This window comes from Podarcis vaucheri, assembly GCF_965113315.1.
Source record: "Podarcis vaucheri genome assembly, chromosome: 2".
Lineage (NCBI taxonomy): Eukaryota > Metazoa > Chordata > Lepidosauria > Squamata > Lacertidae > Podarcis > Podarcis vaucheri.
In genome coordinates, this window is record NC_138760.1 from 17,806,272 (window position 1) to 18,060,098 (window position 253,827).

General features: G+C 46.4%; 5 protein-coding genes and 5 long non-coding RNA genes across 20 annotated transcripts in view; 7 read left to right on the forward strand and 3 right to left on the reverse strand.

Moving 5' to 3' along the window:
* The window catches only part of LOC309526737, an 8,748-nt gene extending 4,505 nt beyond the window's left edge, over positions 1–4,243 (reverse strand). The window contains exons 1-2 of the long non-coding RNA XR_014216895.1: positions 3,778–4,243; positions 589–679 (exon numbers count right to left, since the gene is read on the reverse strand). This is a non-coding gene — a long non-coding RNA (uncharacterized lncRNA). The remainder of the gene's footprint in view (positions 1–588; positions 680–3,777) is intronic.
* A 32,049-nt stretch (positions 4,244–36,292) lies between these two features.
* Positions 36,293–41,478, forward strand: LOC309526144. 2 transcript variants are annotated; one of them, XR_014216689.1, is made up of 2 exons: positions 36,293–36,869; positions 40,742–41,478. It is a non-coding gene; the product is annotated as an uncharacterized lncRNA (long non-coding RNA). The 2 variants fall into 2 exon arrangements; XR_014216690.1 differs by lacking the exon at positions 36,293–36,869 and adding an exon at positions 37,501–38,525.
* Positions 41,479–66,229: 24,751 nt separating this feature from the next.
* On the forward strand, positions 66,230–71,208 carry LOC309527167. The gene is made up of 2 exons (XR_014217123.1): positions 66,230–66,808; positions 70,472–71,208. It is a non-coding gene; the product is annotated as an uncharacterized lncRNA (long non-coding RNA).
* An 11,067-nt stretch (positions 71,209–82,275) lies between these two features.
* On the forward strand, positions 82,276–86,984 carry LOC309526736. Its single transcript, XR_014216894.1, has 2 exons — positions 82,276–82,852; positions 86,245–86,984. It is a non-coding gene; the product is annotated as an uncharacterized lncRNA (long non-coding RNA).
* Positions 86,985–104,111: 17,127 nt separating this feature from the next.
* RNF41 (ring finger protein 41) lies at positions 104,112–145,827 on the reverse strand. Of its 3 annotated transcripts, XM_082212806.1 has the most exons (8): positions 145,661–145,827; positions 138,277–138,421; positions 122,453–122,548; positions 119,038–119,150; positions 113,385–113,656; positions 112,027–112,162; positions 109,735–109,838; positions 104,112–107,157 (listed from the first exon to the last, which is right to left on the reverse strand). In XM_082212806.1, exons 4-8 carry the CDS (start codon positions 119,125–119,127, stop codon positions 106,806–106,808), a joined length of 954 nt encoding a protein of 317 aa, XP_082068932.1. In that variant the 5' UTR covers positions 119,128–119,150; positions 122,453–122,548; positions 138,277–138,421; positions 145,661–145,827; the 3' UTR covers positions 104,112–106,805. The 3 variants fall into 3 exon arrangements, with proteins under 3 accessions (XP_082068932.1, XP_082068933.1, XP_082068934.1); XM_082212807.1 differs by lacking the exon at positions 122,453–122,548 and having other exon boundaries at positions 145,661–145,826; XM_082212808.1 differs by lacking the exons at positions 122,453–122,548; positions 138,277–138,421; positions 145,661–145,827 and adding an exon at positions 120,663–120,863.
* LOC309526745 lies at positions 113,540–114,140 on the forward strand. The gene is made up of 2 exons (XR_014216903.1): positions 113,540–113,677; positions 113,774–114,140. It is a non-coding gene; the product is annotated as an uncharacterized lncRNA (long non-coding RNA).
* A 4,145-nt stretch (positions 145,828–149,972) lies between the features above and the next one.
* Positions 149,973–162,147, forward strand: NABP2 (nucleic acid binding protein 2). Of its 4 annotated transcripts, none has more exons than XM_082212780.1 (8): positions 149,973–150,076; positions 150,541–150,643; positions 152,484–152,588; positions 153,962–154,100; positions 155,942–156,013; positions 157,964–158,045; positions 159,596–159,662; positions 160,462–162,147. In XM_082212780.1, the coding sequence occupies exons 3-8, from the start codon at positions 152,510–152,512 to the stop codon at positions 160,656–160,658; spliced, it is 636 nt and encodes a 211-aa protein (XP_082068906.1). In that variant the 5' UTR covers positions 149,973–150,076; positions 150,541–150,643; positions 152,484–152,509; the 3' UTR covers positions 160,659–162,147. The 4 variants fall into 4 exon arrangements, with proteins under 4 accessions (XP_082068906.1, XP_082068908.1, XP_082068909.1 ...); XM_082212782.1 differs by having other exon boundaries at positions 150,014–150,150; XM_082212783.1 differs by having other exon boundaries at positions 150,024–150,125.
* A 3,815-nt stretch (positions 162,148–165,962) lies between these two features.
* CNPY2 (canopy FGF signaling regulator 2) lies at positions 165,963–182,590 on the forward strand. 3 transcript variants are annotated; one of them, XM_082213249.1, is made up of 6 exons: positions 165,963–166,112; positions 173,032–173,159; positions 175,653–175,768; positions 176,987–177,184; positions 177,504–177,600; positions 181,675–182,590. In XM_082213249.1, exons 2-6 carry the CDS (start codon positions 173,060–173,062, stop codon positions 181,716–181,718), a joined length of 555 nt encoding a protein of 184 aa, XP_082069375.1. In that variant the 5' UTR covers positions 165,963–166,112; positions 173,032–173,059; the 3' UTR covers positions 181,719–182,590. The 3 variants fall into 3 exon arrangements, with proteins under 3 accessions (XP_082069375.1, XP_082069374.1, XP_082069376.1); XM_082213248.1 differs by lacking the exon at positions 165,963–166,112 and adding an exon at positions 166,253–166,492; XM_082213250.1 differs by lacking the exons at positions 165,963–166,112; positions 177,504–177,600 and adding an exon at positions 166,253–166,492.
* A 4,247-nt stretch (positions 182,591–186,837) lies between these two features.
* On the forward strand, positions 186,838–223,196 carry CS (citrate synthase). Of its 2 annotated transcripts, none has more exons than XM_082212599.1 (11): positions 186,838–187,089; positions 207,017–207,064; positions 208,199–208,306; positions 211,566–211,631; positions 211,737–211,868; positions 212,097–212,285; positions 214,674–214,873; positions 217,274–217,403; positions 217,517–217,618; positions 218,924–219,133; positions 221,664–223,196. In XM_082212599.1, exons 1-11 carry the CDS (start codon positions 187,036–187,038, stop codon positions 221,832–221,834), a joined length of 1,410 nt encoding a protein of 469 aa, XP_082068725.1. In that variant the 5' UTR covers positions 186,838–187,035; the 3' UTR covers positions 221,835–223,196. The 2 variants fall into 2 exon arrangements, with proteins under 2 accessions (XP_082068725.1, XP_082068724.1); XM_082212598.1 differs by lacking the exon at positions 186,838–187,089 and adding an exon at positions 200,223–200,396.
* Positions 223,197–228,445: 5,249 nt separating this feature from the next.
* Positions 228,446–243,565, reverse strand: COQ10A (coenzyme Q10A). 2 transcript variants are annotated; one of them, XM_082212885.1, is made up of 6 exons: positions 243,383–243,565; positions 238,020–238,181; positions 236,628–236,820; positions 235,762–235,863; positions 233,585–233,796; positions 228,446–231,685 (listed from the first exon to the last, which is right to left on the reverse strand). In XM_082212885.1, exons 1-5 carry the CDS (start codon positions 243,460–243,462, stop codon positions 233,629–233,631), a joined length of 705 nt encoding a protein of 234 aa, XP_082069011.1. In that variant the 5' UTR covers positions 243,463–243,565; the 3' UTR covers positions 228,446–231,685; positions 233,585–233,628. The 2 variants fall into 2 exon arrangements, with proteins under 2 accessions (XP_082069011.1, XP_082069010.1); XM_082212884.1 differs by having other exon boundaries at positions 228,446–233,796.
* Between the last annotated feature and the right edge of the window lie 10,262 nt (positions 243,566–253,827).

Consider the following 253,827-nt stretch of genomic DNA (forward strand, 5'->3'; position numbering starts at 1 on the left):
GGTTTCGCCACTTGCGCATGCACAGACCCTCAAAATAACATCACGTGCATGCGCAGAAGCGATGAAAAGTGACGCGCGCGTTCGCAGACATGCCATCGCTGGTTACTATTGCTTCTAGATGCGAACAGGGCTCTGGAACGGATCCTGTTCGCATCTAGAGGTACCACTGTATACATCATGAAGTGGGTTGGGGAGAAATCAATGTGGGAGCTGCCATTTTCTTCATAATGTACCCATTATGAGCCAGTGTGGTGTAGTGGTTAAGAGCGGTAGTCACGTAATCTGGGTAACCGGGTTCGCGTCTCCGCTCCTCCACATGCAGCTGCTGGGTGACCTTGGGCCAGTCACACTTCTCTGAAGTCTCTCAGCCCCACTCACCTCACAGAGTGTTTGTTGTGGGGAAGGAAGGGAAAAGGAGAATGTTAGCCGCTTTGAGACTCCTTCGGGTAGTGATAAAGCGGGATATCAAATCCAAACTCTTCTTCATCTGCTCTTTGGCGCTGTGTCTTTTATCCCTTGGGGAAATCATTTACATTTCTGTCTCAGGGCAACAAAATGTCTTGGGCCAGCCTTGGTTGAACCACTTACCAAATACCCCCGGTGTCTTTGCACTCATTTGCCACAGCCTGATGAGTTCTGCAAAGGCGGCATGGAGACTAAGGAGGAGCAAGCTGATGGGCTGTAAGTAAGAAGACAGGCAGATGGAGACTGGCTGAGAGCAGACTAAAGACTAAATGGGCAGAGGTGCCCATTTGTGCCCAAAGCATGCGCTGTACGTCATGCTTGTGTAACATCATGCATCTGACGCTCGTGTGTGATGTCATGCACAGGATGCGCATCTCATGTGCAATGTTGCATCATCGGGAGGAAGTTGAGTGCAGAGGAGGAGCTGGTCACTGAAGCTGCGCCACACTTGGCTCTGTGCTCAGTCTCCTCCACTCCCTCAACATTGAGGGGCCCAGCCCCCTCCTGGCAGATATGGGGGGCACCGAAGACACCTCAGCCTCATAGAGTTGGCACCCCTGCTGGTGGGGCAGTTGTCCGTTCACCCAAATGGACCAGCCTCCACTCCCTGCATGCATTTCTTATTTCTCCACGGTAAAAAGGATAGCAATTTACAGATCAATTATGTGCACATTTGAATAGAATATGCCTTCAAGTAGACATTATACAAGGGTTTTAGCCATGCACAAGGACATTGCTGGATAATGTTATGGTATGTTAAGCATTGTATAGCATCTCCATTTAATGAACTTTTCAAATTCTGCATTTTGAGGATTTAAATATGGCACCTGGCAAATCCAAGGAGCTGGGAGCAGCCCAGGAAACTTTAGCACCCTCCACTATCCAAATAAGACCTCAAAAGGCTTGTGATATTTGATTGATTGATTGATTGATTGATTGAATTTATATACCACCCTATACCCAAGGGTTTCAGTTTGAAGACGGAAAAAAGTTGGTTTATGGAAAAGTATAAGAGTTGAATATTATTATGCAGTAAGAATTTTGCATATGTTTTTAAAGCTGATAGATGGAGAATCAAAAGTATTTTCTCTTTCTTTCCTTTCTTTTAGTCTTCATGTTAAAAAAAACCTTGATATTTGATGTTGACTGGAGAATATAGTTTTCTTTGTTTTTCTTTGCTGTAATAAAAATAGCTTTACAGACAAATGAGACCTCAAAAGGTGGGAGGCATTTTTCACTCAGCTCCAGTTTTAATTCCTCTTCCAGATAAATGCAGAAACACATCACTCAAGGGTGCAAACCTGGAAGCAACTTTACTCTGTGTGCATAGTATTTGTAGCTTTACTGTTTATTTAACATGAAAGCTGAAAATTCAGGAAAGGGGAAAAGCTTTTAGGGTGACTTTGGGGTTTTTTAGGCTCAGTGCTCAGCTCCAATACGGCCACCGCCACCATCGTATATAGATTATATACTTCCAAAATGCAGGCATCTGTAAGCATATCACTCTTATTGGTTCTGAATCCAACATGCAGTTGCCTCGTTGCTTTTGTGGATTGAGTAAAACACCAGCCTTAGAATCACTCCAGCCAGGAGATAGTCCACAGAGATCAAATCAAAAGCCGGTTTTGCCAAATAAATAGACCCACAGGACAGTTGAAAAAGTTCAGATTGGACCAATGGGCTGACTACCCACACCTCTTGCAAGGATTACAAAAATCTCAGCTGGGATTGGGATTTTGTCTGTTGAAAATCTAAGTTACTTATTTACATTGAACACCCTACGCAAATAATACTATGTAAATTCTGTCACAATTATCAGTTCTATATGTGTGTGCGTGCGCGTGCACATGCTTCTGTGCCTACGGGTTTTGGATGCTGCCCAGGCTATTTGGATAGGCAAGTTGGGACTTCAATCCTGCAGATAGTACTGGGCAATATTCCTAGATTAGTTTCGGTACGGAGTGTACAAGGTATTTGAAAATTATTATTGATCGACAGAAAACTGTACAAGGAAAAACACACTTGAGACGCATTTGACCTATGATTATTGGACAAGCATGTCTGGATACCACAAATCACTCTGGAGCCTCCAGATGACCTATTTATTGAGCATTCATTCCATACCCTCCAAGTGTCCCTATTTTCATCAAGAAACGTTGGAGGGCATGTCATCCTGATTTGCTTGCCTAAAGTTTGTGCAGATAATATATCTGCTATTTATTGAGCGTTGGCTGGGATTTCTTTGTGGGGAGATTATACAGCAATGCACATTAGTCCTAATTTACCTGTGCAATGTTTATGTATCTTCCTGTCCATCATTAATTCATCCCACATGCTTTTAGTGAAACTCTAACTGCATAAAGTCGGTTTCTGTTCAAAAGCAGATTTTTTGTACTAGGGTGACAGAGCACTTTAATCCACCCTAATTGTGCAAACAGCAGCCACAAAATTAAAAAACGCCTGCTTCTTGGGAGAAAAGCAATGACAAACCTGGACAGCATCTTAAAAAGTAGAGACGTCACCTTGCCGACAAAGGTCTGTATAGTAAAAGCTATGGTTTTCCCAGTAGTGATGTACGGAAGTGAGAGCTGGACCATAAAGAAGGCTGATCGCTAAAGAATTGATGCTTTTGAATTATGGTGCTGGAGGAGACTCTTGAGAGTCCCATGGACTGCAAGAAGATCAAACCTCTCCATTCTGAAGGAAATCAGCCCTGAGTGCTCCCTGGAAGGACTGATCCTGAAGCTGAGGCTCCAATACTTTGGCCACCTCACGAGAAGAGAAGACTCCCTGGAAAAGACCCTGATGTTGGGAAAGATGGAGGGCACAAGGAGAAGGGGACGACAGAGGACGAGATGGTTAGATAGTGTTGTCAAAGCTACCAGCATGAGTTTGACCAAACTGTGGGAGGCAGTGGAAGACAGAAGTGCCTGGCGTGCTCTAGTCCATGGGGTCACGAAGAGTCGGACATGACTAAACGACTAAACAACAACAACAACATATGCACCTGAAACCCTCCTGCAAAATACTGATAGTCTGAAGGCACCCTCTGGTTTCTGTTGGTGTCTGAAGAAAGAGTCTGTGTAACTACTTAAAGGCCTAATTTGGAAAAATGAGAGTACTGGTATATGGCTGTGTCAGGCAAATACCAATTTCTTTTACTTGCACCATCTAAAAGAATAATGTGTCCAGTATCACATTCAGTCAGCTTTGCTATCTCAGTAGATCTATAAGTCATTTGGACGTATCTGAAAAGAATTGTATATGTGCTGCCGAAGCGAGCACTATCTGAAAAGAATTGAAACAACTCACCAATGTTAATACCCTGTGATATGAATGGCCAGGCTTCAGCTGTGCCCTTATTCAAAACCAAAACTTGGCAGGTATAAAGCTGCAGAAGCACTTTGAAGTCCCATCACCAAGCACTTTCCGTAGTTGGCTTGTAAGCAGCTGTGATAAGCAACCAGTATTATTCCACTGCCTGAGATAGCACTGTGGACCCTGAACAGATCGATAGAAAACAACAGCACAGCAATGGATAAGCAGCAACAGTGTTGTGCCAACACAGATCAGAAGCTTACTGAGGGCTTTATATACTGCGGCAGATACACGTGTGTGTGTGTGTGCTCAGTTGCCCTCCCTGAGGAAGAACAACACACAGTTCTAGAGAAAGCACTTTGTTTCTGTTGCATGCAAATGCTGATTCCAATCGTTTGCCCAGCACAGGGATGCATGAATCAGCTTTCTTTTTCTCAGTTTCTCATTTTCCAATCTTAAGTTCAGTTCTCCATATCCGTTTGATAATTATGTTTTTATTAGTTTTTATTAAAGTGTTTTGTGTTACCAAACGAACAGATAAACAGGGAAAGGCACACCTATTGCCTCCACTTTCAATTCATAGTCTTATTCACAACATTTAATACACACATTCCTGCATGCAGTTTTGCCTAACATAAACATTTTGGTAAGTATTTCCCCCCAATATTATGATTTTTTTGTATGTTATGCTTCACTAATATGTGCATTTATTTGCGCACTTTACACTGGTGTGTCTGTCTGACTGGAGGGCTGCATTGCAAAATTCAGAGAAGTGTGACTTTTAAAGGTTCACATATTGAAACAGTTCATGTATTGTTTTGTGATGTGCAAGTTAGGTAGATCTGTCTTTGAATGAGAAGTGAATGAAATTTCTCCCCTGCCCCTGACCTGCTGTCAGTAGTGAAGCTAGATAATTTTAGACTCTGGACTGAATGGTCTTATGGGGGAGGCCCTCTTCAGGTGTTAATGTGGATTACTTCACTTTCTTCAAAATGTGCTAGATTTGGGGCCCATTCTTCTTGTTCCCTGGATATCTGCCTGAAAGTATTACACTGCCTGCCGCCTCTGAGACTGGTATGGTAGCAATAGCCACATGGTTTCTGCTGGAGGGGTGTGTGTTTCCTCTGTGGAGGTCTCTGAAGAAGATTCTTCAGCAACAGGTTCCTGAAATAGTCCAGGGAGAAGATCTTCACTCCTCATATCCCCGTAGTCCTGGGAGCATAACAGAAATGCAGTGAAATGGCTTGAACAACTGCTAATAGCAAGTAGTGCGGACAGAGTAGCGCCGTACGTCCCAGTGGAAGGGCTCTCTTTATTGAATGTTAATTCACAAAGTCGTTTTGCCCTGAGGATGATTCACACAATGCAAGAAGAGCCCTAATGGATGAAGCCCAAGGTCCATCTGGGTCAAGCCAAAGGCCAACCAGATACCTGTGGGTAGCTCACAAGCACAACATGAGCAAAACAGCACTGCCTCCATTTCTGTTCCTCAGTAGCTGGCATTCAGAAGCATACAGATACCTCCTCAGATATAGCCATCCCAGCTAATAGCCATTGATAGCACCCTCCATATATTTATCTCTTAAAGTTGGTGTTCATCACTACACCTTGTGGGAATTAATTCCATAGTTTAACTGTGTACTGTGTGATTGGCTGTGGTGATCTTTTTTTGTGTGTGTGAGTGGGGTGGGTGGGTTTTTTGGATCAGGTTAGCCATATTGATTTGTATGCTGTTGGTGGATTATTGTCATTGTCATGTTGGGCTGTGTATGTGATAAAGGGGAGCCATACCGGGGTAAAGGCGTCTTCTTCTGTTTGTCCCCGTGTCAATTTCAGTTTATTGATTAATTTTTCTAGTAGGGCTGTTTCCCATACTATTTGGTACCACTAGTCCATGCTTACTCCTGACAGGTCTCTCCAGTGTCTGGTTATGGTGTTTCTGGCTGCTGAAAGTAGGTGGGTTATGAGTTCTTTGTGGTGTAAATGGGCATTGTTGTCTTGGAAGATGCTTACTGTGTACTGTGTGATGAAGGCTTTCCCTTTGTCCTGCATCTTCCAAATTCCAGCTTCATTGGTTCTATCATTAGGACAGAGGGAGAAAAACATCTCTTTCTGCTCACCATGTGTCAGAGCTGCCCGAGGTCCCAGCTCACAAAGGACCAACGCCAGTTCGTGGTTATATACAAAAGTCTTTATTGAAGTTCAGTTTGTCTTTCACATCAGCAGCGTGCAGCTCTACGTCTTCAACTCTAGACCGCTGGAGCTCCGTCTGAGTCTCCTCCCCCCAGACACCAGTTTAAGACCCTAGCCTTGCTCCACCTCTTCCTCTGCTCTTTCCTCCTCTGGGTCCTCCTGTCAGCTGGGGTCTCCCCCTTCCTAGACCCTTCTGATGCTGAGTCCCCTGAGTCTACCCTCTGCCTCCGGCGGGCTTTAGGACCTGGTTCCCAATCCGGGCTTTCTGCCGTCCCGCGCGCCTGTACATTTGAACTTGGCGCACTCGCCCAACCGGCAACCTTCCTCCTGGCCGTTACACTGCTCCTGTCACTGCTTCCCCCTTCGGGAAGGCTAGCTGGACTTGACCTCCCCTCCGTTCCCCCACTCTCCGATAGAGGCGTGGTCAGTCTCGACTCATCTCCTCTCCCTGCTGGAGGAAACGCTGGCCCTGACACCTGGGACTCTTCCCCCCCACTACGCTCTGGTGGGGAAGCTGGTCCTGATTTCCAGCTGCTGCTCTGGGAGTCCCCGCTGGCCCCTCTTGCCCTGACCATCGGCGCCGCCTCCTGGGAATCTTCTGATTCGCTGGAGAGGCTCATGGAATCTCTCGGGTCACTGCCATACTCCCCTACGCTGCCCTCAGATCCTTCCCCTTCGCTCTCCATCTCCTCTCTCCCCTGTGCCTCTGTTCCTGAGCCCCTGACACCATGCATAATTTTATGCACCACTGTTATGTGTCATCCTTCCTGCACTTGCCCTTTTACTGAACTAAAAAGCCCCAAGTGTCATAACCCTTTTTTCTGAAGGGAGCTGTTATTTTACATGGCTGACTTTTTCCAGGTCATTTCAGCGCAGTGGCATGGTCTTGGAAATCATTCGGTGTCAGCTGAGGCTGTGACTCACCAGGTCCTGGCTTGGCCTACTTTTCAGGGAAAGCTTTCTAGGATGTGGAAAACAAGTCCTTGTCCTGTGTGAGAGTATTCGTAAGACCCATTAACTCCCTTCTTCTGGCAATATCCCCAAGAACTCAAGACTCCTTCAGAGCTGGATTTCCTTTATTTTATTTTTATTCACTCACTTTATAAACCGTCCTTTGGTAACAAGACTCTTGGGGTGGCATATAATTTAAAATCAAATACAACCAAGTCACAAAAAAAGAAAAGGGTAAAACCACAGAATCACAGAGGCTCTAGCAAAGCTCATTAAAAATCCAGTATAGCTATAAAACATCTTTACAGAAAATCCAGACTAAAATTGCTGGGCATTTTGTTGTTGTATAAAGAAATGTTCCATCTCCAAAAGGGCATACAAATGTGTGTCAGGCAGTCTTCTCTGGCGAGGGCATCTCACGACATTCCTGTGTCTTCTAAATGCAGTAGCTAATGGGACTGTTACAAAATGTAACAGTCCTAGGCTCTTTTATTTATGTAGTGAACAGTATACAAATATAATAATAATAATAATAATAATAATAATAATAATAATAATAATGCTTTTTCTTATTAGAGCAGGGATGGGAAACCTCTAGTCTATGGGTCATAGAATCATAGAATCATAGAATCATAGAGTTGGAAGAGACCACAAGGGCCATCGAGTCCAACCCCCTGCCAAGCAGGAAACACTATCAGAGCACTCCTGACATATGGTTGTCAAGCCTCTGCTTAAAGACCTCCAAAGTAGGAGACTCCACCACACTCCTTGGCAGCAAATTCCACTGTCGAACAGCTCTTACTGTCAGGAAGTTCTTCCTAATGTTTAGGTGGAATCTTCTTTCTTGTAGTTTGGATCCATTGCTCCGTGTCCGCTTCTCTGGAGCAGCAGAAAACAACCTTTCTCCCTCCTCTATGTGACATCCTTTTATATATTTGAACATGGCTATCATATCACCCCTTAACCTCCTCTTCTCCAGGCTAAACATGCCCAGCTCCCTTAGCCGTTCCTCAAAAGGCATCGTTTCCAGGCCTTTGACCATTTTGGTTGCCCTCCTCTGGACACGTTCCAGTTTGTCAGTGTCCTTCTTGAACTGTGGTGCCCAGAACTGGACACAGTACTCCAGGTGAGGTCTGACCAGAGCAGAATACAGTGGCACTATTACTTCCCTTGATCTAGATGCTATACTCCTATTGATGCAGCCCAGAATTGCATTGGCTTTTTTAGCTGCCGCATCACACTGTTGGCTAAAAAAGCCAATGCAATTCTGGGCTGCATCAATAGGGTCATTCTTGGCACATCAGGGGCTGACTTTGGTTTGCAAGGCAATTTCCCCCAAACCATGCTTAGCTGTCATTCGGATGGGCAAGGGGTGGGTTCAGTTCTGTGTTGGCGCACAGCAGAATGTAAACCCCACTCCTTGTTCTTCAGCAGATGACCTTTTAAAACAAGAGCTTAAAACAGAGTCTACCACCTTCTGAGGTAGTGCATTCCACTGTTGAACAGCTCTCAACATCAGAAAATTCTTCCTAATGTTTAGGAATGTCTTATCCTTTCTTGTAGTTTGAATCCATTGGAGCTGCAGAAAACAAGCTTGCTCCATCTTCTACCTTCAGATGGCTTCTCAGATGGCTTCATATCACTTCTCAGTCTCCTCTTCTTCCAGACTAAACATGCCTAGCTCCTTCAAACACTCCTTATAATGCTTGGTTTCCAAACCCTTTATCATCTCGTTCATATGGGCTCCAACTTGTCAATATCCCTTCTTAAACAGTGGTGCCCAAAACTGGACACTGTACTCCAGGTGGGCTTCAGAATCCTTTAACTCAAAGGTTGGTGGACCTTGGGGTTCTAGTAGAAAGCAAAGTAGATCCCACAAGCCTGAAGTCTGCTCCTCTCTGCCTGGAGGAGGTGGGACAAATTCACCCTTAACCGATGTCTCTCTGTATACACCACACCCTCAACAACAGCCCTACTCTCCACTGTCAATGCAAACCAGCCTGAAGCTCTTTAAAGAACCTTTGAAGTTAAGAAGAAGCAAAAGAATCTTGAACTCAAACGAACCTATGAATGGGACCAACAATTTACCAAAGTCACATTATGAAACCAGTACCGGAGGAAATTACAGTACCTCTCACAGCACAATCAACATCTTGATTAGAGAGGTGCGTGGGAGGGCAAATCCACCGAATAAAACTGCTTTGATGGAAATTACTGATGATTTTAAGAGAGGCAGCACTTCTGAAGCATAGTGTGTCTGTGTGCGCAGAGGGCGCATGACGCCTGATCCTTCTCCAAAGGCAAAGGAAGCCATAGCAAATCTAGCAAACCCGACAGAAAATTGTGCACTCGCACCTGTCGTGAAGACAGAAGAGCCGTTCAAACAACTTCATAAAAGTTACTGCACCATAATATATTTTAACTGGGCCTACACATCTGCCTACACAAACTTGGGTGTTAGTCATTTGTGGTGCCTTGTAAACCTGAAAGGGCATGGGAAAGAAGTGACTTTTCTCAGCTGACAAACTGAGTGCCAATTCACATTTATGGCAGTCCCCGTATGACAAGACTGGAAACAGCGACTAGTTTTGCCAGGGCATGTGCCCACTGGGACTGGTGGGGTGGAAGTCAGAGCAGTGCCACGTTTAGGGGGGCACAGCAGTTCCCCTGCACAGGGCGCTAAGACAGGGGGGGGTACATCATCACCATCACCATTACCACCACCACCATCATCATATCCTATATTTGTATAGGTACCTACTGAGAAGAAACACAACTGATGAAAACACAACTGTACCAAAGGAAGTTATTGTGAAAATAAGAAATGGCGGCGGGGGGGGGGTTGTCCTTTCTCAAGGCACCATATTACCAAAGTTCACCCCTGGTCAGGGAGGCCAACAGCATAAGTGGAGGATGGGCCAGTGAAAAGCAAACCCAGCTAATCCAAGTTTTGCTCCCAGTCTCCTCCCTGTTGTGTTCCACGAGGGGCAAAAATGAGGCAGAGGAGGAGGAGGAAGCTGACATGCAGTGCTAACCCTTGGACTGGATTTAAGGAAGGAGGCAGGCAGAGGGGGCTGGCTGAGGTTGGTGGGGTTGTGCCCCACTTATCCTAAGGTACCAGTCTCCACTGCATAATCATCACCATCGCCACCTGCCCTGGTTGGTGCATGCAGTGGGGCTGTGAACGCAGTGGTAACATCACTTGAGGACACCCCTATGTAAGCATCTTCTGGCAACTGTCCTGGTTTCCATAGCAACAGGGTGCTGCAACAAAGGGGTGACTGGCATAGCAGGTCCCGTGGTACCAGAGGCTGAAGAGGGCAGAAAACATGTCAACCTTGACAAGACTTTTGTACTGCTGACCCGTACTGCCACCAGAAGCAGTAGCCTCTCCCTTTTCTTTTGCTTTGCACCAAGTGTTTTTGCGTGGTTGGAATCTGCCTGCTAAACTCTGCTAAAGCCTCTTGCCAGTGGTGTAGCATGGGTTGCCAGCCCCCAGGGCTGTGTGGAGTTGGAGGGAGGGAAACAGATGGAGTTTGCATGTGCATTCAACTGCCTAACGGTGTCTGCGTCACCCAGGAGATTGCAGCTGCAGAAAAAAGAAGAGTTGTTCTGTTGTCTGGAGCGGTCACTTCCTGGTTCGCATGGAGAAGCCATTTGCAATGAAGCCTAGCTACAGAAGCACACAGTTGAACTGTGGCAGCACTAGGGGTTGAAATTTTGTGCCCCCTAACAATGTGGTACCTGGGGCAACCACCCACTATCTCTTGTCTGTCTGAATGGAGGAGAGTGGAGAGGGGTGTGTGAGCATTTGTAGAAACTAGAGATGTAGGTAGAATTTACATTCATTGCCCCACCCACTTTTGCCTCTGGCCTCACACCCAACGGCATGTGACCCCTAGAAATTTCCCAGAAGGGAATGCAACCCTCAGGTCGAAAACGGTTCCCCACCCCTGTAGTAAACGAAAACACAGGATGTGATGTCATCTTGTTTCCATCTTGTCAGCTCAAGTTTCCTTGAGCCCCCCCCTAACTTTATAGACTGGCATCAGTAGAAGCAGGAAAACACAGGCGCAAGATCACACCATAGTGTTTTTGTTGACTGCCTAGATATTGCCTGGAGACAAGGGAAGGGGAGAGGAGACAGTGGATTGCTTCTTTTGGCTGCTGCACAGAGATCTCCACAATGCCTATTTCCAGACTTAGGTATGGTAAGCATGCAAAGCCCACATTCAGAGACAAACCAACTGTGATTACCAGATGCCTGGAGAAAAGAACATGATGATTATTGGGTGCAGAGTTTTTTGACCTTTGATCCAACAAGGCAAGTTTTATGTTCTTTTGCACAGCTCTGCCCTTTCAGGTTATTGTTCTGCTCTCTCCTTCCACTGTCTTGGCTGTTTGTGCTATTAAATAAGAATATGACATACTTATTATTTACCTTAGTCTAGTGCTAAGATGGGCCAGGCTGGCAATAAATTATGAGCTGGGTTGCCATTGTTAGCCAAATACCTTAATTGCACGTAGTAGTTAGCAAACCTGCATTGTATTTTCAAGAACCCAGCTACAATCCTGATTCACGGCTGTTATATAAAAAAGTGAGGTGCCAGCACTCAGCTTCCCTGGAAAACATCGTCCTCTTACCTTGAAGCGCACAAACAGAAATAAACACACACACATTCATACAGGGGCTGCTTTTAATATTTTAATAAATATATTAATATGTCTGCTTCGCGCTCTCCTCTTCCCACAATTTCTCATTATCGTTCTCAATGCCCTCTCCACTGCTTCTCTAATATTTCTCTTTTATTAGAGCAGAAGGGTGGAGAGGGCATAGAGAGAGAGAGAAGGAAAATGATGGAGAGGGAGAAATGGAAAGATTGATATATATTCATTAGAAGTGGCCCCCATATAGATGTGTCTTCTCAATCCTTCTCTGCTGATTTGCCAGGTCTCCAGGACAGTGGTGTAGCATGGGGGGAGGGGGCGCAGGGCAGTTACCCTGGGTGCAGAATTGTTTGGGGCACAAAATTTCAACACCCAGTGCTGCCTCGATACAGCTGCACATTTCTGGTGCTAGATTCCATTGAAAATGGCTTCTCCATGTGAACCAATATATGATCTCTCCAGACAATGGAATGACTCTTCTTTTCATAACTGTGGCTACAATCTCTTGGGTGACGTGGACGCCGTTAGATAGTTGAATGAGCATGTGTACTCCATCTGCTTCCCTCCCACTCACCCCCTCTGCATGACCCTGGGTGCTAGCAACCTATGCTCCGCCACTGCTCCAGGATATCCAAGTGCTGACATCTCTGGAAAGTCTAAAATCTGAAACCTGGAACCATAGCACAAGGGGCAGAGTCCAAATTCCAAAGCTTGACTTAGCAGAAGGCAAATGATAATAATAATAATAATAATAATAATAATAATAATAATAATAATAATTTATTATTTATACCCCGCCCATCTGGGTGGCTTCCAACAAAATATTAAAATACCATAATACAGCAAACATTAAAAGCTTCCCTAAACAGGGCTGCCTTCAGATGTCTTCTAAAAGTCTGGTAGTTGTTGTTCTCTTTGACATCTGGTGGGAGGGCGCCACTACCGAGAAGGCCCTCTTCCCTGTAACTTGGCTTCTCGCAGTGAGGGAACCACCAGAAGGCCCTCGGCGCTGGACCCCAGTGTCCAGGTAGAGCAATGGGGGTGGAGACGCTCCTACAGATATACTGGACCGAGGCCGTTTAGGGCTTTAAAGGTCAGCACCAACACTTTGAATTGTGCTCGGAAATGTACCGGGAGCCAATGTAGGTCTTTCAAGACCGGTGTTATGTGGTCAATCCAGTTTGGTGTAGCGGTCAGAGTGCTGGACTACAACCAGGAAGAACAAAGTTTTCATCTCAACTTCGCCATGAAGCTCACTGGATGACCTTGGGACAGTCCGTGTCTTAAGTTGTGTGATCATGCAATTATACTCCTAGAAGATTACCTGCTTTTGGAGAAGGCTGCCTGTTGCATCTCTTAATGAACCAGTCAGGTGGCATGCCCGTAGCAGTAACTCACACAGAAGTGGTGTGGAGAGAATGAAGCAGATCTTTCAGAAAAGGCATGCCTCTGTAGTTTGTGAAACACCAACCTATAGGCTAGATCAGTGGCGTAGCGTGGGGGGTGCAGGGGGGGCCGGCTGCACCGGGCGCAACATCTGGGGGTTAGGGTTAGGGGGCACAAATCCACGGGTTAGGGGGCGCAAATCCACAGGTTAGGGGGCGCAAATTACTTGCCTTGCCCCGGGTGCTGACAACCCACGCTACGCCACTGGGCTAGATCAAACTGTAACTGTTCTTGTAGCATAGGAATATAGCTGGGGTGAACAACCTGTGCCTCTCCAGACCTTCTTGGACTCCAACTCCCATCAGCCCCAGCCAGCATAGCCAGTGGTTGGGAATGAAGGGAGTTGTAGTCCAACAGCATTTGGTAGGCCACAAGTTCCCCACCCATAGAATATAACCTATTACATCCAGAATATGGGACTTCCTTGAGCAGATTCGTAGACCAATGCCTTCATTGGGGTTTAATTTGAGTGACAGCACACCAGGACTCAGCTCTGGGGTCCATTCTAAATGCCAAATCTCAGCCTTCGAACATGAAGAAAGGTGCATATGCAGAGTGCCTCTTCCTCACTACTGAGCAACTAGATGGGGGCAAGGCTTTCATATAAGAGAGCATTCCAGTTCGAGATTTCCAGAATCACATTTAATATGCCTTGTATATTGTTACTGTTATGTGTATATGTATGTGTGCTTTAGCAATTCACTCATGCAGAAATGAGCCAGCATCCAACTAACATGTTCTGAGAGCTAATGGATTTCCAAGAAAACTCATCAGAGTGGAATCAGGGTCTACAATATGCAGCACAATAGACTGGGTTGGAACCAATAAGACTCTCAGTGACTGATTAGGTTGCGCATCCACTCCATCTTGGTAATTGCTTTTCCCATCTAGATGAAGAGTACAGGCAGCCTGTTCTCAGGTGGTCTCACAGTGGGGTCTATTGATACATAAATGCAGTGGTTAATTGCTAAAAGTGAGAGCTGCTGGGTCCCAAATTGGTTGGGATGCAATATCTCCTAACAAAGACACTGCTCAACCCTAGATGAGTGTGGGTGTGATGGCTTGTTTGATATTGGAGAAAGGCCTTGTATACACGCACTGTGAAATCACTCCGCCTTCTTGTTTTATTATCTAGCTATCTATGTTATTTCTATTCTGTCCCTCCAAAGGAGACCGGGGCAGCAAGCACCAAAGTAATAAAATAGTATTTTTAAATGCCATACATTTTTGAACAATAAGAACATGTAAAAACAAGCCGATAGTTTCAAGGTTGCCAGGAACAGCTACGGTGAGGGGGGAAAGTATTTGATCCCCTGCTAAATTTGCCCGTTTGCCCCCTGACGAAGAAATGACCAGTCCATAATTTTAATGGTAGGTTTATTGTGAGAGACAGGTGCTTCTAATCTCAGCTTGTTACATACAGTGAAGATACCAGGTAGCCTGACATCTGGCTGGTTGATAGGGGATCAAATACTTATTCCACTCATTATAATGCACATCAATCTCTGACTTTTGTCTTCTGGGTTTCTGGGGGTTTTTCCTGTTGTTATTCTGTCTCTCACAGCTACAATAAACCTGCCATTAAAATTATGGACTGGTCATTTCTTCGTCAGGGGGCAAATGGGCAAATTTAGCAGGGGATCAAATACTTTCCCCCCTCACTGTATGTACCCTTAACTTATCGAGTACCTGGGTCAACAGCAATCATTAAATGTTGTTGGTGAGAGTAGCTAGCATTGACATTCTTCACTGTTTGGCTCTCCTCCCATCCCATCCGAGAGTAGTAGAAGTTCCATGTCTAAGTGGGATGCAAAACCATTTGGCCTCTAGCACAGATCTGTGGGTCCAGTGGAGGCTCCTGATGCTTCTGAACTGCAACTCTCATCATCCCGGACTGCGGACCATGCATCCAGTGGACTACTCTAGGGACGGGCCAATCTGTCCATTTTGGTTTCTCTCCATTTCTCACTTTTCCAATCAGTTCTCCACATCAGTTTACCATTGTTATTTTAAATGTCCTCGTGAAAATTCAACAGCTTTTTAGTGCAAAGGCTTCCTAATATACACATGTCTGCATGCAATATTAAATGTGGTGTTGCAAAGCAATTTCCCCTAAAATGACGTCTTTTATGCTGTCTTTATGCCCACCTTACATGCATGCACTTTTGTACGGAACTGCATTGCGAGATTTGGAGAAGTGCAAATTTCAAATAATAACTGTGCTTTGGTTCTTGCATCGTTTTGGAACGTGCAAATTAGATAGGTTTGCATTTAATTACATTTCTTCCCCATCGCTAGGCCACAGGTTTCCCCATCCCTGTTCTACTGCACATGCATGCAAGTACACACTGATGAACCCCAAGGTTGTAAGCCCAATGTACACTTAACTGAGAGTGAGTCCCATTGAACTCAGTCAGACTTCTTTCTGAGTAAACATGCCTAGGATTCCTCTGAAAGGCCCGTTCTAATTAATGTAAAAGGTAAAGGGACCCCTGACCGTTAAGTCCAGTCACAGATGACTCTGGGGTTGAGGCGCTCATCTCGCTTTACTGGCCGAGGGAGCCAGTGTTTGACCACAGACAGCTTCCGAGTCATGTGGCCAGCATGATTAATCCACTTCTGGCGAACCAGAGCAGCGCACGGAAACGCTGTTTACCTTCCTGCCAGAGCGGTACCTATTTATCTACTTGCACTTTGACGTGCTTTCGAACTGCGAGGTTGGCAGGAGCAGGGACCAAACAACGGGCGCTCACCCCGTTGCGGGGATTCAAACCGCCAACCTTCTGATCGGCAAGCCCTAGACTCTGTGGTTTAGACCACAGCGCCACCCGCGTCCCATTATACCTGTACACCTGGCCATTACACAGATTGCAGCTGCTGAACTGTATTTTGAATGGTTGATAATATATTAAGAATATAAGAGCCCTACTGGATCAGGCCAATGGCCCATCTAATCCAGTATCCTGCTCTCCCAGTTGCCCACCAGATGCCCTGCAAGCGTTGGACAATGTTGGACAATGCTTTCCTAGTATTCTTAGCCACAAGAAGCATTCTGTGGACTCAGCAAAAGACCAGGCAGGCTCTTGCAGCGTATACTAATGCAACATAACAGCAGACAGAGTAGATCGTCCGGTAATGTGTGATGGTGTTGGGGAGGCTTGGCCATGATACCGGACCTGAGAACAGCAGTGTTAAAAGTCTGTCCCTTTTAAAAATCCATGCAAATGCTGTTTTGATGTTCCATATGTTCTTGAGCTGAGGCTTGGTTCAGATGACTGGGTGATATAACTGGGTGATAACCTAACATAAACAGCTCTCTAAATCATTGTTTCCCAAACTTTTTTGGGCAACGGCACACCTGTTTAATGAAAAAAATCTCGCGGCACACCACCGCGGCACAGCCCTGTGACGTCAGCGCGCAGCGTCACGCCGGGAGGGACGCACGAAAGTGAAAGTTTTTTCCCTCCCCCTTGCCGGGGAACCTCCAAGCTTTGGGGGTGGGAGGAGGCAGCAGAGCGAGGGACTGAGGGACGGCGGCAACTGAGGCGGCGGCGGCTGTTGTGGTGGTGGCGGCGATAGCGGGCGGAGGAGGGGGCGGCGGCGGGGCTTGAGGAGCCGTCGCCGGGAGTTGCTGCTGCTGCTGTTGTTGCTGCTGCTGCCCGGACATGCCGGCCTCCTCCTCCTCCGCTGTCTCGCGCTCCTCCCTTTTGCACGCGCTGCCCCGCCGCTCGGCACCACCACCGCGGAGCCGCCCCCGGCTCGACGCGGATCCTTGCCGCCGCCGCCTCTCACCGCCCGACTCGCCCGCCTCGCCCGCCTCCCTCCCACGGCACACCAGCCAACGTCTCACGGCACAGTAGTGTGCCGCGGAACACCGGTTGGGAAACACTGCTCTAAATCACAGTACTGTGTTAATTTTCAGGGCAAATTTACCCCACGGAGGATAAGATGGGCGTGAGATGACCTCATTTTTCATATTATTTTGTTATAAATCCTCTCCCGCATGTTTTGTGTTAAATTCTAAATTGTGGACAATGAAAATTCCAATAAAATTACCTAAAACCAATAAATTATTACACATTGGTAATTTTGCTATAATTTAAACCAGATCCTAAACATTCCTAAAGTGGGCTGGCCATATGCTTGCTGTGTCTTGGAGATTGCAGCTGTGTCTAGAACTGCGTTTCTTCAGCAACATGTGAGCTGGCATCTGTGGCTTTTTATCAACTTCATGCTTGACCACTGCCATGTGTCTGGCTACAAGCCAGTGACACAGCCAAAATATGCAAGTGGTCAGTTCAGAGGTTGAAAATGAATACAGTGGTACCTCAGATTACATACACTTCAGGTTACATACGCTTCAGGTTACAGACTCCGCTAACTCAGAAATAGTACCTCAGGTTAAGAACTTTACCTCAGGATGAGAACAGAAATTGTGCGGTGGCGGCAGGAGGCCCCATTAGCTAAAGTGGTGCTTCAGGTTAAGAACAGTTTCAGATTAAGAACGGACCTCTGGAACGAATTAAGTACGTAACCAGAGGTACCACTGTACCTGTGCACCAAGCATGGGCCTCTCTCTCTCTCTCTCTCTCTCTCTCTCTCTCTCTCACACACACACACACACACACACCAACCTCCCCTTCCCCCTCTTCAGCTTGTCCCAGTGTGCATCAATCCCCCAGTGTGAACCCGCCCCCCCCCCTTGCCAGGATCCTCATCGCCTTCCTCAGTGTCCTGCCAGTTCATGAGACTAAATTTATACTGCAGATTTTGATAAATAGCAAGGCAATATCAATTTCTAGCAGGACAGGTTAGAAGACGTTTATCCACCCCTAGTTATGATGCCTACACGCTGCTTCCATGAACAGAGGCTGCAAGGAGTTACAGGCACCATCTTCCATGTGACAACCCTTCAGATATTTGAAGATGACTTTCAGACTTCTCCAGGCTAAACATGAACAGCCATGCATCCTTACCATGACTGTCTGAAATGTAATGTGTGGTGTCACAATATGCTCAAACCATCTGCCTTGTTACAGATAGGTAGCCGTGTTGGTCTGCCATAGTCAAAATAAAAAAATTCCTTCCAGTAGCACCTTAAAGACCAACTAAGTTAGTTCTTGGTATGAGCTTTCGTGTGCATGCACACTTCTTCAGATACACTGAAACAGAAGTTGCCAGGTCCTTCTATGTAGTGTGAAGGTGGGGAGGGGTATTACTCAGAAGGGTGGTGGGAATGGGTAATTGGCAGATAGCTGAGATGAGCCTGTTGACGACTCTTAACGACTGCAATAGGTCTTACAGGAAAAGGCAAGGGGTGAGAAGGTGAAAAATGGCTTAGTCATGTATAATGAGATAAGAATACAATGTCTCTGTTCAGACCAGGTCTCTCCATGGTTTTAAGTTTGGTAATGAGTTGCAATTCAGCAGCTTCTCTTTCCAGTCTATTTCTGAAATTCCTTTGTAGTAAAACAGCTACTTTGAGATCTTGTATAGAATGTCCTGGGAGATTGAAGTGTTCTCCTACTGGTTTCTCTGTTTTGTGATTCTTGATGTCATCTGCTTTGGTCATAGGTTTTGTTGTGAGTGCACAAGGGTTCATGCTCACCCACCAAATATATGGAGAGGCTGTTCGAGAAAGGGCATGAAGGGGGAGATACAGGACCCTGGCCAGAGCCCAGTGGACTCTCACCTAGAGTTCTTTCAGAGACCCCATTAGACTCTTCCTGCATTTGACACTTCTAGAAAGGAGTTCAAAATGCCTTCTACAGGTTAGAGAGTTTGCAGTTGACATGTCTGAAGTTTTGCATTTGATTTCATAGGGAAGGGGGGTTTCTTTGTTACTAAATTGTCCCTGGCGTTTTTAGCAGGTGCATTATGCAAATTTAGCAGCAAGGGTGGATAAACTATGGAAATCGGTGTGTTAAAAAAAAAAAAGACAACAGAGACACTTTGTGGCCCAGGGATCAGGTGCTTCAGAGATTTTGAGTTTACATGGAAAGCAGCCTGAGTAACTGAATATTCTTTGGGCATCAGACATTGCTGCACACACTTTATTTAACCCACCTGGCTAGTGAGTTCACACTCCTCTCCATCTTTGCTAAAGTAAATTGAACCCAATTCTAGTCCTGCTATTACGTCTTTGGTTCTGTAAACACAAATTTCAGAAAAGCAATTATGTTTGACTCATGGGAGAGGGTGCATATACCTGTAGAGATGCAGGAGTCAAAAGAAGGAGGCTGGTGTACTTGAAAAATCGTGCCACAATAAACCACGACATCTTTTCTCTATCGAATGCATTTTGGCCAATCCCTAACATACGGCAAAGTAGTATCAACCTATTATTGCCTGTTCCACAGATAAATAATAATGAACAGTCTAGGGAACAGTGGATTGCACAAGTATGTACTGGCCAAAGGAAGGATGTTTGTGCAATAGCGAAGACAAAAGGACAACAAGTTAATCAAAGAAATATATAATCAAGGTAATTATTCCGTATCCCTGACCATTTCTGAAGCACATAAAGATGCTATACACAAGTGGACACAGTAAATTAGTCAATAAAAATGAAGAATCTGTTTAAAAAAAACCCTTGCAAACAAGATTGTCCCATTTCACCAGCTGAGTCCTCAGTGGATTTCAATAGTTTCCGGTTGCAGATTCGCTGGATTGATGCAGAGACAGTCAAATGTGTTTTCCATGTGAGTGCTCTGGAAAAAAGAGCTTACCAACCAAATGCGACTGAAAGAACTTGTGCAGGTGTATCACAAAATCTTATGTAGGATAGAGATAGATGTGTCACTCTATTCTGGACCAGGGGAGGGAATAAGGCCTGACTCTTACCCTGTGCAGATGGTCAGAGCTGGAATCAAGTAGCAAAGGATGTGTCAGAATGTTTGTTTCGATCTCACATTGTTTTTTGTTAGAAGAGACTTCTTTCTTTTGTTGATAATTCACTACAACCACATTTGTTTCATTATTTGTTCGTTGAGCTCATATTTATTTTCATTACTCTATTTCTTTTCATTGCCACTGTGTGATGGCAGCAGTAAAGCTGATTTTGGCAGCCGTTCTTGGTGGTCACCATTTTATTTCCCCATAATACCCTCCACATAGCATTGTATCAGGGCATTCTAAAGGGAAATAGCAACTTTTAGACAACAACAACAATTTTATTATTTGTATCCTACCCATCTGACTGGGTTGCCCCAGCCACTCTGGGTGGCTTCCAGCATACACAGAAACATAATAAAACATCAAACATTAAAAATGACTCTAGTTCGCTAGTCAAAATAAAAAAATTCCTTCCAGTAGCACCTTAAAGACCAACTAAGTTAGTTCTTGGTATGAGCTTTCGTGTGCATGCACACTTCTTCAGATACACTGAAACAGAAGTTGGCAGATCCTTCTATATAGTGAGAAGGTGGAGAGGGGTATTACTCAGAAGGGTGGTGGGAATGGGAGATAGGCACCTTCTCACCCCTTGCCTTTTCCTGTAAGACCTATTGCAGTCGTTAAGAGTCGTCAACAGGCTCATCTCAGCTATCTGCCTATCTCCCATTCCCACCACCCTTCTGAGTAATACCCCTCCCCACCTTCTCACTATATAGAAGGACCTGGCAACCTCTGTTTCAGTGTATCTGAAGAAGTGTGCATGCACACGAAAGCTCATACCAAGAACTAACTTAGTTGGTCTTTAAGGTGCTACTGGAAGGAATTTTTTTATTTTGACTATGGCAGACCAACACGGCTACCTATCTGTATCTAGTTCCCTAGCTCTTAGTTTCTTATGGCAGCCTTTATTCCACACCCACACATAAAATGACCCAACATGACGCATTCTGAGGAAATAAAATGTAATTTGATTCATTACATATTCATTAGATTCCCATTTGATTCATATTTGTTTTCATTTCTCCCTCCCATTTTTCTTTTACATTTATGTTTCACCATTCTGGCTGATCATCATTTTCTTTCCCCAGAATGGCCTGGACACTGCATCATTCCAAGGCAGTCTGGCGGTAAATAGCAACTCATGTGGCAGCCTTAACGTCCTCTCCACACCCTCAAAGAATGCACCAGCATATTCTTCAACACTTTGAAGCCAAAATCCACGACACCAGGAACTGGCAGAAATGACCGGCAGAATCCGAGATCAGGGAGAAGAGGTGGTGGAAGAAGACTGGAAGAAGTTTAAAGACTACTTGCAGAAATACTGTAAAATTAATGAATGTTGAAGGGATGTTGGATTGAAAATAAGCGGCATTGGTAAAAAGATGAATAAGAATATGTAAATGCGGATTGACAATGGCTGGAAATATATAGTTATAATAGGTTAAGACAATAAGTAAAGATAAATGATAGAGGGTAAGGATTTGCTGAACTAACTATGTAAACTGGAATACAGAAGGGGGTGTGTGAGGAAGTCAGGAAATAAGTAAATGAAATATAAGACATGAAAATATTGATTATTTTTCTTTTCTTTTTAAACTTTCTTCTTTACTTTTTATGTGCTCTGTCTTTGTATTTTTTTCTGTATTGTTTTTGTCTTTTAGTATTGTTATGCTTTTTATTTTTTTAATCTATAATTTTGTAACTTTCTATTGTCTGAAAATGTCTAATAAATATCTTTTTTAAAAAACAAAAACAAAATCCACGACACCGCCTTCCTGGACACCATCTCCCCATAGTTTAAGGGTCTGGGGCAGCATGCAATATCACAACCCCCCAAAAAGCACGTTTCTTGGGGAATCATGCCACAAAATCACACGAGACCACAGCAACCAAAATGGCTGCCGTTCTCTTGCAATAAAAAACAGGATGTCCCATTTTTCCCAGGACACGGGCAGGGTATTCATTAGTACAACACTTTTTGGGAGTGTAAAATCTCAGGTGAGAGGAGCACCCACCCAAAGGGGCTCTGCTAATGACATCATGTAGGTGCCAAAGCGAGAGGACTTGCATCCTCCGAGCCCGGCATCTCCTCCCCACTAGAGGCATGGCTTCCTTCCTCCGCTGAGGAAGTGCTGCTTCCCATGATCTTTGGGGGCTCTCTGTAATCCATCCACCTTTTCCTCTCTTGCTCCTGAGCCGATGGCAGTTCCCTGACAGTATGTAAGCCGAGGTACCACTGTATATCGGAAGCATTTATCCAAGCCAAAAAACATGTACATAAGTTTGTGTATGAGGGGAAAGTGTGCATGAAGGATGCATATATGTTGGTGAAAACAACATACAGTGGTACCTCAGGTTAAGTACTTAATTCGTTCCGGAGGTCCATACTTAACCTGAAACTGTTCTTAACCTGAAGCACCACTTTAGCTAATGGGGCCTCCTGCTGCCGCCGCGCCGCCAGAACATGATTTCTATTCTCATCCTGAAGCAAAGTTCTTAACCTGAAGCACTATTTCTGGCTTATCGTAGTCTGTAACCTGAAGCGTATGTAACCTGAAGCGTATGTAACCTGAGGTACCACTGTACTAAAATGCCTCCTACTGGGGAAAACTGCTTGCCAGAATGAGATGAAATGAGATGAAATCACGTACAAGTATGTATGCTAGGAGATTTGTTGACTGGCTGTCTCAGGAGACAATGGAAGAGTGCTCTTTTGAGGTGTGAAGTCAAGCCATTGGAGAGTTACAGTGCTTGTCATGCCCTAAAATTCTGATTTTTGTGTGTGTGTGAGGACTGTTAAACATTGTAGTCATAGGCTGCTGCCAGAATGTGGTGAATTGATGGAGAAATGAGAAACCAGCGTGGAAGGATTTGCCCATCCCCACCTCCAGCCAAAGCACCTAGCTTTTCTCACAGGTGCTCTCCTAGAATCATCTTGGGCAAACCAGTTACAGCCTGTTCTAGGTGGGTGACTCACACTCTAAATACTTGGAACAACCTACAGCCCTGTTGTCCCCCACCTTAAGGCCGTATCAAAGCCTGAAGAAATCAGGTCCTCTTCCTTTACTTTCCATAACAGAGGAGCGTGACTCACAATGGTTCATTATAGGTGCACAAACATCAACCTCACTTTTCATTCTTGACATTCTGTAGACAATTCTGAATTATAGGTTAACTCGGTTGGCGCTCAGGTAGCCAAGGTCAGGACATCCCAGGGATGGCAAATATGATGGGCTGTGTCTCAGCGAGATACCTGCTGTCCCTACTATTTTCGTTCCAGTTATTTACATTCCATTCCCAGAATGCGCACAAAGAGACACTTGTACAACTAGGACGAAGCCTTAGGAGGAAGAGGGTGGTGACATCAGAATAGAGCTCCTGTTTTTTTGTTGACAGTAAGGACAGAGAAACCGTTGTTACTAGAGCACTCCACGAACATTTTTGTTTTTTTAAAAAAATCCTTTCAAATTACATACCCCGCCAGGAACACTACATTCTGCCAGGAACCTCATTGTTCCTACCTCACTGTTGGTAATTATAACCTACTTCTGTACTTGTTTTGAAACTTGGAGCCAAATATTGTTTTTCCTCAGAGGGTCATCAACACACATACCTCTTGATGAAGAGGTAAGCCATCACAAACAGAGCTATTTGTATGTCACACTCCATGCAGAAGCATAGAAAAACATCAATGGACAGTATATGAAACACTTTCTCTGGGATTCAGCTTTGTAGTTAGAATCCCTGTTTCCACTTAAAAAAAAAAATCAAGTTTGAATCCTCAAGGTGATTATAAAGATACACCTGGCCACATGCAGGTAGTAGATTCTCAGAGATGACATGTAAGAGGATTAGGGGTTGGGTGGGGCTGCACAATGCGCTATATAACTTCTTGCCACAATTCACAACCGCCAGAAGCAGACTAAAATACTCCAAATAGTAAAATGGCTACATATAGATCAAAGCATGCCTACTTGCAGATCAAAGAACTCATCTTTTCTTTGAAGAGAGTTTTGGTATTCACACATATACTCCAAAGCAGTGGCGTAGCGTGGGGGGTGCCAGGGGTGCCGGCCGCACCGGGCGCAACATCTGGGGGGGGGCGTGAGTCCAGAGGGAAGGGACAAGTTCCTTCCTCCGCCGGGCTCCCCGCCGCCACCGCCAGCCTTGCGCCCTAGCGCGCGCGCCCCCCGCCGTCGCTGTGGCTGCGCTCCGCTCACTGCTCGCAGGAGGAGCAGCCGCTGCAGCAGCGCCGATGCCGCCACCGACGCCTGGCCGGGCACGGGCAGCCTCTGCACCCTGCCGCCGCCGCCATCCCCTCGGCCCAGCCACAGGCGGCGGCTGCTTCTGCCTCCATCCTCCTCCGGGCAAGCAGCGTTGTTTGCGCGGCAGCGCCAGCGGCAACTCGCAGGTTAGGGGTTGGGGGGGCGCAAATTACTTGCCTTGCCCCGGGTTAGGGGGTGCAAATTACTTGCGTTGCCCCGGGTGCTGACAACTCACGCTACGCCGCTGCTCCAAAGTCCATGGTCTGAGTACTCCAAACTCTTCCCCTCCCCCAGTGGTGTAGCATGGGTTGTCAGCGCCCGGGGCAAGGCAAGTAATTTGCGCCCCCTAACCTGTGGATTTGTGCCCCCTAACCCGTGGATTTGCGCCCCTAACCCTAACCCCCAGATGTTGCGCCCGGTGCGGCCGGCCCCCCCTGCACCCCCACGCTACGCCACTGCCCTCCTCTCTTTCTTTGGTGAAACACAGGGTGCTGCTGGCCTGTGCTAAATCATGGGTGGATGCTTAAAAGAATCCTTTTAATACTCAATTAATCTACCCACATGTTTTGAGCCTGGATTTTGTAATCAAAGGACAACACAAAGTGGGGGGGGGGAGAGCTCTTTGGGATTTTCAGAGATTTTTGTGGGAGTGTGGGGGGGGTGTTACTAGATGCTGCGATATGGAGCACAGAGCCAGACGTAGGCTGAAGAGCAGAAATGAATTCTTCTTGTGGTTTTCCGTGTACGAGATGCATCCCAGTATATAAGCACTACGGTTTGGGAGGAGGCCAGTTGTTTGGGAAGCACAAGGTCTACAGAAAAAGACACCCAGACTTTTGTGGACTGTGGCAGATGAGGTCAGAGGGAGACTGCGATTTGGGCAGAATGTATCTTATTCTAAGTAAAGCTTAATTCCACAGAAACAGAAAAGATGTTTGACTTTCTAGGAAATGGCACTGCTGTTCAGATCGCGAGTTACCCAACCTCACAATTACTTAGGGTCATGCAAACAGACCAATAGCCCATTCTAGTCCAATGCACTGATGTCCACAAAAACCGGACGGATGATTCAAGGAAGCTTCCAGGCAGGGCATGAAGGCACTTAGCTCTTCCCCCCTCCCAGAACTGATATTCCAGGACAAACCTTGTATTTTGATCCTGCAAATGCATCTCTAGCTCATCTTTTTGGTTAACTGTGCAAATCGTTCCTGGCATCCTGAAAACACAAAGGCACTTCTCCAATTGTGCACTCTGTGGACAATTCTGCTGCAGAAACCACCTTCATGCCTAGAGTTGCCTAGAGTGACGTGCAGAGAAGATGTTAGGATCTTCCAAATAACTGCTTCAAGGGAGCATCTGAGGCCACTATAACTGTTTTTGTTCTTCGGGAAATGATATAATTACAAAGCCAGGATTCCCAAGAACTAAAAGGGTGGAGATCTTGGAGGCTGATGGAGAACTTGGTGCTGCTTCCTTAGCTTCCAATATTCCCAGAAACTGCAGAGAACGAGGAGCCAGGAGATTTAGAATATTGCCCAAAGAAAAATACAGCAGATGAAGGGCCTGTGGCAGAGGGGGGGGGGGACCTGGCACCCTACTGCTGTTGCCTATTTGCACAATTCATGTAGCAGTATAGAGCATGCGCAGCAAAACCTCACTGCCTTTTGGAATACTGCTTTTGCTGCTTCCCGTTCAATACCACCAGCCTAATCCCACACAAATTAGGGAGGGATCCATGCATGTGGAAAGCTAGAAGTTCACTCCTCTATACCACTGGTACAAGCAACCATTCAGTATTTCCCACCAGTGGCGTAGCGTGGGTTGTCAGCACCCGGGGCAAGGCAAGTAATTTGCGCCCCCTAACCCGTGGATTTGCACCCCTAACCCTAACCCCCAGATGTTGCGCCCGGTGCGGCCGGCCCCCCTGCACCCCCCACGCTACACCACTGTTTCCCACATCTGTTCCATTTTTCCAGATTCCAGATCAGACTAATGCAGCCGCAAAGGCTCCACTTGCAGTTGCAGGCACTGATTCTAAATCTATCATGTGTGCACTATGCATTGAAAGCAGAGTCGCCAAGAATCCTGGGAACTGTAGTTTAAGGGTGCTGGGACCTCTACATGTGAAGTGTAAATTACAACCCCTAAGGTTCTTTGGGAGAAGCCATGTGCCTTTAATGTATGGTGTGGGTATGATGTAGTCATTCACTGCACTGGAGAAGAGACTCTTAGAAGGAGATAAGAAAACATTTCTCTGAGTTGTCATTTTGTTTTCAGGAAGGAAAAACCTAATGAGACAGAAAGTTTCCATCAGTGATTTGTGATTTCCCACTAGAACGGAAAATGCTTTTATATGCTTATATATGCACACACCATATATATATAGGGTCTGAGCACGTGAGAGAGTTTTCTTGCACAGTAATAACTACTTTTTAAAGTTTTGGCAAAGCCAGTAGAATAGCAGAGCAGTTGAGGTTGGTGTCACTGCACGAAGCAAGCTGTCTCCTTGGAACTCATGTTTCCAATTGCCTAAAAGCACTCGTTTATGTTATCCGTTAGGCTTTCCCTTCCGATGTGATGAAATTATGAAATACCCAGCAAATGACTCTAGGAAATGTTTGTAATGTTTTGGGGCACGTAGCACATTTGAGTTTGGGGCTGTGTGCGTGTTTTAAGCCTATTGATCCTTTCACGGTGACTGAAGCCAGGAAACCCCTTATTTTTATTCCATGCCTCCCAATTGCACCTGAGGCTGCTACCAACCCCCTGCATCATTCCAGCACCTCCCAGGGAATGGTATCGCCCTAGCCCAGGGGTCTGCAACCTTTAAGATAAAAAGAGCCACTTGGACCCGTTTCTGAAGGAAAAAAAACTGGGAGCCACAAAACTCGTCATTATAAAAATAACTTTTTTGTCACTTTTTTATTATTTCTTTGTTTGACCCCTCAGAATTACTCCTCCTCATAGAAATAAACGTTAAATTAACAAGTTACCTTTTTGTGTGTGTGTGTGTTCTTCACTCCCCTTCAAAACAGTGACCAGCGTACATGCCCCTTACAATGTAACGGGCGGGCGGGAACGTGACGTCGGGACGGTGCGTGACTAACGCACGCACCACCCCCATGCGACGTCACAGCCAGTACAGCGCCCGCCACAGTGGGGAGTGTCGGGGCACACAATGCGCCTCCTCCCCTCACTAGTATCCGCCCTGGAGCCGCGGCAAAGGTGTAAAAGAGCCACATGCGGCTCCGGAGCCGCGGGTTGCAGACCCCTGCCCTAGCCCATGCCTTCTCCATGAGTTTTATGGCTGAGGGGAAGTTTAAACCCTGGAACCCGAGGTCCTATTCCAACATTCTTAACACTACACCATGCTGGCTTTCACACTCACAAACAAACACACACACCAGTGGGAATGTCAGCATTGGGGGTGTAGATTTCACCCTAACATTTTGTCTAAAAATGTTAGGGTGATTTTTTGCAGATAAAATCACTCATATTCGGAAGGAGCTAGACACCACCGTGGGAGCAGGGCTGGGGCGGGAGAGTGCTAGAGCCCTGTCTGGTCAAGTTGCATGGAATCAATTTCAATCCGTTACCCCCGAGGATGTGGACAGGCTGCTTGGACGAGTGAAACCAACCACCTGTCTCCTTGATCCTTGCCCATCCTGGCTTATAAAAGCTAGCCGGGAAGGGCTGGGCGATGGGCTCTGCGGGGTGGTGAATGCTTCCCTCTGTGAGGGAACATTCCCAGATCCGCTGAAAGAGGCGGTCATTAAACCGCTTCTTAAAAAACCATCTTTAGACCCGGCCAGTATGGCCAACTATCGCCCAGTCTCAAATCTTCCATTCTTGGGCAAGGTGATTGAGCGTGTGGTTGCTGAACAACTCCAGGCACGCCTGGAGGATGCGGACCATTTGGATCCCTTCCAATCAGGGTTCAGGCCTCATCATGGGACTGAAACTGCCTTGGTCGCACTGGTTGATGATCTCCGGCGAGCTAGGGACAAAGGTGAGAGTTGTTTCCTAGTTCTGCTGGATCTCTCAGCGGCCTTTGATACAATCGACCATAACATCCTTCTGGACCGTCTAGAGGGGTTGGGAGCTGGGGGCACTGTTATACAGTGGTTTCGCTCCTTTCTCCTGGGCCGTGTTCAGAAAGTGGTGGTGGGGGATGAGTGTTCAGACCCTTGGGCCCTCACTTGTGGGGTGCCTCAGGGTTCCGTCCTCTCCCCCATGCTTTTTAACATCTATATGAAGCCGCTGGGAGAGATCATCAGGGGGTTTGGACTGGGTGTCCATCAATATGCAGATGATACCCAGCTCTACCTTTCTTTCAAATCAGAACCAGTGAAGGCGGTGAAGGTCCTGTGTGAGTGCCTGGAGGCGGTTGGAGGATGGATGGCGGCTAATGGATTGAAGTTGAATCCTGACAAGACAGAAGTACTGTTTTTGGGGGACAGGGGGCGGGCTGGTGTGGAGGACTCCCTGGTCCTGAATGGGGTAACTGTGCCCCTGAAGGACCAGGTGCGTAGCCTGGGAGTCATTTTGGACTCACAGCTGTCCATGGAGGCACAGGTCAATTCTGTATCCAGGGCAGCTGTCTACCAACTCCACCTGGTACGCAGGCTGAGACCCTACCTGCCCGCTGACTGTCTGGCCAGAGTGGTGCATGCTCTAGTTATCTCCCGCTTGGACTACTGCAATGCGCTCTACGTGGGGCTACCTTTGAAGGTGACTCGGAAACTACAACTAATCCAGAATGCGGCAGCTAGACTGGTGACTGGGGGCGGCCGCCGAGACCACATAACACCGGTCTTGAAAGACCTACATTGGCTCCCAGTACGTTTCCGAGCACAATTCAAAGTGTTGGTGTTGACCTTTAAAGCCCTAAACGGCTTCGGCCCAGTATACCTGAAGGAGCGTCTCCACCCCCATCGTTCTGCCCGGACACTGAGGTCCAGCGCCGAGGGCCTTCTGGCGGTTCCCTCATTGCGAGAAGCGAAGCTACAGGGAACCAGGCAGAGGGCCTTTTCGGTGGTGGCGCCCGCCCTGTGGAATGCCCTCCCATCGGATGTCAAGGTGATGGAAAACTACCTGACATTCAGAAAACATCTTAAGGCGGCCCTATTCAGGGAAGCTTTTAATGTATGATATTTTAATGTTTTTTTGGTTTTTGTGGAAGCCGCCCAGAGTGGCTGGGGAAACCCAGCCAGATGGGCGGGGTACAAATAATAAATTATTATTATTATTATTATTATAAAAAACCCTATCCCCCAGGAGCGACAAACCGCTCTTAACTTAGGCATCAGAAACAGAGGCGTGCCTGTCTTTTATTGCCAGTAGAAGACGCCAACCCAAACTCTTCCCCTGTTGCCTCTGCAAGAACTTTCCAGCAGTAAAAAAGGGAGGTTTGAACAATAAAAGAAATAGAGGGGTAGGGCAGGTCTTCTCAGGACATAAAATTTATATTGGACATCAGCTCAGTGAATGAAGATGCTGTCAAATGACCGGCAGAGCAAGCATTGCCATGTTTCTTCTCATGTTGAGATCATGCGACTTACCTTTAAAGCCAATTCAATTGTGATTGTCCTCTTCACTCCTTTAAACACACTCTAAACAAAGCTACAGAATTATTCCTGGTAGACGCATGTAGTTCTTTCTAGGGAGATATTACCTCTATATTTGTCAACACTCCTAGGAAAGGGTGATGTAGTAAATCGATAGAGGTGTCATAAGTAGGTGAGACACGCGGCAAATCCAGTGAATGCTATAGTAAACACTTGGGCTGTGCACACACCATACATTTAAAGCCCATTGTTCCCCCCAAAAGAACCCTGGGAACAGTAGTTTACCCGTCATAGAACTACAATTCCCAACACACTTCACAAACTACAGGTATGCACAATTTTGGGGGATGTGCATAGAGGGCACATACCAGTGGCTTTTGGAGCTGCCAGGATCTCTGTGGATTCCAACACATTTTTCTTCTGTTAAGCTTTGGGGTATCCCCCAAGGAGACACAGTGGAGGGGATGACTGAGAGATTTGGTTCAGTTTGCTTTTTAAAATTTGCACTTACTAGAACAAAATGCAAACCGAAACACAGCACATTGCCATATTTTGCAGTGCACTGCTTTATCCAAGCAATGTTACATGCTAGTGTAAATGCGCCCAGGAATGCATATATTTGTGAAAATAACATACAAAAATGCATTACTAAATGTTAGGGGAAATGGACATATGGGGGGAAATATGCCTTGCACATTATCCTTGCATGAGAGTCATAATTACATCTCTGGGTAGAAACTGGAATGTTCATATTCGGTGGATTGTCCTCCTTGATCTCTCTGTGGAAACAGCAATGACAACTTTGATATAACTACCGCTGCTTTGTGAGAGAAATTACAGAGTTATGAGAAATTGAAGCTTAAAGTACGAGATTGGCTCCATTATTACCAAATAATGGAGGTTTACAAACAGGACAGGAAAACTGGCTTTCAGGTGGAGAAAACAAAATTAGAAACAGAACTTTTAGAACCCAATACTAAGAATTTGTCAAGAATGTACAACTTGTTGCTGAAATGGAACACGCAAGATGAAACAGTTAAATCAGCCATGATTAAGTGGGCACAAGACATTGGTCACAACATCATGTTTGCTGACTGGGAACAGTTGTGGACCACCGGTATAAAATTTACGGCATGTAATGCCTTAAGAGAGAATATTATGAAAATGATTTACAGGTGGTACATGACTCCAGTCAAGCTTGCAAAGATCTACCATTTGCCCGATAATAAATGTTGGAAATGTAAAGAAACTGAAGGTACTTTCTTTCACCTTTGGTGGACGTGCCCGAAGATTAAGGTCTTCTGGGAAATGATATATAATGAAATGAAAAAGGTACTTAAATGTACTTTTCCTAAGAAACCAGAGGCCTTTCTCTTGGGCATTGTCGGCCAATTGGTGTCAAAGAGGGACAGAACATTCTTTATGTATGCTACAACAGCAGCAAGAATACTCATAGCAAAGTATTGGAAGACACAAGATCTACCCACCTTGGAAGAGTGGCAGATGAAGGTGATTGACTACATGGGACTGGCTGAAATGACTGACAGAATCCGAGACCAGGGGAAAGAGACGGCGGAAGAAGATGGGAAGAAATTTAAAATTTATCTTAAGAAATATTGCAAAATTAATGAATGTTAAAATGTTGTGGTTATATAAAGTAAGGGATTACAGCTGTTAAAGATTAAGTAAAAGGAAAGGAAAGGAAAAAATCGGATAAAATTAAGGGGAAGGATTTGCTGAAATAATTTTGGGAATTGGAATGCAGAAAGGGGAGGTACGGGGAAGTTGATGAAGTAAGTTTAAGAAAAAAAGGAGTTGAAATTATATGTGTTTGTTTGTTATTGTATGTATATCTTTGTATTCTGTGTATTGTATGTGTTTTTAAATTTGTGAAAACTTAATAAATATTTATATATATAAAAAAGGAAGGCTTTGTGAGAACACTGGGTTCTCTGCAAAACTTTAGGTGTACAGGGAAGATTATGCAACTGGGGCATGTGTGTCCATAAAGTGGGAGCCCCACATGCATGTTGCTCTGGGGTAACTTTCCACACTCCTGTGCTAAATTAGGCCATGGAGGCTGGTATTTTAAGACAGATTTAGGGCCCCACCAACTTCTGCCAGACCCAACCTGATTAAAGCGTACCCACACCTGTCTCAGGTGATTCCAACTGTACAGTGCAGTGCTCATCTGTATTAAAAGTAAAGCAAGAGTAAGTAAACATCTATTGCCTGTTCAGTTGAATGGAGGCTTTTTGTGGAGAAGGGCGTCCGTCAGTAGATTGCTATATGGAGCCTCCAGGTTGAGATGCAGACTACCTCTGAATATGCTCAATAAGTTGGGGAGACTACCACAGAAAAGAGCTTAATCAATCTTCCCCTCTCTCCAAGCAGCCTTTGCATTTCAACCAGAGCCTCCAGATGTGCTGCTGAGGCATCCTCAAAGGACACCTGCAGGCCAGGTCTTCTGCCTTCCAAAAACATGAAGTGAAAACAAATCATTTCTCCTGTTTTCTCTCTCTCACACACACACTCAGATGCAAGCTGGCTAGGGAGGGAATCAGGGGTGAGACCTGAGAGAGCAAGCAGGCACATTAAGAACACATGGTTCTGATGGACTTTGGTAGGGTGGGTGATCAGAGACTACCCCTACCTTAATTTTTGTGTCTGAAGACTTGCTTGATATTTGAGAGAGAGAAAATGTCAAATGGACCCTTAAAAGGGAAAAGCAAAGATCTGTCTGGTATAGAGAGTAAAGAATCTGATTGTAATTCATAGACACATATTACTCAGGCATGAGCCATGGGTGGTGCAACTTCTTTTCTGCTTATTTATTTATTATGTCACCATCCTGAACATTTCCCAGACACCCTCTGGTTTTCACGGTGCTGATGTTAGCTTGTGGTGATGAGAGAGGATCGTTCTGTACTGAGCAAAGAAGCGCACAGGAAGAGAATTGGCCATAGATCCACGAGCTCCTCGCCGCAACTGGTGTTTGCAATCTATCCTCTCTACCCTGTGCTGCTGGCTCTTTGTCCAGACACCAAAACAAAACCTTAAAAACCTTGCTGTGTCCCTTGTGCCTCTTGGGAAGTCTGTGGCTTCTGCCTCCCCTCTTGTGGTGAGTGCTTGTGGGGAGCCATTGTTGTCCTTCACTGATGGGGACACCGCGATCAATCATGCCGTGGAGCAATCCCAAACAACAAACTCGACAATACCATGGCGGTTTAGACCTTGAGTCTACATTTCCTTCCAGTAGCTGCCATAGAAGGAATACAAGGGATTTTCATCAGCTTGCACAGCTCAATCTCAATCCATGCCAGTCAGTGTAGCAGTGATGTGGATCACCACACCTTCTGGTCCTCACCCCTGGCTTTGCATGACCATGACCATGGAAGTACTATGGTCACGAGGCTCAAAGAAGTATTTTTGCTTGCATTTTTCAGCAGCACCTAAGCCACCAAGGTAACATCTGAATCAGCCCTCTCTTGTCATGGAGAAGAATTTTTCTTTTCCTTATTGGGTCAATGCAGCATGATCACAAAATTAAGGTTCAAGTCAAGAGGGTGAATCCAACAAAGCAATGGGCAAGGAGAAATATTTCCATTCCTGCAACAGAACTTGCCCCCCCTCCTCCTGCATGCAGCCTCCCTCCCCCCTCCCCCAAAAAAGTGCTCCAGAGAATACTCCAGAGCAGATTGTGTGTGTTTGTGAGTGTGTGTGAGAGAGTATAGGGAATGCAGGGTAGTTCTGTTTTGTGAGCTGTTGTGCTTCTGCAACAACTTTGTTGGACATTCAACCAAATGGTTGGCATCAGAGCTGGCTCAAAACATTTTGCTGCCTGAAGTGGAACAGCAAATCTCTTCCTCCCCGTCCACCACTATCCCAAGTCAAGGTGTGCCTCATCTTTTCCTCTTTGTGGTGGGGAAGTTTGGGCCCGCTGGGGGCATCTTGCCAACAACTCCCCATCTCTAACCTGCAAACACAAAAAACCTGGAGCTGGCACAGTCCAAACTAGTCATACCATGTTTGGGACAGCTGCATTTTGAGACAACTGCCACCTGAATTTGTCTTTTCATATATATTTGTATATATTCCCCATTTCCCTTTCCCAACTAAAAACATGAGATCTGGCAATTTGCCTTCTCTGTTTGTAGTGCCAGTGTTTTCCCTGGCAGCTGTCTCTGTCATTTTCTATCTTTAGTTTTGGATTTCAAGCAGCGGTTGGGTTGTTTACCCATCAATAGCCCTAGATTCCTGGAGGGAGGAGGTTGAAATTAGGAAGCATAAATTATCCAGACAAGACAAGGCAGGCACATCGTAACCTGCACACTTGCCAGTGTTGAGAAGAGGACCCTACTACTGGCAGGCACTAAGTAAATAACAGGCTTTGACTTGGATCTTCATTCCCACCGCTGATCTCAGTAGCTCTCATAATTAACAGACGAACTCACTGACCTCAGTGGCTCCTTGTCAGGCTGAAACATGAGTCATTCCCAGCTTATGTGCTGTGAAATCCTGTGCACACTTCCCTGGGAGTAGGTCCACAGTGCAACTCAACTTCTGGGGAGATGCATATAGAATCGTACCGAAAATAATTTAAGCAGCAGCTATCAGAAGTTTGGAAAACGTTGGTTTATGGCGATAGCGTCTGGAAATAGCACGGAGATGAAAATACAGATTGCGGAGACCTTGAAGTCCAATCTTCAGTTCCTGGGGCAGTAACACAAGATGGCTCCCCCATTTGCTTGAATGTATAGGGGGATGTACACAGAAAGATAGAGTTGCCTCTTACATTCATCGGGGAGGCCCACTTGTAACAAATCAGTGCCACCCTGAATTCACTTGGAAGGATGGAGTACAAATTTAGCAAATAATCATAAAATAACAAAATGTATTGGGGCATGCAGGAGGATCAGGTAGCTTGGTTCTGTTGAAAGTCATGTTACTTTTATAGTTACTATGTGAGATATCACTGTATTTTTCGCTCTATAGGATGCACTTTTCCCCTTCTAAAAAGGGGAAATGTGTGTGCGTCTTATGGAGCGAATGCAGGCTGCGCGGCTAAGCCCAAAGCCAGAACAGGGAGACGGAGCACTGCACAGTGCTCCGTCTCGCTGTTCTAGCTTGGGGTTAGCTGTGCAAAGCCTCTGCAGGGCAGTGGGGCAAAGGCACCCTCCTGCTCTGCGGAGGCTTCAAAGGCTGTCCTCGAAGCCAGAATAGCAAGAGGCTATCCCAGAAGCCAGATCCCTCTTGCTGTTCTGGCTTATGGGGTTCAGAATTTATTTTCTTCTTGTTTCCTCTCCCCCAAACTAGGTGCGTCTTAGCATCCGGTGCATCCTATAGAGCAAAAAATACAGTATTTCTTTGTAGAAAAGACTGAGGAAATCTGAATCTCAATTCCTGCTCTGCATGCAGGAATGCACAACAGGGATCTCAGTCCCTCAGTTCTTTTACCTGTGAAATGGGAAGGACAAAGTTCATTAGCCCTTTTCACACTGATAACTGCTAATTGTATTAGCAAGCCCCACTGGTTTTGTGACATTTCATCAAAGCATGCTTGTTCTGTTTCTCCACCTTTATATCTTTGCATATGAGGATGGAAGTACAATTATTTCACCTGCTGACTGTTAGCAGCAGTGATGGGGCTAAAGGGGCACAAAAAGAGGGCTCTGCTGTCTCTGCTGCCACCATGCACTCCTGACCTCAGGAAAAGGGAAATGCGTAAGCATTGGGCTCTGTGCTGGCACCTGGGCCTTGGCACATGTCCAACTGGACCACTGACACTGGGGCTAACTGATGCAGTTACTGCATTAGCAGTTAACCCGGCTAATTTGAAAGACGACATTCTCAAGGCTTTTTATTGCTATCTTCCAGTAGATGGTGCCATCTACTGGAAACTGGGTGAAAGCATCATGTGAAGGTAGAATTCACAAGTCAGTAACGGAGCTCATGCAGATCCTTTTTAAAAAAAGAAAAGAATGAAATTAAGCACTCAACCTGATTTGCTTGCACAAAATTTATGTGGAGGTTAGATGATGCCAACTCTATTTAGCATTCATCCTGATTTGCTTCTGGGTTCCACCATCAGTAATTTACACTATACTTTTTAGTGCATTGCCCTGTCACTCCCCTAACTGCAAATAAGTCCTTTAAAAAGTGGATTTGTTGCACCAGAGTGCTTTAATGGGGCAAACTGACGTGGTCAGCATGCAACTGAATTGCTCCTGCAAAACACTGACCACAGTCCCTTCCTCTCAGAATTGGCCTGCCAATCATGATTGAAAACTTATCGCTTTTTCCATCCTGCTTTTGGCTTACGCCAATGACTTCAGGAGCTTGTCTTCACTCTTATTTCTTTCATGACTGAGATTTCCCAAGCAAAAGCGTTAGCAATCAGAATAAGTGTTGCAAAATCTGAACTGTTACATTAAAAAAAAACCACCTTGAAGGAGCTCACTGCCCTTGCTTGTGAATTAACCTACATGCAGGGAGCGGCCTTCACGCCTCACAGTGGGGTGAGGAGCCTCTTCAGTAGGGCTGGTGAGAGTGGGCCTCGCCCTCCTAGGCCAGGTGCAAAGGGCCTTGTGGGGAGCGGCCTTCACACTCACAGCCAGGCAATTTTATGTCATACCACACCATAGGGCAGCCATTTTTTGCCATCCACCATGGCAGCCATCTTCTGTTTTGCTATGTTCTCATTGGTAGCCAATTGGTGGACTGGCCCATGTAGCCCTTTCCCAAAATTGGTCTGGCTCCGTCTAAGGCAGCTTCCTCCATTCTTATCATATGAAATACCCCACTTTGTATATTAATAGGAGCACGGGATGTTCTGCATTTATATCCTAAGGGGGGTGGGCGAATCTCATGAGCGGTATGTCCAAATGTGTTTTTACACTTGGGGGGCTGCTGCGTCGCTTGTTCCTGAACCTTTTCTTCCTTCCAAGTGCCCTGAAGATCCATTGCACACCTTGACTTGCATGAAACCTCCTCTCTCTTATTTTCTCAGGGAACCAGACTGGGAGAAGGAGGAATGAAGGAGAACAGAAATCCGGCCTGAGAACGGAGGTCCCTGTCAAGAGAATGGCCAAGATCTCCTCAGGTGAGGATGAAAGGGGAGGCAGGGAAAAGCAAAGAGCCCCTGAAAACATCCCCCCACTCGGGAAGAACTTGTCGGCCAAACCCCTGCACGGAAGTGTATCTGCAGGAAGACGGTCAGCACTTTTCTATTGGATGGGTGTCACTGAGCAGAGTTTTCAATGGAGATGGTGTATCCGGATTAAGTGGGGGAAACAGAACGGGGAGAGCATTTGGGTGTGGAGAATGTCATGCAGATACAGAACTGGACTTGCGTCTTTGACGGGGTGAGCTCCCGTTGCTCGGTCCCAGCTCCTGCCAACCTAGCAGTTCCAAACCACGTCAAAGTGCAAGTAGATAAATAGGTACCGCTCCAGCGGGAAGGTAAACGGCATTTCTGTGCGCTGCTCTGGTTTCACCAGAAGCGGCTTAGTCTTGCTGGCCACATGACCCGGAAAAATCGTCTGCGGACCAACGTCAGCTCCCTCGGCCAGTAAAGCCAATGAGTGGCGGAACCCCAGAGCCGTGACTGGACTTAACTGTCAGGGGTCCTTTACCTTTTTAAAAGCACTGCACACTGCCATGCGATGTGAAAGTGCTTCATCTTATCAATGGTCACAACTCCTGGGATGAATGGATGGCTCCAATGCTCCATTTGCTGCCTTCCTTCAAACATTAACATTTGTGTATGTTGTAAGATGTCTCAAATAGTCAAAAAGATGACAGCTTTTAATTCCTCTGAATTTGATATCTACTTTAGATTTTTAAAGGCTGGCTCCCAAAGTTATTTCAGGTGAAATAGATGGATTTAGGCCCATTGCTTGGCCGAATGTTAAACACACACACACACACAGACACACACACACACACACACACACACACACACACACACTTCAGTGGAAACTGCATGCAGCTGAGCACCTCACATTCAGAGCATCAACACAGAAAGGAACAGGAAGGAAGCAACACAAATATTTTGACTGAAGTGTCTTAGGAAAGCGATTTTAAATCATGGGCACCTAGGTTCTGAAAATGGTGTTGCCCGTATTGGTGTGAGTGATGGGGTCCCATGGCACAAATTTCATGTAATCCCAGTGCAAAGGAAAAGAGCTAAGATCTTCTCCCTTACTATAATGTCCAAACAAGATGGGATGGGGAAGAAGAATGATAGGTTTGTAAGGAGTCTTCAATAATTTTGCCAAGGAGATTCTTATTGTTCAGGGCCTCATGCTATTAGCCTTTCTTGTACATGGAGATCCTTTATGAAATGCATTCAGGACCATCAAACAAATCTGTACTGAGATACACACATCACCATTTTTACTGCTGGAACTGCTCTGAATCTGACTTCAGGAAGAACGTGTTTTTAACTGCACAGTGTCCTGGAAAAGACACTCTGCATTGGGAAAGAAGGGAACTCAGTTCCCTCCCATTTTCCACTTTCCTGATGTTCCAAATGACCAGTACCTTGGAGTTATGATTTGTGTTGTTGTCAGGATTCTAACTGTAACTGTAACTGACCTAAGAATTCTGCGGAGCAGTTGCTGCTGTGGCTGGCCGGCTGCTCAGGCGAACGTCAGCTCAGTGGCCAACAGCTCAGTCTTCTTGAGGCTCAGGAGCACCTAGCAAATACCTGCTCTGTTCCTGGCACTCTAGACTGTAGCTGAGGAAGGCATTTCACGTAAGTTTATGGATTAAGCATTCCTCACTATGCCATCAGGTGTGTTTATGCTCGGTGGAAAAGGATAGCTGCAGTAGCAAATAGCAGGACAGCGAAACATGAGCAGCTCCCATCCACAACAGGTTGCTGATTTTCACAGCAACAGTGCAAGAGTACAGTGGTACCCCGCAAGACGAACGCCTCGCGAGACGAAAAACTCGCAAAACGAAAGGTTTTTTCGTTTTCGAGTTGCCTCGCAAGACGAATTTCCCTATGGGCTTGCTTCGCAAAACGAAGCTTGCCCCGGGGACAGCGGGTCTTCTCTTTTGAAGCAAGGGGCGGCGGGGAGATCGCTTCTCCCCACCGCCCCTTGCTTCAAAAGAGGTCTGGGGGCAACGGGAAGCGCTTCCCGCTGCCCCCGGACCTCTTTTGAAGCAAGCGGCTGCGGGGAGATTGCTTCTCCTGGTGCTCCGAAGCGGGGCGGGGGGGCGGGAACACCTACCCCAGCCACCCCGCTTCGGAACGCTGCTCCGAAGCGGGGTGGGGGAGGCGGGAACACCTGCCCCAGCTGCCGGGCTTCGTTGCGCTGCTGCGAAGCCGGGCGGGGGGCGGGAACACCTGCCCCAGCCACCCCGCTTCGGAACGCTGCTCCGAAGCGGGGTGGGGGGGACGGGAACACCTGCCCCAGCCGCCGGGCTTCGTAGCGCTGCTGCGAAGCCGGGCGGGGGGCGGGAACACCTGCCCCAGCCACCCCGCTTCGTAGCGCTGCTGCGAAGCAGGGTGGGGGGGCGGGAACACCTGCCCCAGCCGCCGGGCTTCGTAGCGCTGCTGCGAAGCCGGGCGGGGGGGCGGGAACACCTGCCCCAGCCGCCGGGCTTCGTAGCGCTGCTCCGAAGCGGGGTGGGGGGGCGGAAACACCTGCCCCAGCCACCCCGCTTCGGAACGCTGCTCCGAAGCGGGGTGGGGGGCGGGAACACCTGCCCCAGCCGCCGGGCTTCGTAGCGCTGTTGCGAAGCCGGGCGGGGGGCGGGAACACCTGCCCCAGCCGCCGGGCTTCGTAGCGCTGCTGCGAAGCTGGGCGGGGGGCGGGAACACCTGCCCCAGCCACCCCGCTTCGGAACGCTGCTCCGAAGCGGGGTGGGGGGGACGGGAACACCTGCCCCAGCCGCTGGGCTTCGTAGCGCTGCTGTGAAGCCGGGCGGGGGGCGGGAACACCTGCCCCAGCCACCCCGCTTCGGAACGCTGCTCCGAAGCGGGGTGGGGGGGCGGGAACACCTGCCCCAGCCGCCGGGCTTCGTAGCGCTGCTGCGAAGCCGGGCGGGGGGCGGGAACACCTGCCCCAGCCGCCGGGCTTCGTAGCGCTGCTGCGAAGCCGGGCGGGGGGCGGGAACACCTGCCCCAGCCGCCGGGCTTCGTAGCGCTGCTGCGAAGCCGGGCGGGGGGCGGGAACACCTGCCCCAGCCGCCGGGCTTCGTAGCGCTACTGCGAAGCCGGGCGGGGGGGCGGGAACACCTGCCCCAGCCACCCCGCTTCGGAACGCTGCTCCGAAGCAGGGTGGGGGGGGCGGAAACACCTGCCCCAGCCGCCGGGCTTCGTAGCGCTGCTGCGAAGTCGGGCGGGGGGGCGGGAACACCTTCTGAAGGCGGGCGGGGGGCGAAAGTCTTTGTCCCCCCTGCCTGCCTTCCCAGGGGCTTTTAAATCGCCCCGGACAGTGGAGAAGTCCTCCGCTGTCCCAGGGCGATTTTAAAATGCCGCCCGCCATCATTTTAAGGTCGCCCGAACAGCAGAGAAGTCCTCCGCTGTCCCAGGGTTTTTTAAAATGCTGGGGGTGGGAAGAAAAGCCCTTGTCCCCCCCCCCAGCCTTCAGAAGAGGTCCGGGGACAGTCTGTCCCCGGACCTGGTCTGAAGGCGGTTTCCCTAGGAACGCATTAATTGATTTTCAATGCATTCCTATGGGAAACCGTGCATCGCAAGACGAAAAAACCGCAAGACGAAGAGACTTGCGGAACGAATTAATTTCGTCTTGCGAGGCACCACTGTATATTAAATCAGTAGCAGTTTGCTGGAAGAAAGTATGTGTGGATCAGATGTCTATACCTAACCGGGGGGTGGGGGGGGAGAGCAGGGGAACTCTTTCTTTTGCTGCTTCTTTCTGTGCATGGAAGGATGTCCTTCAATGACTAGACATGCTTGTTATTCCCTCTCTCACTGCATCTTATCTTCTCTTTTGTTTCCAGGATGTCTTCCAAGGTCTCCCCTGCTCCCCTCATCTCCAACCCCCCCCTGCGGGTGAAAGAAGGCTCCCTGGTAGTCAGGTGGCTGAGATTGGTGTCCTGCCTCCTCTTATGTGCATTCCTGATGGATATTATGGCCTGGATGATGTGCATTGCCTCAATAGCCATTGTCAACTGGCGAGTGTGGCGTGTCGAAAACATAAAGGGAATTGCCTCTGAAAACATCTGGATCGGGATCTGGCAGGTCTGTTTTTTGAAAGACCCTTCTAACGACGGAAACTATTATTACCATTGTGAAGAGCTCCATGAACAACATCCAAACCTCCCGAGGGAAATTTTTGTTGCTCAGGACTTAATGGCCTTAGCTGCCATTATGAATTCAGCGGCCCTTGGATTACAGGCATTTGCCCTCTGCAATGTGTTCGAGACCAGAAACCATAAGGATTTTCTCTTAACCTTTTTTGGGCTTGGAGCTCTGCTGAACTTACCAGCAGGGATACTCGTCCTGATTTCCGTGATATGGAACATGTCTGCTGTCTTACAAAATGGGGAAATTGACTTCCCTGAAACTTTTGAGTTGCCTCAAATTCCCAGTGAGCAGCATATTGGACCTTCTATTTATCTAGGCTGTATTGCTGGGGGTTTCCAGCTGCTGAGTGCAGCATTGGTTGGGATGGAGAGATGTTGCATCAGGACCACCGCAACAGATACATCTCAAATAGAAACTGTAGTGGTGATTACCCCAGGAAGTGCGGGGAAAAGCGAGAGTCTTACTACTTGTTCAAAGTGTGGTTCTCTGCTGGACCTGGTAATTCAAGAGAAATCCTCCACAGTGGAGATGGAGGAAACCCATGCGGAAGATCTTGTCAAATCCTGTGCAGTTAAGATGGAGGAAGGCTGTGCAAGTGATCTTGTCATTCCAGAGGAATCCTGCGTAGTGGAGATGGAGGAAAGCTGGGCAAGTGATCTTGTCATTCCAGAGGAATCCTGCATAGTGGAGATGGAGGAAAGCTGGGCAAGTGATCTTGTCATTCCAGAGGAATCCTGCGTAGTGGAGATGGAGGAAAGCTGGGCAAGTGACCTTGTCTTTCCAGAGGAATCCTGCGTAGTGGAGATGGAGGAAAGCTGGGCAAGTGATCTTGTCATTCCAGAGGAATCCTGTGTAGTGGAGATGGAGGAAAGCTGGGCAAGTGATCTTGTCATTCCAGAGGAATCCTGCGCAGTGGAGATGGAGGAAAGCCATACACCCAAAGCTTACCTGAAGGACATCATAGGCCACCTGATGTCCCCAATCATACGATTATACAAGTGATTCCCTACAACAGGGAGTCGTAAACTGTCAGATGCAGATCCACGCAGATCACTCCATACACGCATAGATCTGCGTGGATCAGGACTTCAGGCATTTTGGGACTTCAGGTGGGCTTTGATGTCCTTCCAGTGAGGAGGCCTCTTTTTATGATTATTATTTTTTTAGTATTTATTTATTTATTTATTTATTAAAGATTTTGTTGATTTACAAAAGCGTGCAATGTCTCTCTCTCATGTTTTTCCCCCCATGTAACATTTTTACAAATCATTTTCATTTGTTGAGACATTAGGAAGGAAAGGGGAAAGAGGTGGAGGGGGGGAAGATGGGTGGGGGTGGGGTCGGGTGGCCTAGGGTGTGGTTATTCATTTGTAGTTGGCTGTGGTGGTCTTTGTTTTCATGTGTGGGGGGGTGGTGGGTGTTTTGGATCAGCAACAAATCTACTTATTTCAAGACCTCCCTTAAAGCAGTAGTGGACCACCATGAAGAAGGCGCCACCACTGAGAAGGCCTCTGCCTGGTTCCCTGTAACTTGGCTACTCCCAGGGATGGGGGGAGGTCATATTTTTTCCCTTGATTTCCCCCTCTGAAAACTAGGTGCGCCCTATGGTCAGGTGCGCCCTATAGAGCAAAAAATACCGTAATAATAATTTAGTTAGACCCCGCCCATCCGGCTGGGTGTCCCCCTCTTTTAATTCTAATAGCGCATTAAAGTTCTGATATAAAAAAGGTTTGTCCTGGAATATCAGTTCTGGGAGGGGGGGAAGAGCTAAATGCCTTCATGCCCTGCCTGGAAGCTTCCTTGAATCACCCATCCGGCTTTTGTGGACATCAGTGCATTGGACTAGAATGGGCTATCTGTCTGTTTGCATGACTCTAAGTAATTGTGAGGTTGGGTAACTTGCGATCTGAACAGCAGTGCCATATCCTAGAAAGTCAAACATCTTTTCTGTTTCTTTGGAATTAAGCTTTCCTTAGAATAAGATACATTCTCCCCAAATCGCAGTCTCCCTCTGACCTCATCTGCCACAGTCCACAAAAGTCTGGGTGTCTTTTTCTGTCGACCTTGTGCTTTCCAAATAACTGGCCTCCTCCCAAACCGTAGTGCTTATATACTGGGATGGATCTCGTACACGGAAAACCACAAGAAGAATTCATTTCCGCAGCATCTGTTAACAGCCCCCCCCCCCAATCTCTGAAAATTCCAAAGAGCTCAATATGGTTTCCAGAACCCTGAGAAAGCTGCAGTTCCCAGCACCTTTAACAAACTACAGTTCCCAGGATTCTTGGTGGGGGCGCCTTAAAAGTTCACAGTCCTAAAAAGAAAGCTGGTTTAAGCAGGATGGTGGAGAGGCAGTGCGGCCTAGTGTTTAGGCTGCCAAACTAGGACCTGGAAGGCACTGGGGCTCAAATCTCTCACTCGGCTATGAAGCCACATCTAAAAGAGCATAGAAATAAAGAAGACCGCGAAATGATACAAACATGACCCCTGCTTTGCAGCCTCCTTTGAACAGATGTGAGGAGGCTCGGTGTGCCATCCTGCCCAGGGCCGGGCGATGTCTGGTTTTCAACGTCAGCCGATGAGCAAGGCTTAAATTCTGCTCAGTTGGGCAGGATTCCAAGCAAACCCATTCCTGATTCAGACGCGGGTTTGTCTGGATCTATCTCTTAAACAGTCCCCATTCTTTGTTTTAGCGGAGGAATCCAGTCTCATTCAGGCAGGGGGCTGCCTTGAATTTCCTGCTGAAACCCCCAAGTTGTCCAACTCTCTTTTAGCAGAAATCCCATCTTGACTGAGGAAGGGGGTTTGCATTAGAAATGGGACGGGCGGGGAGGGGGAATAGTTTCTAGCAGCAGTACCTCCCCAGGTGTTTTGAGGACCTATTAGTAATTGATTGGTTGATTTTCTATACATACCTTTTGCAAACAGATCTTTTTTAAAAAAGAAACACAGTAAGCCACACATTTCCTGCAAATTATCCCCCATGACCATTGCAAAGCTAATAATAACAAGAGTAATAGCAGCGTATTGGACCTTAACTCTGCCTAGGAAGGAAACAGGGGTGGGCTGTCTAAAATAATTGTGCCCAGAAAAGGGTGGTGGTGGACAGGAGAGGTTTAGGAGAGAGAGAGTGACCCCTCCCTTCCCCCAGCTTAATCTGCAGCTAAATTTGATGTGAAATGTGCTTTTCTTAAAAAACTAAAAACTCAGCCACAGGGACAGTCTAAGGAACAATATTTGGGGGGGGGGGAGTGGGGAGATAGCTCCATTAGAGGTTCCACACTGGTAAGGAAAATTCCGGGTTGAGAGACTACTCAACAGCCCAGCTGGTCGGGGTACAGGTCCCCCCCCCACAGGTCCATGTGGTCAGTAAAATAAGGAAATCCCAGCAAGCAAGCAATTTGGAGCAAAACAGCAGTCAGTAGCCTCAGAACCTTTATTGCTGCGCAACAGGTTCAACAGCAGCCAGTGAACCCAGAGCACGGGGCCACATTGACTTTGAAAACTTTCCCACCATATGTCAGAATACAGTTTGCACAGCATCATCAATACATCATTGCTACATCACTAACATGTCACAAAAGGGGAGGGTTACACAAGATTAGCATAGGCAGCTATGTCGGGGCAACACCCAAGTATAGTATAAGCTTAGCTTCATAGGCAAACATTTCTTAAGTACCCACCACCCAAAGTATAACAGAACTTCCTTGGCATGTCTGGAGCCGGAGGCAAGTCTGGGGATGAGATTTGTCTTCCCTTGGAGAACCAGGAGCCCAGCAATTGTCACCTCTGGGCATTTCCTGGGGCAGGAGGTGTATACACATGTCTTCAATCCTGGGGAGGTGGAAGGGGAAAGAGTATTTTTTCCAAGGGCAAAATGGTGCTGGAATGGAAGAACTTGGCAAAGGGGTTGATTTTATAGGATTCATAAAGCTTGGTATCTTCCCTGAGCTGTCAAGTCGAAAGGATAGGTTCAGGCCTAATATTTGTAACATTTAACAACTTTAAAGATGTGCCCCCCCCCGGTAGTTTCCGTAGGAACTGCAAATATTTTCTCCGCATTTAAATACAGTTCAGACGTAGACATATTTCACACCCCCTTTGGTCCCATATGTTATATAGATATGCACTTAAAAACAACCTGGGACATAAAAACACTCAAGTCCCTTCAAAGCAAACCTACACTTTCAATTTTTAAAAAATATGTAATCCAAGGGTTCTGTAATTTCAATTCCGTGCACAAGAGTGTAGTCCTCATGATAAACCTTCTTTTGGGTTGCAGAATTGCACTTAAAGCAAACGCGTGCATATGCACATCCCGGGAGCTACAGGTCCCAGCACCCTTAAACTACAGTTCCCAGCTCCCTTGGCACACTGCGCTTTCCAGAGCCCCGAAGAAACTACAGTTCCCGACGCCCTGAACAAACTGTAGAGATCTGCATGGATCTGGATCTGATAGTTTGCTCTTTACGGTGGAAGGGAATCACATGGAGGCCTCTTTTACGTGTTCTCTATCATTTGTGTCCTTGTTCCCTTTAGCTTGTTCCTCTTCTGGATTTCTTTCCTATGTGTACTCATAGATTTACATTTTTTCTCAGCTCTTTCATTTCTCTGGAGGAGTGTTTATCGGTTGTTGTTTAGTCGTTTAGTCGTGTCCGACTTCGTGATCCCATAGACCAGAACATGCCACGCACTCCTGTCTTCCACGGCCTCCCGCAGTTTGGTCAAACTCATGCTGGTAGCTTCGAGAACACTATCCAACCATCTCGTCCTCTGTCGTCCGCTTCTCCTTGTGCTCTCCATCTTTCCCAGCATCAGGGTCTTTTCCAGGGAGTCTTCTCTTCTCATGAGGTGGCCAAAGTATTGGAGCCTCAGCTTCAGGATCTGTCCTTCCAGTGAGCACTCAGGGCTGATTTCCTGATTTCTTCTTGCAGTCCATGGGACTCTCAAGAGTCTCCTCCAGCACCATAATTCAAAAGCATCAATTCTTCGGCGATCAGTTTATCGGTAGTACCTTGAATAAATAGACAAATTAGGGATTTTTTCCTTTTAATGTTATAGGATATCATCTTTTAATGCTGTAGGATACCATCAATAGACATTCCTATTTTTTATCATTTTCTGCATACAATTGTTTTATAATTCCTAATAGATTATGTTCTATGTTTTGAAATTAACTCCAGTACGTTGGTCCATTGATCTTCATTGTATTCTTTAGTAGTATTTAATGTGATTATAGGTAGAGGAATTTAAGGATTTTGTTGTGAGAGAAATTACAGAGTTATGAGAAATTGAAGCTTAAAGTACGAGATTGGCTCCATTATTACCAAATAATGGAGGTTTACAAACAGGACAGGAAAACTGGCTTTCAGGTGGAGAAAACAAAATTAGAAACAGAACTGTTAGAACCCAATACTAAGAATTTGTCAAGAATGTACAACTTGTTGCTGAAATGGAACACGCAAGATGAAACAGTTAAATCAGCCATGATTAAGTGGGCACAAGACATTGGTCACAACATCATGTTTGCTGACTGGGAACAGTTGTGGACCACCGGTATAAAATTTACGGCATGTAATGCCTTAAGAGAGAATATTATGAAAATGATTTACAGGTGGTACATGACTCCAGTCAAGCTTGCAAAGATCTACCATTTGCCCGATAATAAATGTTGGAAATGTAAAGAAACTGAAGGTACTTTCTTTCACCTTTGGTGGACGTGCCCGAAGATTAAGGTCTTCTGGGAAATGATATATAATGAAATGAAAAAGGTACCGTATTTTTCGCTCTATAACACGCACCAGACCATAACACGCACGTAGTTTTTAGAGGAGGAAAACAAGGGAAAAAATATTCTAAACGAAATAGTGGATATATGATTTTTGTGGTTCATGCTATGGCCACAGATATGTGATCTGACAGTGAGTTTGGAGTAGCCCAATGCAAAAATCCTGAGGATCCATGTGGATCCGTGCTTTGTAACCACGGAGGAGGGAAGGAAGGGGAACCATGGATCCTCTGCTCACGACTGCAGCAGATACCCCCCCCCCTGCCACACGTAGGCATTCGCTCCATAACACGCACAGACATTTCCCCTTACTTTTTAGGAGGAAAAAAGTGAGTGTTATGGTGCAAAAAATACGGTACTTAAATGTACTTTTCCTAAGAAACCAGAGGCCTTTCTCTTGGGCATTGTCGGCCAATTGGTGTCAAAGAGGGACAGAACATTCTTTATGTATGCTACAACAGCAGCAAGAATACTCATAGCAAAGTATTGGAAGACACAAGATCTACCCACCTTGGAAGAGTGGCAGATGAAGGTGATTGACTACATGGGACTGGCTGAAATGACTGACAGAATCCGAGATTAGGGGAAAGAGACGGCGGAAGAAGATGGGAAGAAATTTAAAATTTATCTTAAGAAATATTGCAAAATTAATGAATGTTAAAATGTTGTGGTTATATAAAGTAAGGGATTACAGCTGTTAAAGATTAAGTAAAAGAAAAGGAAAGGAAAAAATCAGATAAAATTAAGGGGAAGGATTTGCTGAAATAATTTTGGGAATTGGAATGCAGAAAGGGGAGGTACGGGGAAGTTGATGAAGTAAGTTTAAGAAAAAAAGGAGTTGAAATTATATGTGTTTGTTTGTTATTGTATGTATATCTTTGTATTCTGTGTATTGTATGTGTTTTTAAATTTGTGAAAACTTAATAAATATTTATATATATAAAAAAAGAAGGCTTTGTGAGAACACTGGGTTCTCTGCAAAACTTTAGGTGTACAGGGAAGATTATGCAAGTGGGGCATGTGTGTCCATAAAGGTGTGGTTTGTTAATAGCACAGGGACAGTAGTGGGAGCCCCACATGCATGTTGCTCTGGGGTAACTTTCCACACTCCTGTGCTAAATTAGGCCATGGAGGCTGGTATTTTAAGACAGATTTAGGGCCCCACCAACTTCAGCCAGACCCAACCTGATTAAAGCGTACCCACACCTGTCTCAGGTGATTCCAACTGTACAGTGCAGTGCTCATCTGTATTAAAAGTACAGCAAGAGTAAGTAAACATCTATTGCCTGTTCAGTTGAATGGAGGCTTTTTGTGGAGAAGGGCGTCCGTCAGTAGATTGCTATATGGAGCCTCCAGGTTGAGATGCAGACTACCTCTGAATATGCTCAATAAGTTGGGGAGACTACCACAGAAAAAAGCTTAATCAAACTGGAACATATCCAGAGGAGGGCAACCAAAATTGTCAAAGGCCTGGAAACGATGCCTTATGAGGAACGGTTAAGGGAGCAGGGCATGTTTAGCCTGGAGAAGAGGAGGTTAAGGGGTGATATGATAGCCATGTTCAAATATATAAAAGGATGTCACATAGAGGAGGGAGAAAGGTTGTTTTCTGCTGCTCCAGAGAAGCGGACACGGAGCAATGGATCCAAACTACAAGAAAGAAGATTCCACCTAAACATTAGGAAGAACTTCCTGACAGTAAGAGCTGTTCGACAGTGGAATTTGCTGCCAAGGAGTGTGGTGGAGTCTCCTACTTTGGAGGTCTTTAAGCAGAGGCTTGACAACCATATGTCAGGAGTGCTCTGATGGTGTTTCCTGCTTGGCAGGGGGTTGGACTTGATGGCCCTTGTGGTCTCTTCCAACTCTATGATTCTATGATTCTTCCCCTCTCTCCAAGCAGCCTTTGCATTTCAACCAAAGCCTCCAGATGTGCTGCTGAGGCATCCTCAAAGGACCCCTGCAGGCCAGGTCTTCTGCCTTCCAAAAACATAAAGTGAAAACAAATCATTTCCCCTATTTTCTCTCTCACACACACTCAGATGCAAGCTGGCTAGGGGGGGAATCAGGGGTGAGACCTGAGAGAGCAAGCAGGCACATTAAGAACACATGGTTCTGATGGACTTTGGTAGGGTGGGTGATCAGAGCCTACCCCTACCTTAATTTTTGTGTCTGAAGACTTGCTTGATATTTGAGAGAGAGAAAATGTCAAATGGACCCTTAAAAGGGAAAAGCAAAGATCTGTCTGGTATAGAGAGTAAAGAATCTGATTGTAATTCATAGACACATATTACTCAGGCATGAGCCATGGGTGGTGCAACTTCTTTTCTGCTTGTTTATTTATTATGTCACCATCCTGAACATTTCCCAGACCCCCTCTGGTTTTCACGGTGCTGATGTTAGCTTGCGGTGATGAGAGAGGATCGTTCTGTACTGAGCGGAGAAGCGCACAGGAAGAGAATTGGCCATAGATCCACGAGCTCCTTGCCGCAACTGGTGTTTGCAATCTATCCTCTCTACCCTGTGCTGCTGGCTCTTTGTCCAGACACCAAAACAAAACCTTAAAAACCTTGCTGTGTCTCTTGTGCCTCTTGGGAAGTCTGTGGCTTCTGCCTCCCCTCTTGTGGTGAGTGCTTGTGGGGAGCCATTGTTGTCCTTCACTGATGGGGACACCGCGATCAATCATGCCGTGGAGCAATCCCAAACAACAAACTCGACACCACAGTCTCACTGTGGTCTTGCTTAGAAGCTGCAGTATATACTCTGGGGTGTACACCAGAGACAATACCATGGCGGTTTAGACCTTGAGTCTACATTTCCTTCCAGTAGCTGCCATAGAAGGAATACAAGCGATTTTCATCAGCTTGCACAGCTCAATCTCCTAGTGAGCAGCATCCATGCCAGTCAGTGTAGCAGTGATGTGGATCACGACACCTTCTGGTCCTCACCCCTGGCTTCGCATGACCATGACCATGGAAGTACTATGGTCACGAGGCTCAAAGAAGTATTTTTGCTTGCATTTTTCAGCAGCACCTAAGCCACCAAGTTAACATCTGAATCAGCCCTCTCTTGTCATGGAGAAGAATTTTTCTTTTCCTTATTGGGTCAATGCAGCATGATCACAAAATTAAGGTTCAAGTCAAGAGGTTGAATCCAACAAAGCAATGGGCAAGGAGAAATATTTCCATTCCTGCAACAGAACTTGCCCCCCCCCCGCCTCCTGCATGCAGCCTCCCTCCCCCCTCCCCCCAAAAAGTGCTCCAGAGAGTACTCCAGAGCAGATTGTGCGTGCTTGTGAGTGTGTGTGTGAGAGAGTTTAGTGAGAGAGTTTTGTTGGACATTCAACCAAATGGTTGGCATCAGAGCTGGCTCAAAACATTTTGCTGCCTGAAGTGGAACAGCAAATCTCTTCCTCCCCGTCCACCACTATCCCAAGTCAAGGTGTGCCTCATCTTTTCCTCTTTGTGGTGGGGAAGTTTGGGCCCGCTGGGGGCATCTTGCCAACAACTCCCCATCCCTAACCTGCAAACACAAAAAACCTGGAGCTGGCACAGTCCAAACTATTAATACCATGTTTGGGACAGCTGCTTTTTGAGACAACTGCCACCTGAATTTGTCTTTTCATATATATTGATATATATTCCCCATTTCCCTTTCCCAACTAAAAACATGAGATCTGGCAATTTGCCTTCTCTGTTTGTAGTGCCAGTGTTTTCCCTGGCAGCTGTCTCTGTCATTTTCTATCTTTAGTTTTGGATTTCAAGCAGCGGTTGGGTTGTTTACCCATAAATAGCCCTAGATTCCTGGAGGGAGGAGGTTGAAATTAGGAAGCATAAATTATCCAGACAAGACAAGGCAGGCACATCGTAACCTGCACACTTGCCAGTGTTGAGAAGAGGACCCTACTACTGGCAGCCACTAAGTAAATAACAGGCTTTGACTTGGAGCTTCATTCCCACCGCTGATCTCAGTAGCTCTCATAATTAACAGACGAACTCACTGACCTCAGTGGCTCCTTGTCAGGCTGAAACATGAGTCATTCCCAGCCTATGTGCTGTGAAATCCTGTGCACACTTCCCTGGGAGTAGGTCCACAGTGCAACTCAACTTCTGGGGAGATGCATATAGAATCGTGCGGAAAATCATTTAAGCAGCAGCTATCAGAAGTTTGGAAAATGTTGGTTTATGGCGATAGCGTCTGGAAATAGCACGGAGATGGAAATACAGATTGTGGAGACCTTGAAGTCCAATCTTCAGTTCCTGGGGCAGTAACACAAGATGGCTCCCCCATTTGCTTGAATGTATAGGGGGATGTACACAGAAAGATAGAGTTGCCTCTTACATTCATCGGGGAGGCCCACTTGTAACAAATCAGTGCCACCCTGAATTCACTTGGAAGGATGGAGTACAAATTTAGCAAATAATCATAAAATAACAAAATGTATTGGGGCATGCAGGAGGATCAGGTAGCTTGGTTCTGTTGAAAGTCATGTTACTTTTATAGTTACTATGTGAGATATCACTGTATTTTTCGCTCTATAGGATGCACTTTTCCCCTTCTAAAAAGGGGAAATGTGTGTGCGTCTTATGGAGCGAATGCAGGCTGCGCGGCTAAGCCCAAAGCCAGAACAGGGAGACGGAGCACTGCACAGTGCTCCGTCTCGCTGTTCTAGCTTGGGGTTAGCTGTGCAAAGCCTCTGCAGGGCAGTGGGGCAAAGGCACCCTCCTGCTCTGCGGAGGCTTCAAAGGCTGTCCTCGAAGCCAGAATAGCAAGAGGCTATCCCAGAAGCCAGATCCCTCTTGCTGTTCTGGCTTATGGGGTTCAGAATTTATTTTCTTCTTGTTTCCTCTCCCCCAAACTAGGTGCGTCTTAGCATCCGGTGCATCCTATAGAGCAAAAAATACAGTATTTCTTTGTAGAAAAGACTGAGGAAATCTGAATCTCAATTCCTGCTCTGCATGCAGGAATGCACAACAGGGATCTCAGTCCCTCAGTTCTTTTACCTGTGAAATGGGAAGGACAAAGTTCATTAGCCCTTTTCACACTGATAACTGCTAATTGTATTAGCAAGCCCCACTGGTTTTGTGACATTTCATCAAAGCATGCTTGTTCTGTTTCTCCACCTTTATATCTTTGCATATGAGGATGGAAGTACAATTATTTCACCTGCTGACTGTTAGCAGCAGTGATGGGGCTAAAGGGGCACAAAAAGAGGGCTCTGCTGTCTCTGCTGCCACCATGCACTCCTGACCTCAGGAAAAGGGAAATGCGTAAGCATTGGGCTCTGTGCTGGCACCTGGGCCTTGGCACATGTCCAACTGGACCACTGACACTGGGGCTAACTGATGCAGTTACTGCATTAGCAGTTAACCCGGCTAATTTGAAAGACGACATTCTCAAGGCTTTTTATTGCTATCTTCCAGTAGATGGTGCCATCTACTGGAAACTGGGTGAAAGCATCATGTGAAGGTAGAATTCACAAGTCAGTAACGGAGCTCATGCAGATCCTTTTTAAAAAAAGAAAAGAATGAAATTAAGCACTCAACCTGATTTGCTTGCACAAAATTTATGTGGAGGTTAGATGATGCCAACTCTATTTAGCATTCATCCTGATTTGCTTCTGGGTTCCACCATCAGTAATTTACACTATACTTTTTAGTGCATTGCCCTGTCACTCCCCTAACTGCAAATAAGTCCTTTAAAAAGTGGATTTGTTGCACCAGAGTGCTTTAATTCTGCTTTAATGGGGCAAACTGACGTGGTCAGCATGCAACTGAATTGCTCCTGCAAAACACTGACCACAGTCCCTTCCTCTCAGAATTGGCCTGCCAATCATGATTGAAAACTTATCGCTTTTTCCATCTTGCTTTTGGCTTACGCCAATGACTTCAGGAGCTTGTCTTCACTCTTATTTCTTTCATGACTGAGATTTCCCAAGCAAAAGCGTTAGCAATCAGAATAAGTGTTGCAAAATCTGAACTGTTACATAAAAAGGAAATGAAAGGGACTTCAGAAATCCAGACCAGGAATGAAAAAATCAGGCAGCAAAGTTTCTTAAAGAAAAAGTTTTTTTTATTTGGATTTTTGTCAGACAAAAAGCAAATAGGGTGCATTCAGGAAAATGAAGAATGCCCACCCCTCCTTGGGGGTAGCTAACTCATATACCTTCTTGCAAAGCACAGTTCAGCCCCTTGGCATCCCTTTAGCCAATGATTGACAATTTCCTATGGTCATTGATACATATTCATTAAAGCTCAACCAATTAATAAATTGGTGTGTCCTTTCGGTTCCAAGTGCCTATTCCACTAGGTGGCGCTACTGGCTTATAATCTACTTAACCTCTGTACTAGTTCCAGGAAGTGCCCCTGAACCCCCTACTTCCAAGAAATGTGCCGAAGTGAGTCGTGTGGTTTAGCACCTGGAGCCTGGCGGTCAGCAAACATCCTGCTACTTGCCTTTGTCAGGGGTCGTTTCTCAGAAATGGCTTAACCTCAACTGGCAAACTTCCTGCAGGGGCAAGCTAGCTGCACCCACAAGCTTGCATGCTTGCTGCCTCTGCAAAATATCCTAACCACACTTGCTCTTTGCAAACAGTTGCAAACAGGAGAGAGGCTTTGCTCTCAGAAAATGACTTCAGGCTTTTAGCTTCTAGTTTGCTCTCTAAAATGGTGTCAGAGGTTCTTAGCCTGGCTCTCCATTGGTCATCCTGACCTTCACCCCTTCATTCCCCCCTTTCCATCACGAAAATGCTGACCGGCACGGTTCTCCATTTTCGCTTGATGGACCTATAGGTACAATATCATAGAGAGCCAGGAAATGTACACTTCTGTGGATACACGGGCCTCCCTCTATGACCCTGTCAAGTCTTCAAATATGGTGCTGGGGAACCACGTAGGTGGTGTTCAGAATCTTGACCTCGCACGCATACCCAGCACTCAGACCTGTTCAGGCTCTTGGCCACAGCTGTGGTCATGTTCAGGAAGGTGTTCTCCCTCCACCCGGTGGCCATCTGAGAGGTGAGAACCATCAGGAGGCAGGGTATGATCCACATCCTGATTCAAGGGATGTTCGGTGCCCCAGAACAAAGAACTGTACCACCAACACAGAAATACCACAAAAAGGGTAATACCACAGGCCAAAGGGATGGGGGCCCACGAAGGCCAGGTCATGTGGGCCTCTAACTCCTGGCCCTACTGAGGCGTGAACAGCGTCTACACACAAAACGTTCCCACTCTACACAGGGAAAAGTGGCCGCCTGACACTGATACACTGCTAGGCCTCGGGAGCTATAGGGATGGCAATAGACTCTGTAAAGTTCAAAGGCTGGTCCTACTGGGTGGAGGTCACCTACGTGGTCTCTGACCAGGGCCTATGGAGGCTAAAGCCTGGGGTGGCAACCCTTATGCAGCCACAAGAATACCCTACCACATTCAAGGGTATTATGTGTGGAGTTACCAGGCCAGGTATTCTTCTGGGATTATGGGAGGCTCGAGCCACCACGACAACCACAGGTGGGGCTGCAGGATTTACTGGCACTTGTTCAGCAATTTCAATGCGCACCTGGTTCAGGCTCCCTCCCCTGCAATATTTGCATTAAGATAGGCTCCGTCCCATGCAACACCTGGATTAAGATTAGGACCTGGTCTACCAGATGGGGTTGGTACAGTGCTCTACCCCCTGAGTGACAGTTGGTTACCCCCCCACAACAGCAAGAGCGGTCCAGAACTCGATTTCGACTGTCTCTGCAACTTCCCGTAGGAGCAGTACCCATGTGCGCTGGACAGTGGTGTGGAAGAGAAGCCACAGTGGGGTAGTGGGATGTTTCAATACGGCAACCTCATCAAACCCCTGTTCCCAATAGCCAATGAGCACGCCATTTCTTACCACTGGCAAGACGAACCAGTCATAGCAGAGGTCCACAGGCCAATAGGGTCGGTATGGCTCAGTGGGGTCAGGACAATAGGACATAGAGCAAATCAATACAGAACATAATAGAGAAAAGGGGAAAGTCCTTGTGAAAGTCCTTGTGATGATCAGTCGCAGGGTCTCGTTGCCCGTGGCCCAACGCATTCCCGGTAGCGTCAGACACAAGGTGATGATCAGACGCGTGTGATGCACCCAGGGAATCACGTCGGCTAGTCTCACCGCAGTTGGGATGGAGAGGAGGACGGTATACGGGCCTCGCCACTTAGGGATGAGGGGGTTGCGCTTCCACACTGTCACCCGGCTGGAACTGGTGTACCGGCTCAGCGAGACTGCACGGTGTAGGCTCGAGGTAGTACCTGGAAAGGGAAGCAAACACACACGGGGACAGGAATTGCACTTGTTCCTGAGTGATGTGATCTCCCACCCGCCCCAAACTGGCGGGGATGTCTCGGACGAAAGCGGGTGGTCTGCCATACAAAAGTTCAAAGGGTGATAGTCTCAGTCTCTTGGTTGGAGCGCTCCGAATCCGAAACAAGGCAATGGGCAGGACATCTATCCAGTTGATTCCCGTCTCCTGGGTCAGCTTGGCCAAGTGGGTCTTCAAGGTGCGATTCATACTGTCAGGGGTTCAGGAGCAGAGGCGAGGGCAAGGGAGGAAACAGAGAGCGAGGGGGAGGAGGCAGAAGAAAGGATGAGTGACGACGACGACCCGAGATCTCCGAGTCTGTCCAGTGAATCAGAAGATTCACAAAGAGGAGCACCAGTGGCAAGGGCAAGGGGGGAGACTAGGGGGACACCCCAGGAAGAAAGAGCCAGAGGGGACTCAGAGGGGAGCAGTTGGAGATCGGGACCTACGTCACCGCCAGAGAGTAGGGAAGAGGAAGAGCGCCTGGGAACTAGCGCTGGCAGCTCACAACAGGAGGGAGGGCACGAGTCAGGAGTGGCCACACCTTCATCGGGGAGCGAAGTGACGGTTAGACGGAAAGTGGAAGGTTGGGCGCGCGCGCCAAGTTCAAATGCACAGGAAGGTGGCGCAGTAGGCAGCCCGGAAAGAGAGCCAGGTCCTAAAGCCCGGCGCAAGGAGACAGGGGAGTCAGGGGGGTCAGCGTCAGAAGAATCCCGGAAGGGAGAGACCCAGGGGGGCAGAGGGACCCAGAGGAGAACCGTCAGGCGGAAAAGGTGGAGCAGGGCTAGGATATTAAGTTGGTGCGCAACGGGCGGAGACTCAGAAGGAGCTTCGCCGACCTAAGCATAAGGCGTAGGGTTGCACGCAGCAGCTCAAGAATGGAGACTGTAACTCAATAAAGACTTTTAATCAACAACCGCTGGCTAGCGTGATCCTCTGTGAGCTAGGATCTGGAAGTAACCCTGACAGTAAGCTCCTTCTCTTCAAATTGTGGACATCCACGACCTCGCGGAGAGGAGGGAAAGCGGGTGCCTACAAGAAAGCTCACGAACGGTAGACAATATGACGGCCGAACAGCAAATAACGGAACTCAGAGACGCGGTTTCACGACTGACTGCCGAGGCGGTGGCGTCCAGGAAGAGAGAGGAGGACGCAGCGGCCGCCTACAGGGATCTCCAGGTCAGGTTGGACGTGCTTACGAAGCAGGGGCAACAGACACCCAAATCAGAGGGGATTGGGTTGGGGAGACGCACAGGCAGTCTGGTCTCGCACTTCGATGGGAATTTGCAACAGTACCCCAATTTTAGAGCAGACGTAATGTGTGCACTACAACTACTGCACAAAGACTTTAGAGATGAACAAGAGAAAGTGGGGTTCATCATGTCCCATTTGCATGGAGACGCTAAAGCATGGCTGCGCAATTTGTGGAGGGATAAGGATCCTGCGCTCCAAAATGCGGACACCTTTATTAAAGCGATGGATGGCTGTTTTTTATCAAGCATTGACGTGGATCTTGCCCGAAGGGAGGTGCACGGACTAAGACAAGGGAGGGCCAGCGTACGGCAATATCATGCCCGCTTTTTCGCTTTGGTCAGTGCCCTGGAATGGGACAGAGATTCGGCTCCCGTCAGAGACCTTTTTTGGGAGGGCTTGAACAGCTTGGTGAAAGATGAGATTGCGAGGGGGGAGAGACCCCGGACCACGCAGGAGATCGTTCAGAGGGCGCTGGCGGTGGGAGTGCGGCTGGAAGAACGTCCGTGGAGCAGGGACGAAGGGCACAGCGGGCGCGAACCAGCCAGGGGCTCCTCCTTCCTTCCCAGAGAAGCAGCGCGTGCGCAATCCACGCCCCCAACAGGGGGAGGGGTGGAACCGATGGAGGTTGGGAGTGCAAGGGCTCAGTCAGCAGCCAGAGCCCTAGCACCGGCAGCAGTGAAAGCGAAGCCTCCTAGAGGGAACAGGAAGTGTTACATCTGCGAGGATCCAGGCCATTTGGCGAAAGAGTGTCCCCGGAGGCTCCACAAGCACACTGCAGCCTCAGCAATGGTGACTGCAGCAACGCAGCAAGGAGAACCACAGCAGGGAAACGACGATGTCTGGCTGGAAGAGGAGGCACTGGGGCCCAGCCAGACGTGTCAGTGAAGCAGTCCCCAGAGATTTTACCGCCCATGGACCCCCTCCCGCCCAAGCCAGTAGTGAGGCTCACCGCATCGCTCCAGCTACCCAATGGAATCACCATGGACGTGCCAATCACCGTCGACTCGGGAAGCAATGCAGACTTCATAGGGCAGGACTTTGTCGACCGGCACGCTATACAGTTGCTGCCTGCCGCGCTGCCACTGCAGGTTTTCACGGTGGATGGCAGGGAGCTGTTAGGGGGGCAAGTGGTGAAGCAGACGCCACCTATGGTGCTGCGGCTTGGAAATCACAAGGAGATTATCAGCTTCAACGTCACTCAACTCTCAGACACGCCTATCGTATTGGGCATGAGTTGGCTGGACAGGCACAGCCCGACGCTGGCTTGGTACCAGAGGCAGCTGACCTTCGGTTCTTCCTTTTGTGCTGAACACTGCATCATGCCCCAGCAAGAAGGGGAGCAAGAGGAGTCACAGCTGCTGCTCGGCACGCTGCAAGCGATTCCCCACAAGTACACAGAATTTTTGGAGGTTTTCTGCGAGAAGGAGGCAGACAAGCTACCCCCCCACAGACCATATGACTGCAAGATTGACCTGCTGCCGGGGGCGGCGCTGCCCAAAGGGAAGCTGTATTCCATGTCTGAAGACGAACTGCAGGAACTCAAGGAGTTCATTGATCATAATTTGAAACGCGGTTTCATCCGAGAGTCCCAGGCAGCGGGGGGCAGTCCTGTATTCTTTGTGAAGAAGCGAGACACGCCCCAGAAAAGGCTCGTGGTGGACTACCGCATTTTGAACAGTGTCACCAAGCCGTCGGACTTCCCCATGCCCCGAATCGACGACCTCCTCGCGAAAGTACGCAAGGGCAGCGTGTTCACCAAGTTGGACCTGCGAGGGGCGTACAACCTGATTCGCATGCGGGAAGGAGATGAGTGGAAGACAGCCATGTTCACACCCCTGGGCACCTACGAATATAGAGTTATGCCTTTTGGATTGCAAAATGGCTCCCACGTTTTTCAAGCTTTCATGCATCACGTGTTGGCGGGGCTCCTCTACAAGACGTGCGTCTGTTTCTTGGATGACATCCTGATCTTTTCGGAATCGCAGCAGGAGCATGACAGACACGTCAGGGAAGTGCTGAGCAGGCTCCAGCAACATAGGCTTTACGCCAAGCTGGAGAAGTGCCAATTCGACGTGACGGAGGTGGATTTCCTGGGATACAGGTTGTCTGACAAGGGGCTCGCCATGGACAGCGCCAAGGTTCGAGCGGTGTTGGATTGGAAAAGCCCACGCAACCGGAAGGAGGTCCAACGATTTGTCGGCTTCGCGAACTTCTATCGCAAGTTCATCAAAGGCTTCGCTATGCAGACTGCAGCCATTACAGACACGCTCAGTTCCAAGAAAAAGAAGTTCATCTGGACAGCGCAGGCGGAGCAGTCCTTTCAGGCACTCAAGCGTCTTTTCGCCTCGGAGGAACAGCTGCTTCATGTCGATCCTAGCAGGCCGATGAGAGTTGAAACAGACGCCTCGGACAGGGCCGTCGGAGCAGTCCTGCTGCAGAAGGACCCGCAGGGGGTTTGGAGGCCCGGAGCGTTTTACTCCAGGAAGCTCAGCAAGTCCGAACAGAATTACACCATCTGGGACAGGGAGTTGCTGGCTATTCATGCAGCGTTCAAAGCATGGAGGCACTTCCTGATTGGAGCCAAGCACACGGTGCAGGTCTGCACGGACCACAAGAATCTGGAGCACTGGCGCACGGCACAGTTCCTGAACCAGAGGCAGATACGTTGGGCTGAGTTCTTTGCGAATTTCGACTTCCGAATAGAGTATGTCCCGGGGGACACCAACATCATGGCGGACGCGCTATCCCGTAAGCCACAGTATCTGGAGGACGCCACGCCAGCGGCCGCCATGCACATCTTCGCGCCAACAGTGTGGGCGTGCGCTGCGGCGACAGTGGACCTGGAGGCGGTGCGACAAGCGTTGCAGAATGACTCTTTCGCGCAAGCAAAGATGGCTGAGATGCGAAGGGGCACGGCAGCGACCAACGGGTTCCAGCTGAGAGATGGATTGCTCATCCGCAAAGGGGCCATCTACGTGCCGGGAGACGAACTTCGCGCCAAGGTACTGCATCAGCTGCACGACGCGCCCACTGCCGGGCACTTTGGCAAGGAGAAGACGGTGGAATTAGTCGCCAGGGATTTCTGGTGGCCCGGAATGAGAGGGGAGGTCGCGGACTACGTGGCGAGGTGCGACACCTGCCAGAGGGCCAAACCAGTGCACAGACCGCCGGCCGGACTGTTGGAACCGCTGCAAACTCCGGTCGAGCCATGGGAGAGAGTCGCCCTGGACTTCGTCACGGATCTGCCCAGCTCGAGGGGCAAGACGGCCGTGCTGGTGGTGGTGGACTTGTTCTCCAAGATGGCGCATTTCATCCCGTGTGCGAAGGTGGCCACGGCGGAACAAACCGCCAAACTGTTCATAGACCACGTGTTCAAGGTTCACGGTCTGCCACGGTCTATTCTGTCCGACCGCGGGCGGCAGTTCATCTCGAACTTCTGGCAGAAGCTGATGGGCTTCCTAAACGTCAAGATCAACCTGGCGTCGGCGAGACACCCGCAGACCAACGGGCAAGCGGAGCGGGTCAATGCCATCATGCAGCAGTACCTGAGATGCTATGCGAATCAACAGCCTGCGACGTGGGTGGATTACCTGCCGCTCGCCGAGTTCGCCTACAACAACACGAAGCACGTGTCCACGGGGGTCATGCCGTTCTTCGCCAACAACGGGAGGCACCCCAGAACCTTCCCGGGACTGGAAAGACTGGTGGAGGGGGAGCCGCAGACAGCAGATGCGTTCGCGTCGGAGTTGCAAGAGGTTCACGATCAGCTGCGGCGGCACCTGGAGCTGGCCAAACACGCATACAAGGTGCAGGCAGACAAACACAGAAGGGTTGGCGAAGAGATCCAGGTGGGAGACTGGGTCTGGTTAGCAGCCCACGCAGTGCCGGCCAGGTCGTTGGCCAAGAAGAAACTAGGGCATAAGCAACTGGGGCCCTACCAAGTCGAAGAGCAGGTCAACCCGGTGGCTTTCAGGCTGGCGCTTCCGGAGGGTTCCAGAATGCATCCGGTGTTCCACAGATCGGTGCTCACTCCCTACAAGGCACCGCACAGGTTTCAGGAACCCGGCACGGCGCCGAGTCCGCTCCGAGAGGGAACCAGGCAACGGGGAGTGGCACAGGAGGTGCGCCTCAACGAAGTCACGGAGATTTTGGACTCCAGATGGGGGGAAGAGGGGGTAGAATACCTTCTCGCTAAGGAGGGCACCCCGGCCAATGCCAACAGCTGGGTGCCGGGCTACGCTCTAGATGAACCTCTGCTCAAGGAAGAGTTTCATGCCCTCTTTCCCCATAGGCCAATGCCGGCGGACTTTTTCGACGACTGGCTTTTCACGCCCACGCTTTCAGCCAGCACGTTCCGGGGGTTCGACTCGGATGAGGAACCGACACGAGACGCCCGTTCCCCGGAGGGGTCACCCTCGGGATCTGCCTCAGAACCCTCGTATTGGTGGGATGATCGACCAGAGGAGCAGTGGCGCAGGAAGTGGCTGGAGGGTCCAGGACGAGCTACGCCTACAGAAGGAAGCGAGGGAGAGACCGACATGGACTTTTTCGGGGACAACCAGGGTCTCGAGCACGGCGGCACGGAGATGGAAGCAGAGGTGACCGTCGTTGACGAGAGCAGGGAGGAAGAACCGGGAGTCTGCGGATGGAGGCCGGCCACGGGAAGCGAACTGTACCCGACATTCGTCCCTTTGACACTGCAGCACCCAGTTCCCGCACCGGAGGGAGGGGAGGGGGGAAGGGGGGGCTTTGAGGGGGGGATGGATGTCAGGGGTTCAGGAGCAGAGGCGAGGGCAAGGGAGGAAACAGAGAGCGAGGGGGAGGAGGCAGAAGAAAGGATGAGTGACGACGACGACCCGAGATCTCCGAGTCTGTCCAGTGAATCAGAAGATTCACAAAGAGGAGCACCAGTGGCAAGGGCAAGGGGGGAGACTAGGGGGACACCCCAGGAAGAAAGAGCCAGAGGGGACTCAGAGGGGAGCAGTTGGAGATCGGGACCTACGTCACCGCCAGAGAGTAGGGAAGAGGAAGAGCGCCTGGGAACTAGCGCTGGCAGCTCACAACAGGAGGGAGGGCACGAGTCAGGAGTGGCCACACCTTCATCGGGGAGCGAAGTGACGGTTAGACGGAAAGTGGAAGGTTGGGCGCGCGCGCCAAGTTCAAATGCACAGGAAGGTGGCGCAGTAGGCAGCCCGGAAAGAGAGCCAGGTCCTAAAGCCCGGCGCAAGGAGACAGGGGAGTCAGGGGGGTCAGCGTCAGAAGAATCCCGGAAGGGAGAGACCCAGGGGGGCAGAGGGACCCAGAGGAGAACTGTCAGGCGGAAAAGGTGGAGCAGGGCTAGGATATTAAGTTGGTGCGCAACGGGCGGAGACTCAGAAGGAGCTTCGCCGACCTAAGCATAAGGCGTAGGGTTGCACGCAGCAGCTCAAGAATGGAGACTGTAACTCAATAAAGACTTTTAATCAACAACCGCTGGCTAGCGTGATCCTCTGTGAGCTAGGATCTGGAAGTAACCCTGACACATACGCTCAGGTTTTCCCAAACTCTGGGGTCTGTAGGCTGTGTGTAGCCTTCAGTTTATCTGCAGCGCCTTGCACACTTCTTGCACAACTTTATCAATGAAGGCAGGGCCATTGTCACTGCCAATACTTCTGGGGAGGCCACTGTCCAACCCGTCAGGGTGCAGACAAACACAAGCAGGTATTTGATGCCCCTAACTGGAGGTAGTTCAGTGAAGTCCACAATCAGGCTTTCCATAGGGATGAAGCCCACGTGTTGTACGCCCGGTGGGGGAAGGTGGCCTTGTCTGGGGGTGTTCTTGGCGCACAGGACACACTTTTGGGATATAGCAGCAACTAGTTGAGAAAGGTTAGTGATATAGAAAAGTCTCCCAAGGTGTACTCTGGCAGCTGGACCCCCTAGATGAGTGGACTCGTGGTAATTCTTCACAATCACGGTAGCCAGATGTTGGGGCACAAAAACACGGTTGTCTGGTAGACGGAACCATCCCTCCTGGAGTGTTGCTCCTTCCTGGCGTGCCAACTGTTGTTCCTCCGGTGTGTAGCGTGGTTCCACATCGTCTGGAGTGAGTTGTGGGATGAGGGCTGCGTTGAGTGCTGGTGGAGGTTTCAAAGCTGCTTCACGAGCTGCGTTGTCTGCCTTCCGGTTGCCCCTAGTGACCATGTCCCGGCCTCTCCGATGGCCTTTGCAGTGCATCACGGCAATCTCTTCGGGGCCCCATACTGCTTCTAGTAACGTCTCAACTTCTGGACGTTATAGCCTTGCATCCAACTGCCAATTGCAGGGCAATGCCTTTTGCTGTTGGACTTTGCCTCAAAACACAAACAACTCTTGGAGACTTTGGCTTTCTTAGAGCTCTTGGAACGGCTTGCCTGGCTTGCACCCCCACTTCTGGGTGCTCTGCTGCCTGAGGAACAACTTGTAACTGCCTTCCTCTTCCCTTCTCTCAGCCTCTCTCCAGCCCACAGTCCATCACACAGATTTATTGAAGCGTAGAAACAGCTTCCCAAAACAGCCTCAGCCCCCTCTGGGCTTGGTACTTTTTCTGGGCATCCTCTAGCCCCCTCTGGGCTTTCTGGGCGTCCTACAGCCCCTTCTGGTCTGGCTGCCACTGTGGCCTGACATGCTGTCTTCAGTTCCTGCCACACGACCCAGGGCTTCCTCCCTTGGAATATTGGCAACAGCCAAGAATCAAGGCTGGCCCTTAAAATGGCTAGGACCCTTTGGTCTCTCTAGAACATCAGGCACGTCTGCTTCACAAGCTTCCACTGCGCCTGCAGACTTCTCAATGGGTTGGGCAAAGCCTGTTTCAGCCTGTATAGTCCTTATATTCCATAAGGGTGAGAACCGAATGGGGCACATTCACATGCATCTCCTGGCCAAACATGAACCTGTCTGCTTCTTCCACTAGTGTGACGGTGGCAGTGACAGCCCACAGACAGGGTGGCCAGCCTTTCACTGTGGAATCTAATTGCTTGATAGTCTCAAAGGCTTCTTGTTGGGCCGGTCCCCACTCAAAGGGGTCTCTTTCTCTTCCTCTGGTACTCTCATTTAGAGGTTTTGCTAAAATACTGAAGCCTAGGATCCCGATTTTGCAAAAGCCTGCTGCTCCACAACTTTAAGCTTGTCTTTTAGGGATATCACAATCTCTGCCTTTCCTTGCAGTGACCTTCTGACAATTTCTAGATGGTCAGTATGTTCAGCAAGTTGTCTGGATAAATTAGCTAAATCTTCATCCCTTCTTTTGCATTTTGTAAAGTGAGCTGGTTGTGTGAATCTTTCACTGATTTCAGCTCATTCACAAAACTTTGTTCTTTGTATTTCTTTTAATTTTAGTAACTTGTTCAATTTCTCCTTTACAGAGATATGTTCATCAACCTGGGATTTAAGATGGTCTGTTCCCTCCTTACATTCTATTTCTGTTTCTTGTAAATTTTTAGCTGATTTACTTATTTGTTCTTTAAGCAATTTAATTTGTGAGTCACACTCCATGAGTTTGTTGCTGTAAGTAACATCACAAATATTGATTGCAGAATGAAGATCTTTAACTGTTTGGCTAGTCTCTTTGTTTTGCCTAACAAATTCTTCATTCTCTTTTGTTTTACTAGCATTTTCAATTTTTCCCTCAGCCAGTTCTGATTTTTTTGCACTTAACTGTTCAGAAAGTCTGAAAGCTTTCTGCCTCCACTGTTCACACCTTTGGTTTGTAAATCTTTCAGTAACTGGACTTTCCTTTCAGTCTTAGACAACACTATTTCCCTGTCTTGCATTTCATCCTCTTTGCACTTGATCTGACATTTCAAAATATTAATCTGCTCAGAATACACATTTGTATTTGAAATAATAGCAGAAATTTCTTTGTCTTTCTCAGCTAAAACCTCTCTGAGGTTGTCAAATTCTCTTCCATGCCTCTGGAGGTCTTGAATTAGTTGAGACCTCTCTTCTAAATGACTTGTGTTTAATCTATTCAGTCCTTCATTTGTCTGCTCAAGATCCTGTTACATTAATTCTATAACAGCATCCTGTTTCATGCTCTTTTCTTTTATTTTCCTCTGTTAATGCAGTAATAACTGCTTACTGTTCTGTACACTCTTCTCCATAAACACTGCACTTCTTTTGGACATCTTCCCTCTCCAAAACCTGACATGAGGGAGTGACTTTGCAATGTTCAGTCCTGCATTTCTTCAACCGGGGGGGGGGGTTGTCATCTACAACCTTCAGCCAGTTGTCTATATAGGGAATCTAGTCAGGATGTCCCCCCTGGTCTATGCCATAGTCTCCGCTGAATCCTTTCTTGAAGTTGTTTAACATGCATTGAAGGGAAATTACTGGACCTTTCAAGCCTCCCCCTCCCATTTTCAGTATGGCCCTATACAGCGTCCCCACACCAAACACTCACACATTCATTTCGCAACTTTTCTCGCCCAGGTGCGGTCGCCCGACTGGGAAACGGAGTACTTGTTGCTACGACCCCAGGGGAATGCCCTGGGGTAACACACATACATGCACAAAATGCCTCTTTTGTTGGACGTTGTACGACACACTAACCACCATGTGTTTCCCCCTTTCTCTCTTTCCTAATACTAAAGCGTGGGTGGTTCTCAGGGGTCAACCCTTCTACTTAATGCCACTATCCACGCTGGAGATTTGATCAGAATCTCCCTTCTCCTTAATTAATTAAAAGGAGGATTTCCTATCCCCTCAGGGCTTGTTGCCATGTACTCACCCCAGCCGGCTGTTCTCTGCCCTGTCCTCCCAACCTCGGCTCTTCAAATCCGTTGTCCTCTGTCCCAGGATACAGCAAGAGGGTCAAGTTGCCTTCTGTCCCCCTCCGAAGAAAAGGTTCGGTGTGCACCTGGAAGCCAGGAGGTCTGTTGGCCCTCCGCCGTCACTGCCCAGAGGGCAAGGGAGCTGCCTCCTGGTCTCTGAGGACACTTAAAGTCCTTCTGATCCGAGTCACTTTTGGCACCAGAAATGAAAGGGACTTCAGAAATACAGACCAGGAATGAAAAAAATCAGGCAGCAAAGTTTCTTAAAGAAAAAGTTTTTTTTATTTGGATTTTTGTCAGACAAAAAGCAAATAGGGTGCATTCAGGAAAATGAAGAATGCCCACCCCTCCTTGGGGGTAGCTAACTCATATACTTTCTTGCAAAGCACAGTTCAGCCCCTTGGCATCCCTTTAGCCAATGATTGACAATTTCCTATGGTCATTGATGCATATTCATTAAAGCTCAACCAATTAATAAATTGGTGTGTCCTTTCGGTTCCAAGTTGCCTATTCCACTAGGTGGCGCTACTGGCTTATAATCTACTTAACCTCTGTACTAGTTCCAGGAAGTGCCCCTGAACCCCCTACTTCCAAGAAATGTGCCGAAGTGAGTCGTGTGGTTTACCACCTGGAGCCTGGCGGTCAGCAAACATCCTGCTACTTGCCTTTGTCAGGGGTCGTTTCTCAGAAATGGCTTAACCTCAACTGGCAAACTTCCTGCAGGGGCAAGCTAGCTGCACCCACAAGCTTGCATGCTTGCTGCCTCTGCAAAATATCCTAACCACACTTGCTCTTTGCAAACAGTTGCAAACAGGAGAGAGGCTTTGCTCTCAGAAAATGACTTCAGGCTTTTAGCTTCTAGTTTGCTCTCTAAAATGGTGTCAGAGGTTCTTAGCCTGGCTCTCCATTGGTCATCCTGACCTTCACCCCTTCAAAAACACCTTGAAGGAGCTCACTGCCCTTGCTTGTGAATTAACCTACATGCAGGGAGCGGCCTTCACGCCTCACAGTGGGGTGAGGAGCCTCTTCAGTAGGGCTGGTGAGAGTGGGCCTCGCCCTCCTAGGCCAGGTGCAAAGGGCCTTGTGGGGAGCGGCCTTCACACTCACAGCCAGGCAATTTTATTTCATACCACACCATAGGGCAGCCATTTTTTGCCATCCACCATGGCAGCCATCTTCTGTTTTGCTATGTTCTCATTGGTAGCCAATTGGTGGACTGGCCCATGTAGCCCTTTCCCAAAATTGGTCTGGCTCCGTCTAAGGCAGCTTCCTCCATTCTTATCATATGAAATACCCCACTTTGTATATTAATAGGAGCACAGGATGTTCTGCATATATATCCTAAAAGGAGGGGGGGCGAATCTCCTGAACGATATGTCCAAATGTGTTTTTCCGCTTGGGGGGCTGCTGCGTCGCTTGTTCCTGAACCTTTTCTTCCTTCCAAATGCCCTGAAGATCCATTGCACACCTTGACTTGCATGAAACCTCCTCTCTCTTATTTTCTCAGGGAACCAGACTGGGAGAAGGAGGAATGAAGGAAAACAGAAATCCGGCCTGAGAACGGAGGTCCCTGTCAAGAGAATGGCCAAGATCTCCTCAGGTGAGGATGAAAGGGGAGGCAGGGAAAAGCAAAGAGCCCCTGAAAACATCCCCCCACTCGGGAAGAACTTGTCGGCCAAACCCCTGCACGGAAGTGTATCTGCAGGAAGACGGTCAGCACTTTTCTATTGGATGGGTGTCACTGAGCAGAGTTTTCAATGGAGATGGTGTATCCGGATTAAGTGGGGGAAACAGAACGGGGAGAGCATTTGGGTGTGGAGGATGTCATGCAGATACAGAACTGGACTTGCGTCTTTGACGGGGTGAGCTCCCGTTGCTCGGTCCCTGCTCCTGCCAATCTAGCAGTTCCAAACCACGTCAAAGTGCAAGTAGATAAATAGGTACCACTCCGGCGGGAAGGTAAACGGCGTTTCTGTGCGCTGCTCTGGTTTCGCCAGAAGCGGCTTAGTCTTGCTAGCCACATGACCCGGAAAAATTGTCTGCGGACCAATGTCAGCTCCCTCGGCCAGTAAAGCCAATGAGTGGCGCAACCCCAGAGCCGTGACTGGACTTAACTGTCAGGGGTCCTTTACCTTTTTAAAAGCACTGCACACTGCCATGCGATGTGAAAGTGCTTCATCTTATCAATGGTCACAACACCTGGGATGAATGGATGGCTCCAATGCTCCATTTGCTGCCTTCCTTCAAACATTAACATTTGTGTATGTTCTAAGATGTTTCAAATAGTCAAAAAGATGACAGCTTTTAATTCCTCTGAATTTGATATCTACTTTAGATTTTTAAAGGCTGGCTCCCAAAGTTATTTCAGGTGAAATAGATGGATTTAGGCCCATTGCTTGGCCAAATGTTAATCACACATACACACACTTCAGTGGAAACTGCATGCAGCTGAGCACCTCACATTCAGAGCATCAACACAGAAAGGAAGGAAGGAAGGAAGCAACACAAATATTTTGACTGAAGTGTCTTAGGAAAGCGATTTTAAATCATGGGCACCTAGGTTCTGAAAATGGTGTTGCCCGTATTGGTGTGAGTGATGGGGTCCCATGGCACAAATTTCATGTAATCCCAGTGCAAAGGAAAAGAGCTAAGATCTTCTCCCTTACTATAATGTCCAAACAAGATGGGATGGGGAAGAAGAATGATAGGTTTGTAAGGAGTCTTCAATAATTTTGCCAAGGAGATTCTTATTGTTCAGGGCCTCATGCTATTAGCCTTTCTTGTACATGGAGATCCTTTATGAAATGCATTCAGGACCATCAAACAAATCTGTACTGAGATACACACATCACCATTTTTACTGCTGGAACTGCTCTGAATCTGACTTCAGGAAGAACGTGTTTTTAACTGCACAGTGTCCTGGAAAAGACACTCTGCATTGGGAAAGAAGGGAACTCAGTTCCCTCCCATTTTCCACTTTCCTGATGTTCCAAATGACCAGTACCTTGGAGTTATGATTTGTGTTGTTGTCAGGATTCTAACTGTAACTGTAACTGACCTAAGAATTCTGCGGAGCAGTTGCTGCTGTGGCTGGCCGGCTGCTCAGGCGAACGTCAGCTCAGTGGCCAACAGATCAGTCTTCTTGAGGCTCAGGAGCACCTAGCAAATACCTGCTCTGTTCCTGGCACTCTAGACTGTAGCTGAGGAAGGCATTTCACGTAAGTTTATGGATTAAGCATTCCTCACTATGCCATCAGGTGTGTTTATGCTCGGTGGAAAAGGATAGCTGCAGTAGCAAATAGCAGGACAGCGAAACATGAGCAGCTCCCATCCACAACAGGTTGCTGATTTTCACAGCAACAGTGCAAGAGTACAGTGGTACCCCGCAAGACGAACGCCTCGCGAGACGAAAAACTCGCAAAACGAAAGGTTTTTTCGTTTTCGAGTTGCCTCGCAAGACGAATTTCCCTATGGGCTTGCTTCGCAAAACGAAGCTTGCCCCGGGGACAGCGGGTCTTCTCTTTTGAAGCAAGGGGCGGCGGGGAGATCGCTTCTCCCCACCGCCCCTTGCTTCAAAAGAGGTCCGGGGGCAACGGGAAGCGCTTCCCGCTGCCCCCGGACCTCTTTTGAAGCAAGCGGCTGCGGGGAGATTGCTTCTCCTGGTGCTCCGAAGCGAGGCGGGGGGGCGGGAACACCTACCCCAGCCACCCCGCTTCGGAACGCTGCTCCGAAGCGGGGTGGGGGAGGCGGGAACACCTGCCCCAGCTGCCGGGCTTCGTTGCGCTGCTGCGAAGCCGGGCGGGGGGCGGGAACACCTGCCCCAGCCACCCCGCTTCGGAACGCTGCTCCGAAGCGGGGTGGGGGGGACGGGAACACCTGCCCCAGCCGCCGGGCTTCGTAGCGCTGCTGCGAAGCCGGGCGGGGGGCGGGAACACCTGCCCCAGCCACCCCGCTTCGTAGCGCTGCTGCGAAGCAGGGTGGGGGGGCGGGAACACCTGCCCCAGCCGCCGGGCTTCGTAGCGCTGCTGCGAAGCCGGGCGGGGGGCGGGAACACCTGCCCCAGCCGCCGGGCTTCGTAGCGCTGCTCCGAAGCGGGGTGGGGGGGCGGAAACACCTGCCCCAGCCACCCCGCTTCGGAACGCTGCTCCGAAGCGGGGTGGGGGGGCGGGAACACCTGCCCCAGCCGCCGGGCTTCGTAGCGCTGCTCCGAAGCGGGGTGGGGGGGACGGGAACACCTGCCCCAGCCGCTGGGCTTCGTAGCGCTGCTGTGAAGCCGGGCGGGGGGCGGGAACACCTGCCCCAGCCACCCCGCTTCGGAACGCTGCTCCGAAGCGGGGTGGGGGGGCGGGAACACCTGCCCCAGCCGCCGGGCTTCGTAGCGCTGCTGCGAAGCCGGGCGGGGGGCGGGAACACCTGCCCCAGCCGCCGGGCTTCGTAGCGCTGCTGCGAAGCCGGGCGGGGGGGCGGGAACACCTGCCCCAGCCGCCGGGCTTCGTAGCGCTACTGCGAAGCCGGGCGGGGGGGGCGGGAACACCTGCCCCAGCCACCCCGCTTCGGAACGCTGCTCCGAAGCAGGGTGGGGGGGCGGAAACACCTGCCCCAGCCGCCGGGCTTCGTAGCGCTGCTGCGAAGCCGGGCGGGGGGGGGGGCGGGAACACCTTCTGAAGGCGGGCGGGGGGCGAAAGTCTTTGTCCCCCCTGCCTGCCTTCCCAGGGGCTTTTAAATCGCCCCGGACAGTGGAGAAGTCCTCCGCTGTCCCAGGGCGATTTTAAAATGCCGCCCGCCATCATTTTAAGGTCGCCCGGACAGCGGAGAAGTCCTCCGCTGTCCCAGGGTTTTTTAAAATGCTGGGGGTGGGAAGAAAAGCCCTTGTCCCCCCCCCCAGCCTTCAGAAGAGGTCCGGGGACAGACTGTCCCCGGACCTGGTCTGAAGGCGGTTTCCCTAGGAACGCATTAATTGATTTTCAATGCATTCCTATGGGAAACCGTGCATCGCAAGACGAAAAAACCGCAAGACGAAGAGACTTGCGGAACGAATTAATTTCGTCTTGCGAGGCACCACTGTATATTAAATCAGTAGCAGTTTGCTGGAAGAAAGTATGTGTGGATCAGATGTCTATACCTAACCGGGGGGTGGGGGGGGGAGATCAGGGGAACTCTTTCTTTTGCTGCTTCTTTCTGTGCATGGAAGGATGTCCTTCAATGACTAGACATGCTTGTTATTCCCTCTCTCACTGCATGTTGTCTTCTCTTTTGTTTCCAGGATGTCTTCCAAGGTCTCCCCTGCTCCCCTCATCTCCAACCCCCCCCTGTGGGTGAAAGAAGGCTCCCTGGTAGTCAGGTGGCTGAGATTGGTGTCCTGCCTCCTCTTATGTGCATTCCTGATGGATATTATGGCCTGGATGATGTGCATTGCCTCAATAGCCATTGTCAACTGGCGAGTGTGGCGTGTCGAAAACATAAAGGGAATTGCCTCTGAAAACATCTGGATCGGGATCTGGCAGGTCTGTTTTTTGAAAGACCCTTCTAACGACGGAAACTATTATTACCATTGTGAAGAGCTCCATGAACAACATCCAAACCTCCCGAGGGAAATTTTTGTTGCTCAGGACTTAATGGCCTTAGCTGCCATTATGAATTCAGCGGCCCTTGGATTACAGGCATTTGCCCTCTGCAATGTGTTCGAGACCAGAAACCATAAGGATTTTCTCTTAACCTTTTTTGGGCTTGGAGCTCTGCTGAACTTACCAGCAGGGATACTCGTCCTGATTTCCGTGATATGGAACATGTCTGCTGTCTTACAAAATGGGGAAATTGACTTCCCTGAAACTTTTGAGTTGCCTCAAATTCCCAGTGAGCAGCATATTGGACCTTCTATTTATCTAGGCTGTATTGCTGGGGGTTTCCAGCTGCTGAGTGCAGCATTGGTTGGGATGGAGAGATGTTGCATCAGGACCACCGCAACAGATACATCTCAAATAGAAACTGTAGTGGTGATTACCCCAGGAAGTGCGGGGAAAAGCGAGAGTCTTACTACTTGTTCAAAGTGTGGTTCTCTGCTGGACCTGGTAATTCAAGAGAAATCCTCCACAGTGGAGATGGAGGAAACCCATGCGGAAGATCTTGTCAAATCCTGTGCAGTTAAGATGGAGGAAGGCTGTGCAAGTGATCTTGTCATTCCAGAGGAATCCTGCGTAGTGGAGATGGAGGAAAGCTGGGCAAGTGACCTTGTCTTTCCAGAGGAATCCTGCGTAGTGGAGATGGAGGAAAGCTGGGCAAGTGATCTTGTCATTCCAGAGGAATCCTGCGTAGTGGAGATGGAGGAAAGCTGGGCAAGTGATCTTGTCATTCCAGAGGAATCCTGCGTAGTGGAGATGGAGGAAAGCTGGGCAAGTGACCTTGTCTTTCCAGAGGAATCCTGCGTAGTGGAGATGGAGGAAAGCTGGGCAAGTGATCTTGTCATTCCAGAGGAATCCTGTGTAGTGGAGATGGAGGAAAGCTGGGCAAGTGATCTTGTCATTCCAGAGGAATCCTGCGCAGTGGAGATGGAGGAAAGCCATACACCCAAAGCTTACCTGAAGGACATCATAGGCCACCTGATGTCCCCAATCATACGATTATACAAGTGATTCCCTACAACAGGGAGTCGTAAGCTGTCAGATGCAGATCCACGCAGATCACTCCATACACGCATAGATCTGCGTGGATCAGGACTTCAGGCATTTTGGGACTTCAGGTGGGCTTTGATGTCCTTCCAGTGAGGAGGCCTCTTTTATGATTTTTTTTTTTAGTATTTATTTATTTATTTATTAAAGATTTTGTTGATTTACAAAAGTGTGCAATGTCTCTCTCTCATGTTTCCCCCCCCCCCCATGTAACATTTTTACAAATCATTTTCATTTGTTGAGACATTAGGAAGGAAAGGGGAAAGAGGTGGAGGGGGGGGAGATGGGTGGGGGTGGGGTCGGGTGGCCTAGGGTGTGGTTATTCATTTGTAGTTGGCTGTGGTGGTCTTTGTTTTCATGTGTGGGGGGGTGGTGGGTGTTTTGGATCAGCAACAAATCTACTTATTTCAAGACCTCCCTTAAAGCAGTAGTGGACCACCATGAAGAAGGCGCCACCACTGAGAAGGCCTCTGCCTGGTTCCCTGTAACTTGGCTGCTCCCAGGGATGGGGGGAGGTCATATTTTTTCCCTTGATTTCCCCCTCTGAAAACTAGGTGCGCCCTATGGTCAGGTGCGCCCTATAGAGCGAAAAATACCGTAATAATAATTTAGTTAGACTCCGCCCATCCGGCTGGGTGTCCCCCTCTTTTAATTCTAATAGCGCATTAAAGTTCTGATATAAAAAAGGTTTGTCCTGGAATATCAGTTCTGGGAGGGGGGAAGAGCTAAATGCCTTCATGCCCTGCCTGGAAGCTTCCTTGAATCATCCGTCCGGTTTTTGTGGACATCAGTGCATTGGACTAGAATGGGCTATCGGTCTGTTTGCATGACTCTAAGTAATTGTGAGGTTGGGTAACTTGCGATCTGAACAGCAGTGCCATATCCTAGAAAGTCAAACATCTTTTCTGTTTCTGTGGAATTAAGCTTTCCTTAGAATAAGATACATTCTCCCCAAATCGCAGTCTCCCTCTGACCTCATCTGCCACAGTCCACAAAAGTCTGGGTGTCTTTTTCTGTCGACCTTCTGCTTTCCAAATAACTGGCCTCCTCCCAAACCGTAGTGCTTATATACTGGGATGGATCTCGTACACGGAAAACCACAAGAAGAATTCATTTCCGCAGCATCTGTTAACAGCCCACCCCCCCAATCTCTGAGAATTCCAAAGAGCTCAATATGGTTTCCAGAACCCTGAGAAAGCTGCAGTTCCCAGCACCTTTAACAAACTACAGTTCCCAGGATTCTTGGTGGGGGCGCCTTAAAAGTTCACAGTCCTAAAAAGAAAGCTGGTTTAAGCAGGAATATAGGTCCCCAATTAAGGGATCCTTCAAGCAGGAAGGTAGAGAGGCAGTGCGACCTAGTGGTTAGACTGCCAAACTAGGACCTGGAAGGCACTGGGGCTCAAATCTCTCACTCGGCTATGAAGCCACATCTAAAAGAGCATAGAAATAAAGAAGACCGCGAAATGACCCCCGCTTTGCAGCCTCCTTTGAACAGATGTAAGGAGGCTCGGTGTGCCATCCTGCCCAGGGCCGGGCGATGTCTGGTTTTCAACGTCAGCCGATGAGCAGGGCTTAAATTCTGCTCAGTTGGGCAGGATTCCAAGCAAACCCATTCCTGATTCAGACGCGGGTTTGTCTGGATCTATCTCCTAAACAGCCCCCCTTCTTTGTTTTAGCAGGGGAATCCAGTCTCATTCAGGCAGGGGGCTGCCTTGAATTTCCTGCTGAAACCCCCAAGTTGTCCAACTCTCTTTTAGCAGAAATCCCATCTTGACTGAGGAAAGGGGTTTGCATTAGAAGTGGGATGGACGGGGAGGGGGGATAGTTTCTAGCAGCAGTACCTCCCCAGGTGTTTTGAGGACCTATTAGTAATTGATTGATTGATTTTCTATACATACCTTTTGCAAACAGATCTTTTTTAAAAAAGAAACACAGTAAGCCACACATTTCCTGCAAATTATCCCCCATGACCATTGCAAAGCTCACAATAATAACAGTAATAGCAGCATATTGGACCTTAACTCTGCATAGGAAGGAAACAGGGGTGGGCTGTCTAAAATAATTGTGCCCAGAAAAGGGTGGTGGTGGACAGGAGAGGTTTAGGAGAGAGAGAGTGACCCCTCCCTTCCCCCAGCTTAATCTGCAGCTAAATTTGATGTGAAATGTGCTTTTCTTAAAAAACTAAAAACTCAGCCACAGGGACAGTCTAAGGAACAATATTTGGGGGGGGAGTGGGGAGATAGCTCCATTAGAGGTTCCACACTGGTAAGGAAAATTCCGGGTTGAGAGACTACTCAACAGCCCAGCTTGTCGGGGTACAGGTCCCCCCCCCCACAGGTCCATGTCGTCAGTAAAATAAGGAAATCCCAGCAAGCAAGCAATTTGGAGCAAAAGAGCAGTCAATAGCCTCAGAACCTTTATTGTTGCGCAACAGGTTCAACAGCAGCCAGTGAACCCAGAGCACGGGGCCACATTGACTTTGAAAACTTTCCCACCATATGTCAGAATACAGTTTGCACAGCATCATCAATACATCATTGCTACATCACTAACATGTCACAAAAGGGGAGGGTTACACAAGATTAGCATAGGCAGCTATGTCGGGGCAACACCCAAGTATAGTATAAGCTTAGCTTCATAGGCAAACATTTCTTAAGTACCCACCACCCAAAGTATAACAGAACTTCCTTGGCATGTCTGGAGCCGGAGGCAAGTCTGGGGATGAGATTTGTCTTCCCTTGGAGAACCAGGAGCCCAGCAATTGTCACCTCTGGGCATTTCCTGGGGCAGGAGGTGTATACACATGTCTTCAATCCTGGGGAGGTGGAAGGGGAAAGAGTCTTTTTTCCAAGGGCAAAATGGTGCTGGAATGGAAGAACTTGGCAAAGGGGTTGATTTTATAGGATTCATAAAGCTTGGTATCTTCCCTGAGCTGTCAAGTCGAAAGGATAGGTTCAGGCCTAATATTTGTAACATTTAACAACTTTAAAGATGTGCCCCCCCCGGTAGTTTCCGTAGGAACTGCAAATATTTTCTCCGCATTTAAATACAGTTCAGACGTAGACATATTTCACACCCCCTTTGGTCCCATATGTTATATAGATATGCACTTAAAAACAACCTGGGACATAAAAACACTCAAGTCCCTTCAAAGCAAACCTACACTTTCAATTTTTAAGAAATATGTAATCCAAGGGTTCTGTAATTTCAATTCCGTGCACAAGAGTGTAGTCCTCATGATAAACCTTCTTTTGGGTTGCAGAATTGCACTTAAAGCAAACGCGTGCATATGCACATCCCGGGAGCTACAGGTCCCAGCACCCTTAAACTACAGTTCCCAGCTCCCTTGGCACACTGCGCTTTCCAGAGCCCCGAAGAAACTACAGTTCCCGACGCCCTGAACAAACTGTAGAGATCTGCATGGATCTGGATCTGATAGTTTGCTCTTTACGGTGGAAGGGAATCACATGGAGGCCTCTTTTACGTGTTCTCTACCATTTGTGTCCTTGTTCCCTTTAGCTTGTTCCTCTTCTGGATTTCTTTCCTATGTGTACTCATAGATTTACATTTTTTCTCAGCTCTTTCATTTCTCTGGAGGAGTGTTTATCGGTTGTTGTTTAGTCGTTTAGTCGTGTCCGACTTCGTGATCCCATAGACCAGAACATGCCAGGCACTCCTGTCTTCCACGGCCTCCCGCAGTTTGGTCAAACTCATGCTGGTAGCTTCGAGAACACTATCCAACCATCTCGTCCTCTGTCGTCCGCTTCTCCTTGTGCTCTCCATCTTTCCCAGCATCAGGGTCTTTTCCAGGGAGTCTTCTCTTATGAGGTGGCCAAAGTATTGGAGCCTCAGCTTCAGGATCTGTCCTTCCAGTGAGCACTCAGGGCTGATTTCCTGATTTCTTCTTGCAGTCCATGGGACTCTCAAGAGTCTCCTCCAGCACCATAATTCAAAAGCATCAATTCTTCGGCGATCAGTTTATCGGTAGTACCTTGAATAAATAGACAAATTAGGGATTTTTTCCTTTTAATGTTATAGGATATCATCTTTTAATGCTGTAGGATACCATCAATAGACATTCCTATTTTTTTATCATTTTCTGCATACAATTGTTTTATAATTCCTAATAGATTATGTTCTATGTTTTGAAATTAACTCCAGTACGTTGGTCCATTGATCTTCATTGTATTCTTTAGTAGTATTTAATGTGATTATAGGTAGAGGAATTTAAGGATTTTGTTGTGAGAGAAATTACAGAGTTATGAGAAATTGAAGCTTAAAGTACGAGATTGGCTCCATTATTACCAAATAATGGAGGTTTACAAACAGGACAGGAAAACTGGCTTTCAGGTGGAGAAAACAAAATTAGAAACAGAACTGTTAGAACCCAATACTAAGAATTTGTCAAGAATGTACAACTTGTTGCTGAAATGGAACACGCAAGATGAAACAGTTAAATCAGCCATGATTAAGTGGGCACAAGACATTGGTCACAACATCATGTTTGCTGACTGGGAACAGTTGTGGACCACCGGTATAAAATTTACGGCATGTAATGCCTTAAGAGAGAATATTATGAAAATGATTTACAGGTGGTACATGACTCCAGTCAAGCTTGCAAAGATCTACCATTTGCCCGATAATAAATGTTGGAAATGTAAAGAAACTGAAGGTACTTTCTTTCACCTTTGGTGGACGTGCCCGAAGATTAAGGTCTTCTGGGAAATGATATATAATGAAATGAAAAAGGTACCGTATTTTTCGCTCTATAACACGCACCAGACCATAACACGCACGTAGTTTTTAGAGGAGGAAAACAAGGGAAAAAATATTCTAAACGAAATAGTGGATATATGATTTTTGTGGTTCATGCTGTGGCCACAGATATGTGATCTGACAGTGAGTTTGGAGTAGCCCAATGCAAAAATCCTGAGGATCCATGTGGATCCGTGCTTTGTAACCACGGAGGAGGGAAGGAAGGGGAACCATGGATCCTCTGCTCACGACTGCAGCAGATACCCCCCCCCCCTTGCCACACGTAGGCATTCGCTCCATAACACGCACAGACATTTCCCCTTACTTTTTAGGAGGAAAAAAGTGAGTGTTATGGTGCAAAAAATACGGTACTTAAATGTACTTTTCCTAAGAAACCAGAGGCCTTTCTCTTGGGCATTGTCGGCCAATTGGTGTCAAAGAGGGACAGAACATTCTTTATGTATGCTACAACAGCAGCAAGAATACTCATAGCAAAGTATTGGAAGACACAAGATCTACCCACCTTGGAAGAGTGGCAGATGAAGGTGATTGACTACATGGGACTGGCTGAAATGACTGACAGAATCCGAGATTAGGGGAAAGAGACGGCGGAAGAAGATGGGAAGAAATTTAAAATTTATCTTAAGAAATATTGCAAAATTAATGAATGTTAAAATGTTGTGGTTATATAAAGTAAGGGATTACAGCTGTTAAAGATTAAGTAAAAGAAAAGGAAAGGAAAAAATCGGATAAAATTAAGGGGAAGGATTTGCTGAAATAATTTTGGGAATTGGAATGCAGAAAGGGGAGGTACGGGGAAGTTGATGAAGTAAGTTTAAGAAAAAAAGGAGTTGAAATTATATGTGTTTGTTATTGTATGTATATCTTTGTATTCTGTGTATTGTATGTGTTTTTAAATTTGTGAAAACTTAATAAATATTTATATATATAAAAAAAGAAGGCTTTGTGAGAACACTGGGTTCTCTGCAAAACTTTAGGTGTACAGGGAAGATTATGCAAGTGGGGCATGTGTGTCCATAAAGGTGTGGTTTGTTAATAACACAGGGACAGTAGTGGGAGCCCCACATGCATGTTGCTCTGGGGTAACTTTCCACACTCCTGTGCTAAATTAGGCCATGGAGGCTGGTATTTTAAGACAGATTTAAGGCCCCACCAACTTCAGCCAGACCCAACCTGATTAAAGCGTACCGACACCTGTCTCAGGTGATTCCAACTGTAAAGTGCAGTGCTCATCTGTATTAAAAGTAAAGCAAGAGTAAGTAAACATCTATTGCCTGTTCAGTTGAATGGAGGCTTTTTGTGGAGAAGGGCGTCCGTCAGTAGATTGCTATATGGAGCCTCCAGGTTGAGATGCAGACTACCTCTGAATATGCTCAATAAGTTGGGGAGACTACCACAGAAAAGAGCTTAATCAATCTTCCCCTCTCTCCAAGCAGCCTTTGCATTTCAACCAGAGCCTCCAGATGTGCTGCTGAGGCACCCTCAAAGGACACCTGCAGGCCAGGTCTTCTGCCTTCCAAAAACATGAAGTGAAAACAAATCATTTCCCCTATTTTCTCTCTCACACACACTCAGATGCAAGCTGGCTAGGGAGGGAATCAGGGGTGAGACCTGAGAGAGCAAGCAGGCACATTAAGAACACATGGTTCTGATGGACTTTGGTAGGGTGGGTGATCAGAGCCTACCCCACCTTAATTTTTGTGTCTGAAGACTTGCTTGATATTTGAGGGAGAGAAAATGTCAAATGGACCCTTAAAAGGGAAAAGCAAAGATCTGTCTGGTATAGAGAGTAAAGAATCTGATTGTAATTCATAGACACATATTACTCAGGCATGAGCCATGGGTGGTGCAACTTCTTTTCTGCTTGTTTATTTATTATGTCACCATCCTGAACATTTCCCAGACCCCCTCTGGTTTTCACGGTGCTGATGTTAGCTTGCAGTGATGAGAGAGGATCGTTCTGTACTGAGCGAAGAAGCGCACAGGAAGAGAATTGGCCATAGATCCACGAGCTCCTCGCCGCAACTGGTGTTTGCAATCTATCCTCTCTACCCTGTGCTGCTGGCTCTTTGTCCAGACACCAAAACAAAACCTTAAAAACCTTGCTGTGTCTCTTGTGCCTCTTGGGAAGTCTGTGGCTTCTGCCTCCCCTCTTGTGGTGAGTGCTTGTGGGGAGCCATTGTTGTCCTTCACTGATGGGGACACCGCGATCAATCATGCCGTGGAGCAATCCCAAACAACAAACTCGACACCACAGTCTCACTGTGGTCTTGCTTAGAAGCTGCAGTATATACTCTGGGGTGTACACCAGAGACAATACCATGGCGGTTTAGACCTTGAGTCTACATTTCCTTCCAGTAGCTGCCATAGAAGGAATACAAGGGATTTTCATCAGCTTGCACAGCTCAATCTCAATCCATGCCAGTCAGTGTAGCAGTGATGTGGATCACCACACCTTCTGGTCCTCACCCCTGGCTTCGCATGACCATGACCATGGAAGTACTATGGTCACGAGGCTCAAAGAAGTATTTTTGCTTGCATTTTTCAGCAGCACCTAAGCCCCCAAGCTAACATCTGAATCAGCCCTCTCTTGTCATGGAGAAGAATTTTTCTTTTCCTTATTGGGTCAATGCAGCATGATCACAAAATTAAGGTTCAAGTCAAGAGGTTGAATCCAACAAAGCAATGGGCAAGGAGAAATATTTCCATTCCTGCAACAGAACTTGCCCCCCCTCCTCCTGCATGCAGCCTCCCTCCCCCCTCCCCCCCCAAAAGTGCTCCAGAGCAGATTGTGTGTGTGAGTGTGTGTGTGAGAGAGAGTATAGGGAATGCAGGGTAGTTCTGTTTTGTGAGCTGTTGTGCTTCTGCAACAACTTTGTTGGACATTCAACCAAATGGTTGGCATCAGAGCTGGCTCAAAACATTTTGCTGCCTGAAGTGGAACAGCAAATCTCTTCCTCCCCGTCCACCACTATCCCAAGTCAAGGTGTGCCTCATCTTTTCCTCTTTGTGGTGGGGAAGTTTGGGCCCGCTGGGGGCATCTTGCCAACAACTCCCCATCTCTAACCTGCAAACACAAAAAACCTGGAGCTGGCACAGTCCAAACTAGTCATACCATGTTTGGGACAGCTGCATTTTGAGACAACTGCCACCTGAATTTGTCTTTTCATATATATTTGTATATATTCCCCATTTCCCTTTCCCAACTAAAAACATGAGATCTGGCAATTTGCCTTCTCTGTTTGTAGTGCCAGTGTTTTCCCTGGCAGCTGTCTCTGTCATTTTCTATCTTTAGTTTTGGATTTCAAGCAGCGGTTGGGTTGTTTACCCATCAATAGCCCTAGATTCCTGGAGGGAGGAGGTTGAAATTAGGAAGCATAAATTATCCAGACAAGACAAGGCAGGCACATCGTAACCTGCACACTTGCCAGTGTTGAGAAGAGGACCCTACTACTGGCAGGCACTAAGTAAATAACAGGCTTTGACTTGGATCTTCATTCCCACCGCTGATCTCAGTAGCTCTCATAATTAACAGACGAACTCACTGACCTCAGTGGCTCCTTGTCAGGCTGAAACATGAGTCATTCCCAGCTTATGTGCTGTGAAATCCTGTGCACACTTCCCTGGGAGTAGGTCCACAGTGCAACTCAACTTCTGGGGAGATGCATATAGAATCGTACCGAAAATCATTTAAGCAGCAGCTATCAGAAGTTTGGAAAACGTTGGTTTATGGCGATAGCGTCTGGAAATAGCACGGAGATGAAAATACAGATTGCGGAGACCTTGAAGTCCAATCTTCAGTTCCTGGGGCAGTAACACAAGATGGCTCCCCCATTTGCTTGAATGTATAGGGGGATGTACACAGAAAGATAGAGTTGCCTCTTACATTCATCGGGGAGGCCCACTTGTAACAAATCAGTGCCACCCTGAATTCACTTGGAAGGATGGAGTACAAATTTAGCAAATAATCATAAAATAACAAAATGTATTGGGGCATGCAGGAGGATCAGGTAGCTTGGTTCTGTTGAAAGTCATGTTACTTTTATAGTTACTATGTGAGATATCACTGTATTTTTCGCTCTATAGGATGCACTTTTCCCCTTCTAAAAAGGGAAAATGTGTGTGCGTCTTATGGAGCAAATGCAGGCTGCGCGGCTAAGCCCAAAGCCAGAACAGGGAGACGGGGCACTGCACAGTGCTCCGTCTCGCTGTTCTAGCTTGGGGTTAGCTGTGCAAAGCCTCTGCAGGGCAGTGGGGCAAAGGCACCCTCCTGCTCTGCGGAGGCTTCAAAGGCTGTCCTCGAAGCCAGAATAGCAAGAGGCTATCCCAGAAGCCAGATCCCTCTTGCTGTTCTGGCTTATGGGGTTCAGAATTTATTTTCTTCTTGTTTCCTCTCCCCCAAACTAGGTGCGTCTTAGCATCCGGTGCATCCTATAGAGCAAAAAATACGGTATTTCTTTGTAGAAAAGATTGAGGAAATCTGAATCTCAATTCCTGCTCTGCATGCAGGAATGCACAACAGGGATCTCAGTCCCTCAGTTCTTTTACCTGTGAAATGGGAAGGACAAAGTTCATTAGCCCTTTTCACACTGATAACTGCTAATTGTATTAGCAAGCCCCACTGGTTTTGTGACATTTCATCAAAGCATGCTTGTTCTGTTTCTCCACCTTTATATCTTTGCATATGAGGATGGAAGTACAATTATTTCACCTGCTGACTGTTAGCAGCAGTGATGGGGCTAAAGGGGCACAAAAAGAGGGCTCTGCTGTCTCTGCTGCCACCATGCACTCCTGACCTCAGGAAAAGGGAAATGCGTAAGCATTGGGCTCTGTGCTGGCACCTGGGCCTTGGCACATGTCCAACTGGACCACTGACACTGGGGCTAACTGATGCAGTTACTGCATTAGCAGTTAACCCGGCTAATTTGAAAGACGACATTCTCAAGGCTTTTTATTGCTATCTTCCAGTAGATGGTGCCATCTACTGGAAACTGGGTGAAAGCATCATGTGAAGGTAGAATTCACAAGTCAGTAACGGAGCTCATGCAGATCCTTTTAAAAAAAAGAAAAGAATGAAATTAAGCACTCAACCTGATTTGCTTGCACAAAATTTATGTGGAGGTTAGATGATGCCAACTCTATTTAGCATTCATCCTGATTTGCTTCTGGGTTCCACCATCAGTAATTTACACTATACTTTTTAGTGCATTGCCCTGTCACTCCCCTAACTGCAAATAAGTCCTTTAAAAAGTGGATTTGTTGCACCAGAGTGCTTTAATTCTGCTTTAATGGGGCAAACTGACGTGGTCAGCATGCAACTGAATTGCTCCTGCAAAACACTGACCACAGTCCCTTCCTCTCAGAATTGGCCTGCCAATCATGATTGAAAACTTATCGCTTTTTCCATCCTGCTTTTGGCTTACGCCAATGACTTCAGGAGCTTGTCTTCACTCTTATTTCTTTCATGACTGAGATTTCCCAAGCAAAAGCATTAGCAATCAGAATAAGTGTTGCAAAATCTGAACTGTTAAATAAAAACAAAACACCTTGAAGGAGCTCACTGCCCTTGCTTGTGAATTAACCTACATGCAGGGAGCGGCCTTCACGCCTCACAGTGGGGTGAGGAGCCTCTTCAGTAGGGCTGGTGAGAGTGGGCCTCGCCCTCCTAGGCCAGGTGCAAAGGGCCTTGTGGGGAGCGGCCTTCACACTCACAGCCAGGCAATTTTATGTCATACCACACCATAGGGCAGCCATTTTTTGCCATCCACCATGGCAGCCATCTTCTGTTTTGCTATGTTCTCATTGGTAGCCAATTGGTGGACTGGCCCATGTAGCCCTTTCCCAAAATTGGTCTGGCTCCGTCTAAGGCAGCTCCCCCCATTCTTATCATATGAAATACCCCACTTTGTATATTAATAGGAGCACGGGATGTTCTGCATTTATATCCTAAGGGGGGGGGGCGAATCTCATGAGCGGTATGTCCAAATGTGTTTTTACACTTGGGGGGCTGCTGCGTCGCTTGTTCCTGAACCTTTTCTTCCTTCCAAGTGCCCTGAAGATCCATTGCACACCTTGACTTGCATGAAACCTCCTCTCTCTTATTTGCTCAGGGAACCAGACTGGGAGAAGGAGGAATGAAGGAGAACAGAAATCCGGCCTGAGAACGGAGGTCCCTGTCAAGAGAATGGCCAAGATCTCCTCAGGTGAGGATGAAAGGGGAGGCAGGGAAAAGCAAAGAGCCCCTGAAAACATCCCCCCACTCGGGAAGAACTTGTCGGCCAAACCCCTGCACGGAAGTGTATCTGCAGGAAGACGGTCAGCACTTTTCTATTGGATGGGTGTCACTGAGCAGAGTTTTCAATGGAGATGGTGTATCCGGATTAAGTGGGGGAAACAGAACGGGGAGAGAATTTGGGTGTGGAGGATGTCATGCAGATACAGAACTGGACTTGCGTATTTGACGGGGTGAGCTCCCGTTGCTCGGTCCCAGCTCCTGCCAACCTTGCAGTTCCAAACCACGTCAAAGTGCAAGTAGATAAATAGGTACCGCTCCAGCGGGAAGGTAAACGGCGTTTCTGTGCGCTGCTCTGGTTTCGCCAGAAGCGGCTTAGTCTTGCTAGCCACATGACCCGGAAAAATTGTCTGCGAACCAACGTCAGCTCCCTCGGCCAGTAAAGCCAATGAGTGGCGCAACCTCAGAGCCATGACTGGACTTAACTGTCAGGGGTCCTTTACCTTTTTAAAAGCACTGCACACTGCCATGCGATGTGAAAGTGCTTCATCTTATCAATGGTCACAACTCCTGGGATGAATGGATGGCTCCAATGCTCCATTTGCTGCCTTCCTTCAAACATTAACATTTGTGTATGTTCTAAGATGTTTCAAATAGTCAAAAAGATGACAGCTTTTAATTCCTCTGAATTTGATATCTACTTTAGATTTTTAAAGGCTGGCTGCCAAAGTTATTTCAGGTGAAATAGATGGATTTAGGCCCATTGCTTGGCCGAATGTTAAACACACACACACACACACACACACACACACACACACACACACACTTCAGTGGAAACTGCATGCAGCTGAGCACCTCACATTCAGAGCATCAACACAGAAAGGAACAGGAAGGAAGCAACACAAATATTTTGACTGAAGTGTCTTAGGAAAGCGATTTTAAATCATGGGCACCTAGGTTCTGAAAATGGTGTTGCCCGTATTGGTGTGAGTGATGGGGTCCCATGGCACAAATTTCATGTAATCCCAGTGCAAAGGAAAATAGCTAAGATCTTCTCCCTTACTATAATGTCCAAACAAGATGGGATGGGGAAGAAGAATGATAGGTTTGTAAGGAGTCTTCAATAATTTTGCCAAGGAGATTCTTATTGTTCAGGGCCTCATGCTATTAGCCTTTCTTGTACATGGAGATCCTTTATGAAATGCATTCAGGACCATCAAACAAATCTGTACTGAGATACACACATCACCATTTTTACTGCTGGAACTGCTCTGAATCTGACTTCAGGAAGAACGTGTTTTTAACTGCACAGTGTCCTGGAAAAGACACTCTGCATTGGGAAAGAAGGGAACTCAGTTCCCTCCCATTTTCCACTTTCCTGATGTTCCAAATGACCAGTACCTTGGAGTTATGATTTGTGTTGTTGTCAGGATTCTAACTGTAACTGTAACTGACCTAAGAATTCTGCGGAGCAGTTGCTGCTGTGGCTGGCCGGCTGCTCAGGCGAACGTCAGCTCAGTGGCCAACAGCTCAGTCTTCTTGAGGCTCAGGAGCACCTAGCAAATACCTGCTCTGTTCCTGGCACTCTAGACTGTAGCTGAGGAAGGCATTTCACGTAAGTTTATGGATTAAGCATTCCTCACTATGCCATCAGGTGTGTTTATGCTCGGTGGAAAAGGATAGCTGCAGTAGGAGATAGCAGGGCAGCGAAACATGAGCAGCTCCCATCCACAACAGGTTGCTGATTTTCACAGCAACAGTTCAAGAGTACAGTGGTACCCCGCAAGACGAACGCCTCGCGAGACGAAAAACTCGCAAAACGAAAGGTTTTTTCGTTTTCGAGTTGCCTCGCAAGACGAATTTCCCTATGGGCTTGCTTCGCAAAACGAAGCTTGCCCCGGGGACAGCGGGTCTTCTCTTTTGAAGCAAGGGGCGGCGGGGAGATCGCTTCTCCCCACCGCCCCTTGCTTCAAAAGAGGTCCGGGGGCAACGGGAAGCGTTCCCGCTGCCCCCGGACCTCTTTTGAAGCAAGCGGCTGTGGGGAGATTGCTTCTCCCGGTGCTCCGAAGCGGGGCGGCGGGGGGGGGCGGGAACACCTACCCCAGCCACCCCGCTTCGGAACGCTGCTCCGAAGCGGGGTGGGGGAGGCGGGAACACCTGCCCCAGCTGCCGGGCTTCGTTGCGCTGCTGCGAAGCCGGGCGGGGGGCGGGAACACCTGCCCCAGCCACCCCGCTTTGGAACGCTGCTCCGAAGCGGGGTGGGGGGGACGGGAACACCTGCCCCAGCCACCCCGCTTCGTAGCGCTGCTGCGAAGCAGGGTGGGGGGGCGGGAACACCTGCCCCAGCCGCCGGGCTTCGTAGCACTGTTGCGAAGCCGGGCGGGGGGGCGGGAACACGTGCCCCAGCCGCCGGGCTTCGTAGCGCTGCTCCGAAGCGGGGTGGGGGGGCGGAAACACCTGCCCCAGCCACCCCGCTTCGGAACGCTGCTCCGAAGCGGGGTGGGGGGGGCGGGAACACCTGCCCCAGCCGCCGGGCTTCGTAGCGCTGCTGCGAAGCTGGGCGGGGGGCGGGAACACCTGCCCCAGCCGCCGGGCTTTGTAGCGCTGCTGCGAAGCTGGGCGGGGGGCGGGAACACCTGCCCCAGCCACCCCGCTTCGGAACGCTGCTCCGAAGCGGGGTGGGGGGGACGGGAACACCTGCCCCAGCCACTGGGCTTCGTAGCGCTACTGCGAAGCCGGGCGGGGGGGGGCGGGAACACCTTCTGAAGGCGGGCGGGGGGCGAAAGTCTTTGTCCCCCCTGCCTGCCTTCCCAGGGGCTTTTAAATCGCCCCGGACAGTGGAGAAGTCCTCCGCTGTCCCAGGGCGATTTTAAAATGCCGCCCGCCATCATTTTAAGGTCGCCCGGACAGCGGAGAAGTCCTCCGCTGTCCCAGGGTTTTTTAAAATGCTGGGGGTGGGAAGAAAAGCCCTTGTCCCCCCCCCCAGCCTTCAGAAGAGGTCCGGGGACAGACTGTCCCCGGACCTGGTCTGAAGGCGGTTTCCCTAGGAACGCATTAATTGATTTTCAATGCATTCCTATGGGAAACCGTGCATCGCAAGACGAAAAAACCGCAAGACGAAGAGACTTGCGGAACGAATTAATTTCGTCTTGCGAGGCACCACTGTATATTAAATCAGTAGCAGTTTGCTGGAAGAAAGTATGTGTGGATCAGATGTCTATACCTAACCGGGGGGTGGGGGGTGAGATCAGGAGAACTCTTTCTTTTGCTGCTTCTTTCTGTGCATGGAAGGATGTCCTTCAATGACTAGACATGCTTGTTATTCCCTCTCTCACTGCATGTTGTCTTCTCTTTTGTTTCCAGGATGTCTTCCAAGGTCTCCCCTGCTCCCCTCATCTCCAACCCCCCCCCCCTGCGGGTGAAAGAAGGCTCCCTGGTAGTCAGGTGGCTGAGATTGGTGTCCTGCCTCCTCTTATGTGCATTCCTGATGGATATTATGGCCTGGATGATGTGCATTGCCTCAATAGCCATTGTCAACTGGCGAGTGTGGCGTGTCGAAAACATAAAGGGAATTGCCTCTGAAAACATCTGGATCGGGATCTGGCAGGTCTGTTTTTTGAAAGACCCTTCTAACGACGGAAACTATTATTACCATTGTGAAGAGCTCCATGAACAACATCCAAACCTCCCGAGGGAAATTTTTGTTGCTCAGGACTTAATGGCCTTAGCTGCCATTATGAATTCAGCGGCCCTTGGATTACAGGCATTTGCCCTCTGCAATGTGTTCGAGACCAGAAACCATAAGGATTTTCTCTTAACCTTTTTTGGGCTTGGAGCTCTGCTGAACTTACCAGCAGGGATACTCGTCCTGATTTCCGTGATATGGAACATGTCTGCTGTCTTACAAAATGGGGAAATTGACTTCCCTGAAACTTTTGAGTTGCCTCAAATTCCCAGTGAGCAGCATATTGGACCTTCTATTTATCTAGGCTGTATTGCTGGGGGTTTCCAGCTGCTGAGTGCAGCATTGGTTGGGATGGAGAGATGTTGCATCAGGACCACCGCAACAGATACATCTCAAATAGAAACTGTAGTGGTGATTACCCCAGGAAGTGCGGGGAAAAGCGAGAGTCTTACTACTTGTTCAAAGTGTGGTTCTCTGCTGGACCTGGTAATTCAAGAGAAATCCTCCACAGTGGAGATGGAGGAAACCCATGCGGAAGATCTTGTCAAATCCTGTGCAGTTAAGATGGAGGAAGGCTGTGCAAGTGATCTTGTCATTCCAGAGGAATCCTGCGTAGTGGAGATGGAGGAAAGCTGGGCAAGTGACCTTGTCTTTCCAGAGGAATCCTGCGTAGTGGAGATGGAGGAAAGCTGGGCAAGTGATCTTCTCATTCCAGAGGAATCCTGCGTAGTGGAGATGGAGGAAAGCTGGGCAAGTGATCTTGTCATTCCAGAGGAATCCTGCGTAGTGGAGATGGAGGAAAGCTGGGCAAGTGACCTTGTCTTTCCAGAGGAATCCTGCGTAGTGGAGATGGAGGAAAGCTGGGCAAGTGATCTTGTCATTCCAGAGGAATCCTGTGTAGTGGAGATGGAGGAAAGCTGGGCAAGTGATCTTGTCATTCCAGAGGAATCCTGCGCAGTGGAGATGGAGGAAAGCCATACACCCAAAGCTTACCTGAAGGACATCATAGGCCACCTGATGTCCCCAATCATACGATTATACAAGTGATTCCCTACAACAGGGAGTCGTAAACTGTCAGATGCAGATCCACGCAGATCACTCCATACACGCATAGATCTGCGTGGATCAGGACTTCAGGCATTTTGGGACTTCAGGTGGGCTTTGATGTCCTTCCAGTGAGGAGGCCTCTTTTTATGATTTTTTTTTTTAGTATTTATTTATTTATTTATTAAAGATTTTGTTGATTTACAAAAGTGTGCAATGTCTCTCTCTCATGTTTTCCCCCCCATGTAACATTTTTACAAATCATTTTCATTTGTCAGACATTAGGAAGGAAAGGGGAAAGAGGTGGAGGGGGGGAAGATGGGTGGGGGTGGGGTCGGGTGGCCTAGGGTGTGGTTATTCATTTGTAGTTGGCTGTGGTGGTCTTTGTTTTCATGTGTGGGGGGGTGGTGGGTGTTTTGGATCAGCAACAAATCTACTTATTTCAAGACCTCCCTTAAAGCAGTAGTGGACCACCATGAAGAAGGCGCCACCACTGAGAAGGCCTCTGCCTGGTTCCCTGTAACTTGGCTACTCCCAGGGATGGGGGGAGGTCATATTTTTTCCCTTGATTTCCCCCTCTGAAAACTAGGTGCGCCCTATGGTCAGGTGCGCCCTATAGAGCAAAAAATACCGTAATAATAATTTAGTTAGACTCCGCCCATCCGGCTGGGTGTCCCCCTCTTTTAATTCTAATAGCGCATTAAAGTTCTGATATAAAAAAGGTTTGTCCTGGAATATCAGTTCTGGGAGGGGGGGAAGAGCTAAATGCCTTCATGCCCTGCCTGGAAGCTTCCTTGAATCACCTATCCGGCTTTTGTGGACATCAGTGCATTGGACTAGAATGGGCTATCGGTCTGTTTGCATGACTCTAAGTAATTGTGAGGTTGGGTAACTTGCGATCTGAACAGCAGTGCCATATCCTAGAAAGTCAAACATCTTTTCTGTTTCTGTGGAATTAAGCTTTCCTTAGAATAAGATACATTCTCCCCAAATCGCAGTCTCCCTCTGACCTCATCTGCCACAGTCCACAAAAGTCTGGGTGTCTTTTTCTGTCGACCTTGTGCTTTCCAAATAACTGGCCTCCTCCCAAACCGTAGTGCTTATATACTGGGATGGATCTCGTACACGGAAAACCACAAGAAGAATTCATTTCCGCAGCATCTGTTAACAGCCCACCCCCCCCCCCAAATCTCTGAGAATTCCAAAGAGCTCAATATGGTTTCCAGAACCCTGAGAAAGCTGCAGTTCCCAGCACCTTTAACAAACTACAGTTCCCAGGATTCTTGGTGGGGGCGCCTTAAAAGTTCACAGTCCTAAAAAGAAAGCTGGTTTAAGCAGGAATATAGGTCCCCAATTAAGGGATCCTTCAAGCAGGAAGGTAGAGAGGCAGTGCGACCTAGTGGTTAGACTGCCAAACTAGGACCTGGAAGGCACTGGGGCTCAAATCTCTCACTCGGCTATGAAGCCACATCTAAAAGAGCATAGAAATAAAGAAGACCGCGAAATGATACAAACATGACCCCCGCTTTGCAGCCTCCTTTGAACAGATGTGAGGAGGCTCGGTGTGCCATCCTGCCCAGGGCCGGGCGATGTCTGGTTTTCAACGTCAGCCGATGAGCAGGGCTTAAATTCTGCTCAGTTGGGCAGGATTCCAAGCAAATCCATTCCTGATTCAGACGCGGGTTTGTCTGGATCTATCTCTTAAACAGTCCCCATTCTTTGTTTTAGCAGGGGAATCCAGTCTCATTCAGGCAGGGGGCTGCCTTGAATTTCCTGCTGAAACCCCCAAGTTGTCCAACTCTCTTTTAGCAGAAATCCCATCTTGACTGAGGAAGGGGGTTTGCATTAGAAGTGGGACGGGCGGGGAGGGGGAATAGTTTCTAGCAGCAGTACCTCCCCAGGTGTTTTGAGGACCTATTAGTAATTGATTGGTTGATTTTCTATACATACCTTTTGCAAACAGATCTTTTTTAAAAAAGAAACACAGTAAGCCACACATTTCCTGCAAAGTATCCCCCATGACCATTGCAAAGCTCACAATAATAACAGTAATAGCAGCGTATTGGACCTTAACTCTGCCTAGGAAGGAAACAGGGGTGGGCTGTCTAAAATAATTGTGCCCAGAAAAGGGTGGTGGTGGACAGGAGAGGTTTAGGAGAGAGAGAGTGACCCCTCCCTTCCTCCAGCTTAATTTGCAGCTAAATTTGATGTAAAATGTGCTTTTCTTAAAAAAACAAAAACTCAGCCACAGGGACAGTCTAAGGAACAATATTTGGGGGGGGGGAGTGGGGAGATAGCTCCATTAGAGGTTCCACACTGGTAAGGAAAATTCCGAGTTGAGAGACTACTCAACAGCCCAGCTTGTTGGGGTACAGGTCCCCCCACAGGTCCATGTCATCAGTAAAATAAGGAAATCCCAGCAAGCAAGCAATTTGGAGCAAAAGAGCAGTCAGTAGCCTCAGAGCCTTTATTGTTGCGCAACAGGTTCAACAGCAGCCAGGGAACCCAGAGCATGGGGCCACATTGACTTTGAAAACTTTCCCACCATATGTCAGAATACAGTTTGCACAGCATCATCAATATATCATTGCTACATCACTAACATGTCACAAAGGGGGAGGGTTACACAAGATTAGGATAGACAGCTATGTCGGGGCAACACCCAAGTACAGTATAAGCTTAGCTTCATAGGCAAACATGTCTTAAGTACCCACCACCCAAAGTATAACAGAACTTCCTTGGCATGTCTGGAGCCAGAGGCAAGTCTGGGGATGAGATTTGTCTTCCCTTGGAGAACCAGGAGCCCAGCAATTGTCACCTCTGGGCATTTCCTGGCGCAGGAGGTGTGTACACATGTCTTCAATCCTGGGGAGGTGGAAGGGGAAAGAGTATTTTTTCCAAGGGCAAAATGGTGCTGGAATGGAAGAACTTGGCAAAGGGGTTGATTTTATAGGATTCATAAAGCTTGGTATCTTCCCTGAGCTGTCAAGTCGAAAGGATAGGTTCAGGCCTAATATTTGTAACATTTAACAACTTTAAAGATGTGCCCCCCCCGTAGTTTCCGTAGGAACTGCAAATATTTTCTCCGCATTTAAATACAGTTCAGACGTAGACATATTTCACACCCCCTTTGGTCCCATATGTTATATAGATATGCACTTAAAAACAACCTGGGACATAAAAACACTCAAGTCCCTTCCAAGCAAACCTACACTTTCATTTTTAAAAAATATGTAATCCAAGGGTTCTGTAATTTCAATTCCGTGCACAAGAGTGTAGTCCTCATGATAAACCTTCTTTTGGGTTGCAGAATTGCACTTAAAGCAAACGCGTGCATATGCACATCCCGGGAGCTACAGGTCCCAGCACCCTTAAACTACAGTTCCCAGCTCCCTTGGCACACTGCGCTTTCCAGAGCCCCGAAGAAACTACAGTTCCCGACGCCCTGAACAAACTGTAGAGATCTGCATGGATCTGGATCTGATAGTTTGCTTTTTACAGTGGAAGGGAATCACATGGAGGCCTCTTTTACGTGTTCTCTACCATTTGTGTCCTTGTTCCCTTTAGCTTGTTCCTCTTCTGGATTTCTTTCCTATGTGTACTCATAGATTTACATTTTTTCTCAGCTCTTTCATTTCTCTGGAGGAGTGTTTATCGGTAGAGCCTTGAATAAATAGACAATTTCAGGATTTTCCCCTTTTAATATTATAGGATATCATCTTTTAATGCTATATGATATTTTTTCATGTTATAGGATATCATGAATAGACATTCCTATTTTTTATCATTTTCTGCATACAATTGTTTTATAATTCCTAACAGATTATCTTCGATGTTTTGAAATTAACTCCAGCACGTTTGTCCACTGATCTTCATTGTATTCTTTAGTAGTATTTAATGCGATTATAGGTAGAGGAATTTAAGGATTTTGTTGTAGTTTACTATGATTATTGGCTAAATTTCCCAATCTATTAGCTAAAAGATTTGTAATATAAAGTGATCTTTGACTCCCCAATGATATGGACCACAAGCAAACAAAGAAAAACTTGGAAGTCAAGAGATGTGGAAAAATTAATCTCAATTCAAGATGGTGGCACTCTGCTCCCTGGGTCCATGCAACCAGCTGTTTTGGCACCACTCAATAATGACAGCCAAAACTGAGCCTGCAAGCTCTAAGGTAGCAAGCGTGCACAATTTATTGAAATTGACAACGGCTCCAAAAAATGGGCTTCCAGGAAGCAGTTGTTCAAGAGGCAATGTCCCAAAGAGAAAAGCAGGAAGCCTCAAGGTTGGTGGAGCTTGAGAGCATTAGTCAAGTGTGGGAATGCCTTGGTGCAGGGGGTGAAATGGTGAGTATCAGGCCCTGAAGTCGTAGTCGTAGATACCACCTTGCAGCAACAAGAAGCTGGACTTTTTGCCAGCAAAAACCACTCGTTTACAAGGGCCAAGTCACCATAAGAATTTGCATTTGGGGGGTGTTGCGAAGGGACACAGTGCAGTTAAAGCCTTCTTGATTTGTCAGCTAGCCAGGATCGACAGACGGAAAGAGCACATAGGTAGGTCCTTTGGCCCCACACCTGCCAGAGTAGTTCCCCCTGCCAACAGGCTCTCATCTTTGCAATATTGCAATGCACAACCAAATATGAAATAGTGTGCAGAGCTTGGGAGAAGGGCACACACACCAGGGCGGGAGGCAGGGAGCGCAGGAGAACAGCAACAGATCTGCTTACATTCCAATGTAGGGCCATAAGAACGCCCTTTCTTTCACGGCAAATGTTTATTATTCAAGAGCAGCGAAAAATCCTGTGTTCTGAGGGGGGGATTGCCCCCCCCATGCAACTAAAGAGGAAAGGAATTTGTAACTCTGCTGGGGAATGTTTCCTTGCTCAGAAGCTAGTTTCCCAGTGTTTCATGAGCCTTAAGTAGGTCTCCATTTGAGAGACAAATGTTATTAAAGGCAGAAGCTTCCCTAGCCAGCAATTGTCTATCTGAGTCCAGTTTTAATTTTGATTTGGTTGGACAGAGGAGTTGTAAGGCTCCTGATATCAGTCGCTGTGAGACTTCCTGGCCTCTTCTCTTGGGAAATTCCAACTCCCCCCCTTCCCCCTGTCTCTTTCAGCACCCCCCCTTCTTACTTCTGTGCCAGGTAAATTTACTTCCGAGTAAGCTTCCCTTAACAAGAAATCTGCAATAGGGGGGAAATGTTTGCTAAAGGTACCGCACGTCTAACTTTCCTGTGTGGTTATTTTAAAAATCTTAATTAGGCTTCCTATTCTTATACAAGTTATGGAAAGAAAAAAATGTTCCTTTTGTATTCCTATTAAATCCAATCTATGGCTGTTTTATTATTGTTGAGTGGTTGTATCAATTGAATTAACCCTTATTTCAGGATCTGAGATCTATACGAGGTTGGATACTTCTATTTTCCTCCTCCTTAGGATGTGATAGGCAGCATTCAGGATAGGAGCGTAGATGTTTCCTTTCCAGTTGTGCATCTGTACTTAAATGCGTGTGTCTCTTTGGTAGTACAAATCTTGCTGTAAACCCTGTATTTTGGAGGGTTGGACTAGATGACCCCAGGGTCCCTTTCAACTCTCCCAATTTTATGGCTATGTGGAAGGAAATGAGTCTGCAAAGCATTGGAGGGCATTTAAAATTCTGGGGTAATGTGATGGGTTGAAGTTTAGCCTAGCTTTGCTTTTTTGGTATAGAAAGATGGTTTGGTTTCAGAGTTGGAATAAAGTTTTAAAAAGGGTGCGAGGTGTCCGAACCCCCCCCCCCCACCCTTAGAAGGAGATTTTATAGTCAGGAGGCCCCTTTTGAGGAATGTAGCTCAGGCGATGAGATAACGGGTGACTCCTGTCTGGGAGAAAAGAGGGAGGCTGAAACAGGAGGAAGGGGGGCTTACAGACAGTACATGTACGTACTGTCTCCCCACATAAACCCTGTGCCATCCTCAGATTTGTTTCAAAAGGGGGGGGCACTAGGGGCGCATTGGAAGATGGCCGACAATACCATCTCTCCGGCCCACACGAGGTAATTAAGAGGCTGATATGGGAGTATGCAGCCTCCCTTGTTACCCCAAGGGAATGGGGAACATTGCCTCGCCTGCAGTTGCCATATATCACCCTCGAGTTCGAAAGAAGGGGGTGAGGGCACAAGGCGCACAGCACTCGTGTGGGACGGCTCTCCCGGACGCTGTCTCTGGTCGCGCAGCCTGTTTGCAGCAACTCACAATAAACAATTAGAGAGAGAAGCAAATGCACGTATTTCGAGTGAAGAACGGGAGTTAAGATTGCTAATTGAAGTGACCTCTGTGAAGTGGAGCGACGGCTGGATTTAACAGGAAAAGATATCAAGAAGAAGACACATCAAAGGGCCGGTATGTTGGAACGGGACGGAATGGGGGGGGGGACTTTTCTTTTTTTATCTTATGTGATTACCTAACAATCCCCCCCCCCCCAGGAAGAATCTTTGCAATTACTGAATATAAGCGGAATGATTAAGAACTGTGTGGAAATGAATTACTAATCAAAGACGTGAAATATTTGGAAAGGAATGAAAGGCCTTTGGAATGAAGCAGTTATAAAAAGAGACTCGTTAGGAAGCAGGCCTGGTGGATTTACGATCGAGGGGGAGGAGACCACGGCTTTGTTATTATATCGGAATGTGAGTTTGACCTGGCAGAACCCCCTAAGAAGTCTGAGGAGAGAGTGACAGGCCTGTGAGGATTAATGGGCAGACTTTAAGAATGCTTTGTACGGAAGTGTTGAAATGGCGTCTGTCTGTTTGAATATGGCTCTTGGAGGAACGGAAAATCCACACAGGATATAACAACGTTTGTTTTTAACCCGCTTTTGGAGACTACCTGAGGTCACAAAGAAAGGAATATACGATAACAACAAGAAGATGAAGAAAACAATAGAGAGAAGATTGGACAGAACTGTGAATACTATTTGGACAGAACTGTGAATATTAAAGCAGCAGCAAGAGAGACGTTTGGATCCTTTTCTGAGCTCGAAGTATGGGTACCCCCAACAAAAAATAAAAAATTTGGCTTTGTTAATTTGGAATTAATGTGATTTGATTGGTTTGTTAATAAAAATTATATGAAAAAAAAGACTTGTTTCGAGGGGTTGGGGGAAATGCCAGAACAGATTTTGGGGGTACACACTGAGAGAAAAGAAAGTTCCATTGCACAGTGAAAAGTCTTGCATTGGATTGATTTCTCCCTGCGTTTTTTGATGTGCCATATGTTTTTTAACAAGCTGCCGAAGTAGCCTTTCATGTGAAACTCCTTGTGGACTTTTGTTAAAACAAACTCCGTTATCCACGTTCAAAAATGAAAGAAAGAAAGCAAGAAAAAATGCACAAATTGATACAGCAAAAAGTCCTAAACACAGGAGAAGGTGAAATGCTTTGACCCAATTTCAACAAAAAGCACATCCATCATTCTGAGCTGTAAGTAAATATATATATATATGCAGATATGATTTTTTGGGAGGGGAGTAATAAAAGACTTTGAACCCCCCTTGGCCATCCCATGCGGAAGATCTTGTCAAATCCTGCGCAGTTGAGATGGAGGAAGGCTGTGCAAGTGATCTTGTCATTCCAGAGGAATCCTGCGCAGTTTACCTTTTTTTACTTTACTTCTGATTAATTTTGTTATTGTGGCTAGTTCAAGGTACCTGCACCACAACTTTGAATTGTTATTCATTTTTCCTTGGTATGAATTCGTTTTTCCATATTTTGCTATTACATCAAGAAACATTTTTTGGTTTTCATTTGGGACGTTCATTGTTAGAATGCCAAAACAGAGACGCTTCAGGGGGAGGAGTTGAATTGTAAGGACATTTTTGTCACTTTTGAACCTCAAGACTGTGCTCCAGGATTGACAAGAAGATCACAATTGCCTCAAGATATGCAACTGATGTTTAATTAGTTTGCCGTGTGTTACGTGTTATTTATGTAGGAATGTTGGAATATGTTTGACAGTGTGTTTGACAGTGTGTGTTTCCACGAAAAGGAAAAGAATTTTTATGTGTAATTGTTTTGTTTTGTTTTGTTTTGTTTTGTTTTTGTTTAATGTATAGTGTCTTATTGCTTACACCCCTGTGGAGGATTCTCATGCCTTCTAATGGTTCAGGCTATTGTGTAATCCACTCTTTAGATTTGGTCACTTTATAACCCCATTTCATTGTCCCAACTGGCACTCTGTAAAAATAGGTAGGGAAAGTTGGCAATGTGCTGAAACTCATTTTACCAAGGATAAGTTTCTGGATCCATAACATGACCAGATACATGAAGGTGTATATGCTTTGGTTTAGCAGAAATGATCCCTTATAGAGTTAAATTGATTTATTTGGACAAGTGCCCTTTAAAGAATGGTTTTGTTTTAACAGATTGGTTTGGAAAATTGAGAACCATGGGGCAGGATAAATTCGAATTGGTCTCAGTTCTGATTGGGCATGTATCCCAGATGCACTGAATTTTCTCTGGTCCCCTTAGAACAACTGAGCAACTTTCCTAGAGTGCAAGACCAGCACCAATAATAATGATGCAATCCCATAGAGAGGCAAAAGGCAAAGACATTTCGCTCACGACATGTCCAAACCTATGCCAGGGACAAGGCACCTGGTCAGGATGAAAGCCCTATGGGGATTCACCAGGATATGGTGCTGTGCATATGTTGGAGGGGTGAGACCTGGGAACTAACTTTGACACCTGAGAACGAAAAAAGGAGAGGAAACAAAACGAACTGCATTTTTCAGTCATTAGTGAACTTTCCAGCTAAGTGTACTAAGTGTACCACTACTGAGTAAATGTTTTTCCCAAAAGCGTTAGAATGCCGCAAGTAACAAAAGACGACATGTGATATCCTATATTTACGCAAAGGCATCCGTTTACAACATACCGTGTTATTATTTGATAGCACAGCAATTGAATGAAACCAGATTAAATTGGGTCTAGATTATGTCCTCACCTGACATGGTGGTCTCTGTGAAACACTTAACTTGACAGGAGATAACTACTCCTCATATCATGGTAGTCTTCCACGGGAGGACGAGAGTCCGCTCTCTGAGCAAAATCTGTCCCAAAATAAGAGTGGGGAGTGTAGGGCCATAGCAAACCCCGCCCCCAAAAGGCCTTTCTGAGAAAGGAGAAGTCCGTCAGGAGAACAAGGCTGGCATTGATGGAACAGGCTCACATGTTTATTATTCAAGGTTGCAAAGAGATAAGCAAACTCAGGAATGCAAATGGCCGTGGTGGGCCATGGCAGGAAAGAGGGAGGCAAGACATGGTAATAGGAACTTACTATAACTTTTGATTTCCCAGAAATCAGGTGGTTTACAAGAAATCAGGTGGTATTGTATTCTGCAAACGTATAGAATTCGGGGCCAGACTCCGAGCATGAACTGGTCTGTGCCTTTGTGTCCAAGCAATTGCTTGACAAAATAAAAAATCCTTCTTCCTGCTGTCGTTTGACTCTGGCAGCGTCCTTGATGCTCCTAGTATTGAAGGAAGGTGAGGACAGGTGCCCCACCTAGGCCCGAAGTCACCCCCCCCCCAAATAAAAAGCAGGCTCAAAGCTTCTCAAAGCTTTTCAAAATCATTTTCTCAGCAGCTAAAAGGCATTAGCTAAGCATCAGAAACCTTACGGTCTGCTGTAACAAAGGTCGATTCTCAGGCTAGCTGACCTTGCCAAAAGGTACATTCAATAGTCCCAAAGACAGGAGCTTTCTGTTCATGCTCAGAGGAACTCATGGGGCAGGACTCCTGAGGGAGGAGAAAGGGGAGGGAACTGGAAGGGGAATATATACTCTGTCCAAACAGCTGTGAACCCGTGCTTGTTTGTGAACTATCACACTTGCTCCTTCTACCAGTTCATGGATGGTAGAAATAAAGCTTTTTCTCCGAAACTATACCTTGAGTGTCTGTTTGACTCCCATCTTCCCTTTCCCGGGCGCAATATTTTTTCCCACCCGAGGGCAAAGCCTCATAAGGCTACAGTATCAGATGGGGACCTACCTACATGGTTAGGTCCTTCAGGTGTCATTGGCCCATCTGGGAAAAGGCAAAGGCTGCTGTATGCTTTCTGAAATAACTGGCTTAAATGCAACTGCCCTGAAGTCATGGGAGTCTGCATCAGTTCTTTTAATGGTGTGTGTGTCTGTGTGTGTAAAAATACATTGAAAGTGTTATAGGAATTCTAGGGTCTCAAATACTGAATAAATGTTGATAATTGCACAAGGTAAACACACACACACGTATATAAGCCACGTGTCTAAAATAGTACAGGAGAGCAATCCAAAAGCCATCTTGGCTCTCCTAAAGGCTCTCAATAGTCCCTCCGCCTCCTTAATTCCCTTTGCCTGAGAACATGTAGGCCAGCGGTTCTCAACCTGTGGGTTTCCAGATGTTGGACTACAACTCCCATCATCCCTGACCTCTGGCCTTGGTAGCTAGGGGTGATGGGAGTTGTAGTTCAACAACATCTGGGGACCCACAGGTTGAGAAAGGCAGAGAGCAATCAGAGAAAGTTCCTGAAGGGATTTCTCTCCTGTATCTATGAACCTCCTTTATATTAAAGGTCATTGTTTGCCCAGATGCTCTACATCAGGCTTCCTCAAACTCGGCCCTCCAGATGATTTTGGCCTACAACTCCCATGATCCCTAGCTAGCGGGACCAGTGGTCAGGGATGATGGGAATTGTAGTCTCAAAACATCAGGCGGGCCAAGTTTGAGGAAGCCTCCTCTGCACTGAGAGATGTCTGACTGGCATCCTGATTGTCTTATCAAATGCTAATGTTTTGTGTAAACTGTGTCTGGAACTACAGTGGTGCCCCGCAAGACAAATGCCTCACAAGACGGAAAACCCGCTAGACGAAAGGGTTTTCCGTTTTGGAGGTGCTTCGCAAAACGAATTTCCTATGGGCTTGCTTCGCAAGACGAAAATGTCTTGCGAGTTCCTGCGGGGGTTTTTTCCTCCCCCCCCCTTTTTCCCCAAGCCGCTAAGCCGCTTATCAGCTGATCCGCTAAACCCGCTAATCCGCTAATGCGCTAATCCGCTAATAGCGCTAATCCGCTAAGCCGCTAATGGGCTTGCTTCGCAAGACGAAAAAACCGCAAGACGAAGAGACTCGCGGAACGGATTCTTTTCGTCTTGCGAGGCACCACTGTATGTAAAACTTGCTAAATCCTCGGCCTGCCTGAGCTGCAGTAACCCCATCTTGTGTGTGATATAATTTCTGACTGTTTGCAGAGGGGATGGTAGACTCGTATTCTGGGGAACCGGGTTCGATTCCCCGCTCCTCCACATGCAGCTGCTGGGTGACCTTGGGCCCATCACACTTCTCTGAAGTCTCTCAACCTCACTCACCTCACAGAGTGTTCATTGTGGGGGAGGAAGGGAAAGGAGAATGTTGGCCGCTTTGAGACTCCTGAAGGGGAGTGATAAAGTGGGATACCAAATTCAAACTCTTCTCTTCTTCTTCTTCTCCACACCAAAACGCAAACCCTTAAAAGAGATGCTTCTTCTTGGTTCTGGGTCTCTCTTGCCTCCTTGCTAGGAGGGGAGGGAACTCTGTCACAACAAAATAATAAAGATCTGCCTTGCTTTCACTGCCTCCTGCCTCCATCCATTCATCTCTGACCGATCATGGACTTAGGGGACTCATGGACTTGGGCAGCAAAAGCCAATCACTCCTATTTTTTCTATATCGAAACATAAAGGTAAAGGGACCCCTGACCGTTAGGTCCAGTCGTGGCCAACTCTGGGGTTGCGGTGCTCATCTCGCTTTACTGGCCGAGGGAGCCAACATTTGTCCGCAGTTTTTTCCGGGTCATGTGACCAGCATCACTAACCGCTTCTGGCGAACCAGAGAAGCACATGGAAACACCATTTACCTTCCTGCCGCAGCGGTACCTATTTATCTACTTGCACTTTGAGGTGCTTTTGAACTGCTAGGTTGGCAGGAGCAGGGACCGATCAACTGGAGCTCACCCCATTGCGGGGATTCGAACCGCCGACCTTCTGATCGGTAAGTCCTAGGCTCTGTAGTTTAACCCACAGCGCCAACTCACACATAACTCACGCCTCCTAACTCAGCTTCTACAAGTGTCCCCTTGCACATGTACCCCGATGCCCTTGGCCAGAGGCGTGTTTAGGGGAGTGTAGCTGGTTCGCCTGCACTGGGCACCAAGTTGAGTGCCTAAGGGGGAAATGCAACAATGACTTAGAATGAGAGTTGGGGGGTACTAAATTTTGGCATCACACAGGATGTCGCTGAAATTTTAAAGCCCAAAGTCTGCCCCTGCTTTGTTCTACATCTGAAGCATTAAAAAAACTTTTTTGGTTGGTTCCATTAAATACACAGCCTGCCTATGGATGTGCTGTAATTTTGTTTCTTACTGCTTCTCTTGTTGAGATTTGTAAATGTTTTAGTGGGTATTGTGGATTTTTTTGATACCGTATTTTTCCGTGTATAAGACGATGCTTTTTGCTATAAAAAGGGCTAAAATTGGGTGTCATCTTATATACGGATAGTGAATGCAGAAGGGGGACGTGCGATTAATGGCAGCAGCAAGGAGATTGACAGCAGCAATTTGGCGGGTGATTGGTGGCTGTGGCAAGGCCTGCTGGCAATTGGCTGTGGCGACTAGGCAGGCAATTAGTGGCTCTGGCGAGGTTGGGAGGCGATTGGCGGCTGTGGCAAGTGGGCAGGAGGGCTGTTGGTGGTGGCGAGCGGGCAGACAATTGGTGGCTGCGGTGAGGTGTGCGATCGGCAGTGGCGGGCAGGCAGGTGAGCGATTGGCGAAAGTGACCTCCCCCACCCCACCAACAAAACTAAACAATTTAATTTCTTAATTTTGGCTTTTTTAAATAAAGGGGTGGTCGTCTTATACACTGAAAAATATGGTATTTTGTTAGTTGCTCCTTGGGACTTTTTATCAAAAAGTGCCTTTGAAATGTTTTAAATAAAATTTGATGTGTACTTAACACTATTCCCAGTAGAGAGCAGCAGTACATAACAGCTGAAGTTGACACATCCCTGGCCTCACGAGTCCTTCCTATTCATGTAAGTTTTTTATGATGAAAAATATACAAACAAGTACCGTGGTACCTCGGGTTAAGTACTTAATTCGTTCCGGAGGTCCGTTCTTAACCTGAAACGGTTCTTAACCTGAGGTACCACTTTAACTAACGGGGCCTTCCGCTGCTGCCGATTTCTGTTCTCATCCTGAAGCAAAGTTCTGAACCCAAGGTACTATTTCTAGGTTAGCAGAGTCTGTAACCTGAAGCGTATGTAACCCGAGGTACCACTGTAGAGCCGTTTTCAGAAGGATGGATATGCTACTAAAGATTTACTCATAGCCAACAAGAGTTAAGAGTGAATCTCAAGTGCTATCAAGGGCGCACCTGAAACATTTTGGAACCTTTTAGAAAGCATTACACAAGTGCTGATTATTAAAGCTTTTTTTTTTTTCTTCAAAAGCGTACATTGCACCACTGAACCTTCCTCATGCTATGCTTACTGGAGGGTTGAAGGGCTGTGAATTAGGCCTAATCCAATGTGTTAAGTTGCATGATACATCACACATGTCCTCCAATGTCAGCCCCCCCCCCAATTGAAATACTTGATTTCCCCCCAGTTCTGGGATAGCTGCTTCCAATGAACAGGCAGGGCTCAAGGACAGGACTGGGTGGTCCAGGCAATGTTTCGTGAACTCCACAGCACTGAGAGCATATCAGAGAATCCAAACACAGCCACATCTTCAGCCTTGTTGCTACGACACTTCTCATGTGTTGGCCAAGAGGAAAAAAACAATTTATTTATTTATAGGGGTGCCCTGTAAATTGTTGGGAGCACCTAACAGTGCAGATGTTGCTGTGTTCCCAACCCCACCCATCCCATGTGGCCAATGGTCAGTGCGATGGCAGTTGTAGGAAGGCAACTGGCGCCCCCAATCCTGTTTTAAAGGCACATGCCAGTCTCTCTGCAGTGCTTGATCGCAACACTAAACTCAGGCACAGCAGCTTGTAGCTTTCAACTGAATGATATTTGTAGGAGTCATAAGGCAGGACCTTTTTATTTAGGGGGCCTTCCCCCATTCCCATGCCGTCATTTGGAAGGTACTGGATGCAAAAGAAAAGAGGCATCATTTGTACGTACTTCTGGAGTCGAGATACCAATTCCTGATCATCTGAAAATCCAAAAGCATGAAGTTAAAAGGCAGAACTGCCAAGACATCGTTCAGAAGCCTCAAGTTCCACTTTACAAAGCACACACAAACTTCCTAGTGAGAAACTAAAAGGCACCGGGTGGCTTACATCCTCTGCCTTATTTTCTACCCTGTCTTCAGTTCCATCTCAATGCCTTTATGCCTGTACTAAGCTCCCAGACGGCTGCATATGGCCTCAATTTGAGAAATCATGATAAGGTATCCATTTGCTAAGAGATGGGAAACGAGAGCCACATGAATCCCCTGTTAGGAGCTACAGCAAGGATCTTCTAAGAACGTATTCATCTTAACCCACTATTATTTCACACATCCAGGGAGAGACAGACCCGGTTTCTAAGCAGAGAAAGAATGAAAATTACCTTTTCCATTGAAATGGCAGAAAACAAATTCAGGCTGGACCAGATATAAAGGAAAATACATATACATAAGGGAAGAGAGAAAACCTGTTTCACACACATTGTTTCTAATGATCAATGTACCCACCGACACTTTCTTCTTTTTAAGCTTGACCCCAGCTAGTGTTTGTGAGCAGTTTAATTGACAGAACCCAAAGGCAGCTGTGGCAGAAAAAACAGATCAAACCCTTATAGCAGAAAGCAATGGTTTTGTTTAGCTAGAATTCATTTGGCATTAACGTGCTAAAGTAACGCAAACCGGGCAACATGTCAACAGGCATGGCAGCTAATAACTAAAACTATGTTGAAGAATTTGGCTCAAATTTGGCAGGAGCTGTTGTTCCCTTTCCGTAGAGGTCAGTTCTGGCAAACCTACTGGGGAAGAAAGTCTCTTCCAGGGCCTAAGGGCCTCCCAGTTTTTTAAGCCTCGGCAGATGGCTTAGTTTCACCATTCTCCATCTACCTACCTAACACATTCCAAGCACCTGCTACAAACCCCATAGTTGCTCATATCAAAACAAGATCATTTGTCCACTTCTTCCCAGAGTTTGCAGGCACACCTGTGTGAACGCGATATAGCCCAATGGTCAAAACTCAGTAAGGGCTAAAAATCCTTCCCAACCCCTTATACCCGATTTGGGAGATCCAACTTTCCCAGCAAACCCCTCCTTCTGCTTCCACAGGGTTCAAAATGGAAGCTGTCGTCTTGTCAACATCAGGGGTGACCACTGCTTCTTGCCCGACTTTTCTTCTTACAATTGATTAGCTTACAGAGTAAATCTATACTAGCTATTTTTGCTCTCTCCCCATATAATTCTTCTGGGCTGTGGCTCAATGGCCGGACAAGGTTCGTGCAAAAGGACCCAGGTTCTCCAGCATCTCCAGGTACGGTTGGCAAACACTACTGATATCCTGCACTGCAGGGGGTTGGACTAGATGACCCTTGGGACCCCTTCCAACTCTACAATTCTATGATCCTGGAGAGATGCTTTCAGTCAGTGGTGAATACAGGGGAAAAATAACCCAGTACTGTCTTACTCAGTTTAAGGCAGCTTCATAGGTTCCTTTGCTTTAAATAAGGGTTTCCTTGCTTTTAACAGCAATTACCTGGGGTTAATTGTCGATTAAAATCCAAGTAACATTTCTCCCCACAAACCAAGTTGTCAGCTTATGCTACAAGCTGTCAGTTTATGCTAAGGTAAAGGTAAAGGGGCCCCTGACCATTAGGTTCAGTCGTGACCGACTCTGGGGTTGCGGCGCTCATCTCGCTTTATTGGCCGAGGGAGCCGGCGTACAGCTTCCGGGTCATGTGGCCAGCATGACTAAGCCGCTTCTGGCGAACCAGAGCAGCGCACAGAAACGCCGGAATGGTACCTATTTATCTACTTGCACTTTGACGTGCTTTCGAACTGCTAGGTTGGCAGGAGCAGAGACCGAGCAACGGGAGCTCACCCCGTCGCAGGGATTCAAACTACCGACCTTCTGATTGGCAAGTCCTAGGCTCTGTGGTTTAACCCACAGTGCCACCCACGTCCCAGGGCAAAATACTATGCACGGGTTAAAACTGGATTTGCCGTGATAAAGGGGTATACCTCCTGGGCTGCCCATCTCTCTGTTTAAAATAGCTCTGAATCCCTTAGTGTGTCTTGTGGGTGAAGGAAGGAAGTGGTGATAAACAAGAGCTGGCTGGCTGTGACATGGCAGCAGTCATGCATTTTTCTACGCCCATGTCGTACCTGAGTATGTTACTAAGGAACCAAGCAGCTTTCCGAGAGGTTAATGCAAAAAAGGAACCAAGCAGCTTTGCAAAGTTTTCATGCAGGATGCAACACACCTGAGTCGGAAGGAAGCTTGTAAAGGAGTCAGGAAAAAGGCAATTTATTAGTGCAGTCAACACAATTGAACAGCAAAACACAAAATGCGATCAGCAACTTGCGTACTGCCAGGAGACATAACAAACTCTATGGTACGTTTCAGAGCACAAGAGTGACAGCAGGACATCGAGGGGAGGTAAACAAGATGTGTTAGGAGAAAACAGTGAAGTCAGTTTCGCTCAAGATACAGTTATTAGGTTGGATTTAGCAGCTTTTTCAATTCCTGAGCAACAGGGACAGTTAGAAATTACTTCCAACCAGCATATTCCCCTTTCTAAACATGTCATTATCACTGACACGTATACGAGCACAACCCATTCCATCCCTAAAACTGATCTGACTTTTGAAGCACATTCCAGGTGTTTTTAAATCATCACTTACAAAATTGAAGTACGAATAAATGAACTGTAAAGTTACTTTTAAGTAGCAGCTCATACAGTTAACAGTTGTAAAAGCTGAAACACCATAGGAAATGGTAACAGGCTCAGTTTCTGAAGCAAAGTTCTACTTGGGAGCAGAGCATAAGCAGTGTGCCAACAAAGGAGAAAAACTGGAAGGAGGAGGAAAACCGAGGACACAGCAGAGCTGGAGAGCAGCTAATGAACAGGTCTGTGAAAAAGCAAAGGCCACAAACAGAATGATTGCTGCAGACTTAAGTATCTCCAAAGCACAAGCATTTCCCACAGAATGAAACTGGAAACAGCATCTGCTTGGTGAATATTCAAGATCATAAACAAAAGCTAAGCTGCGTTATTCATGCACTTCATTCATAGGAATGATTGAAGTTCCACAAGAGGGATGGAGATTATTTTTGAAGGGGTTTAAGAATCGTGTCTTCCTATACTCTTCTATCCTCTCTCCCCCCCACCCCACCCCACTTTCCATAAAAAGAGCAATGGTTGTAGGCTATCAATTGCTGTGAAAACCACATTCCCAATATACGCTGATTCTCCACCATAGGATCACCATGAAGAACCAGGCCACTTACTATAACACAGGACTGGGAAAACACTTCTTAGATGATATATTCCATTGCATCCATTTACAGTGCGGCAGGAGAGGAAACATTCCTCAAGCAGCCATCATTCCTGTTGATAGTATCCAGGAGTTCTGTCTGTCCCAAACATTTGCAGATGGTAACTGCTTGCAAAGTGGTCCAAACTCTATGCTGAAGGCAGCAGCTATGGTCATCTACTGTTGCAAATCCCTTATGTGAAATATTAACAGCAACCATTTCAGGCAGCAATAGCACAAGAAAGGGAATTAAACCTTGGTTCAAAGTTTCTGCTCAGATGAGGATATTCAGGGAGTCTTAACAAAATGAAAGCTGTTCAGAAGGGACGGTACTGTCAGTGTTTTGATACAGAGCAAGGTCCAACTGCTCTTTTATTGATGCTTTTATTCCTTGCCCCACCAACTCCAGCACAAATGCTTAAAAGCAAGGAAGAAATATTCAAAGCAACACACACAAAAAGAAAGTGGCTGTAAAAAACAGTTGCAAATAAATTAAATTTAACAGGTAAACTAAACTTGGACCTGAAGACATTCCTGACCACTGTATTTAAAAAATAAAATAAGGGAAACATATAAAGGCAAAAGTAGTACAAAAAAATACTGGACACAATCATCAAGATGTCAAAAACAAAACAAAACACAGATTTATCAAAACAGCCAACGTACAATGACAAGACAGTTTCATCCAGGTTAATTTCAATTTTTTTTCCATTTTCTTTGCAAGGTCACGAAGTTGAGACAACCTTAAATGGCACACACACAATTCAGAGGAGTCTGGTTCTGTTCAAACTGAGCAGAGCATCTGCTTGAAGGCTTGCATCCTATGAGAAAGGACTGAAGTCAGCACAGAACCTGACCTCACCAGCGGCACTTTGAGAGTACGAGGAGGAAGATGACATCTGGGTTCTGCAAGGAGATGTGCATTTAATTCTGCACCAGCAGCAGCAGCAACAGCAGCACATTGCTAAAAATGCTAATTCTGCTGAAAACCAGGCCCTATCTGAAAAGGAAGGGTTGTCTTCTGTGCAACGTAAGGCCACGCATCTCAAGGAAGTTGCAGAAATTGTCCTGTCGGGTTTTTGGCTCCATAACACTTTGTATGCCAAAAACATCACTACTGGTATGTATATTTTATTTGGCATTACTCCCAGTTTGGCATCTGCCTTCTCATGTACCCCATCCTTGTCCATCCACCCCAACCCACCCCCAAAAAGGCTGCAAAGTTGTGCCTTAAAGGTACTGTGTGAAAGTCAGGTGCTATGGGGCCAAGATGGGGGAAGCGTGTGCCCTGCACAGAGATGCTTTGAAGAGAAACCAAGTCATCTGGGCCAATGCACTCACGTCAGGAGATTGAAGACTTCTCTAAAGACGTTTACGGCAGAAGCCCACTTACAGCACAGAGGAGTTTCTTGTGCTTTTACGAAGACATTTGGAAACCTGCGCCAACATCAAACCGGAGTGGGATTATCACAAGGGGGTGGGGTGGGGAAAATGCAGTACGCCATCTTGCATAAGTTGCTGGGCACCTGCCCAGTATAATTAGGAAGTGGAGTGTTAATCAACAGAGAGAAATAATGCCCTGACATGGCAAAGCGGGGCAAGATCAGTCAGCTTGGACACGGTATATTTCTCTCTCAAGCACATTCGTTCATCATCTCTGCTAAGTCTTTAGATTTCCTCCACTCCGTGTGCAAAGATCATAACCAGTCCTGGCTCTAGCACCATCTCCTCACCCATGTGCTGATTCTCACAGGCCATCACCACCACAGCCTGCTTGCCCGGAATGCGTTTGGCCACATAGTTTTCATAATAGCGCCGGTTCATCTGGCGGGTTTCTAGCGTGGCCAGGCCCTGGGGCCAGTTCCGTTCGTGGGCGTTTTCAATCAGCTCGTTGATGATGGATGTGGGGCAGCCGCTCTCCACCAATGAGCGCTTGATGACAGCCTGAAGTACGGCGTCTGGTGTAGAAATCATACCGCCCCACCGAGTCACTCGGGCTGGCTGCAAGGAGTTCACCCACCTAGAAGCAATTGAAGAAAAACAAGTCAAGGTAAGAGAAATATCAGGGGAAACAAGAGTGTTACCTACAAGCCTGAAGGTGAGGAATCCTAAATTGTATTGCTGATCTAACCTCTGGCCTTGGACCAAACTACAATAGCAGTCTTGACTCAGAAGCTGCCAGCTTATTTTGAGCACTTCTGCAGATATTAACTGGGGTTGCAATTCACTTTAAAGAGAGTGTGTGTGTGTGTGTGTGTGTGTGTGTGTGTGCGCATGTTTGTGTGTGTGTAAAAGGTGAAAAATAAATGCAACGAATGCATGGCATCTTGCTTCCAACTTCGAGGAAAAGACAATGGAATGGGAAGAGACTTGCTCAGTGGTTTTCCAACTTTCCATCTTTAGAGAATGCTTTCCTCATTGATCTGTCCTCTAAGAAACCCCTTGCACATTATACATAATTCTGGGGCATGTTCTAGGAGGTTCATTCAGTTTACTCGGAACCTTGGCCAGACCTGATGGGTCTCCAGTTGCCTCAGGTAAACCATGTGATCCTCAAAAACACACCAGCTACTCCTGACCCCCCACTTCTCTATGGTTGTGGATCACACAGGAAGATCAGTAATGGGCGAATGGTATTATAGGCAGCACTTCTTCTGTTCTTGAACTTTTCGGAAGCTTCCAAGGGGCGCTAGGGTTTTCCAAAGGCCACGAGAACCACAGGTATTAGTTTAGTCTCAAGGCTTAAGACAGGGGAATTCAATTTTCAGCTCTGACACCAAATCCATTATTTCATTTCCAATCTACCCTGAAGTGAGAAATGTGAGGCTTCAAGATTTGATCCCTATAATGCACTCTGCTACTGGAGATTGCAGCTACTTTAAACTGTTAGCAGCTTATCGTCTCCCATGGTTAAGACTGAAAGCAGCACATGATATCTGTGGGTCAGGGCCTGCACTGTCAGCTGGTATGGATTTCAGGGAATCAACACTTTGGAAGACAAGAGAGTTATACTGAATAAGACTCCATATTTAGGAAATGTGTTTAAATCCTTTTCTCCCTTCTACATTATATCATACATAATGAGATATTTTACTATAGCCCATTGTTTGTTAGCCACCGGGGATGCGGGTGGCGCTGTGGGTTAAAGCCTCAGCGCCTAGGACTTGCCGAGCGTATGGTCGGTGGTCCGAATCCCCGCGGCGGGGTGAGCTCCCGTCGTTCGGTCCCAGCTCCTGCCCACCTAGCAGTTCGAAAGCACTCTTAAGTGCAAGTAGATAAATAGGTACCGCTTTATAGCGGGAAGGTAAACGGCGTTTCCGTGTGCTGCGCTGGTGCTGGCTCGCCAGAGCAGCTTCGTCACGCTGGCCACGTGACCCGGAAGTGTCTCCGGACAGCGCTGGCCCCCGGCCTCTTAAGCGAGATGGGCGCGCAACCCCAGAGTCGGTCACGACTGGCCCGTACGGGCAGGGGTACCTTTACCTTTATTGTTTGTTCTCCTTTTTAATTGCAAACAACCCTGCTCTAAACACTCCTTTTGCTTCATCATGTTAAGTTGGAATTGACCGATGGTGTACATATAACACAATGTTAAAAAGCAGACACACAACAGTGGATTTTTCTTTCCCTAAAAAATTGCCAGAGAGAAGCTGTTGTAACATTTTCTAGAGACAGTGTAAGGGTTTAAGACTAGAATGGAACTGATTTCATTTTTAATTTTGATTGTTTTCATCTGTGTTTATGAACACGGTATCTGACCTAAGCCTTCAAAATAAAAATACAAAATAGTAAACATTTATTTTCTACCTATTGCTCCTGTATGCGCATCAGCCAGGCAGCATGGATTCAAGCTCCTGTAACACTCCAGGAATCCAATGTTTTGAAACACCTTGGGTGATATGTGAGTGATATGTGAGCGGAACTCCACCCCTTCCTCTCTTGCCCCTGCAGCCACCCCCACAAATAGCTGCGTTGCCATAATAGGAAGCATCTCCTTGCCTACTCTGTATATTATTGTATCCCTAAAGGTAAAGGTAAAGGGACCCCTGACCATTAGGTCCAGTCGTGACCGACTCGGGGGTTGCGGCACTCATCTCGCTTTACTGGCCAGAGGGAGCCGGTGTACAGCTTCCGGGCCATGTGGCCAGCATGACTAAGCCGCTTCTGGCGAACCAGAGCAGCGCACGGAAACACCGTTTACCTTCCCGCTGGAGCGGTACCTATTTATCTATTTGCACTTTCTGATGTGCTTTCGAACTGCTAGGTTGGCAGGAGCAGGGACCGAGCAACGGGAGCTCACCCCATTGCGGGGATTCGAACCGCGACCTTCTGATCGGCAAGTCCTAGGCTCTGTGGTTTAACCCACAGCGCAACCTGCATCCCTTAGCGTATCCCTAGAAATGTGCAAATTTGCAATGCGAACACACACGCGCACAGACACACACACACAGAGAGAGAGAGATATTACAAGACAGTGAGGTCTTCTCCATTCCCTTTTTCAATCACTTTCCAACATTATCTTAGCTATGCTGGCCTCGCCCATGTCAAAAAGATACCCTCACCATTCCACCCTCTTTTAAAACTCAGTTCCAGCACTTACTCTAGGATTTCATTATATTCAATAGTCTCCTCCAAATTCTGCAGGTTGGGATTGACACTACGTATCGCTCGCATATATGCTTTCAACAACTGAATGTCACGTTTCTGAAAGAAACAGAGTAAACGAGAAGATGAAAGCTGCAGTTTTTCAAATAAGATTTTGAGAAAGACCCAGTTTTAAAAAAATGTCCCCGACTTTTAAGCAGCCACTAGATCTCTCCATTACGAGACGGTAATGGGATGCTAGGTATGGACCTAGTGAAGAGTCAGGGAACATAAAATGCATAGCGTGGTTAAAGCTAAGTGAATGTGGACCTATTTCCCATTTCTCCAGGATAGGAAGAACATGGGAATCCTACATTAGGATGACCTGAACTTTCTAAAGGAAAAGTGGGATATAATAAACATCTCCTGTAGGCATTCCGTGATTCCTGAAAATAAGACCTTTTTCCCCGGCAGGACTCTCATGCCTTCAAAAGTTTCATGACAGGCGTAAAAGCACAACCAATGGCCATCAAGGATCAGACCAAAGGTGCAACTAGCTTCTCACAAGTCAGCCAGATGTTTTTGGGAAGCCCATACAGCAGGACTTGGAGGCTAAAGTACTCCCCTGTAGCTTGCTACATGCAACTTGCATTCAAAGGCAAACTTTAGCCATTTGTATGAGCCAACAGTTTTTGAAGGTGTCATAAGCCTGCCACAACTAGGTGGCAAACCCAGCACTGCATGGAGTTTGTGTTCTTACCTTCTCCTTGACCCCTCCTTTCTTCAGCTCTGTGTCACATCAAGCTCTCAATTTTCTTCCTGCCAACTCATCAGTCCTACTTCCTTTAGCCTCTCTAGCTCTGAGGCGGCCTCATTCGCCTTTTCTCCTCCAATTTCCCACCTTGCCAATATACAACTAGTTGGCAACCCAGGCTCAGGGCTCCCTGGCCCAAATAGGCTTATCTTCTGGGACCACTTCTCATCTTGCCACAGTGGCCCTGCCCCTTGAGTCACTGAGATTTGAGTTTCCAGTTAAAAGGATGCTTCAGAGGGTGCTGCATGTTAGCATTCTATATGGCTGCATTTTATTAGCACACAAATAGTGTTACGAGGGAGGAGGCATGCCATGCCCCCTCCCTCTGAAGTGTCCAATTTATTGCTCATTCACATCCCTTTTTTACCTCTGGGGTTGGCAACTGAGGAGGCCAGAAAGCACCATTCAAGGAGTCAAATTTGACTCAGGAGTTGCCACTTGGCTCACTGATATTCTAAAAGGGGTCTCCTTAGCTCAATCAACAGGATCCAGAGGTTCCAGTACTAGAACAAAAAAATGCATTCACATAGAAGAGTGGTGCCCTGGTTCTCAAACACCTTGGTACTCAAAACAACTTGGAACCCAAACACTGCAAACCCAGAAGTAAGTGTTCCGGTTTGCGAACTTTTTTCGAAAGCTGAACATGCTCCGTTTTGAGTGCCACACTTCTGAATGTTATGCTGAGGCCTGTCTGTTTTTGCTATTTATTTTGCGTTTTTGTGGCTTTTTTGTTTTGTTTTTGTGACTGTGTGGAACCCAGTTCAGCTACTGATTGACTGTGTGACTGCAGTACATAGTTTATTGCTTTCATGTTATGGATCAGTTTGATAGTAAAATTCATGTTAAATTGCTGTTTTAGGGGTTGTTTTTAAAAGTATGGAACGGATTAATCCATTTTGCATTACTTTCTATGGGAAACCATGCCTTGGTTTTGGAACGCTTTGGTTTTGGAACCGACTTCCGGAACGGATTACGTTTGAGAACCAAGGTACCACTGTACACTATATAAATACTATTCAATGATAATGTCCTGTAGTACTAGACTGCATTACTGCTCAAAGCTACACAAGGAACTTTCAGTACCTGCAAGGTTATAACCTCTGCATTTTAAGAAGAACCAACTGTCACATAGTGAATGCCCCTTTTGGATATTTTACAGCCACTCAGAACTTGAGAAGAACCCAGAGTCTAAAAAATATTTGAAATCCATCTGGGCAAGAGTCTTCTGAAATCTTCTCTTCCTCCTTAACATCAGGACTCAGCTATAACACTTACACAATACTTCAACTCAATATTCCCTATCTTCTAACAACACTTCTAACAACCTTTTTCATCCTCTGACAAATTCTGAACTAACAAGAGAGGTAATTCAGTCCTTTAGCCATTTCTCATGGCAACACAAACTCTTATCAGTTATTTGAGCTTGCCTGGGGAAAGAGGAATTGTTTATCTACTTAAAGGAGCCACAAAGACTGCTGCAAAAGAAGCTGTTACCTGCTCCGCTAGCTGGTGCTTATGTTCTGCTGAAGTCTTTTCCAACTCAGCTATCCTTGTCTGTTGCTGCTGCACCACTGACCGCAAGTGTTTGATGCAGTTATGATTCGGTAACTCATCTTTGGGCATTTCCAAGCTGCATGGAGAAGGAACAGCAGGAATTGAGAAAGGTGATTAAGCAATGGGTGTCTTCTAATAGAAACTCATGGTTAGCTGACCTGCAAACAATGCGGAAGCAAAAATCTATACTTTAAAGCAAACTGGGACTGAAGTCAGTAGTCTCAAGTTACCAGCTGCCAGTACTGTGCAACTCAACTGTGCCTCACGCATCATAAAAGCTGTCTCATATTAAGCTTGACCAGGTGGACCACACAACCAATGTCTCTCTCCTGCTGATTTTTCCAGTTCACGCTGGCATGGGAATGAAGCTCTACTGACTATAGTAAAAGGTAAAGGGACCCCTGACCATTAGGTCCAGTCGTGACCAACTCTGGGGGTTGCGACGCTCATCTTGCTTTACTGGCCGAGGGAGCTGGCGTACAGCTTCCGGGTCATATGGCCAGCATGATTAAGCCGCTTCTGGCAAACCAGAGCAGTGCACAGAAACGCCGTTTACCTTCCCGCCAGAGCGGTACCTATTTATCTACTTGTACTTTGACGTGCTTTTGAACTGCTAGGTTGGCAGGAGCAGGGACCGAGCAACGGGAGCTCACCCCATTGCGGGGATTCGAACCGCCAACCTTCTGATCGGCAAGTCCTAGGCTCTGTGGTTTAACCCACAGCGCCACCCACGTCCCGTCCCTATTGGCTATATAAAACCCTTAGACCAGGGGTGCCCAAACTTTTTCCAAAGAGGGCCAGATTTGATGAAGTGAACATGCATAAGGGCCGACCGAAGCTGTTGCTTTTTTATGATTTTACCCCAAAGTTCTTGAGCTTTTTTTAAGGATTGAAGTTGTTGGGGTTTTACCCCAGGAGATAAACTGCCACAGGGGCCAGATTAAACCAACTGGCGGGCCGGATTAGGCCCACAAAACAGACTTTGGACATGCCTGCCTTAGACAAAACACTGAACTACAGTGATGCCCTGCAAGACGAAAAACTCGCTAGACGAAAGGGTTTTTCGGTTTTGCGTTGCTTCGCTAGACGAATTTCCCTATGGGCTTGCTTCGCAAGACAAAAACGTCTTGCGCTTTTTTCTTAAAGCCGCTTGAAGAGGCGCAGTTGCGACGGACCGTGCTTCGCAAGACGAAAAACATCGCAAGACGAAAAGACTCGCGGAACGAATTATTTTCGTCTTGCGAGGCACCACTGTATGACATTAAAATGCATCGGGCCAGACCTAGCCGAATACTTACCCGCATCCCTGCTCACAAGTCACAGGCCGCTTTGGATTGTGTTCACAGTCGTTGAGGTGAGACATCAGGTTGTCAAGTCGCACTACAGCGGTACAACCAAAAACAGCGTTGTCACATGTGATCTGCAGCTTAGATAGCATATTACGCATGATCCGAGGAACAGGCCGCAAGTGAGCCACGGTCACCACACTTCGGTCCACGGGGCAAGTCTGTTGTTGGGAGAACCACTGGGTAATGCAGGCATTGCAGAAGGCGTGCTCGCAATGGGGAGCCTGTGCAAAGAACAGAGCAAGGTATGCCAATGCAGGTTACATCAGGTTCATGCTACTGGTTTGTGGCCTGTGTTCATGTGTGCTCTCTATCGGTGTTCCATGTTTTTCACAAATAAGAGAGAAAGAGTTGGAAGAAGAACAGAACTTCGACCAATAATTTAAGCCAATCTAAGCTACCAACAGCAGATGAAGATAGCTCACTTTGGCTATAACTTACCAGACACTGAAGCAGCAACACAGGACAACTGCCATCAACCAAAGGATATGAAAATCATCTACTGCCCTTGAGGCAGATCTCTCTCTCTCTCTCTCTCTCTCTCTCTCTCTCTCTCATATCAAGCCTATTGCAAATCATACTTTGCCATTTCAGTGCTGGTGTGGTACAAGTAGAGCTCAATGGAAGGAGATGTACATTCACCACTGTGCAAGGTGTTCAACTCAAGAATGAATTGTTAAAATAAATCTTGATGATTTGAAAAATTCACTCCACAGGGTAAAGTAGCACAGTACCTCTCCCTTTAACCAGCTGTTTTCATTGCACTGCCTGTGGGCGTAACATAGACAATCCTCCAAATAAGGCACAGTTGTAGTTATAACTCTTCTTCCGGAGAAGATTTATTCATGCACAAATGTACTTCACCAGCTCAGCTACTCGTCTCACAGCTATGCCTCCCAGGCATTGCCAACTGACAGAAGGCAGAAGTTTAATTTCCTATAAACTAATTCGCAATTGCTTGGTTCTCACCGTGCTTTCTGTCTTATGATAATGGCGAGGAATTCAGCGTAGTGCTAAGGAGAATGCTCCATCTGGCAAGTCGAAATGCTTGTGCTGATGGAGCAATTTCCCCTCTTCTCACCTCCTCCAGCCTATCTGCTGTTCTTGGGGTTCCCCCAACCCGAGCCAACTTGGGGGGTCAGGGGGTAGAGAAAGGGGGAAAGCCCTGTTGTGCTTGGTAGAAGTCCTTGAGTTGGCTTCTGCTAGCAAGATTCATTAGCTGAATCGGGCCAATTTTCTTAGTTTCTTCCTGTGTGCTCTCAGGTTTTTCCTGGACATCTGCTACCCTAAGCTCTCCTACACTCAGCATGTGCCATATGCTTCCAAATAAGCCAGTGATATAGCTGAGAATGGTCAGCCTGTTGAGCACCATAAGCCAACAGCAGGTTTAAAATACACTGTTGCTGAAATCACAAAATGGCCATTCATCAAGTGTTTGCATTGCTGCATTTGGACCACAAGACCAACACTTGTGGAAGTGATACAACTGGCTTGGGAGACCCATAAACATCACTCATGAATTAGTCTGCTAAGAAGTAAAGCTATTGCCTTATGACAGCTGTAATACAGTGTATTCAAATCTTGGCAAACAAAACAGATTTCTGTACTTTTACTAATAGTCTACAATTATTTTTTAACAGGGACTTTTTGTACATTTTTATTTATTTTCAAGAAGGATGTCTAGGTACAGAATAATAAGTGTGTCCTCAGCAGAACAGATGTTTGTCGTTTTTTAGGCAGTAATAGTTATTGCAAAGGTTGATGAATGCAATACATCAAGTAACAATAGAACAAATAATTACCCCCCCACCCCACGAAATAAAATTCTTTGTGAGCAATGCACACAAAGCGCATCCTCCAGAAAACCCTTCAGCAAATCTCTATTGCAGATGGGAGACACAGAAGATTAACAGGGACATTTTAGCCTTAGCAAGCAATTATAGAGGCTAACAATGCTGCATTTGCTCACTGACTCATCCCCATATAAACAGAAATACAGGCAAAGGCCTCCAGCCTACACCCTGACCCCATATGAAGAGAGGGGGCGGGGGCGGCTTGGTAACTGGTAATGCACAACACATATTCAATCTAAAAGGGAGTTAGGAAAGTTCAGAAGCTCTCGGTCTATTTCCTCTCCCATCCTCCCAAGCTTAATGACTTCCTGTTCTGAGAAAATCAAGATGTGCAGCTGAATAGCACATGTTGCTCTCCATTGTATGAACCGTATCACAATGGATTAGACGCAATGTGCATTTTGAGGCAGTTTTTAGAGTGTCGCTTCAAATTTTAACGCAAAACAGTCTGTCTCTTGCACAAGAGGGAAACAATTTGAGTTTATTAACATGCCTAACTAGCTTGCTAAGAATAATGTTTCTAGTGCGATCAGAAATACCGTTTAACACTAAGATATTTTGCACACATACCATAACAAAACACTTGAATATTTTAGGTAGACTGATCTCTCATGGCTACTGCGAATCAGCTAGTTCTGGTAGGTTGTATCCAACAAAATCATTGTATGAGCAACAGAACTTCCCTTCCTTCTCCTCCTTCCTCCCACCAGACTACTCCGAAATCTGTTCTGGAACCCCCAGAACAGATTTGGGGGGCTTTGCTATGCTTGTGGAAGTCATTTCATGAAAGCAATTATTTTGTTGAATACAAGCTTCTGTCTCCTCTGACAGGTTGGAACAGCATTTTAACTTGACTGATGCATTTTACAGGGTCACTAATTAGCAAGAGAAAATGCCTTCTCTGTTCAGTGCACAAGATGTGACTGGCGAGATCCATCTCGCCCCCTGATTGCTCGTTTTCCATTGCTTTCTGAAGACTTTGTTTTAGCAGGCTCTGGGCAGACTGTGTGATTTCTTTTTGCTTCATCCGGAAAATTGTTTCTCGCTTTTTTACTTTCTACCACCCCCACGTTTTGCTTTTTTAAAAAAAAAGTTTAAGCAATGTTTTGGTTTTTTTTAATAAAAAATGATATTTGCTTTTAATGTTTGTTTATATTAGGCTCCTTGGGGACTTCAGTTTGAAGTGAAAGGGGGATAAAAATCTGAATAAAAGCAAAGGGCCCTTCAGGATTAGGGTCCCATACCTGCATATGGAGCAAGCAAGCACCAAAGTCAGCCATGTAACATGCAGCAAGGTCATATTTTTGGTTAATGCTTCTTCGTGCAATTGTTACATAAGGAGACCTACTAAGATAAGAATAGTTTCTGCCAGTTCCCTGTGCAAAAATAAACTCATGCTCCAGCAGTTCCAGCCTCTCAAGAAACAGAAGCTTTTGTTCTGAATGTGGAATGACAACTCCCAGTATGCCTAGTTATACAAGTATCTGAAGGCTCATCATCATCTAGTTACCAGCTACTTGCAAGACAGAGAGCTGAATTCAAACTAAATGTTTTTTTCCTTTTAATGATATTCCAAAGCACTTTTGCGGCCACCCAGTGCTTCTTTCATATGCAAGCCGAACAAGTCGGCTTGCATATGAAAGAAGCAAATTAGAAACAAATTAGAGAACTGGGCCAAAACAAACAAGATGAACTTTAACAGGGAGCCAGTTACAGATAGGTAGCCGTGTTGGTCTGCCATAGTCAAAATAAAAAAATTCCTTCCAGTAGCACCTTAAAGACCAACTAAGTTAGTTCTTGGTATGAGCTTTCGTGTGCATGCACACTTCTTCAGATACACTGAAACGGAAGTTGCCAGATCCTTCTATATAGTGAGAAGGTGGGGAGGGGTATTACTCAGAAGGGTGGTGGGAATGGGAGATTGGCAGATAGCTGAGATGAGCCTGTTAAGAGTCGTCAACAGGCTCATCTCAGCTATCTGCCAATCTCCTATTCGCACCACCCTTCTGAGTAATACCCCTCCCCACCTTCTCACTATATAGAAGTATCTGGCAACTTCCGTTTCAGTGTATCTGAAGAAGTGTGCATGCACACGAAAGCTCATACCAAGAACTAACTTAGTTGGTCTTTAAGGTGCTACTGGAAGGAATTTTTTTATTTTAACAGGGAGAAATGTAAAGTATTGCACTTGGGCAAAAAGAATGAGAGGCACAAATACAAGATGGGGGACACCTGGCTTGAGAGCAGTACATGTGAAAAGGATCTAGGAGTCCTGGTTGACCACAAACTTGACATGAGCCAACAGTGTGACGCGGCAGCTAAAAAAGCCACTGCAATTCTGGGCTGCATCAATAGGAGTATAGCATCTAGATCAAGGGAAGTAATAGTGCCACTGTATTCTGCTCTGGTCAGACCTCACCTGGAGTACTGTGTCCAGTTCTGGGCACCACAGTTCAAGAAGGACACTGACAAACTGGAACGTGTCCAGAGGAGGGCAACCAAAATGGTCAAAGGCCTGGAAACGATGCCTTATGAGGAACGGCTAAGGGAGCTGGGCATGTTTAGCCTGGAGAAGAGGAGGCTAAGGGGTGATATGATAGCCATGTTCAAATATATAAAAGGATGTCATATAGAGGAGGGAGAAAGGTTGTTTTCTGCTGCTCCAGAGAAGCGGACACGGAGCAATGGATCCAAACTACAAGAAAGAAGATTCCACCTAAACATTAGGAAGAACTTCCTGACAGTAAGAGCTGTTCAACGGTGGAATTTGCTGCCAAGGAGTGTGGTGGAGTCTCCTACTTTGGAGGTCTTTAAGCAGAGGCTTGACAACCATATGTCAGGAGTGCTCTGATGGTGTTTCCTGCTTGGCAGAGGGTTGGACTCGATGGCCCTTGTGGTCTATTCCAACTCTATGATTCTATGATTCTATGATTCTAAGTCAATCTAAAATTCAGCAGCTAGCTGTTTAGCTTAATTCGTCTTTTCAAGAATACCTTGCCAGCAAAGAAACCAATCCTTTACCTATCCAGGTCACTTTAGCTACAGATAGAAGTGATTTGTTTACTACTGATAAGAGAACAAGACAGGCTTACAGTTGATTGACATATTACCATATTGCTATAGGGAAAGCAAAATAGATGCATGTGGTCACATGTGACAATCATATGTGGGGTTGGTTTGAACATATGCCAGGTCCTGCTTGTATGTTTCTGAAAGGCACCTGGTTGGTCACCGAGAGAAACAGAGGAGCCTTTGGCAAAAATTCAGCAGGACTCTCCTTATGTGTATAAATTGTTAACTAGTTAACATTCACAGTCCTAGGTCTGTCATTTTGGAAAATCCAGAAGAAATTGCAACAGATAGTAGAGAAATCATGTGCTCCGATAGCCTATATTTTAATACCATGAAGTGCATAGCCTATCATGAAGTCTACTGCCTTTTATATGGATAAACTACCTACCCAATTAGTATTCAGTGATTAACATGGGCTGTTAAATTTGAGCCTGAACTCCAGACAAAGCTCACGATGTTTAACAGATTTCAGTGGAATTTGCATAGATATAGTGTGCATTTTTAAGCTTTTTTTCTTTGGCTTAATAAATCAGACTATATTATAGCTTTAAAAATTAAAACAAAGAGTACTATCACATGTATTCTCCCTCAGTCATGCAGCTGAACAAAGATCTAATACAGCTTTGACATAGAAAACCTTCAGCTTTTTAATAAACTACAAAAAAATTACGCTGGCCTACCTGCACTGGCTCCTCCAAGACCCCGCTGCAGATGGGACATATAAGATCTTCATCAACATCCCCTTGAAAGCGAGCTACATCATACCCCATTTCTCATCACCGATGCCAAAACCCTAGAAAAAGCAAGAGAGGGGAAACGAAGAACAATTGAGCACAGAAGATCTGGAGTCTTGCCACAAGAGACGGCAGCATATTCAGATTGCTGCTTCTGTGGAGTCAGTTAAAAGTCATTCTTTTGGCTAGGCTGCCTGCCTGCCAGCTAACCTGATAAGGCTGCATTCTAAGTCAGGGATTGACAGAAAAGCTTCAAATCCCTGAAGAGCAGGGTGTGGTGCAGCAAAGAGACAACTCAACTCAGCCCAATCTGTGTGCACAGATTTGGGTGGTTTGACCCACCCACTAACACCAAATTAGACACTTCCCTCTACAATGCAGAATTACTCATCTCTTCACTTGCATTTTTTAATTCCACACCTTGCTTTTTTTGTTTTTTTCTGTGGAACAACTTGCCTATATGAGCGATGGCAAGGTGTGTCTAAGTTTCACACCAAATTATAGAGCAGGTATGGCAGGAGGGGGGAAAGAAGAAAAGTTCCATAGCTAAGACAACTGATGGGGGGGCTCAGTGTAATTAATTCACAGCCTTCTCTAGGAGCTGTGAACGAGCTTGCAAACCTTGCAGGGGGGGGGGGGAGAGAAGCAAAACTGCACAGGCTACTTCCAATAGAGAGTTGAGCGTGGCGTCCTCTGAGGGCAGGTAATTTGGGTGCATCCCTTTATCAAGCAAGATTGGATCAATCACTCCTGATGTAGTTAGACACACAGCATAATTACCTGGCCCGAGGAGGCTAACTGAATGATGGCACACCCGAGTCTCCCAAGAGTCTGAATTATTTATTTCTTGAAACACATGCTTTGGGAGTGACTGACAGCTCCTCCAAGAACCGGATCAGAGCATGAACTCTCATGGCTAATTATACAGCGTTCTCCAGCCATGTTCACCTTCCATCTTGTAACCTCCCAATTCTGCGCTCAACACCATCCCACCCTGTCCACCTGCAAACAGAGGGAGATTGTCCACCAAGTTTCATACGCCACCAAATTAGGAACACAGAAAGCTGCCAAGTCAGACAATCGGTCTATCCAGTTCAGTATCGGCTACACTGACCTCCAGCAGCTCTTCAGCGTTTCAGAAAGTTTATTTTACCCGATTTTGGTGGGATAGAACCTCTGACCTCAGTGCTACCTCTGAGCTACAGTCCTCCATCAGTAATCTATAATGCTGAAACAGAGGACTGTCAAGAGAATAAGTTGGAAATTGGGGGGAATGGGACAGAACAGATCCTGTCACACCATCTCCTGTAAGTCTAGTTACATACCTTCCATATTTTTAAAGCAACTCTCCCTACTGCTTTGTTCCCCCACAAGCACTGAGCTGAACTGTGAGCTATTATTGCAGTCCTACAAACTGCCCTGTCCGATTCATTTAAACACTCTTGGTTAGGCTATGCACCTTGATAGAGACAAGTGACAAATTTCCAGAGTAAGGGCCAGCCTCTGTCAAGATCTTTATCTTCCCCAATGGAAGCATATAGCCATTGGCCGAGAAAGGATTAATGGTACACGTTTCCACAATGCTACTTTCAAGTGACTTGCACGGCTCCTGGAATACTTCAAGAGCAGACGGCTCATTTCTGCTCACTCAGGGACCGGCTTCTAGGGGAAAAGTTGCTGTAGAGGTGACATTGCACTCTTCATTATAAGTTGGCAGCTTGTTGGCTATACCTTTAGCTGCTTGAATTATGACATCAAAGGAGTAACAGAGACTTTCTTCATTTGCAAAATGTAGTCCTATTGGCCAATATGACCTTAGTTTTAAGATTTTAAACAAATATGGCATATTTTATTGTCAAGAAGCATTCAAACATGGGAACATAAGTAGCACAAAAAACCATATTCAATCCCTGATAAAACCCAATATGAGTAATACACCATTGCAAGTCCGAAGCAAACAAAGAAAATATTATCTCCTCAAATATCCCAACTAGTCTTTTATGTACAACAGTATGTTCCCTTTGACAGGAAATATAGATTTATGAATACAGCACAATATTACAAAAGCAAGAGATATTGCGAAGAATGAAAGAATCATTACATTAGAGCCAACTGAAAAAATAAATGAACTCCAAAAGGCCCAAAGGTACCAGTATGTTAAACTTAATGAGTTTTATAAGTAGAAATTTATATTGCTAGCTGCCCAATGGCATAAGTGCTCGAGCACTGATAGTAAAATAATTATGAAAGTATGGTACAGTTCAGGGATGAATTTAACTAAACTGCTCAGAATGAGAGAAGGGAGTCCAAAGCAAGAGCAATTTGAAAATGTTTTGTCTCCTTTTTATGACATATATAGAGAAGAATTACAGGATACAATCTTTTAATGCTTTTTCATAACTGTGATAAAATGTAACATATGTTGAAATAATATATACATGGTTTGCAGTGCTGACAAATATATTGTTAATAAATAATGAAATGTTCCATAAGATTAACAGGTAGGGGTGTGTGGGGGTGTGTGTGACTGGGAGTGGCCGCCAGGACCATATAACACCGGTCCTGAGAGATCTGCATTGGCTCCCAGTACGTTTCCAAGCACAATTCAAAGTGTTGATGCTGACTTTTAAAGCCCTAAACGGCCTCGGTCCTGTATACCTGAAGGAGTGTCTCCACCCCCATCATTCAGCCCGGACACTGAGATCCAGTGCTGAGGGCCTTCTGGCGGTTCCCTCGCTGCGAGAAATGAGGTTACAGGGAACCAGACAGAGGGCCTTCTCAGTAGTGGCGCCCGCCCTGTGGAACGACCTCCCAGCAGCACCTTAAAGACCAACTAAGTTAGTTCTTGGTATGAGCTTTCGTGTGCATGCACACTTCTTCAGATACACTGAAAAAGAAGTTGCCAGATCCTTCTATATAGTGAGAAGAACCCTCTCCCATGAAAAGAACCCTCTCCCATCAGATGTCAAGGAAATAAGCAGCTATCCTATTTTAAAAAGACATCTGAAGGCAGCCCTATTTAAGGAAGTTTTTAATATTTAATGCTGTATTGTTTTTAACACTCGATTGGGAGCCACCCAGAGTGGCTGCAGAAACTCGGCCAGATGGGCGGGGTATAAATAATATATTATTATTATTATTATTATTATTATTATTATTATTATTATTATTATTATTATCAGTAGTAGTAGTATGTATGGTTTGTATGCTTTTGTATAGATTCTTTTAGAAAATTATTACAAAAAGCTATATTCAAGCATGGACACAGAACGGCATCAAAATAATGCATTTTTACAAATAAGAACACAATTAAACCCCATTTTGCAGTTGGGGAAACCCAAGACAGGGAGAAGTGATTCACCCAAAACCAGAAAGCAGATGACATGAGGAGTCCACATTATCAATTTAGCAGCATGATCACCAGTTTAATTTGCCTCTTGTAGTAAGTTATGCACTGCTGATAATCAGAAATAAAGGGTTCAGTCTGTACATTCAGTGATATTGCTTATACTAGATGCTCAGATTAAAAAGGAACATTTCTAATGAGATGGCTATGACAACATGGCTTGCTGCTGATTGATCTTGTTCAATATTTAGGCCACTTCTCACTACTTATCTCTGAATAGCATAGATACACAAAGATAAGATTTGAAAGGTCACCCTGAGCGGGCAAGAGGGGAAGAGGCACACACAAAACGGCAGGAATATACAGCTCATGGCCAAACAGTCTATCCTGGCTGGAACAATTTGTCTGGAAAGCCGATGACAGCTGCCCAAATTATAGGGTGTTCGTAAGTTTTTAAAGGAACATCCAAATGAATCATGTCTGAAAGTCATAGCGCACTTAGGGATTTTTCAGTATACTCAAGTTCGAATCACAAATGAGACCTGTTCAATAGTTTTGCTGAATTTTGTAACCCATAAATACATTTAAAGATTTCCACACAACCTAAAATCTTGATGATTCAAATGGCAACAGAAGATGCAACGAAAAATATTATTGCTTGAGAACGAAACATGATAACCACAAACCCACATTCTAGTTCATATTCTGTTTACCAAGACTGTTAATCCAATCATTAAAAAGTATCTTAACACAAATAGTATTTTATCTAGACTTCAAACAGACTTGAATCTCAGAAGTCGTGATTTGTTATCACTGCAATAGCCACTACTACATTGCTTAGAGATCTCTGTCTAAGAAAATAACCTAGTAAATAAATTCCCACCACCATTTGAACCTATTTTCAGTGTTATGACATTCCGAAAGTGTATCAAGAAATAAATCTGTCTACTTCTCTGAGAGGAGAAACACAATTTAGTCCTACAGAGGAAATCTAAATTTGCCTAAGTTCTGATACACTTTGAAACTGAGAACCAAGGAGTATTACCGCATAACAGGTACAAGCATCCTTCCCTGCTCTTGTAAGCTATGGTTTTTGTGTGTGTGTTTTGTTTGTTTGTTTTTTGTTTGTTTTTTTTTGCTTTTAATTTTATATATATATATATATATATATATATATATATTTTTTATTGCTTTTTTTCCAGATAGAAAGTATTCAATCAGTTTACACAGAAAAGTATCAATTACAAAGAGAGGAAAGAAGAAAAAAGAGAGATTGATTATTTCAAAGCTTGTTCCAGTCTATTATCGGACTTCCCCACATCTCCCTCGCAATGCATTCTTAACAATAAAAGTGTCAGCAAATTATTTCCTTGTTTCATGCGTTTCTTTTGTACCTTCAAAACTTACGTTTTAGTTTAAATTACTTATTGCCAATTTACTTTAAACAACCAATATAATAGCATTTCAAACATTTAAACATTGATCCTTTCATTAATTTGTTATTTAATTTCAATGTCCTCAACCCTCTTTGCCGGGGCTAATCCTTCCAAGTCGTGCGAATTCTTATAATTCATATAATTTATAGAACTTTTGCAAATAGTCCTTAAATTTTTTCCAATCCTCCTCCATTGCTTCTTCACCCAGATCTCGGATCCTGGCAGTCATCTCGGTCAATTCCATATAGTCCATCAGCTGCGTTTGCCACTCTTCCAGTGTGGGCAGATCTTGAGTCTTCCAGTGTTTTGCGATGAGAATCCTTGCTGCTGTAGTTGCGTACATAAAAAATGTTCTATCCTTCTTTAACACCTTTTGGCCGACAATGCCCAAGAGGAAGGCCTCTGGTTTCTTAGGGAAGGTGTACTTAAACACCTTTTTTAACTCATTATATATCATTTCCCAGAAGGCCTTCACTTTAGGGCAGGTCCACCATAGGTGAAAGAATGTCCCTTCAGCCTCCTTACATTTCCAACATCTATTATCAGTCAAGTGATATATTTTTGCCAGCTTGACTGGGGTCATGTACCACCTGTATATCATTTTCATAATGTTTTCTTTCAAGGCATTACATGCCGTAAATTTCATACCAGTGGTCCATAACCTTTCCCAGTCTTCAAACATGATGTTGTACCCAATGTCTTGAGCCCACTTTATCATGGCTGATTTAACTGTCTCATCCTGAGTATTCCATTTAAGCAGCAAGTTATACATTCTTGATAATAACTTAGTCTTTGGTTCTAACAATTCTGTCTCTAGTTTCGATTTTTCCACCTGGAAGCCTGTTTTTTTATCCATCTTAAACACCTCATGAATTTGGGCATAATGAAACCAATCGTGCACCTTGTCCTTTAGTCTTTCATAACTCTGTAACCTCCAATTGTCTCCAATTTTTTCTATTATTTCCCCATATGTCGGCCAACCGGCCTCCATATTGGGTTTTTTCCGAGCCTTGGCCCCCACTGGTGATAACCACCTCGGGGTCTTGCTTTCTAACAAGTCTTTGTATTTTGTCCAGACTATAAATATTGCTTTTCTGACAATATGGTTTTTGAACATTTTATGTGTTTTTACCTTGTCGTACCACAAATACGCATGCCATCCTAACGAATTATTAAACCCTTCCAGATCTAGGACATCAGTGTTCTTTAGCAACAACCAATCTTTCATCCAGCAGAAGGCTGCAGCTTCATAATATAACCTTAAGTCTGGCAGGGCAAACCCCCCTCTTTCTTTTGCATCGGTTAGTATTTTAAACTTTATTCGGGGCTTTTTGCCCTGCCAAACAAACTTTGAGATATCCTTCTGCCACTTTCCAAAACATTCCACTCTGTCCACGATCTGTAAGGTTTGAAACAAGAACAACATCTTTGGCAAAACATTCATTTTTATAGCTGCTATTCGGCCCAACAAGGAGAGTTTCAGTCTTGACCAAATTTCTAGATCTTTTTTAACTTCAGACCAACATTTTTCATAGTTATCTTTGAATAAATTCAAATTTTTGGAAGACAAGTTAACCCCCAGGTATTTCACTTTTTTAACCACGTTTAACTCTGTTTCCCTCTGAAACTCATCTGTTTCTGAAGATGTTAAGTTTTTTCCCAATACCTTAGTTTTTTGTTTATTCAACTTAAAACCCGCCACCCGACCAAACTCCTGAATCAGTTCTAAAACTCTTTTTGTACTAGATTCTGGCTCCTGTAATGTTAAAACCAAGTCATCTGCAAAAGCTTTCAGTTTGTATTGTTTCGCTCCGACCTGTACTCCTTGTACCTGCCGGTCCTTCCTGATCATATTCAAAAGCACCTCCAGGACTGAAATAAATAATAGGGGGGAGAGAGGGCACCCTTGCCGTGTTCCTTTTTCAATTTGAAACTCTTCTGTCACCACATTGTTCACTATCAACTTAGCTTTCTGTTCTGAATAGATAGCCTCTAAACCATTTTCAAACCCCCGTCCCACTCCCATCCCTTCCAAGTTCTTCTTCATAAACTTCCAGGAAATATTGTCAAAGGCCTTCTCCGCATCAATAAAAATTAACACTGCTTTAGTGTTAATATTAGTTTGCAAAAGTTCCAGAATATCAATAATGTTCCTGGTGTTGTCAAACAAATGTCGACCCGGGAGAAAGCCTGCCTGGTCCTTATGAATTACTTCATTCAGTACCCTTTTAAGTCTATTTGCCAAAATGTCTGCAAATATTTTGTAATCCACATTAAGGAATGAGATGGGACGGTAGTTCTTTAGCTGAGTCTTTTCAGTTTCCACTTTAGGTATCAATGTAATGAAGGCTTCTTTCCACGTTTCCGGTGCTCTCCCTCCATCCATAATCTGGTTACAAACCTCCATTAGTGGTTGTATCAAATAGTCTTTTAATGTCTTATAATACTTGGAGGTAAGTCCATCAGGGCCTGGAGATTTGCCCAACTGCATATTCTGAATGGCAACCTCAATTTCCTGTTGTGTTATTCTATGATTCAAGATTGATCTCTTTTCCTGAGAAAGCTCTGGTAGGCCATTAACTTTCAAAAATCGGTCCATCTCAAACACTTCCTCGGGCCCTTGCGTGTACAGTTTTTTAAAGTATTTCTGGAAACACTTTCTAATTTCGCCTGGTTTCTGGATGTTTTTCCCTTCAACCTCTAGATTGGTAACATAATTCAGTTTTTGTCTTTTCTTCAACTGCCATGCTAGCAGTTTTCCACATTTATTCGCTGATTCAAAAGATCTTTGTTTCATTTGTTTAATTTTCCATTCCACTTCTTGGTTTATCAATTTCGTATATATATATTTTTGCTTTTAATGAGGTTTCCTAGTTCCATAATAAAAAGACTGCTGCCCAGGGAAAGGCATATGAATACACACATCCTTCAGTGGTCTACAAGGGATGCGGTTGGCGCTGTGGGTTAAACCACAGAGTCTAGCACTTGCCGATCAGAAGGTTGGTGGTTCGAATCCCCGCGACGGGGTGAGCTCCCGTTGCTCGGTCCCTGCTCCTGCCAACCTAGCAGTTCGAAAGTCCGTCAAAGTGCAAGTAGATAAATAGGTACCGCTCTAGCGGGAAGGTAAACGGTGTTTCCGTGTGCTGCTCTGGTTTGCCAGAAGCGGCTTAGTCATGCTGGCCACATGATCCAGAAGCTGTCTGCGGACAAACGCCGGCTCCCTCGGCCAATAAAGTGAGATGAGCGCCGCAACCCCAGAGTCGGTCACGACTAGACCTAATGGTCAGGGGTCCCTTTACCTTTTTGCAGTGGTCTACAAGGCTCAGACACAGTCAATTTGGACAATCAGATTCAGAATACAAACTGCACGTACCTCTGATAGCTGTGCAGGAAAATAAATTGTAGTGGCTACAGCTTGTTCTGTCACAGTGCCACAAGTAGGAAGTTGCAGTTGCCAGGATTTCCCCTTCTACTACTGGAACTACAGAGCCACTGCATGTAGACTACACTAACTTAACACAGGACCAGACCCCTTGGTTAAAAATACGCTAACAAAGAATTCTCTTATTAGTTCCGAATAAGTTTCCATGTCTTATTTCCAGCTTTGCAAGTGATTCATTCATGTGATCCCAAGCTGTCACTTTGATTTGCTCTATCTTTAGAAGCAGGTATAATATTTAGCCAAACCATGGTGAGAGGTTCTTTGAACTTTAATACTTCCAAATGAAAAAAAAACAACAAGAAGAAAAACTCACAGTAAGGAGAAATTCACTCTGGCTTGCAGAGTCAACTTCACATAAATGAGAACTGGCATAGTTTGTTCTGCGTGTAGGATAGTAGCAAAACTGAACAGAACAAAGCAACAACCATTTGGTACCTGGATAACAGTTTCCTAAGACTGTATAGCCTTCATAGGCTTCCTTCAGATGCTAGGAAGCTCTGAAGGGTGTTCAGAGCAATTAAAAACGTAATTAGTTGAAAGTCCAGTGGAAGTCTATCAATGTACAATGCTTGTACAGGATCTCTGGTACTACAAGCTCAAACATCGGTGGTCAGTAACTGTGAAACCTAGACTGGTTCACACTATACAGTAGACAATGCAGACATCATTTAACTGTGGAGAGATTGCATTGCTGGTGGGGAACCTGTAGCTCTCTGGCATACATGTTTTGATGCTGATGCAATGTTCACAAATTATTAATCAAAATACCCAATTGAATGGTTCAGCTGTTAGACAGTCTAGTTTTAGCTGTGCAATGAAGGGGAACTAAAATGCATAATACCTGCTGCGTGCATGCTAAAAAGAAATGGGAGTTTATCAGGTTGATATGTGGCACAATAAAATAAAAGATGAGGGGGAATAAAATAAAATAAAAGATGAGTAGGAGAAACATGTGACACATGTTGTAGTATCCAAAGCAAAGTTTTCTCTAGAAAAACAAATGCAAAATTACCCAGGACCATAGCCCCTGGATTTGAAAGCATACTTAAAAGCACTGACTGGGTATGGCATTAGAAATAAACAGACATTTTATTAAGATAAAATCTTCAAAGAAGCAGTGAATATCTGCTTAATGCCCAAATGGATTTTCCGGTGTTATTTTGGACGAACCCTCCCCCATTTCATACAGAAAGCTAAGAGCAGTTCTATGACAGTAAATTTAAGGAGAAATTACCGCATTTTTCGCTCTATAGGACGCACCGGACAATAGGACGCACTTTGTTTTAGAGGGGGGAAAACAAGAAAAAAAAATTCTCCCCCTCTCTGCCCAGCACCCCTTCAGCGAAGCGGCAGGAGGCGCTGCACAGAGAGGGGGAGAATTTTCCCCCTCTTGCTTTCCCCCTCTAAAACAAGGTGCCGTTTAAGGTGCGTTCAGTCGCCTTCAGGCGGCTACCTTGGAAGCCTGGAGAGCGAGAGGGGTCGGTACCGACCGACCCCTCTCGCTCTCCAGGCTTCAGGTTCCTTTCGACCTGCTCTTTGGGGCTGGCAGGGGGAAGCCCACCACCAGCCCCAAAGAGCAGGTCGGGGAGCGGGGAAAGGCGCGCAGCGGAGAGGCTCCTGCCATAGCCCCCCGTGCGCTCTCCAGGCTGGAGAGGTGACACGCAGCTATAGAGGCTCCTGCCATAGTCGCGCATCACCTCTCCAGCCGGGAGAGGGTCCCGGGGGGCTTGTTTAGCAGTGTGCGCGCTCTCCTGGCTGGAGAGGTGACGCGTGGCTATAGAGGCTCCTGCCAAAACCGCCCGTCACCTCTCCAGCCGGGAGAGGGTCTTGGGGGGCTTGTTTAGCTAAAGAAGCCCCCCGCGACCCTCTCCCGGCTGGAGAAGTGGTGTGCGGCTAAAGAGGCTCCTGCCATAGCCGCGCGCCACCTCTCCAGCCGGGAGAGGGACACGGGGCTATGGCTTCTTCACTCCATAGGACGCACACACATTTCCCCTTCATTTTTGAAGGGGGAAAAGTGCGTCCTATAGAGCGAAAAATACGGTAAATCCTGCCTTATATGCTATTATAATGCATTGATGGGCTAGGAAGGTGGAAAATTGAGAACCACCCTTTCAACCTATTATGGGAAAGAGGCTTATTTAGCTTTCCTTTTAGTGGTACCACAACACCTATACTTGAAATGCTGCCAAGTTTTAACTATCGCATAGGCATACGTAGCTTTCCCTATCTCTGGTCTCATATGGACTCAGAAACTGTTCACGTTTCTGCCTTTTCTTGAAGCATGGGTTTAATTGTAACTTATTTTGGTATTACATGGAGGCATATTGCCTGTTACACAAATTTTCACGAATAGCACAGTATTATCCTGTTTTCTGTAGTCAAATTGTATCATGTGGCTGCAATCAGCTAATGCACCTTATGCTATGTAAGGCTTTTAAAATTCCATTTCCTCGCCAACGACAGGAGGGAGGGGGATTAGACAGCACAATTAAAAACCACAGTCTACTCATGTGAGTGGAGTGCAGGGATTTGGGTATCTTTTTGAAGCAATTGTTATCTGAAATATTGCTGTTGCTTGATCTTCAAATAACAGCATTGTCAGTAACTTCAATTGCTAAAGGAATAGCAACAGACAGCTGACTTACTCATTTCTGTTATTCATTGCAACTTAGTGCTAGAAGCCTACAATTCCCATGCAGCCTATCAGTTTACTGCTTTAGGAGTTAGCTTGTAAGCTAAAATGATGAGCTGTCTAATCACCAAAAAGGAAGAAAGAGTTTAGGCTACCAATAGTAGAGTTCACAGTTTGAGAGACTGCGGAGATACAAATTTTGAGATACACACAAAAGGCCCCTTAAAAACCTGAATACGGTAAGTGTGAGGCTGATGCACACAATAATAAAAACAACCAAAAAGAATGACAACACATGCCTACACTTGTGGTTTGCTGATGGGAATCTAGGATATGAAAGCCAGCAATCTAGCAGTTGGTTAAAAATCTGAGGCATTTCTAGAAATATGGTTGCCAGAGCCAAACCAACTGCCTGTCACATTAAGAGCTCTGAATAGAAAAATATATATATAGCAGTGGTTTCTCCCATCCTAGTCTGGAATCCTTCCCCTTCAGTTCTCTCCTGCTGTTTTAGGGTACAAGAGTCCTGGTTTGCTACATCAAGGAGAATAGCAGGTAATTGTATTTTATTTATTTAACAGAAATAATTTAAAAGGCACTGGGTTGAAAAGTGCCACTGCTGCATACTATTTCTCAGCCCCAGAACTTTGAAAACGTAGGGTGAATCTCCAGGTAATCTCAGAAAGATTGCATGAAGCCCTTGTTCAGCGCAAAAAGGCCGGCATGGGGGGGATCAAATCAATGGCTCTGGCATTACTAACACCATGCTCTAAGCTAGCTACTTATCTGCACTGGGTGTGACTAAATCAGGAATGGGCAACCAGAGCCAGTGTGGTGTAGTGGTTAAGAGCGGTAGTCACGTAATCTGGGAAACCGGGTTCGCGTCTCCGCTCCTCCACCTGCAGCTGCTGGGTGACCTTGGGCTAGTCACACTTCTTTGAAGTCTCTCAGCCCCACTCACCTCACAGAGTGTTTGTTGTGGGGGAGGAAGGGAAAGGAGAATGTTAGCCGCTTTGAGACTCCTGAAGGGGAGTGAAAGGCGGGATATCAAATCCAAACTCTTCTTCTTCTTCTTCTTCTTCTTCTTCTTCTTCTTCTTCTTCTGTGGCCTTCTGTCTGATTTCAAGACCCCTCTACATGCAATCAGTTCGAGTGAGATCTGTCCCTACCTATATAGGGCAGAGAGAAGGGGTGACCCCACTCACTGTCAACATATGGTCACTAACAGACTATTTCTAAAGGAACATGGCCCTTAACACACAAACAGTTTTATTTCCCCCCTTACATTTATATCCATTTTTGTATCATGTGACCCAAGTTGGTGTATATGTGGTTTAAAGAGGTCTCCATTTCAGGCATTTCAGGGACGCGGGTGGCGCTGTGGGTAAAACCTCAGTGCCTAGGACTTGCCAATCGCATGGTCGGCGGTTCGAATCCCCGCAGCGGGGTGCGCTCCCGTCGTTCGGTCCCAGCGCCTGCCAACCTAGCAGTTCGAAAGCACCTCCGGGTGCAAGTAGATAAATAGGGACCGCTTACCAGCGGGAAGGTAAACGGCGTTCCGTGTGCTGCACTGGCTCACCAGATGCAGCTTGTCACGCTGGCCACGTGACCCGGAAGTGTCTGCGGACAGCGCTGGCTCCCGGCCTATAGAGTGAGATGAGCGCACAACCCTAGAGTCTGGCAAGACTGGCCCATACGGGCAGGGGTACCTTTACCTTTACCATTTCAGGCAGAATCAGATTCGGGTCTGCCTTGCTTCAGCATGGTGGTGGGCTCATATGCCTTTAGACACAGGATGCCCACCCCTTACTAAATGATCCAGTCATTAGCAACACAGGAGAAAATGGGGAACCTGTTATCAAATGAGACTCTTCAGTGTGCCTCTGCATACCGTCATTGCTTTGGTTTTCCATTCTTTCAATTAGGAGGCATGCTCAAGCAAAGTGTGACTCAAGCAAAAGCATAGGGCATGACTGAATCTTACTCTTACAGACATTTTCCATGTGTAGCTATGCAAGCCTCCAATTTTAATTCAGAAAAGAGCATGCTACTTAATGTATGACTTTCTGGGCATTGTAATGTAAATTAAACAGAAAAAGCTTTTGTCATTTTTAAGAGACTGCGGTTTCTATTGGAGCACCCAGAGACATACTAAGAATGTCAACCAGAAGAATTAATGACCTAGTTTGCACATAAAATATCCCCTTTTTTCTGTCATCCCCTTTTTATTGTCTCTCAGCCTAGCCTACCTCATACAGTTGTTGTAGCAATACAACGGAGATGGGGAGACCGGTGCTTCTTGGAAGAAAGGTGGGATATATATGCAATCAATCAATCAATCAATCAATCAATCGAATAATAATGCCAAATTACGGCATAGTGAAAATGTGTGAGCACATGAGTTTCCAGAGAGGAGACCGCAGCTGTTGGCTGCTCCTCCTGTCCTGTGAGCCAAGCCATGGTCTGGTTTAGCGTGTCCTCCAAATCCAGACTTGTCTTGCTCAACATAAAGCATGAGCTGCAAACAAACTATGCTCTTGGTTTGCAGCTTGTTGTTTGTCTAGAAAGAGACAAATCACAAGTTCAGGATTGGACAACATGCTAAGTCAACCCATGGCTTAGCTTGCAGCGTCAAGTACAGAGGGGGAGCAAGGTGGTCACGATCTTCTCCCTTGAGAGCCCTTGCGCTTGTACGTTTGCACTAAGCATCATTTGGCTTTACATTACCTGCAAATCTTGCCGATGTGTGAAACAAAAAATGCACACAAAACCTCCAAATACATTTTTAGAAGCAATGTGGCTCGTTGTTTAGGGATGTATGTAACAGTCAAGTGCACACCAATGGGGCTGTGATACCCTAGAGAAAAATCTAGTTCAAGGTTAGGGCAAAGTTATTGCAGGTACAAACCAAAGGCACAATTTTCTGAAACAACCCCAAGCCTCCTTTAAAAGAAATGAAAGGTGGGATACTTTTCTATGTTAATCTTTTTCCATTGTTATAAAAAACTGAAAGAACTTCTAGATAATTATTGCCCTTTCTAATGAGACTTCCACATGCTAATTTCCTTTTTATGCACAGCACACCTTGCAGTCTGGATGTCGCTTGGCACAGATAGTCATTATGTAACAGACACTACTACTGGCGCCTGCTTCCAGTGTCTTAAAGTGCTCTGCCTCCCAGATTTCAAAGTGAAGATAGTCTCTCTTGCTTATTACACAGGCATATTATCAATTACAGAAACATAAGACAGAGCACTCTGAAATGTTCAAGTGCAGGACTAAAGTCATTCTGACTCCAATAATTCATCGTTTGACGATAATATGACTACACCAGCTCACAGCAAAAATTCCGAAATGTAGGTCTCTTGCACTGAGTAAACTAAACAGTTTATTCTTCCTGGTAAATATACTCACACTGCCCTTCAACACATTACACAATACAACCTTCACCTACAAAGAGATTAATGCTATGAAGCAGTCCTCAGAGTTGACAAGTGTCAATGACTTTACCTCTTGCTTATGGGAATGTGGGGCTTTATAGGGTTATCAACTCGAAGAACAAGGATGACTTGACTCTGTTGTCAAACAGAAGAAGTAGATATACAGACCATATCTGTAACTTCTCTTCACAATCTCCCAACAGTACACTTTAAATCGTCTATGTTCTTGTGTTTTTAGAGTCTGTTTTTTCCAAAGAAATTAATGGTAATTGGTCATGGTAAGCAGACATGAATTTACCAGCAACATGATATAGTGGCCTACCAGTAAGTAAATTATAGTACTTAAAAAGAGATGGCAGTAAAAAAAGTATTAAAAGCCCTTCCAGCAGCTTAGGACAAGTAAATTTGCATATCTTCTATTGTCCTGTGAATGTTGTATTTAATTTATCTTCTTTAGTTGGGGAGACGGTAAGAAAACGCCCATCTACATTTGTATTGGACTCAAAACTGTTTTACATTTATATATTGTTTTATTCTCAAATTGCTTTCCAATGTCTTACAGAAGACAGTTCAGAAATTAAATAAATAAATACAATAAAACCTTGTGTAAAGTTCATTACTCAGATCTAGCTCACAGGACCATATTTATAAAAATCATCTTAACTAATCAGAAGCTAGATTCAAGACAAGTAGAAGTCAGTTCAAGAAAGCCATCTTGTCACTAACTGCTTCAGGAGGGAAACACAAAGAGGAATTTAAATAAATATAGCTGCAGAAACAATACTTTCTACACAAGTAAGTAGTAACTAGGCAGAACAAATTTTCCATACACACATGAACTATTGACAAGTCCATTCTTGAAAGCAACCACCTTTCATTATTTAAGCACTACTTCCTCCAGTTTAACATCAAAGCCAAAGTCATTGCTTGTGTACAGCTTTTGGAGAGGGTTAGTGCTCGTAACTCTAAAAATAACCTGTGAAACAAACTGGTGATTTTATGTGATATTTCATGAAAGCTTTAAGTCATCTTTTTGCTCTTCGTTCATACAGAGTGTTTTTCTCAGGGAAAATGCTGGCACGAAACACAGATACCAGGAGCTTGTTTTCGCAACGAATGACAGATCATTTTAGTGTTTCTGCAGCCCAAGCATATTATTTTCACAGTGCCAGGCAGATTACTCCCCCCAAAGCGTAACCTTTAATTACCTTCCAGAACATTATGCTTCTGAAAGCAATCATGACACCCAAGTTGAAGATGTCTAAAGAAGGGACGCAGATCAGCATCTAGTCAAACATAAGCCTCCTAAGTCAACAAAACAGCTACTTGAAGCCGCTTACGTATAGTCCGAACATAAGCTCTGCCAGGCCCTCTGTCTTTGCTTACTTTCACCCAAGAGCAATGAGATCAAAAAAGGGGGAAAATGGTAATATGGGATCACAGCAACAGGGAGTGTTGTAAAGGAAAAAAAGATCGCTGACTCTCTTTTCATCACCAAGTTGTAATTCAAGTATTAAAATTATGTGAGCTAAAGCAGTATTTTGTTCAATTGGTGTTCCATATTCTGCTTTATTTCACTATTCAAAATGCTGCTGCACACATGAATTTCCTTGCCTAGCATGACTATGTGCCCTCCAATATATGTCTCTTACCTAACTCCCTATTATGGTGTTCAATAGCTCTTAAAGCTCTGCACTGCCTTGTTCCTTCCTACCTTTTGCCTCTTATCTCATGTTATGCTCCTGACAGATTTCTTTGCTTCCTCGTACTCCATTGCTTGAATCTCTTCAGTGGCATTTATCTTTGTTTCCTTTAAGAACTTCTTTTAAAAATAACAGCAAATGAGGGTTCCACAGAAAAGGAGCAGCAAAGTCTCAAAGTTAGCCTTTTCTCCCTAAAATTGTATTCTTTCCTAAACGTAAAAATATCTACCCATCAACTCTGCTATAGCGTCAATTTAAAGGAATTTTAGGCAGGCGCTCAATTTCTTTCTCTCCCCTCTTGCCACGACAGTGCATTGTAATAATAATAATAATAATAATAATAATAATAATAATAATAATAATAATATCTTTATTGTCATTGCCCCCTTCGGGGACAACGAAATTACTTGACTGCTCCATAAAAACACTAATTAAACAATACAGTATAATACAGCAAGGGAGATTAGATGACTTTCAAAGTCCGGGCTTCCCATTCAGGGCCGAGATCGCTCTGGAGAAGAAGCTGTTCTTAAGACGGCTCGTTCTTGTCTTCATCGTCCTGTATCTCCGTCCCGACGGCAAGAGCTCGAAGAGACAGTGACCAGGATGCGATGGATCTTTTACTATGTCCAGTGCCTTCCTATGGCACCTTGTGGCATAAATCTGCTCTAAGGTGGAGAGTGGGCAGCCAACAATGCTCTCTGCTGCCTTAACAACCCTGCACAACCCCATCCTGTCCTGGGTAGTACAGCTTCCGTACCACACACATAAGCCATAAGTGAGCACGCTCTCAATGGCACAGTGATAGAAGGCAAGCAGCAGTTTCTGCGGAAGATGGTTTTTCCTTAGTATTCTCAAAAAGTACAGTCTCTGCTGCGCCTTCTTCACAAGCCCCCTTTCCTTACAGCAACATCCACAGTGATTAACCTCCTAGCAGTTCTCTTGTACTCCCTGGCAGGCTCTGAGCCATCACTTAGGAATTAGTACTACAGGAAATATTGTTTTTCTGGCATAGAAGCAACAGCCTTCAGCAGATGCTGTTTGCTTTAAAGCAATAAGGCTTTCAGCTAGGAATCTTTGTTATTGCCAATTATGGTACAGAAAACACCCATAGGACTCAAACATGTCCTGTTCCAGAAACTGAGCATCTATAGAGTAAGTTTTCAGGTGCTTCTGAAAGAGCTGAATTTGAAATCTGCATTTTATGTAGCATCCCAAAAGTGACCAAAATAGTCCTACACATACCAACTTTTGTCATCCACCACTGTTTGTCAAACAATGTAATGCAGAGAAGCCATTGGTGCTTGGGCTGCATAGCATAGATCAGGGGTGTCAAACTCAAATTCATCGGGGGCCGCATCAGCAGTTTGGTCACCCTCAAAGGGCCGGTTGTATCGGCCTAAAATATTTGAGCAGGCTGAGACCCCCGAAGTTGATGGACTTTGACATTTAAATGGGGTGTGTGTGTGGCATGTGATAAATTATGTGAGGTTTGAGCTGGTCTTTGACCAGTAATAAATTATGATGATGATGATGGTGATGTGAGGTGGGGCCTACCTGCCCCTCCCCAATATTTTATTCAGGCTGACACCCCTGTTATGAAAGATTACTAAAGTCTGCCCCTGTGGTGATGTATCATACATTGTGCAGGCCCAGTCTGAGGGCACCTTTACCGGACTGCGTCTTGTGGCTGGGGCTTGTCTGCGCCTTCTCTTCCTTCTCCGCCTGTTACTGCCTCCTCCCTGTGCCAGGCGCTGGTGGGGGAGGGGGAGATGTGCCGGTTGCACCCCAGTTTCTGACGGGGGCCAATGCTGCTTGTTCCTCCCTCTGCTTTTCAACACTGCAATATATCGCTACCGTATCACAACATCACTATCACAATGTTGACAAGTTGGTATCGTCTGCTTTTAGGGGCTGAGGGGCTTACTCAGTACGGACAGGGGCACTCACAGGGGTGGACTTTGGTAATATGGCACCCACCCCGAGTGAGGACAAAATTTGTGCCCCCCCCAATAGAATAAATAGGCATAGTTATCATTATTTTGTGCTCCCTTGGCTCGGGGCGGGTGAGGCGCCCGCACGGCCCCAAATCTGGCGCTGGTGGAGGAAGCACATTTCCACGACGGGCCGAGCTGCCCCTGTGGATCCTGCTGCCTGAGGCAGCCGCCTCCCCTTCCCCTCCGTGGCAAGCCGAGGCTGAGGGGGACATTCGCTTGCCCAGGTGCCAGGCTCCCGTCCACTTGCTCCGGCACGCCCGCTGCAGCCCTGCTGCCAGCAGCCATCGGGAAAGGCGGCCGGCCGGGCTCCGGGGCTCGGTGGGGCCCGCCGGCAGAGGGCAGCGCTGCGCCTCGCCTGGGCGTGGAAGCCCTGCTGGCATGTTGTTTCCCATGCCGTGCGTTCGCGCCTCCATCTCGGCTCGCTCCCTCCTGTCCTCCGCCTCCGCGCCTCGCCTGCCAGACTCACATCCCTGCCCGGCGGCGACAGCGCAGGCACAGCGGAGGCCGAGCACGGCGCCAGCAGCGGCTGCCGGGCCCGCGGAGGAGCGTCCGGCCGGGCAGCTCCGCTCTGCTTGCTGCTGCTGCTCGCGCTGGGCGCCTCCTGGGCGGCGCGCCCGGCGGACCGGAGCAGCCACCAGAGACGCGGCAGCCCGCGGGACGAGGCGGCCGGCCGGCGGGGGACCTCCGGAGGCGGCCTCTCTGCTCACCACCTCCTTCGTGCTGAAAGGCGATGCGGCGCACAAGCAGGCGATGGTGCACTGGACAGGCGAGAACAGCAGCGAGAACGGCGGCTACACGGGCCACATGACGAGGTCTGGCGGGCCGAATTCGGCCCGCGGGCCTTGTGTTTGACACCCATGGCATAGATTATAAATGAATGTACCATAGTTGTAGAACTGAAAATCCTTTCAAATATCTTATTTCGATTGGCAAATCTCTCCAAAGCTTTCAGTTCTAAAAGCTTCTAATGACAAAATAAAAATAGAATGTGCATACAAATATAGGACAACAGCACCCGGCTTGGGGTTTTGTTTTGGTTTTTGTCTTCCCCATAAGAACAGGATATGTCACAAACTGAATCCATCAATCCATTTGGTTGAATGCACAGCCACTGTTAGATTTCAATACAAAGAGAAACGCAGATGCGTTAGCCCCAAACACCCTTTGCGCTCTGACAAAGTTGCTTTACCTTCTGTAGAAGAATTCCTTCCTGAACAGCAATAAGACAAAGATGACTTTCGATTGCTCTTTTCAAAGAGTATATCACAGTGGCCCATCTTCTTCCTGCTCTTCCTCATTCAGACTAAGTTGTCGTTCTTCTCTGCAGCCATGATCTGCAGCCACAGGAACATACAAAAGGAGAGACAACACCAGACGTGAAATTATATTACAGATTACAAGCATTGCGGCAAGACATGTAGTTGCTCTATACTACTATTAACAATGACAAGAACATATATTAAGCTATTTATACCCAACAAACAATATTTCATCAACTATATCATAAACCATGTGGACATAATTTTGCACTAGTAATTTACTTCATGCACAAAATTATAAGACAGCAAGGCATGTTATTAAAATGCAGTTCATTTCCATGCCCTTGGGCAGGGCAAACGATTCATTATGTACTAGTACTGTATTATGTTTTCGGCATTTAAACACCAATTTCCCAAGAGCAAAAAGGTTGATATGAAGCAATATTGCCCAATAAGGTTGATCAGCTGGTACGATTTTCATGCAATAGTTCCTTTCTATACAGTGGTACCTCGGGTTACATACACTTCAGGTTACAGACTCCGCTAACCCAGAAATAGTGCTTCAGGTTAAGAACTTTGCTTCAGGATGAGAACAGAAATCGTGCAGCAGCAGCGGGAGGCCCCATTAGCTAAAGTGGTGCTTCAGGTTAAGAACAATTTCAGGTTAAGAACGGACTTCCGGAATGAATTAAGTACTTAACCCAAGGTACCACTGTAATAGATTTGAAATCCTAAATCAGGGGACATTTAAAAACACATTTTAAGTAGCCATTAACCACTGTCCACCCCAAAAATAAAGTGTAACCTTATATGAAACACTACTACGCTAACCTTCGAGACAGGTTTTCCTGGGCCATAACCAAACATAAGGTTGGCAGCTGGATTAGACCTTAAAACTGGATGCAGGTCCATAGGCACTTATTCCTTTGCCTTTGCAACCTGCCATGCTCTCTGCCCCTGGGAAGGAGCAATTTATTGCATTTATATTGCACCTTTCCTCCAAGCAGCCCAAGTTATTTTCACAACAACCCTGTGAGGTAGGTTAGGCTGAGAAAAAGTGATTGGTCCAAGGTCACCAAGTGATCTTCATGGCTGCATGGGGATTTTGAACCCTGAACTGTAGCTTTGCAAAACTGGCTATGCTGCATTACTGCACCATACAAATAACTTATTTTGAGCATGGAAGGGTACAAGATAAGACTCTAGACTGAGGGTGGTTAACCGCAGATTCAATCATTCTGAAGATTCGTCCATTCCGATGACAAGTGGGCCAAAACAAATAAATAATTCTAAAAAACCAAAGCTGTAAAGCTGTAAACCAAAGGATGTAGCCTACCTTGATTTCAGCAAGGCATTTGACAAGGTGCCCCATGATATTCTTGTAAAGAAGCTGGTAAAATGTGGTCTTGACTATGCTACCACTCAGTGGATTTGTAACTGGCTGACTGACCGAACCCAAAGGGTGCTCATCAATGGTTCCTCTTCATCCTGGAGAAGAGTGACTAGTGGGGTGCCACAGGGTTCTGTCTTGGGCCCGGTCTTATTCAACATCTTTATCAACGACTTGGATGATGGACTCAAGGGCATCCTGATCAAATTTGCAGATGACACCAAACTGGGAGGGGTGGCTAACACCCCAGAGGACAGGATCACACTTCAAAACGACCTTGACAGATTAGAGAACTGGGCAAAAACAAACAAGATGAATTTTAACAGGGAGAAATGTAAAGTATTGCACTTGGGCAAAAAAAATGAGAGGCACAAATACAAGATGGGGGACACCTGGCTTGAGAGCAGTACATGTGAAAAGGATCTAGGAGTCTTGGTTGACCACAAACTTGACATGAGCCAACAGTGTGACGCGGCAGCTAAAAAAGCCAATGCAATTCTGGGCTGCATCAATAGGAGTATAGCATCTAGATCAAGGGAAGTAATAGTGCCACTGTATTCTGCTCTGGTCAGACCACACCTGGAGTACTGTGTCCAGTTCTGGGCACCACAATTCAAGAAGGACACTGAGAAACTGGAACATGTCCAGAGGAGGGCAACCAAAATGGTCAAAGGCCTGGAAACAATGCCTTATGAGGAACGGCTAAGGGAGCTGGGCATGTTTAGCCTGGAGAAGAGGAGGTTAAGGGGTGATATGATAGCCATGTTCAAATATATAAAAGGATGTCACATAGAGGAGGGAGAAAGGTTGTTTTCTGCTGCTCCAGAGAAGCGGACACGGAGCAATGGATCCAAACTACAAGAAAGAAGATTCCACCTAAACATTAGGAAGAACTTCCTGACAGTAAGAGCTGTTCGACAGTGGAATTTGCTGCCAAGGAGTGTGGTGGAGTCTCCTACTTTGGAGGTCTTTAAGCAGAGGCTTGACAACCATATGTCAGGAGTGCTCTGATGGTGTTTCCTGCTTGGCAGGGGGTTGGACTCGATGGCCCTTGTGGTCTCTTCCAACTCTATGATTCTATGATTCTATGATTCTATAAAGCACCACTGCTATGATCCTAATGGCTTCTTAAGGATTCCGAGTCACCTTGTACCAGCAAAACAAAGTGTAACAAGGGAACAGAAGAGGTTTTAAAAGACAGAGGAATCTGTGCTAGACAGCTGCTCCTCACTTGCCTTACACATAAGATGATGAAGTAGCAGTGAAAACAGAGGTTTGTGCCACAAAAGCCACAGCCATTACGTCAGTCAGTCAGTCAGTCATCTTGAAGACCATTTCAAATAAAACTTTATTCTCTCAGCAAACAGTTTTGGAAACCAGGATCAAACATTACACATCAGGCCATACAACAAATAGATCTAGGAAAAATGCTCTAATATTACACATTAGGTCATCTCTTAACTGCACATCAATTTTCTTATTTGCACATCAATTCTCACTAAAGTTACTAAATGAGTGGTGTGAAAAAGTATCTCTAGGACTTTAGTAAAGGACTTTTGACAGAAAATAAGAACATAATCACAGCTTTAATATTACATAGGCTTTGCTAAATAACTTTTACCTAAAGTTGATAGCTAATGCTTCATGAAAATAACTTTTTAGATTAGCACAAGAGTTCTATGTCTGTTCTGAAGTTTAATTCAAAGCAAGGATATTCTAACACAAGCTGAAGTATTTACATTCCAACCTTAAATACGGCACATTGATTCAAGAGTAATACAGAAATCATATTCTGTACTTTTAAGTCATGATGTAGTCACCTACTGCTGTCATACGTACCATGATAGTGAAAAAGTGTTGCAGTAAATGGGAATGGTAACTTTTTACACATCAACAGCAGAATTCTGTTCAGTAGATTTAAGAATACAATCCTAAGTGAGGATGAGTGTGTAGATCATCTGCCCCATCCAAACATCTACCAGCTAGGGGAAAACAACAACATTTTCAACCCCCACAGAATTAGTTACTTCAACTCCACGCTAATGCAGATGGAATGTTCCTGGGGTCCATCCAAGGAAAAATGGGGCCTTGGATCTAGCAGATCCAAAGAGCCTTCATCCTGCTCCTGGAATTCCCTGCTTCAGAGTTCAAAACTGACTCCTAGCACCAAGAATACACCAATGGTGGATGTATGCCCACAAAGCTTTCTGCGGGAGTAGAGCAGGTCTCTGAGTTGACATGGCCCCTCACTGGTGAACCAGATTGTGGGGTTGCTCTGTAAGACCATAGTAAATGTGTCAAGGACAGCAACCCAGCTGCCAGTTTTGCTTAACCACTTTCCATTCATGCTTAAGTTAAACCCGGGCATTAACCCTGCTCCAAAAATCCTTAAGATGTAGTGTTTGTGGGTGGGGCGAAGAGATATAGTAATATCTTATGTATTCATTCAGAAGAGTTAAAGATCCCCCATGCATGTGTCATTGTTTTAGTTATGGGTTACTGTTATGTTGTGCTTTCCAGTGAACATTTGTGCAACAAATAAGGGAGATCTCACAAGTTTTAGATAATATGCTACAAATCAGACCATTTTCTTACATGCTTAATGATGACATTATCTGTATCCTCCAAGCCTCATTATTCCAATTATTAAAGGTAAAGGTACCCCTGCCCGTACAGGCCAGTCGTGACCGACTCTGGGGTTGCGCGCCCATCTCGCTTAAGAGGCCGGGGGACAGCGCTGTCCGGAGACACTTACGGGTCACGAGGCCAGCGTGACGAAGCTGCTCTGGCGAGCCTGCACCAGCGCAGCACACGGAAACACCGTTTACCTTCCCACTATAAAGCGGTACCTATTTATCTACTTGCACTTAAGGGTGCTTTCGAACTGCTAGGTGGGCAGGAGCTGGGACCGAACGACGGGGGCTCACCCCGCCACGGGGATTCGAACCGCCGACCACACGATTGACAAGTCCTAGGCGCTGAGGTTTTACCCACAGCGCCACCCGCGTCCCTATTCCAATTATTAAAGTGCAACAATTTCACAAATCAAGGGCACATCTACAGGGCAGAGGACTTATGAAGATGTTGCAGTTGCACTTCCACATACAATAGCTCAAGCGAGAGAATAGACCTTGAAATGTCCTGGTTATTCCCCTGCTTGCTTACAGCACAACAGAATTTAGGCAGCAAAAGTTTGCTTTACAGCCTATAAAACAATTAGCTCTCTGCTGTAATCTATGCTCAAACTAGAGAGAGAACACTTCCTTGAAGCATTAGTTATTCTGCCCTTGGCTCTTCTCCCAGCCTCAAGCAATGGCTTGCCATAAGATCCTTCAGCACAGTATCTTGCACGGCTCTAATATGCACTCCCCATACCACTAGTTCCTTCTAACATAGGACTAGGAAATCTAGGGCCCTTCAGATATTGCTGGACTACAACTTCCTTTAACCCTGTTGTCATGCTTTCTGGGATTGAAAGCATTTGAAAGCAAATGAGGGACTCCTCATTTCTTTTTTGTGTGCAGTATATGCTGGGCATTTTTGATTCCCTGCATTGAACAGGTAAAACTAGGTCACCTAACAGCTGAACCACACTGGTGGGTATTCTAATTTGAGGACACTGCTCTACATCAAGGTCTGTAATCCAGAGGTGGGGAACTGGCTCTTCAGAAGCTGTTGAGACTGTAACTGAACTATGCCTGGGTGTGATGAAAGTTGGGAGTGCAGCAACATCTTTCCTTATCCTTTAACTAAGGGCTCATCCACACTTCCACTTGTCCTGTGCCTAGAAAGCACAGGTCTTACAATTTCCCACTTATATTGTGTTTTTAGGGACGAGTCCAAGTTGTTTTGCATTTGCATTTGGACCAAACAGCAATCTGTTGAAAACAGTAACCTGTGGGGGGGTTTTTTTTGGGGGGGAGAATGGGGGGCAAATGGAAGTGTGGACAAGCCCTAACAGAACCAATCAGAAATCTGCAACATGCTAATGGATGTCCCAGACTTGTTTTCTGTTGTGTTTGCATGTGTATTTTGCAACGTCATTGATGAACTAATGGTGTATTCGTAACAATTTATACTGGACCACCATACATCATTCTGTTTTATCTACTGTTCTATGATACTCCTCCCTCCTCCTGAAAAAAGGCCTCACGGCTTCTTTCAACTACAGTTGTACCTCTGGTCATGAACTTAATTTGTTCCGGAGGTCCGTTCCTAACCTGAGGTACCACTTTAGCTAATGGGGCCTCCTGCTGCCACTGCCGTGCGATTTTTGTTCTCATCCGGAGGTAAAGTTCTTAACCTGAGGTACGGAGTCTGTAACCCAAGGTGTTTGTAACCTGAGGTACCACTGTACCAGGTCCTGAATTTCTTTCACCAGAACATTCTTCCCAACGGATCCTTTCCTCAGAAACGGTGCCAGTCGCTTTTCTAGATCATCCCACTATGTGGAGGATTCTCTACCAACTGTTTTTTAAAACTTAAACATGTGGACGCGCATGCATTTGCGTATCTACTGTAAACTGATCTGGGCAGGGACATGTCTTTCTTGTGGCCATTCTGTGTTGTTGTTTTTTAAAGACTATGTACGTCATGCACATATTTATATTTCTGCTTTATATTTCTGTATTAATAGACCCTCCCTTTCTCCAAAGTGCTTAGGGCAGAGGGCACGGGGCTTCTTTCTTCTTCTTACTTGCCTCACCCAACCCATCTTTTAAAGCTCCCATCAACTCCCACGAAGTGATCTGAAGCCAACTCTGTCCCAAGTAAAACATTTGCCGCTGAACACCGTGGCTGCCGAGGCATCCCCCCGCCCTATTACCCCGATGACCACATACTGATGACTTGCTTTTTTTAATAAAACAAAAACCCAAACGCACCAAAATTGTGTATCGACTACACAACCAAGTTCTCAAGGCAGTTTGCAAGACTACATATAGATATACAGTGGTACCTCAGGTTACATATGCTTCAGGTTACATACGCTTCAGGTTACATACGCTTCAGAACAGAAATCGTGCAGCAGCAGCGCAGTAGCAGCAGCGGGAGACCCCATTAGCTAAAGTGGTGCTTCAGGTTAAGAACACTTTCAGGTTACGAACGGACCTCCGGAACGAATTAAGTTCATAACCAGAGGTACCACTGTAGTTGAAAGAAGCCATGTGAGGCCTTTTTTCAGGAGGAGGGAGGAGGCATTTACATAAATATAGCTCCAGAAACAATACTTTCTACACAAGTAACTAGGCAGAACAACTTTTTTCATAGACACATGAACTATTGACAAGTCCATTCTTGAAAGCAACCACCTTTCATTATTTAAGCGCTACTTCCTCCAGTTTAACATCCAAGCCAAAGTCATTGCTTGTGTACAGCTTTTAGAGAGGGTTAGTGCCTGTAACTCTAAAAATAACCTATGAAACAAACTGGTGATTTTATGTGATATTTCATGAAAGCTTTAAGTCATCTTTTTGCACTTCGTTCTGGAACGAATTAAGTTCTTAACCCGAGGTACCACTGTATTACACACAGAGACAGACCCGAAGCCTCTGGGATAACTAAGTCGGTAGAGTTAGATCAACCTCAGGCCGTGAGTTCGAGCCCCGAGCTGGGCAAAAGGGGGGTTGGTCTAGATGACCCTCGGGGGTTCCTTTCCAACTCCACGGTTCTGCGAAACGGCCACAGCTGGCCAGCTTCTCTCCTCCATCCCAGGTTTCCCCTTCGCAGCACAAGCCTGGGAAGGTAAGCCCCACCGAGTCCAAATTGGGGTGGGGGCAGTCCAACATTTGCGAAAGGGGGGGGAGAAAGAGGAGCCTCAGTCGGGGTCTCCCAACAGCCCCCTCAGACGCGGGCTCCCCGCCTCGCGACGGTCTCCCCTCCGCGCCCATCCCTCCCTTCATTTCCTCTCAGGCGCCCCCACTTACCTCAGAAACAAAAACACGCCCGCCCTCCAACGTCACCTCGCCGCATACGCGGGACCAGGCTCGCTCTCCGCCACCTGCACCCGCTTCAAGCACCCGCTAGGCCCCGCTCGGAACCCGCCGTCGCTCCGCAACCCCGAATTTCCCTTCTATTTTCTTCTCTTTTTTTCCCCCCCCAACCCGCCGCCGCCGCCGGAAACGCGCCAGATTCAACCCGGATGCGCGACCCCGCCCACACAGCGGTGTAACCCGAGCCGCGACCGCTCTAGCCAATGGCGGGGCTTTGTGGTTTAGGTTGCCTCCGCCTTCTCCAGACCAGAGAAAAAGAGTGGGTGGGCGTGGTCCTTTCCGCTATGGGCGTGTCTGGGGGCGGGGCCTAGATGGCGCTGATGCTTAGAATGCCGCGTTTCTGTTTGATCCCGCTGACTCGAGAGACGTCGGAGGCTGCACATTCTGGGGGGGACGCGGGTGGCGCTGTGGTCTAAACCACTGATCCTCTTGGAATTGCTCGTTCAGAAAGCCGGCGGCTCGAATCCTCCACGATCGGGGTGAACCCTACATTTGACCTTACAAGAGCAGTCTCTGAGATCAGAATAACTAAACATTATCCACATTTCTTGTTTTGGGGAAGAAACTGGTTTTTCCAGCTCTTGCATAATCTCCATTGTAACTTTTAAAGTTTCTAAACAGCTTCACCCTTCCCCATCTGTAGGAACAAAATTACAGTGTGTGATTTGGTCTCAGTCCTGTATTGTACAACCCTTTTAAAATTGACCTAATGAAAAGAAAGGGCTGTCATCAGATGGCTCCGGGGTCAAATAACTCCATGCCCTCCAGCTTTTCTCCAGTGAAAATAGCGACATCTTACCATATGTTCCAACATTTCTCTGATGAAAATAGTGACATCCTAAGAAGAACCTGTGGGTTAAACCACAGAGCCTAGGATTTGCCGATCAGAAGGTTGGCAGTTTGAACCCCTGCGATGGGGTGAGCTCCCGTTGCTCGGTCCTTGCTCCTGCCAACCTAGCAGTTCGAAAGCACGTCAAATCATAGAATCATAGAATCATAGAGTTGAAATAGACGACAAGGGCCATCGAGTCCAACCCCCTGCCAAGCAGGAAACACCATCAGAGCACTCCTGACATATGGTTATCAAGCCTCTGCTTAAAGACCTCCAAAGTAGGAGACTCCACCACACTCCTTGGCAGCAAATTCCACTGTCGAACAGCTCTTACTGTCAGGAAGTTCTTCCTAATCTTTAGGTGGAATCTTCTTTCTTGTAGTTTGGATCCATTGCTCCATGTCCGCTTCTCTGGAGCAACAGAAAACAACCTTTCTCCCTCCTCTATGTGACATCCTTTTATATATTTGAACATGGCTATCATATCACCCCTTAACCTCCTCTTCTCCAGGCTAAACATGCCCAGCTACCTTAGCCATTCCTCATAAAGCATCGTTTCCAGGCCTTTGACAATTTTGGTTGCCCTCCTCTGGACACGTTCCAGTTTGTCAGTGTCCTTCTTGAACTGTGGTGCCCAGAACTGGACACAGTACTCCAGGTGAGGTCTGACCAGAGCAGAATACAGTGGCACTATTACTTCCCTTGATCTAGATGCTATACTCCTATTGATGCAGCCCAGAATTGCATTGGCTTTTTTAGCTGCCGCGTCACACTGTTGGCTCATGTCAAGTTTGTGGTCAACCAAGACTCCTAGATCCTTTTCACATGTACTGCTCTCAAGCCAGGTGTCACCCATCTTGTATTTGTGCCTCTCATTTTTTTTGCCCAAGTGCAATACTTTACATTTCTCCCTGTTAAAGTTCATCTTGTTTGTTTTGGCCCAGTTCTCTAATCTGTCAAGGTCATTTTGAAGTGTGATCCTGTCCTCTGGGGTGTTAGCCACCCCTCCCAGTTTGGTGTCATCTGCAAATTTGATCAGGATGCCCTTGAGTCCATCATCCAAGTCGTTGATAAAGATGTTGAATAAGACCGGGCCCAAGACAGAACGCTGTGGCACCCCACTAGTCAGTCTTCTCCAGGATGAAGAGGAACCATTGATGAGCACCCTTTGGGTTCGGTCAGTCAGCCAGTTACAAATCCACTGAGTGGTAGCATACTCAAGACAGAATATCATGGGGCACCTTGTCGAATGCCTTGCTGAAATCAAGGTAGGCTACATCCACTGCGTTCCCTTCATCTACCAGGCTTGTAATTCTGTCAAAAAACGTCAAAGGTACTGCTCCGGCGGGAAGGTAAACAGCGTTTCCATGTGCTGCTCTGGTTCGCCAGAAGCGGCTTAGTCCTGCTGGCCACATGACCTGGAAGCTGTACGCCGGCTCCCTTGGCCAATAAAGCGAGATGAGCGCCGCAACCCCAGAGTCGGCCACGACTGGACCTAATGGTCAGGGGTCCCTTTACCTTTACCTAAGGAAAAGCAGGACATTCTGGGATCAAATAAGAAACCAGGACAGCATCTGCATGCGCTGATCGGGCTGTACACCTGCTGATTTGTCATGTATACATATTTTGTCATATCATGAATGCTGTGTGAATCAACTCACAAGTGTGACAACACAAAACAACCACAGTGGAAAAAGTGTATCATTTCTGACATGCCAATAAAGATCAAGGCCTAAAGTGTATCATATTAGCATCACTTCTGCTTTATTTTTCATTAAATACTATGAGTCAGTGGCGTAGCGTGGATTGTCCGCACCCGGGGCAAGGCAAGTAATTTGCGCCCCCTAACCCGTGGATTTGCGCCCCCTAACCCTAACCCCCAGATGTTGCGCCGGGTGCGCCCGGCCCCCCCCTGCACCCCCACGCTACCCCACTGCTATGAGTGGTCATGATATTTATGTAGAATCCAGTGCTTACATCATTGCTGTCAACGTTTCCCTTTTTTAAAGGGAATAGGATAGGATTCCTCGCAAGAAAGGGGGAAAGTTGACAGCTGTGGCTTACATGAGTATCTTTCTGCGTTGGAAATATATATCTTTTTTTTTCATAATAATTTTTATTGCATTTTTTTCCAAATTACAGATAAAACAGAAAAAAGAAAGAACATAGAAGGTAGAAAGAAAGAAAAAACAGAAAATCACAACCATTTCAACAACTTATTTCAGATTTCTATCGGACTTCCCCACATCTCCCACATAATGCATTCTTGACAATAAAGTTATCAGCAAGTTATAACCTTGTTTCATGTGTTTCTTTGTACTTTCAATTGCAGTTTAAGTTTAAATCTCTTGTTTTCCAATTACTCTAAAAATATAACATATTGTCATTTTTACCCATTTAAACTTTGATTCTTTCATAAATATTATCCAATTTCATATATAATCCACTTTCGTTGCTGGAGCTAACCTTCCAAGTCATACGGCATCTTAAGATTCATATAACTTATAATACTTTTGCAAATAGTCTTTAAATTTTTTCCAATCCTCCTCCATTGCTTCTTCTCCCAAATCTCGGATCCTTGCAGTCATCTCGGCTAGTTCCATGTAGTTCATCAATTGTGTCTGCCAGTCCTCCAGTGTGGGCAAATCTTGAGTCTTCCAATGCTTGGCAATAAGAATTCTTGCTGCTGTAGTAGCATACATAAAAAAAGTTCTATCCTTCTTTAGCACCTTCTGGCCGACAATGCCCAGAAGGAAGGCCTCCGGTTTCTTGGGGAAGGTGTATTTAAACACCTTTTTTAACTCGTTGTAGATCATTTCCCAGAAGGCCTTCAATCTTGGACAAGTCCACCAAAGGTGAAAGAATGTCCCCTCAGCTTCCTTACACTTCCAACATTTATTATCGGACAAATGGTATATCTTAGCCAGCTTGACCGGGGTCATGTACCACCTGTATACCATTTTCATAATATTTTCTTTCAAAGCATTGCATGCAGTAAACTTCATACCGGTGGTCCATAACCTCTCCCAGTCTTCAGACATGATATTATAACCAATGTCCTGAGCCCATTTTATCATAGCTGATTTAACTGTCTCATCCTGAGTGTTCCATTTAAGCAGCAAGTTATACATTCTCGATAATAACTTGGTCTTTGGTTCTAACAACTCTGTCTCAAGTTTCGATTTTTCCACCTGGAATCCTATTTTTTTGGGAAATATATATCTATTTAATGCGTTCATTCATTCATGATTCGTTCAACTAACTTGAAAAGTCAAGCCTTCGGAGCATCAAGTGCAAAATAGCTGGAAATTCTTCTCGAAGAATTTCACAGCACCCTCTGCTATCGATTTTTTAAACGCATCAGTTGGTGATACTGTCACTTTAATACTTTATTTGCCTCCAATTGGTTGAAAGATTGGAACATTCCTGCATGTCGAAGGAAAGCCTCGCCACGCGATTGGCTGCGCTGGACGCAGCAGGATACTTCCTGGAATGTCTGCAACCCAACGTTCCTCCAGGTCTGTTTCACTGGAAAAGTGGTGGTCGTGATCTTCTTTTATTCGAAATGTAATTAATAGACTCGGAATGGTTGGTAAGGAGAATGTGGGAGTTTAATAAGCTCTCCTGTACTTTGCGTACGGCAGGGAAAAATATCGGTGCATGTTGCAGGGCTGGTTGAATCCATGTTTCGTGGGGGAGGCGGGAGGCGGTTGGGGAACTGCTCACCAGTATATTTACTAACTTACAATCATATAATCATATAATTGAAAGGGACCTTGAGGGTCGTGGAGTTTTTAACTTATTTTCCTCCCGTTTGAATATTAATCGCGGTGCAGAAATTTAAGTATCAGCCGATCGATCTTTGCGTAACCCAGAAGGGAAACCGGCAGCAAAAATAAATAGCCAGGAGATCAGTTTTGCATGTGTTGATCAGATCGGTGGTTGAAGATCTGCGAAAAAGCAAGGTGTCTTTTCCTTCCAGGCGTGTGTGAACTGTAACACAAGCAAGGATGCTATACCCGTTTTCTTGAAACCAGTCTTCTACACATGCCAAAGAAGTCTTTCGTGTACGGTGCTCAAAACAGGTAATAAAGATCAGTGTGGACCCTTTAAACTGATACCAGGGCAGGTTGATAATTTGCATAAAAATAGAGTATTCACATCCATAGCAATAACAGCAGCTATAGTGCTTTAAGTGTTGCTGGAATTTGCGCATGAGCAGAGACAGAAATGGAAGAGAATTGTTGACCTTTTACTTGTTCATTGAATGGCACTCTTCAAATCATGTTATTAGCTGTAAATCTTGGAGTGTGTAAAAGATGGTGATCTTCTGCTTGTGTTCAAAGATTGTAATCAGTTGAAGCTCTTATAAAGTTAAGGGTTAAAAATATTGTGGCGTCAGGATGGGGTTCTTTTACAAACTCAAAACAACATCTCCAGAAAGTTTTGTGGGTTTTTTGCATTTCTGTCTGTTGAGATTTTTAAAAAATGTAACCAGGGCAATTGATCTGACGTTAATCTAGTTCAAAAATCAAAATGCCATGAACACAAAATTCCAAAATCAGAGACTGGAACTAAGCAAAATAGCCTATTTTTCTCACATTTGATGGATATTTTCATAACTGCCTTTCTGTTTATAAATTGGTCTTGCCGGACGCGGGTGGCGCTGTGGGTAAAAGCCTCAGCGCCTAGGGCTTGCCGATCGAAAGGTCGGCGGTTCGAATCCCCGCGGCGGGGTGCGCTCCCGCTGCTCGGTCCCAGCGCCTGCCAACCTAGCAGTTCGAAAGCACCCCCGGGTGCAAGTAGATAAATAGGTACCGCTTACCAGCGGGAAGGTAAACGGCGTTCCGTGTGCTGCGCTGGCTCGCCAGATGCAGCTTTGTCACGCTGGCCACGTGACCCGGAAGTGTCTCCGGACAGCGCTGGCCCCCGGCCTATAGATGTGAGATGGGCGCACAAACCCCAGAGTCTGTCAAGACTGGCCCGTTCGGGCAGGGGTACCTTTACCTTTACCTTTACTTTCTATAGGGACGCGGGTGGCGCTGTGGGTTAAACCACAGAGCCTAGGACTTGCCGATCAGAAAGACGGCGGTTTGAATCCCCGCGATGGGGTGAGCTCCCGTTGTTCGGTCCCTGCACCTGCCAACCTAGCAGTTCGAAAGCACGTCAAAGTGCAAGTAGATAAATAGGCACCGCTCCGGCGGGAAGGTAAATGGCGTTTCTGTGCGTTGCTCTGGTTCGCCAGAAGCAGCTTAGTCATGCTGGCCACATGGCCAGGAAGCTGTACGCCGGCTCCCTTGGCCAATAAAGAGAAGCGCAACCCCAGAGTCGGTCACTCTTTATCTTTACCTTTACTTTCTATATCATGTGGATAATCTGTACCTTCCCCCACCCCCAAATGTTGCTGGTCTACAGCTCCCAGCATTTTCTGATGACTGGCCATGATGGCTGGGGCGGAAACAACATCTGAAAGTCCACAGGTTGGCCACCTGTTCTTTCATATCAACTGACATATACCAGATTTCTTAAAAAATCATTCTTGGCATTCTGTTCAAAATTGTTGATTTGCGGAATTTTTCACACAGAATGACGGGGGGAAAGAGTAATACAAAACATATTGAAATTGATAAAATTTGGACAGTCTAATTCTGGAAGCTAGGAATAGCAGCTGCGCTTGTGTCTACATGGTGGAACTTCTGAAATTTGGACACATTTGAAACATGCCTTTCTTTATCCTTAGAGGAAGTCACAAAATAACAGTGCCTCTGCTCAAGGTTAAAATAACAAGGTTTTATTATTAACTACGGCAGTCAGCACCTTTTTCGTTTGTTCTGTTTGCTGGATATTAAGAAATAATAATAATAATAGTAATAATAATAATAGTAATAGTAGTAGTAATAATAATAATAATAATTGTTTACTCAGATACTGGAAATCAAAAGCCATTCAAAATGACGACAGAAACATTGGTGAAGGATATTAAACCAGGCTTGAAAAACCTCAATCTTATATTCATTGTTCTAGAAACAGGTGAGTGCTCTGCAGATGACAATGGCTAACATGCTTTAAAAACCTATTGCAGTACAGCTGAGAGGTCCGTCTGCTTCCTTGTTTCACAGAATCATATGAAAAGACATAGAACCATCACATTATTTTACTTTATTAATTATGGGCTGCACATGGACTTCCTTCTATCAATAGCCAATGAAAGGTGACATTGCATGATCAATATTAGTATTTCTGAATAGGATTCTTTGAAATGTAGAAGCAGACTGGATTGCTGTCAGGCTGAGTGCAGCTTATGGAAGAATCTAAGGATCTTTTACTCTTGCCTTAAAAAACCCCACAACTTGTGCTTTTAGCACAGTGTTTTTATCTGGATTCAGAAAAGTGTTGTGCTATATTGAGTGTTGTGGGTTCCTTAGACTGTCATCTCGTACTGATGCACCCTGTTGCAAGTCAGAATATTGTCACCTCATTTATATAGCATGCATTGCAATTCCATATCACTTGCATTGTCAATAATACTCCTAGGTTCCTTTCTTGTTAATGCCATACAAGTTGAGGGTGCCCTTTCCTCTCCCCTTTCCAGGAATGTTTCATTTTCTTCTTCTTCTGGTAATAAAGAGCTGCGCTCTGCAAATGTTTCCATGGGGTGGGATTGGCACGGAGCTGCTTCCCAGCCTGTACTTCTGGCCTGAAAGCAGAAACACCCTTTTAGCTGCCTTGAATTTTGGTAACCGTGAATTTTGCTAACCATTCCTACCGGAATGTCCCAGAAACTCCAGCAGGTGGAGAATGCTGCAGCGAGGCTCCTCACAGAGTCTCTGCCATGGAAGCATATTCACCCAGTGCTTTTCCAGCTGCACTGGCTCCCGGTGGAGTACAGGGTCAGATTTAAGGTGCTGGTTTTGACCTTTAAAGCCCTTCACGGCCTAGGACCCTCATACCTATGGGACCGCCTCTCCCGGTATGCCCCACGGAGGACCTTAAGGTCCATAAATAGCGACACCCTAGAGGTCCCGGGCCCTAAGGAAGTTAGATTAGCCTCAACCAGAGCCAGGGCTTTTTCAACACTGGCCCCGGCCTGGTGGAACGCTTTGCCTCATGAGACCAGGGAACTGCAGGATCTGATTTCTTTCCGCAGGGCCTGTAAGACAGAGTTGTTCCGCCTGGCCTTTGGCTTGGAGTCAATTTTATTCCCTCCCCCTCTTTCTTTTTTCCTTTCTCCTACTGTAATGAGGCTGCATTTTAATGTTTTAATGTTGTATTTTAATCTTGTTTTTAAGTTGTATGCATTCAACTTGTTTTTATTATTGGTTGTTGGCCGCCCTGAGCCCGGCCTTGGCTGGGGAGGGCGGTGTATAAATAAAATTTATTATTATTATTATTATTGCCACCAGGCCGGGTTACCAAGACCAAGGATGGCCATGAAGTGCGGACATGTAAAGTAGCCGACAAAACTGGCAGCATAAACATCTCTGTGTGGGACGATGTTGGCAACCTCATCCAACCAGGAGACATCATCCGACTCACCAAAGGGTATGGACCACCTTTCCAATAGGAGTGCAATAGAAGAAAGTGGGGAAAATTGGATGTTCCTTTCTCCAAGTGGAGCTTTAGCCCCAGCCCCAGAAGTAACAGGTAGTTGGGCCCATTTTAGGCTTTTTCAGGTATACGCCTAAGATCACATAGTATAATAATAAGAATAAGCATAATAAGAATAATATATAATCCAGGTGGGGGCAGCTCATCTGCTTAATCTTTCTGTCCACATTCTTAGCTCTTATCTTAGCTCTTATCTTCCTTGCACAATACACATCCCACAAAATAATAATAATAATAATAATAATAATAATAATAATAATAACAACAACAACAACAACAACAATAATAATAATAATTTATTTATACCCTGCCCATCTGGTTGGGTTTCCCCAGCCACTCTGTGCAGCTCCCAACAGAACATTAAAAACTTCCCTAAACAGGGCTGCCTTCAGATGTCTTCTAAAAGTCAGATAGTTATTTATTTCCTTGACATCTGGTGGGAGGGCGTTCCACAGGGCGGGCACCACTACTGAGAAGGTCCTCTGCCTGGTTCCCTGTAACCTCACTTCTCACAGTGAGGGAACCGCCAGAAGGCCCTCGGCGCTGGACCTCTGGGCTGAATGATGGGGGTGGAGACGCTCCTTCGGGTATACTGGGCCAAGTCCATTTAGGGCATTAAACGTCAGCACCAACACTTTGAGTTGTGCTTGGAAACATACTGGCAGCCAATGTAGGTCTTTCAGTACTGGTGTTAGATGGGCTCGGCGGCCACTCCCAGTCACCAGTCTAGCTGCCACATTCTGGATTAATTGTAGTTTCTGGGTCACCTTCAAAGGTAGCCCCACATAGAGTGCACTGCAATAGTCCAAGCAGGAGATAACCAGAGCATGCACCACTCTGGCAAGACAGTCTGCGGGCAGGTAGGGTCTCAGCCAGCATACCAGATGGAGCTGGTAGACAGCTGCCCTGGACACAGAACTGACCTGTACTTCTGTGGACAGTTGTGAGTCCAAAATGACTCCCAGGCTGTGCACCTGGTCCTTCAGCGGCAAGTTGCCCCATTCAGGAGCGTAGGAAGTCACCTTGAACCAAGTCAGGCCCTTAGTCCATCTGTCTGAGCCCTGTCTGTGCTGCCTGGTAGTGGCTTTCCAGGGTTTCATGTGTTTAAACTAATTCAGAATGAATTTCAGCGCTGGCTCCAGGATCTTGGATGGGGAGAGCACAGTTTAATCTGGGAGGATGTGCAGAGATTTATCCTCTTGCCCTGCCTGTGATCTTCTTGGGTGTTCTGTGCAAAATGGGAATAGCAGTACTGCTGGTGTGTCCCAACTTTGCCAGCCCCAATTAGTTAAACTGAGTGTTTCTTTTTTATTATTATTATGTGTTTGATACCCAGCAGGTGAAGGGCAACATTCTGAACTTCATCCAGAGGAAGTAAAAAGTGCTTAACAGTGCAACCCTATACCTGTCTACTCAGAAGTAAGTTCCACTGAGTTCAGTGGAGTTTACTCGCAGGTAAGTGGGTATAGGATTGCAGCTTAAGACTTCTTAGCTGTAATGAGACTTAAAAATGTGCAGATTATGCCCAATAGTATCCAGAAATGCACAGAAACTCGATTGACTTAACTGAGAAGACAGGTGGACTATTTTATACTGAAATGTGGGGTAACAAATTTTATAAATAGAACAATATGCATCATACAACTGGAGAACAACTTTATGCGTCTGTGCTTCAAGGTACCCCCAAATTGGGTATTTTGTTTTGAGCTGGTGCATTTTCCAGCTATAAGAGGAATGTTGTGCTGTTCCTAACCATGGGTCTCTCTCTCTCCTAGGTATGCATCTGTTTTCAAAGGCTGCCTGACCTTGTACACTGGACGTGGAGGAGACTTGCAGAAAGTTGGAGAGTAAGGGCTGTAATTGGCTTATGCCAATGTTCCTTTTTTGGAACTGGAGGTTTGGTACATGGTTGATTTTTTTTTTAAGTTCAGACACACAGCCAGATTCCCACCAAAGGATAGTATTTGCTCCAGGGGCTATCACCACCATAAGTCAAGGAGGCAGCTTCCAAGTTAGAAAAGACTGGTGACTACTTTGCATGCTGACCGCACCGTAATAAACGGTTCAGGCTACAGTTAGCAAATGTATTGAACATTGAGAGGCATTGCTTGCATAAGAATCTCTCCCCCCTGCCCTCCATAAAGGTAAAGGGACCCCTGACCATTAGGTCCAGTCGTGGTTGACTGTGGGGTTGCGGCACTCATCTCGCTTTATTGGCCGAGGGAGCCGGCGTACAGCTTCCGGGTCATGTGGCCAGCATGACTAAGCCGCTTCTGGCGAACCAGAGCAGCGCACGGAAACGCTGTTTACCTTCCCACCAGAGCGGTACCTATTGATCTACTTGCACTTTGACATGCTTTCGAACTGCTAGGCTGGCAGGAGCAGGGACCGAACAACGGGAGCTCACCCCGTCGCGGGGATTCCAACCGCTGACCTTCTGATCGGCAAGTCCTAGGCTCTGTGGTTTAACCCACAGTGCCACCCGCGTCCCGTCTGCCCTCCGTAACTGTACTACAAATGCTCATTATTTTTTAATTAACTCTGTAGGATAAATACCCCTCTGTGCATTTCAAAAGGCATCCACTAATTTGTAATCTAAGGCAAACGCCTTCCTACCTCCCTTACAAATGATTCCCATTTTCCCCCCTAGGATGTTTCTATGAAAAGACCCACCATTCCTGAGCTTTTATGCTCGAGTAATTATATGAGTAATATTGGCTGGGGTTGATGGTGGCTTGTAGTTGGGGTCTTCAGGTTGTTCCACGTGCTGCTGCCTTTAACGGAAACTCTCTTGAGTGAACTTGCACAGCTGCTGTTACCCATTTCTGAAATTGTTTTTCTTCTTCTTTTCAATAGTATGGACATTAGATTACCCATAGCCTGGGGGGGGGGGGAATGCATGCTGTCAGGTTTTGATTTTGACAGCTTGAGATTTTATTTTACCTCGGAAACTACAGCTAATCCAGAATGCGGCAGCTAGACTGGTGACTGGGGGCGGCCGCCGAGACCACATAACACCGGTCTTGAAAGACCTACATTGGCTCCCAGTACGTTTCTGAGCACAATTCAAAGTGCTGGTGTTGACCTTTAAAGCCCTAAACAGCCTCAGCCCAGTATACCTGAAGGAGCGTCTCCACCCCCATCGTTCTGCCCGGACGCTGAGGTCCAGCGCCGAGGGCCTTCTGGCGGTTCCCTCATTGCGAGAAGCAAAGCTACAGGGAACCAGGCAGAGGGCCTTCTCGGTAGTGGCGCCCGCCCTGTGGAACGCCCTCCCATCAGATGTCAAAACGATAAACAACTACCTGACATTCAGAAGACATCTTAAGGCAGCCCTGTTCAGGGAAGTTTTTAATGTATGATATTTTAGTGTTTTTTGGTTTCTATGGAAGCCGCCCAGAGTGGCTGGGGAAACCCAGCCAGATGGCGGGGTACAAATAATAAATTATTATTATTATTATTATTATTATTATTATTATTATTATTATTAATAATACCTTCCCTCCTGCAGCCCTGGCTTCCCCGCTCCTATAAAAGTATATACTTCAAAGGATATTGTCAAAGTTTGGGTTTGTTGATGTCTGGCATTAATCTAGGTCCAGGCTTAAATTATTACTGCTAATTGGCATGTGGTTGCCATCCCTCACTGCCCATGTAGAGCTGCATACATGTAGGGAGAGGGAGAATAATAATATAATAATTCTACTCAGCCCATCTGGCTGGGTTCCCCCAGTCACTTTGGACGGACATTTGTCAGTGGACTGACAGCTGTGTTTTATCTGCTGCCCCTCCTGTTCCAGGTTTTGTATGGTTTACTCAGAAGTGCCAAATTTCAGTGAGCCAAACCCAGAATATGTTGCCCAGCAGTCGCAAAACAAAAATGTGAGTATCAGGATTCTTAACTAACACTGGGGGGGGGGGGTGAAATGAATTTTGAAGGAAGAACTTCCTGACCCAATCAGAAGGGGTGTTTATGCCTCCCTTTACAGCAGGGAAATGTATCACTCCAAATTCTCGTGACCACCCTACACTCAGTGCAGCTCTCCTCTATACCCCAATGCTTATTTTTCTATTGTATTTTGCTGCAGGCAGCTGTTGCATTTCCTTGCCCTGAGAAAATGGAAGCTACGGTGGGTGTTAAGGATTATACACCTTAATCTTTCAGGAAGCAAGCCCGTAAGGTCTCAGGTCCAGAGCCTGGGAGGATTCCTGTATACAGTGGTGCCTCACAAGACGAAAAGAATCCGTTCTGTGATTCTCTTCGTCTAGCGGTTTTTTCGTCTTGCAAAGCAAGCCCATTGACGGATTAGCGGATTAGCGCTATTAGTGGCTTTTAGTGGCTTATCTGCTGATCGGATCAGCTGATAAGCGGCTTAGCGGCTTAGAAAAAGGGGGGAGGGGGGAAAAGCAGGAACTCGCAAGACATTGTCGTCTTGCGAAATAAGCCCATAGGAAATTCGTTTTGCGAAGCACCTCCAAAACAGAAAACTCTTTCGTCTAGCGAGTTTTCTGTCTTGCGAGGCATTCGTCTTGCGGGGCACCACTGTATTAAGAGCAGAGCGGAAAGCACAAATTTTACCCATCACAGTGAGGGAGTGAAGCTGCAAAGAGGAGGGTTTTTCCATTTGGTGTAACTCTTTAATGGTACAGGGAGGTCTTCTCAGTTACGGATTTGGCAATTCTTCTGGATTGCCTTACTGGATCTGACTCGAGAGTGAGTTATGCTGACTGGGATGGAATTGACTTCCTTAGCATGTAGATGTGCTCCCTCCCTCTCTCTAGGGTGCTAGATAACATCTTCCAAGATCCACTTTGCCTAGATGAGTGTGGACACACTACAGGTCTCTTGGGGAAACAGTAACCGCTCTAGCCCTGCTCCCTCATCTGATAACCTCTTGTTTTCTGCACAATTGACTTATAAAACATTTTTCTCTTCCTTCTCAGGCTGTGTACACATATGTTTAAAGCACATGCACCAACCCTCAAGAATATTGTAGTTTAAGGGTGCTGTGACCACAGTTACCAGGATTCCTTGGGGGAAGTCATGTACTTTAAATATACAATGGTACCTCAGGTTACATTCGCTTCAGGTTGCAGACTCTGCTAACCCAGAAATAGTACCTCGGGTTAAGAACTTTGCTTCAGGATGAGAACAGAAATCGTGCTCCAGCAGCACGGCGGCAGCCGGAGGCCCCATTAGGTAAAGTGGTGCTTCAGGTTAAGAACAGTTTCAGGTTAAGTATGAACCTCCGGAACGAGTTAAGAACTTAACCTGAGGTACCACTGTATGGTGTGTACACAGCTGTAGTTAGGTTTGATTTCAGCATACTTCTGTAAACCTTCCCCCGCCCCTCCTCTGCCCATGGCTGTTGTATCTGTGGAACTTCTGTATATGTCAAAACAATTCAGTAGACTTTTGCTTTCTTCGACAGACACAGAATGACAACGCAGCGCCCACAGCCTCCCAAACCACAGCAGGGCCTTCCACGTCATCAGCAGGTAGGCAGCGAATGATCTTGCACTTCCTAGTACCATTGAGCGAAACGGATACCTGCAGGTGAGAGAAGCACAAGTCGTGCATGTCAGGATTTTGTGCCTCGTGGTATTATTTAGCCTGGAAATGGCCAACATCTGACTCATAGCCTATCTAAGGGTCAAATTGGACATGGCAGTGGATTGTACCCAATGTGATATTACATGAATGTTCTGTCAGCGCAAAGATTTATGCTTCTGCAATGGAATGTTATCCCCTTCTCTTCCCGCCCCCAAATTGTGCCTCCTAAATCTGCCCTAGGGGTTCCACAAACCCTCTGGGGCAAATTTGACGAGCGTTGTGTATTCCACACACTTGAACGCATCTGGCATTCAACTGAAAACGCCACATTTCCCATCTGCTAGCTACTTTAGTTCCTAAAACAACAAGTAGAAGACTCTTTTTACTATATCCCAGAAGGAATACCAATGGATTTGTTGGCTCCATCTCTGTGGGTTCCAGTAAGGTTTTTCTGTTCTCCTCCTGGGAGCCAGCGTGGTGTAGTAGTTAAGAGCGGTGGACTCGTAATCTGGTGAACCGGGTTCGATTCCCCACTCCTCCACATGCAGCTGCTGGGTGACCTTGGGCCAGTCACACTTCTCTGAAGTCTCTCAGCCCCACTCACCTCACAGAGTGTTTGTTGTGGGGGAGGAAGGGAAAGGAGAATGTTAGCCACTTTGAGACTCCTTCGGGTAGTGATAAAGCGGGATATCAAATCCAAACCTCCTCCTTCTTCTTTTTCCCCCTCCCCTCCCTTTCTTTCAGTCACTGACAACCAGAATGGCAACGGGTTGATCACCACTGGATCTGGCAGCTCCACCCACACACCTAGTGCCCCCTCTCACCCCACCAGCGGCCGCATCACCCGGAGCCAGCCCAACCACCAGAGCGGAAGCTCGTCAGGGTCGTCCTCTAACCCAGTCAGCAATGGCAAAGAGACACGACGAAGCAGCAAGAGATAACAAGCACAGGATTTGGGGTTGCTTTTCTGTCCCTTCCCTCCACTGCCTGCTGTGTTAACCTTTGCCTCCTGCTGATCAGCTTTGAGGCAGAGCGGCTGACACCGAGAAGAGACGGGTGGCCAGGCTATGGATGCAGAGACTCTGAATTGTACGAAACCAATTTGTATTTTAGCCACTGAAATCTCCTTTTTAACATGCGATGCCAAGTACCGGGTGAGGATCTTGAGTGCGTTTATGCTGATAATCCCAGGTCAAACTTGTTCTTTTCAGGATTCCTTGCAGGAAATTAACATGTCTGCCTGACCGCCTTTTAACCTAATTGCGTTTCATTGCTCCCTTCTAACTTCCCAGATGACATGTTCCTGTGCTACAGGCGCATGCGTCCTTGATTTTAACCCCCTTCTAAAAAACAAAGTCTAGAACCCTTAAAAGAGGGGTTTGAAAGATGTGATCCTTCAAGGGCTGTTGGAGTCCAATTCCCATCAGTCCCAGCCAGTATGGCCAATGGTTGGGATGATGGGAGTTGTCCATCAACATCTGAAAGTCCACAGGTTCCCCATCTCTGGTTTAAAACTATTTATTGTGGACTTGTGACGAAATCTATGAAACAACTCTAGACCGAGTGGCTTTGTTAATTATTATTGTGGGCTAAATGACAGGTTGTGTTTCAGTTTCCATAAGGAGGAGGTGTACCCAGACAAACAAAACAGAATTTATGCCACTTTTTCCGAGCCAAACTGAGTGACTATCCAGAACCGGGCAGTGAGACGGCACTGTTGCGGTATCCCCCAAACATATTCTTGATTGATATTGTAGCTCACAGCATCCTGTAGCTAGGTTTCTGTAGATATAATGATGGTGTTAGATTTAGATGTGTGGCTAAATTGAGAAGCTTTTAAACAACAACAACAAAAACCTCGAAAAAACACACACATGCCCAAATCTAAATTATGAAAAATGAGGATTCGGTTATATTTTAATTTCTATTATTGTGCAGAAAACTTTAAATAGATTTGTGTTTTTATTCCAGCGTGTATCAGCATGGTTGGCATCAAAGGCTGGCAGTGTTGGGCATATTTTCTGAGGCCTGTCAGGCTCACAAGCCAGTGCTGCCAGCTGGGTTCTCATTTGGTAGAAGGCCCAGCCAGGGTCAAAGATGTAAGGTGTGTTTGCCTCTAAACTGGTCCAGACCCTGTGTGAAGTAAGAAAGCTACTCAGACTACCCCCTTTAACCTCTTTTGGGGTTAATCATTGCTGTTCTCTATGTCCTTGTTCCTCTCTCCTAACATTTAAGGGGCCTATTAGGTTCAAGGGCTCCAGAAAGCTATTGATTACCCTGGTTTCAGTTAGCTAAAAGGAATCTGCAGAATAGTCTGCCTTGTAAATGGAATGGAAAAAGTTTTGAAAGGAAGATAAGATGGCATTTAAACACTACAAAATCGTTTTGCCAAAACACTTTCTCGAAAGCCAATAAAATGTTCAGAAGAAACATTTTCTCTCTCTTTTTTGAAGTGCTATTTTATCTAGCAGTTTGGGTCCTTGTCTCCTTTTCTCTCTTTCCTTCTGTTTTCCACTCTAGAGTACGGTAATTGCTTGAATTTCTCAACTGGTTGTTTTTTTTAAAGCTACGTCACTGTTGTCTAAAATCTGATGTGACAGTTTGAATGTACTATTCATGAATGTTTGGGGAATAAATATTTTAATCCTCTTTACAATGTGAATGTCTCTGATCAGAGAAAATGGGTCATTCCATGGAACAATAGATGTGAGTGCAAAACTGGAAGTAACTTTTTTCTTGTTTGCTTACAAACGTAGGACAAAATGACATAATTGTGTAGATAACAATACCTCAGTAAATCTAGCCAACTGACCTTTGCCAGCTTTGTTGAGATTGTGATTACACAAAGTAAGGTAATATGAATTACCCTTTTCTAAACTCCCTGCCTACTACCCAGTTTGTGAATAAGACTGCAGTCCTAATCAGTTTCCTGGGAATAAGTACCATTGAACACAATGAAACCTATTTCTTTTATATCTGATCTCTGGTTATATTTGAAGCATGGTCACACTTGCAACATGAAAATCCTGGACTTTGTGACAGATGTGGACCTGAGAGACCATCTAAGAACATAGGAAGCACCTTTTACACTAAGTCAGACCATTGGTGTATCAATCTTTGTGTTGCCTAAGTACTCAAACTAACCAGCAGCAATCCAGGGTTTCAGATAGGGGGACATTCCCGATCTTACCTTCTGCATGCAAAGCAAAAGATTCTCTACCAATGAGCTATGACACTTTGCCCCTGGAAAGATTTTGGTGCCTGGAGCGAGGACAAAATTTGCCGCCATAAATATTTATTTGGCACCCTCCCGTTCTGCGCATGCTCTCAAGTGCACTATGCCATGGTTGCAGCAACTCAGTTGTCTATCTGACCATGGCCTAACTTTGAGTAGGTACATTTATAAATATAGGTTTTAGTAAAACAACAGCTATTTTTATTATTATTATATGCCCTCTTTGCTTGCCTTGTGTGGAGGAACTGCCCGCACCACCCTAAATGTGATGCTGGCACTTCCCTATTCTTTCTCCTTTTTAAAAAATAATAATCCCCCTCTTTTATTTTATTTTATTTTAATATATATTTTTATAGAAAAATTGTAACAACCAAATTATCAATCAATATATCCATTTACATTTCCCTCCCTCAGCTCCTCTCTCTCCAGTTTCTTTGCACATATTATCCTCTGCATATTGTAAAATTGTACATGCCATTGCCCTATTTATCATATTCAACAAATATTCTCTTTTAAATTAATTCAAGCTACATGTTAATTGTGAGGCACATTCAACATTGTACGTAACATACATTATTTCTACAAATTCCCCACATCTAACCCTATAACCACCTCCCCTTTTACCCAAATACCCATGTGACTTCTTTCACCCACATGCGTGATATCCAACTTGTTACTTAAACACCCCCCCACTAATAATTGTGTTCATTTTTGTTCATTAGAATGATCATTCATCTATTAAAAACATAGCTGCTTAACTTAATGGGCTCAATCTATACTTGTCCAGAAATTTCTAACACAATGATTTTGTACAATATATTCTTCCAACACGTTTCCATTCCTTTCTTAATTTTTGTTTTGATTACATTCTGATTGACGCTGTCATCTTGGCTAGTTCAATATATTCACAAAATTTAGTTTGCCACCCTAACATAATTTTTATTTGATTTTAAAAGTATATTCTTGTCCTTTGAGGTGAAGATCCTTTTATTGCCTCATTCCCATCCTCGGGAGTAAAAAAAGGACAGACGACCTTAGGAAACAAATGAGAAATCCAGGCCTTTGCATAGCTCTGACTGGACAAGAGTAAAACCAGGAGTTAATCAGTTTGTCTTGTGGGTGGGAGAGTGATCTGTATGTTTATTAGTTCCTTTAAAATTCCTCTTTAAAATGCATATACTGTAAACTCTTATTGTTTATCTCCATGTTACCAATGGGTGTGTGGGTAGACCCTCCAAGTGTCCGTTTTCCAGGGACAGTCCCCCAGATTTATAAAGGCTGTCCCGTTTTCTGATTTGATCCTGAGATGTCCCGCTTATCCCTAGGACACCCCTATTTTCATCTGAGAAATGTTGGAGGGTATGGTGGGATGTCTCTATTTGCATCGGAGAAATGTCGGAGGGTATGGAGCTACGTGACCCCTGAGCCAAGGAGATAAGTAACTATTGAAATTGAATATTGAAATACTTTATTGTCACTTGTATACAGTGAGATTACACGCGCACCCCCCACTCAGATCTCTTAGTCTTCTTTCCCCTCCTTTACTGACGCACACCCACCAAACCCGAAAGTCAGTTGCCCTGTTGTTAGCTTTTCATTCAGCAGCCTAACAGCCCACGGATAGAAGCTATGCTTTACCCTGTTGGTGCGACTAATCCTGCTTCTTTATCTTCTGCCTGAGGGCAGGAGATCAAGAAAGTTCCGGCCAGGGTGAGAATCATCCCTGAAAATTTTCCTTACTCTCCTGAGGCAACGTTCTTCCGCTATTTCATCCAGTGGATTCATGGGACAGCCCATAATATCTTGTGCTGTATTCACCACCCTCTGTAGACACTTCCTATCAGATGATGTCAAACCAGCGTACCACACAGTGATGCAGTATGAAAGGACACTTTCTATTGTTGGCTGGTAGAAGGAGATCATCGAATGTTGATTGACATTGTTCTTCTGCAAGACTCTGAGATGGAGTCTCTGTTGGGCTTTCTTAACCACCCGGGTTGTATTTATTTTCCAAGTAAGGTCTTCACTGAGATAAACTCCTAGGAATTTAAAGGAAGAGACTCTCTTCACACAGCCCTCCCCGATGTACAGCGGGGCTAGTTCTCTCTTCCTCCAAAAGTCCAACACCATCTCCTTTGTCTTGCGATATTAAGGTGCAAGTTGTTCCCTAGGCACCATGTAGATATTTTTTGGACGTCCCCTTTATACGCTGATTCGTCTCAACCTGTTATTAAACCCATTATGGTGGTGTCATCTGCAAACTTAATAATTGCAGTAGACGGGTCAGATGATACACAATCGTATGTATGCAATGAATATACTATACAACCATTGGAAAGTTTTTTTTAATGTTTAACGTTCAATTATGTTTTTATATTTTTTGGAAGTCTTCCAGAGTGGTTGGGGCAAGCCATTCTGATGGGTGGGAAATAATAATAATAATAATAATAATAATAATAATAATAATAGTGGAATAAGACATCTCTATTTTCTGGTGCATGGGGTCACGAAGAGTCGGACACGACTAATGTTTGATGTATCACAGTATTTTAATATTCTTTTGGAAGCCGCCCAGAGTGGCTGGGGAAACCCAGCCAGATGGGCGGGGTATAAATAATAAATTATTATTATTATTATTATTATTATTATTATTATTATTATTATTAACAACTAAACAACAACAAATTTTCATCGGGAAAATGTTGGAAAGTACGGCTTTGTGAGGCTGAGCCTGCGCAATGAGTGCACCACAATCTTGCTCTAGCCTGTTGAAGGCAGACACGTTGGACTTTTAAATTTACCCACGCTCGGTAGGCTCCCTGGGGGGCGTGTGTCACTCTACCCTTTTTCGCAACTCTATGGGACGGGGCTTTAGAAGGCGTTCCTAGCTCCACGCTTCCCGGGGAGCGAAAGAGCCACGCCCACTCTGGCCCCTCGGACTGCTGGGGGACGTGACGTTTCGAGACAGCCCCTCCCACCTCGCCCGGCAGCCTGCCGCGCTGTTCGCCACGCGAGCCCGCGGCGGGGAGGCGGGGGTCGCGGCCCTCGCCGAAGGGTCCTTACGGGAGTCTGAGGTGTCCCTGGCAAGCGCCTGCTCCGAAGAGCAGGGCCAGGGTTTCCAGCGAGGCCGCGATGAAAGGCTGCTGGTACGGGGAGAGAGGTATCATTTTTTAGCGTCCTCTTTTTGTGCGTGTGGCGTGGCCGGTGGAGTGGGATTCCGAGCAGGCGGACGCTGGCCACCCCTAGAGGAAGATTCGGAGGCGCTCGCTGCTGAGGCGCCGAGCGGTGGGGTTCGGGCGGGCTCGGGTGGCGTCGTGGGAGGAGGCGAAGCCGAGGGAGTACCTATGGCGGGTCCCATTTCCACGCCGGTGTAGTTGGCAGGAGTCGGGAAGGCAACGGGTCAGACCTCTTCCTTGCCACGCACCACACACTGGGAGGCTTCAGGGAAGCCGGCCACCGTCACCTCGCCTCCGGTTCCCCCGCCTACAGAACGCGGGAGGGAGCGACCTAGCTTGCAAGGTCGTCGTTCGCGTGCCCAAGGTGAAGTACCACTTCGATACGATAATCTTTATTGTCATTGTCCCATACAGAACAACGAAAAAATCTACACCAGACATTCAAATAATAATAATAATAATAATAATAATAATAATAATAATAATAATTTATTATTATTTATACCCCAGCCACTCTGGGCGGCTTCCAACCAAACACTAAAATGCAATACAGTGGTACCTCGGGTTACATACGCTTCAGGTTACACACTCCGCTAACCCAGAAATAGTGCTTCAGGTTAAGAAATTTGCTTCAGGATAAGAAGAGAAATTGGGCTGCAGCAGGAGGCCCCATTAGCTAATTCCGGAACGAATTAAGTACTTAACCCGAGGTACCACTGTAACCTATTCAACATTAAAAGCTTCCCTAAACAGGGCTGCCTTTGGATGTCAATCTAAAAGTCTGGTAGTTATTTTTCTCTTTGACATCTGGTGGGAGGGCGTTCCACAGGGCGGGTGCCACTACCGAGAAGGCCCTCTGCCTGGTTCCCTGTAACTTGGCTTCTCACAGCGAGGGAACCGCCAGAAGGCCCTCGGCGCTGGACCTCGGTGTCCAGGCAGGACGATGGAGGTGGAGATGCTCTTTCAGGTATACTGGACCGAGGCTGTTTAGGGGCTTTCTCAGGAAACTGAGCAACTGGAACTGTGGGTCTGGCGATGATCATAGAAGTGACCTTTGCCATGAGGGTGACCAGGGTCTCATGGGTAAGCTCTTGTCAACACTGAATCCAAAATTCTACGTGCCATACCAATCATGTGTTCCCAAGCACCTCCCATGTGAGAGGCATGGAGAGGGTTAAAGATCCATGCACAATCCCGAGCACTGCGGTAGTCACGGAGAGAGGGTCAGTGTCGTTTTTTTCTCTTTAGTCCCAGCTCTCACAAAATTCATGTCACAATTGGGCCTAATGAATTTGATAGGTCCATGTATGGCCACGAATCTTCTCAAGACATTGATGACACTGGTAGTGCCTATGGACTCAGTGATCTTGATGTGGAATGCACAGATACTGAAACACTGCCCAGCGCTTATTGTTAGCTTGACCTCCCCTTGTCTTGCACATGGCCATGCTCCAAGGTCTAAAGACATCCAGGCCCACATTAGCGAAAAGTGGTTCGACTGCATGCAAAGCAGCCCGATATGTTCATTGGCTTTGCTGCTCTAATAATGTGTTTAGGGTTGCAACTGTAGGCTCCAACACTAAATGCTCTTAAGAGATCTTAGAAACAACTCAGTGCAACTTGATTCTGCACATTGTGGCTGTGAGGTGTCAATGCCTTGCTTTTTGAATCTGCCCATATGAATGTTTTGATCCATGGTTAAAAAGAACTTGGAAAGAACTTCAGTCCAGGTGGCTTGATTAGATAGAAGACCTCTGTACCGGTAATGGGAAAAAAATCAGTAAATACAATTTAAGAAAAGAAGATCTCTATGAAGACTTTGACACTGTAGATTTGCCACTCCTGTCCTATGGAGTATGAGGGATTGACAGTCGGCACCTTTTTCCAATTTGATGTAAGATTAATTCAGTCTCCGCAAACAAACCAGTACTTGAAATTAGAGAATTAGTGCACTTCCTCCAAGATGCTTGCAGTACACACACTATATGCATTTCCAACATCATTTTTTGTACTAAAGACCATATATTTTTGTATATTTTCAATTTCGTTGTTCTGTATGGGACAATGGCAGTAAAGATTATTGTATCGTATTGTAGGTGTGGTGTTGCTTACCATACGTTTGTAGGTGCAGGTGGAAGCACAGGGCTTACCTGCAGTTATTTTGAGTAATGCATGTCCGTGAAAAGCACCTGGCAGGGCTTTTGGCTTGAGTGATATATGTTGAGCTGTGACCAGAAATCATTACAATTTTTGGACATCTATATGTGCATATGAAACCCAGTCTTCAGTGCATAAAAGGCATATGTGAGCCCATCCTGAGACCACTGTATGCAACATTTCTTGAAATTGGTGCTTCATTCTTTCCCTGTTATGGTTTCCATACATCTTGTGTTATGGTGTGGTTCTGTTTTTAAAGGTTGAGATGCTTATATGTAAGTGGATATGAACACTGGTATCCTTACGTGTGTTATTGGATAAAAATACCCTAGTACTGACAGGGTTTTTTCCTGCTTGAGCTTAGAGCCCAACTCTCATTTCAATTGGATGTGTCATTGGGAAACTCTGGATTCCACAGATTGCAAGCTAATGAACATGTGTTTTGCACGAGGGCATTGAAAACCCAAGTCCCACGTACAGCAAAATAGCAAAGTCCTCTTTGGACTATACCACTTTTAATTGCAGTTGAGTGAATGTGCTTTTTAAGTTCTCCCTAACATGGGGGGAAAACCTATAAAACCTCCATATATATATATATGTGAGTGTGTGTGTGTGTGTGGATATATATATATATATATATATATATATATATATATATATGCTTTCGTAGATTTTCACGGGTACAGGAATGCAGGTTTTGGTGTCTTCGGGTGTCTTCCCGTGTAAGAGTCGGGGTGTCTGTGCGACGTTTCGACGAGGTCTCACTCGTCATCTTCAGGCTGGTGCTTTCGGCTTCTTGTTACTGGAACAGAGCAGAGTCTGGTGTTTGAGTTCCTATAAATACTGTTGAGGGGTGTGGTGTATAGCCTCCAACGTTCTGGGCAGAGAGGAAGTTCCTAGATTAGTGTGCCTTTTCTTCTTTTGTTCCTTAATTACTTGAGGGATATCTTGGGTGATTTCATGAGTGATATTCTGAATACCACTGGGTGGGTCATTAAGTGTAGATTAGTTGCTAAAGCTTTCGTGTCTTGACCTCTTGAGCTTGTGAAGAGTTTTTCTGAGAAGATGGCTGTGCTGCATTTAGTTGTGCTCTGGCTTGGCTTCGTGTATAGGGGCGAGCTGTGGTTTTGTGCCTTGTGCCAGCCAGATCTGTGTAGGGATTGCAGGGGGGTGCAGCATCCGGAGGTGCCACTATAGTTTGGCTACTGGATGGAGTCTGTAATATGTCTGTGGAGAGGGTCTGGGTTTGGGTCTGGTGTGGTTGATTGGTGACGGCGTTCTGTGTGCCTCTGGTTCTGGTGTCGGTTTTTGTGGGGAGGGCTAATTTCCAGATGTCTGGCAGGCGGGACGTGTCGTCACGCTTGTTCATGTTGTGAGGGTGTTTCTCTATCTCGATGGCTTCCATGATTATTCTCTTGTGGTGATGTTCCATGTTAAAGAGCAATTTGGAATCTGCAAAATTAATTTCGTGTCCTGTTTCTTTCATGTGTTGGAAAAGAGAGGAAGTTTTTTCTTCTTTTTTGACGGCATTCTTGTGTTCTGCGATACGTGCATTTATTCGTCTGTTTGTTTGTCCAATGTACGTGGCTGGGCAGACTTTGCAGGGTATTTCATAGACCCCTTGGTTTTCCAGCTGGATTTTGTCTTTTGGGTTTCTGAGGATATTGGCTATTTTTTGGTTGGTGCAGAAGGCTGTTTTGATATTGTGTTTATGGAGGATTTTGCTGATTTTGTCTGTAGTGCCCTTGATATAAGGAAGGAGGGCCATGCCATTGTTTTCTTCTGTGTCTTGGTTTTTGGGGGGTGTTTCTTTTTGGATTAGCTTCGTAACCCTGTTTTTCTGGTATCCATTGGCGATTAACACATTTGAGAGATTCTGTAACTCAGTTGTCAAGTGGTCTTTGTCAGCCAGGCGTTTGGTTCTGGAGATGAGAGTCTTGGCTACGGAGTTTATTTGTGCAGGGTGGTGGTGTGATTGTGCATGTAAGTAGCGGTTGGTGTGTGTTTTTTTCCGGTAGATAGTGTGTCCTAGGGAGCCATCAGGTTTTTTGTAGATTAGGACGTCAAGAAAGGGGAGTTGGTTGTTGTCTTCTATTTCCATAGTGAATTGTATTTTGGGGTGTAGGCTGTTGAGATGTGTGAGGAAGCTATCTAGTTTTTCTTTCCCGTGTGGCCAAATTACAAAGGTGTCGTCAACATATCTGAGCCAAAGTTTGGGTTTGTGTTCTGACTTGTCTAAAGCATTGGTTTCAAAGTGTTCCATGTACAAATTTGCGATGACCGGTGAGAGGGGTGATCCCATAGGTGCTCCTTCTATCTGTTTGTATCTTTGTCCATTGTGGATGAAGTACGTGTTGGATGTGTTAATCGCTAATGGATACCAGAAAAACAGGGTTACGAAGCTAATCCAAAAAGAAACACCCCCCAAAAACCAAGACACAGAAGAAAACAATGGCATGGCCCTCCTTCCTTATATCAAGGGCACTACAGACAAAATCAGCAAAATCCTCCATAAACACAATATCAAAACAGCCTTCTGCACCAACCAAAAAATAGCCAATATCCTCAGAAACCCAAAAGACAAAATCCAGCTGGAAAACCAAGGGGTCTATGAAATACCCTGCAAAGTCTGCCCAGCCACGTACATTGGACAAACAAACAGACGAATAAATGCACGTATCGCAGAACACAAGAATGCCGTCAAAAAAGAAGAAAAAACTTCCTCTCTTTTCCAACACATGAAAGAAACAGGACACGAAATTAATTTTGCAGATTCCAAATTGCTCTTTAACATGGAACATCACCACAAGAGAATAATCATGGAAGCCATCGAGATAGAGAAACACCCTCACAACATGAACAAGCGTGACGACACGTCCCGCCTGCCAGACATCTGGAAATTAGCCCTCCCCACAAAAACCGACACCAGAACCAGAGGCACACAGAACGCCGTCACCAATCAACCACACCAGACCCAAACCCAGACCCTCTCCACAGACATATTACAGACTCCATCCAGTAGCCAAACTATAGTGGCACCTCCGGATGCTGCACCCCCCTGCAATCCCTACACAGATCTGGCTGGCACAAGGCACAAAACCACAGCTCGCCCCTATACACGAAGCCAAGCCAGAGCACAACTAAATGCAGCACAGCCATCTTCTCAGAAAAACTCTTCACAAGCTCAAGAGGTCAAGACACGAAAGCTTTAGCAACTAATCTACACTTAATGACCCACCCAGTGGTATTCAGAATATCACTCATGAAATCACCCAAGATATCCCTCAAGTAATTAAGGAACAAAAGAAGAAAAGGCACACTAATCTAGGAACTTCCTCTCTGCCCAGAACGTTGGAGGCTATACACCACACCCCTCAACAGTATTTATAGGAACTCAAACACCAGACTCTGCTCTGTTCCAGTAACAAGAAGCCGAAAGCACCAGCCTGAAGATGACGAGTGAGACCTCGTCGAAACGTCGCACAGACACCCCGACTCTTACACGGGAAGACACCCGAAGACACCAAAACCTGCATATATATATATATATATATATCCTAAACAGTGGATGGACTTCAAAAACATTTTACTTAGAGTAGACTCTGGGACAGCAGGATTTTGGCTTGCCAGACAAAACGATCCCCCCCTTCCACTTGTGTGCTGTTTGAGTGTTCTCCTGATGCACCCCCCCCCCGGAGCCAATTTTGGGGAGTGCAGGAGTGGAGGCGGGGGGGGGGGGACCTTTGTTGCAAAGGCAGAATCACTGGTTAATTCCTGCCCATTGAAATTAAGGAACACTGCTAAGTTAGGTCCATTAATTTCAGTGAGCCTATTCTGAGTAAAACCTAGTTGGATACCACCAAATGTCCTCTCCCTCATAGGCCTGCTTCTACTTCAGTAGAATTCAACCCCCTACCTCTAAGTCAGAAGCGGTGTGGCCCTAGAAAGTTTCTACTTCATAACTGCTGTGTATATTAGGGTCTCATAACTTTGCTGGATATATTAGGTTCTCATGGGATTTAGCTTAGAGGTGCAGGAAGTGGGATCTGAAAAGGTACAAGGATATGGAGGTAAAATGAGAGTCCTTTTAGGAGTGAAGCGTGTTTAGGAGTGAAGCGTGTTTTGAAATGAGAGTCCTTTTAGGAGTGAAGCGTGTTTTGAAATCCAGGAATGTAGCACTACTTACAAATATTAGTTGGCAGTGAGATCTCTCCCTATCCTCTGTTAACTCTTGATTGATCTGATAGGTGTGAACACTATGCCCAATAGGCTATACTGTATTGCCTCTTCTCTTGGGAGCCGTCCAGGAGTTTTTCATACCTTTTTCGGTTCACCCATTCCCCCCCCCCACTTTTGTGTGTTGAATTTGGTTTTGCAGAGGGGTTATTTTTCGTCATCTGTGGAAAGCACAGCAAGCTAGCAAACATTTAAAACAGCCTCAGAATAGCTGCTGCTGTTGGCCTGTCACACAGAGGGCACTTTGTATTTTAAAGCTGAGCTTGGGACGTGGGGATAAATGCTAGCTTTGAGAGTGTTGCTTAGCATAATAAGTCGTACTACGGAGCCCTGACTGAGCACAGCCATTGGACTGCTTGCTTGCATGTGGCTCATGAACACGTCTCCATGGCTGTGGGAGGTTAGGATGAGATTCCTGGTAACGGAAGCAGTTTGCTTTTTTTGGGTTTGCGAGCCAGCTAGATAATTGGTTCCATGCAGCCCTGGGATAACTTCTGACTTTCTGTGCAGCTTGTGACGCTTGCCCACACCCTTGAAGATGAATGGCTGGATTTCAAGCACGGTTTGCCTGTCCGCTGCCCTCTTGCTGCTGTTGAGTGGTGCTTTGGCCCGGAGGAGCCAAGATCTCCGCTGTGGAGGTAAAGCAGACTCTCTTGTAGCAATCTCATTAGGAAAATGGGTGGTGGAGCTTGAGAAATACAGAGCAGTAAAATAACATTGCTTACACCCAGTGCTTTTTTTTCTAAAAAAAAATGTTTAGGGGTACAGTGGTGCCTCGCAAGACGAAAAGAATCCGTTCTGTGATTCTCTTCGTCTAGCGGTTTTTTCGTCTTGCGAAGCAAGCCCATTGACGGATTAGCGGATTAGCGCTATTAGCAGCTTTTAGCGGCTTATCTGCTGATCGGATCAGCTGATAAGCGGCTTAGCGGCTTAGAAAAAGGGGGGGAAAGGGGAAAAACCAGCAGGAACTTGCAAGACATTGTCGTCTTGCGAAGCAAGCCCATAGGAAATTTGTTTTGTGAAGCACCTCCAAAACGGAAAACTCTTTCGTCTAGTGAGTTTTTCGTCTTGCGGGGCACCACTGTACTCTCACTTTCCTACTCATATTGAAATACTGCCTCTCAATGAGGCCAAACTTGGATTCAGAAAATGTTTAGTGTACCCCTGCGTACCCCCCAGAAAAAAGCAATGCTTACACCACTCTCTGCCTTTAAAGATCCTTTTCTACATTGATTTGGCACCTGAGTATTCTAGGAAATGGACCAGGCTGCCCAGTCCACTCACTCTGTTGCAGAGTGTGATGTGCAATGGTGGCAGCAAACTTTTTCAGGGTAGCCTATCTCAGTTCCCATTGAGTGACCCCCCACAATAGTAGTCTGAGGGCACCTAGGTACTTAGTTTGAAATAAACATAATGGTTCCATTCCTGTGCATGTAGGAATACGCTGCATCTATTTGTTCTTTAATTGTTTTCATCATTCTTTGGAGATGAAAGGTTGGCCACAGCAAGGTCTTATCCTAGGGATGGGCAGCTGGTGGCATGGGCTCAAACAGGCTCCAAGGGGTTTTTCATCTGGCCTCTCTGATCTGGTCAGATAACTGGTCAGCCTGGACAGCTCAGTTGGTTAGAGTGTGGTGTTGATAACACCAAGGTTTCAGTTCAGTCGCTGTGCATGGGACAGCTGCAGATTCCTGAATTGCAGGGGTCCCACAATTCTACGATTCTGTGATCTCAAGGGCCTTCCCTTTATTAGGCACCTCACCAGTTTTTTGCAGCAAAAGTGACCTCTACAGACTTCAGCTATGTGCAACGGGACTCTGCAACTGAGATGCATAAGAAGGGTGTTTGACTCTTTAAAAAATCATTTGCCTGAGACTTGGGAGTAAGTAGCTGCCATGCATATTAAGGGGACGACTTTGCCACGGTTTGCTGCTATTTCCTGAGGAGGAGGCTATTGTAGAGACCCTTGCCTGAGTAGAGTGACTCAGTTGAGCAGAACCCAGCATTCCTGGGCCTTCAGTCCTTCTCAGTTCAAAACAGGGTTTCCCAAACTTCAGTCTCCAGCTGTTTTTGAACTACAGTTCCCATCATCCCTGACTACTGATCCCGCTAGCTTGGGATGATGGGAGTTGTAGTCCAACAGCAGCTGGAGACCCAAGTTTGGGAAACCCTGGTTCAAAACTCCTGTTAAATTAGTTCCCGACTGAGGTGAGGAGCCTGTGGCCCTCCAGATGTTGTTGCGGGACAATTTCCATCATTCCTGATGGACGGCCACACAGGCTGGGGCAGATAGAAGCCAAACAGCACCTGGAAGGCTACAGGTGACCTGCTCCTGCCTTCCCTGCCTGCCTGAAGCAACATCCTTCCGCTCACAATAACAGAATTGTCTGGCCTACGGAGAGGCTGCTGAAAAGTGACGCTGAAATGGCATAACCCTTTGAGCCGTTACGTGTCCATGCAAGTCAGCCCAAATGTGTGAGATTTGACGGCTCCAGCCCCACACATCCCTGATACAAACATTACGCCTCACCATGTGGAACACTGTCACACAGAAGCATTGCTTGGCAGTGTCCACATGGGAGAGGAGATCACTGGACCTGTGTCTTCAGAAAAGCCTTATGGGAGTGTTAGCATAACTACCCATCCCCTGCTATTGAATTTTCCCTTTTTCGTGGGTTGCAAGCACAAGTCCCAGAAGCAGCAACTGTTGCTTTGGTAGTCTTGCTTGCTGATGCTACGTCAGAGGAGAAAGAAGAATAGGGGAATAGAGAGTGCAGTTGTTTTGTTGCCCTCAAGGCCGCTGAACCAGCTGATGTTGTGCCGAGGTCAGGAGCTGTCAATTTTACCTCTACTTGCTTTCACTCCCCTGCATGCACGACTTGCCTAACGTAAATGATAAATTCTCCTATCAAGTGCTGCAAATAAATGGTTGTTACAAGACATAGGCAAGGCATATTTTCAATTGCAGTATGCTGGGTTCTGAAGAATGCATTTGTTCAGCTGCCAAATCTTGAGAATGTTCCTGGCATCGAGCAGTGGATCATGAAGTTAATGTAGCTGTCTTCCTGAGTGCTATGATCAGTACTGCTTCTTGGAGCTAGTTTTTCTTTCTTTTTTTTCTTTGGTTTTAGCATGCCGGGCACTAGTGGATGAGCTGGAGTGGGAAATATCTCAGGTAGATCCCAAGAAAATGATCCAGATAGGTTCCTTCCGCATCAACCCAGATGGAAGCCAGTCCGTCGTGGAGGTAACATGTTTCATGCTTGCCCTTGATTGGCTGAATCTCTGGAGACTTTTGTGGCGATCTGACAAATAGGAAGTCAGGGAGATAGTTAGCACCCTGAAGAAATGTATGGGGGAAACCCTTGTGCTGAGATTTTAAACTCCTGGTGAAAGGGAATTTATTTTTTATGGGCGGCACCCAATTCTTCAGCTTTTCTGGCACAGTGGACTTCTGTGTGCAAAATGGAACTTCCTCTCCTGTCCCCTCTAGCACACTGTGCACCCTCAAAAACTGCTCTGGGGGGGTTGACGGATCCTCTGGAGCAAATTTTGGGGATTTACAAGGGAAGGAGAAGAAACATGAATCTGGTTGTGCCAACAGAATTAAGCTCGTGAAGCACTGGCTACATCCCTGCATTTTTATCCTTTTACATCTCTCAAAGCAGCCCCCAACAATAAACAGAAATCAGTAATTACCGTATTTTTCGCTTTATAAGACGCTCCAGACCATAAGACGCACCTAGTTGTTGGAGAAGGAAAACAAGAAAAAAAATATTCTGAATCTCAGAAGCCAGAACAACAAGAGGGATCGCTGCGCAGCGAAAGCAGTGATCCCTCTTGCTATTCTAGCTTCTGGGATAGCTGCACAGCCTGCATTCGCTCCATAAGACACACACACACATTTCCCCTTACTTTTTAGGAGGGAAAAAGTGAGTCTTATAGAGCAAAAAATGTGGTATTTATATTAGGTGTGGGGAACTTCTGGACCTCCAGATGTTGCTGAACGACAGCTCCCATCATCCCTTGCAATGGGCCATGCTTTCTGGGGCTGATGGGAGTTGTAGTTCATGGAGGGCCAAAGGTTCTCCACACCTAAAACAGAAATTTCAAATTCTAGAGGTGCAGCTAAGAAGGGACTGGTGAGGAACATGGAGCCCGTGAGCGGGGGAATATAGAGTTCAACAATAGTTCCACATAATTTCTTTATCCCAAGTTCCAGATCTTAGTGGCTGCCATTGGTCCTTCTGTTTGGCGACTTAGGTTGTCACAGAAAGATGAAAACTAAGGCAATCATTACAGTGTCCTCCTTTTGGTAAAATGGCAAAATGATTGACTACTCCTCAGTGATAGGTTGTAAGACGTGCGTGGTGCCCGAGGAAAATTAGGTTACAATAGGATCTGATAAAGGTAAAGGTGGGGGAGTCTTTTCCCACCTTCATAGCAAGCTGCCATTCCTCCACAGGTGCCCTATGCCAGGTCTGAAGCTCACCTGACGGAATTGTTGGAGCGCATCTGTGACAAGATGAAAGAGTATGGCGAAAAGGAAGATCCTTCCACCCACCGGAAAAGCTATGTGAGGGTGGTGTCCCGCGACGGGGCCAAGATGGACCTTTCTCAAACCAAATTTGATACCGATATGACATCGAGCTTGAAGTTCGCGGTGAGTGGTGCAGAGAGTGAAGCTGGGTGTGGGACTACTTGGCTGCTGGAGAAAAAAAGGAGACTCCAGTGGAACCTCCTGGCTGCAACCTGTAGCCTCTTTTCCTTCCGAATTCTATCTTAATACTTGCAGCTGGTTATGGTGACAGACATTCGATGCTGCAGTTGCGATGGTATAATTGCAGCCACGACTCTGGACCAGCTCCACGCTTTGCAATACGTATTAGGGAAGTGGAACAGGTAGCTGGTGCCTACATCAAAGAACGTACGTTGCAGGCACGGTGTATAGCACGGCTGACTTCCTTGGTTCCCCTTTGCAGTGTGAGAGTATAGCTGAAGAATATGAAGATGAGTTCATAGAATTCTTCTCCCATGAGGCAGAAAATGTCAAGGACCGACTATGCAGCAAACGAACAGGTAAGCAAAGGACTAGGCTGTTTGCAGATCAAGCCGGTCAGTAATTCACTCCGTCGAAAGCTGGAGTCAACTCTTTATTAGCGAAACGTAATCTTTGCAGATTTGGCTGAATTTCAGGCCTTAGAAGCACAGCAGCTCTTGCCCTGTAGGCCCTACGCCATAAAATACAGTGGTACCTCGGGTTACATATGCTTCAGGTTACATACGCTTCAGGTTACAGACTCCACTAGCTTATTTTCTATTTCAATGTAGAAAATAATCAGGGTCATCTTGCCTTCCTACGAACCTGCTTTCGATTTCTGCTCTTGTTGACTGGTGTTAAGTTCTTTCACCCAAAGTTCTTTCTGCTGGATAAAATTGGTGCTCAGCAGGGGTTTGGAGCACTGAATTAATTTTCCAGTTGACGAATACCATTCAAATTGGTTGAAGGACCTTGATATCACTAAAAATAAAAGGGACTTCTCTCCCTCAAACTTCAGGGAACAGGCATCTCATTCCATCGAGCTTCAGCTTGTCTCAGAAGGGGAGAAGCTTTAGTTCAGTTCCCAGCTAAACACTGCCTGATTAACAAGCTCTGACTTTGCCCTCTTCTGAACAGTTGCTGTACTAAGTTTCTAGGAAGAGAAACTTCAGGTAGGAGTTTGGCTGCGCTTTGACCTTGGAGAATGTTCCTAAGAGACAGATGACCTTCTTCTCCTGGCACAGCTTCCTGTGCTTGGCTTCCTCTCTCCACGCTTAGAAACAGTAAAGGCAGCTGAACTGAAACAGGCTGGTTCTGTTGAGCGGAACATCTTTTCTTACCTCCTGGCAACGAGGCAAAGTTGCTGCTCTCCCACCGCGACCTGTCCTTGGCATTGCTTGCCAATACCCCATAGCGTTCTGCAGTGCCTCACAACATCCATAGAATGGCGTCCTGTAGTAACTGGAGCTCACAGATGCCGAGAGAACAGTGCAGGTGCTATAAATAGTAAACCTAAAGGGTTCTCTGTGGCCTCGCCTCGTATCCCTGCCTTTTTTTGCTTCAGGGCTGTCACTCATGGCAAGTGATTCACCTGGTCTGTCTTTCCGTCCTCAGTGTCTCTGAGGCAGAGCAGGCAATATAGGAGAAGGGAGGCAGCTCTGCCTTTATTCACCTGGAGTCAATGTGGTCTTCCTCCCCACCGCTTGCTATTTGCAGTAGGAGGAAAGACTCCAGAAGGGTAGGGTGAATTTGATCAGGGGTGCAGCAGGGGCAAGGAGTTCAGACCGAGATTCCTTTAACTGGAGAAAGCCTTAGTCGGTGGCGGCCAAGCTTGGCCCTCCAGCTGTTTTGGGACTACAACTCCTATCATCCCTAGCTAACAGGACGAGTGGTCAAGGATGATGGGAATTGTAGCCCCAAAACAGCTGGAGGGCCAAGTTTGGCCACCACTGTTTTTTGCATAGGGTTCTTTTCCACAAGAAATGAATGGATAAGATTGAACAATACGTTGTTATCTAGCAGATAGGAAACCGCAGGTTGTTGACCAGTTTCAGCTTTGCCATGTGCTTTGTTTCTGTGTCTCAGTTCAGACACTGCACCAAACCATGATTTCAGCTTGCAAATTTAAAACAGTGAGTACCAGGGTGGTATAGTGGTTTAGAGTGGGGAAAGCCAGGTTCAGATCTCTGCTCACTGGATAAACTTGGAGGAAGGGTAGGATACAAATAAGTGAGATGAAGCCAACAGAGGCACACATTTGTTTCCCACTTTTTCTGCACTTGGCATCAGAAGTTCACTCCCAATTATCTGGATGCAAAGGAATGACCATTGGCTATGGTGGACGTGGGTGGCGCTGTGGTGTAAACCACTGAGCCTTGGGCTTGCCAATCAGAAGGTCGGCGATTCGAGTCCCCCTGATGGGGTGAGCTCCCATTGCTCGGTCCCTGATCCTGCCAACCTAGCAGTTCGAAAGCACGTCAAAGTGCAAGTAGATAAATAGGTACCACTCTGGCGGGAAGGTAAACGGCATCTCCGTGCGCTGCTCTGGTTTCACCAGAAGCGGCTTAGTCATGCTGGCCACATGACCCGGATAAACTGTCTGCGGACAAACATCAGCTCCCTTGGCCAGTAAAGTGAGATGAGCACTGCAACCCCAGAGTCGTTCGGGACTGGACTGTCAGGGGTCCTTTTCCTTTTTATGGTTTGTCAATTCACACTGAACTGTAACCTTCCATGGCTTGAATTGAGCCTGTTTGGGCACAGTGTAGCTAAATGAAACTGTTTGATTGAAGGTTGGCGTACTGATATGCAAAATAAGTAAAAAAAATACATTGTTCCTCCAGAATTGTCTTTGTCCTAGATTTACCTGCCTTTTGGGTTTGGGCTAAGCAACGCCGTATTAGATATCTACAAAATGTTTTAGCTGTCCTAGAAACTCAAAATACCTGGGCATGTGAAAGTATGCTGAGAGTTGCATTCTCTGAAGTTTCTTTTTTCCTGTTAATTTCTTGGTCAGTTTAGGAAAGTCCTTGGAGCCGATAAAACTGACAAATGAAAAGTCTCTTCCTGCCTTCACTTTCCTGCTGGATTTTCACTGGCTCTCAGAGGAATGACAAGCAGCCTGTTGACAGGGGTCCGTTTAGGAAACTGCCTCTTCCTGTAGCACTGAGCTATTTTTGGACTACGAACCTGACTGTGTTGTTTTCACCTGACCTTTACCCTCCAGTGTTTGAGGGTTGGAGGCATGCCACGTTGGCACAGCCAAAATGCAGCACCTATTTCTGACCACCAGGTCGTAACAGGCTATTTGTAGTACCCAGCCAAATAATTAACACACAAATCCACCTGGTTTTAGGCTCAAAGCCAAGTTGAGCGAGGAAGTCTAGCCAAAGTTGATTCTTTATGACCACCTATTACTTTTACAGATCAGCAAGGTGAGGATCACAGTTGCTGTAGGCCTGTAGAAGTGGCTTAATAATTGGCTGTCACCCAAATCAATTACATATTCACCTGATCTGTTCATACTACGACTTCGCCAGAGTCCTTGGGATTGCGTGGCTAGTCTCGTGATGTTCATGATGATTAGGAAGATAAGCTAACCCTGTTTGATCCTGTGGCCCGAAAGCAATTGCTGAGTCATTATTGATTTAATCTTCCCTACAGAAGAGAAAAGGGTGATTCGAACTGTGAATTTTGTTTGTGGTGAAAAGTTTCTTGGGCAAGACCTGGCTGTGAGAAAAAGAGCAGAGGCTGACAGAGATATTTCGGCAAATGACAATTTAGGATAGCTCTTTAATATATTTGCAACTCGTGATGCATCAAGGTGAACGCTACCCTTTTTTATCAAAAGCTCAGAACTGCTGGGGACTTCAGAAATGTATTTGTGTATGCGGAACAACTCACAGGTGGATAATATGGCTGGCAGACAGCATGTGAATTGATGACCCATGTGCTGTGCAGATGTAGGATTGAGGAACAAATTTTTAACCCTTGGATGAGGAGTCCATACTTTTTTGTCCATTCACTAGCAATTCTGTTAGAACAAACTCTGCAGTAAGCTCTGCACAGTGGAATACCTTTTTACAAGGGGAGTGTTTTAAAATGGACTTTTTTTATCAGGAGCTGTTAGTATGCATGACTGAAATGAAAGTTGGTAGGGTTGGAGCAGTGAAAAGGAGCAGGCTAGAGTGCAGAAGACCTCGCCCAATAAAATGTTGCCCCGTGATCACCACATTTTGTTAAAATGAGTTCCACTTTGTCCACATATCATCAGTCAAATATCAGCACCAAATCTCGAGTTCAGCTTCAGAAAATAAAACTGAAAACAATTGCTGAGATTTTTAAAAAGAAAAGGTTGTGTTATGAAATTTTTATTTTTTTACATTACAACATTTAGATTTACTATATTTTTGGATAAAGCCTCATTTTGTAGGGGAGTAATTCAGACTGAGAACTATTGGGTTTTTTGTGTAGAGTGAAGAAGTACAACCATTACACCTTCTTGTGGGGACTGCTGCTATGATATAATATTGGGCAAGTTTGAATCAGCTCTGTTGTCTATCTGGAAGTTCCAGTTCTTGTAATGAATTGAATTGTCTGTGCTTCTGTTGTAGATCTGTGTGACCACGCCTTGCATCTCCCACATGATGAACTATGAAGCGCAAAGGCCTGCCTGGTCTGGTGGATGAGTTGGCAAAGTCCTTGTAGACCACCTCCCTCTTCCTAACTCCAATAATTATTGTCCCAGCAGCCTTTGGGGGGGCACACACCTTACAATCTGTGAACAACATTGTATCTCTAAAAGAAAACACAAACAAAGCTTCTTTATCAAATTTTTAAAGTGAATAAGTGATGCAGTATCACTCACCTGACTTTTTAGAAACCCACCGTTATCAGGCCTTTTCTGTTTGCTATTTTTAAAGGGAACAAGAGACACTTCCATATGTGGATCCAAGTCTTGTTTTTTTCTACTGCGTAGCCCATTCCTCTGTGTGTGTGTGTTTTAATACTTAGTGGCTATGTGCAGGTGCATTGATCTGTAGGTTGGAGTCAAGAGACCAACAACACAGCTCCTGGGTTCATTTCCAGCTCTCAGAGGCAGAGTTAATCCAAACTTGAATAGAAGAACTTGTTGTGCTCCATTGTGGCTCTGCTACCACCTTATAATGACACCGGGCAAGTCATTTAATTTGTCTGTGCAATCCGTGCTTTGAGTGCAAAGAGTGGGGGAGTAGGAACATACATCTTTCTAACCTGTACCAAGAGGGAGGAGCAAGCCAATTTATATATTATGCCTCTGGAGCGGTTGTCTGTGCCTTGCAGCTGTTTTACCAGCCTCCACATGTATAGACTGGCTCCTGGTGAAAGCCAGTATCTGGCTTGTAAAATCCACAAGGGTGCTGATATTGAGCACTTGGAATTGGGGGAGGGGTCGTTATACTCTTCAAAGGGCTTTTAATACCTGTTTAAAAACAAATGGGCCAGTGATGGCAAGAAAATAAATCATGCTGTGACTGAGATGATCAACAAGGAACTCCTTACAATTTTTTTCCTTTAGTTGTGCGTGGCGGCATGTGTGTACAGTAGTACCTCGGGTTACATACACTTCAGGTTACATAAGCTTCAGGTTACAGACTGCGCTAACCCAGAAATAGTACCTTGGGTTAAGAACTTTGCTTCAGGATGAGAACAGAAATCGTGCTCCGGTGGCGCGGCAGCAGCAGCAGGCCCCATTAGCTAAAGTGGTCTTCAGGTTAAGAACAATTTCAGGTTAAGAATGGACCTCCGGAACAAATTACCATATTTTTCACTCTATAAGATGACCAGACCACAAGATGCACCTAATTTTTGGAGGAGGAAAACAAGGAAAAAAATAATCTGAATCTCAGAAGCCAGAACAGCAAGAGGGATCGCTGCGCAGTGAAAGCAGCAATCCCTCTTGCTGTTCTGGCTTCTGGGATAGCTGCGCAGCCTGCATTTGCTCCATAAGACGCATGCACATTTCCCCTTACTTTTTAGGAGGGGAAAAATGAGTCTTATAGAGCAAAAAATACGGTGAATACTTAACCCGAGGTACCACTGTATTGATAATGTAAAACGCTGGTTGAAAGATTTTTATTTAGCAGATAATTACCCTAGACTAGCTGGCTCTTTCCACTGGGCATAGGGATTGGAGGATCAAAACTAAAGGAAAATTAGTGGATTTTAGTGATTTAAAGATAATGAGGAAGGAGCTTAAGTATGGAGGGAGGAGATTATCCTACTGTATTGTAATGCTATCAATCAGCACAAGAAGGAGAGGCAAGTTTGCCATGCTGCATTGTTGAAAGGGCAACAGTGGAACTGTACTCCCCTTGTGTGCTCAGTCAAGACATAAAGAAAAATCAGGCTGTGGGAAGAATTGAGGGAGAAGTTTCTGTTTCTTCTGACAGCTGCTAGCAACTATTTGGAAATCATAGATCCTGAGCCAGTATTGCCTCCAAGCTTGGGAGTGAACTTATTCTCTGGTCTAAATCTTAACCTCTGCCACAAATTTGCTCAGATGCAGATTATTATTACCATGTAATGAGCAGCGGTCCCCGAGAAACTTTGGTCTGCCATGCCAGCTGACTTTAGAGGCTCTGGGTGAATATGACTTTATTAGCTAAGTCCATTCTGTCCTATAATTTTACCCATGGGATAGTGAAATCCAACCAGATGCTACTTAGTCAAGGAAGTGCAGTGAAGCTGTAGTGGTAAGAAAGTTACCGTAAGCCTCATCTTTATACATTAAACTCAATATTATTCTATTAGTCTTATGCTAATTTTTGCTGCAAAGTCTGTATTACTATAAAATGCTTGTTTCGCTTCCGTACAATTCCAATTCACGCAGGGAAGTTGCTCAGAGGTCACAGCTGAAAAAGAACTGATTCATTAACAGGTTTATGCCCAACCTTCCCAACAATGTAGAAAGGTGCACAAAGTAGCCCAAAATTACAAGTGGTGAAACTGTACAAAAAGAAAAGCAGTATACAACTGTGTAAGGTAGAAGAGTAGAGTCAAATCTTCTTCAAATTTTTATTCTTGACCCTGTTTTCCAATGTTCTCTCGAAAGCCAATTCTCAAATAACTTAAATCTCTTTCTTCCCAAATCTGCTCCCCTGTTTATTCCTCAGACTAGCTTTACTCCAAAAACAACAGAGTAGTACTTCAAACAAAATTATCAGTATAAATTTCATTACCTATTATTTTATGGCAACAAGAGAACTAAATTGGCTGTTTAGTTTGTTTGTTATGCTTCTGAGAGATACAGCCTCCTGACTTATGTCATGAATACAGCCTGTGTGTGTTGCATCCATGGATAACATGGTGAAGAAGAAAAACTTGTAGAAGCAAAACTGAAATAGGGTGTCTTCCTCTACCCCTTCCCTTCCTTATTTAAAAATTTCAATTTAAAAATTGAAATGTAGGGATTGTTCATCTACATAGACAAATGGACGTAACTCATATCATGAATGACTGGAAGTCCTTGCAGGACTAATTGAAATAGCCTCTGATGCAATCTGGAAAGAGAATACTACTGTGACCTTTTTGCCCTGGTTCAGCATGAGGACTCTGCACTCTGGTCACACATCTGCTGCATGAGGGGGCAGCCTGGCCATGATAATAGCAGGATGTGTGCTTTGGGCTTTGCAGCTTCTGGGAGTGTGGTGTTTGAAGCAAATAGAGCAAGTGGCCTAGACAGAGTTCACTGGTCTGATGTTGCTTGCCTGGCTAATGCTAGGCTTTTGTTCTGCAACATCTAATGCAGTGTCACTCTTTACCACCAGCTCTGGTTCTACGTGATAGAATCCAAAATTGTGTCAGAACTAGCATGATGCTTGAGTGATGTCCCTATGCTGTTAGTCTATGGGGCAGGGGTCAAAAATGGGATGATCATTACCACCTGGGGTGAATAAATGAAGTAACTTAGCCTAAAATTATCAACCATATTAACCATTTGCAGTGAGTCGCCATAAAAATCCCTTAATTATGTGGGAAATTAGCCAAAAACACATGAATGCAAATTTGGGCTTTAAGTTTCACAACTTTTGTCCAGTTTAGGTTAAGAGGGCTCAGCCTGAAGAGGAAACATATATGTTTGTGTGGGGAAGTGTGTGTTGCAGGGGGAGCAACACACACTTCTCCACACAAATATATATGGTATAGTCAAATAAATCTTCAAGTAGGGTTAGATACATGAGCAGCAGCAACAACTATTCGGTTATTGTATAGATTGAAAATGGTTGATGTAAAAGGATATGCAGCAAAATAAGGAACAAATAGGAAGCCATGGTGGCATGGGCAGGGAAGTCTCAAGGTAGGAGATAACTAAGAAGTTGTGTATATTAAATTCTGGAAAATGCATTAGGATTTTCCTAGGAATCCCTAGACAGCCTTGGGATCTTCGGATGAAAGGCGGTATACAAAATTGAATACTTGCCTGGCGCAGGGCGAACCTTACAGCTCATTTCTACTCTGAATCAAGTCCCAATGAGTTCCACGGTAAGTGATGCGGTATCTTAAAAAGCAGAGACATCACCTTGCCAACAAAGGTCTGTATAGTTAAAGCGATGGTTTTCCCAGTAGTGATGTATGGAAGTGAGAGCTGGACCATAAAGAAGGCTGATCGCCAAAGAATTGATGCTTTTGAATTCTGGTGCTGGAGGAGACTCTTGAGAGTCCCATGGACTGCAAGAAGATCAAACCTATCCATTCTTAAGGAAATCAGCCCTGAGTGCTCACTGGAAGGACAGATCCTGAAGCTGAGACTCCAATACTTTGGCCACCTCATGAGAAGAGAGGACTCCCTGGAAAAGACCCTGATGTTGGGAAAGATGGAGGGCACAAGGAGAAGGGCACGACAGAGGACAAGATGGTTGGACAGTGTTCTCGAAGCTACCAGCATGAGTTTGACCAAACTGCGGGAGGCAGTGGAAGACAGGAGTGCCTGGTGTGCTCTGATCCATGGGGTCACAAAGACTAAACAACAACAAGAAGCGATGCGGGTGGCATGTGGGTTAAACCACAGAGCCTAGGACTTGCCAATCAGAAAGTCGGCAGTTCGAATCCCCGCGACGGGGTGAGCTCCCGTTGCTCGGTCCCTGCTCCTGCCAACCTAGCTGTTCGAAAGCACATCAAAGTGCAAGTAGATAAATAGGTACCGCTCTGGCGGGAAGGTAAACGGCGTTTCCGTGCGCTGCTCTGGTATGCCAGAAGCGGCTTAGTCATGCTGGCCACATGACCCGGAAGCTGTACGCCGGCTCCCTCGGCCAATAAAGCGAGATGAGCGCCGCAACCCCAGAGTCGGCCACGACGGGACCTAATGGTCAGGGGTCCCTTTACCTTTACTAAGCAATTGGGGGGGGGGGAGAAGTTAGGAATAAAGTTAGCCTAAAAGAAGAGCCTTCCAGTATCAGACAAATGCCTATCTAGCCCAGCCAAGCCGCCTACGGAAAGCCCACAAGACTGGCAACACCAAGTACTCCCAGTCCCTCCAGCTGAACCCGTATTAATTTATATATATGTGTGTGTGTGCAGACGAGGCTACTTCAGACGCTGTCGCCATGCAGATCAGGCGCTTGACTGGGGCGCCTCACTCCCAGGCAGGACCACGCCCTTGCCCGCCCGCGCGCAGACAAGCCCCGCCCCTCCCGCCGCGCCGCCCAATGGCGCCTCGGCGACGTTTATGTTAATAGCCTCGGGGTCCTCCGCCGGGGCAAGGCCCCGCCCCTCCGCTGCTGACGCCGCCGCCGCCGCCGCGTTGTGAGGACCCTGCCGGGCGCAGCCGCTGCCGCTCTTTTCCTCAGGCGTCTGCTGCCGCTCTTCAACCTTGGCCTCGCCTGCTTCCCTTCTTTCCTCCCCGCCCACCCCCGGACTTCCCTCTCCTCCTCGAGGCGGCCGCCTGTTTTCGCCCCTTCGCCGCCGCGTCAGGTTCTCGCCGCTCCTCGCTCGCCATGACCTTGTTGACTGCCAGCAGCAGGGCGGCCGCGCGCCTCTTGGGTGCCAAGGTGAGGTGAAATTTTCTTTCTCGCCTCGCCTCCCCCCCCCCCCGCCCGCCGCCGGCCATTTCGCCCTTCCCGGGGCCTCTGACAGGCCGCCCTTAAAGGGGCCGCGCCCTCCACGAGACTTGCCCGGAGGCCTCGCGAGGGGTGGGAGGCTGTGTAGCGCGTGTTTGAGTGGTGGGGGGTTGCGTCCCAACTCTTGCTAAGGAGCAGCAGCTGGGATCTTCCGGATCCCTTGGGATCTGCCGTTGCAGTGGGGGGGGGGGTTCGTCTTGCCCTGGTTCTGTGCAACTTGGGTGTTCCCGCATCGGATCCGCCGGGCTCTTAAATCTCAGGGTCGTGGGTTCGAGCCCTACGCTGGGCAAAAATAAAAATAAATTCTTGCATTGCAGGGGGTTGGGCTAGATGTCCCTTGGGGGGGGGACCCCCTTCCAGCTCTAATTTTATGGGGACTCGTAGGGCGCGGGGTCTCGTAACGCGATTGTAGCCAAGCCAGTGGGGAGTGGGGCCTGTGCTGGGAACGTCTGTGTCCTTGGGTGGGACTGCCTTATCCACCGCTCCACTTCCACGTTTCTCTTTCCGAGGACGTTGCGTTAGGTCTAGGCTTGTTGAAAGATGTTCTCTACTTTATTACCCCGTTAGGTTGCTGCTTCTCCTCCCGTATGAAATCTTAAAGGGAGAGGGATCCTTATTATGTCCGTCCCCCGGGGGGTGGGGTGGAGAAAGACAACGAAATGGTGAACTGCGGTGGTTGGTTGGTGGGTAAGAGGTAAAAGAAGAAACTGTTGCTGTGTAATATATCCCTTTCTCCTCTCTTCCCATTAAGAGGGTTGACTTCATTTTGAGATTTCCATGATCATATGTTTTGGGAATATCAGGCCTTGGCAATTGCAGACTTGGCTTTTTCCTGTCCACGTGACCTCTGGGTGGGAAACTGCTCATTCCCTCTGACAGGGGCGGTTGTATGCTCCCTCCCCCAGTCTTAAGTTTGGTATCTAGGGGAAAGGTGCAGCAGGCATATTCTGGTTCCTTTTTATAGCAGGTGGATTGAAGCAGCTAAACTGGTGCATGTTGGTGGAAATGTAGCTAAGCTAGGAAACTGTGCCTCCTTTCCCACCTCTTGTGTGATCCCCAGCCCTTATTAAACAACTTGATCACCTTTAAGCTGCTCCTAGGATGCTTAGAGGGCAAAAGGGTCAGCTGTCAAAAGGGTGAAGTTGGGATGGAGTATCCCTTAACATGAGTAATCAACGTCATGCTGCTGGTTGCTAGTATTTCCTAAAGTGGAAGAAATACTAGCAATTGTTTCATGGAAGGGAAGCAATGCATGAATCTATAAATTAATGTTTGCTGCCTGGCTCACACCCCCGCATGGTGGAATGTTGGAAGGGCAAAGTAGGCCTCTAGTCTAATGTATTTGGAAAGTAGCGCAGCTTCCTAGTAAGCATTTTCTTTTGCTGCAAGATTGCAGTGATAAAGTTGTGGGATGTATTAGAGGCATCAAACGCACCATGCACACACATCCTGTAACAAGTGACATTTCTTGAAAGCAGTCTCTTTCTATTGGGCTATTTTCCGAGTGCCCATTTTTTCTTCGTGATCTGTGTTCTCCTTTGCTACAGTCTAATTTTCTGCCTTCTATTGAAAGTTCAATATGCTGTTTGCTGTTGTCTTGCTGAAAAGTCTGGCTGTGGCTTTTTCCCTAGGATAAAGGGCCATTTGACAATTTTATTTGAACTCCAGACTCACTATATTCCCTAACCAATCGATTGCAAATGGCTAATCCCAGAGCATTTATTTTGGGCTTATTTACCTTTTCCCCATTCCTGACTTCTGCCTGCTCTGTTGCTGTACTTTGACTAAATTTTGATGACTGAGGAAATCTGTTCTGTTTCTGCGTAGTACAGATATGCAGCAGGGCAAGTAGATAGTGAAGTTAAAATTAGGACATACTTAACTTGGGTCTGAAACAAAAGCCAGATGAGCCAGACTTGTAGTGACCCGAGTAAGCTCTTCATCTCTCTGCTCCTAATCCTCTCCCAAATACCTTCCCCCTTTTCCTTTTTTGATTTTTAGCTTTTTATTTCTCTTTTAAATTTTGCTTCTTGTGGTGGTGCCTGTTCTTTCTCTTCAGGGAGTAATTGCATTTCCAGCACTCTTAATTGTATTATGTGGGTGTCTGGAGATTTCAGCTGTCTCTGTGATACTTACAATGCTGGGCTAAAATTGTAGATGTTTGAGCAGGGGGGAGGCAAATTGTGGGTCCTACATGTGGAGTATTTGTCTTGCTTACAGTGAGTGTAATTATTGGGATGTAGTATTTGGATCTGCTCAAATCTGGTGTGATTGAGAACCACCCTGGATATGCAAGGGTCTCCAGGGATGTGTCTGGCTTCAGTTTCAAACATATACAATATGTGAATGTTTTTCACAAGTGTTGATAACTACAAAGGAGTAATTAATGTTTTATTTATTTATTTATTTATTATTTGTTACATTCATTTCCTCCCAAAGGAACCGAGAGCAAGCATACAGATGACCTAAAATAATAAAATGCTCATCTAAAAAAACACTGCAATAAAACAAAATTTGTGCTTTCTGCTGGCAAAGGTAATAAAAGCTTGGCTCCAATCACTGTTCCCTGAAAGTTCAAACAGGTGTTTTTTTTAGTGTTGGAAAAAAAATGTGTTGGGGGGCAACTGGACAGTACATTGTAGAAAGGAGCAATTAACGATTTATTTATTTTTTGTTACATTCATTTCCTCCCAAAGGAGCCCAGAGCAAGCATACAGATAACCTAACATAATAAAATGCTCATCTAAAAAAACACTGCAATAAAACAAAACGTGTGCCTTCTGCTGGTAAAGGTAATAAAAGCTTGGCTCCAATCACCGTTCCCTGAAAGTTCAAACAGGTGCTTTTTTAGTAGTGGAAAAAAATGCGTTGGGGGCAACTGCACAGTACATTGTAGAAAGGTGTCACTCTTCCCTTGGTAACTTTCCTTTACAGTATAAGTCTCTGGTTCTATTCAGGTATGCACAAAATGTGTGGTGGGATTGAGGTGGGCACTTGCCTGCATTGGCAATATAAGCTCTTCATCTTTATGTTCCCAATCCATCGTTTCTTCTCCCAGCTGGGTTCCCCTCTTCCTTTTTAATTGCTGTTCTCTTTTTCTGCCTCTGCTTTAAACAATAATTGCCAGTAGCAGGAGAAGGGCTGCCTTATCTTAGTTTTCCATCTGCGATGCCTGTTGCAGCTACATGACATCAGTTGCTAGCTGCAAAGAGGGGAGGCTGGTCTTTTGTATTTTCTGCTCTTGTATTGCTTTATCTGAGTTGTGTAAAGGAAGTGCCAAGTTCTTGAGAGTGCTCTTTGGCTGGACATACTTAATATATTGTCAAGTCACAGCATATATGCTGATAGTGTTAGTCCCAGTGATACGTATTCCACGGCCTCAAAAACATTGGGTGGGATACAACTAACTTGTTGGGGGAACCCCAGAACAGGTTTAGAAGTGCATTGAGGGGGGGAGTCCCATTGCATGAGTGGGCCTAATTCCTCAAACACATACCCCACTTAGTGGCACCGTATTTTTCACCCTATAGGACGCACTTTTTCCCCTCCAAAAATGAAGGGGAAATGTGTGTGCGTCCTATGGGGCGAATGCAGGCTCCTTGGCTTCATCGATAGCAACGGGAAGCCTCCGAAGCGCAGAGGGAGCGCTCCCTCCGCGCTCCAGAGGCTACGCGTTGCTTTCGCTGAAGCCTGGAGAGTGAGAGGCGTCGGTGCACACCGACCCCTCTCGCTCTCCAGGCTTCAGGAAGCTATCCGCAAGCCTTGGGAGCCCGGCGGGAGTGTCCCCCGGGCTCCCAAGGCTTGCGGGCAGCAGCCCGAAACACGGGGCGTGCCTGGGGGGGAATAATTTTTCCCCCTTTATTCCCCCCCCCAAAAAAAAATATCTAGGTGTGTCCTATGGGCCGGTGTGTCCTATGGGGCGGAAAATACGGTACATTGAACGAATTCCACTCACTGTGTGGTTTTTAAAGAGCATGTGTCTCTTGCTTGCACATGTTAAGACTGTACTTGCCAATAAGATGTTACATTAAGGTTTGAGCTGGGATTCTGTAATGGGGATGGCAGAACCTGTTTTCCCCCAAGGATTCTTCTGGTTTACAGGTGAAGAAAGCAAGAGCTTTAGCGGGGTGTAAGCTTGTATTCCCTGAAGCATTAATGGAGGAAGTAAGCTCTTGTTTGCACAAGGTTTACCTAAGAGTGGTTCCCTTATCTTGTCCTGATTTGTATTTTAAGAGTGTGGGAGAAACTTTGGGTGCGCTTGGGCAATTTGGTTGTTCTTGTGCAATTAGAAGTATATAAGATTCAGAGATCCACCCAGCCTCAGTCAGTGCCATATAGAAGTGCACCTTTCTTGTTTCGGAAAGAGATGGTGTGCTGGTAATAATCTCAGCTCTGCTACTGTTCCTGTAAACTCTTCACCAAATACTCTGCCTATCAGCAACTCAGTCCACTGCTCTTCTCTTAAAGAATGGGGTTTTGAGTTGAGAGTAGTCTGTTCAGGTGTTTGTAAATGACTAACCAAAATATTATAGGTGTTTGTAAATGACTAACCAAAATATTCTAGGAAGGGAAAGTGTACATGAACACACTAGCTCTGCATTCCCCAAGCCTGTTGTCCCTTGTGTGTTCTAGGGCAGCAGCCTGCACTTGGGAAATCACTTGTACTTGTTGAGTTCCCATGCATTTTGGAAAACTGGAAAAGCAGGGTTCCAGAACAAAGGGAAGCTTCCATGAGTACAGGAGTCTTCCTTGCTTCAGGCAGATGTATTGGAACACACGGAGAATGATAGACCTGGAGGATGCAAGAGCTAGGGTGTTTGTGCATGCACTTTCATTTTAGTTAGACCCTATTACAAATGCCTGAATAAGTATAATGTGGATCTGCAACTCTTGGCAGCCTTGACCCCTTTCTTTGTTCCTAAGTGTTATGCAGCATTTTCTCTTTTTGGGTGTTCCTTGGAACTCTATATGTGGATATTCAGAAGGACAAACAGGTTAATGTGCAGCATAAAGTTATTGAGGCTGGATAATGGACAGTGAGTGATCAAATAAGTTTTGGAGTCACTACAGTGGTACCTCGGGTTACATATGCTTCAGGTTACATACGCTTCAGGTTACAGACCCCGCTAACCCAGAAATAGTGCTTCAGGTTAAGAACTTTGCTTCAGGATAAGAACAGAAATTGTGTTCCAGCAGCAGGAGGCCCCATTAGCTAAAGTGGTGCTTCAGGTTAAGAACAGTTTCAGGTTAAGTATGGACCTCCGGAACGAATTAAGTACTTAACCTGAGATACCACTGAACAAGGAGCAGTGTTTCAGAGTGGTCTCTTTGATAGCTTAAACTCTGCAGTAGGGACAGTAAGCCTCAAAATGAAACCAGGTCTAAGGCTGCAACTTTGCTTTTGCAATCTAGCTGCAGGGGCATCAGGACTGATAACCATGACAGGCATAACCTTGGTTGGAGACTAAGGATATATCCGCACTGGGCCTAAGAAGGAGCCCTCGAAGAGGAAGAAGCCTGCATTGTTGTCACTGGAACTAATAGAGCCCGGATCTCCAGAGCTTTCCACATTAGTTTTAGTGGTGGTTTTTGTCTGTTTAATTCTGTAAGCTACATTGTGTGTCCAAACACAGAAAAACAGGGTAAAAATAATAAAAGCAAACAGCCCCATATAAGTAATTGATAGGATCTCTTTCAAAAAGTGCCGTGGTACCTCAGGTTAAGTACTTAATTCGTTCCAGAGGTCTGTTCCTAACCTGAAACTGTTCTTAACCTGAGGTACCACTTTAGCTAATGAGGGCTGCCGCTGCTGCCACGCGATTTCTGTTCTCATCCTGAAGCAAAGTTCTTAACCCGAGGTACTATGTCTGGGTTAGCGGAGTCTGTAACCTGAAGCGTATGTAACCTGAAACGTATGTAATTCGAGGTACCACTGTATGTGCGTGAAAATCCACTGCATATATTTGAGTGTTTGGGCAGAAAGACAGTATATAAATATAGTTAGTACTGTAAATAAATAAGTAGGTAAATAAGTAAATGAATTCCCAGCCATGTTGTGTTAACTTTAAACAAGTTAAGGTGTGTAAAAAAAGCACAAGATGATGCCAAAACAAACAGGTGCTTGTTGGGGTTTTATATCTTGTAGGAAACACACTCTGCTGATTGACAGTGGGTCTTCTACATGCAGCAGGTCCCTCTCATAACTCCTATTCCATAGTCACAGTTTCATCCCAAGTCCCTTATGTTATAATTTGGGTCCCCTGAAGGGGCCAGTATTCCTGCTTTTGTCAAATCGACTTGAGTGATGGCCGAAGGAGAATGTGTATCTCAGTTTAATTTGGCACACCTGTAAGAGGGAAAAAACATTTTCTAGTACTATAGGCAAGTGCTGCTTTGAGAAACCTTTGCACGGTTTGGACCTCCCAAGTCAGATGGCATGATTCACGTTTCTTCCATGGTGAGTTATCGTCCTACTGAGTTTTGCTGGCAAGCTGGCCGTTGGCTGGATTGCATCACCCAGATCCTGATAACCAGGTTAAAATGACATGGAGGTGCTTGGCTGGCCTTGCCACCTTAATTGCCCTTATTGTTGCAGTCAAGCTAAACATCAAGGTCTGTTTAAAGTAGGTTGCATTCACTGAGCCATCTGACAGTGCCTCCAAATAACGCGGGAATATTATTAGGATGTTCTTTATATGTAGCTTCAGTATCCACACCAGAGAACAGGCTAAATCCAGGCCAGCAGCATAGCTGTCTTCCCTAGCTTAGAGAAGAAAGCACAGAAAATGTTGTTGCAGAGGTTGGATGCGGCACTCTCTGGGTCACAGCTTGTTCACTAGTCTGTGCCTGAACAGATTTATATAGGAATCCCTTAATTGGCTCGGACTCCTGCTGGCAGATATAAACTGCCCTCTGCAGAAAGACAGCATTATCTTGAGTGAGGTCTCCTGATCTGCTGTCTGTATTCCCGTTGAAAGGGTGGGGTGTGACAGTTTAGCTTCTGAACTTTTCCATTACCTTCCTAGTAGGGATGCATCTAAGCTGTGAGAATTCCTTCCCTTCCAGAACAAAGAACATAGACTTTCCGAAGACCCTTCTGCCTTAGCGGCTGTCTTATGTATGTGCATGCCCACTCCACTTAACATACCACTGCTAAAATGCTTTTGAGGAGCCAAACTTGTGGCTGGGCAACCTTTCCTTCTCAGTTATAGGTGGGAAATTGCTTTTATATCACAGCAAAAGCACATAATACACTTCAGGCCGTTCAGCTGTGATATGTCCATTGGTCGTGGAATCTATATGTAATTTGTTTTCTTGGTTTTAAAGAACATGTATGCAAAAACTCCCTCGTTCTCCTTGCTTCATAGGGACCGTTTTCAAAACTTTAGAAAGCTCAGCCTAAAACAAGACACAGGAAAAGGACAGTTTCCAGGGTCTATGGGGGGGACCCGGTTTTTTGTCCAGAGTTCTAGTTCTATCTTGACGTTTCTACTGCATTCCCATTCTGTTCTTTTAAGTGTTCTTCCTTTTATTGCTTTAGCATACCAGTCAACGGCAAGCGATGGTCTCTCTAAAGGTATAGCAAACATTTGGATCAAATTAGACCAGCCTTCCTCAACAAGTACCCTATGGAGTACAAATTCTGATCGACTCCAGCCAACATGGCAGATGGCCAAGAGATTATGGGACTTGTAGTCCAAAACATCTGGAGGGAACTAGGTAGCGGAAATCTGAACTAGACCATTAAAATAAAACAGGTTATTTCATTTGTAATATTTATGTCTTGCTTGTCCATTAATAATCCTGAAATGGTTAGGGTTTAGTATTGTCATTATTATGTAATAACACAGTTGAGTGCAGGGTTTCTGTTTCCTCGGTGTAAAAACATGCCCCAATGTTTTGGGACTGCTGTCCTGGCAGTAGTAAAGCATAACCACTTGTCAGTAGTAACCTTATCAAACCCTAGTGTGTTCAACCTAACTGGGGTAGCTCAGTCGGTAGAGCATGAGAATCTTAATCTCTGGGTTGTGGATTTAAGCCCCATGTTGGGCAAATGATTCCCGCATTGCATAGGGTTGAACAAGATGACCCTGTTGGTCCCTTCCAACTCCATAATTCTATGATTCTACATGAGTAGCTTATTAGTAAATCCTCTGACCCAGCAACTCCATATCCTTCCAGTTGCCTGTTTGCTGAAGCTCTAGAAGACAGCCTGTGAAAGCACATGGGGCTCATTATCTTTGCTTCTCTACCCTCTTGCTCATTCTTTTCTTAGGATGCTTTAAAAAGTAAAATAAACCCGTTTCATATATTACATCTGGAAAGCGACTGCAGTTTCTAAAGTTCAAGGTGAGCAGGTTTTGTCCATGACTTTGCAAAATTTCCTCACAACTGCAATAAATATTCCACAGTACAGTACTTGAAAAGAGGTAGTGAAGGCATTCAAAATTGGAATAAGAATGATTTCAGTTTTCTGAAAAAAATATTGGTCTCTTATGAAGGCAGAGATTATTTAGGACCTAAGGCTCTTCCTTTGCTTTCTGTTTACATACTTCCCTTCTTCTGAGTCAGAGCTTTCATGACTCTCATTTCTAAAGCACCAGATGCTTTAGGGAAGAATAGGTCTATTTATTTATTTTTAATACAATGCAAACTTGTTTGAGGCTTTCTTGTTTTCTTTCATTTGTAGAACAAAAAATAAATAAATATGGCTGCAGTCTTGCTTTTAAGAACACACTAGATTTCCCTAGGCATAATTTCCTGCTCTGGAAGCTGTAATGGTCATTTGTTCTTAAATGGACTTACCAAGACATGATGAATAACACTGGTATCTTAGTCCTCTTTTATATTGTTTATGGGCATCCTTAAGAAGGCACATGTGGCTGCCGAGAAGAAGGCAGATCATTTATCCTCTGCTAACACTTTTTCCTAGAGATAGCTTACTCCTTTTGTACCTATCCTGCAGGTGTTACCCAAATAATGCAAACACCTAGAAGGGAGAACTGAAATTAAGCAAAGATTCACTGGTGTCAAACTTCAGAAGCTCAACACACTTCCACAGTAATCAATCCATAAATCAAATAGTAATATCCAGCACTATAAATAAATCATATCCTGCACTATAAACACATTGAGCATTTAACCACTTGGATGACTCCCAGAAACTGGAGTCTTTTATCTGCCACCTTCCCTCCCAATTCTTGAGTGTGGTGGTTTTCAGTATGCAAAGTATTTGTTTTCGTTTTTGAGAGGTATATCACATTGAGAAAGGAACTTGCCTGTGGAGGAGTTTCATGTACGGGGTGGGGAATGGGATCTTGGACTCCTGCATCAATCAAAAGGCAACTCTGTCCTGAGTACTTGGTTCTACTGAGAACAATGGGAAGAAAGTCTGATATACAGTGGTACCTCGGCTTACAGACGCTTCAGGTTATAGACTCCACTAACCCAGAAATAGTACCTTGGGTTAAGAACTTTGCTTCAGGATGAGAATAGAAATCACGCGGCGGCAGCAGGAGGCCCCATAAGTTAAAGTGGTATCTCAGGTTAAGAACAGTTTCAGGTTAAGAACGGACCTCCAGAACAAATTAAGTTCTTAACTCAAGGTACCACTGTACTGGTTGTTGGGGGCGAGGAAGCTTCCCCATGCTTTGAAGAGAGAAGGTCCTTCCCCAGCAGGGCAGTGCCTCTGGGACCTGAGTCTGCTTTATGCCTTTCCTTTCAACTTAAATTTTAGGCTTCCTCAGTCAAGGAAAAGGGGAACAAATGGGGAGAGCAAAATAGGATAGGGTTTTTGAGGTTGGTTGGGTTTTGTTTTTGTTTTTTGGCATACTTTATCCTTGAATTCAGCAATGTCAGCTCCTGCTGGTATACTAAAAGAGAGAGAACATGCAGAAGAGCTGGAAACCACACAATGGAAAAAACAAAGATAAGTCTTATTAATAAAAATAATCAGATGGCAACTGTAGTACCTTACTAACATAATACAGTTGGCTTGCACAATGGCTTTCAGATGATTCATGAAAATTAATCCCTAGCCAAAGACTGCAGCCCCAAGTTGGACAAAGGAAAGTAGAGCCACAGAAGAGGCAGAGAGCTAGCAAAGAAATATCATAATGCAGTTAAGATGACACCTTGTAGTACAAACAATTCTCCTTTTGGTGGACTTCTTGTAATATACACAGTCCTTCCATGTAGAGATATCAGACTTGACTGTGCGATGCTGTCAGGTGGATACTAACGTGGGCACGTCACTATATTGTGTGGTTTTCCTGAACTCCAGAAATGTCTTATTCTGCTGATAGCTGGAGTGTTTGCTTTTTCACCATCACCCCTTTGAAATGTGTAAATACCAGAGTTCTCATGGATTTATAAGTTCTCCAGAGACTTGAGTACTTTTCCAGCTCTCCATTTGCACTTTGACTAGATGTTTCTTTCCTAGGCAAACAATAGCTTGTGAAAGAAACTCATTCCTTATTCTCGGATTGCTTATCCTCAGAATTCAGCAGTGTTTACCAGAGCATTTCTGACTGAGTGCATACAGCAATGTATGTCTAGCCTCTCCTGGTGCAACTCAACATAGACTATAACTCTTCAGTTAGTGGCTGGGGCAGTCCAGTCAGATGGGTGTGGTACAAATAATAAATTATTATTATTATTATTAACTTTGTGAGAGAGGTTACAAATATGGCAGGCTCCTTGGCTCACTCTAAAGTCTGACAGTATCATGTCACATTTATTATATTAGTTTTGTATTCTGTATTTTGTTAACTGGTGGCTGACAGGCAAGTGCACTCATGATTTGAATGAGAACCATGATCCTGCAGACAGTGTTAGATCCTGGGGTGGAAAAGCTAGGAGCCAAATGGCTTCTGAGACCTGGGTTGTGGGCGCCAAAACAGAATGTATAGTTGCCACTGGGGGGGGGGGGTCAGCAACACTTTTTATTTTTTGCTTTGATAAGCATAATATGCAATTCACATAAGTGACACATTGTTAATATCACATTTTAGCAGAAATTGTTAATACATGTTTAATTTGGTTGTGATAATAAACATATTGGTACCATACTTCAGTTTTCGAAATGCTTTGCTTTTTATTATTAAGTAAAGGTAAAGGGACCCCTGACCATTAGGTCCAGTCGTGACCGAATCTGGGGTTGCGGTGCTCATCTCGCTTTATTGGTACAGCTTCCGGTTCATGTGGTCAGCATGACTAAGCCGCTTCTGGCGAACTAGAGCAGCACACGGAAACGCCATTTACCTTCCCGCCGGAGTGGTACCTATTTATCTACTTGCACTTTGACGTGCTTTCGAACTGCTAGGTTGGCAGGAGCAGGGACCGAGCAACGGGAGCTCACCCCGTCGCAGGGATTCAAACCGCCGACCTTCTGATCGGCAAGTCCTAGGCTCTGTGGTTTAACCCACAGTGCCACCCGCGTCCCAATCCTTAACATATTGTCTATCCTTAACATATCCTTCCAAGTATTCAAAGCACATACATTTCAGTAATCCTTGAGTGTCAGCCAGGCACAAAAAATGGCACCCAGACTTTTTGAGGTGCTTGCAAATGGAGAATCTTTAGGCACAAAATGTGCTCTGCGCCCTGCTAATTTCAAACCCTGCCTGCAGATGTTGATTCCAGCTCTTATCAGCCCCATCTAGCATGGCCAGTGGTCAATGCAACATCTGGAGGGCCAGTGATCCCTGATCTACTGCAGGCATGTACTATAAAATAGTTTCACCTTTCTCTCGAGCTTATTGTGCAATGGATCTGTATAGTTCTTTTAGAAGATGCAAAATCCGAGTCTGACAGTCATTGGAGACACTGTATATATTGTGGCAGAAAAGCAGTGGCAATTCTTATGTGCCATGTTGTCGGCTATTTAAATACCTGGTGGGTTTTTTTTTTAAGCCCAAATGCCTGTAGTTTTAGACTCATACAAATGTGCATTACACTCAGAAGACTTTGGTATAATAGATTTTTAAAATGTAAAATCCCTCTTAAATATCAGGTTTGTGTTTTTATTTAAAGCAGCTAAAGCCACAGTGATTGAAGTTGGTTGTAAGAAAAGATGTTGCTTTATTGTTCCCAGAAGTTTATTAGACAGGCTTCTTGATCCATCAGGAACGCAGTGAGCTCCAAAGGGTTGTGATATCCTCAAAGTGTCCTGTTCTTCTCTCTCACACACATACACAGAAAATCAGATTTAGCAGCGTTTCTTTATCTTGCAAAAGCAAAAATGTTGCCTGCAGATTATAATAACCCACTTCCTTGCCAGCCCACTTCCCTAGGTAACTACGTTAACCACATGTGTTTCAAAATATGAGACACAGCTTTTACTTTCCCAGGTTATTGGCTATTTGCAAGCCTGCTCCTGTTAAAGGGGAGCGGGTGCAGCTAAGGTTAAAAATTTCACAAACTAATTTGAAACATTATAGACAACAGACTAGAGAATCCAAGTGTACCAGTTGTATCGCAAAATACAGTTTTATAAGATTCCCATTGCGAACTCCCATTACTGTACTCTTGCATTCTTCACAGGACATGAATTTATCTCTTGTTGAGGAACAACTGTGACTGTGTGCAGTCCTCTTAATCCCTGAAATAGCAGGGTTCAGCCTCCTCCCTGTAAATGTTGCAGGAAATTACCATCTTCAGCTTGTCTTATGTGAATTTTTTTCCCTCCTTCTTAGCCTCCTCCTAATCAAGAGTTGTCCCAAGATAGTTCTCTAGGTCCAGAGTGGAAAAGGGATGTTTGTTGCTTAGATACGGCTCTGGGAACCACACCATTCGCCCCAAAGCATCCTGCTGTTTACTTTTAATAGTGACCAAGCTTTTGCTGATTTGCTCTGGAGGGTAAAGCTGTTGCAAGTTAAAGCTTTCAGTGTACTGATTTTTGGCAGTAGCCTGGATCCTGAATGTCGCTCCAAAAGAACATAGTGTTGCCGGAAGCTGCTGCCTTTGTTTATCCTGGATTATGTAGAGTGACTTTGGAAGAACTGTGGTGACACTGCTTGGTGGAGCTGTGGTAGCGCTCCTTCTGTTCCACGAGGCTTTATGTGCCAGGACTGTGTTCAATGGGCCTGGCCACCAGCAGCCTCTGTGGTGGAGTACCTGTCATCAGTCGCAGAGGAGCGCATGTTGAGCCAAGGAACTTGGTTGCTGCTGCGTGGCCTGTCCTGGAAGATAGGCAGGCAGGTATGCACTGCTCAGAAGGCATTAAAAGCATAGAAGAGGTAAGCCGGGAGCCAAAAAAGGAGTTCAAAGGATGCTCAGAGGACACTTTCGCAAGTCAGCTGGGGGTTGGGAAAGTCTTGTCAGTAGTGCCCAGGGGACCTTTCATTGGAAACTGGCAGCTTGCAACTTGGCTAAATTCCTAGACTACATTGCTTTATTTTTCCTACTCAGTAGTGGGCTCCGAACATAGAAAGCTTCCTTATATAGAGTCACACCATTGGTTTGTCTAGTTCAGTATTGTCCATGCTGACTGTCAGCGGCTCTCCAGGGTTTTGGGCAGGAGTCTTTTCCCAGCCCTAACTGGAAATAGCAGGGATTGAAACTGAGACCTTCTGCTTGCAGAACATGTGCTCTGCCGTTGAGCTATAGTCCTTTCCCATAGAGTCCTATGCCATAGTGCCATAGAGTCCTGACCTCTCTCAAAAGTCAGGAGGTGCCATCGGTTTTACAGATGTAGGATGCGTGTGTGTGGACTTTTGGTGTTCTGTGTTGCCCCAAAAGCAAATCTAGAAATACACACACACACACACACACACACACGGCACTTAATGCAATATTCTCCAGGCCAAAGGCTTTCTGTCAAATTGGCAGTGCTGCCAGTTATTAAATGTACTTTCAGTATTGCTGAGGCTCTGGTTCCATGCTTATGTGCATTGAACTGATGCCACTGGACCTGATTGATAAGCTAATTCGTTTTAAGAAACCTCCATCTTGATGTAGTCTTAGAGTCATGCTGAGTCTTCCTGATTTCTCTCTGAAAACACTTTTCCTGTCAGCAGAATGTGCTCAGCTGAGGCATAGGTTGCCCGAGTTCCGATATAGAAAGCGGTCACGGAAATCCCTTTGGCTTGTGTCCTGTCAATGTCTGATAGGACCTGTCCCTTGGCTTTTGGCTGCCTCTCAAATTTGCTGGAATTTGTTTATTCCAAATACTTCATGACAGATGGACAAAAGAATCATCAGTGGTCTGGACTGTTTGTTTTACTATACAGTGGTGCCCCGCAAGACGAATGCCTCGCAAGACGGAAAACTCGCTAGACGAAAGAGTTTTCCGTTTTGGAGGTGCTTCGCAAAACGAATTTCCTATGGGCTTGCTTCACAAGACGACAATGTCTTGTGAGTTCCTGCTGGTTTTTTTTCCTTCCCCCCTTTTTTCTAAGCCGCTAAGCTGCTTATCAGATGATCCGATCAGCAGATAAGCCGCTAAAAGCAGCTAATCCGCTAATCCGTCAATGGGCTTGCTTCGCAAGACGAAAAAACCGCTAGACGAAGAGAATCACAGAACGGATTCTTTTCGTCTTGCGAGGCACCACTGTACAGTAGAAAGCTTCCTGTCTGGCTGTAATCATATGAGGATGGTGGGATTAGGTTTTTTTAGTGTAAGGCTTCTGTGAGAAGGGGGAAAAAGGAAGCCCAAGGTCTCCATATTTGCCAGCTCCCTTTCTTCTGCTTCCTGTCTGCCATATTCCATGAACCCCCACCCCTCCTTCCTCTCTGCTACGGGGACTGGTTTGCAATGAAGACAAGAGTCCTCAACCTAGAGCTTCAGATCTGATCCATTGAGATGGTACACTCCAGATGGGAGTGTAACTTCCATCATCCCTGACCAATGGTCATGCTGTCTGGGGCTGATGGGAGTTGCAGTCCAGCATCATCTGGAGGGCACCATGTTAGTTATCCCTGCATTAGGTCGAAAGGATGTTTGCATAATTTACCTAATTCTACTCCCCACCCTCTAAAGAGGTTTTTTTTGCCAAATTCTAGCTTTTGGCTTGTTGTAAACCTAGCGAGTGGCGCCACAGAGAAACCACAGAGCCTAGGACTTGCCGATCAGAAGGTCGGCAGTTCAAATCCCCGCGACGGGGTGAGCTCCCATTGTTCGGTCCCAGCTCCTGCCAACCTAGCAGTTCGAAAGCACATCAAAGTGCAAGTAGATAAATAGGTACCGCTCTGGTGGGAAGGAAAACGGTGTTTCTGTGCGCTGCTCTGGTTCGCCAGAAGCGGCTTAGTCATGCTGGCCACATGACCCGGAAGCTGTACGCCGGCTCCCTCGGCCAATAAAGCGAGATGAGCACCGCAACCCCAGAGTCAGTCACAACTGGACCTAATGGTCAGGGGTCCCTTTACCTTTACCTTTAAACCTAGCTACTTTAATGGGGGCCTGTCCGTGCACATGTGGAAATCTCCTTCCCAGGCTTTGTCCGTAGCAGCATGCACCTTTCCCTTAGGTGCCCCATCAGGTAGGTTGGCATTCTGTGTATTGGAACACTTTACCCCAAGTTTTACAGGCCACCTGGGGGAAAGCTGAGTGCATTTGAGTGCAAGAAAGTAGAAGCATTCCTTCTTGCAAAGGCAAACTGTTCTGAGACAGCTCCTGTGTGTGTTCTGTCACTTGAGATGTGTTAAGTCAGCTGTTAGCTATATCATATGCTTACCTTGCAATTAGTTTCTCTTGCTGTTCCACTGCTGAGTGCCACTTCCAGCCATTGCTTCCTATATCATTGCCTGTTTCTTGGCATCTTCTGTTATTGTAGGAGATGGGGCTGCAAGAATGGGAAGGGGGAAATGGCTTGTGACTGGAGGGGGTGCCTTTGCTCATCTAAAGCTTTTCTCCTAAGATTAGACGTAAACGGCAAGCAAAAGTATGGATATTTGGGACTTCTTTTCAAGTTGGCGACATACAAAATATTCTAAAGCACTTAAAAAAGAGAGTACTGTATTTCGCGCCCCATAGGACGCTCCGGCCCATAGGACGCACCTAGTTTTTTGGGGGGGAAATAAAGAAAAAAAATTATTTCCCCCCCCCAGGTGCGGGGCTGGAAGAACCAGGTCGGGGAACAGTGGGAAGGCACGCTCTGCTTCCCCGCTGTCCCCCGAGCTTGTGGGGCTGGCTATGGGGAGAAGTGCGCTGATCCCAGGACTGCAGGCAGCTCTGCGCGGCCATCCGGAGCGGGGCGGGACTTTGCGCCCCGCTCCTGGTGGCCGTACAGAGCTGCGCTGAGCCGGGGACTGCAGGCAGCTCTGCGCGGCCATCCGGAGCTGGGCGGGACTTTGCGCCCGGCTCCCAGTGGCCCCGCAGAGCTGCGCTGATCCCGGGACTGCAGGCAGCTCTGCGCAGCCATCGGGAGGGGGGCGGGACTTTGCACCCGGCTCCCAGTGGCCGCGCAGAGCTGCGCTGATCCCGGGACTGCAGGCAGCTCTGCGCAACCCTCGGAGCCGGTCTCCCGAGGGTTGAGCAAAGCTTCCTGAAGCCTGGAGAGCGAGAGGGGTCGGTGCGCACCGACCCCTCTCGCTCTCCAGGCTTCAGCGAAAGCCTGCATTCGCCCCCTAGGACGCACACACATTTCCCCTTCATTTTTGGAGGGGAAAAAGTGCGTCCTATAGGGCGAAAAATACGGTAACTGTGAACATGACAAAAGCAATGCAACAGCAATACAACAGAAAAGCAAACATGTTCCTCAGGCACCTTGGAGAACGTTTTCAAAAGCAGGCATTGCATGCTGGCGTAAAGAGCGTCAACTCAAGGGAGGGAGTCCCACAGGGTGGTTGCCACAACAGAAACAGACCTGCTTTGAGAAAAGATCTCACTCTGCACGCTCTTCATGCTTTCCAGAGGAAAAGGTTTGCAGAGCAATGCTATCTCAGATGATCTCAACCAGTGGGAAGGCGCAGTATGGTACTCCTTGTGCAGGGAACTCCTTGTGCAGGGAACTGCTTCTTGATTTCCTCTGCCCACCCCCACCCCCAGCATGCAGTTTCCTTGCCTTCAGTTATCAACCCTTGTTTGTGTTTGGTAGCTTTTGAGAAGCTGAGATTGGAAGGTGCTCCCCTTGGGTAACGCATATCTGGGATCCAAGTGCTTATGAAGTTTAAGTGTGTTGGGCCAAAAAACGTGGACTATAGCTGGTGGGGAGGGGTCCTTGTTTATGTTGCTCATTATATGCAACCTTCTGCAGTACTGCTTGTAACGGGTTGTTCGCAAGGGAGGCTTAATCTTAAAAATTGAAAGATTATGATTGGGGCTGTGCATACTTTAAAATACAATGGTGCCCCGCAAGATGAATGCCTCGCAAGACGGAAAACTCGCTAGACGAAAGAGTTTTCCGTTTTGGAGGTGCTTCGCAAAACGAATCTCCTATGGGCTTGCTTCGCAAGACGACAATGTCTTGCGAGTTCCTGCTGGTTTTTCCCCCCACTTTTTCTAAGCCACTAAGCCGCTTATCAGCTGATCCGATCAGCAGATAAGCCACTAAAAGCAGCTAAAAGCCGCTAATAGCGCTAAGCAGTTTATCAGCTGATCCGATCAGCAGATAAGACGCTTATCAGCTGATCCGATTAGCAGATAAGACGCTAGCAGATAAGACGCTTATCAGCTGATCCGATCAGCAGATAAGCCGCTAATAGCGCTAAGCCGCTTATCAGCTGATCCGATCAGCAGATAAGCCGCTAAAAGCCTCTAATAGCGCTAAGCCGCTAATCCTTCAATGGGCTTGCTTCGCAAGACGAAAAAAACCGCTAGACGAAGAGAGTCACAGAACGGATTCTTTTCGTCTTGCGAAGCACCACTGTAAAAAACCTTAGAAAAAAATCTGAATACAGGACTATACAGTGGTACCTCGGGTTACATACGCTTCAGGTTACAGACTCCGCTAATCCAGAAATAGTGCTTCAGGTTAAGAACTTTGCTTCAGGATGAGAACAGAAATCGTGCTCCGGCGGCGCGGCAGCATCAGGAGGCCCCATTAGCTAAAGCGGTGCTTCAGGTTAAGAACAGTTTCAGGTTAAGTACGGACCTCCGGAACGAATTGAGTACTTAACCCGAGGTACCACTGTAATGACCAAAATTATGCAAGGGGTGGGAAGCTGAACAGATACAGATTCAACCAACTTGCACCCGTCTCTTTTGTATGCATAATTTTGTTTCTGTGCCTGCATAGTGCCACAGAACACAACTTTGGATATGGAATGTGACCTGTGAGCAGTTTTGGGGTAAGGGTGTTGGTGAACATTTCCAAGCATTAATACAGTGGTGCCTCGCAAGACGGAAAACTCGCTAGACGAAAGAGTTTTCCGTTTTGGAGGTGCTTCGCAAAACGAATTTCCTATGGGCTTGCTTTGCAAGACGACAATGTCTTGCGAGTTCCTGTGGGGTTTGTTTTTTCTTTCCCCCACTTTTCTAAGCCGCTAAGCCGCTTATCAGCTGATCCGATCAGCAGATAAGCCGCTAAAAGCCGCTAATAGCACTAATCCGCTAATCCGTCAATGGGCTTGCTTCGCAAGACAAAAAAACCGCTAGACGAAGATTATCACAGAACGGATTCTTTTCGTCTTGCGAGGCACCACTGTATTTAACTTTTTTTTAGTCGAAGTTCTGCTGTCGAATGATGAAATTAGTGAAGAATCTATTAGTGTTAGTCCTTTTGGGCAATATTATTATAACCGACGTGGTGGTCTGTTAAATGCAGACAATGTCTAACACTGTCTGTCTCAACCCTTTGGGCTCTGTAATTCTCATCTTGGCACATATTGACAGGTTGGAAACTCAGCAACTTGCTGGTATCCAATTCTGCTAAACCAGCAAGATTGCCGGACTGTGAAACTGTAGCACACTTTTGCTTACCCTCCCTGGTGTACATGACTCATGATGAGCACTTGCTGAATGGAGTCCTGACCAAAACTCTTAGGCAGCTGATTCCAGGCACCCTACGTTTGCAGGGTACAAAAACCAGTGGAAATTGCACAAAGTGGAAGCTGTAGGAATGGGGACATAATATGTGCGGGAGAGGAGGGGGCGGGGAGAATACAGTTAATGCAACAAAGAAAGTAAAGCCTGGTGTTTGAAATTTCAGAATTGCTTCACCATAAGACTCCTGCCTTGGTTTTAGCATTATCACTCAGCAGAAGTATAGAAAACTAACTAACAAAAACAAAAATCATTTAAAATACATTTGTTTGATTCTTTGCAAAGAATGCACTTCTGTATTGGTGGTAGGAGCTATAAGGAAACTCCCAAGTATTTCAAAATGTTCTTCCCATGTGCTATAGTGAAAATACTGATTTATGATGGCAGACTTCACTTGTGTGATGTTGTCAAGCAGAGGCGCCAAGTTGAGCAGAAGATTGGAAGGGAGCCGATGACACAAACATGACATGGGTGTGATGCAGGGAGGAGCCAGGGGGTGGAGCCGAACATGGTGGCAGCGTGGCTTCAATGACTGATGGCTCCTCCACTCTGGCACTCAGCATCCTCCTGCCACCACCAGCCAGGAGCTGCTTACCCTCATCCTTCCCGTCCATGGCAGCAGGGCAGCACCAGCAGGCGGAGCTACCAGCCACAGAAGCCACTCCACTCTCAGCCTCCTCCATCCCCTGATTGTTCTCAAATATTTTATCGGGGGACCCGAAGGGACCTGGGCCCCTTAGAGTTGGCACCTATGTTGTCAAGAGAGTCTCTTTATAATCAAGGGACTGAGGTGTATTTGCAAGTCAGGTGTTAAATGGGAGTGAAAGGCCATGGGGTGGTGGTGGGGAATCTGCTTGGGATGCATGTGAGGTTATTGGTGGTCTGCCCACTTGTAAAGAAAGTGTCTTCAGTTGCTGTCTCGTTTCTCCCTTGCAGAACTCATCATGTATCATTTTTGCTGCCAGACATGCCAGTGCTTCTACGGTAAGCAATTCTTTTTCACTGCTTGTGGGTTGTTCGGGGGAGATGACTTTAGGTGCTCTGGACCCCGGCTACACCCTGTACTGCTGGGAACCTCAGGTGAAGAGAGTGCTGTTGTGCTCAGGTCCCGCTTACAAATTTCCCATTGGTATCTCATTGGCCGGGGACGCAGGTGGCATTGTGGGTTAAACCACAGAGCCTAGGGCTTGCTGATCAGAAGGTCGGCGGTTCGAATCCCCACGACGGGGTGAGCTCCTGTTGCTCGGTCCCTGCTCCTGCCAACCTAGCAGTTCGAAAGCACGTCAAAGGGCAAGTAGATAAATAGGTACCGCTCCGGCGGGAAGGTAAATGGTGTTTCTGTGCGCTGCTCTGGTTCACCAGAAGCGGCTTAGTCATGCTGGCCACATGACCCAGAAGCTGTACGCCGGCTCCCTTGGCCAATAAAGTGAGATGAGTGCCGCAACCCCAGAGTTGGTCACCACTGGACCTAATGGTCAGGGGTCCCTTTACCTTTACCTTATCTCATTGGCCATTGTGAGAACAGGATTCTGGTCTAGTTGGACCTTTGACCTGATCCAGCAGGACTTCCCCTATGTTCTAGTGCAGGGGTCGGCAAAGCTTTTGTGGGTTGGGCCGGTTCATTGTCCTGCAGGCGCCGCGGTGGGCCGGAGTGTGCACGCATGCGCAAACACTATTTCTGGCACTCCTTCTGGCGCTGAGGCGGTGGGCGCCTCTTCCCATTGGCTGCAGGAGCTTCCTGCAGTCAATAGGAAGCTGGCCAGTGTCGCAGAAGGCGGTCCCTGCTCTGCTTTGCGCCTGTTTAGCATGGCGCATGGGAGCCAACCGAGTGGGCGGCAGGGGTCCATGGGCCGGTTAAATGACCCCCATGGGCTGCTTGTGGCCCATGGGCCTTAGGTTGCCGACCCCTGGTCTAGTGTTTGCCCCAGGAAAATGTCCATAAAGCATACTGCCTGTCTAGTGACTCACTTTGTCATTTGTACTTGAGAGAATGCAATCCGTGCTGGATTTCTTAATTCTCACCCACTCTTTATTCTACCCCATGTCTCTTGCAGTACTAGGTTACTGGCATTTTCTTAACTTTGTGTGTAAGATCTGGCTGCACTTTTTTGTTTCCAGAACCTGAAAGATGTTCTTGCAAACATGATACCTAAGGAGCAATCAAGACTTAAAAGCTTCAGGCAACAATATGGCAGCACAGTCATTGGTCAGATCACTGTGGATATGGTAAGTTCTTCCGGTGTCATCACTGTAGTAGAATATCCGAGACATTGTATCCTGCAGGAAATTCCATCTCTACCTGCAGGCTGCTACCAGTCTAAAGCAGTGAGTTGCAAAGAAGCCCCTGTGCTGTGCTACATTTAGGCATTTTGTCTCCTGGTAAAATGTCTGGAGTAGGGGCTGGGCAATATGTGGTTTTCAATATCACCAGCTAAACATTGTGGTATACTGATATATCACGATGTCTGGAATAAGGATGGAGCTATGTAGAGGCATTGGCTGGCTTCACGGTTTTCCCCGCATCGTGATTTTTGTATAGTGCATGCACAAACACCATGATTCATGATATATTGCCAGGTCAAAAATTATGAATTATCACGATACAGACTTCAAACCAGTATTGGATGATATATCAATATATTGCCCAGTCCTAACCTGGAGAGGGGACGCGGGTGGCGCTGTGGGCTAAAGCCTCAGCGCCTAGGGCTTGCCGATCGAAAGGTCGGCGGTTCGAATCCCCGCGGCGGGGTGCGCTCCCGCTGCTCGGTCCCAGCGCCTGCCCACCTAGCAGTTCGAAAGCACCCCCGGGGGCAAGTAGATAAATAGGTACCGCTTACCAGCGGGAAGGTAAACGGCGTTTCCGTGTGCGGCTCTGGCTCGCCAGAGCAGCGTTGTCACGCTGGCCACGTGACCCGGAAGTGTCTCCGGACAGCGCTGGCCCCCGGCCTCTTGAGTGAGATGGGCGCACAAACCCCAGAGTCTGTCAAGACTGGCCCGAAACGGGCAGGGGTACCTTTACCTTTACCTTTAACCTGGAGAGAGGTGGTTAAGCATGGCCTGGAAAGTTTCACAAATGATGTCTTGTGACTTCTTTAGTCAAGCCAATAACATGGGGTAGGATTCAACTAGGTTGCTGTGTGCACAGAGCAGAGGTCTGCTTCTGCAACAGGATTTCAACCCCATCTTCTCCCTGTGCCCTCTAAATCTGCTCTGGATGGTTAGGGGAACCCCTCAGTACAGCTTTAGGGGGGTGCACAGGGAAGGGGGGGGAGAGTCAATTTGCATGAGTGGGCCCCATTGTGAAGAAGAGTTTGGATTTGATATCCCGCCTTTCACTCCCCTTCAGGAGTCTCAAAGCGGCTAACATTCTCCTTTCCCTTCCTCCCCCACAACAAACACTCTGTAAGGTAAGTGAGGCTAAGAGACTTCAGAGAAGTGTGACTAGCCCAAGGTCACCCAGCAGCTGCATGTGGAAGAGCCGGGAAGCAAACCCAGTTCACCAGATTACGAGACTACCGCTCTTAACCACTACACCACACTGGCACGCATACCTCACTTAGCACTTCATTGAATTCCACCCATGAGACTTAGGGCATGGCAAAGCATCAGCAGGGTTTGAGGATATTAGTGACACTAGAGCACTTTTTAAAGGAGGAGGAGGAGGAAGAACAGTCGGTGAATAAAGGGATATGGGTCAAAGACAAGATGCATGTTCTGGTGACAACTCCAGAATAAGCTCTTGGCATCTCAAGCTAAAGGCTGTCAAGAAACAGAACTAGAAATGACCTCTGCCTGGACCTTGAAGAACTGCTGTCAGTTTGAGTAGATAGTACGTGGTTGAAATAAAAAAAAATGGTCTACTTCAGGCATGTCTATTTCAGGGGTCTAACCCGGCCTGCTGGTCAGTTGAATCTGGCCACTGTGGCAGTTTATTTCCCAGGGTAAAATACTAAAAAAAACCTCAACAACTTTGGTTGGCCCTTTGGTCGGCCCTCGCGGCCCTTCACTTCATCAAATCTGGCCCTCTTTGAAAAAAGTGTGGATACCACTGATCTACTTCATTTCTCAAGTAGCCATGTTTTTATTATGGAAGCAATTGAATATTTGTTGTTGAGTTGTTAGCCTTCTGAGTTTGAAGTGAAGCAAAGTGAGCATGGAGCCTCCTAGTGCAGTGGTCCAAACTGTGAATATATGTACTCACTGCAAAAAAAGGGTGGCACTTACTGTAACAACTTCATGGTGAGTAGCGGCACCTATTCTATTAAAAAATCACTGCGCACAAGGGTTGGCAACTCTGCCTCAAAGCTGTGGTATCTCCTAGATCAGAGCTTTTCAAACTTTGCATGTTGGTGATCGACTTTTTAGACGTGCATCATTTCATTTCATGACAGTTAGTTTTACTAGCAAACTGGAGGTTAAACAAACCTTATAAGAGATAACGGACACCTATTGTGTGACACAACTACACACTTCAGCCAACACACTAACTTGTTGCAACACACAGTTTGGAAAGCTCTGTCCTAGATGATGCAGCCCTTGTGAGCAAGTCTGGAGGGCTTCATTCCTAGCCCCTTGCAAGGTAGCTGACATAAAGGTAACATTTTGTTAAGAGAAAATGCCAAAGAGAGCCCAACTGCTGTTAAAGCAATGAGGTCACATTACTAGTTCATTGTTTGCGGTACCAAGGCTTTCTCTAGTGTTTAGATGCCAAATCAGCTTCCTGATTACACTAGTCTCTAAGCAGTGCTGATTAGTATCTCCTGCTTTGTTTCTGAATCTGAAGTTCATTTAATTAATTGTTTGCAAAGTGGTGCTTCCTCCAGCTTTGGTGCACAGTAGAAAGGTTTTCTGGGTGCCAGCTGGAAAGCTGAGCCTTGACGGTTGTTGAAAAGGACTCTGTTCTTCAGTCTGGTTTTTGAGGCCATTGACAAAAGGGGAAGAAGTATTTAAGCCAGAGCCAAGGTTATAGGAGATTTGCCACTATGCTTCCTGGTCTCTCGAGAGCTTACAGAGGAATAAAGCTATCATTTTGGCAAAACAGGGCATTGGAAACAATTCCGCAGCAGAATCGTCACGTGGTACACCTGAGATTATTATGCAGACTTTGTGCAACGTATCAATTTATTCTGGCTGCAAACTTTGGGCTGTGCTGAAACTTTGGGTTAACTTAAACCAGGGGTGGTGAACTGCTAGCCCATAAGCCTTCCCTGGTGGCCTATCAGCGCCCCCCCAACTCAATTTTTCACTAGTGCCATTACCACCACCAAAGGAAGAAAGTGTGCAAAGCACCAGTGGGGACAGAGGGATAGTATTTAGCATTGATAACCTTGATACCTCCTATTTGAAGTGTGAAATTGCTTAAGGGAAAGAAGAACCTAAATTATCACACCTTGCAGCAGCAAATTCCATAGCTCATGCACTTAATAAAGAAGTATTTCCTTTTGTCTGTCCTAACTTTTTTACCGCTTGCATCTTTTGTCCCTAGATCTACGGGGGCATGAGAGGCATGAAAGGGCTAATATACGAGACCTCAGTCCTGGACCCAGATGAGGTAAGTGAGGCCTGAGGTCGTAGTAGTCACAATACCTGTCTGGCCGTGCAGCCTGTCCATGGAGATGTATGAATACCTCTTAATCTGCCTTTGCCACATCTGCAGGGCATCCGTTTCCGTGGCTACAGCATCCCCGAATGCCAGAAGCTGCTGCCCAAAGCCCCCGGAGGCGCAGAGCCCCTGCCCGAAGGGCTGTTCTGGTTGCTGGTGACAGGAGAGATCCCCTCGCAAGAACAGGTAAGGAGACAGGAGTGGCTGAAGTAGAGTCTCTGAATGGGAGGCTGCAGCTGATACCTTCAGCCCTTCCTTGAATGCCATTATGTGAGTGTCTGTGAACAGGCAGGGAAAGCACTGCGGTGTCTACATGGCAGAAGGAGATAGCAAAGGGCAGAGGGAGGCAGCACGCAGCTCAGCACCGATTCCTTCGTTTTTACTGAGGCAGAGCTTTGTGTTTTCTCCGTTCAGGTGAGCTGGCTGTCCCGGGAGTGGGCCAAAAGAGCCGCGCTGCCTTCTCATGTGGTGACCATGCTGGACAACTTCCCCACCAACCTTCACCCCATGTCACAACTGAGTGCCGCTGTCACCGCCCTCAACAGCGAGAGCACTTTTGCCCGTGCCTATTCAGAGGGAATCAGCCGGACCAAGTACTGGGAAGTAAGCACGGGGACGGGCAGCATTTCGCGTGTGCAGAAGAGGTGCGAGCCCTTTGCGGGCTTGGCAAGCAAATAATGGGGGAGGCGGGTGGGCAAGCTGTAAGTATTTTCTCCTGTAGCCTTTGATCGATGGCATCTGGAGGTGAAGTCCTGAAGCTACGGACCAGAAATGCAGGTGGTTTATTATAATCGTCTACATAAAAATGGGCTTTGTTGTTTATACCTGTATGCACAAAGCATAGACACTTAACATAGGGTTATGGCTGTGTAAAGAAATTTGCGTTGTCTGAGCCTCGTCCCTTCTTTGCGTGAGCTGAAAACTGAAAATCGTGCACTCAGTGTTGCAAGAATAAGGTCTTGAATGTCAGGATGGTTCTTGCTGAATGTTAAAAAGGCTAGGGGAAAATATATCTGAAGCTTTCATTATCAGAGGGTGGTGATGATCCATGCCCTGCAGCTTAATCCCCAAAAACGCTATGGCAAACACCAAGAACTCCAGTGGTGGGGAACTTTGGGGCTTCCAGATGCCATTGGATTCCCATCAGCCCCAGCCAGCATGGCCAGTGATCAGGGGTGATGGGAGTTGTAGTCCACAACATCTGGCAGGCTGCAGCTTCCCCATCCCTGCATTGGTTTGTCTCGGGTCTTCATATTGGGGAGTTGGGCGTACTGAATGGAAAGCTGCTGCCAGGATTGCTGAACACCCTTTGTCCTAGGATTGATTTGCTAATGCCAGGTGCTGATAAAATTGCGGAGGTTGGGGCTGTGGGCGTGGTCCTTCCTGCTTCTGCACCTAGAGGTGGAAGTTGCTCCGGAAAAAAGAGACACCTAATGTGTCAAGCCTGAACAAGCCCTGCTGAATGCTGCCATATTTTGACTTGGAAATACACCAGCCCAGTTCAGTTTTTGTTTCGTGCTGATCCTCAAGCGCATGGTAAAGGACAGATGTCAGGTGTGTGACAGAGACAGAGACAGAGAGACACACCTTGGTCCTCACCATGTGGAATCCCAGTCGCTGCCTTTTTAACATGAGACCTTGAACAAGGTGACATGTGCCTCTGGTCTGACCTAAAATGTGTGTGCACACCCTCGGCACTGAAGCAAAGAGACTTTGGTCTCTGGCCCGTTCCAATTCTGCTGGCCTGTATCTGCCCTGAGGCATTGCTGTCTGGAGTAAAGGGGTAAAGTATTGGGATGCGGGGAGGCAGTAGTTCTGCTGTTCATTAACCTTTACCTGCTTGTCCCCTGCCCAGTCAATGCACTGCAGTTAGACAAGAGAACAGGTCCTATTCCGTGGAATACTCATGAGGTGCCATTTGTATCATTTTGATCCCAGACATTTGAGGGTTAATTCCTCCAGCAGTTGATTATATATTTTATCTGGATGATTTTGGGGGGAAACTCATCTTTATATTGGGGGACGGAGGGATTTGTTTCTAGGGTGTTCTGGTATTAACACCACTTTTAAATTTGTTTATTGAGTTCTCCTGGCAATTGCCAACAAAGTGCTTTGTGCATTGCAGTTGCCAGCAGATTGCTTTGAGACTTATTGTGGAAAGTGACTCATAAGAAATAATAAAAAGGTAAAGGGACCCCTGAACATTAGGTCCAGTCATGACCTACTCTGGGGTTGCAGCGCTCATCTTGCTTTATTGGCCAAGGGAACCGGCGTACAGCTTCCGGGTCATGTGGCCAGCATGACTAAGCCCCTTCTGGCGAGCCAGAGCAGCGCTCGGAAACCCTGTTTACCTTCCCGCTGGAGTGGTACCTATTTATCTACTTGCACTTTGACGTGCTTTCGAACTGCTAGGTTGGCAGGAGCAGGGACTGAGCAACGGGAGCTCCCCCTGTTGCGGGGATTCGAACCGCTGACCTTCTGATCGGCAAGTCCTAGGCTCTGTGGTTTAACCCACAGCACCACCCACGTCCCTAATATGAAGTAATAGTTGTTATTATAAAAGAGTAGAAATGTGTGGCAGGAGTGTGATTCAGATGCCAGTCCCCTGCCTATAAGCCCATGAAGGAAGTCAAGCCCATGTGACTCTTGGAAGAATAGGCAGCAGTGCTTATCAGCATTCCTAGGTCTGTTTATACATTCAGGACAAACAGTAGCAGAGTCTTGTGGCACCTTTCAGATGAGTATATTTCATTTTACAGCCACAGCTGCTTTTGTGCTCTAAGAGTTCATCTCATGAGATGCATGCATGAAGGCAGAATACAAAGACTCTTGTTGCAGACTGTACGCAAGCCGCTCTAGCCTTCGTGTTAACTGTTGTAGCTGTAGCCAGCGAACAGATCATATGTCCCTGCTCTGGCGGGATTGGAGGGTGAAGACCCCCTACGAATAGTTCCTGACTTCTACCTCCCCCTCCCCTTCCATACCTTGCAGTTTATCTATGAGGACTCCATGGACTTGATTGCCAAGCTGCCATGTATAGCTGCAAAGATTTACCGCAATCTGTACCGTGAAGGCAGCAGCATCGGCGCCATCGATCCCGCCTTAGACTGGTCGCACAACTTCACCAACATGCTGGGCTATAATGACCCCGAGTTCATTGAACTCATGCGCCTCTACCTCACCATTCACAGGTAAGTCTTACCTGTCTTGTGTAGAAGAGAGGCTTGAATGAACTGTGAGCTGATGGAGCGACGGAAAGAACTGAGGCCTGAGCTTTTGTGCTTTTAGCACTTGTGTCCTCCTCCCACACATCCATTACTGCCAGCGCACTAAGCATTGGTGCAATTTCCCCCATATGCTTTCTGTGCTTGAGCATAATGAAGGTGCTCAGGAAGCCTTCCTGGGGAGAGTGTTCCACAAACGAGGGGCCACTGCAGAAAAGGCCCACTCTTGTGGAGGAGGCACACAAAGAAAGGCCTCAGGTGACGATCACAGGGTCCATTCATATGAGGAGAGGCGGTCCCTGGGGTCCTTTAAGGCTTTATAGGTCACAGTCAGCATTTTGAATTGGCCCGGAAACTGATTAGCAACCAGTGCAGTCGGGCCAGGCTCGGTGCAATATACCGTATTTTTCGCTCTATAATACGCACCAGACCATAAGACGCACCTAGTTTTTGGAAGAGGAAACAAGAAAAAATATATTCTGAATCCCAGAAGCCAGGACAGCCAGCAGAATCGCAGTGCAGCGATCCCGCTGGCTGTCCTGGCTTATGGGATAGCCGCACGCTGTGCTCCGGAGGCTTCACGTTGCTTTCGCTGAAGCCATGGAGCCTGCATTCGCTCCATAAGTCGCACACACATTTCCCCTTATTTTTAAGTTCGTCTTATAGAGTGAAAAATACAGTAATCTCAAACCGCCTTGCCCCTGTGAGCAACCCAGCTGCCGAATTCTACACCAGCTGAAGTTTCTGAACCACCTTCAGGGGCAGCCCTATGTACAACACATTGCAATAATCTAACCTAGAGGTTACCAGGGCATAGACAGCAATAGTTAGGCTGTCTAGGTAAGGGCGTAGCTGGGCCGCCAGCTGAAGCTGATGGAAGATTGTCCATGCCTCTGAGGCCACTGGAGCATCAAGCGACAGCAAAGGATCCAGGAGTACCACCAAGCTCCTTCAAAGGGAATGTAACTTCCCATTCGTCCAACCACCCACTGAGCTTCAGTTTGTCAGCACTCACCTTTTTTCTCTAGTTGACAGTGGTTTTATTGCCAACAGGCATAGCACTTAAGCATCTGATATAAATCTGTAGCCTTTTGCGACAGTTGAGCTGTGCAGGGAGCTGGGTGCATAGTTCAGGGGTTAGAGTTTCCATGTATAACGTCCTAACTTCAATCCATGGAATATTCTGTTAAAGCAGTAGGCTTCAATATTTAACCCACCTTTAACCCAAACGTGAATTTGGTGTCCCATTTCTAAATCTTCTTTTTACCATATGTTTGTATGCTGCTACATTAGGAAGAACTTCCTGACAGTAAGAGCTGTTTGACAGTGGAATTTGCTGCCAAGGAGTGTGGTGGAGTCTCCTTTTTGGAGGTCTTTAAGCAGAGGCTTGACAACCATATGTCAGGAGTGCTCTGATGGTGTTTCCTGCTTGGCAGGGGGTTGGACTCGATGGCCCTTGTGGTCTCTTCCAACTCTATGATTCTATTCTATGATTCTACTCCTGCTGCTGTTGGATCAAGCTGTGACCCAGCAGTTGGTCCCAATCCATCAGCCCAACTGAGAGGCCTCTGCCTGAAATCCTGTTGCTAGTTGGGTTAATATGACTTCATATGTTCCATGGGTAGGCAAACTAAGGCCCAGGGGCCGGATGTGGCCCATTCGCCTTCAAAATCCTGTCCGGGAATCAGTGTGTTATGCATCTCAGGTTATTTGTGGGGCAGAGGAATTTGTTCATGATTATTTTTTTCAAAATATAGTCTGGCCTCCCAACAAGGTCTGAGGGACAGTGGACAGGCCCCCTGCTGAAAAAGTTTGCTGACCCCTGAATGTTCTCTTAAGCGGCTCCCTCTAGTGGCAGAGAACCCTAACTTTTGTTTAACCCTCAATTGGGAGCTACATGTTACAAGGGTAATGTTACTTTCGCCCCGGTAGGTTGTTTCTTGCAGCTGTGGTGTGCTGGGGCTGTAGAATTGTAGAGTTGGAAGGGACTCCGTTGGGTCATCTAGTCCAACCCCCTGCAGTGCAGGAATCTTTTTGCCCAATGTGGGGCTTTAACACACAACCCTGACGTTGAGAGTCTCATGCGCTATTGACAGAGCTATCTGAGTGTGCTGAGAAAGCCGCTTTCGTGAACATCTTTCATGCTTGCATATGACGACCATAAAATGAATTCATTGTAACTGCTATTGTACTTCTGGAATATTATGTGTGCCATCTTTTCCGTTCAGGAAGAAATGTTGGTGAGAATCTTAATTTATTAACGATTGGCCAAATACATACAGAACTTCATTTCATTCTGCTTGCTGTGCGCTCTAAGCTTCCTTGTTCCCTGCTGATTTTCCCCCCCTCCCCCTTTGTTTTCTGCAGTGACCACGAGGGTGGTAATGTCAGTGCCCATACCAGTCACCTAGTGGGCAGTGCCCTCTCCGACCCTTACCTGGCTTTTGCTGCAGCCATGAATGGTCTGGCTGGCCCACTCCACGGTCTTGCAAATCAGGTAGGGGGCTGCATTGCCGAGCAGTGCTGGCAAATCTTGAATTTGGCGGAGAGCCTTTAGGGAGCCCTCCCTGTTCTTTCACATTATCAGCAAATCTCACGGGCTTCTTGCAGGAAGTGCTGGTATGGTTGACGAACTTGCAGAAGGAGCTGGGTGAGGATGTGTCCGACACGAAACTGAGGGATTTCATCTGGAATACTTTGAACTCTGGCAGGGTGAGTGTTGGCGGCATCAAAGCCTTAATGGAGGGAGGGGGTGCAGTTGGGAGGAAACTGTAGAGATTTAGGTTGCAGTGAGGTCTGTTATAAAATGGGGTGGGGGGGCACAGAGAGACCACACTGGCTTATGGGATTTCAACATGTAAACTCCACAAAAGCATATATGCGCAGCCATATTTCGATTTTTGTTTTGCTTTTTAAGCTGAGCTTCTCAGGAAGAGGAATTCTGTCTAAAGTATTCATTCTTCTTTTTCCTGCACTTCCCACAGCCCTGGTGCCTTTCCCCTGTCCTATTTTATCAATTCAATGTGGGGACTCTTAGAATAGCAACTCATGTCCTGTTCTGTGTTAGAAAGGAATATATTCCCCCTCCACCACGTTGATTACATGACCACAAGGAGTAGCCTAAATGTATTTTAAGGATGAGTAATTATCCCCCAGTTCTTCTTCAGCAGCCGCTGGGAAGTGAAGCACGTGAATTAGCTGCAGAAGAAAGGCATTGATGTACTAGCTAGTGGATTCCCAGTGCCTTTGTAGTCTCACTTGGCATAGAAATGGGGAGCAAAAACAGGAAGTCAGGTGCTGGGAGTCATCAACAATGGGAGAAGACAAACAAGGACTTCAAGTCAGTCCATGCTATGGGCCAATAGGGCACTCCTCCTAGAAACCAGCCAGGAGACAGTTGCCAGGATGAAGCTGCACAGAAAATGGATGTGGCCGCCTAGATTTTCTCTTGCTGTCTGTGTGCAAATATATATTTCACACGCACACAATTTCCAATCATGATCTCATTCCACAAGCTTTAAACTGCTGTAGGGCTGGGGGAAGAGGAGGAAGCTCCCAGGTGAGAGCTGGGAGGGTTTCCTCTTCTGTATGTGCAATAAGAGTTAAGATACAGTGATGGAGGACCTGGTATTCACTTTCTCTTCTTCTCTTCTTTATTTTCTTCCTTTTCTTATTCTTGCTTTTTTCTTATCTCTCTAGATTAGTTTGGCTCTTACTGTATTTTATGTTGGAAACCTTTAATAAAAATTGATTAAAAACTTAGACTGCTCTAGGGCTTGTTAAAGCAGGTCAGTGTTCAAAATGATTGCGAGCTGGTGGGAACTGCCTGAAGAGTCCCACAGGCAGGATGGTGGGGGCAGGTGAGAAATCAAGGGTAGTGGTGGCACTGTGTGAAAACCCATTGATCAAGGTGTGGATGCTGGCAACTATGAAGGGGGCTGAGTACCTGCCTGTTAACCCCTTTGCACATCATATTGGGTACCACCCACAAGGTTCTGTCAACGTCTCATGTTGCAGGTGGTTCCTGGCTATGGCCACGCAGTGCTGAGGAAGACGGACCCTCGCTACACCTGCCAGAGAGAATTTGCGCTCAAGCACCTTCCCAAAGATCCCCTCTTCAAGCTGGTGGCGCAGCTATACAAGATTGTCCCTAATGTGCTGCTGGAACAGGGCAAGGCCAAGAATCCCTGGCCCAATGTGGACGCACATAGTGGGGTCCTCCTGCAGGTGAGCTAACTATACCTTTGGCAACCCTCTTGAGGGCGGAGACAGAAGCCCTGGACTTTCTCAGCTAAAGGTGCCTGCTAGAATCTGGGCCCTGCAAGCATCTTTCTTAGGACTGAGCACTGGGGGGATATTTCCCTGGGAACTCGCCTTGCGGGCCCAAATAGAGGGCACTCTCAGCCCGGATTAGTATCACACTTTGCCTTGGGTCTGAAACAGGATCATCTCACCTTGCACGGGGGAAGATTTAGCACTGCCTAAAACGTACACTTTTGGCCAGAAATGGATGGAACCTGCCATATTCAGTCCAATAGGTGCAGGGAATCTTGTGATAAGTATCTTTAAAGGATGAGGGTTTTTTTAAAAAAATAGTTTTGAAGCTGTCGTGGTTTTGAGAATTTGTTGCACTGGCTCCTGCTAGTGCAACTGTTTAGTTGCATCCAGCCCATAATATAAGGGAAGGATAAAATCAGGGTTTGAAAAACATAGTTGAGACCTAAATCACAAAATGCCAAGCTGATTAGGACAGAGGTGGATGTGTCACTCTCAAAAGCAGTGCAACGGAGAAGTAAAAGGAGAGTCCTGATAAAAGGTATTTTGTGATGGGAAACTAGAGCTCTCAGTCACAGACTACTTCTCCCTCACCTCTGCCTGGTGTTTTCTGTTCATGTGGAGCAAAAAAACCCAGTATCTTCAAAGCTCTGAAGCCTCAGAGCCTGTCTGCTGCACCTTAGGCCACCTTGCAATCTAAGGGTCAGCTGCCTCACCTCATCAAAATGACACCAGGTGACTTGTTTTCACCTGTTGTGGTGGATGTGGCTGTGTTGTGGGTAAAATGGAGAAGGCCTGGTGAACTTTATGGAGCCAGAGGTTGCCAACAGCTGCTTTAAAAACACAAGTTGGCTGGACACTGTAGGTGCACCTGTGTTCAGTTCGGTTATGGGATTCCCTGGCAGGGCTGCATCTGGTCTTTTTTGGGAGTGGTACAGGCCCCAAATTGACTTGTGCACCATACTCGCTCTGATTTCAGCGGGATCGGTCTGCTTCTTCTATCCTTATGCCACTTTGCTGCTCTAGGTAGTGCAGAAGCAACCTTGAGTCCATTCCCTGGGGCAAAGCCTCTGTTTCTAAGCACTACATTAAATGTTTCCGTTTGTGCCCCACCAGTACACAGAGCTGCTCCTATCCTTGTCTGCAACCTTGTCTTATTTCCCAACAGTAGGGCGCTGAACCAGCTCTCTGCAGGATTTACCACAGTGTGATAGCAATTTCTGTCTTTCGGGGAGGATATTGGTAAATCCGCAGTGCAACCTGAAGCACCTTTTTTGCACTCAATTTGTGGGTGCTAAGCGAAGTAGGAAGCTTTGACTCAGCTGTTGATTTGCACAGTGTTCTAGAATGTGGCCGACATTCCCACATAGCTCTGCATAGTAGGGGAAGGGCAATAATTGCCTAGCGATGCTTGTTTTGCCATAGCCAATAAGCCAGTTGTGGAACCCTTGGTAATTGTATGCCAATCAACATTTGAACTTCTACACTTGCAGAAGCCAGGCAAGGTGGTGGTGTGCCTCCCTCCAGCGGTGGCTTAGGAGGCTTTGCAGATGCTATTATATCCAACCATAGTATAGGAATAGCATGAAGCAGAATTCCTAAACGGCGGGGATTTGGGGTGGGCAACCCTGAAATGTTTTGGCTGGTATGAGACAAAGAATCAGAGTGCTTTGCCCTATCCCCCACCCTTCTAATTTCAGCATTTTTTTTAAAGGAAGTGACTGAAAACAAACTTTCCTCTTCTGCCCTCTTGGAACAACAAAAAAAGTTGTTTTGCAAGGGCTGTAGGATTCATGTCACTTCCAGGAATTATTTCTTGTGTGTAAGAACATTTGTTTTGCTGGGTCAGATCTATCAGCATTCAGTTTGTTTGTTTTCTTAATCTCTCCCTGTGAGGCCCCTCGGAGCAATATACAATATAGATTATGACAGTGACCAGTCAGGTTTGTGTGTGTCCCCCAGTGCCTCACAGGACCCTCACAGGTGGGTCTTGAAGGTGATGCCCTTCTGGTTTTCCTGAACACCTAGTGTTTGAGGTATACTGTATCTGTAGGTGGAGATTCCATTTTAGCACTCTCAACCATCATGGCCAATACAGTGGAACCTTGGTTCTCAAACGCCTTGGTACTCGAACATTTCGGCTCTCAAACGCTGAAAACCCGGAAGGAAGTGTTCCGGTTTTCGAATGTTTTTCGGAAGCTGAACATCCGATGCGGCTGTCGGCTATTGTTTCCGGGGCGCCTGCACCCATCGGAAGCTGTGCCTTGGTTTTCGAATGTTTCAGAAGTCAAATGGACTTCTGGAACGGATTACGTTTGAGAACCAAGGTACACCTAGAGGGCTAAAGGGTTCCCTATATTTGTCATGGCCAACGGCTAGTACAATAAAGTTATTTACTTACTTAAGGGTTCTCTATGCCTGGTAAGTGGTCTTTTCCCTCCCCGGGGCCGTCCTCCTAACCACCACCTCTTTCTTTCTGCAGTACTACGGCATGAAGGAGATGAACTACTACACTGTGCTGTTTGGTGTGTCTCGAGCTCTTGGCGTCCTGTCGCAGCTCATCTGGAGCCGAGCGCTTGGCTTCCCTCTGGAGAGACCCAAATCCATGAGCACAGATGGGCTGATGGTGCTTGTGGGCGCAAAGTCAGGTTAAAGCAAGGGATAACGCATGGCAGGGGGTTAGCTGTCGAGGGAACGGTAGAGACAATACGACTTTTTTGTGTTTTGTTCAAAGGGCCTTGAAAAGATCCTTCCTTAGAGGCACTGACCATCGCATATTTTTTTTCAGGTTATTTATGGGATAAATTCAGATAAAACTTATAGATACTTATCCTCCCCCTCCTCCCCCTCTACCACACCTGCTACCTTAAAATACCACCTTCAAGTTAGTTTAGATTCCTAAGCGCAGGGCCCAGGGCAGCTCTTCCCAACCTGAGTTGATGCCCCCGGCTAGAGAGAATGTTGCTTCTTTCCAGCTCAGACTCCTCCTCTTTCATCCCCTCTTATCGCCCCAGGTTGCAGGCCAGGAGCAGAGAATACTTCCCCTTTAACAATCATGTCATATCACGTGCTGCTTTTTACCACCTTCCACGGATGGGGTGTTCTGCATTTGAAACAACGCCCTCCCTTTTTGGCAGGAGGGGGTTGGAGAGGAAAGCAGTTCTTTCCCGTCAGCCGAGCGCCACCCCCTTTTGTATACCCTTCTCCCGCCACTCTCAAAAACGGCAGAATTGTGCTCTTAAGAGACAGAGCAGGTAGGGCTGTGACTTGAGTCACACTCCGGTGAAAAAGGTGAGTACAGCTCACCTCCTTGCCTACCAAAGAGGGGCAACACAGACCTTTCCCTTCCCCCATCCCAAAGCTACCACAGCACTTGGTTGTCCTGACTTGCATTAATGCACACAACCCCCTGGGCAACCCACTCCCCCCCCCAACCCCCCCCCCCGATCTTCTGTGAGATGGTGCTTTGTTCCCAAAGATAAGACTCTCAAGAAACTTAATCTGCCAGGAACAAAAACCTCCTTGCCTCTCTCCTCTTTGGCCAGAGGAGATGAGAGCAGCGTGTTTGAAGCAAGTGACCTCCCCATCCCATTTTTAATTTTGACTTGAGTGTTGGTGCTGTGGTACTGAAAAGGTGGGTTGAGGGTGTCTCAGTAGCAAAGAAGGTATTGGTAACGTTTCCAAAACGGCAGCTTTTAATAGCATTGCCGTGTGGCGCTAAATTGGCTGGCCACACCTTGAGAGCGCAGTGATAGGTGAAAAGAATGGAGCCTGTCTCCTGGCCTCCTTTCCTCTCTAGAAAGGACTTCATACACTCCTACCAATGTTTGTTTTTTCTCTGTGTGTTTGTGTGAAACCCTTTTTTGTCCTAAAACCACAAACAAAAAAAGGAAAGAAAAACCCCAATCTTAAGTTGAAGGCACAGTGTCAACAGCTGTGTAAGCATCAGCGTTCCGTTGCAAACTTCAGGTGGTTCTGTACAAACTGCAAAATAAATGTTTTTATTAACAAGTTACAGTATTGGAGTCTGTCCCTATGTATCAGTGGGGCCTGCAGCCCTTTGAACTATTGCTTCCAGTGACTGTTTGCGCCCCCCCACACCCAATTCTTTCCAGCCACCATAGTTTGCTTAGCATACTGGAAACGCAAAATTCTAAAGGAACAGAACAACCAGAGCTTCTTTACAGGTAGGCAAACTAAGGCCCGGGGGCCGGATCCGGCCCAATCACCTTCTAAATCTGACCCATGGACAGTCCGGGAATCAGCGTGTTTTTACATGAGTAGAATGTGTCCTTTTATTTAAAATGCATCTCTGGGTTATTTGTGGGGCATAGGAATTTGTTCATTCCCCCCTCCCCAAAATATAGTCCGGCCCCCCACAAGGTCTGAGGGACAGTGGACCGCCCCCCCCCCCGCTGAAAAAAATTGCTGACCCCTGAGGTACACATTGGCAACTCTTTATCAACATCTTTATAAACGACTTGGATGATGGACTCAAGGGCATCCTGATCAAATTTGCAGATGACACCAAACTGGGAGGGGTGGCTAACACCCCAGAGGACAGGATCACACTTCAAAACGACCTTGACAGATTAGAGAACTGGGCCAAAACAAACAAGATGAACTTTAACAGGGAGAAATGTAAAGCATTTGGGCACTTGGGCAAAAAAAATGAGAAGCACAAATACAAGATGGGGGACACCTGGCTTGAGAGCAGTACATGTGAAAAGGATCTAGGAGTCTTGGTTGACCACAAACTTGACATGAGCCAACAGTGTGACGCAGCAGCTAAAAAAGCCAATGCAATTCTGGGCTGCATCAATAGGAGTATAGCATCTAGATCAAGGGAAGTAATAGTGCCACTGTATTCTGCTCTGGTCAGACCTCACCTGGAGTACTGTGTCCAGTTCTGGGCACCACAGTTCAAGAAGGACACTGACAAACTGGAACATGTCCAGAGGAGGGCAACCAAAATGGTCAAAGGCCTGGAAACGATGCCTTATGAGGAACGGCTAAGGGAGCTGGGCATGTTTAGCCTGGAGAAGAGGAGGTTAAGGGGTGATATGATAGCCATGTTCAAATATATAAAAGAATGTCACATAGAGGAGGGAGAAAGGTTGTTTTCTGCTGCTCCAGAGAAGCGGACACGGAGCAATGGATCCAAACTACAAGAAAGAAGATTCCACCTAAACATTAGGAAGAACTTCCTGACAGTAAGAGCTGTTCGACAGTGGAATTTGCTGGCAAGGAGTGTGGTGGAGTCTCCTACTTTGGAGGTCTTTAAGCAGAGGCTTGACAACCATATGTCAGGAGTGCTCTGATGGTGTTTCCTGCTTGGCAGGGGGTTCGACTCGATGGCCCTTGTGGTCTCTTCCAACTCTATGATTCTATGAACTCCAAAAGTCCCCGTGACAGCAAACACAAGCTGTGTGTGTGTGTGTGTGTGTGTGTGTGTGTTTGGGGTGGTCAGTGGGATGGAGCTGCTCCACTTAACTTTTTCTTACACTGTTTTCATATCCTAATTTGAGGTTGCTGCTTCCTCTGCAGCAGGGGTGGGACGTACAGCTACTTGTCACAATCCCAAAGGAATAACCCCAAGGTTCCTCCTCTTTGTCTTCATTTTTGTCCCTTTTGTATATGCTCGTTCAATAAACTCTGTTGTACAATCACTACTTCAGAGCATCATCTGGAACAGGGCATTTTGAATTGTCGGTATTCCGGTTTTGGATGGCAGTGGCGAGGCAAACCACTCAGCAGGTATGTATTCTTCCTCTACTGGGCAATTGCAGAGGCAATAGCTCCAAGGTGAAAACGACTTCCTTGATGCCAAGCATGGACATGGAATATTGTATGTGTATGTGCACACAGGGGACGCGGGTGGCGCTGTGGGTTAAACTACAGAGCCTAGGACTTGCCGATCAGAAGGTCGTGGTTTGAATCCCTGTGACGGGGTGAGCTCCCATTGTTCGGTCCCTGCTCCTGCCAACCTAGCAGTTCAAAATCACATCAGAGTGCAAGTAGATAAATAAGTACCCCTCTGGTGGGAAGGTAAACTGTGTTTCCGTGCGCTGCTCTGGTTTGCCAGAAGCGGCTTAGTCATGCTGGCCACATGACCCAGAAGCTGTACGCCGGCTCCCTTGGCCAATAAAGCGAGATGACCGCCGCAACCCCTGAGTCGGCCACGACTGGACCTAATGGTCAAGGGTCTTTACCTTTACGTGCACACAGTGGCAACCTACAAACCATACTTTTACCCCCAAAAAATGTACGTTTGTGATGCACGTGCTTGATTTGTTTCTAGATTTCTTAGCATTGTGCAGTGGTTGTGAGGAAAACCCTAGTGTTGGTCCTTAGCATTTTTTGATAGCAGCTGGCTCTGTTTTTAGTTAGGTAACCAAAACCTTCCACTGGAAAGTAGGTGGCAGACTGGGAAAACTGTAGCAGTTACTTCTCCTTTGACTTAACGGTTCAAGCTGCAGAAAGTGACTTTGGTTCCTTGCTTGTATGCCTGTGTATAGGGTAGGGACCTTAGCTGCCTATGTGTTCAGTAGGATTACTGTTATTTTTGTTGAGCTTTTTATTCTACCAAAACACTGAGCTGGGAAACTATTCAGTCCTTGCTTTCAAAAGACAAAAGTAGAAGCCTTGGTAGATTTGGGGGGGGGGTGCTGCTGCAAAGAAAGGTGTGTTTTGTGGCAGCGCCTCCTCCAGCATCTCGGGCAAAGAAGTTCCTTAAGCTTTGCTGGAGAGGCTAGAGAATCGAACCTGTGACCTTTTGCATGCAGAGCACGTGCTGTGTCACTGAGCCATGACCCCTCCTCATATTGCTCATGTGCTAATCCGCAAGCACAAATGTAGTCGGCACTGAACTGGGCCTAACAGCTTTGAGTGGCCACAAATCCACACCTGCCAATAATTTAACTTGGGAGCGCATGGAATAAAAGTGGCTTCCAGGCTCTCCTGCTGCAGACCTGCATTTAGAGTGCAGAGGTTTAAAATCGAGGATCAAGTCCCAGCCGTGCCCCCAGCTGACCTTGGGCAAGCCTTCCCTTCCCTTGAAGGACACTGTGCACACGTTGGTAAGAAGCCAACAGCTGCTGCCTGTAGAGAAGGGCGATGGTTCTGGGCCCATCTGGAATGACGTTCCCAGAAGGCATCTATAAATAGCTGGGTTCCCTCGTGGTTGTGCCAGGAAATAGAGGCTGTGGTATGAGAACACAGCCCTGTTTCAGCAAAGAAATGTGCTGCAGTCCTAACCTAGGATTAGCACATTTCATAAAGTCACACGATGCAGTCCTCCTTTGAGCAGAAGGTGGGTCTTGCCAGTATGCCCTCATGTCAACACCTATTCCTGCTTTTATAGAGGGAAGTATTCAAAGGTGACCATTCAGCTGCAGTTTGAAGTGGTAGATCCCAGAAGGATTGTAGCACTTGTATCACCTGAAGGTGAAGCTTAGCTCTAAGCCCTACTGGAAACTTCACTGTACATCCAAATTATGGTCCGGGTGTCAGAGGCTTTGTGGTCTGATGGATGATGGCCTTGTACAACTGCTGTAGGGATGCAGGTGGCACAGAGGTCTAAACTACTGAGCCTTTTGGGCTTGCTGATCGTAAGGTCGGCACTTCGAATCCGTGCAACAGGGTGAGCTCCTGTTGCTCTGTGCCAGCTCCTGCCAAGCTAGCAGTTCGAAATTACACCAGTGCAAGGAGATAAATAGGTACCACTGTGGCGGGAAGATAAATGATGTTTCTGTGTGCACTGGCTTCTGTCACGGTATTCCATTGCGCCAGAAGCAGTTTAGTCATGCTGGCCACATGACCCAGAAAGCTGTCTGTGGACAAACGCCGGCTCCCTTGGCCTGAAAGCAGAGATGAGCGCAACACCCCATGGTCAAATTCAACTGGACTTAACTGTACAGGGGCCCTTTACCTTTACACCTGCTACAAAAGCACACTGGCTGCTTGTAATGCAGAAACTACCATATATTTCCGTGTATAACACGCCCCCATGTATAAGAGGACCCTTATTTTTTGGGACTGCAGCAAAAAAATTTGAGGGGGAAATTGCCAGAAGTTGCTGAGCTTCTTTTAGGGAGAGATTGCCCAGAGTTATGGAGCTATTTTTTGGGGGGGGTGGCATCACCGCCACCAATTGCTCTACAGACTGCCCAACACTGCAAATCGCACACATCGTCGCGGCCAGCAATCGTCTGCACGCTCACCACCAAAAGCCCACCTGCCCACTCGATACAACCACAGCTGATTGCATGCACGCCTCACCGCTGCCGTAAATCAACGCCCAATTGCCACAGCCAGTCGTCAGCAGGCCTTGCCACAGCAACCAATCACACACCCAATCACTGCTGCCAATCTCCTGCTACCTGCTGACACCAATCACCCATCCCCCCTCTGCTATCCATGTATAAAACGACCCACAATTTTTGGCTACTATTTCTAAGGAAAAAATATTGTCTTATACATGGAAAAATACAGTAGTCAGCTTTCCTTTTGAAAAAAATACTTATTCGGAGGAGAACATAGCTGTTGTGATTTGCCATCTGCTGCAGCAGCAGCATAGTCACCAGAATTTTCGAAGGTAGAACCCACGTTGCATCTTGCCATGCCTGACAGTTCTGGGTCCTGACCTAGTTGAGGACTCAGAGGGGTGGGGATGGGGATGTTGTACCCCATAGTTTTGCAATTACACCATCGTCTGCCTTTCCATGTTCAGTGTTTGTCTTGACCTTGTGCCATAGGTATTGCTAGTTGTCACCACCCATGCTGTAAAGCACAGCCCTATGTATATAAGCCAAACTAGGCTTATACCCAACCTTCTCTCCATACACTCAGCAGCCAATGCATTCTGTGCTAAATTGAAGGCTTAAGCCAGAGCTTTGCATGTTGGTGACACTTTTTAGACATGCATCATTTCGCGACACAGCTATTCAGTTTTAGTAGCAGACCAAGGTTTAAATAACCCCTCTCCAGCCCTGGGAGGAGCGTGGGGAGCATTCATGCAACACACCTACACATTGCAGCCGACACACTTGACACGTTGCAAAGCAGTTTGGAAAGCTCTGGCTTAGGCACTAATGATTAAGCATAACATTTCCTATGCCTTCAAAGAATATTGATGCACTAGGTACCAAATATATACTTATCAAGCAAATCCAGCTGTGGAAAGTATATGCATTCTACCTGAAGAACTATGCAAGGTTAAAATCGACAATGTAGCTAAAATCTTAAATAGTCAAGTCCCACATGTACCTTTTTGCAAACATTTTTTTATTGGTCTATAAAAATGCTCTTGGGATTGGTTCAGTCTTTGAACATTCTTGGACAGATTTTGCAGCTATCAAATAAGATTCACAGTTAAAAGGGTAGAACACAATGATGATTTCCTCTTACTGTGCATAATCTCATTTTCTATTCCCCCTTCCTTCTTCTGGAAATACCCCCCCCCCTTTCTTACAAGCTGAGGTAGCACATACCAGGCTAAGTAGCATGAGGCAGCCGCAGCCCTGATGATGATACAGGTAGGAGCAGAAGGCACTGCAATGTTTAGGGCACAATCGCTTTGCCGACTGGAGGGGAGCAGCAGGTACAAGGTTTAAACATGAGGTGCCCAGAGAGGCTTAAAAGTCCAGATTCATGGGGACAGGCAGGGGGCAGTGAAATAAAAGTAGATAGAGAACCACCTGATCTCTCTAAAGGAAGATACTAACACAAGCAACAAACTGCATTGCTGATTTTTCTGCAGTAGATATAGTTTTAAGGGCCAAAATGTCTCCAATGAAGGCAAAGCTCTTGTTAAGAATGTAAAAGCTGAGGAAGTAATGACAAGAAACCTGGAACGTTAAACAAGCATCAACCCGGGACACATTATCTGCTTGTACGTCTGGTGTCAATAAAGAATTATGTTCTCCACTGCAAATGAAGTTAGCGGGGCCTTAGCATTCCTGTCCTCTGCATGGGACTTGAACACGACAACCTTCAGCAGAATCCGCCCCATGAACTATCTTAGCTCTTGCATTTTAAAGGGAGTGTGGTACACAGACTGCAGCAAACACAATTTATTAAATCACGGATCAAGGTCACGATGATTCAAAGTAACAGAACCACAAGTTCCTTCTCCTTGGTGCCTTATAATGTCTTGGTGAACCGGGCTTCATCCCTGCTTGACAAATGCCTAAATGCAAGGCTGCCCATTTAAAGTGATGTTTTAAGAATCACTACACACATTGAGCACCCTTCTTTCAGAGTTTCCATTCATAGCTGCAGAAGAGAACTACAGTGAGCACGAGGCTCAGGAACCAAGACGCACTGCTGTTTTGTTTGGCAATGGCGGAATTGCTTTGAAGCGCAACGTGCAGCAAACTTTTGGGACAGAAGTCTGTGCCAAAGGAACCCACTTTAAAGCTAGCCTCTGCCCTGGCAGCATTGTTCTGAAGGTTAGAGTCCAAATTCAAGGGAGGTATGCAGGCAGCACTGTCCAGAAGAAACCAGCTTTGCAAAGCAGCGGTTGGTCTCTGCATTAGAAGCAAAGGAGGCAATACATTTTGGGCTCTGAAGCTGCTACCATGTCATCATTCCCTCTCCCTCCTCCCAGCAGAAAAGAATTTTGTGATTTGAATAAATTGTGCAACTGGAGACAATGGAATCCTCTCATTCCCTTTGTGAATGCACCTTCCACCCCCTTGCAGTGGAAAGTAAGCTTGCTTATGATAACTACAAGTTCCTTGTGCTACTCAAAGCCTCTTGCGTCCCCCAGCCTCTGGCACAGTGGCCTAACCATATTTACACAGAAGTAAGTCCCACCAAGTTCAATAGTAATTACTTCCAAGTAAGCATGAATAAGATTGCTCATCTTATTGGCGAAGGCTGCAAACAGCAGCAACTGTCGTGAGACTGCCAGGCAGTCCGGGTGCCAATATCACAGAAGTATTTCTGAAATACGCTTTAGTTAGCTTTAAAAAGCCTTCCCTGTATCCGCAAATCCAAATTTTATGGTAGGTATATACAGTCAACTTGACCCCAAATCACCTTCAAACAGAAACAGGATTTGAAGCCAGGGCTCTCCCAGCTGAAATCACAGTCCCTCTTCTATGCAACTGATCCTCGTGTAAACGTGAGAGTTCAGGCTGGTTCTTCCTGAACGTGTGTAGACAGAGAAATTTGTGCGCTAGCCCTTGTGCCACGCTGGTCACTTTGCCAGACTGGGATGCAAGGGCAGGTTCCTTGGATAGAAATATAAAACATTCCTGCCAGCCCACCCAAATGTACCTCCATTAAATTCAGATGTAACAAGGGCAGCCAAGTAGGAAGGTGGCGTTCTAAAGTGACACTTTTTCATGAATATAGCACAGGACATGCTTAGCAGAGCAGGTTAGAAGCGTGCTATTGTTAATGACTTCCTCTCGGAGCGGCTTCCTCACTAGCGTTTATTGCCTTTTATTACTACAAAAGGAACTATTTGCTCAGAGAAACGTTCTGGAAATACAGGTCTTAGAAATGCAAGCCTTTCCTCCCTGAGGACTCTGAAAAGATCACTGCCTTGTATATGCATTCCATAGAGCAAGCCTGTTTGTTCTTACAGGATAACAGCAGAAACTGGGATAAAGAGCAAGTAAATAGTTTCAGCGGCTCAGAAAAGCAGGAGGAGGATGTTCTTTGGAAACAAGCCCCCTTCGGTCGGTAAAAGCTGGCAATTTTGGGAGCAGGGAAGGAAAGACCACCTTTACAAATGAAAGATTTGGGGAGAGTTGCCGAGGGAACATCTCAGCAAAGGACACCAACTGTACAGTCAAATCTATACAGTTTGGGAGATCGCAGCGTAACTGCATGGAGCCAATTGGTATGCAAAACCGATGGCGAGTAAGAATCCTTTGGAGCTGCCTCCAAAAGTGGGTTTCTAGCTCAGCACAGGAAGTGGCTGGTTGTTTCCAGAGCCATTACAATGATAGCAACGCAGTAAATTTGGGATAGAAGCCCAAACTATTCTTGCATTCTTTGGAGGAAAAGCGAAGCCATGAAACCCGTGGTCAGAGAAAAAAGGAAGCCATCCATTGTACAATGGGCAATACCTAGCAGCCTCGACAGGAGATTGCTCAGGTATCTATGCCACAGCAGCGCCCCCCTACTTTATGAAGAAAGAGGGGGTCATGTTCCCAATGGTCCATATGCCTCCCGCTACCCAAACATGGCTGGCTTCTGGCCATGACCCCATCACTGGTCCAGGGATCCTGGTTCTGAAGAGGAAAGCTCAGAGAGCAAGGACTTGTAACACATGTAAGGCAAGCCTCTGTTACAAAGCCAACTTCAAGCCCCTCCCGTCGAAGGGCAGGTATAGCAGATCTACACCTCACATTGGAGCAAGTGGGGTGATCTGGCTTCTCAATGGGCACAAACAAAGCAAGGCCCAAGGTTCATCCACCTACTTTATTTCCCTCAACCTGCCGTTTTAACCTATCTTCCTCCTTCCGCTGAACAGAGAGCCACAGGAATCTGTGAAAAACATAGTGATCACTCTCACCCCATGTTATGCAACGTGACATCTTCATAAAAGCAGGCACACAAACATTCTGGCGTCTGAAACTTGGAAGCAACAGGGCCTGGAATACCCCAGGCCCACATTGCAGGGCTCAACCCCAGCAGTCATGTGTTTGTGTCCACATCGCTTGTGCAAAATGTGCGTCTAAACGTAGATAAACTCCTTTTCCAGCTCAAAACAGGGTACCGAGTTTACAGCAAAATAGGCAAGACAAATGGATGTCTGCACCGGGGAAAAGTGCAGGGTGGGGTTTGGGGAGACCCACAATGGTGGTCATGGAAACAGGAGGCAATTTTAGGAACAGCTGCTGGGCAGGCAAGGTTGGTCTCAACTTGCAGCTTTCAATGGGGCCAAGACTCAGAATACACACCCCAACTAAGCACCTTCCCACAAGCCAGCTGCAGACAGTGGCATGCTAATCACTTCCCACGGGTGGCGCTTTATCTCAAGTGGGCTGCACAAGGCATAGTCACTCTCCCTGTGTGGAAATATTTGGTGGAAGAGGGACCATGCTTCTGCGCAGGTGGAAGTCCTGTCCTCAAAGCAGCAGCCCCCGGCCTGATAATGCTATATTCCATTCCCATAATGCAAAGCAGAACGCAACTATGGTGCTGTGGTGAGCGCTGGCAGGCTTGTGCAACCCATTGCCTCAATAATCCCAAAGATGCCTTAGGCATGGCACTTCAAAAGGCTGCAACCAAGACATCCACCTCTGGGTTTTAGGTGAATTTCAAGAGGGTTGGACATGGGTTTTAATGAAACAGGAGGACAGAGGAATCTGAACTTTTGCAGAAAACTCTGGTTGCACTCCCAACAAGTAATTCTGCTTCCCTCCTCTCCCCGCACCCCCACCGCAAATGTGCACCCATTTGGAGTGTGTCTTCTAACATTTCTAAAACTATTCCGGCTCCAAGAGGGCCATATCTCCCCCTTGGCCCTTTATTTGGCACACATCTTTTGCTACTCTGCACTCTTCTATCAACCAAAAGGAAGACACAGGGCAGCTGGCTGGATGCAAATCTCCCTTAGATAGCCTAGTGATGAACAAAGCTTATGGTACTGTTTGGGCAAGGAAGAAGAATCCCAGCCTGATGTTTCAGCACAAGTACGATGTTAGCTTTGCACAGCCTCAAAGAAAGCAGCAACTGCAGAGCACCCTCTACCCTCAGTAACAGACACCAGCCACTCTGCACTGCTTGCCTGCTTCCCTCCGCCATGACTGCATTTCCGCTACTGCACTCCAAGCCAACATTCAACCAGCAGAGTCTTGCAAATCCAACCACTAACAGCTAAGGAGACTGCCAGACAAAAAGTACAGCCTCTCCACGCTTATTCTCTATTGTCAAGGGGCAGTCCAGGTCAGGGCTTTCTTCCTTTCCTTTTTTTTAAAACAAGTGATTTGCGAGGCACGATTTCCAATGGGCCCTTCACTAGGCACAGAAAGAGAGCGTACAACCACATGCTGTGAGCTTCCGCCACCCCCTGTTCCCCAGAGAAACAGGGTTCGGCACTGTCCTCAGCCTAAGACCGGCCATGCTGGCACATACAAAATAGGTGGGGAATGGGATGGGAAACGATCTGCAGACTGGGGGATTAAGGGGGAGGGGAGGAGAAGGGCTTCAAAGAAAGTCCTACAAAACGAAATATGTATGTATGACCCAGCATAAGAGCATGACTAGGCAAAACAGACAGTTAAGAGGTTGCTCCGGAGGTAACATGACCACCTGGCCCTTTCCTTAGGAAAAAGTCTCTCTTCATCACACCAGGCCCAGTGGATAAATTAAGACAGGATACCAGGAGAAACCAAATAAATAGATAAAAACAGAGGGGCTGAGGAAGCCATGAGTGCACACCCCAGCGCAGTGTCCGCGTGGCCACCAAAGCAGCAGGGAGCCCTTCACGTCTGGTGGATCTCGTGGAACATGAGCTCTCGGGGAATGCGGGTCTCAGGACCGTAGTTCTTTGCCGCCCGGCGTTCAAAAGCAGCGACCATCTGTTTGACCACCTCGTCGAAGAAAACGGTAGCCAGCTGCGAGTGCAGCAAGGAGCGGAACTCGAAGGAAATCTGGGGAGAGAGGAAGAGCATTAGTCTGCTGTCTCATAGCTCTTTCAAAGCTGGGGGGGTGCATTCTAGTACTGTGCATAAGGGACGCGGGTGGCGCTGTGGTCTAAACCTCAGAGCCTAGGGCTTGCCAATCAGAAGGTCGACAGTTCAAATCCCCGCGACAGGGTGAGCTCCCGTTGTTCGGTCCCTGCTCCTGCCCACCTAGCAGTTCAAAAGCACCTTCCGGCAGAAAGGTAGTGTTTCCGTGTGCTGCTCTGCTTCGCCAGAAGCGGCTTAGTCATGCTGGCCACATGACCCGGAAGCTGTCTGCGGACAAACGCCAGCTCCCTCAGCCTATAGAGCGAGATGAGCGCGCAACCCCAGAGTTGTCTGCGCCTGGACCTAATGGTCAGGGGTACCTTTACCTTTTAGTACTGTGAATATATGGGGAAGGGTGGGAGGGAATCTTCCTGTGACAGATATGAAAAGCCCTGCTCTGTAAAGTGCCCTGCAGCTGATATTCCCAAAGAGTTTGCAACTCCCCAAGTGCAGCAGGCGTGATTGGCAGAGATCATTTTGTTACTGGGCACATCAGAAGATAATGGCGAGAGCAAGGTGCAAGAAACCTGCAGCTCTGCAGACCCAGCCAGCACAGCCAATGGTCAAGGATGACAAATGAGCTGCCAGGGTCTCAAAAGCCACAGGCTTCCCATCCCTCATTTACATTAAGCCACCTGTGAAGAAACAGTATCCCTAGGATGGTGAAAATATCCTCCAACATGTGCAGCCATCTTATTGCTGACAAGAGATGGGAGTTCACATCTGGACTTCTGCTCAGCCCACCTTTTCCACTCACAGATGAGGAAAAATTTGACATCCTAGTGGGACTTGTAAAGTTGCTCAAGGACAGCGCTATCTTGTGCAACAAGGCATCACCCAAGAGAAATCTTTCCAGTCTCTCTAAGATGCCAGTACCATCTTGTAGACCCTGTCTCAGACAGGGGGAGGGGAGGAAGGCAGATGGGGGGGCGGGAATGACAGAAAGGAGTATAATTCCTCATCTGCCCCCATTTCTCTCATCTTCTGATAACCTAAGGAGCTTCTCCGAGATGGAGCTGTCCTCCTTAATCTATCCCAGCTATTCTAAGACAATAGCACCATTTTAGAGACACAACGGAAAAGAAACAAAGAACCAATGGTGCATTGCAAGGTTGGGGGAAGAGTATGAGATTTGTGCAATCCCACATTTGACCCCTAAGGAAGGCACTTTGCCCTGCCTCATTATCATCATTCAAAAATAGGATGTTGCTTCATTAGTCCTTAAGCATCACAAAATTAGACGACCACATGAAGTGACGCAGAGTGAGCTTGTCACACCAGCTGGGATTGTTTAGAGCAGGCATCCCGAAACTCCGCCCTCCAGTTGTTTTGGGACTACAACTCCCATTATCCCTAGCTAACAGGACCAGTGGTCAGGGATGATGGGAATTGTAGTTCCAAAACAGCTGGAGGGCCGAGTTTGGGGATGCCTGATTTAGAGGCAGCAGCAATGGTAATGGTGCTGAGGAACAAACCCATCTCTGCCTTGTGGAACGCACAAGAAGATTGAGAGGAGAAGAGGAGGTTAAGTATCCCATAGCAAGCGTTCACACCTCCACAGAAGGTCACACTTTAGGATCAAAAACTTCCTCAAAGTCACACTCATTAAGAAGTCAGGAGTTTTGGCTCTCCCCTGCTCTCTAAGAGACAAAAAGTGAACCCAGGAGACTCGAGACTCGAGCTCTGGCCCTTCTGTACACACAGTTTCTGCTCATGAAAAGAACATTTGCTTCCTTGGCTGACTAATGCTTGGGCTTCATCACAGGCAAGCACCTTTCTTTCCTGTTGCAAAGGAATAAGCCCACCCCTTGTGGCACAGTCCGATGAATCCTTTGTGGAACAGGAGCCGAGCTGCCTGAGAACACTTTTATAGCCATGTGTGCTTACCGAGAAGTCCACTGTGCACGTGCGGGGGTAGCCAGGAATGCCAGGGCTGAAACGCCAGCTGGTCTCCAAGTGGTTGAAGAGCTTCCCATCAGTGCAGACCGCCTGGGATATAGGACAGAAGTGAGATCAGAGAATGATTTTGCTAGCAACGTCCATGCCCACCCAGATAAGCTAGAATAAGAGTGTCCATCCCTGGTTCCGATTGCAGCTCTGGGACTACAGCTCACCCGCAACCCATCAGATTGTATCAGGCATGCCATCAGTCAGCATTAGGATAAGGCCTCTTTCCTAAGCACTCTAATCATTTGAAATTTCTACATGGCGAGTTGTTGGAATCAGTACTCCTGATTATACAATGTACTGTATAATGAAAGAGATTTTAGCCAATGGAAGAGATTTTAGTCTGGATAGCACAGAAATGTGTAGCTACAGTGGTTCCCAGTACGTTTCCAATCACAATTCAAAGTGTTGGTGCTGACTTTTAAAGCCCTAAACAACCTTGGCCCAGTATAACTGAAGGAGCATCTCCACCCCCATCATTCAGCCCGGACACTGAGGTCCAGCTCCGAAGGCCTTCTGGCGGTTCCCTCACTGCGAGAAGTGAGGTTACAGGGAACCAGGCAGAGGGCCTTCTTGGTAGTGGCACCCACCCTGTGGAATGCCCTCCCATCAGATGTCAAGGAAATAAACAACTATCTGACTTTTAGAAGACATCTGAAGGCAGCCCTGTTTAGAGAAGTTTTTAATGTTTGATGTTTTATCGTGTTTTTAATATTCTGTTGGGAGCCACCCAGAGTGGCTGGGGAGGCCCGGCCAGATGGGTGGGGTATAAATAATAAATTATGATGATGATGATGATAGCTCACCTTTACTAGGTGGGGCCGCACCAGTGTCACAATGGATGTGTAACGTTCCACAACAGGAGGAAACCCGACCTCCAGCTGGGCCTTCACGTGGCCTGTCCTCTTAGAGACCACCACTGATTTCTTGCACCAGGGAACAAATTCCTTATATTCATCCACATTGGACACAACTTCATAGATCTCCTGCATGGAGTAACTGCAAGAAAGGAGAGAGTTAATTCAGGAGCCCCTCAGAGCTGTTATAACACTGACAACCTGATGGTGACAGCACACAATGTACATAACAGGGAACAGGTAAGCCATTATTTAGTTGAACTGGCCAATGAGTTTATTGAGAAGAGGGTATGCAGTTGGGAGATGGCTGAAATCACAACTGGGTTTGCACGTATACAGAATACTGGAACCTGGCTCTGAGTTCAGAGCTTGACAGTCATGCTCAGAGCATGTCTAAGGTAAGAGAACTTCCAAGGCAGCATTGCCTCCCTCTTCCTCAAGCCCAGGACTTTGGGGGCTTTTGGGTGGTGGGACATATAATGCATTTTATCTGCTGCAGTCACAAGGTGAGGGAGTATGGTACATACTTTGTTCTTATTTATCCAAGGCACCTATGCCCTACACTCTATTATCAGAACAAATACTTCATTCTTGGGGTTTATTTGTCCAATACAGAGCAAAACAGAAAAGTCCTCAAACAGAAGTTATGGGTTAGACCCAGCACAATTGACACCTTGATTCTAAGCAGACTGACTGAGAGCTACTTCTAGGCAAGTGTGGCTATGGCCACAGTTTGAGTGGCTTCCTCAGACTCACACACAAAACTAGGAATGGACCCTTTGCCTTTGCAGTCCTATGCCACTGCCTACGCTGCTGGACAATCTTTATGTCCAACATTTGGGGCTTCTTCGTTTTATAAAAAGCAGCGCATGGGGCGTGAGATGTTTATAAAATTCTGAATGGTGTAGAGGAAGCAAGTTTTCTCCCTCTTTCATACTGTTAGAACGCAATACCATCCAATGAAGATGAATGGCGGGAGAATTGGGACGGGCAAAAGGAAAGACTTCACAACGCTCACAAAATGTAGGGAGGGTCCCCAACTTGGACGGCTTCAAAAGGCATTTAGACAAATTCACAGAAGATTAGGAGATTCATGACAGCTAGTGATGATGGCTGGCTACATATATATAAATATACACTACTGCCTGGATCAGAGGCACCATAACCAGTTGCTTGGAAACAACGAGAGGAGAGGCTATTGCCTCCCAATGCCCTGTGGGCTTCCCAGAAGCATCTGGGTGGCCAATGTGGGAAGCGGATGCTGGACTAGAAGGCAAGGTGCAGTTTTGTTCTAATCACAAATACAGCTCATTCATCCTCCTGTGAAGCAAGTCCACTCACCCAAGGATCCTCCTTTCCGAATATTCCTTCCGTTTGTTGGTGAAAGGCCCTGTAAAGTTGATAAACGTCCGGCTGTGCTGAGCACTAAGATCCCAATCGGCACTGGTGACAGCTTGGGGGGCACGGATCATCAGAATCCCACAGGACGGCATGTACCTGGAACTGAAAAATCCTCAGGATTAGCTGGACTCAACGGTCAGGAGATTCACTACACCTTCATGAAGATTAATTCCAAAGGGACACTCTTCAATGCCCAGCAGAAAGCAATACAGGAGCATTAATCTGAGAGTTTCCTCATAGATAAGTTACAAGGAAGCATGACCAAGCACCCCCTTTTGAAGTTGTGTTCTTAGGGAATAATTCCCTAAATTCCCTAAAACCTAGGGAAGTTTTTAATGTTTGATGTTTTATTGCATTTTTAATATTTTCTTGGAAGCTGAGGAAACCCAGCCAGATGGGTGGGGTATAAATAAATTGTTGTTGTTGTTGCTGTTATGAAATTTGAAAAATACCACGTCTAGAAATAATCAGCAGAGTACACAAGCCTGATTCTAGAACCATTTAATTTTCAAAGACAAAGGCCCCTGCTAATCTAGAGGCTCCTATATTAATGCTACACCCCCCCAAATATATATATATATATATATCCTTGAGCATTCTCTACATTTGTGAGACAGAGTCTTCAGAGCCAAGACTGTGCACATCCAATCTGCCAAGCAGAATGTGCAGGCTTAAGCTACCACCCACCATCGTATTTGAAGCAACTTGCAAACCTGCACCATGCTGAATTTGAGAAATATGCAAGGAAATAAAGGAATACTGTATAACTTACTATATGGTTTATCACCCACGCTGACAAACTGAGGTAAGGTCCAAGAAAAGCCTGCTTCCTCCCCAGCATCAAAGTAATAAACAGGGTCTTTTCTGTGTTCCCCAAGACCTTCTCCAAGGTTGGACAGAAGGACAGCACATAGCTGTGTATGTCATAAAGACAAAAACACCTCCTTTTGCCTGTTCCTGCTTTCAAGCGGGCTTCAAGAAGGCCTTTTACTTAGTCAGCTGGGAGTATGACAGTAGTTGGGATGCTGTTATGTTTGATCTACAGCAGAGATTTTCAACCTTTTGGGGTCCATGGCTCCCTTGACCAACTACATTCTGAGGCACCCCTGTGGGGCTCAGAACCCAGTTATGTCCCCCCTTGCCTGCAGAGCTAACAGCACCTCACCCCTTTTTCAAACACCCTCCCTTGTGGAGTGTTCCTTCAGCCCCCTCTCCTCTCCCCACTCCTTCGGAGTCCTCTGGGCAGCCTTAGCTACCACCCCCGGTCTCTGACCTGTCCTCCCTGCCCCAAAGAGAGATGCCTCCTCACACTGCCCCACGGGAACCCAGGAAGCACCCCCTGGCCAGCCCCCGAGGCACCTTTCACCTGGGGAGCTTGTAGCCAGGGCTGCTGCAACCAACAGCTGTGCAAGCCTTTGGGAGGCAGAGATGCGAGGGAAGGGAAGAGGGACAGAGGCCAGTGTTGGCCGCAGCATTCCTGACCATTATTCAAGGCACCCTGGTTGAAAATCATTGATCTACAGTGTTAAGAGATTGGGGGGGGGGGTTCTCACCAGTTCATCTCACAGACGGCCCTACAATGGGGAAATGTGAGATTGCTGCCTCAGGTGAAGTATTTTGGATACTATTAAGGGCAGCAGAGTTGAAAACGGACAGATCAGACTCATGTGGCAAAGCTCACAGACATGAACAGGAGCTGCCAGGAGCACTTCGGTAACCTTGCACAGCTCCTGTTCATTTCAATGGGGCTTCTGCAGCAACACCTCCCATTGGATTGTGCCTTACACTAGTTAGCAAGGAAGGAGGCTCCACTTAGATGCATAGACAAGGAAGTATGTGTCTTAGGCTGACTCTGCCTGATCTCTCATCTTGCTTTTGGGTCACAAACGCTTTGTTCCAAAGACAGTGTAATGCTTGAACCCTGACTGGGACTGCCAGACACGCCCACAGGTAGCAGTGGATGATTTCCTCCTTCACATCCCACAAGTCTTGCTCAAAATTACATGAAAGGAAACATCAGACAGGGTTACACAAGCCCTCTGCGCTACCTTGTGCCCTGGCCAGCTTCCATCTCTCACATGGGTACTGGCTGGCTGGCTTAATCTTACGCAATATTGACTCTAAGCCCTCCCACTGGGTCAGCTGAACTGCCTTGTCAACCAATAAATGCTCAGAGTGCCAAGCGGAAAGTCTATTCAGGGAAGGAGGAATTTCCATACCAGAGGGGAAAGAAACGAGTACACTTTGCATGAACGGACAAAGCTACAGGCTGCTCGCAATCATGACCTCAGGGGACTGAAGAAATGGACCTGTATGGTTTCTGGAGAACCCCACTACAGGCTAAGGAGATGAGTGCCATGACTAGGGCTGGGCACACACATCATGATTCACAATACATTGCCAGGCAAAAAACTATGAAACCGTTATTACGATATGGACTTCAAACCAGGTTTTGGACGATATATCAATATACCGCCCAGCTCTATGCTTGACCCAATTTCATCACGCTCTGTGTCTTTTCGGCACGAGTCAGCAGGAGTTTAGTTTCCTTAAAGTCTTTTCTGTAAATTAGAGGAAAGTAAATAGGTAATTGGTGTGCTAGTCCTTTGCTGAACGAGCAATTACTCTTCACAAGGGCAAGTGCTTTCAGAGAACTTGCGGCACGCGTTGTGAAGGTGGGAAAAGGTCTGAGAAGCAGGAAATGGATCCAGCAACATGTTGCAAGGTCAAGGGTCTATGCTTCATAGGCAAATCAGCCCAAAAGGATCACCCATTTGACATCGAACAGTGAGGCATACTCAGGGACAGTCTAGAAAAAAACAAGGACCAGTTACAGTAATAGCTGCCCAGCAGGTTAGCTGGGACATTTATTTTGGAGTGCTGCCAAGCAAGTGCTTATGAATAGGACTGTTACGTAAGAAAGTTAAAGCACAGGAAATCCAACATGCCACTGGTGAAACCAGGTGCTTTTAATCTGGGATGACAGAGCACACAGTAGGTTAACCCTCACAAAGCCCTTCAAAGCCCATCAACTTACTCCCCATAAAGAAACTGAGGAACGACAACTCACATACCATCACCACTTGCGGATGCACAAACTTTTATGTTCTCTCGTCTCAAGCCATGCCTCACCTCTATATTCTCATTCACATCAAGTACAAACAAAATCTTGCACCAAAAGGCGTTACCATTAGCAACCTGGTAGCAGCCAGTTCCACAGGCTCCAACATCCCCATGCTGGGGAAAGGGCTATATAGCTCAGTGGTAGAGCCATTTGCCTTGCAGGCAGAAGGTCCTATGTTCAATCTCCAGGAGACTGTAGGCGATACTGAGCCAGACAGGCCATGGTGAGGCATCTTCCTATCTTTCTTGCTGTGTTCTGTGAAGTCAAACACTGCACATTATGTCAAGACATTATTCTCCACAGTCAGTGGTTGCTAACACAGCACTAGAAAAGCATAACTGTGTACATCTACCTGCAATCTAGACATTGTATGCTTCTGAACAAAAACAGGGCTAATGCAGAAGCCAAGAAAAGCAGTCCTACTGAAGGATGTTCAAAAGCCGGGTGTATCTTGAAATCTGGCCCAAGTGAGTCCAAAGACTCCAGTGGCACCAGCTCTTAACTCTGGATCTCCTAAAGCAACAGGCACTACCAACCTTCTCCAGCTTGAAGGGCAAAGATGTGGCATTATCCTGCCAACTCTATGTTCTAGGATCTTATTTGCTTCACTGCTGCTCAAGCCAACACAGTCCTGGCAAGCTTTAGCAAGCCAACAAGTAGCCTAAAGACCATAGATAGCTTACCAGAAGCCATGGGTCTGTAGAGAGTCAACTATTCCCAAGTCAAGTTCTCTCTTTTGTTCTCAATCTCCAATAAGTGATGCTTACATAAGCTAAAGAGAAAGTTTCCATTAAGCTGCCCTTTTCATGTACCTCTTTGGAGATTAACAGTTGTAAATGCCACCAGCTACCAATATGCAACACACTGTTCTCCACCAATACATGGACACAAGATGACTGTCTTATTCCAGAGAAACGGATCCAGGAAACCACCAGTCCCTGTGCACTGAGTCACAACTCTGCAAACAAACATGGATTGAAAGGGGGGCGGGGAGGACAGAGAAACTCATTTGCTCACCTTAATTGTGAGTACAAAGAGATAAGTAGGGGGGGTACTTTACCCATAAGTGACCAAAAGCGTAATTGCCACTGGTGGCAGTGTTTAATTCTGGTGACCCTCAGGTGTATTCTGCTAAAGGAACAAGACATTTCTTGGGAGGGGGGGTGGAATGCTACCAGAAACAGAAGGAGGCAAACTAGCCCCAGACTGTGTTATTTACTGGCAAACAGCATTAGGGTCATGAGCTGGAGAAATGGGGTTCCTACTAACAGCCCTCCCCCATAATCACCTGCTGCTCCATCCCTGAAATAAAACCCCTCAATGGACTGCAGTGTGTACACAACTTTTTCCATGCTCCCTACAAGGATGCAGCCATTAACCAAACCCCCTCTAACCATTTGGTGGGTCAGTTCGCACAGACCTGTTACCCTTCTTCATCTCCCTCTGAGCATGTCTTTGCTACTGACACAACCTCCTCCCTGACCTCTTTGTCCTCCACCCTCTCACTATCCTTGGCCTTCCTCCTAACTCACAATAACTTTATTATTATTATTATTCATTGAATTTATATACCGCCCTATACCCGGAAGCCTCAGGGCTTGAAACCCTGCAAGCACAATATAACCTCCTCCTTAATATGCGAGCATAGGTATCTATTTAACCTCCATTTCCCCTTCCAACCCCTCTCCTTTTGGCATCCGCCCCTCTGATGACCTTCCAAGGGCTGTGCAGCGTATTCTCCCCTAAACCCCTCAGTGCTACCCCACTGAATTGAAAGCCAAAGCAGGGGGGCATATACAGCATGGCGGATGCCCCCCCCTTATTATTCCCCCCATATGCACCAGCACCTGCCAAAGGCTCCTCCCCCCCCCCCCGCTGGGCTCTTGTTGAAAAGGGGCCTGCCCCTTTTCGACGCGTTGCCTTTGAACTCTGACGGGAGTGTTTGGGGTTGCCAACTTTCCTCCTGGCTCCTCTTCCAAGCTGGGGAGGCAGGAAAGCCGAGAGGCGAGTCCTTCTCCCAGCATGGTTATGGGTTATTTTTTGAGGGGGGGGTGCAGCTTCCCCTTTCGAGTTTGCCTGCTGTGTGAGGCAGAGGAGCGCCTGCCGAGGGGGAATGTGGCAACCCTGAACCTGCGCCCAGCCCAGGCTCCTCCTCCTCCCTCCTCTTTGCCCCGCTCACCAGCCGGTCGGGGGCGCTCGCGGCCTCAGCCCTCCCCGCGCTCCCAGTCGCCAGACTTCCCGGAGCCGGCGGGCCGCCATGAAGGGGGCAGCCTGAGGTGGAAGCGCGTCCGGTTCCCCGCCGCCTCAGTTCTGCCAGCTACCAGAGACAGACGCCGGCTCCGGCCTCCGTGAACCCTCACCCCCCCTCCGCTTACGTCAGCGCGTCGTCAACGCGTTGCCATACCTCACACTGGCGGGGGGGGAGGGCGAGGAGAAGCGGAGAGGGCGCGATGCATGGCGGGAGCCGAAGGCATCATGGGAACCGTAGTTCGCTCTTGCTGCTGCTGATGCTCCCCGAAGGGCCGAGGGCCTAGCAAGGGTGGTGGGAAGGTGCCTTAGCGAGGGAATGGAGGCCCCGGGAAAGGTCGCAGCTTTCGGATCAGTGGCATAGCTGTCGACTTACAGATTTGAAAATATGGGACCAGCAGCCTCGAAAATAAGGCATCAGCAGCGGAAATAAGGGATTTTGCTTAGCTTATACAGAAATCCGGCACTGATGGAGCCAGGCTGCTTTTGCTGCGACTGTGTTTTGCAGGGGGTCGGACTAGATGATCCTAAGGGTCTACAACTCCCACCAAAGAAGAGTGGCAGACAAAACTGATGAATGACGTCGAGATGGCAAAGCTTACAGGCAGAATTAGAAACCAGGAAGGGGACCTCTTTAATAAAGAATGGAAAGAGTTTATAATTTAGTTGAAAAGCTATTGTCAAGAGTTACATACATTGGTAGGATTGACAGAAAACTTGTAGTAAAAAATTGAACTATGGATGGACAAATGATTTATAAAAATAGACTTATGAAAGGGATGCAGAGGGGGAAATCACTACATTAAGATGCTGCACTGGTTGGAGGGGATGCTAAGCAGCACGTCGGGGCTGCCGTCATCCAGGCGCGAGGAGTTCCATCCGCCCCCCTTTTTGAAATACTGTATTTTTCGCCCTATAGGACACACTTTTCCCCCGCCAAAAATGAAGGGGAAATGTGTGTGCGTCCTATGGGGCGAATGCAGGCTTTCGCTGAAGCCTGGAGAGAGAGAGAGGCGTCGGTGCGCACTGACCCCTCTCGCTCTCCAGGCTTCAGGAAGCTCTGTGCAACCCTCGGGAGACCAGCGCCACTTCGCGCCCGCCTCCCGATGGCTGCGAAGAGCTGCCTGCAGTCCCGGGGCGAGCGCAGCTCTGTGAAGCCATCCGGAGCGGGGCACAAAGTCGCGCCCACCTCCCGATGGCTGCGCAGAGCTGCCTTCTGTCCCAGGGCTAGTGCAGCTCTGCGCAGCCATCCGGAGCGGGGCACAAAGTCGCGCCCGCCTCCCAATGGCTTCGCAGAGCTGCCTGCATTCCGAAGCCTGGGTAGACCGGCGCGACTTACCGCTGGCCTCCCTAGGCTTGCGGATAGCAGGCTGTTCTCGGGGCTGGGATTGGGGGAAGCTCACGCCTGGGGGGAAAATAAATTGTTTTCTTTATTCCCCCCCCCAAAAAAAAAACTAGGTGCGTCCTATGGGGCGATGCGCCCTATGGGGCGAAAAATACGGTTAAAAATATTTTTTTAAAAAAGCACAAAAGCCGCATCAAGGCAACTGAAATGTTAATAAGTAGGGTCAAGCTTTTGAATTCTCCATAAAGGGTTAATCAGGCTGGGTGGTGAGCAGGTGGAAGGTGAATTAGGTGGAGGGGAAAAGTTTGCTGGTGCATCCAAGCCAGTCCAGGATAGCATGCGATGCCGGAAAGGAAAGGAGGAGGAGCCTGGTGTACTTCCTGGATACCTGCTCTGGTTCTCCTTTCCCTACAGGAGTGGCTGAGCTTATCTCTGCGCCCTTCTCATTATCTCTCTACCTATGCATGACATCTGGGATTGTAATCTGCCTGTCCGTGGCCCATGGTTGTTCATTATGCAGGATGGGAAGGGCTAAAGCTCAGTAACAGATCACATGAGTTGCATGCAGAAGATCATGAGTTCGGTCACCGGCAACTCCGGCGGGGGGAAAGGCACATTTATGAGAACGTCATGAAGAGCTGTTGCCAGTTGCTGTGCAGGCAGTGCTGAGCTAGGTGGGGCAATAAATAGCCTGAGGTAATAAGGCAACTTTCTATGTTCCTATAAAACTGCTCCATTCAGATTTGATGAATTAATCAGTGAAATATACTCAGAGTTGAGTGTGGATTTCATGCTCTTTATTCAGCTCAGAGTGGTGAAGAGGAATCGGAGTTTCCCCAGAATGTCTGCCTTATATACATTATTTACACAATGGGCCCCACGTGATTGGCTAATTCCGGGATTCTCCTGTAGGCCAATCAGGTTGCGGATTAACTTCCACCTGGAGCTGGATTGGGTGGCTCCTGCGGACCAATCATACTGCTGCATTGTTCTAGGACCAATCAGACTGCTGCATTCTGAATCCTATTGTTCTAGGACCAATCAGACTGCTGCCTTTTGGATCCTATTCAACTCAGTACATAACTATCAGTTTGACAGATGTTGTGCATTGCCTTTAGAAGTTTAAGCCTTCCTTGTCCAGCACTCAGCTGTTTGCCCCTAAGTACCAAGCTCTTCTGTGATATCAGAACAAGCAAGTTTGCCAATGAGCCTTTTGTTTATCCAGCCTCAGTGTAATATGGATGTATGAGAGCCAATGCTAGGCAACACACAAATTGCATCTAGGCTGTGAACATGCTAGTTTGCAAATAACCCAATATAGATAAGGATACTACAAGATACTGCCTTTCTCTTCTCCAAAAGGCATTGTCCCTGCTCGGATGCACGCTGAGCTGCTGTAGTGTTAGTATCCTCACATTTTCTTCCATTAGCAACAGGCTGGACCAAGAGTAAAGATACAATCCTAACCCAATTTACCTGGGAATAAGCTCCACTGAATTCAATAGGAATTGCTTCTGAGTAGAAATGGTTGGGATTACACTGCTAAGATCAGACTCTCTAAGTGTCCCTATTTTCCAGGAACAGTCCCAGATTTACAGAAGCTGTCCCAATTTCTGATTTGATCCCAGAATGTCTCACTTTTCCTTAGGACATCCCTATTTTCATCAGATAAATGTTGGAGGGTGTGGTAGGACGTCCCTGTTTCCATCAAAGAAAAGATGGAGGGTATGGAGTTATGTGACTCCCGAACCAAGGAGATACTTATACAACCTTTAATAATAAATAATAATAATAATAAAATTTTATTTATACCCCATCTTCCCCGGCCAGAGCCGGGCTCAGGGCGGCTAACACCAGTAAAATTACAATAAAAACATAATGGGGGGGGGGGGGGAGAAAAAAAACAACAATTTAAAATACGGGTTAAAATACAATTGAAATGCAGTCTCATTTTAATAGTAGCCCATAGAAGACACCTGCAGCCCTGTATAGGGAAGGTTTTTCATGTTTAATGTTTTAGTATGTTTTTATATGTGCTGGAAGCCACCCAGCGTGGCTGGGGCAACCCAGTCAGATAATAATAATAATAATAATAATAATAAGCCACTCTGGGTGGCTTCCAACAAAATATTAAAATACAATAGTCTGTTAAACATTAAAAGCTTCCCTAAGCAGGGCTGCCTTCAGCTGGAAGGGATATAATTATATTTATAAATATTAAATAAGACATCCCTATTTTCATCTGAGAAATATTGGAGGGTGTGTAAGGTTCAACGACAACTGTACAGTGGTACCTCGGGTTACAGACGTTTCAGGTTACAGACTCCCCTAACCCAGAAATAGTACCTTGAGTTAAGAACTTTGCTTCAGGATGAGAACAGAAATTGTGTGGCGGCGCAGCAGGAGGCCCCATTAGCTAAAGTGGTACCTCAGGTTAAGAACAGTTTCAGGTTAAGAACAGACCTCCAGAATGAATTAAGTTCTTAATCCGAGGTACCACTCTGCTATCAGTTTTATGCCATTTGCAACTGTTATGACCGCACCGTCCCCCGGCAAAGAATCCTGAGATGTAGACATCAATGACTTCTTGGGGAGAGAAAATTATTATTATAAAAGAGCATTTGGAAATTTTAACAGAATAGACTTTCCAGCAGTGCAGTCAGGAATAGTGGACAGAAGAATGGGTTGGGTGATCTTCTCAAAAACGTGTCCAGCTTTGCACTTTGGTGACTTTGTGAAAAGAAATGTAAAGTGTATAGGCACTTTCCCTGCTCTTCTCCTTCCCTAGTAGATCCAGAGAAAGTGTTCAGCGGTGAATGAAAATGTCAGCAGCTGATCTTTAGGCCTATGTCATTTCACCTTGATTTCACTGTTAGGTAACACGGCTAATTACAGGTCCAATAACATAATTATAAATAGCCTTGGCAGCGCAATCTCCAATCCCTCCTCCATGAACTCATTTGAACCAATGATTAAAGTTGACACCAGACAGGCTGAAATGAAGGAATTCTAATGCACTTTGGGGTTTTCCCATTCATTTATTAAGAATTTGCACTCCACCCTTCAATCAAGGTAGTTGGCAAAATTTTAAAACTAAAGTCCATGCTAAAACACAGGAAATAAAAGGACTGATAAGCACAAGAAGTAGACAACAGAATACAAGCAGCAGCAAATACAGTTGTACCTCGGGTTAAGAACTTAATTCGTTCTGGAGGTCTGTTCTTAACCTGAAATTGTTCTTAACCTGAGATACCACTTTAGCTAATGGTGCCTCCCACTGCGATGCCACACAATTTCTGTTCTCATCCTGAAGCAAAGTTCTTAACCCGAGGTACTATTTCTGGGTTAGCGGAGCCTGTAACCTGAAGCGTCTGTAACCTGAGGTACCACTGTATACCAATATCATACTCGACAATCTCAAAGACTCTCTGAAATGCCGGTTAGAACAATATGAGTGCCTCCTCATCCCACCCTGGAATGGAATGGGGGGTGGATTGGCTTGTGTGGACTCATGCCTGCAGTCCTTTTGGGGTATAAAAACTGCCACAACTCAACTTTTAAGGCAAGGGAACCTTCAATTCCTTACAGTAAAGTTTCCTTAAACCAGGCCAAGTGAAGTTGGCTGGAGAGCAAAATTTAACTCCCCTGACACCATCTCTGGAACAAAAAAACCATATCTATTAAGAAGACCAGAACTTTGCCATGCACAGTCATTGGCTATAGAGAAAAAGCACCCCAAATTCCCAAGTCATCTTGAGGCCACAATGGATGTTGAACATTACTTTGTTCTTTAGGAGCAGGAGGTAGAGGATAAGGAGAAGATGAGCTTTCACCTCCTCGTGAGCCAAGGATGAGGAACCTGTGGCTCTTCAGAGGTTTTTGAACTAGAAGACCCATCATTGCTGACTACTGGCTACGCTGACTGCGGCTGATGAGAGTTGGAGTCCAACAATGTTTGGAGGACCACAGGTTCCCACCCCCTGCTATAATAATGGACACGATATTATGTGTGGAATTTTAAGGATGTCCCAGCATTTTAAAAAACGAATGCCTTTATTGGACAACCTGAGACTGTTTACACATTACAGTGGTACCTCAGGTTACATACGCTTCAGGTTACAGACTCCGCTAACCCAGAAATAGTACCTCGGGTTAAGAACTTTGCTTCAGGATGAGAACAGAAATTGTGCTCTGGCAGCGCAGCAGCAGCAGGAGGCCCCATTAGCTAAAGTGGTGCTTCAGGTTAAGAACAGTTTCAGGTTAAGTACGGACCTCCGGAACAAATTAAGTACTTAACCTGAGGTACCACTGTACCAGCTTAAAACACAACTATGTTGTTCTTTTTCTCAATATGAATCAAAGCAGGTTTGGTATGTGCTGGTTTGAGGGGGAAAACACCAAAACACAGTATTTACTTAGAAATGACAAGTTGGATGCAGGATAGATATGGATTGTGACTAACGCCATGTGTTATGTGTTTTAGAGGTAGAAAAGGTTCAGAAAAGGGAAACCAAAATGATCAAGGAAATGGAGCAACACCCCCAAATGAGGAAAAGTTATAAGTTTGGAGCTATTTAGTCTATAAGAGTTCCTCTCAGTTGTCCATAAATCCATTGTTAAGACATAAAGGAAGAATGTAATTTCTAAGACCATGCAGCTCACATAGTTCAGTGTTGTTGTTTTTTAAAATTGCACTATGTATTTGCATTTTTAAGCAGTGTACATAAAAACATTTCACAGAAAATGGGACAATATAAAAAAAAAATTATCATGAAACCCAATGCTACCTTGAAACGCTTGCTGGAACAAGAAAGTCTTAGTCCTGTCCCTGAACTCCAGCAATGCTGCTATGTGCTTCTACTACCCTTACCCCATCACTACCAAGAAATTACAAAACTGCATCATTCTCCTTTCTCCACACCTTCCCAAATGGATCTATTATGGAGGGCGGAAAATGGAGGGAGCGTGAGAGGTGGTCAGGAAAAAAGGAAACTTCTCAAACACTCTTGACTGGTTCTCTATAATATATGCTGCTCTGACTAGGAAAATCTCTGAAATGCTGATTGGATGAATCATGGTTCATTTCATTTTTAAATCACACGGAGTGCTGTGCAGGACTCAGCTGTCAGAACACGCCCCAAAACAATTAATGCAAAGCACCTATACAGTATTACAAATTCCTTTTCCAACCGTTAGAAAGATTAAGTAATTACTTTAAGGTAGGAATCACACAGGGAGTGGCAGCATTGCACATTTCACTCAGTGTGAAATAGGTTGGAGGCAGTGGGAGAGAATTATCTGTTTGCACCTTCTAGCTTACGGGGGCCTACTGAGAATCCTTTGTCTGAAGTCCCTCCAAATCCTGGCACTGATTTGACATCTCAAATCTTAAAAAATGAAAGCAACGTTAGATACCTAGATCAGTGGCGTAGCGTGGGTTGTCAGCACCCGGGGCAAGGCAAGTAATTTGCGCCCCCTAACCAGTGGATTTGCGCCCCTAACCCCCAGATGTTGCAGCCGGTGCGGCCGGGCCCCCCTGCACCCCCCACGCTTCAAAAACCTACCTTGCCAGTTCCCAAAGGGCACCATGCACAGCAAAATCCAACGCCTTTCGTTTTTCTCATTTATTTTTATTATTACTATGTATCTTTAAAAGATAAACATTCAGCGTAACAAAGAACTTAAACCGGAAGCCTTTCTTTAGCACACACACCCTTAGGGGGATGATCCACCACTCATTTACTCGTGAGCAAGCCCACCAAACTTGCTGACGAAACCGAAAGCCTCTTAACCCACTGGCGAGAGGCTTAGCCGGGCCTCGCCCGCCCACCGGCTTCCTCTCGGAGGTTTTTGGGGAGCGCAGGGCGCGGCGAGGCCCAGTGGCGGAGGCTGCCCGTGCGGAGGCTGCCCGTGCCGGCCAGGCGCGGTGGCGGCGTCGGCGCTGCTGCAGCGGCTGCTCCTCCTGCGAGCAGTGAGTGGAGCGCAGCCGCAGTGGCGGCGGGGGGCGCGCGCGCGCTAGGGCGCAAGGCTGGCGGTGGCTGCGGGGAGCCCGGCGGAGGAAGGAACTTGTCCCTTCCCTCTGGACTCGCGCCCCCCCAGATGTTGCGCCCGGTGCGGCCGGCACCCTTGGCACCCCCCACGCTACGCCACTGACCTAGATAAGTAAATGCATTTGGAATTATAAGTAGAGCTTTGTATTTCTTCTTTGAGGCCAAACTGGAATGCAGTATTTGATCTCCATCTCTTATTATTGCCATATTCCATGCATATTTAGAATGTTAGGTTGATGGGAGTATAGGTTAAATTTTTTCCCTCTGAGGCTCTCACCTCTCAGAAACTCCTCTAGCTGAGGTCCCTCGAATCACTGCTTGATTTTAAGAGGCAGCTAGCCATATGCATTTTATGTAGGCATCTGTGGCCTATTAAGTAGCTTTTTTAAAAAATCCAGGTTTTGTCTGTCCAGGTTTACAATGTTTGATGTTATTTCATGACTATCATTTTAGGTGTGTGCGCGTGCTGAAAAGCAGTTGATAAATGCTTTAAATAAGATAAATCGGGATCCACTTCATATTGAGAACCTCTGTACTTTCAAAAGGTCCCATCTCCTAAAAAAAAACACCTCATGCCCATCTGACCATGATATCATGAAATGGCGCAGGCAACTGAGTAGATAGATACGTAATAACCAATGAAGGCGGTGAAGGTCCTGAGTGAGTGCCTGGAGGCAGTTGGAGGATGGATGGCGGCTAATGGATTGAGGTTGAATCCTGACAAGACAGAAGTACTGTTTTTGGGGGACAGGGGGCGGGCTGGTGTGGAGGACTCCCTGGTCCTGAATGGGGTAACTGTGCCCCTGAAGGACCAGGTGCGCAGCCTGGGAGTCATTTTGGACTCACAGCTGTCCATGGAGGTGCAGGTCAATTCTGTATCCAGGGCAGCTGTCTACCAGCTCCATCTGGCACGCAGGCTGAGACCCTACCTGCCCACGAACTGTCTCGCCAGAGTGGTGCATGCTCTGGTTATCTCCCACTTGGACTACTGCAATGCGCTTTACATGGGGCTACCTTTGAAGGTGACCCAGAAACTACAACTAATCCAGAATGCGGCAGCTAGACTGGTGACTGGGGGCGGCCGCCGAGGCCACATAACACCGGTCTTGAAAGACCTACATTGGCTCCCAGTACGTTTCCGAGCACAATTCAAAGTGTTGGTGTTGACCTTTAAAGCCCTAAACGGCCTCAGCCCAGTATACCTGAAGGAGCATCTCCACCCCCATCATTCTGCCTGGACGCTGAGGTCCAGCGCCGAGGGCCTTCTGGCGGTTCCCTCATTGCGAGAAGCAAAGCTACAGGGAACCAGGCAGAGGACCTTCTCGGTAGTGGCGCCCGCCCTGTGGAATGCCCTCCCATCAGATGTCAAAGCGATAAACAACTACCTGACATTCAGAAGACATCTTAAGGCAGCCCTGCTCAGGGAAGTTTTTAATGTATGACATTTTAGTGTATTTTTTGTCTCTGTGGAAGCCGCCCAGAGTGGCTGGGGAAGTCCAGCCAGATGGGCGGGGTACAAATAAATTATTATTATTATTATTATTATTATTATTATTATTATTATTATTAGTGCTGCAATTTAGGCACTTCTCTGGTCTAATCCAGCGCCAGGTGAAAGCTTGCATTCCCCTTGTGCCTTTAACAGTGACTTGCAGAAATCAGGCAAAGCTTTTCACAGCATGGAGAGAAGCATAACCTCCTGCTCATGTTCTGCCTATTCAGCCACTGTTAGAAGCAGAATTGCAGGGGCCGATTAAGAAGTTGGCAACTGTAAATCCATTGGCTACTGCATGTAATTTTTAACCATGGCACCAGAAAGTACAGTGGATACTGCCCTCTACTGGGCCTGAGAAATTCTGTGCCAAAGCCTCACCACAAATGCAGCCTTCCCCATGCAATCCGGTAAAAGCAACACATATATTTGACACAGTATCTGACACAGAAAGGAAAGCGCATTTAAGGCTTGAGATTGGGCTAGTGGTAGGAGCCGATCTCACTTCTGTTAATAATGCAATGAGTGTGAAGAAATAATGAAAAAGAAAGACAGCAATTCTTCTCCAATATGCCAAATAAATGGAACTGACAGGAAATCTAATTATCTGACATTCTGCTTTGCTTTTAACAAATGTGACAAGATGTAATAGTCTGATCCTGGCCATATGAAGAATGAGCATGGATTGTAATGACAGGACAGGATCAGATGCATACTCTTGAGACATCTTGGTTGGAAATCTGTTCTTAGGAGGCCTGTGAGTGGTCTGTCATTTTATATTTAGGGAAGAGTCATAAACATTTTCCTGCCAGTGGCTATTGTTCAACTCAGCTGTAATTGCATGCTTACGCCAGATTAAATTGACGCTATTATAAGTCATTATTTCTCTACTCTCTGGATAGTTATGAAACTAACTTTCACGAGTTATGTACACAGCCTGAAAACCCAACACAGGATATCAGTCTGGATGTTTATTTAACAGTGCAAATCCTATGGCTCTAATCTTACCCGCCAATGTTTCTCAAACTCTCCCGCCCCCACAGACCAGTTCAAATTTGCTGAGGGTCTTGGAGGACCATTTAATAATTATTCTGCCTTGTGTAGCAATTGTAACATACCATGCTAGATGCTATGATTTTTATTTTATTTTTACAGAAATGCTGTAGCCCCCTGAATGAAGCTTCCACACCACAGGCCACCTTTTGGGAACCCCTGTTATAATCATCTTCCTAGAAGCAATACCTGCCACACCTTTTTATTGAGGAATATTGTGGGCACTGAGAAACATGGACGCTGTTTATTTAAACAGGACATACGCAGCTAATTCACAACTTACACACATTTAACTTGTGTGCATTCAGCTTTATGCACTTGGTGAAATTTAAAAAAATAAAATAAAAGTGGGTGGGTATCCAGGGAAAAAAGACTTTGGCGATCCCACCGGCCAGACCCCGTGTTTTGACTATACACAATTTTGGCTGTACACGTTA

Coding starts and splice junctions, on each gene's coding strand:
- RNF41 (XM_082212806.1), bottom strand. CDS start 119,127: ATGGGGTATGATGTAGCTCGCTTTCAAGGGGATGTTGATGAAGATCTT. Junction 113,657..119,037: donor TCTTGGAGGAGCCAGTGCAG/GTAGGCCAGCGT, acceptor TTCTTTGCACAG/GCTCCCCATTGCGAGCACGC. Junction 107,158..109,734: donor GAATATAATGAAATCCTAGA/GTAAGTGCTGGA, acceptor AATTGCTTCTAG/GTGGGTGAACTCCTTGCAGC.
- CNPY2 (XM_082213249.1), top strand. CDS start 173,060: ATGAATGGCTGGATTTCAAGCACGGTTTGCCTGTCCGCTGCCCTCTTG. Junction 173,160..175,652: donor CCAAGATCTCCGCTGTGGAG/GTAAAGCAGACT, acceptor CTTTGGTTTTAG/CATGCCGGGCACTAGTGGAT. Junction 175,769..176,986: donor GAAGCCAGTCCGTCGTGGAG/GTAACATGTTTC, acceptor ATTCCTCCACAG/GTGCCCTATGCCAGGTCTGA.
- COQ10A (XM_082212885.1), bottom strand. CDS start 243,462: ATGGCGGCCCGCCGGCTCCGGGAAGTCTGGCGACTGGGAGCGCGGGGA. Junction 235,864..236,627: donor TGCGGCCCCACCTAGTAAAG/GTGAGCTATCAT, acceptor CCTATATCCCAG/GCGGTCTGCACTGATGGGAA. Junction 233,797..235,761: donor CGTGCACAGTGGACTTCTCG/GTAAGCACACAT, acceptor CTCTCTCCCCAG/ATTTCCTTCGAGTTCCGCTC.
- NABP2 (XM_082212781.1), top strand. Junction 156,014..157,963: donor GACTTGCAGAAAGTTGGAGA/GTAAGGGCTGTA, acceptor CTCCTGTTCCAG/GTTTTGTATGGTTTACTCAG. Junction 159,663..160,461: donor GCCTTCCACGTCATCAGCAG/GTAGGCAGCGAA, acceptor CCTTTCTTTCAG/TCACTGACAACCAGAATGGC.
- CS (XM_082212598.1), top strand. CDS start 200,238: ATGGGCCTGGCCACCAGCAGCCTCTGTGGTGGAGTACCTGTCATCAGT. Junction 208,307..211,565: donor GTCAGATCACTGTGGATATG/GTAAGTTCTTCC, acceptor TTTTGTCCCTAG/ATCTACGGGGGCATGAGAGG. Junction 211,869..212,096: donor AGATCCCCTCGCAAGAACAG/GTAAGGAGACAG, acceptor TTCTCCGTTCAG/GTGAGCTGGCTGTCCCGGGA.